Source organism: Lutjanus erythropterus, chromosome 14 (assembly GCF_056507025.1).
Source record: "Lutjanus erythropterus isolate fLutEry1 chromosome 14, fLutEry1.hap2, whole genome shotgun sequence".
Lineage (NCBI taxonomy): Eukaryota > Metazoa > Chordata > Actinopteri > Lutjaniformes > Lutjanidae > Lutjanus > Lutjanus erythropterus.
In genome coordinates, this window is record NC_139330.1 from 33,826,879 (window position 1) to 34,115,236 (window position 288,358).

Sequence of the window (288,358 nt, forward strand, 5' to 3'; positions counted from 1 at the left end):
AATCACTCCCACTGAGACATACTGCTATAAAACCATGACAAACCTGCAAAGGACAAAATCAAAAATTCATATTTTCCCCTGGCCTGTAGTTGTATTTATCTATCCAGGATGTTTTTGGTGTAAGTTTCAGAGTTTTGGAGATATCAGTCATAACAATGTCTGCTTTCTCTCCAATATAATGGAACTAAATGGCACTCAGCTTGTGGTGTCAAAGATCCCAACAAATACATCTGAAAAACTCAAAAACTGGTGACTCCTTCCAAAAATCATGGCCCACTTCCTCAAGGTAATTCACAGACCTTGTTGTGAGCAGTTTCATGTAAGAAGTAAAGGTAGATTCTACTGCAGAAAATGAGTAGTTCCTTCATGAAACCGCTCACAACAAGGTCTGTGGATTATTTTAGTTGCCAGGTCATGATTTTTTGAAAACAGATGTTGCTGTTGAGTTTTCCAAATGTATTTTTTGGCACTTAGAGCCCCACAGGACCAGTGCAATATAGTTCCAATATATCCAATTATATCTACAAACTCACAATTCACACCATAACAGTTTAAATGGATAAACAGCAGTGTAACAGGATAAAGGAAAAATATGTATTCTTGATTTTGCTGTGAACTGTCCCTTTAAAACTAAACTGAAAATATTACTTCTTAGCTCACCTTTCAGTAGTTTAGTTGGCTGGTCTTAACTTTTATTTTAGTTACACACCTATTCATATTCATCAACTGTTGTTTTTAACTATTTTATTTTATCTGAATATATTTTATCTTTTCTTCCTTTTAAATTGGTTTAATTCATACAATTTAATATTTTACTGTTTGATTGCTGGTCTTAATTGATTTTATTCTGTATCTTAATTGGTATTAATTCCAGTATTTTTTTTTATTCATCTGTTTTCATGGCTGAAAACTTTTGTCGTTCAGTCTCTGTGCAGCACATTGTGCATCCACTTGGAATGAAATCTTCTATATAAATAAAGTTTTGCTTGCTGGCTTGCTTGCTTTAAACCTTTGCAAGCAAAACCTGGCAAGTATGTCAACTTTAACATCTGAGCCAAACATGACCAGTTTAACACTATTCAAGCATTTAAATCAAGCTGAGAGGAACAACATAACAACTGATTCTCAAACGACTACTAAATTATTCACCAAATATTAGAGTTATTTCTAAATAAAATTCCAGCTTCTTAAAAGTGAATATTTTCTGGTTTCTTTACTCCTCTCTGACAGTAAACTGAATATCTTTGAGTTGTGGACAAAACAAGACATTTGAGCACTGATCAACATTTTTCACCATTTTCTGACATTTCATGGATCAAACAACTAATCGATCATTTGAGAGAATAATCAACAGATCAGCGGATTTCTTTTTAATTTATTTTTTTTAATGTTTGGTCATTATTCACTTAAATTGGAGGATTCTGCAGCGCTGTTTTCCTGTGAATCTCCAGCAGTGTTTTGGACTAAAAAACTAAACCCAACATTCACTTTGCATGAAGGTGAGTAGATAATGACTGAATTTTCACTTCTAAGCGAACTATCCCTTTAATTACCATATGATCGTTAATATGATCCTGAATAGAACTTGGCCCTTTCGGATAGAAAAGTCTGTTTCGTCCCTGTGTTTTGTGCGATTAGGAAACTGATCAACTGTTTCTCATGTTTTCCAGGACGCGTTCAGGAGCAGTTGATCAGATACGCAGGTATTTAGAGTGATGAACACAGTGTCATACTGTCCCCACATCAGTGTGGAGACAGTATGACAGTATAATAATGACAGACCACTCACCGACACTAACTCTTCTCCAGCGGCTGTCCGGGCCGAACGAAACCGAGGTCAGTGGCTCAGACAGCGGCAAAGCAGCGGCTCGTGTCCGCCTCCTCCGCAGGCTGATACAGGCAGGAAACGCTGCCTGCTGTCATCATCAACCGTCCTTTAATCTCCGTTTACACGCCCAAACATGACAGAGTAAGAACCGCTGTGCTTCCGAGATGTCAGTCGCTAAAAACCGAGCGGAAGATTCCTGCAGCTTTTACTGAAAAACCTCAACAAGATGAGCAAAGAGTCATTTACGTGCAAAGCTGCGTAAAAATGTCGGTTATATAACTTTTAACTGGAGAAAAGAAGCTACACCGCAAGGATGATAGAAAGTGAAAGTAAACTTCAGACAGGATCCGGTGATGGGAGGTGATCCACTCTAAACTTTATTTATACACAAACAAACCATTTTACAGGATGTGGTCTGTATGTGGCCACTAGGTGGCAGCAATGACCACAACACAACACGTCATCACCCTGTCTGTGTGCTGTACTGTTCAGGGATTATTCCATTATTATTCCTTAATTAAGACTCTGAAATGATGTTAAAAAAAAAAAGTATGTCTGCAGTTAAATTACACGAAGATTTAAAACTATGACTATCCAACTGTTGATGCTTATAGGGATGTGGTGAGATGAGTATTTTCTGTATTTTATTTACTAATGTCTGTATTTATTTGTTAAGTATTGTTAAATACTGTAAAAAAATAATAATAATAATAAATAAAAAGCACTGTTCAGGGGTGGAAGTAACTAATTACAAATACTTGAATTACTGTAATTAAGTAGTTTGATTTTCAAGTCTGTTCTTTTACTTGTACTTAAGTGTGCATTACATCATGTAATGAACTTTTTACATTTTTAATTGAGTGCTGAGTACAATTAGAGTTAATATCCAAACCTTTCTTCTGCGTTTCAGGTTGTTTATAGTGCAAACAGGCTAATGAAAACCAGGACATACAGATGAAAACCCCCTGAAATGCAGCAGGAAGCACAAGTTTGGAACAGGGACGTTAACAATTATTCATGAACTAATTAACTGCCATTATTAATTTGACCAATTAAAAATGTATTAACCAATATTTAATCAATAGTTTAGAAATTGTGGTTAATGCACCCCATTTGCTGAATACAGAATCTTAAAATGACAAAACAAACAAAAAAATAATATGAAAATTAGAAAAAAAAAATTTTTAAAAACATGTTTTATATCTTATAAATTATTAATCTATTATTTGTGTTTGCAATTATTGGTTGTAAATCAGACAAACTTAAGGTTTGATTGAATGCTGCTACTCTAAGTAGTTTTTGAGAGAGTAGTTTTCTAACACCAGTACTTTTACTTGTAATTGAGTAATATTTTAGTAATGTAACAGTACTTGTACTTGAGAACAGATTTTCAGTACTCTTTCCAAAACCGCTGTTTAACAAACACTAGTTATTTGTGCTATCACCTGTGTTTATGTGTGTCAATAAGCTTGAACTACATATATTAAATTAAATTATTAGCTTCTTGTAGGGAAATAGAATGTAATTACATTATAATTATAATTATAATTAAAACACAAAACAAGTGTTGAATGTCAGTGATGAATTCAGTCATTTTTTTCATTTAGATTTTAGTCATTTAGATTGAAGATTAGACTGAACAGAAAACCCTTTGACTGAATTCTGTTATTGATCATGTATTAAATATTAAACGGTTAAAAAGTAACTAATTATAGTTGTCTTGTAACTGACTAATACTTTGTACTTTTACTTAAGTATATTTCTAACACATCTCAAAACAACATTGCAACAAACACTGAAATCTTCTTTAACGTGGTGATTATTATTAATCGTAAGATTTTTCGTACACTTTAATTTCCAGCTTAATATCATCAAGCCACTTTTTCTTCCTCAGAAACAGTAAATAAGGCCTGCAGTATTTTCTAATTCTAGGACAGACTCTGCCCCACTGAGCTGAATATTGTGTCCATATTGGACACTCATGGACTTCAAATATGTGAATTTGTTTACAAAGCTGTTGATAAGAGTGCAAGCTTGCCTAAATTTTTCTGTAACTTTAATTCAGATCATCATGTTAAAATATGTCTAAGCCAATTTTCTGTAAAATCTTGAGGATCCATATGGTCCAGAACAGAGAATGTGTCAACGTTTTATACACAGATAAATGCAAGGTCAGGACAGGGTGAGTTCCATATTGTTATCACATGATGGTACAGGACATTCAGAAAAAACAATACAGCAATTCTGGCTTCTTCTATCTCATGTTGTCTTGTGAGTCATACAAGTATATCAGGCCTTACTCTCTGTCCTGTATTTAGGTATTTACAATATGCAGATACAGGATCACATGAGAAATGGGAAATTCTATCACAGTATGATTATTGCGTATTGCCTGCTTATATATTTTTTTCTACTATTACTATTTCTTCTATAGTTTCTGCATAATTTTGACTTACTTTTTACTTATTTGTGTAATTTTTGTCTTCCATTTACATATGACCTATCTGTGTCAGATCTCTGCTATGAAAAAGGGACGTAAGGTTCTGTATCTTTTGATTGGCTCCATTTTTGAACTGGGGGAGACCCTGATGAGCCTAGGCTTTTGGTTTCATTTGCATATTCTGTTATAATTAATTTTTGTTTTATTTGTTTGTTGTGTGTTTTTTATTTTGTGCAAAATAAATCTAAATTTTGTGTGCTACAGCACAAATTCCAGTCGTCACAGGATTAATGCTTGTTCAAGGAAACGAGAAATTATCCAGGAAAAGATCAATCATGTGTTGATTTTTCCAAAAATAACTATATGTGAAACTGTGTGTGTGTGTGTGTGTGTGTGTGTGTGTGTGTGTGTGTGTGTGTGTGTGTGTGTGTGTGTGTGTGTGTGTGTGTGAGATGCCTCCTATCTGCCATCTTGAGAGAAGAACAATGTGGGAGTGACTGTGACCTGATAAACTGGTAACTTGAGTTGTGACATCATTACTCAGTTTAAAGCAGCAGGAGTGTGTCTGTGGACTGGAGTGTGGAGAGTCCAGGATGATGGAGCAGCCACTGGTCCTGCTTGTGTCTCTCGTCCTGGTGTCATTCTGCGGAGGAGAAGAGTGGAAAGCTCCAGAATTTTGCCATGACAAAACATGTCCTAAATACAAAGTGGTTGAGACAAACAAGGTAGGTTTCAAAGCAGTTCACACACACACACCATTGGTCTGCTCTTTTCCTAGAGTCTGAGTATAAAAAAGTTTTATGTTTCTGTTGTCTACAGGATTATGAGGAGCGTTTTTATGCTGCCACTGATTGGCTTACCATCAAGATAGATGGCACTGAGGGCAAGGATTTAATGGCTGCAAATTCCAGGCTGAAGAATTTCTGCAAGACACAGAAGGCTGAAGGTATGTCAGGGTCACATTAATGTTGCACACATTAATGTACCATTTCTGATGTCTAACATAACATGAATTACTAACAATGAGTATCTTACAGTTTCTTATGTTCCTGTAGTTAATCTTTTTTTTTTTTTTTTTTAATTTTAAGTAGTGAGACCTCAGGGTTTCCCCCCCAGCAAAGCTGTTACTGCCAGTGGGCTGAGAGCCAAGTGTCTTTTCTGACAGGGGCCCAGTGTGGGCCAGCGACAGACTGATGGCAGCATTAGGCACCTATATTTTCTGTAATATCATAATGACGGCTGGAATCACAGAATTGAGAATTTTAATAAAGCCAACCGAAATTATTACTACGTAATGTGTTGTTATGAATAAGTAAAAACTTGCCAACTGTTTTAGGTTTCCAACTGAACCACTCCGCTACAACCGTTTAAAAACATCTAAAAAATACATTCATTTAAAATTAAATTTAAATGGAGTGAGTTACAGTACAGTGAGGGAAACCCTGGACCAATCACAAGACAACAGAGTGGCACCACTCCTCAGAAGAAAGAAATTATACCTCCACTGAACCTTTTTCCTCAGGCCTCGAGGTTAAATTCATCATCCACGCTTCATCATGAAGAGTGTGTTTATTTTTATAATTTATTTTAGTAAAACAACTTTGTAAAAAATGAAAGAAGACTACATACAAAAGAAATACTTTAGGATAATAGGCTAACCAATCAGATTTCGAGGATGACCATGGCCAACATATGTCCCAACTCTAGAAACACACAGTGTTTGGATTTATGATACTAATAGTTCATTTGAACTGTATACCAGAGCGATTTATGTGCTATGACAGAAATAAAACTTGGATATCACTTTATTTATTTTGACACACCCTTTTCAAACAACAGTGAGAACGGGCGGGGTATGTTACTGAAAGAGGGACAAAATGGGGACGAATGAAATCACTGGGCACTGAAGTAACGTCTCAACGTGGTGAATCACTGCAATGTGAATAAACAAGCTCGGCAAGTAACACAAACACCTGAGTGTCAAACTAATGTCAGTAACGCAATGTAAAAATTCACTTTGCTTTTTGTGTGAACAGTATAAGAGATTTTTGACATTGTCCAAGTTTTACACTCAAACAAAGTTTAAGTTTGTGTTTTGCCTCCAAGAAATGTGACAAGTTCTGATCAGCTCCTTTTGTGGTTTCTTGTCTGCATTTCTGCAGTGTCAAACAGTTTTGCACAAATGCTTAGATTGCAGTTTTGCATCGTGTTTGTCTCTTCCAGATCTTGCTGACACCTGGCCGGTGGTAATCACGGTCACAGAAGATCATGAATACTTCTTGTCCTGGTTTTTCCCTCCTGGCGGAAAAAAGCCTGAAATGACTGATCCATCTATCAGAATCGAAAGCAGACCTACAACCACAGTCTATGTCAGGTGAGCAGCGGGTACTTGATACTTGACATATAGAGATAGAAAAGAGAAAGTAGATGCAGAGACCCTAACACTAACCCTAGAACAGCCGAGGCAGTCAGTTTGCAAATTTATATGTGCAACAACTTTGTTGAATTAAGAAAATATAATGCTGCTGGTACCTGATTTTTCCTAAAAGTGCCTGTATTTTCATTTAAAATGTTTTTTATACAACTTACAAAAACAAATTCAAAGAAAATGTAATCATTTTAATTTAGCCGTTTTCTTTTTTGGCCATGTGCAGCTATATTGACCACATGAACTTTACCACTGGCTATATTGTTATTTTTTCGTCTTGATCTTGGTCGCTTAGCAACTATCATTGTCTCTATCAATAAAACTTAACAAATGGTCTCCATTTCCAATACCCCAACATTAAAATACAAATAAACAAATTAATTAGACTCAATTAAAAATTAAGTAGGGGAGACCAAGGACAGTTGTAACACTTTTTTGTCTCAGCACCTGTTTGTGTTAAAGCTCTCAAAATTTTAAAGAAAGTGCTCGCACCCATTACACAAAGCAATGTTTTCAACTGTTTTGGTTTTATTTTTGTACTTGTTTTCAGCCTTTGGTTCTAGTTTGAAGTTTGTGATTATTAATCTTAAAATAACATGTTTATAATCTCATAAAATACATTTAACTGTTTCTTGAGTAATTCTACATTAATCTAAAATTTGAGCTGGATCACTGATGGTTATTATCCCACACAAAAATATTGGCATATTGATAAACGTATAAATACATTTGACAAAATTTACATTTTGGTGTTATTTAATTTTTAAAAGACAATCCAACAGAATAAATTCATGTATTTATCATGAGAGATAATAGAGTTTGGAAGCCAAAGATCAAAATGACTTATGCTTGCTGCTTCTGGCCATTCTAGTAGTTATGGAATTCTGCCACTTCCTGTGTCACAGTGAATGATGCGTTTGACGAAGTGTAAGATGTAACCTGACGCTATTTTCGTCTGTCACTGTCTCCACATCATATAAAAGGGTCTTTGAAGGCACTCCAAGCATCGAGAGTGGTCAACAAAATGCAAACATACTGTGGAATGCCCTAAAAAAAGACTGTCCTGATCTCCCAGTGTACAGCGGGGCTGGCTATGAGTCCTACTTCTCTCTTCGTCACCACAACGAGGTCTGGATCTTTGCTGATGACATCCACTGTAAGAAAACCAAGTAAACGTAGCAGAATCACGGACACTTTTCATGCTTATTCTACTAACAGATTCTGAATTCTGCTTCGATGCACTCCTGCTTTCATGACCAACGTCTTGTAGCCAGCAGACAGACATGCTCGGATGCTCCTGTTTGCATGCTGGAAACTGGTTTCAGGAATGTGATAGCCTGTTTACCAGCAGCCCTTCTCACAGCAGTAATGATGAGTTACGTTGTCTGATGTGTTGTTCTTCTTGATCCAAACATGTTATCAATTAAAATCACACAACATACACAATCTGTTCTTGGTGAAATCTTGACAGTGCAGGTTTATCTGTGTTTGGGTGTGTTTAATGTCACGTTATTCTTCTATCTCTTTACAAATCAGCCCTGCAGGGACTCCGTCCAAGTCAATCAAATACAGGCACGTCTCCAATCACACAAAAAATGTCATGAATGTCACCTCACTCCTTCCTTGTTAAACTTGTTGTGCAAAAGCATGAAGCAGTCTCGTAATTATTGTTAGCTAGCATCCTAAAGTACAAGAGTTTTAGAAGGAAGTTATTAATATAATGCCAAAAATCTTATTTGTAAATATTGTGTTGGAGCCAAAAGTATTTTTATTTCACTTATACCTACTAGATCTTATTTTGAGACTAGGATATGTGTATATTGCAAGCAAAGTTACTTATTGCTCTAAACTGGGAAAAAAGTGAAAACACAAATATTGATGTCAGGGTTAAACATATGACATATTATATGGGACTGAAAAAATAACATACACTTTGAGTGTTTATGAAGAAAATAGGAAATCAGATAAGATACAGTGATGTTGGACAGCTCATAAATTAAGAATTGGGTCATATTTGAATGTAAATGTATTGGTATAAGATACAGCTTAGCCTAACAAGGAGTTAAATGTGGGCTGCGTTATTGTCATGTGTTTGATCATGTGTGTGCGGTTTAGAGTCACACCTGTCCGTCTGTCACAGACTGCAGCGGGCTCAGTTTTAAAGCTGATACTGGTGTCATATGAAACTAGATGCCAGTTTGTTCAGGAAGGGGAATAAATGATGCTCCAAAGTTAGGATAAACTGGAGAACTGGCATGGCCGTTTTCAAACAGGGGTCCCTCTGATCTTAAGATCTCTGAATGAGTCCTTCCTTTACAGACACGCACACTTTATGTTGATCCCATGCAGTTTTTTGCATCCAGTGTAAATTGTTGTTTTCACCTGTTAAAAAAAAAACATATTTGAATATTTTTGCATACTGAGGTCCCTAAACAGTATTGGAATTACATAAATTGGGTAAGACTGGAAAGTTTTTGTGGGTTTCTATATCTATTATATTGATATAAATCTGCCTGTTTGCTTGTAATGTTCTAAATAAATAAAAAGTTTAAAAAGCTGCTATTTATCGTCCAGTTTATTGTTTTCTTATTACAGTTCTATGCAGTTTGCAAAAAAAAACTTTGCATACATCTAGACAAGGAAACTTACAGTATACTATACTTTACTATACTATACTGTACTGTACTGTACTGTGTATGTCAAAATAGATTAATGTAGGAAGAAAGTGAGGGACTGTGTTTTTGTTTCTTCTTTTTTGCCACTTTCTTATTTTTATATGCTAAATAAAAATAAATGACAAAGAAAGACACACATATTTGTTGGGGGAAAAAAAGGAAGATTTTTCAGCTCTACCAGGCTCACTGGTGTGTGATGCCTGATATTTAACACTAGATGGCGGTGTAGGTGTTAGAGAGGAGAGAAAAAGGTTCGTCCCTCAGACAATCAGGATAATGAACTTTATCCACAGCATCTGTCTCTGAGTGTGGACAAATGATTTTATTACATAGTTTGCACAAAATGTTTTTTTCATTCTTCATATACTGAAAATATGTACATAAACATTATTACAAACATTATATTATTATTTAAAAAGAAATAAAAAATCTGTCCCTTATATTTCTTTCTTTCTTTCTTTCTTTTCCACTTTACATTAGTCTTTTAGAACATCCTCTAGAACAGTCATTCCCAAAGACTGGGTCATGTAAATTATTTCTATGAACAATAATGATTGATTGTATCTCTATTTTTAATTGAGAAATATTAATTGCACCTCATCTGATGTTGTTTTGTCTGGTGGAGTCATTCACTGGATAAGGAAAGTTGAAATTAAAACAAGAAAAAAAAGATAATGAGAAAAAATGTGTGTTTTATATCTTAACTATTAATGAGTAATCAATTAATCAGTTGTTCGCCTTCTTCAGCGATTAGTTATGGAAAATGCACAAAATCTTCAAGTCTACTTACAGACATTTTGAAAATTTGTTTTCTTGTCGATTGTCACCCTTCTTTGCCATTCTATCACAAAACATAATTTTGGCTGATAAAAGCACAATAACATCTGATTTTCTTTGATGCACAAATCTGATTTTGAGGACCTCAGAACAGGGAACCAGTGCTGTCAACCCATATTGAAAAAAAGACTTTGTGAAAAATCTTGAATATTGATAAAAGTCAAATAAGATCTCAATGGCCTGACCACTTAGATGACTGTTGAAAAATGTCTTGTGTGTATGGAGTGTGGGTATACTGTACTAGAGGCCTACATCCCATAGAGTGTAGACACGTATCATCAGTGTGACCCTGCTGAGTGTTTGAGTGCAGGCTGGAACGATCATGTAGAGTATGAGTCACTGATACAGAGCAGCATCTCCAGAAGGCTCAGTAAATGTTCTCTGTTCAGCTCCTGCTGCATAGCAGGGTTCTCAACAAGAACACAAAGTAACCTTGAACTGGAGCAGCAATAAAATTGTTCCTCACCGCAAGACCACTCAGAGGACACACTCGGTCGCCACGGCAACCGTCTCTATAGCTGGAAGCCAGGTCCAGTGCGTCAGGTATGTAATCACACTTTTATGGAAAGCTGGAGTAAAGGTAGAGGAGTGTGACCGCATGACTCACATTTAATAATGACTTACTCACTCATCTACCCTTTTACATGCCCGTCAACTTTCTGCAGATGAAACAAACATTTTTAGCATCACATGTAATTGATTATATCTTTGAGAAAGGAATTCAGAACATAGAGGAAAACTTAAAATATTATGGACACTGATACAGCTGATTTCTGACCCACCAGCAGTTCCTAACTTTTGTCTGGCTGCTGCTTACAGTTGTCCATGTATACAAGGACTTCCTGACTTTTTGTTTTGAAAGAACTTTGTTTATTGGTGTAAGGGCAAACACACTGCATATACAAAAACAGGTTACAGAAATGAGTCACATATACAGAAACGCACTGCAAACAAGAAAACAAATGCAAAAGGAAAACATTGCATATCCAGTCATACAACAGGAGTGATCCAGGCCTCTAGGGGCAGTGCTGAGCTTCCATCTGAGAGACAGACAACAGACGTATCAAGGTATGGATGAATGGTATGGAGCAGATGAAGGAGTGAGTGAGAAAAAGAAAGTTATGGAGTTGCGAGAGGCCACATAAAAAGGTAGGTATTCTTTTTTTTTTTTCTTCCTATGTGCAGCGTGTTTCTGTATTTGCAGCACCTTTCTATTTATGCCACGCTTTTGCCCTTGTCGGCCATCATATAAAACACTTGAAAGTGACAGTGTAATGTTATAGCAGTACAATAACACAATCATAGAAAAAGAAAAAAAAGAAAAGAGAAACAACAACAACAGTCAGCTTGGTCATATTTCACATTTTACATTAAGTATGGTTAAGTTGTCCTTCAAGTCATAATTTCAAAAATAAGGGGAAAAAAGAAATAAATAAATAAGAGTAATAACTAAATTAGAGAGAGAGTGAGACCTTAGAGTGAGACCTCATTTGGGGATAACTGGGAAAATAATTTTCTGTGTATTTCCACCTCATTAATATGAGGCATCTAGCCAATAAATTTGCAGAAGCTATTAGACAAGAGTAACAGAGATGCCAACCAGAGCAGTGAAGGCATTAGGCTCTAGAAGTGTCCCAGTTATGTCCAACAAAGCATCAGTAATTGCAGTCCAATAGTTTTGCAGAGATGTAAAGGACCAGAAAATATGCACATGGTTTGCAGGTGTTTGAAGACATTTTTCACAGGAGGGGTCAATACCATCATAAACAACTTCACCCTGAATTAACCCGTGTCTGGCACAGATAGGTGAGGTATGTACACGTATATTAAGAATACTCCCCCAAAAGCTCGTCAGAAATCCCCTCCCCCAGTTCTTCCTCCCAAAGAGCCTTTACAGAGTCCAGAGAGGGTGAAGATAAGGTTTGGATCTGACGATACGTATATGTAATCAGGGACCTGGAAGGAAGTTATTAATATGATGCCAAAAATCTTATTTGTAGAAAAGAGAAAAGAAAGAGAAAAGCATCTTGAGGGGTGTCATCAGGCAGATTAGGGAACTGGGCACATGTATTGCGAACAAAACTATGAGTTTGCAGGTATCTGAAAAAATGGTGTTCAGGAAGAGAGAAAAACTCTAGGAACTCTTGAAAAGATTCAAATATGTTGTTAACATATAAGTTCTTAAATTGTTTGGTTCCTATGTTAGACCACACTGACAATACACCATCTGATACAGACAGAGGAAAAGCATGATTTGCTATTAGCGGTGCAGAGGTAAAAAAGGTTTGTAAACCAAAATGTTTCCAGACTTTTTTGACTGGGGTGTTGTGCAGGGGTTCAATGAAATATGTGCACATTTACACACGTGCAAATAACAGCATTGACAGGCTGTAAACTTTTCAAAGCCTCATAATCACCAAACCGGAAAACTAACTGATGCACGACCAAATACAGATTTATCAAAAAATTATGCAAACAATTATTTCATATTTTCTATTTCATTTCAAATGGTCTTTACCTGTTCATGGTCATAAAAGCCACAATTCATGAACTTAATTCAATGTCATGAGAATAAAACATAAAATCTCAGAATGGGTTCATGTTTTTTTTTTTTTCATGGCACTGTGCTGTAAATCATCTACAATTAATAATCAATCATTTTCCTCATACTGCTGGTTGGAACTGACATCCTTGTCAACATATTGCACATGATATACTGTTACCTACCCCAGCAGTACACCACAGATGTATGCATGCGTTGTGCTTCTTTTGAATTACAAAGACACTCTCTGTTCTGGCACTCTGATCTGGTTAAAGAGATTGTATGTAGCTGTATAACATCTATAACAACATTTTGTGATGTTGTTTTAATTATCATCAATCAGCAACACTACTGCCAAGAGGATTAGCAGCCTCCACGCCGCATTTTACATCATGTGCCTGTGCCATCAGGCTGGATTTGGCAGGAAATCTGAGGGAATTGTTTTGTGGTGCAAACCTGGAAGAGGGCTGCTGTTCTTACAGCAAAAAAAAAGATCATGTTGGGAACAAGAGAACTGACTGTTTTTTTATGGAGAACATGGTTGTAATTTTATAATAAACTGGAATGCTAGCGAATGATTAGTGGAGTCTGTTGATTCTGGAGGATATTTTCACCTCAACAATCGTGATCATGTTCACTTAACGAACATTTCATAGGAGTTTATCTATTTGTTTGAACCTGATGTGGCCAAAATACATCAGACAGGACAGGAAGAGAGAATCTAAATGTAGATGGTTGATGGATACGTACAGATTAAGTCAAAAGTCACTCATTCTCTCTCATTCACTCCTTTTCTCTCGCACACACAAATCCTGTGTGGCATCTCTTGGAAGGGCCTGAATTGGAAGCGACATGCTCATTTTAAGCATCACACTGGGACTGCCATCTCAGTCAAAGAGCATGAACTGTTGGAAATGCTTCTGCTGATTACACCGTATGAAACAGGGATGAGAAATAATATGTACTGTGAGTGGCTGAAATATTGTCTGTCTATTCTAGTCTTTTTGTCTCTGTAGTTTCTTAATCATTTTTTTTCTCCCTCTCTGACGCACATACACACATTGAACCATGTGTGTCTGTCACGCCCATGCGCACGTGTGTGTGTGTGTGTGTGTGTGTGTGTGTGTGTGTGTGTGTCCTCTTGAGGACAGTAGAGTCTGATAGGAGAAGTCAGTGTCAGCCCTGAGGGAGGACGCCTGCTAATAGAGTTTGCTCTGTGGAGGAGAGTGCTCTAAGAATGCAATGTTGATGTGCTCAGCTCTGTGTGTGTGTCTGTGTGTGTGTGTGTGCACACGAGCATACACACAGCTCATAATGGCCCATCAGAGGTTGTTTTTTTTTTTTTACTCCACTGCAAAACAATTTTTGTGGACATAAACACACACACTGCAAGTGTGAATAAGATCTTTTATGTTTGCAGTTTGTGTGAATGAGAGATCTTCACTAAGCCAACTGTGCAGCTTCTTATCAATATTATATCACATTACTGCCATATTCTGCCGATATATCCCCCTAAACCAGGGGTCTGCAACCTTTATGATTGAAAGAGCCATTTTTGGCCAGAAACAAAAAAAAATCTGTTTGGAACGTAAGCCCAATTCTCTTTTCCCTGACTTTTTTTTTTTTTAATTTTGCATCCATAGCTAACTTATGGAGACTCAAAAACACCAGTCACTGTCAACATTTAGAGGAAAAAGGCAGAAAGCCACTCTGACACACATATTAAAACTTTTTTTTTTAAATTTAGTGTATAGTTTTTACAGTTGGTAAATGTAAGAATCACTTTACACATATTTTGAAATAAACTTGAAAAAAAATTGCCAAGCTATGATCTTTGTTTTAGATAATTTACTTTTCTTCTTTAGATCAACTTGAATATTTGAGTTTTTGAAACTCAAAAAATTGAATTTCACAAATTGGTCAGAGTGAGCTGTGAACCTGATTTGTCAGTATTTTGATCCCTGAAAATTGAATGACTTTACTATATAATTTTTAAAATGAACTTTGTGGGTTTCTAAAACTTAGTTTATCTAAAGAAGACAAGATTATCTCAACAAAAGATCAGTAGTACATTGCCTTGAAATTTTGAGTTGTCTCAACTTTTTCATAGACCTGAAACAGTGATTAATGAAAATGTAATTAAATTAAATACACACACACACACACACACACACACACACACACACAAACATAGATAGATATATATACAGATATATATTTCCATATAATTAAATGACATTTCTGTCTTACATTTGTTTTAGAGTGTATTTGTGATTGTTGTAGAATAATGCAGATTGCATCATGAAACAAGTTACAAAATATTATGTAATTTTAGGTTGGATCACTAAAGTAAATATTCATTTTGAAAAATTGGTATCAGCATGAACACTATTCTTAGTGTAACCTTTTCAAAATTAGCAAAGATTTCCAGCTACATGTGACTCACTACATCGAGGCAGCCATGTTGGATTTTGCATTCAGAGGCTGATAGTCCACCACTATCAATAACTTAAGTGCAAGGTTCCAGACCACAGCAATCATATGAGAAAAAATTTACACCCGTTCTGAAACTAACAGTGTGAGGAGCAGATAAAAGATGGGTAGGAGGAAACACACACACACACACACACACACCCCTTGTTTGGTCTCTTTTGTGGTTCAGGCAATCAAACCCCCCAAAATCCAATTTCAAAGAAAACAAAAAGAGTCCATCACCCAGTTTCAAGTTTAACTCTCAAAAGGTAAACTTGTTGGACCTGTGTGTAATCAAAGACGTCAATAAGCAATTACAGATCTCTTTTGAAAATCCACAGTTAATATCCACAGAATATTAAGGATGCAATTTCCCCTAAGTCAGTTTCGCACTACAAAGGATCTATTGCACACTGGACTCTATAGACCAATAGGCAGACTTTAAGAGGGCAAGATTCAAAGATTGACAGTATGGTGATGAACAACTACACACAACAATGAATAAAGTAGTTGGAGATTTGGAAAAAGCTCAGTACAACAACAACAACAAAAAGAAACATAAAATGCCTCCATACCGCTCGTCTGGTGTAATCCAAGTCTCCTAAAGTCCCAACATGCTGTTTGAACACTGTCACAACACACACACACACACACACACACACACACACACACACACACACACACACACACACACACACACACAATTCAGACAGTGTGCATGTGCACATGGCTCCAAGGATCTACAGTGGAGATTCAGGATAAAAACATGGTGTAAATAACATTTTTTTAGTCAGCTTGGCATATTGGGTCTTTAGGAGACTTGGATTACACCAGACAAGCAGTATGGAGGCATTTTATGTTTTTATTCTGTTGGTTTTTTATGTTTGAAAACTGGTCACCATTCACTTCCACTGGTTGGGATTCTGCAACACTGTTTTCCTGTGAAACTCCACCAGTCTGGTGGACTGAAAAACTAAACCCGACCTTCAGTTTGCAAGAAGGTGAGTAGATAATGACTGAATTTTCATTTTTGGGTGAACTATCCCTTTAATAAATCAGACTGTAATTGCATTTCCACCTTCAATTCTGTTACAAGAAAGGATTATAAAATCTGGGGCACGATTTCTTTCATAACAACTTGAATCATATACATTATCAAGTGTCTTGGTGGTAAATCCTGCTAATGTTTTACTGATTGTGTTATTTTGCAGGCTGCACTGTGTTCTGCAAAATGTCATCCAGAGGCACATTTATAAACTTAATTCTAAATGATTTGAGTGATGAATTGTATCATTCTTTTTATTTACTTTGGAGCCATCATCTCCTTCTTAATGATGCAAGTCTGTTCCAATATGAACTGTTCTCACAGGACATAACAGACCACTGGGATATTCAAGCCTCCATAACTACACTGTCCTCAGCCATGGCATCTCTTTCAGACATTTAAAGATGTTCACTTCAACAGATTTTCCCTTTAAAAATGTCAATTATTGCACAACAGAAACTCTGATATGAACACTATAAATTAATCAGTGATCATCCTTCTGACATTTAATAATGACTGTGATATCAGCCATATTACGGTTCACAGGTACATGTGATGAATTAGAGGCATGAGCGCTATAAATAGCCACAGACGTTCAACAACAGCTGGTCTGGTGCTGTTGGAGAGCCTTGCTAATGCAACACAATCAGTTAAATTGAACTTGTTCCTTCTTTGCTGCTCTTCTCATTGACAGGTCTGATGAGTGGAGGAATGAGCAGAAGTATCATCATGTAAACTGATGTTTAAGGGAGTTTCTTTATCCATTTATGGATAATTATGGGACTGGAACAGAAAGTCGAACATGTGTGCCTTGTTGCACAATGATCGAGATTTAGAAAAGAGAACCAGGTGTACATGTGGCTTATAAAACTGAGTAGCCTGAGTGAAATCTGTGCAGCCATATTTCTGTCTTTCTGTTTTAGTTGTAAATTTACAGACGTTTAAGCATGTGGCCCCAGGTGTCAGGGTAAAGCCTGAACCAACGTGGGAGAAAGAAGATTTCTCCTGTTGCTCCACCACACTCAGCGACAAGCCTGACAGTTTATTTCACCACACTAGAAGGTGCAATATTTGGACTCTGTGACCAACACTCTAATATTATGAATAACTTAGTACACTTTTGTATTTTGGCTGGTTAGAGCAAAACAGAATTTTTATGGTACACTGATTTATGACAGGGAAAATGGTGCCTCTTAAATTCCTATGATGTTCCCCAAACACCTGTTCTGATACTATATAACTTGGGTTGCTTTATGCTTTATGACATCATGCTGATTTTGGTGAAACTATCATATTTTAGGTAGAAAATGTTTCCTAGTTTTCCCTCTGATGTCCTTTGGTTGCTCTGCCTCAACTCTTGATTTACAGAGTTTTTTCTTTATTGCTAAACTAACCGCTAACTGGCTGAGTGGCTAGCTGACTCTGTCCATACCTGACTGGGAGAACACCTCCAGCACAGGATTAAGCTCAGGGCTCAGCATCTTACAGAGGTGAAGAGACCAAAAGGGACGTTGCCAGAGAAAGCTAAGAGGAGAAAGAGAGTGACTGAGAAAGAGGTAAGAGACATGAGTAAATATCAGACTGGTTATTAGACACTGGTGAGAGTTTTGTGAAATAAAATGCTGCAGACAGACAGTAATATTAGCTGCTTCCTGCGTCTTCTTCTTGTCTCACTCTCTTGATGTTTGGCTGTTAGTGAAGTTTTCAATTTGCTAGTTTTTGATCAAGTGACATAATCGTATCAACTGCATGTGTGCAGTCTATATTTATGACAGTGGTGTATAAATGAATTTCACCCTGAAACAGGGGGCACCATAATACAAAAAATAGCAATTCTTACATAATGTTGCTTTAAGGTAAAAAAAAAAAAAAAAAAAACAGTGGTCGTCAAACTTTTTCTGACATACTCTTCTTCAGAAGACGGAAAAAGTTTACATCCATCACGTCATTTTCTTTAATCAATAATTAAAATAACTGGAGAAACAAGTGACAACCTCCTCTTCATCCACAGCCCCTCTGCGGTGGGTCTCTGTCCCTCCAGGGGGACGTGCCCCCCCAGTTTGGGAACAACACGATTAAAGAGACGTACTGTAGATATATTTATTTGTGTGAACACAAACTTGTTTACTTTTAGTGGGGGGTCAGTAGACTGCTGCTCCACTTCCTCCCACTGCTTGATAATATTATTTTCACTCTGAATTTAGTGTTAATTTAGTTTTGTTTTGGGTTAATATCTGGGGAAACAGTTGTTCTGTTCCCTGACAGTATGATCACCACAGTGAAGCAAAACAGAAAAGATAGTAAATAGTTATTGACTCATACTTTAAACTACACTCTGAAAATCAGTAATAAGGGCTTAACTTATTTAAAATAGGGAATCAAGTTTAGGAGAACACTGTGCTGCCCATACAGAAAGGAGAAAGGTACAGAAAGCATTATAATACTAATGCACAACACTGGTTGGTGTGAAAACACTCATTTGCATTTTTGTTGTCTTTCTGGTTGGACACATCACTGTACAGTGTCAGTTGGAGGCCTTTCCACTGGACACGCAGCACTGTGCATTATCCTAAAGCAGTTTATGTCCCTGCTGTGCCATTGCAAGTGTACAGTGTTGATATGGACTTTGATGGATTATATGGCATTAGTTTGCCAACACTGGGTTTGGTGCAGGATTAGTCAACTCACTTGAGCGAGAAGGCAGATTTTCTCACCCATAATGTGTGTGTGTGTCTCTCTCTCTCTGACTGTGTTCAACTCACTGTCACTGTCAGTGCACACACACACACACACACCCTTCCCTTCCCCCAATCCGACAATCACAGGTCAAGAAATGTGTTATGGTCCTGCACAGATGTGTAAACGCCATAATAATACCATACTGTCTGGGGCAGATAATACATTTAATTCCGTGCTTACTTTACTTTAACACTGACTGATTAAATGTAACATGCTGTAATCTATAGACGTTCATGGGCACGTCTGCATTGACTGAATCTAAACACCCATTGTGTGGGAGGTCAATCCTGCAAATTATTTTAACACACTGGGAGTAATGTATTGTTTTATTTTAAGTTACCAGACAAACTGAGCATTTAGCAAGATCAGTGACAAGGACTAAGGCTGAACAGATGCCACGAGCACCACCTACTGACTGTCAAAGTCAAAACTTAAAAAAAAAATACTCACATGTACTGTGGAATGTTGCCACCAGTTTTTCATCTCATTTCATTTCATTTAGCAGGTCATCTTATTGAGTGTGCGTGTAAAGTGTGAGTGTAAAATGCTGCTGATTAATTTGCTTTTTTTCACTCAGACATTTCTTGCAAAACACAATCAACTACCTTATTGAAACACAAGGGTGTAGGATTTAATGGCATCTATGAAAAACGTGAAAAGAATGTCAGTGTTTCCTTCAGGAGCCGATGCTTGGTCTGTCTGTTCTGTAGAAACAAAGTCTGACTCACCGGATGCACACTGCAGGTGTAAGTCCTGTCATAGGTCACTTGCTTGAAGCGGCAATGCGGTGTTCGCTATCTCTGTTTTCAAAGTCCCTGGGAAACAAGAACAACCTCCAAGCTGCAACTTACAGGTTAGACACGGCAAATTAGCACATGGGACGCTAAAGGTACGAACATACAGAAGCTAACAGCTGTTAGCTTTTCTTTTGCAGTGCTGTAGTCATTTTAATGTCCCGGTTCATCTCCCGATGTGCCAGTGCTCCACCAAAACAAGTTCTCCCTCGACACTATTTTGCAACAGCACAGTCGCTGCATCTTGGGTTTAGCGCCACCCAAAAATTTTTTGATTGGTTTAAAAAAATGCAAACAAAGCAGGGCACTTTTCCCCCTATAGCAGAATGTGTATGTGTGGAGCCAGACCTTTCTCCAGCACTGAGGGCTGTGGAGAGACGTCTGGCTATGTGAGACTAGTAAAACATGGCAGCAACACGGTAGCCACCAACACAATGACTTTTATTTCAAAGTGATTATACACTAATGAAAACATACTTATAAATATTATATTTCATTTCTGCCAAAAAATGCCCTTAAATCTGACACACTGGACCTTTAAATAAAGGTTACCTATGTCAGTGGTTCTCAAAGCCCTAAGGGGGTTGCAAGATAATTTCTGGGGGTCACCAAAAGGTTATGGAGAGTAATTTAAAATAACATGTTGTGGCAAGAAGTGCAGAATTAGAGTTCTAATGGTAATCAACACAAGATGTCAGAAGCAATATAATTGTGGTCAAGGATTGTAAAAGCACCACACTAATGGTTAAAACAATAGAGCGGCACAGTTACCAACATAAGCCACCATGTTCTGTGGATCACGAACACCAACGTGATTATTCTGGGGGGTCGCAAATCAAAAAGGCTGAGAACCATGATCTATGTGATAAAAATTCCACAAACACACTGAGACGATACAAAATCAGCATCATCAGCAAATAATGTGGATATGAATATCAATATGTGATATGACTGAATGACTGTCTGGGCTATTATGCTCCTTGAAGCTCTGCATCTCCACATGAGGTAACATATTCAGCTGTGTTTTGGAAAAATTATGACCATTTTCAACACAGTGAGTGCACCAATAGGCTGTGAATAAGTGGATTGCGCTGCAGGAGTTGTGTTTTATCAGGAAAAAAAGTGTTTCCATAGTTTTGCAAGCAGTCTTCTGACCTAAATGACAAAAATGGTTATATGGCAATTCCCTCCGATACAAACCTTGCCCAGTTTCTGATCTGGCCTTTCTTGGTTAAAGCAGAGGTGGGACCAAGTCATTGTTTTGCAAGTCACAAGTAGCTCTCCAGTCTTTGCACTCAAGTTCCAAGTCAGGACTGACAAGTACCAAGTCTTCAACTTTGAGTTTTGAGCCTCAATGTAATCTCAACTTGAAATGTCAAACAAAGCTGATGTTGCATGTCTGTCTATAATTTTTGATGTTCGTTGTATATGCTGTAATTCATTTGTTCTTATCATTGCATAGTTTTTGCGTGCAAAAAAAAATTGTCTTTGGTTTCATATTTTTTAAACTGGAGCTCAGAAACATACCGTTAGTTCTTCATGGTTCTGTCCTGCAGCTTGACTGGATGCTGTCAGATGGTATAAACAAAGTGGCTCTGGGGAATTGAGTGTCAACTTAGTGTAAATGAAGACATTAGCTGATTCAGGAACTGAAAGGAAATGAATTGATTTATCGATTCATACTTTTTAAATAAAAGACTTGTTAATCGTTGGGCTTGGGGGAAGGGATCCAGTATTTTCAAGACAAAAGGGTCAAATCCAAGCTTTTCACTTTACATTACAGTTTTTTTGGTCTCTAATTTTGATAGTCACTTGTATCTGTTCCCCCGAGTATAAATGTTGACAGGATTGCTCGTTAACTGGCAACATTTCAGCAAATTTTCTGACAACAGCAGATCATCAAGTCATGCTGCATTTTGATGTGTTTCCTTGCCTCCAGCTTGTGCATCAGGGTGTTACACAATGTGTCTCCTCTAATGTGAAAGCCCATCGTCATAAATTCTCCCAACCCTCCCAAAATAAGAGATTATGATTCTGAAAGTCATGGCTGCAGCTCAAGTCTCTATTTATAGGCATTTGTATCATACCAACATGTCTTCTATTCTATTCTATTTTTAGCAATGACTGTTCTCCTGCAAAAAATATAGACAATTTGTCAGCATTCATGTTTTTAAGCTCCAGGCCCGTGTCAATTCAGATTTTAAAGACAAGCAGACTTGCAGACCACTTTTGACAACAAATGTCACACAATCCTTTACAGCATAAATAAATTATATCAACCTGGACACATTTTTTATCAAGTTAAACCATGTACTCTCTAATTTAATTTGGATGAAATCACTTAAGTTAATGTTACATGATGTACCCTTTATGGAGCCTCAAGGACAGAGTGCAGGACAAAAACACATTATGCCCTGTGAAATTTTATAACAGCTCAAAATAGTGTTTCCACATTTTTCTATTTTTCTATTTCAACATATTTTGTATTAGGGTGATCCAAAAGTAATGGAAAGTAATTAAATTGCATTACTTTAATATTGTGACTACACTTTAACAGGTATTTAGTACCTTAATACATTTTATAATTCATAAATTGTTAAAGTAAATCAAAACCTGTAGATACAACTGCAGAAAGAAAACAGTTCCTACATGAAACTGGCTTTAGTTAGTTGCCTTGTGTTAGTTAAAGTTGACATCCATCTTGTTTCCCCCTTGTGTGTTATTTGGTTTGTCTTGGTCACTATATATGTTCACTGCTGCCTCCACAACAGTTTCTTCCTCGTCCACAGAGACAGCTGCTCCATGAAAAAGGCTTTTTATGGACTCAGGTATGTTCAAGAATTAATTAATGAATTAATTGCTTGAAATATTTGAGTGAACTCATGTGTGTATTTAAATCTTTTGTCCAGTCTGCACAACACAGACCTCATCATACTCTGATGTCTAGTATCATTTAGTGTATTTGAAGTGTAGTTTTAAGTGTCTCATGTTTATCTCAGGCAATATAAAATGAACATTTCACCATTTCCTGTAGTCCACAATGTCCACATCACCTGTAGCAAGTTTCTACATTAATGTCCTGTTGAAACCAGTGAGACCAAACGTCCTCCTTTCTGCTGATTTCTTTTGTTTCTCTGACTTTCCTTTGAATTCTGCAGTAACTTAGGTAGACTGAGGTAAATGTGTGAGGCAGATTCAGCAAATTTAATAGCTTTTTAAGATGCTGCTGTGAACATAAAATTGTTAATAGTGAACATTGTAAGTTTATCTTTAGCAAATTAAGTCAAATTCATAACTTCACTTCTGAGTCTTGAATCATGTTTAACTGAATGAAATTGAGGGGAAGTGAAAAAAAAAGCACAAATTTAAGCCTTTCATATAAATCATCATGTGATTTACATGAAATTGTCAGTTTTGTCTACACTTAATATACCGGAACATAATATAATTTGTGGCTGTGCTGTAGTGCTTCCTTGTGAAGACAGGAAGTGGCATCACAGAATCCAGTATTTCAATTTATAATTTTTGCTTGATCTCTGATTACATCTCGTGGTTATTTTATGATTTAGTACAGTAAATATTACATTATGCTCAGACCACAATATGTGGCTTAAAGGAGAAATTTGTGAGTGATATTTGTGGCATGGTTGCACAAGTCTACAACAAAAATCTCTTTGCCAGTCAAAAGAAAAACTTGTGCTTTCACAATTATTTCACAGATATTATAATTGATGGCATTAGCAATACACTTTTCAAGGTTTTGCTGTTTCACTACATCAGCAACTGCATTACCAGTTTATTCAAATATATTCTGGTGACTGTGGCAAGAATTTGACAGCTCAAGTGTCTCTTGTTTATCATGAACTCCACTCTGATTCCAATTTTATGAGGTTTTTAATGAATCAGTCCTATAATGGTGAGATGGTATAAATTAATGACATGTAATGAATCAAGGTCGCTGAAATGTAATTTATTTGCAGAGGACACTCATATTTTTTGTTCTGGAAACAATTTGCAGCAGCATTTGGAGGTGGTTAATACTAAAATGAGTAAAATAAAACAGTGGTTTGAGAATATGATATATATGTTTACTGTTTTGTTATTGGTTATTTTAATTTTTTGCTTTTCACATGTCTGAAATAAATCTATTGTGTATGTGTGTGTGTGTGTGTGTGTGTGTGTGTGTGTGTGTGTGTTACACAGTGAGAAAGCATGCTGTATAATTGTATGTTATAAGTATGTGCCCACTGCAAATTCAGAATACATCCCAGCACTCTTCTCTATATAGCATCACAGCCTCTTCTTAGCAACTGACAGCATGTAGTTATGCATTAACAGTGCTTCTGTTCAGATTACATGTTAATGTAATGCTAATGTGCATGTGTGTGTGGGAGTTTGTTGTCACTGTAGCTAAAGACAGCCTTCAGTATGTATCACTCCTCTATGTTCATGTTGATTGGCTTTTCACCACCTGCAGCACTGTGTCCCTGTACTTCACATGTGAACATGGGACGAGGCCAAACATTTATGTAAACCAGGAGCTGTCAGGGTCTCTGGAAGCTGGTCGTCACCTACAGGATCTGTGTTTGAAGCAGTGTCCTGCTCACAGTTTGTCCTCCCGCTGTGTTTTGGCTCGTTTCGCTGCAATCCATTATGCATCCTGCCAGTGTCACAGTGTGACAGAGGAGGAGATGAGGGTCATCCAGACAGATTGGCCTGACAGTAAATAAGCTCATTTATTCAAACAAACGCCCTCATCCGCCTGTTTTTGTTTCACCTACAACCCAGCTTCCTTTTGTCCAGGTGTCCCTTACAGATGGAAGGTCTCTGTTGGCTGTCCCATACAATCTGGGAGGGAAAAAAAGAGTTAAAGGACAATTCCAGTTTTATTACAACTTATTTTCACAGTTTTGGCCACAATTTCTATTGATGTTAACATTGTATATACCAAAGTAAAGAGAGATCTGGTCATACCATGACATCACAACAAAGTCCTGCAGGTTAAGTCAGGTTTTTATCTCCACCAGGTTTACTTACGCCTTGTGATCATACAATTGGTCGTGTGTGTGTTTGTGCATGCAAGTGTAACCAACATGGCTGTTCGCAGCTAATCTTTCATACAACTAGACCCACCTGCCTAATTTTTTTATGCACATTCATGACAGTATGCTGAAGGACCTCTGTCAGTCACAGTTTTTGAAAAGACATTTTTTATGGACAGAGGCATGATGTGTTGAGGTCATCTGTCTGTCCATCCCGTTCTTGTGACACCAGGAGGGAACTCTTTCAAAGATGGTACAACATCCACACGGAGTCGAGGACGAGCTGATTAGATTTTGGTGGTTAAAGGTCAACTTTATTGTGACATCATAATGTTCTGCTCTCTGTAAGTTGTCTGTAAAAATAGTCTTTAAGTGAACACAGCATGTTTTTACCTGGAAATTATTCTCTGGAATCACACATGTATAGTGAGAACATCCATTTTGCTTAAAAAACACTAAGTACTTTTTATTAAATTCCTTCAAAGTTCTGCTCTGTTTCATACAACCATTCATTTTTCCACTAGGGGCTGCAAGTGATCAGCTTGAGTTCGAAGTCTTGTTTCAGCTCGGGACAATGTATGTGGAGATCGTGTTAATGCTGGCTAATTCTTTTGTTGGCATTTTTAATTTTCAAATCAACTTTTTACATCACTGCTTTTACAGCAGCGGTTCCAATGTAAGCATGCCGCTGAAATGCCTTTATCAGTTAACTTATCATTTATGGTGGTGATACACTTAGTAGTTTCCTGGTCAGTGTGATAGATCAGACGTGTGTGTGTGTGGTTGCACATTTAGGTGGCCAATGGGGATGGAGCCTGTCAGCAGGATCTCATATACTTCTGCACAGTTTGCTCTATGCTCAAGGACATTGGAGGGTTGCGGTTGCACAACTTCATAACCTATATATAACCTGCACAGCAGTCTGTATAAGTCATCAATAATTGCTAAAACAAGGCTTACCTACTAGCAGTGGACAGGAAGAAAGTTTCATGCAACAATAGTTTAGTAATTTAACTATAAAGTAAATGTATTTGTAATCCGGGTAATTCTTCAGTTTCTAGGTCCCATAATTTTACAGGTAATATGTGGTAATTTTCAAGTGATATATATATATATATGTAACTTCTCAAAAATTACCCACATAAGTCATGGCTAAGTATGTGATAATTCACAAGTATCATTTTAGCACAAGCAGGTGGTAATTACCATTTCACATGTTTGAACTTTCTTTGAAAATGACCTGGAGATTGAAGTGTTACTGTGATCAGTTACTGAGAAAAAATGTCATTCAATTACAGTTACTAATCAAAGTCTGTTCTTCTATTTTAAGTGTGTTTGGTTTGTCCAGACAAGACAATCACAGACTGAAAGCAGTGATAGGAACAAAGCATTTTCTTGAACAATCAAAAACAAAAAGTATTAGACACCAAAATAAAGTATGAAGAGAAGGGCAGTGAGCTAAACCTTAATTGGATCTACTTTCTACTGGAAACACTTGTTCTCCTGAAAAAAGTTCTCAGTGTGTTCTGTGGCTAATCAGAGTAGCCTGAGGCCTTATTTATAAATGTTGCGTAGGCAAAAAAAAAAAAAAAAAAAAAGGCATACACCTCTCTAGAGCCAGTGTTTGGTTAGTCCATTTTGGGCAACTGTAGAAACATACCATGTAACATTTTGGACCACATTATACCAATAAATCCCTGTAAATCTTACACACTGGACATTTAATTAAACTAAATTTGACCTAAAAATAAACTAGTCATCTTTGTTTTGAATCTGTTCAGCGTCCTTCACCTCTCCTTTTCTCTGTACTTGACTTTCCCCATTTCTTCTTTTTCCTCTCCCATTTTCATCCTTCAACACACTCCCCTCTTCCATCCTCGTTCGCTCCTTGTCCCCGGAGTGACTTTGCAAACGGATCCCTTCCAAATATAGAGAAAGGTGTCTACCCATCACTACTGGAATAGCCCAGAGAGTAGGGGACATTAGCTGAGGAGAATCCCCACGGGGAAAACCTGGCTGCTGAGCAGAGCTGCAGAAAGGCAGAGCAGCGACCAACATTATTGATCTGACAGGGGGGACCAAATTACATCTCCTGTGTACACATGGACACAGGGACAGAGAGCCCAGTGTCGTTCTCGTGTGCAATATTTGAAGGAAATATGTGGAACAGTCTTCTCTGACATGCTGTACAGTACACGATGTGTTTCTGTAATAGCTATACACCCTGACTCTACTAGGGAACTCAATTTTGCACCTAGGTGACATGATCGGGTGGATGCATGAGCTGCCCTCTGAAATTTGAAGATCGAATCATGAGTTTTTTGTCAGACAGTATGCAGTGTACAGAAATGGGTACAACTACATTAAAAGTAATTTGTTATAAATTAAAAATATTTAAAATATATTATTATTATATATTAGCACATTTTAGATCCTCAATATGGGTCTAACCTTAACCTGCGTGCCCCCGAAGGATGAGCGCTGCCACATTCCTCCGTCATAGATATGAAGCAGCCAATCAGGATAACTTGGAGGTGTGAGACTGCATGCTGGGTGGATTCAGTCCATCACCAAGACAAATGGCTGCATGGGTTGTTTGTGCAAACAGCTTATTTTACGTTCATTTTTGTATTGTTGTCTCAAATTTCTCTTACTTTTTTCATATGAAAGGCTCGTATGAACACGCCACATCAGATTCAACAAACGCTTGTAACTTAAGAAAACTGTGTAAATGATCCAACTGTGCGAATTTGAGTGCATGTATATGAGACTTGTAAATTAGCATAATTAATGCATTAGTAACACCATATAAGGCTACGTTTCCTGTTCCATATTTTTCAAACTCAAAATGTCTTCAGACTGATGAAATATTCAGTCATTAGTGAAAACCTTGGATTTGTATACCAGCAGACTGACTCTACAACAGTTTGGGACCACTCGTAAATTGTGTTCGCATCTGAAAGAAAATTCAAAATATGCAAAAAATTGGTGAATGCCACAAGTTCTCTTAACTCACTCGTACGCACCACTTAAAAACAAGTGTTGCATGTTCATATGAGTGGTTCTTGCATGAGGCCCATTGTTGGCCGGCAATCTCTAGTGGTGTCATCATTTACGAAATGTAACATGTTTATTTTGACCCAAAGTTAACCAAACTGTGACAGTTTCACATTTACCAGCTGTTTGACACGACATAACCTGTGTCACTTGACTTGCATCACATAGTTAAGGTCCAGTATGTCTGTCGCTGGTTCTCTCAATGGTCACACGTGTTGTTTTAGGAGTCATTGGCAGTTTACCAACTTCTCTTTTCTTCTGTTGTATTTTAGTGTCATTCAGTATGTTTGCCTTAGCAGCAATATCTGATCATATTTCAATTATTATAATATTACTTTTTCCCCCTTGGAGAACCAGGAGATAAAAATGTCTTTTTTGAGAATAAAATGACATAATCAATAATATATTTTAAGTATTTCCTCAAAGCTCTGAAGTATTGTTTAAAAAAATGTGTTTTATTTTTTCTGCCCAGCAAAATACAAATTTCAAAATACACAAAAATATAAATACATTTAAATGAACTACTTACCTCTAGTATTACGGCAATTCAATTTAGGAGCCAAATACAAACACAACCAGTAAGGTCAGTTTATTGTAGTTTGAAGATGGCAGGCTGAAGACATCTGAGGAGGGCAGGGTACGATGAGGCAGAGGAGCTGAAGGCTGATCAATCCAAACCAGGTGGAAGATGAGGACAACGCCGGACATGACCGGATTTCAGGTACGGTGAATCTGAGGCACAGAAAAAAAAAAAACTAGCTCAAGCCCAGAAAACATCTAAAATACATGCAATCAAAAGAAAATGAGGAAAAGGTCTTGATGTCTGTGCCACATGACTGAAGGACCAGGCAGAGTGTGTGTGTCTGAGCCGTGGTTTTATACTGCAGTGGCTTGATTGGTGGATGAGATGCAGGTGTGCAGGATCAGCAGCTGCAGTCACACAGAAGGACTCTCAAAACCTTAACATCTAGAGACATTTTGGTCCCCTGAAGTCTCTGCAGAGTAAGTGCTCCTCACTCAAGTACTCAACACCTCAAGTAATCAGATAAGAAATATTGCACATTCTGCATTTTTTCCCATTAACTTACTTTTGCTTCATTTAAGAGCAATAATAATGTACAAAAGAGAAAATAAAACAGGTCTCTTAAATCACTAGTTCCCTACCTGGCCCCTGGGCTCCCTGCAGGGGGGCACCAGAGATCACAGGGGGTCCCCAAGACTCTGACTGCTCTGAGGTCTTCAAAATCAGATTTGCACATGTTACCTAAAATCACAATTTCAGGGTTCCTACACCTTTTCCAAAGTCAAATTTAAGCATTTTCAATGTGCATTTTCAAGACTTCCCAGCACCTTTTCAGCTGGTAAATAGTAAAACATGTATGTAAAAAATGAAAAAAGATTATTTCACTTCTTCATCACATTAAATCAGATGTTTCTGTGCTATTAACAATCAAAATTGTGTTTTGTGACATGAAGTTTGATGTTTCCAACTGTGTCACCTGTCTGTAAGTAGACTTGGCTATCAGGGTTTTCCTATCATTTTGTGCATTTTCCATAACCAGTAGTTGAAAATGCTAACAATTGATTATTTGATGAATCATTTCTAATTAATAAGATATAAAACACATATTTCTTCCTTTCTTCTTTCTTTTCTAATTTTCATTTTTTGTCTTTTATTTTCTCTTATTTCTTATTTAACTTCCTGTTCAATCTGGCTCAGCAGATATCTGACGTATTTCTTTATTTATAAAGTTAACTAAGTAATTCAGTCAGGCAGCAATTTATTACGAAAGTAATCTGATTACAGTTTCAAGCACTTTATCCAAAATCCAAGCACTTTTCAAACCTTTAAAACACTACATTGAAATTCAGTGTTTTCAAGGATTTCCAGCACCTTTACAGACCCTGCAATTTATACAAAAGTCTGTGTTCGACCTCGGGGTGGGGGGCTCAGCTTTCCTTAGGTACAAGTAGGGAGGATCCAAGGAAAAAAAGTTGGGAGGCACTGTCTTAAATGGACAACTAACTGTCTCCTTTAAAAAAAAAAAAATCAATGTTTTCACTGCTAGTTTATCATTAATGTTACTTTGTTGTGTTTGGCTCTGTGGACTGGATGCACAGACTGGTTATTTCCTGTTACAGTGCTGCAGCATTGACAAAGTGCTATTGTAGAAAGCTCATTCCATTTTACAACAGATACACTTCCCTGTGTTTTCTTTTCATTTCAACTTGTAGTGATCCCACACTTTGGACATTTTCTGTCATTTCCTCTTGGGGTCTCTTCTTTTTGCCCCTTGCAATTTTCTTCTTCTCTTCCTCTATGTTTTTGCAGTCTGTGCCTCACATCCACCTCATGTCTGCAACAGAAATAACCATCCGTGTGATTTGCAAAACACAACATGCTGAATAGAGGTCCAGATTTAAACTGAGCCTCTTTATAGAGGCTTTTTAGTACTTTCAAGATAAAATCATTCCTATGTCAAGTCACATCATCATCTCTGTACAGGCAGTTACAGACCAGGGGGAGTCTGACTGAAGCCTGGATTATACTCCCAAACAGAAACTTACCTGGACAGCTGTGCACACCACAGGCAGCTGCTCAGAAATGCACCTAGATAATATTATCTGCTGCCCAGAAAAGGTGAATTTACAGCTCACAGCTGCTTAATGCAGTATATTCTCTGACTGTCTTTGATATGTGGTGCCAGCACAAAATGCACATTGCTGATTCATCATTAGCGTAGCACACATTCACTCAGAAGGCTAACTTTGCTTGTTTACTTTATTACATTGTTGCATGTGTCCTTGTATGTGTATTGTTTCACACCACTTGTGTGTTTTTGGTCTGTCCTCCGCCCCGTCTCACTATGGTGGCCTGTCTCCTCTCTGCCTGCTGTGTTTGCAGCACCTGAGCTGTGTGTGTGTGTGTGTGTGTGTGTGTGTGTGTGTGTGTGTAGAGCACAAACGCAGACACACACACAGGCTGCGACGAGTTATCTTTCTTCCTCCTTCTCCCTTTTTCTTCCCCAGACATTTTCCACAACATGTTTTAGATTGCTGGGTTTTGTCATTTCATTTTGTTGTTTTTTGGGGGCTTGAAATTCCAGGTAGTCCAGTTTTTGCTTTTTTAAAATATGTTGGTAGTTTTCTCAAGTTTCCATCAAAGCCTGTCATAAAATCTGTCTTCTGGCTGCATTCAGGAGGACTAATCTCTGTGTGAGCTCCAGAGTTCTACGATCTCCACCAGAAAGATAATAAATAAAGACAATAAGTAACAGGAGGTATACAAAGCTAAAACAAGAATAGAGGTAAACAAAAAAAAACCTGTACACGACCAACTGAAGACAAAATTATGAGGTAGGTAACAGTGATTGAATTACTCTATTTATATCTCTGTAGTCACAGGTGCAGAACAGAAATTCTAGAGCCAGAAAGTTTTGGCAGTGCAGCGGTTGTTACCTATCAGCTATAGCATAGTAGTTGGCTTAGCAAGGTTTGCCAAGCTCATGTGAACAGAGCTGAAGGCTCCTGTCATGACAATTAGATCCACTGTATGAGAGCATTACAGTTCCAATGAAAATGGACAAAGATTAGTGGATCAGATGCTGCCAATAACTGTCTGTGGAAATGCATGAAACATGATATGTCATTTATAGTATGAAGTTTTGATTAGCAGAACAAGATAAAAACAGACTAGAAGGCAAGTCCACACAGTGCTAACTATTGTTATAAGAGTGTATTTTGCTGCAGTCATACGTTGTACCAACACATGTCAGGTGTGTGAGGTTCCCTTCTGGACACAGCCTTAACTTAAGATTTTGATTGTAAGACACATGAAACTAGAAATTAATGCTCTTTTTGTTTTGTTCTTTGGCAGGTGACCATGGTTTAAGCAGGATAATGCCCTTTAAGGTGTCCATAATCAGGAATTAATGGAGGCAACCATTCTGACCTCCCTGTTATCCGTTAATTCCTGATAATGGACACTTAGTCCTGCATTATCCCTTAAGTATCATAAATGACAGTCTTTACTCAGACAGTTGTTCCCCCTTAGCTAGACTTCTGTCGCCCAGTTTGAAGTAATGATCACGACAGACTTTTTATATGGTAGATTACTCTGTCATATATCAAGATGTCATAAAACATAACTGAAACATCCTAAAATAAGTTGTGAAGTGGCTGTCGGACAGTCTCAGCTCCTGAGCCAAGCAGTGAATCTCACAAAGTTCTCCTCTCTTTCTATATTTTGGATGTTCCCTGTTATGTTGTTTTTTTCTTCTTTTAATGGAGTAAAAGGAGCACCAGGTCGTCATCATTGATGCTGATTCCTTCTTTTTGCTGCAGTGTGACCTTTTTTTTATAGAAGCTTACATTATTTGCAAAATCGCTTCAGGCTTGATGTGAATAGTCAGGCACGTCAAAATTTGCCTCTAAATTATTTACAATTTCCTGCTCTTTATTTGAGCCCCCGTTGGTGTTTACAGGCCTTCGGTTTGATAGCAACCAGTACCTACCAGACTGAATCACAACACAGATGATGGCGCCTCATTTTGGTGACGCATGCCTGAGCTGCCGATTGAAACTGTTGCCCTCTGGTGCAGATGTTACAGATACATCACCAAATGTGCGTAGTTACCATCGCCACAGCGCTCTCTCTACACGGCTCTGGCAGCAGGTGACGTGATGTTATCTAGTAGCTTCCCTAAACAGGACTGAAACGCCAGCTAAACGGTCTAAAGTGCGGCTTTAGTTCACTTGAAAGGATTCAAACAGTGAGTGGGACGTGCAATAAATGTTTACAAACTATTACATGTAAAGTGAGGAGGTGTCTGATGATGCACAGGAAACACTTGAAAGTAGCGAGATGCACTGCGCTCAACTGCCGCTAGTGTGGGTGTCCTCGTCCCTGACAATGAGAAGCATAACTATATAACACAAGATGTGACGTGACATGATGACTTAGCATTTATGTCTATGATGAGACCACTGATGATGATGACAGGTATGATATTTCTGCCAAAAAACTGAAATTATTTTATAGCTTTAGTTTGTAGAACTCAAAATGTATTATGCTATTATTTATACTGTAACTGATAGAGTTAAGTTATTGTAGTTTATTCATTTTGTTTGTGCTGTATTAAGTGAATTTCTTGTACATTTGATATATTCATGTATTTAAGTATACTGTAAATTGTTAACAGTTGATATATTGTTCAATTTCAAGTTCAGATTTGGCACAGTAATGAAAAAGTGGTTCTCTAATGTCATCGACCGCCAGTTTGTTTCTTTTTTTTTTTTTTTTTTAAAGTTTCTGTTTAGGCACTGTTTTGGCATTGATCATTTTAAAAATGTTTTAGCACCAGTATCAGAAAAAAATACTCAAATAATACTCAACCTCACATTAGTCTACAGCTTTTTGTCCCCTCCTGTCACATCTGTTTCACCTCGTTCTCTATTTTCCTGCTGTTTTTAAATCAAAAAACTGACTAAGTCTGAGCGCACTTTCATAATATTTAAAAGGAGAGCACTGGATTGCGTGCAGTTGTGCTTTGGCTGTGTGTGTGTGTGTGTGTGTGTGTGTGTGTGTGTGTGTGTGTCTTTGTCTGTGTCTGTGTGTGTGTGTGTGTGTGTGTGTGTGTGTGTGTGTGTGTGTGTGTGTGTGTGTGTGTGCAGAGAGAGAGAGAGCAGCTGCACTTGCTGTCTGTAGAAGAGGATGTTCCCTCACACATAAACACTCAGTGATAAAGTGGTACAGGTAAAAGCTTTGGGGAGCAGACAGGTGTGTGTATGTCTGTGTGTGTTAAAGTGTGAGTGTGTTTGTACAGGAGCTACTATGCATCCACTGTCTCTCTGTGTGTGTGTGTGTGTGTAGTCTGTGTGCACTTAAAATCTCCCAGGTACATCATTCAGTGCACCCAGGTGTACCTTTATCTATGCATCAGCCTGTAAGCACTCTGAAGAGTATATTTGCTCCGAGTGTGTGTGTGTGTGTGTGCATATGAGTGTGTGTTCACATGTGTGCGCACATCTGTGTGAAAATAAACAAGAAACCTGAACAAAACACCCCATAATCTGCTTACAGAGGACAGGATTATTCATCCAGAGGGCAGCGAGGATTTCTTTAATACAACCTTTCCTGTCTGTACACACTGCTTCACACTCACAGTCACACACGTTCGATGAAGTCACTGCACCCTCATACAGAGTTCACCTGAGGTAAACTGCACAGAGATGAAGCCCAAACACAAGATCAACAAGATCTGCGGTCTTTATCCCCCGCAGACGTTGTGATGTTCATTACGTAACGCAAAAACACAAAAGCACTCAGCAAAGCAAACAGATTGACAAATTTGTTGCTTAAAGTTTTTTCCACGATGGCATTAGAGTAAAAGTCACGGGGTCATTAAATCCAAAAAGAGACTATTCCCTTGGGAGATGGAGTATATTCATCAAATTTCATGGCAATGCTATGGAGCTTGCAAGTGTTCAATATGAAATAATATTAAAAATAGTTATGAAAAAATAATCTCATGAGTAAATCATGTAAAAGATAGAAATGAAACAAGGAAAGTGGATTTCTATAACTGATAGATTATTAGAATGTATAATGAGGACTAGACAAGCATTTTGCTTCTTCCTTCTCCTTTTTGGACATTAAACATTAATTTATGTTTGTAATTGAAAGTCTATTCATTATTTTTTAATAATTATAGTAAAAAATAATTATCTTTCAGGGGTTTTTCTAGATATATTTTTTTCTAATGTTCAAAACAAATAAATCAAATAAAACAAAGTTTTGAAATAATTTTACAAATTCTATAACCTCAACTGATTATTATGAAATATTATGATCATTCTTGTTTTCATGATTATTGATTTATAGGAGCTAATTTTTCTTTCGCTATAGGAATTCTTATTGTAAAATGCATTTTTCAAAAGCCAACTTCATTTCATAATGTCACTTTTCACAATGACAAAGGATGATAACAATTAATCAATGATCGATTAATTGGTTGTTAAGAATTTGGTCGATCAAGTATAATGTAATCTGTCTACTATCAAATAAAGATCAAAAAGATTATTTTTATGAGTGTGCTCCACAGGTGAGCTGATATTCAAGTATATGTGTGTCATATGTAGGCCTTTACATGTTTGACAGGCTGTGTAATGCTGTCTGGTGTAACCCTGGAGGAGATCATGCGTTTGTGTGTGTGTGTGTGTGTGTGTGTGTGTGTGTGTGTGTGTGTGTGTGTGTGTGTGTGTGTGTGTGTGTGTGTGTGTGTGAGTGTCTGCCTGCAGCTACTGTAGTTGTGCATACAACTATTTTTTGTGCATATTTATAACTGTATGCTCAAGGACTTCTCATGGTTGCGGTTATTCACAATTTTTGAAAAAGCTGGAAAAGCCGATTTTATTGACTGATCTGTTTTATAGCGGCTGCTGTCATCAACAACTGCTAGGCTAAAAACTAGTCTTATGTAGTCAGATACAGACCACATTGTGGCCTTTGTTATGACTCAAAAACTGACATCCATAATAAAGTTTAATCTCATTTTAAACTGGAATATCTGCAGATTAAATCCATACCCAGTATGTTATGATCCACTTAAGTGTAACTTCAGTTCGCCATGAGACCTGATGAATATATCTCTGTTTTTGTTATCATCACCACCATCTTGACTGCAAGGGAGCAAAAGATACCTCATTGGCTATTCACCTGCTCAGTCGCCATATTGGAGAGGTCAATATCCATTAGTAATCAAACACAGTGTGTACCAAAGCATTAGCAATTTCCTTCAAAAATGTTTTAAAGTATGTCTCTGCTATGATTAATATTTAGTTTAACATGGTTTTCCCACATTAAAAGTTTAAGAAAAAAAAAACACTGTAAATTGGCTGAGAGCACATCTACTCTTGTTCCCTCATTGACAAATTCTGGATCTTGATCAGTGACAGACAAGTGTGTATCAAGATGACTAGCGTTAGCATCAGAGGAAACACTGGAGAGATTCAGCCACACATGTTTGAGTCTCAGTCTCCACTGACTCATGGTCTTCACTATCACACTGCAGAACCCCCTGAAGCGCTGCCCGCTTCCATTTGGCTCCCATGTTAATCAGTTGGACTGAACACACCAAATGTGCTGCAGCGCAGAGCTCCGTGGCTGGCATATGAATGATGAATGACAAACGTAAGACTGTTCCCATTATATCACTTATTATTTCATTATAACTGTTTTAATCATTTTTTTTAATTAATCAAACCACTTGATATTTTATGACTTTACTTTTCATATCAGATCCATTTTTACTCCTCTATTTTTTTTTTTTTTAATTTACCTGCATTTTCATTAACTCCATTTTAATTAGTCAATTTTTGTTACTTCCACCCCTCATTCATCAGTCACATCATCTTAATAGTTATCATTATAGTTATTGTTCTTGTTTTGGATGATCCTTTAGTCTTGTATCAAATGCTAACAGACTTCACTGTTAGATATTGTCCTTGAATTTTGTGACATCTGATTAGATTTGATGATGATCCCTCAGTTTTCTGTGTGTGGTAAATAGAGATGTACTGATCCACTTTTTTCCTGTTCTGATCCAATTTCAATCATTTGGCTGACACCAATACTGTATTGGTAACAGAGCTTTTTCTTCATTCTTCTTCTTCTTCTTCTAAATATTATTATTATTATTATGATTACTATTATTGGTTTTTATTTGTAAACCACTAAACTGAAGTTCAGCTAGTCAAAAGTTCTGTTTCAGCTGATGTTAATGTACATTCAGTCTGAGTTTTCACCATCTGGAAAGCTTGTTTAGTTTGTGTAATGGTGTCCTGCAACCATTTTGGGCCACTGTAGGATTGTGGCCTGTGATGTTCACGTGCTGCAGATAGTGCTGAGAGACAGCCCTCATTTCCCATGATATATTGCTGGGGGTTTAATTTAGGTATTTAACGTTCCAAAATGCAAACGTTTGTCAGTGTTTGTTCAGAACATGGTGGTTTATGGTGGTTTAATTTGGTGGTTGTCATATTTGTGCTGGTTCATTGCACCATGAGTGAGGTGGCTAGTACATTTCTGCACTCCAGCTGGAAGCTGAAACATGAGTCCCCTGTACTATGTGCTACTATAGAATATGTGCAAAAGCACTGGTGATCTCTTAATTCCAACCTCTTAATGTAGTATTTGTAAATACAAAATATGTGGGTTGTAAAATGCAGATCAGAATGCAGATTGGTATCATGTGTCCAGTATCCAATGAATGACTTATGACAATGTCTATATATTGTATATAACACGGTATATGAGGGCACCAAATATTGTTGTCAAATCATCTTATTATACACAATAATTTTCAGCTATGCACTTCTCCACATACTTCTGTTTATATAACCTGTTATTTTGAACTAAATTTTGTTTGAATCCTTTTAAGACCCTTCGAAACTTCTCACAGCCCAGTCTGAGAACAACTGTAATGAACTGTCTTTATCTATAATGCTAATTAATCCTCTTGAATTAAGTCTTTCAAAAGACTAAAATTAATAATCCGTGTAAATGACTGTCATTTGTAAACTGTACTCCTGAGCCTACCTGATGGAAATAACACATCCTTCTTCTTCACCCTTCAGTATAACTAGAAATGAGTGAAAGAGTGAAGTGAAAGACGTTCAAGCACTGTTGCTTCATTCAGCTTTCTTTTGAGGGAGCAGATGTTCTTTGGAGTTGAGATAAAGATATTTTTTTATATTTTTCTTTTAAGTCTCAATTTGTGATGAATGTTTGTGTGGCATACCGGCTACAGTAAACAGAGCGAACCAAGAGTGTCTCAGTCAGTGAGGGCGGGACAGTCTGTGTCTCACGTAATGAATTTCAAACACACCTAATCAATCTTCTATGAGGAAAAAAAAAAATCCTTTTAACTGTTCCAACCAAATCCCTGATGATCAAAAGAGGCGAGGAGCAACTTCAATGGTCCATGCAGAAAGGAATAAACATGGAATCCTGGAATGATTTACAGGACAATGCCTAGACTAACAACACATCAAAGGTAGGTGTAACATCACACTACAAACGCAGTGTGTGTTCATGTGTATGTATGTGTGTGTAGTGTGCATAGAGGGTGTGTTTGAGAGCGAGGCAAGGAGAGTGAGAGTGTAAAATCTACGACAGACTTCTGATCTGATTCTCTTCATGTTGTCGCCACGGTCCACAGGTGGACACTTGACTACACAACTTGTGTGTTTTCTGACAAATTGTTAGGTTAAACTTGTGTTTGATGTTCAATAGTTAAAATTAAAGTTATATTCATATATTTTACAATGTCAAATATTTACCGCAGTAAACACAAACATACACATTAATGCAGCACGTTCTGAATTTGATGCTTGCAGCATGATCCAAAAAAGTCGTTTTCAGTCTGGAGACAGGTCTGGACTGAAGGCAGGTCAGTCAAGTAGCCACACTCCTTCACTATGAAGCCACACTACTGGAACACAAGCTCCATGTGTCTCGGTGTTTGTCTCGCTGAAATAAGCAGGGACATCTCTGAAAGACTTTGAAATTTCAAAGGAAACCACTGCAATAGATTTTTGAGTTTTGAGCACAACTCAGCCTCTTAAGTTTTGAAATAAACTTTTAAAAGTTTTGTCGACCTATAATCCTTAGTTGAGATAATGTACTTTTCTTCTTTAGATAAACTTGAATCTTTGAGTTTTAAAAACTAGAAAATTCAAAAAACAGTCACAGTGAGCTGCAACCTTCATTCGGCGCCTGAAAAATTAAAAGTTTTCATTGGAAAAAGATTCAAACTTTAAATAGTTAAAATATTGGTTAAATAGTTCCCTGTGTGTGTTTATTACAAAGGTGTTGTAGTTGCTGTAGTTTAAGTCACATAAAAAAGCAGATTTAATGTAAACCAGCAACTGTTTCATCATAAATGCACAATTTATGCTGCACTGGTGCTCCACCACATACAGCTGGTGCCCTTTTTATTTTTTTTGCCCCTGCCCCTCTGACAGCCTGAGTCTGTCGCTGTACAATCTCTATATACAAGTCAAATGTTCTGTAGACTGTAAACAAATACAAATATAGCAATGGAATAAATAAGGATAGTAAATGATGGTGTGAAACAAAACACGTCTCATTTTTATAGAGTAAACACAACAAACAACATGTCTGTTTAGAGATTTTACACAAAGAATGGAATCCCTGCCTCTTAATCCAGCACACTCGATATGTCATTGTCTTGAATCACAGCCGTCAGATGCTATTGCTCAGGACGAGGATTATTCCCAATCCGTCATGAAGCAAGCATGTGTGTGTGTGTGCGTGTGTGTTTTTGCGTGTGTATGTGCATAAGCACGGGCCAAGGGGCTGTGGGTGTAATCTGGGAGCTCATTCGCTAATGCCACACTGCCTTCTATCTCTCACATGGCATTATGAGTCTTCAGTTCCCATCCTTCCTGCGATGACATCATTATTACACACCTCGTGGGAGGGCAAGAAATAAACTGGAGTGATTTCTGCAAACACTTGACACATGTAGTCGGATGATGTGCTCCACAGTAACGGAGAGCCTGATGTGACGGATCAATTTCAAGTGACAATCTCCAACTATTGACTTCCTCCTTCCCTTTCACTCTTAACTTCCGCTGTCTGCTCTGCTTCTGGAATAAAAGCATCCATCTGATGTTGCACTATAGAGAGGTCAGAGTGTGTGACCCCAATCAGCTGGAGTGCCTCTGAGTGTGTGCGCTTGTTTCGAGGGCGAAAGATCAATCTCATTGTTTTTAATGGTAATGCTCATAATGGCAGTCCCCTTCAAAATCCATCCTCATGACAGACTTTTTCTACACACAGCTGCACTTTATTATTTCTCAAGAGACTCATTTTCTAGAACATAACCTCAGTCTTTTTTTTTTGTTTCATAGACAACTCGCCATGATTACTCTGCAGAAATAATTAAATACATTTGTGAAGATCCAGAAAAAGAATTCAAGTTTAGATTCAGATTTTAGTGATATAAAGACCAAACTGTCTGAGCCAGGTGTTAGTATAAGAATCAGTAAGATCACTGTCCCCTTGTCCTATGTGAATATGAATATTGTTAAAATTGGACATTTTCTGAATGTTTGCATTCTAGAACAATTCACTGAATCATCATTTGTTTGCATTCACACATTTGTCTAAACATACTACTATATGCAGAAAGAATAATCAAACAGAAGTGATGACTTCATCTCAAACACTAATGGGACACCTCATATCAAGAAATAAGAAATTTCAACATTTTAATGTCTTCAAATAACAATATAATGAATAAACAACATAATTGAGATACTTATATGAAACATTAAAAACTATTAAAGGATAAATCTGTAATATCTTTACTGTACTATGATATGACATCAGAGATTAAGGAAACGTGCTACTGCATCTTCTAGTCCAGAGTGACTATTTGACATTTAATTGAGGTAAAATTAATGCCGAATGCTCGCCAAATGAGTAAGTGTATGTTTATGAGTTGTAAGACATCATCAATAATCTTTTAGAGCAAGAAGATGTTTGTAAGTCTTAAATTGAGCAAAATGTTAATGGAGTTTGGTAGGCTGTGAGAGAGGCAGTCACTGAACTCCAGCTCCAGAGTGTGTATTTCCAGAGCAGTGGGCTTTTGTTTTTTAGGATAACGGGCTCAGCTTTCAATTGACACACAACTGACAGTTACAAACAGCTGAAATATTTCAAAATCTGATTTTAAATGGGGATTACAATATCCTTCTATGATAAAAAAAAAGAAAGTTATTTTATTTAGCCAATTTCTTATATAGTTATTTGTGTTGAGTCAGTGTCAGTCCTCCACAGCAGCAACACACATCTCTGTCAATTCAGTTCACTTCAATTCAGTATACTTCACATTCTTCACAAGTCAGTGTAAAAATATATTGCATGACCAGTATTGCTCTCTCTCTCTCTCTCTCTCTCTCTCTCTCTCTCTCTCTCTCTCTCTCTATCTCTCTCTCTCTCTCTCTCTCTCTCTCTCTCTCTCTCTCTCCCCTCCCTCGCGCTGTGACATCTCCAGCTCCAGCAGGACATCCAACCATCCTTGAAGTTACCATGATCCTCAAGCCTCCACGCCGAGAAACCACACTCCTGTCCCGGATCATTTAGCCAGGAAGGGCCGCCCTGTGACTCCAACCACGGAGGAAGAAGAAACGGTGGAGAAGCACTTATCACCAACCTCTTGAAACTGCGTGAAGTTGTCTGGAGTTAGATAGGAACCGGAAACGGGACTTCAAAATAAAAGCATATAAAGCTAAACTATGTTTTTTCTTGCATGTAGTTTATGCAGATGCGCTTTTTTCAGGCGATAATGATTGCATTTTTAAATATCGCCAAACTACCATTGCTCCTCCACCTGATAAAAATTGAATTATTTTCTTTATTATTTTGCATAATTATTAAAAAAAAACAAAAAAACGCATATTACAGTTTGATGTGGGAGAATTATATCCAAACTTATGTAAACTCTCTGTGATTTTTTTTTTTTTTTTTTTTTTACATTTTTTTATTTACATAAAATACTACATTATTGAATACATGAGGGTCATTTCGACTTTCATCATACATACTGTTTTTATGGGCTCTCTGCCACTGCCTGCCAATAATAAAATTTTATGAGAATTGTATAGAATTGAAATAGTTACATTTTGTCTTATGAGATGCAATTTATCAGCTTTCAATTCAAAAATATCCAGCCATTACCACATGTGGTTTATTGTCTGTAGACAATATCTTGGACAAAAAGTCCCCTCATAATAAATAATGGTCTATCATAAAATCCTTAGATCAGAATTTATTTATAACTGTCAATCGATAAAACTTTTCTTTTGAAATTTGGGACCTGATATTTCAGTTTTTGATGTTATCTATATATCCAGCCATTACTATTATAATATATATGTTTATATGTATAAAGAATATGGACAAAACAGATGAACAGTTTTCTGTCTTGGAAGATTTGAAAAATGTTAATTGATATGTTTTATTTTGAAATTTGGGACCAGCTATATCAGTGTTTGATTTAAAAGGGGCAGCCATTGCCATTACAAAATCTATTTGTTTTAGACAACATCATGGATAATCCGTTTGAGATAAACAATGTTATATCTTGAAATCTTTTAGTCAGAAAAAGCAGTTTCATAAATGTTAATCAACAAATTTTATTTTGAAATGTTGGACCACATCAGTGTTTGATTTCAAATAGGCAGCCATTGCCATTATAAAATGTATATGTTTTAGAGTCTATAGACAATGTCGTGGACAAACAGTCCCCTCGAGATAAATAATGTTCTATCATATAATCGTTTTTCACAAATGTTAATCAATTAGAGTTTTATTTTGAAATCTCAGGCGGAAATGTCAGCTGTAACACTGGTTGACTTTACACATCCATCTACACGCCAGTCATATCTTCTCTCGTCGAGTAACTTCAGTGCACATACGGCGCATCTCTCTATCTCTTCCTTCCCGCTTCAGTTTCTCGTACCTTTGCACCACCACCGGGGGGTTCCCACCGGAACGCTCGCCGAAAGAAGAGCGCCATGGCCCGCGTGGTGGTTGAAGAAGGGATGCCGGAGACGGCCACCGGTGGAGGAGTGATGCTGGACCGACGGAGGAGCAAAGCCAGGCGGAGAAAGCGAAAGGAGTTGTTCGCCGTCCAGATGTGCTTCGCGGGGGTTCTGCTGGGGCTCGTCGTGGGGCTCCAGTCGGTGGCACAGAAAGCAGGTGAGGAGCAGTTTAACCGTCTCTGTCTGTCAGTTACATGTTTCTGCTGGCGGTCATGCGGAGTTTGTGGCAAGCAGCAACAACAGGCAGTTTGGAGGCAAAATGTAGTTAGAGAAGCGTGCTGTCATGGGTATATTTCTACATTTTTAATTGTTCTTTGCGCTTTTTCTTGCATTTAAAATTCCTAATAATGCAAAATAATCCTGAACAGATGTACTGTGATGCATCCTGTAAGGAAAATATACAAAAAAGTGTAAGTAATATATGTTAAAATGATAAAACATGGAGTTTTAAATATTTGTTCAAGCACACAGTAAGCTTAATATTGATTAATGATCAATGATCAATGAAGACACTATATAGATGTGACTTAGTGCCAACAGCAGGCTGTACATTTACAGTACTGCTTCTGTAACTCACCACTGAACATGCTGTCAAAGATATGACATAATATAGATCCATTAGGATTAGTGCAGCTCTATCAGATTGAGTTTGGGTTTGGGCGCAGTTGTTTGTGTATCCGTGCGCACATTTACAGTCACTGTAAAGAACAAAACAACAACATGCCTCCTTGTAGCTCCACATCTGTAAATAATAATCCCCTGGAAATGGTAGCGGTGACTGTGCTGCTCTTTTTTCTTGTATCACTTAACAGAAACCTACTTCTCCTGTTCGCTGCAGTAGACAGAGGGAACCTGGCAGTCTGTTTATTCTGTGAACGCTGGCAACACTGGCTCAGTGACGATTGTAAGAAGTAAAAGGATGGCATTCTTTAACTGGAAATATAATTTAAACATTGCCCACAGTTAGGGATATCTGTATGGACTGGGTGATCAGTAATCAATGGGTCAGTTGTGACATTTAAATGGTGTAAATGGTGTGTGCACAAGCTTGATTCAGACTTGAACAGCTTTATATCATTACCAGCTCTGAGCTCAGCCAATGTTTTGGTGTCTGTTGCCAAGTAGGTCTTGTTAATGGTCAAGTCAGCAGCCCAGTTAATGTTACCGAATATTATCGACTGTGTTCTAAAACCACACGGCCCAGTGATGTCACCATCAGCATCTGAACAAAACAGCTGTTGCAGCTGTGTACGGGGACCACAATCTTCTTGTCCATCTTTCCTAATCTGGGATAGAAATTGGACACCGGAACGGTTGAGAGCTGGTTCCAAATTGTGCGATCCATCAGAATCATATGCATCCAAGCTTATCAGTTCCTTTCATCAACGCCGGCATGTGTTTTTTGACAGTTGCACATTACTAAACAATGGCGACAAAGTTTACGCTGCTGTAGACTTGCATAAGAAGTCATCATTTCATGAGGAAAGACAGCAGTGCTAGTTGTAATGTCTGTAAATTTATCAATGCTACGAAAAATGCAAAGACCAGCAATATGTTGAAACATCTTTCTGCACAAAATGGGCTTAAGTTCCAGGAATGCCATGTATTTGACACTATACACGAGTGCCAGACAAGTGGGTCAGAAATCTACCTGCCTGACATCATTTTTAATTATTCTATCAGCAATTATTAAATAGTGAAAGTCTAAAAAAACAAAGATATTCAGTTTAATATGATAATAAATGAAGTAAAGTGGGAAATTTTCAAATTTGAGGCTGAAAACAGCATTTTCTGCCATTTTGCATGAAAATTACTTTAATGACTAATTGATTGTCACAATAGTTTAATTCTTTTTGCCACTTGCTGACTTGGGCAAGTGAGTGATGGCATTTTATCTGCCCTGGGCAGGCAGGCAAGTCTTTTTGTTGAGCCCTGGTTGGGTACCGAAACCCAGTGCCTGGTTCCTTGATACCTGCTGGGCCAAATCACAATGCAGGTTGCAGTGCCTCATTTTTGGTGCCACATGCCAGTTGCCTTCTGATGCGGACATTACAGACGCATCATGAAACTGCTAAATAACATTACAGCAGCACTGACTCTACATGGCTCTGGCAGCAGGTAGTCCACTGTAAACACAGGTAAAATGCCAGGCTAAACGGTCAGAAGTGTGGCTGTATTTCACTCTGATGGATTCCAACAGCGGGCAGGATGTGCAACAAATGTTTAAAAAGAATTGCATGTGAGATTAAAGTCAGACAGACACTGTGGCCAAAACGCAGGTCCTGTTATTCATTGGAATGGGAGTACAGCATGGGATACCGGGGAAAGAAAAAACAAAGTGGCGCGGGGCACAGAAATTGAAACAGTCAACTTTTGGGGAAGTGAGGGGATGGGGATGTCACACTGCGGTGGCCAATCACGAGCCAGAGATCAGACTCTCTACAGTCAGCCTGAAATATCACTGAAAATAAGGGCGATCTACAACCTTATCCCCAACAGAGCACTACGTCCATTACAGAGAGTAAATATCCTGGTATAATGATGCTAGCACCATCCAGACAGGCTAAGCTGATTTTTATTTGACAGAGAAAACCTTAATGAAAACAAATGCTGCACAAATATTCCCTCATTTCATCCATTTTACATGAAATGAGAGAATACTGATGTTGGGGTTGTCAGGATACCAGAATTTCGATAAAATACTAGTTTAAAAAATGATTCTCGATACCTCTTTCAGTACCACGGCAAAAAAACAAAATGTCAGGGGCACACTTAAAATCATTAATGGTTGTCTCTCTTTTTTAAAAAATAACAATTTGCACACAGTGCTGGTACAGAAGGGTCACTGAACACAGTCTGGTTTTGCTGCAAACAAATTTCAGGCAGGAAAATAAAGATACTAAAATAAGGTCTTGAATGAGCATTTAGATCTTTCTGTTTTTATATCTTGGGTACTTTCATCGTGTGGTGGATTTGAAATATTAAAGTATTGATACTTTTGACAACCTTACTGTTGTTGCAGCAGCTCTCAGGCTACAGCCAGCTCAACTAAAATTGATCAGGAATCAATAAGGGAATCGATAAAGAATTGGACCGATCAGCAGAATCAATAATGGCACTGGCGTCATTAAAAGCTTATCAATTCCCATCCCTGTTCCTGACATTCTCTGTTGTTGATTACCTCCGGATTTTGTGTATTGTTATCTTACAATGACCTGTCTTTGACCAGAGGGGACGATTTTCTACATTTGGTGCTTTCTGTTCACTCTCTTGGCAGCTGACTGACTTGCTGATTAGTTTCTGATAGTGAGCTGAAACTTCTATTTTTGGGGACCACGGAGAAGATGAGGGTGTGAAATGATTACAAAGACATTATGAGAATGCCAGATGTCTCCGGTATATAAGTGGGAAAGCTAGAACTTATCATCAGTGGTGCATTACACAATCTGCATGGCTTTCCGTGTTCTCACTTATGGCACTGAAGCTTTGTGACACAAATAATGTTTGTCATCATGTGCATCTATTATCGTTTCTTCAGCTTGACCCATGCAAATGTAATAATGTAGAATCAATAAAAAGAGAAGTGTGTGAATACACCCAAGAATGGAAGAGTATTAGAGCCAGGCATAAGCAAAAATAAATGAGAGTAGCAAGAGTTTTGTTAGTTAGGACCCCTGTATCTGTTTGAAAATGTGCCTGTTTTTGTTAGATGTTTGGGAAGATGAAGGTTTAGCTCCAGATTGAAGTGTAGTGAAGGTTAGGTAAGTAAGAATCTGAATGATGTCAAAAAAATCCAAAGTGCCAAACTTTTGTGTAATTGTAAATAGAACATCTCTGGGTATGTGTGGACTGTTGATGGGCAGTAATGATCTGTTCTTTTTTCATAGAAGGAAGAGGTTTCTTTTTGCCAATGGCACCAGTGCAGCAACTGTTACTGTCATTATCACTTGATCTGTACGTCTGCCTTCTCACATGTGAGGATTTACTGCTCTTCATTGGTTTATCTTGGTTTGAAACTCTTAACTGGACATTTTTGGAGGACCTTATCTTGGGCTCTGAGAAATTATGAACTTTTATGGAGATTTCAGTCCACTATTTAACTAATTGATAAAAAAAAAAAAAAAAATGTTGTACCGTGTCAGAGTTTGAACCCCCCCAGTTTCATCAATATAATGTCAGAAAATAGTGAAAAATGACATAATTCTAAGGTGATATCCAGAGATGTTTCTGTACCATATTTTCCTTCCTTCCGATCCTAATACCTGAACTTTATGTTCAGCTGTGCACTTCTAATCATTTATGGATGTAATTTGATTGCTGTCATTGATACATGTGCTGGCTCAGGTTAAAAGATTTGGCATATGGGATGCTGCTGGGAAGTAGCTCTGTCCAGGTTTGGGGCAAATAAATGACATGGAACTGAATCGACGTATAGACTCATGTACTTACTGATACCAAATTCAGCATTTTAGGCTGTATTGGAGGCTTTCTGATACTTTTATCACGATCAGAACAACCTTAGTGATAACTTCAGGTTGCTTGTTTTGTTCAATCAACAGTCCAAAACCCAAAGGCATTCAAGTTGCTGTGAAAAAAAGAGAAAATCTTCACATTGGACAAACTGGACATTTTCAATTGATAAATGATTGATATTTGACAATTAATAACACTTAACAACCCTGTGCTGACCACCTTAGCCTAATACCCAACAGATCATTTCAGCACCGAACTGTACGATCATTGCACTCTGTATAAGAGCTGGCTGTCCCACAACAGAAAAGCGGATTTGCTCACCAGCTCACCTCTGTAGTCACCACCGCTTCGCTCTGACAGCAACCTCCAGCTGTCTCAGTTAGCCGAGAAAACTCAAAGGGAGCAGGCAGATCGACTGTTATACCACTGCCTGGTGAGCGCCCAACATATATCTGCGTGCCGGATTTAAGAGGGTCTTCGTCTCTGCACAGTATGACCGTAACTTAGTTGAGTTTAGCTTGAAACAGTTATCTGTCTAGCTGTACAGTAGCTCAAATAACAATGACATGATTGAAAGAAAAACTCTACAGGGCACAACAATAAGTCTGTGGTTGCCGACTGGGCAAGTGCTAAAAGAGAACTGAACTATTCAACTGTTTTGATAAATGATTATTTTTAAGTTCAAGTAATTTTTCATGCAAAATTGGCAGAAAATGCTGTTTTCAGCCTTCTTTTCCTTCTTTTCTCTGTTTATTATCAAAGTAACTTGACCATCTTTGGGCTTTGGCCTGATTAACAGACATCACCTTGGACATGAATTTTTTTACAGGGCCAAGTAAAGATTGACCTGGGCCAAGTGACCCACTTGCCCAACCAAGCATCTTGCGTTCACCCAACTGGGCAGGTTTTATAAGAAAATAAAAACCTAAACAGGACATGGAGACGTAACGTTTCAATGACCAGCACAAACAGCTTCTGTTTATTTTCTCTCCAACATGTCAAAAACGGAATGAAACAGCTGCAAACGGCAACTCTGAGGGGACACATTAGCTCGAAAACAGAAGGCTTTTAAATCACGACATTATGATGGTAGAGGGCTCAGTGGTCCATGACTGTCAGCCATCTGTGACGGGCAGTGGCATCGGTACACCGTACCGTCGATGTTTACCTCCCCTGATGGAGGAACGTTATCTGAGTTGGACGCTAATTGACAGCATTTTCACATGGGCTCTCACATCGGAGACCAGGACCTCTTCTCATGTCCTGGCCCTCAGGCCACTCGGAAGCTTTCAAGGGACGCACACTAACACACGTGTTAAGGTGTGTGTATACCCCCCCCCCCCCCCCCATTTCTTTTCTGCCCTGCGGACAGACACGTGGATGTGCACACACACCTCTCCTCATATCCCCTTGTCCTCCATCTGTCCTTACTTTGACCACCATCCCCCTAAGCTCATCCATCCATATCTCACCTCCTGAAAAGACAAGGTAAAAGGACAAAAGCACTATAGGACAGAGGATTACCCAAACACATGTTGCGGTTGCTATCATCTGGAGGTTTTACTACCATTGAGCCCTGCTACTCAAGCTAAAGACCCTCCATCATCCATCTGTGACAAACCTAAAAGACGTCCATACCAGCCAGACAAATGGTCATGGCATAGAGGAGCCACTAATGGCTGCTTGGTATATCTGCTATACAGCATTAGTCTCCAGATGATCTCATTACATAACTTAAAGCCCTCATCGGTGGGTCCCTGTCTCTCTGCACGCTAGCAGGGGACGTGAGGGAAGAGCGGAGAGGCACAGACGGAGCACTTTGCGCTGACGAAGCCTCGGGACTCGCAGCCGAAATAGACAAAAAGGAACAGAGACAAGAGTGGAGGGAAATGACGAGGGGTGGGGTGGCGGGGGGTGCAAGCGAGGACAGCGGTGGCAGTGATGGAAGGAGGTGGAAGAGGGAGATGCTGAAGGAGTAGACGGGAGGGATAAAGTGAGATGAAGAGGGCGAGATGGAGTCGGGGGAGGGCGGGCGGAAGGAAGGATAGGAAAGATGAAGGGGGGAGCCTGTCCGCGATGAGGTGGATAAAGTGAGGACGGGAGTTAAAGGTGGTTGTGAGTCAGAGAGCAAGAGGAGGAAGAAGAGGGACGAAGGATGGAGGTCAAGTTTAAAGGCTGAGCAGACTTTAAGCTGTTATGTGATGATTCTCTCTTTCTGTCTTTAAATATCAGCTATGCAAGGCCTTTTCTTAAAAAGTCCAAACTAATAATTCATTTACCTTTGGGGCATTTGGCTTGTGTTTTATGCAGAGCAACTTCTAATGAGTGCAGCAGCACAGAAACCCTTTTTCCTCGGATCAACATAAAATAGAAGAAACCAAAGTGAAGTGAAGCAAAAAGGGGAAATATAATGCCTAATGTTTTAATATGCACGCTTAAAAATAAGTCTTCACCTAATCCAGATGGATTTTACAGGCGGTCCCTCCAGGATTTCATAAGCTTTTTTGGGGATCATTGCAGCCTAAAATGCCTGATTTGAAACTTGTGTTTTTAAAATGTATTTTTTTTTAATAAATCATTAAAAATCACAGGCAACTTTCTCACCAGAGAATAGACCAACACTATATTCTGAGTGTTCTAAGTAGCCAGAAAGGCTAAGGATTATAAAGATTTCTATAAAATTTGCTTTATTTGTAAATGAATCAAACCAACCAAAATCTTTTGGATCTCAAACTCAAAAACAACTTATAAAATGAAACAATCAGTATTGATAAATGACAATCTTACTTTTAGTGCTTGTGGCAAAATACAAAAATGAAAATCCCCCAAAAATTTTAATTAATAAAAGACTGAGTCAGTTTATTGAGATGTACAGCATCTCACAAAAGTGAGTACACCTTCACATTTTTGCGAATATTTAGTTACATCTTTTCATGGGACAACACTGAAGAAATGACACTTTGATACAATGTAAAGTAGTCAGTGTACAGCTTGTATAACAGTATTAATTTACTGTCCCCCCGAAAATAACTCAACACACAGACATTAATGTCTAAACCACAGGCAACAAAAGTGAGTACACCCCTAGGTGACAATGTGATTTCTTCAGTGTTGTCCCATGAAAAGATATAATTAAATATTTGCAGAAATGTGAGGGGTGTACTCACTTTTGTGAGATACTGTACATGTATGATGTTTGTGCAGGGGACTGCTGTGACTGGTGGAACTTGCGAGAAGGTACGATGATTGGTCAAATTTGTGGAAAAATTGCAGTGACAGTGCACCAAATTACAAGGTCATGCAGATTTCATGGGGATTGGTTGAATTTGCATTAGTTGTTGCAGTCGCAACAGTACAACTTCCTGGAAGGACTGTACAGGTCTTTATAATGGCTTGTGCAAAATTTGGTGCAACTTCAAGTAGCACTATGTCATCAATTACTTTGCACTGCAGTTTTAATTTATTAAAATGATTTGTCAAACTACAGAAGGGTCTGAAGTAGTGAAACAGGGTTGTCCCTGCCTATCTAACCCAAAGATGTACAGCTGTGCAGGAGTGTAATTAATTACCATTAATTAGCCATGTCTGGCCCCCCTTCCCCTTCCCTCCACCCTCCGACACGATATAATCTGGTCTGCAAAATTATTTTATTTAATTTAAACTACTCCTTTAATTGAATACAATCCAGTCTACTGGAAAAATATATGTATGTTTTCCTAAAAGATTGCATGTTGCAATTTCCTGAATATTCTGTCCAGAAAAGTTGTTGAACAATATTTCTTTATCAGCAACACCATGGCAGAGCAGATTAGCAAGTTTCAGGGTACATTTTGTTAGTGATCAGGTATGTGAAAGAGCTAGAGTTTGACATGGCGACGTGACAGAAGAGGTGTTGCGTTTGTGCCCGATGCATGGCTAACCATTGCATATAAAAATGCACAGAAACTGTTGTTTGCATTTTTGTGCTATTTTCACTGCACTTTCTTGCTGTACTTGAACAGTGAAGTGGTCCCAGTGGCCCCAAACATATATTAGTTCTATTGGTGGACTCTGAGGAGCTTCTTTACTTGTCTACCTTCATTTTTCCTTCTTCTTCTTCTTCTTGATAAGAGGCAGATTCTGACATTTCCCAAGTGGACCGCTGCTGCGGGCGGTGCCTTTAATGTGTGATTGATAGATTCATTAATTAGCTAGTTAAACTTGAGAGAATGCCGACAGGCCTGTGGAGATGCACACGAGGAATATTTTCTTTCATCAGATGCCAGACGAGACAGATGATTATGAAAGGAGATTGAAATTTTCATCCAAACAAACTTTAAACCTTTATTAACAGCTAAATGAATATGTACTATATTTGCAACATGTACTGTAAGTATGACTCTGTGTATGAGAAGCAGAGCTCGGGGCAGCAGGGTTATTTGAGGAAGTTAACAGTAAGTGATCAGTGGGTTGATATATTCTCATGTTTTGGTTCATGGTGAAATCAGCATCTTTGAAAACGTGTAAATTACAAAGTGTGGTTAGGTTAGAGCATCGCTGTTATTTACAGAAGCCTAAGTTTGCATTTCCCACTTTCTAAGAGGAACTTCTACGTGTTCCCATAGACAAACATAAACTGAGCTATACTCGACAGACGCATTTTTGGCAGGTACGTCACTACAGTAGAAAACCTCTTTTTTGACTTCACTCCCGTGATACCTTCCCTCGCAGAAACCCCTCTGCAAACCGAAACTGAAACCATGACAGGAAACAGAGTCATTTCCTCTCAAGAGAAACATACTCGACTTGAAGCTCATGACAAACTCCCAAAAACAATTTCAGCAAGGAAACTTGGTGTTCCTCAGGCTACCAGGTGTCAAACAACAAGAAACCATGTGCTAGTTGAAGGGCCCTTGTTGATGGAAAAATAGTGAAGCTGTCTGTTTAATTACTTTATATTCATATGTTAAATATACAAATGTCAATTAGATGGTAATCTGCATGAGAAATAAAGAAAAAGAAAATTCGGATTTAGTAATCATCCACTTAGTGTGATCAGTTTGACCCTTCAAGTTGGGATTGTGGTGAGACATTTCTACTATACATTGTATGACAAAATTAATCCTGCTTCACAAAACTCATATATTCATAGTAGGAAAACTAGTAGGGAAAAAAAAATCTCAAGTATCTCTTTAAGACTACATTTCTAGTAAAAAACATGTTGCATGTGGTCACTAACGTACCTGCTGTATTTGCTGTATCAGCGGTATTGTACTGCAGAACAGTTCATACAATTTTCTGTTAGGCTTGGACGGTGTAAAGGTATTACAATAGACCGGGGTATTAAGAAATCCCCTCAGTGTCATTTTCAATACCATCCTAAATACAGACGCTCCTTTGTCTATAGACCCTTTAACAGCTGACGGCATCAAAAAGTTGCACATGCATTTCAGTAATGGAAGTATCAGTCTACTCCAGTCATCCAGATGAGTTATCAAGCTCCAAACATTAAATCTGATGGTTTACAAGCTTAAAAGCTGCAGCTTCTCAAGCCCAAAGCAGAGCTCCTGTGTGTGTGTGTGTGTGCGTGTGTGTGTGTGTGTGTGTGTGTGTGTGTGTGTGTGTGTTTCTTGTGTATGGGAACAGTGTCACCATGACAATCAGCTCCACCTACATTAAGACAGTACTACAGTACAGTGGAGTACAGTCGAGTTTCACCATTTCACCAGTTTTACACAAAAACCGCCTATTCCAGTATTCCCCAGTAAAATGTCAGGATATGAAGGTATGAAAAAATAGAATCTGCCTTATTTTGAGGAGTAAATAGATATTGTTCTTGAAATTCCATCCTTTCACATGGATATACTATCAAATAAGGTTACCTGTAGTCGAATTTTCACTGCAGTTTCACTCTAAAGTGAGCTGAAGTGAACTGCTGGGCTGATCTGGACTGAGAGTTGCTGGAGATGTTTGTGAGTTCTTGGGGCTTATATAATGTTGGGGGACCGTGGCTCCAGCATGTCACTGAGTCCACCCAAAACATCCTGAACACAGAAATTGTGACCAGCAGTTAAACTCCATAGTTCAGTAGTTGTTGCTGTTTTGTAACGTATAATATGTTTAGAAGAAAAACCCCCTTTTTCCTTTACACAGACTTAAAATGTGTGTAATTTTAAGAATGTCTTAGCTTTTTAGACTCATGACCCTCAAAAAAACAGAGACATCTGCTCAGAACAATCTGCCACTCTTTTTTTCTTTCTCTCCATCACGCTCTTTAGCTCTCATACCTGCGCTGTCATCCACAAACACACACAAATTGCGCACACACCTCCACACACAGGACTGTGTCTAATTCAGCTGCATCTGGGTCATCCTGTGTGAACAGAGAGCAACACTCCGCCAGTCTGAGACAGACACAAACAACCCCTCTCTCCTATTTCTATCCATCCATTTCTCCCTCATGCTCTCTCTCTCTCTCTCAGGCGTCCCTCGGACCCCTCCATCTAGCGGTCACTGCGCTGTCATCTCGTCCCTCTTTCCCTCCATTTTGGCGGCACTCAGCTATCATTTCGGCGTGTCCCCCAGTAGTTGTAACCCTGGTGCCTTTCGTAGCGCCCCAGACATGCAGCAGTTTTCTTTCTCACCCTTGCTCACTCTCTCCTGTATCGTCAGCACACACTCTTCAAAAGCCTGTTCACAGAATTTGCTCAGGCACAGCTCGCCTGTTTGTTGACTTATTTATTTGCTGTTTTGCCTCACCGTTCCCATCCCTTATCTGCGTCATTGTTTGAGTTTAATACGGTAACCTACTGTGTTTGCCCAAGCACACTTAATGCGGCTCAACCTGAGTGGAAGAAATTTATGTTTACACTTTTTCTCTCTGAATAGTGCAATCTTGGAAACTAATTTTCGATACTAGTGCTGTGACGGAGTCCGTGTTTTAGTACTGATGCTTTTTTTTTCCACTTCAGGAACTTAAAAAATATAAATGAGAGCTGAGACATCTTTGCTTGTCCAATCAGCAATGGACAAATGAAGTATTTGTTGTTCTGGCTGACACAGATGCATGGTGTCCCTGCACTAGAAAAGGGTGATTTTAAACATATGATCAAGCTTTTCTATAAAACCCTTTTTAGGGCTGCTAACAATGGGGCTTCACCGATGGCAGGGTCAGTTGGTCCACCACTTTGATCCATGCTGAAATGTCTTGACAGCCAGTATGTGGATTGCCATGAAATTCTGGTACAAGACCTGCAGTCACATCGCTGTGAGTTGTATTTAAAGGAGCAATATATAGCAATTGCACATGCAAAAATGAGTACAGCAGTCCAAATAGCGAGCTGGAGCCACAGACTGTATATTAAATAGGTTGACATCCTGTTTAATATACGATCTTTGGTTGAAGCGAGTTGTTTTCTCCAGACTTGGGATAGCTCTGCAGGCTGCAGGATTGCCAGACGCATCCAACATTATAAATTGACAATAACAAGCGACAAGTCCTTGACTGTAAGTTGATCAGCTGTTGTCTGTCAATATAAAGTAAAGCCTATTATGCTGAAAATAAAAGCCCACTGCTCTGAAAATACACACTCTGTTAGTTAGGTGACTGCCTGTCTCACTGCCTGCCAAACTCCATCAACATTTTTCTCAATTTAACAATTATACACATCTACGCCTCCTACAAGACTATTAATGATTTCTTATGATGCATAAACAGACACTTGCTCTTCCAGAAAACATTCGGCCTTAATTTGAACTCTGATTAACTTGAAACAGGCAGTAAAAACAGTGTTCTGTCCCATAATAGAAATCTCAAAGGGGGACACTGTGGCTTTAATATTGATGTCAGAGAACCGAATATTTCAGTTTAACATGTTTGATCTCTGAGCGACATATCATGGTCATTTTAGAATTTCTGACATTAAATATACTGCAGATTTCTCCTTTAATGTATTACGGTGTAATGTAATAACAGTGCAGCAGTGTGACATACTGTATATACTGTGTGTGTGAGTGTGCCAACAGGCAAACATGTCAGGTACACACAGATTAACCTCTCCACTTTGCTCTGAGTGACTGTGCTAAGCATGGATGAGCTGACCTTCATCTGCACTTGTGCACAATTTAATACATGCACATCAGGGTTATCCACGCACACACACACACACACACAGCCCTGTTAGAGTTTCTCACTTTACAGTAACATACAGACGCTACTATCCAATGTACTGCGGTAAAATGAAGAGGGCACAGTAGCTACATGACAGGAAGGAAGTGTGTGTGTGTGTGTGTGTGTGTGTGTGTGTGTGTGTGTGTGTGTGTGTGTGTGTGTGATGAATTAAACAGCCAGAACATGAGGTGCAAATGGCCTGCTGGTGTTCATCAGGGACGACAATATATGGATTCTCTCTCTCTCCTTCTCTCATTTGCCTTTTATTACATCTGCTTCATTCTCTCTCTCCCTTTCTTCTTTTCTCCCGTCTCTCTTTTCTCACTCTGTCTGTTCTCTATTATACGCCGCTCTTGATCTGACGGTCATGTAGCACTTCATTATAGGAGCAGCTTTTTTCCAGGCTTTGTGACAGCAAGTCCAGGTTTTGATAGATGGCTTTGTGTTATTGTAACAAGCTGAGCACCTAATGGGGCCTGTCTTCTTCTCTCCGGGTCGGAATGCTGGGAATCATATTGTCCCCTTCTATGACTGAATGATGGACTCTTGTTATCCAGCCTGGTCGTGTCACTACTGTAATGCTATTCATGGAAGTGATGGCATGCAAATTCATGCAGCCAGAGTTGTGAAAGGCTGGAGTTCTACTACACAATCTAAATGAACTGAGAGGATTAAATGTTACACGTTTAAAGCTGCATTAAGGAAGTTGTTGGTTTTAACACAGAATTAATTGACTTCTGTAATGTGAAAGAATTGTTGGTACTGTTGTTACAAGGCCTTGGATGATACGCTAATCTCCTCATTGATCTGTTAGATCTGCAATGATTAATCAATTATAAATCGATGCTGATATTTTATAGACATTACTTGAGAAACTAATCAACCGTTTAATTGACTGTGAAAATAATTGTTAATTAGGAAGGTATTCCTGCAGTTTACACATAACACAGTTCTAATAGTTTCCATCTGTCCTATCACAATGCATAGGTGCCAATTCAATATGTACTGCAATTCAATATTGCAATTTATTGCAATTTTTATTTGCTTTTTTTTTTACACAAGACTATGGGAAAAAGTTAAATTATAACTGTATATCATGGCTGATATTTCCAAAAACAGCACCCATCACTGTCTGTTTGAGTTTTATTTCAGCAGCGCCATTGCTATACTGCATAAAAGAATTTTTCTTGGTCAGCAAGCATCATATTATTATGTCATATATGCCACCCATTGTGAATTTTGAGTTTGAGTTTTCACACATCTTCAGTTAAAGCCAGAGTAACACATTAACAATGTGAAATCACCATTATTGCGATCACCTTATTTCCATTAGCATGTTAATTCCCATTATGACTAAAAAAAATCACAATACAGCAGCAATGTCAAGAAGTAGCTGTATGTTGAGTTTGAGTTTTGACCCTTTGAGGATGCTGTAGTTGGTCGGTGAGTGTTGAAGCCAGAGTAACGGATTGAGTTAACAATGTGAAGTCAGCAGCTGTTAGTTTGTTGTTAGTTTGTTTCAACAGATCAGAGGAAATTTAGGCCTTAAAGTCTGAGCACACGTGTCCCTTTAAGCACGGAAAGTAAATGGGTCAGTTTCTTAGGATGATATTATTGCAATGTTAATTTCTGTTAGCATTGAGGTAATGGACCAAGGCCTAGTTAATTATCTATATGTTTTTAAAATGGATTTAAAAGAAACAAAATGCAGGAATTGGAAAGAAAAGAATTATGATACTTTCATGAAGAGAATCCATTTTTTCTGCCACCCTTATTACTGTATATATGCTGCTATATTGTAGGGATGCACCGATCAACTGGACAGAGACCGGACCCAGCCGGTTTCAGCATTTTCACTGCAAAGTTTTACTACAGCAAACTGTTGCACGGTGTCAGTCTCCGGTTTGTTTACATCAGCTTCCACATGAGATCATGTGAAATCATGTCCCGCGATATCTCGCATGACATGTACATAATCTTAATATTATAATATAATCAGGCCTGGCTGTAACCTGGTGCACTTTCAGAAAAAATGCAAAAGTTATTTAGTTTATTAGTGTTTTATTAAGAACACTAAATTAAATTTTACAAGAAAAGTTGCAAAAAATGTTGACTGTGAATGCTGTAAATCATATTTCTTAGAAAGATTGAAAATCAGAATGGGCCAAAATTGTAATGGGCAGATCAGACCCTTAAAAAAAATCAGAAATTGGAATCGACCAAGAAAATTGGAATCTGTGGAATCTGTGCATCTCTGCTATATTGACGTTACAACTGGGTGATTATAGCTATTGTGTAAGCATCAAAATCTGATTTTAATGATATCATGTTAGGTTGTCTCAGATGCATTGAGGCCAAGAGGTGTAAGTCCTGAACCTTGATAAATTACAATGTTATGTGTATAAATGCAGTTCTGATGCTACATTTTTATTCAGACCAGACATCATGTTGCATGTTCCCTGCCTGAGGAGGCTTGGTGTGGGTACTCAGACTGCTGCGACGCAGTCAGGATAAAAGGATCTGCTAAATGATGTGTGTTTTATTAAATGAGTAGCCAGAGAGCGTCATTACGGGAGAAGCAGCTGCTGAGAAATGTGAAATAGTTGATGGAGGTGGCACACGCAATCCAAACTCTACCATAGAAGTGTCTTTACATCTTTATTTTACATCATTCCTGAGCAAATCCACAATGCAGCACTTTAATTCAGCCAGGGCTTTGAAGTGGGAGAGCTGAGGAGTTTGGAGGATCACATGAAATCCTGGTGGTAATGCAGTAAAGAAACGGGAGATCTAATCTTCTAAACTACTTCCAGAGGTGGTCAGGGACAAGTTTAGCCACATGCACCTCCATTCCATGTTTCAGAGCTTTAATAAACAGAATAATCTTTCATGTAAAGATTGAGCCTGGAAACACATGCAAATTTTTCATGCAAATAGATCAGTGTAGTCAGGGATGGAAAATAAACAAGACATAGTGTTTACTGTCAGTTGTAAAGGGCATACAGTACATTCACAAGAGGAAGTAACATGCATGATAATGAACTGGGAAAACTAGTTTTGTGTTTATACTAAAGGTGCATTTTAATGTATAGTGTATATTAGAGTTGCAACTGTTGATAAATCAAATATTCAACTGATTGTCTCATTGATTAATCAGGTGATGAGATAAAAACAGTTTTGTTTCAATTAAAGAGCAATAGTAAATATACAAAAGAGAAAATAAGACAAGTCTTTTTGTTGTGCATTTTGTCATGTATTCATATAGACAACTCATCATTTTGAAAATGAAGTTATGATAGTTGCAGCATCACATCATGGTGTTTTCTTAATAATATCAATGCAAAATTATTTCAACCAAGAAAAGTGAGCTATTTTTATCTGATCAGCCTAAAGTGTAGGTGCCGTGCCATTGTTCCGATGGCCCAATATTCCAGAGAGTCCCAAAAATGCCCATTTTCCAACAGCCTATCTAGACAATAAACACCTATTGCTCTGAAGGTCCATTGCTCCGAAAATACACACTCTCCCTGCAGTTGTTAGTTCAGTCACTGATGTCCTTGTCCATGGTACTGAATTGGTGGGGGTTTTGCCCTTAATATGCCCCTTTTTGTTCTTAGGGTTAGGGGAAGGGGGTAAGTAACAACTGGGAAACTAATGACAGAGTGTGTATTTTCAGGACAGTGGGCCTTTAGAGCAATGGCCATTTGTTTTCGGGATAACAAACTTTTGGACTGATGGGCTTTCAGTTCATTGGGACATTTCTGGGACAATTTGGGTTTCAGAATAATGGCATGGCATCTACGTTTTGGGGTGATCCCCATACATGAACTCATTAGAACTCAGATACAAATGGTTAATTTTCTTGGACTTGAAAAAGATGTTAATATAATTATGATTTTAAATGAGAACATGCAGCTTATTTAGAAATCACTGCGATTTGGTGATGCTGATGATTATTTTTCAAAATGAAAAGTATACATGATAAAATATACAAAAAAAAACAAACAAATGTTTGTACACTATACTGTCAGCAAAAAAACAGAAACCCTACAAAGATTGTGACTGTTTAAAAAACCAATGACGCCAGAACATATGACATTTAATTTGACATTAAAATGGTAATTTGTCATTTGAAGACTAAACAGTGTCAAGGTATAAAGCTCATTAAACAACACAAGGTTGTACAATGAAGTGAGAGTTGTTGTTCCTTCATGCCATGCACACACACACAGTATAAATACAGATAATTCATTAAATTCAGAGGAGAATAGTATAAACAGAAAACAGAACAAAACCATATACACAATTATTTCCATGTAAACATATGCAGCCAGGAATCAGTGTCAGGTTGAATGTAAACAGCAGCAATAGTATAGTGATGATAATCTGGTCAATTTCTTCAGATAAAAAGTTCAACGTCTGGGAAACGTTATGAAGTATCATCAGAACTAGTCCACACATCAAGTGCAACAGCTTGATCCTGGATGTTGTAGAGAATCTCTCTGTAAGATGTGGGCACAACAGTCTGATTTCTCGTTATTTGGGCAGCCGATAGTCCCGTTTAGACCGTTTCATTTTCCTGACCGGAGCAGGCTTAAGTCCAAGCTGGTGTAGCGTGGTTCTTATCCCTACTCACCTCCTGGCAGTAAAGCTAAACTATAACAGATTAAAAGAGAAAAGTTGTAAAGTTTGAAGGAGCTCCCGGCTGCAGTATGGACATTTGCAGCTGTTACCATTGCATTAAATCATCAGCAGAACATCAGCAGAACTCACTCAGTAGTTTATGCAAATAATGCTGATTTTAAGAGATTTTAATAAGATTTCACTTTCATGGCAGGCTTAAGATTGCCACTATAAAGTCTATTGGAACCTTCATCCATCATGGAGCACATTGTGCACAATGCAGGAACACACATAAAATAATATCACCATATATCCCTGAATCTATTGCTCCAGTGCATGCTGGGAGATTCCTCGTGTAACTGGAATGCTGATCATTTCACAACATAATTGCACATTTTGCCTTTATTTCAAAATAACAGTCTCTTAGAGGTCTGGCTCCACAAATACCCATTCTGCTATAGAGGAAAAAACGCCCTGCCTTGTTTGCATTTCTTTAAACCAATCATAAACGTCTCGGGCAGCGCTAAGCTCACGATGGTGCTGCTGCAAAATAGTGGGGGGGGAGCTTGTTTTGCTGGAACATTTGCACATCAGGAGGTGAGCTCTGGTATTAAAGTGACTACATCACTGCAAAAGAAAAGGTAACAGCTGTTAGCTTGTTTACATTCATACCATCAGCATCTCAAGCGCTAATTTGGTGTTTTCAGCTTGAAGGTTGCAACTAGGAGGTTGTTTTCTCGTTTCCAGGGGACTTTGACAGTGTAGATAGTGGATGCTGCGTGAGACAAGCGACCAGTGGCAGGACTTATACCCTCAGTGTGCATCCAGTGAGTCAGACAAGGGTAACTTTATCCAGGATTAACAAATCAACTGTTCAAAAACTAAATGAGTTCATTGTAACTGGTGTACAACACTGGGCTTCACCTCTGTCACGAGGAGTAACAGCTATCATTTTCCACTGAATCAGTATCATTCTGTTCCTATGCAGGCCCTTCAGATCAGCCCTGGTCAAACGGGGGTCAGCTGGCTCTAGCGAGGCTGTAAAGTGTCATTGTGGGTTGGATGAGGTGTCAGCACTTTCCGTTTTTTCCTGTTCTGCTTTACTTTCTGTGGATCAATGAGCTGCAGGTGTGAGTCACTCAAAGCGTCTCCCATTGTATGAACGTGTGGGTGACAGGTCCACGCTTTTGTCATTGAGTAGCAGGCATTAACGCTGCAGGAGGCCCCTGAACACACACTCATACACACACACACACACACACACACACACATTCACTCATAACCCATCTCTTTTTTTTTCATGGTTTCCACATTTGTGCCATGGTGACTGAAATTTGAATTGTTTGCTGCGTGAAGACAACCATTTCAAAAGCAGTCAGAAAGGACTGCCATGACAGATGTGAAATACAGAACAGAAGGACAAAAAGAGAACAGCTTGTGAAACTTGAAAGTGCTCAAAACCTCACACTTGCAATTGAAATAATTATGCATGAAATCAGCTTTATTTGGGCATCTGCGTTCATGTGCGCACATGTTTTTGGCCTTGGGTTTTTACATCAATGTAAAGAAATACATTTAAACAGCAAATCAGTCAGATGATTAGTCACCATGAAAATTGTAAATACTGCGGCTCTAAAGTAGTTAAATACCATGTCAGTGTTAAAGCAGCATCATTTTTTGGCCCACTGGGGGGCAGTAGAACTGGCTGTAAACTAGCGTTGGACGATGTCTGCTCAGTTGGCATAAGGTGATGCCCACAGTGAAACATTCTGAACAATTACATAGTCGATATTGTTTTTATATACTTTATTTCTATCTATCCTTGTTTATTGGTTATTGGTTACAAATTAGGCAGTAATGTATGCTGTTTTTCCTTTAGTAAATCAGGCTTATATAATGAACTCATCTCTCTGGCCGACGCCTTAAAATACATATTCGTCAGTTCATGAGGCACTTTTAAATCTCAATGTTCTGATGTTAAAGGGCTCAGTGGTTGATGACTGCCAGGCATCACAAAAATTAGGACAAAATGCACAGACTCACTGAAAACTACTTTACAGCATCAGTGTGAGCCTTTTAATTAACATCATTTATAAACTGAACTGAGGACAAATGTTTTAGGTTGAATGTGTTAAGTAAAATGGATCGTTTGTTAAGATTAATGATAATTCCCAGCTAATGGACTAAGCACTAGCCATTTGGCATATAAAAGTCATTCAGGCATGTAAAAGATGTTAGGAAAATAATTACAAGAAGTAAGTGAATTGATTATTATCACCTTACAAAGTTCTTGTGAGAGTGGAAAACCAAAACAGTGAGCAGAAAGACACTAAGTTGTTGTGTAGAACTGAGTGGAACTGCAGATTCAAGTGACCATTTTCTGTGGGTTTTTCATAACAAGAGACTACTTTTATATTGCGCATAATTATTCAATCATTTTTTAATATAGAAATATAGATTGGTGCAGCATTAAGTTGTTGAAGATGAGATGTAATGTTTATCTTGCCAGTTAGCTGGATTTCACATGATCGTGAGATCACGTGAGAATCCATCTTGCCAAAAGTGGTGCAGCCAGTCAGCGTCCTAGGGGGACTACTGGCAGCTGCAGGACTGGTTTTAGGTTTGACGACAGCAAGAAGCATCTTGTCTCAAACAAACAATGGCAGTTCCCGAAGAGGTTAACATAAATACTGCGATAGCATCAGTTATATCAGAACTGGAGAGTATTTCTTCTTTGATAGAAGAGCAGAGAACGACACTGAAGGCTTGTCTCCATGGAAAAGATGTTTTCACTTTTCTCCCTTGGCAACAGTTTGATTTGAGTAGTTGAAGTTAGCCCTGTTAGCTGTGATAGACAGATGGTTCATCCAATCACCTGCCAGGTGTTTTTTAAAAGTGCCAGCCCTTTTCCAAACAGTTTCAAAGTATGACTTTCCAGATGGATCTGTGTAACAAACCATCTTGTGTGTCAGGTTAAAGTAATGCCTGACTGATACTGGATTTTGGGGGGCTGATATGTACAGTAAAAACATATTGATATTCTGATATTCTGTGTATAGAATATAAAAGATATACAAAAACACAATTTTTTTTGCAATGATCCCTCAAAAGTAGCTAACACTTGTGACAAATATGTGTATATATGTTTAACAATAGATGCTATGAAACTGAAACAGTAAACTTTCACTGGTATTTTTTAATAATTATGTATGAGTAGAAATAAAAAAAAAAAAACAAATAGTGCAAAATATATGTATATATTGAACTTGTGAGGTAATTGTATATGTATACATATATAATGTTTGTATATGGGCGAATATTGGACAATATACATATATGCCAAGACGGATATAACTGTGATAAGCCAGTATCAGCAGACTCTAATGAGACGTTACTAATTTTAGCATAATGCTAAAAGGTTGCAGCTCACACCAAAAGGAGTGATTAGTGTTTTGGGTACCACTTAGGTTTTTAGTTTCTAGACATTTCCATCCAAATGTTCAGCCAATATCATCTAAGCCCTTCATGTGTAACTATTCTTCACTGACAGATTTAGGTAAAGTGAGCTAAAATTAAAAATATAAGCACTTTACCCTCATACACAAACACACAGGTTCTCACTTGCTTCTGGGAAATAATGAGGTTATCATAAGCCTCCTGTTGATTCCATGAAAGTCCCTACCTATGTTTAATTTAAGCCCGGAGATGAATAATGAATTCACAGCAGAGCGGATCCAGTGTGTAACATCATGAGTCGACCGACTGCATGACACTTTGAACTGTGGGGGTAGACTCTGGATTACATGCTGCAGAGCAGTGTGGGTTCATGTGGCGATGCTGCTCTATCAGTCTGCTGGGAGCGAGGACACGGTGATGCAGGCAGGGCCTCGCGCATTTCAAATCACAATGAGGGGAAGGTAATTATTTAATAAGCACAGTGAGAACAATGTCACACGAAGTTCACAATTATTCAAGTGTTAGTACGTGTGTGTGTGTGTGTGAGAGAGAGAGAGAGAGGGAGACAGAAGGAGAGCTGATGAGTGTGTGGATGTGTGTGTGCATCATAGAGAACATGGTGGTGTTGAGTTGATAATTAAGTGGCCACTCAGCTCATCCAGCAGCAGCCAAACCTCCCTGTGCTTTCAGGCTGCAGGAGAACCCCCACTAATGTACTCTAAATATAGTATGCTGAACAATATGATAATTTATATACCTCAGTCAAGGCTGGATCACCAACAGAGAAGACTGAGCAAAAAGGCCCCGGGGCCCCTGGGGGTCTCCCTGTGTATGTCAATTAGTTTGTGGTAATTTGATGCATTGCAGGTCTGTTTGAGAAGGTGCACCAGTAAATCAGCTGAAACAAACATCTAACATGGCTCTTTATTTAACAGGTTTTACAGGTTGATCAATGAGTCACTCAACAGAAAAAAAAAATCAGCCACAATTTTTAAAATTGCTTAAAGGGACAGTTCACCCTAAAATCAAAAATACAGATTTTGGTGTGGCGTTGCAAAGTTTTGGAGAAATCAGCTGTAGAGATGTCTGCCTTCTCTCCAGTATAATGGAACTAAATGTTGCTCAACTTGCGGTGCTCAAAGCACCAAAAAATAAATTTGAAAAATTCAAAACCAGTGTCTCTTTCTAGGAATCATGACCTGGTTACTGAAGATAATCCACAGACCTTGTCGTGAGCAGTTTCATACAGGAAGTGCATTCTAAAGTCAGTGGTTTTGAATTAATAAAATGTATTGTTTTTTTGCGATGTGAGCACCAAAAGGCGAGTGCCATCTAGTCCCATTATACTGGAGAGAACGCAGACATGTCTATGGCTGATATCTCCAAAACTCTGAAGCTCACACCAAAAATATTCAGATGGATGAAGAAAGCTACAGGCCAGTATATATTTTTGCTTCCACGTTTCAGTTCAGGGGCTTCTAATTTGAACGTTACATTACTAACTCCAAAAGAATAAAGGACATCATATTCTGTGTTTCCTGCCGAATCTGGGGGAAAAAATCTGTGTCTTTGACAATGTAAATTGCTAAAGATGAATGTTCTTAAACAGAAGTGTTTAGAAGTTACTCAGACATTTTGTCATGTTGGAGAGTTTCACAGGTGTTTGATTTTTGGCTGCCTGGAAAAATCTCTGGTGCACTTTGTTGACGAAAATGACAACTTTGTGAAAGTCATTTCTATCCATTTGAATAACAGAGTAGTTTCATGTAGCAGCTACTTTCTTACTGCAGCTGAATGTACCAGAACTAATTTAGAATCTACCGGAACTACTTTATCTCTGCTAGAAAGAAAACATGAATGAATATGTGTGTAAGACATTTGAAGAAGTCACACAGAAGGCCTGAGACAAGTTATTATGGTAATTTTTCACTATTTCTAAGATTTTATAGACCAAAAAAAAAAAAAAATAATCAGAATAATCAATAATGAGAACCAGAGAGAATCAATCTTATGTCATCTTAAGCAATCATGTAGAGAGGCCCTGTGCCACATTGTAGTTCCTTTTTTTGTTGGGTACTGGGCTTTCATGGTGTATATTTCAAAATCAGTCATGTTACTAGAGATGTTGTCCGACTCACCGGATGCACACTGCTGCTATAAGTTCTGCCAATGGTGGCTTGCTTCAAACAGCATTGCGGCGTCTATCCATCTATGTTTTCAAAGTCCCCAGGAAACAAGAACAACATCGTAGCTGCAACCTACATGCTGAAAACGGCAAATTAGCGCCTGGGACGCTAATGGTACGAACATAAACAAGCTAACAGCTGTTAGCTTTTCTCTTACAGTGATGTAGTCATTTTAATGGCAGAGCTCACCTCACGACATGCAAATGTTCCACCACAAGTTCCCCCTCGACTCTGTTTTGCAGCAGCACCATCACTGCATCCTAGTTTTAGCTCTGCCCAGGACGTTTGTGATTGGTTTAAAGAAATGCAAACAAGGCAGGGTGTTTTTACCCCTATAGCAGAATGTGTATGCAAGACTACTTGGAATGTTAAAGGGGTAGTTCACTCCAAAATCAAAGACACATATTTTTTCCTGGCATGTAGTGCTATTCATCCATCTAGATGTCTTTGGTGTGAGTTGCAGAGGTTTGGAGGTATCAGCTGTAGAGATGTCTGCTTTCTCTCCAATATAAAGGGACTTGATGACACTCGGCTTGTGGCACTCAAAGAATGAAAGAAAGAAAGTCGTTCACACAAGGTAAAAGTATTTAAGTATTATGGCAAAATGTACTGAAAGTGTCCAAAGTAAATGTAGTATTATAGTCATCATAGTGCTTCATTATTATATCTGATGTTTCTGGATTAATAATACTGCTGAATTAATGTGTATGTTGCATTTTAGTGCTGCAGATGTTTAAGGATGAGCTCACTTTAACTACTTTATATACTGCTGGGTTGTTTAATCTACAGCAGTGCATTTTATTATATAAAAGCATCATGTGTTTGCACTAGAATTTACAGCATGTGATTATAGAGAAAATGTGTATATCAAGGTATAAATTGTATATTGCGAAATAGGAATATCTTAAAAATATTAAGATATTGTTTTTAAGCCATATCCCCCAGCCTGATTTGACATGGTGAATAAATATGTGTCAGTGTTTTTCTGATCAGGCATCTGATAAATGGAGTCTATTAGGGTGGAAATTAATCTAATTTTAAAATATGCCCTATTATCAGTATTCTAATGTGCTTTTGTGTCTGTTTTTCAGGATTGTAGTTAAATAAAGTATTGAAATATTAATGAGACTAACAGTCAAAACATATTCACTTTATAATGCAATTAAAACAAGAAAAGCAAACTTCCCATTAATCTCGACTGAGGAATTTGATGTTTTGTAGGTGTGTGTGTGTGTGTGTGTGTGTGTGTGTGTGTGTGTGTGTGTGTGTCTTCATCTCCTGATTATCTGTTAACAACAGCTTTATCTCTCACCCTCAGGAGCACTTTCTCATGTGTTCATAATCAAATCATATGGACACACACGCACACATAAACACAGTCAGAGCTCAGTTGTGATGGATGAGCAGATGAGAACAGGGGTCACTGAGTCTGTCTGTGGGCTCTGCGCTGTATTAGATCTCGCTGTGATTAAACATTAGGAGCTATTTTCTATCTCTCGCCCTCTCTCGCTGTTGCTCTCCCATCCCTCTCTCCCTCCCGAATGTCGCTCCCTCGCTCCCCAAATACGCCCTCCCTAATTCATCACCCAGCCCCAAAGCCTATTTTAGCACCCGCCATGTGTATTCTGGGATCCTCGCACGGCTCGGAGAGACACATGAAAGGAGGAAGGGTTGAGGAGAGGGGTCCGTCCCTCAGGAGGAGTGCGACCATTGTATAAGAGCTGCTGTTGTCTCTCCCTTCATTCCTCCAGATTCCCCTCACCTGCTTCCACTCACGCTCTCCTTCACTGTTCCTCTTCTCTAATCTCCTGTTCCTCTATTAGGCTCATTGTGAGACAGTGTGGTGGTAATCGCAATTGACATGAGGCTCAGTTTAGGGCTTAGCACTATCATCCATTGTTGAAATTTCCAGTAGTTTTGGGGGATTGGATTTCATGCTCCAAAGCACAGTACATGCAAAACTGAACACTGAGTTTTAACAGTATTTATCAACCTAGGTCTTCTCCTTTCTCTGGTAATTCAGTCATGCTAGCTTTGCACTCACTACCTTCATTTTAGAGAATGATAATGCTGAGGCTGCACATTGAGACAAGCAGTTCCTGCCACCAAAAAGTTTTTAAAATAACTCTTTAAGTCATTTCAAATTAGCATTAGGGCTGTGATAATAACTGTAATACCATGGTCATGTGATGAAGATGGTTGAGCTCATTACAATCATCACTGCAGTTTTTGTGGAGGGTTAATGAGCCTCATTCACTAACATGAAGTGCATAGAAATGTTCCTAAATGTAAAATAATGGAAAAACCAACATAATAAGAACATAAAATGCCTCCATACTGCTCATCTGGTGTAATCCAAGTCTCCTAAAGCCCCAACATGCCAAGCTGACTAAAAAAATGTTATTTACTCCATGTTTTTATCCTTAAGCTTCACTGTAGATCCTTAGCTTGTAGCCACGTTCATGTGCACATGAACACTGTCTGAACTGGGTGTGTGTGGTGTGATGGTGTGCAAACGGAATGCCGGGGCTTTTTCCAGTTGTTTTTTACGTTTGAAAACTGGTCACCATTCACTTCCATTGTTTTGGAGATTCTGCAACACTGTTTTCCTGTTAAACTCCAGCAGTGTTTTGTGGACTGAAAAACTAAACCCTGACCTTCAGTCGGCATGAGAGTGAGTAGTTATTGACTGATTTTTTTTTTGTGTGTGAACTATCCCTTTAAAATGCAATATTAGAGGGCTTTTTTCATCAGTGCAGTTTTAATTTGCTCTGCATTTAGTTAAATGGTGTGTCAGACTGTCATCATTTGTGCATACGTATGGTCTGAAGTACTTCTAAATTTGTTCGTAGTGTACGAGCAAATTCAGGTGAGAAAATACTGATGAGTCCCAGATTTGTATGCAAAATATTCATACGCATGATTTAAGCACAAATTTGTGCATACATACTAATGTTTGTGAATGAGGCCCAGTGTCATGTTATTCTATAGAGTGCTGCAGGGATGATGTGTTTTTATAGGCCAACCTGGAAGTTAGCATCACTCTGGTTGAACAATAAATTGAAATTTGAAAATTGCAGTAGACCATATTGTGATTTCAGCCAAATCACAGGAGGCACAATATTTGTTAAAGGCAAAATATGTGTCAAAATACGTTTTAAATTGACTACAGTCGTGCTGCAGGGAGGTCCTTTGCTACACATCACATTCAACAGATGTCAGAGAACATCTAGATCCCAGCAAAAATCACAGCTTAATTTTAATGTTTTTCAATGAAAATGAGAATAATAACATAAAAAATAATATTCTGTCCAATATCACACATCATGTCGCAATTGCAGTATCAGCCAAAATGATTGAAATTACATATTTTTTAAAACCATTCAGCCCTACTTTAGTTCCCTTGACGAAAAAGCAGATGTAATTTTTCCATTGGATTTTGGATTAGTGCAGAAAATAAGTTCTGTGGTGAATAAAGTTTTATGATACATGACACCTTCTGCTCAGCAATAAAAGCTTCACAAATGAAGACCACCTGTGTGATTTTTGAAGGCTATAAATGAACTACACTAAGGCCGTGTGACTTAGCGTTACCTCCACTGAGTGACTAGTGTTTGGCGTGATGATGTTTAGTGTTCATGTCAAACCTTGTAGTCTCATTTCGCCACTCGTTAGCAGCCGCCTTTTTAAAACATGTAAAAGCATCAGAATTCACAAGCAGGATACTAATTCCCGGGTTTTAGGACTCATTCCTGCAGCACTCTGTTGTGCGGTATATTTGAGATCAGAGCTGTCACACACACCCTTCACTAGAAGAATAAACATCGATAAATAGTCACAGAAAATGCTCAGTGTCGGAGTTATCATTTTGAATTTATTTTCAAAAAGACACTTCAGCTAAAGGCTGGATTTCAAAGCTTCTGAAAGAGAGCCAACGCTGTAGACACAAATCTAACACGGTAAAGAAAATCGATACATCACAGCCCTAATAAGTGCCTGTAATTAGCTAGTTAAGCTAATTGTACGTGAATCTCCCTGTGGGCCAACTTGCTGGCTAACCAAACTAGCGGCCTACTCATCTGCAACAGCATTAGCATAATTTATGACTTATCATCGGCAAACTAATTTTCATATAGGTTTTAAAATCATGTCCCGCTGCTGTCCCACACAGACTCATATACTCTGTAGCTATATACAGAAGCACTCTAAAAGTCCTCATTAAGCATTTGATTGAGGAGCTTGGCACAGACCTGCTGCACCTCTCACCAGACCTCGACATTCTGTCTTTCTACACAGAGGAGTCCCCCCTCCTGGACATGCTGTTTCCCCAAAGGCCTCCAGTCCCAATACTGTGATAGAAGACCGGTTGAAACAAACAGTCAAAGAGAAATATTAGCCAAAAGATCATAGTTTCTGTCGTCAGGGTTTCAAAGACAGACTTTCCTTAAGGGGACACTTAGCAGTGGTATTGACAAAATGACATGGTGAAATATAACTACCTTAATGTCAGGCACTAAGGTTGCACTTTCCTAATACGTCAATTGCTCTAAGAGCTAGGATGTCGGTCCATTACACCATTACATGCCATGACCAGTTTATTTTTGATAGCTGAGAAAACAATCTCACCACATTGTCCATTTATTAGCTGTTCTGGAGCGTTCAATCATATCACATGATCTTATCTCCAGTTGGCATGAAATTAGAAATGTTCACATTTCATTTTTTTCCTCTGCACTTTGTCCTTATTGAGAGGATTAAACCATCCATAAATATGAGTGGTGCAGTAATACGTTTTAGCACAATATTGCAGTATATATGTCATATGTCATCCACACCTCAGTACATGACACAACAATGCCAGAAAAGTTGTTCTGCAGATATTCTTTGGTGTTTTTAATGACACTTTATGATGACACATCTTGTACTCAGAGGCGTTACTAAAGTTTTGTTCAATGAAATGCTGTCTAGCTTATGATGCAGCAGAGTGTGGAAGACAAATACAGATATAGGGGAATATTTCTTGAGAGTTGGACTCACTTTACAAAAGTGCCACTTTATAACTTTATTTATTGATCTGGGTGAAACTGGAGAGTTTTTTGACATACGGGTGGCTTTAGCTTACTTGTTGCTAAAGCAGCTAACCCTAACTGTTAGCTGCTGATCGTGGGCAACAGAACTGGGGTCAGTGAAGACGACCGTGCGCTGGATCGAACTCAGCCTCTGAGCTAACCACTAATTTACTTTGGCTCTGTTAGCCCCAGCAAACTGCTCGGTTGGCAGTGACTTGCCTCTGGGCTGCTGGGAGCTGGGACGGCAGGAACGCTACGTCGGTACTGTAGCCTGTTCCCTGTCATCAAACTGCTGCGTCCAGCCGTGTTCACATAATAAGGCCTTTTGGCCATTTGGCTGTAACCTGGAGCATTTTGGAGAAAATGTCAAAGTTACTTAATGATTAGTGTATTATGAACATCCAATTTAATTTTACATTAAAAACAAAGGCACAAAATGTTTTTGTATTCTGCCAAATATAGTTCTTCGACTGAAAATTAGAATCGGCAGGTCAGATCCATAAAAAAAAAAAAAAAAAGAAATTGGAATCGGCCAAGAAAATTGCAATCTGTGCATCTGTAATATTCAGATATTATTTATTATTTAGCCATATCACCTTCTCCTAGTCAGTGGCCAGCTAGGGTGTGAGAACTAGGGTGGAGAACGTTAGTTCAACCAATTTCACACCTTTGCTCTGCATCTTCATGAGAGCAGTAATCACCTCATAAACAATCTTGAACCAACATCAAAAGATAAACATGCATTTTTTCTTCTTTGAGCTATAAGCCTGCAACCACTTAACCCGTACCACGAGTCCATGTCTTACTTCCATAATAAACCTAAAAACAAGGAAAAGACAGATTTAAATGCAATGTGCTCTATGTGTGAATTCTGTGAGCGGCTCTTGTTGGCTGATGATGACACGGTCGGGTGTGTGATTGAGCTCTCCTGCAGCGATTAGCCTGTAGGGCCCTTCTGTTCCCCTGACCAATGCAAACACAATCACACCGCTATTCACCTGCACTTAGCCGGGCCAGAGGAGCCCACTACGCTTTTAATTACTCCAATCAGATTAATCATACTCTCAGATGACTCTGAATGAAATTTAACAATCTGTGTGTCTGTGTTTGTATGTGTGCGTCTGCATCAGTGTGCCTGTGAGTGTGTGAGACAGTTGGAGAGAAGCTTATTATGGTAGAGATTAGAGAGGTCCTTCCTATTGAAAAGACAAATATGCTGAGGATATTAATCTCCTCACTGGGAAAGATAATGAGTGAAACTGTCTCCTTATCTGCAGCCTGCTCTTCATTCAGAGAGCTCACTGTTTAATAGGCTGTCTGGCTGCCAGAAGCCATTCTATTCAGGTCTGGCTGATTATAAGTTTGTTTCCAACTGTATTGTGTGTTATGTTCGGAAGACAGAAGAATAACTTCAGGAGACGGACTGACTGAAGCTTTCAGAACTTCATCAAAATGTCTTGGCTGTTCCAACAGTCTCAAGAGCAGACTGAGTTACAACAGATTCACTGTCTAACATTTCAACTGATGCACCAGAAATTAAGGTCTTGACACACTGCCGGTCCGTCTTGCCAGCACCGTCCAGAAGGAAGAGCGTGAGTGCCTGCAAGAAGACACGAAGATGGTGAGCTGTACTTGGACAGCGCAGAGACAGAGCATACTCTAGTGGGGGACTGTAGCATTCCTCACAATCATGCATGCTAGGTACAGGGGTGAAGTAAGTGACTAATTGAACCATCTACTTTACGGTTCCGTCCGTAGTTTCCCTAAAGGTAGCTGGTGATCAGAGTCTTGCAGGTTTGATAAATCCAGCAATTAGGGTAGGGCTGGGTATTGTTAAGAACCTCACGATTCGATTCGATTTCGATTCTTTAGGTTTCGATTCGATTCGATTTTGATTTGATTCGATATTGATTTAAATTCTTCAATATCGATTCAGTAAGAAGTAGAAATACACATATAATTAAGAGTACCTGTTGGCAATTTTTAAATATTTATTTTCATGCCCATAACACATGTGGTACGTTACTTCACATCTTTGGGCAATAAAACATCTGAAAATAAAACATTAGCAGCACCATAATAGCTCACTTGTGCATATAAACCTCTGTCTTCACCTCTGTGTACAGCTTCAGGATGGCGACCTCTGTCATGTGTTTTCGTGTTGGTATAGCGTATCGTGGTTCAAGTGTGTGTACCATCTTCTTAAAACCTTCATTTTCCACGACACTGTACGGTCGAAGGTCCTTGCAAATGAAGACGGCAACGGACTTTGTTATCTTCTGTGCGTGGACAGAGCTTGGCGGTAGTTTGCAGACATGTTGTTGTTGTTTGGTCGCATGCAGCCTCCATCCTTAAAACGCAAATCACACAAAGATGTTGCGCACAGCGCCCCCAATGGCCAGAAGGTGAATCGATTCAGAGGGTTTGCTTAATCGATATTGAATTAGGAGGCAGATAATTTCGATGCATCGATTTTTCGATATTTTTACCCACCCCTAAATTAGGGACAAAACAATGTCAACCTATTTTTTTTTTTTACTTAAATGTGTTGTGCAGGTAAAGCTGAAGAAATTAGACTTGATGGCGGATTGTTTCAGGTTGCGTTTATGTGCACAAAGTGCAAGAAGTTTGACAGGGAATACAGCACCAAGCTGGTTCTCTTGCTGGGTTTGGCTTCTGCCACCCTAGGGCTGAGTCGGCTAATATCAGGCAGCTAGCTCCACGGCTAACTAGTTAATGCCAGCTACATAAAACAGCAGACGACAGTTAGCCTACTTTAGCTTATCACTGTTAGTCTACAGCTAACTCTGTAAGCTAAAGCACCTCGGTACTGTACTGTCATCAAACTGGTCTTATTACTTGAAGGAAATTATTCATAATATTCATGACACGCTTATTATATTCTTGTGATGGCCAGCATCAAAACCAACCACATATGACAGTTTAATGTCATGTTAAAACATAAAACTAAACAGTTAAGTCTGATGATGTTAAGTTGCCGTAACAAAGAAACATCTCAAACACTGTCAGCTTTACATTAAAAAATAACATACTGAAAAAAAATAACATACTGTACTTGAGTGAATGACACTTATTGACAGTAGTCATAACCATTAATAAAGACTTACTGTCCGTGACAGATATCATGGCAGGGTTATGACAGTGTGATGACAGTCTTGTGCGCACCCTGTCAAATGAAGTGTTTATCTTAAACTCTATCTGCACTCATGGGATGGCTCTTTTATTAAACTGTTAAATAATAAAATATAAGACATGCTTTCGGAGCCTGCACAGAATGTTCCTGAGGGCTGCTATTGGTCCACAGGCAACAAATTGAGAATCCCTGCTCTAGCGCCTCGTGTAGGGTCATGTTATTAATCAATCGGCTGTGAAAATAATGTTTAGTTGCAGCCCTAATTCACATAATTTCACATTTTACTCAGTACAGGCATATACCTGCACTGAAGATGTTGTTGTGAAGCTGCCTTTTAGTCTTGGAGAGCTTTGTTCAACTAAGATCATTTTTCTGCTTTGTTCATCTCAGCCCTCTTGTGGGATACACACAGACAGAATGCACCACACACTTCCCAGAGTCCATTTTTGGACAATTTACGCAAATACACCCTGATTACATAACTATCTTGTCTGAAGTCGTTTCTGCATTGAAGAGACAATTTGTACTGAAATAAATATGCGTGTGTGTGTGTGTGTGTGTGTGTGTGTGTGTGTGTGTGTGTGTGTGTGTTTAGCCCAGTCTCTACACATAAAACATTTCCTCGGTGATAATCTTCCTCTCTGTCTTGTTGCTGCTGAAGCTCATACATTATTTGCTGTGTGTTGCAGTGTGCTGGAGGATTCATGCAGTGAGCAGAGACGCAGTGAAAACCTCTTCAGGTTCTGGACCTCAGTGTTCGTTTTTTTGAGGGTTTTTTGCATCACGTGTGTTTGACTGACACAGGGAACATGACACTTATGAAATACATTCACACACTGTGACATGAGTGACATCACGGTGACGTCATGTCGGTTATTGTATGTGACATGTACACTGGATGAGTTGCTCATCCAAAGAGACGTGGATCTGCTGTGGGCCAGAGAGAAACAGCAGATTTAGTTCATCTGTCTACGGGAAAGGTCAGAAAAGTCACATTAAAGTAGAACCAGATCAGAATCAGAGTGAGGATGATTCAGTATCCCCTCATTTCTCTCAGAGTGCCAGTGTTTTCTGAGCATGAAACACGACTTTCTTCAAAAATCTCATCACTCATGGAGTGATAATGTTGCCTCATTTCTACCCTTTTTTCTTCTTTGGTGATTTTCTCCTCAGCTCTACGGAAGAAAATGAGCTGTTTTTGTCACAATTCAGTCCCTCTACCAACTATTGCAGGAATATAAAAGACTTTCTGCTCAAAAACATCTGGCATCCTCTGTCAGTCTTGTACTGAAAAGCTTTAGAATATTGTGATCCTGTTGTAGTAGCTGTCTTGGCATTGTTGTTGGTACGATATACGGTAATCATCCATTGATTGTAAATTGCTAGACCTAGGATCTTTTGGGAAGAGTACTGAAAGTTTTTTGTTGTGTTTTTGTGAAGCTCATACTAACACCAACATTAAATGTGCAGTGCTGTCTGCAGCAGAGCCCTGCGATGAACTGGCGACTTGTCCAGGTTGTACCCCGCCTCTCGCCCAATGTCAGCTGGGATAGGCTCCAGCAGCCCCGCGACCCTTACGGACTAAGCGGTTACAGAAAATGAATGAATGAATGATGAATGTCTGCAGCAGGGACGTCACTATACCAGAAATGTAGTAGTCGATACCAATGCTAGTCAATTCTGTTGCTTTCTCTCTCATCCTCTCCCTCTTTTTCCCTTCATATTTTAACAGTTCATTTTCACAGAATAGTTGTACACATCTTTAGGTCTTTACTGTATTTTTCAGCCTGGTATTTGTTTGTACAGTTTATAATAAGAACAGAGTCCACAGTCCTATGTTTGAGCAGCTGAGCTGACAGAGCGCACTGGATGCACTGCAGTGTGCACTGCTACAGCCAGTGTGTGTGTGTGTGTGTGTGTGTTTGTGTGTTTGACTGAGAGGGAGACATAGAGAGGGAAAGAAGGATAGAAGGAGAACGCTGCTTTGTCACTTGACCCTCACCTTGTAACCCATGGTATTTTCTGGAAAGTTGATCCGAACCTGTCCACTTCGTGGGTAAACTGGGTCGATCCTCGCATCACTACTTTTTCTTTTGGATGAGTGGAAATGGAGGTGTTGCTGCAGCTGCGCATGTTGCTGTCTTACTCATGTAGTTGTTGTTGTTCAGTGCTGATAGGTGTTCTTCTCCCTTCTCTGGCATTTGACAGCAGACTACAGCACTTGTAAGCATTGCTGTCCCTGTCATGTCCAGAGGAACTGCATCTCTGGTACCTCTGGTTCCAAATTTTGGCATCAACTTGATCTGCAGGTGAGCAGGTTTTAGCTGGTGTGAAGCGCAAGCGTTTTTTACTCCAATGCGCCGAGCACAAGATAGCAAACATGCCGGGCCACACCTTCGTTTACCTTCATGTTTAGACCTGCCACCCATGGCTGCACAGACCTGGCGCAAGAGCATTTGCTAACAGACATGGCAAAAATGGCACTTGTGCTGGTGTAAGATAGCAAAACCACTTGGACCAGCGGCGCAACAGCTTTGCACCGGGTATAAGATAGGGCCCTTAATAGTAGCTTGTAGCCATTGGTTTTTAGTAGGGCCTGACTGATACTGGATTTTTGGGGCTAATACTTATATTAGGGAGTAGAAAAATTCTGATATCGATATATTGGCTGATACTTTTTATACAGGATGTAATATACAGAAACACTTATCAAACAGATATGTGATGGGGGAAGGATATTTTACAGTTATCAGTAACCTCTATTGTCCACTTTTACCCATATTATTAATGACTATGAATAACTATAAATTAAAAACACACAAACAGAGCAAAATATTCATATGTTAAACCCTGATTTAAGAGAAAAGGATCATATAAAATCCTGCCTATTAAGTCAATCTGTGTTTTGTTTTGTTTTTTTAAGTTTTCATAGAGGAAGTTTATTACTATACACTAAAGCTATCAAGGTTGCCTCACATGCTGCACAGAAAATGTAGAACACAATCTGCCCTTGTTAGTATAAAAATTTAAAGGCATTACCAGCTTTCCATATTTTGCCTCTCACTCTGTCATATTCTTATAAGAGACTTTGTAAAATAGCCTGCTGGTTTGGTTTTTTTTTTTTTTAGCACAAATATTGTCTCGTGGCGTCATGACAGAAGGTACCACAGCCTGACTGCAGATCAGTATTCCTCCTGACTCCCCGTCCAGGTGGTGTCTAAATTCTTTAAGCGCTCCCTTCAGTCACACTCACCTGTCTTGAATTAGCAGACAGGTGGACATCAGTTTAATCACAGCAGCTGGTGAAGACAGAGACAGTCCCCTGTCAGACAGAGAGACAGAACATTTACCAACTTCAACAATTACGTTGTTTAAAGTGTTTGGATAAATCTGTTTTAAAAGACACTGGCAGAAAAATGTTGGAGAGAATAATACAGTTTTGAAAAAAGAAAACTTGCAGACACAAATTAGAATTATCTTTAGACAAAATAATAATACATTGAAATATTCATATTGGCTTGTGGCTTGTCAGAAATGTAAACCAGCTGTTAAAATGTGCACTGGACAGACTTAATGGATCAATATGAATGTTCGTATCAGAGAAACAGAGAACCGCTACCTGAAGTTGACAGATCACTGTCCACAGGAGGAGAGGGGATCATGACTCCCCCCGACCCCCCCACCCCCGCCGTGTGTGCCCTCCTCCCTGGGCACGGAGGCTGCGGCGAGCCCCCTGCCTGGGTCACATCTTCAGACAGAAAGAGAGACGTGACTGAGAGTTGTCTGAGATGACAGCACCGTCACACACTCACAGCGGGAGCGGCGTCTGACAGCGTCGGCTAATGAGACCATTAACGAGCTGTCAACTTCGTTAAGCAACAATTAAAGAAACCCTCTGACGGGCTTTGCATATATTGATCTTATAGCCATACACATAATCTAATATAGGAGTACACATTCAAATAAATACATTGTATTTACAAATTTTTAAACCTGCATGGATCCTTTAAGTCTCTTAAATCTTCTAAGATTTTAGAACAAAATTGAATTGATTTCTTTCATGAACAACAAGTGGACCTTTTCTGGTCAACATTAGCAATGACTTAACTGATTGTCGCCACTCTAAAGTCTTGAATTGTCACTAAAGGTGACGGATCTTTGCTGTCCTTTGGAGCCTGAGTGTCCTCTTGTTAATCTCTCCTTAAAAGTCACTTTTCTTAACTGATGGTATTTGTTGTAATTATGTTATCTTTTCTTATCTATGTGTTGGTTTAGATTAGGGAGCTTTGTTTTTAAAGGTGCTACATGGATAAAGTGAATTACTATTTAACTAACCAGAGAAAGGTGATCATAGTAAAGAGGCAAAGTCCCTCTCTTCCAGCGTGGGACCTTTCTCAGGAAATAATGTGACATGGGAGAGTTGAAGAAGTCTCAGTTTGTCCTACTTTGTGTGACTCCACTAAATCTACAGTAGATGTAGTCGACTGAAATCTAACAGACTTAGTTAAGTATAATGGATTATTTGTACTTTTCTGTAGAAATTTGCAGTTGCACAGTTAAGTCAGATTTTTTTCCCCACTCATCATATCATCACCGTCATATATGACTTTTTATTTAGGGATCACATCATTTTTGTCATTTAAAAAAGTAACTGATGAAAACTAAGATAAAAATGATTCTTCAGTAAAATTAACACAGGCGTATACAAGTTTTACAACAAACACCAACTTTCTTGTCTTGTAAAATTACCTTTTATGTCAACACACATCATATGTGTAATTTGTGGCACAGTTCAAACTGGATCAAAACAATATTTGTCACCAGTAGATCGATTAATCAATGGTTAAATTATTTGACAACTATTCTGATAATCAGTTTGAGCCATTCTTTAAGAGAAAAAGGTCAAAAATCTGTGATTTCAGCTTCTTAAATGTGAATATCTTCTGGTTTCTTTATTCCTCTCTAATAATAAACTGAATATTTTTGAGTTATGAGTGAAACAAGATATTTGAGGACGTCATCTTGGACTTTGGGAAACACCAATTGACATTTTTCACTATTTTATGACATTTTAAAACAAACATCTCTGAAATGATTAATTGAGAAAATAATCGACTGATTAATTAACTATGAAAATAATCATTAGTTGCAGTGATTAGGTCCCACAGTTGTCCACTGGAAGGGGAGGGACTTCAACTCTCTATAGGCTACAAAAAAACTTGCAAGCTCGTTACAGTAAAGTTACATCGTTAACTTACAACAGATTATTGATGCAGTTTGTCCACTTTGGAAAAATGAATTCAGCTCAGCAAATCATATACGAAGTCAACGGTATACTGTATATTCCCTCTGAAGAACCTTTGACATAACTTGTAGAGACACATACAGTATTTCTTGGAAACACAGGGGACTCTTCTCATCCTAACCACTCATGGCCGTATTGATTTATTGATGGGCGATCACACGGCTAGGCTTTAGCTGCAGCATTGTGTGTGCACCTGAGAGAGTGAGGTGTGTCACAGAAGTGCCTGCTGAATTTTACACCGCTCTTGTTCTGAGATATTGAGCGGGCGTAGCTGAGCGCGTGCAGATAGTGTGTTTCTGGATCTCAGTTGGCAGTGTGACAGTTGGGATTTGCAACAGCGCATTGACTGCTCGACTATCTGGAAAAGTGAATTGTGTGTGTAAAGGTGCTGCCGCTGACAGGAGGAACTGTAGATCTGTGCTGAGCGTTTTTTGTTGGCCAGAATATACTTTGATTTTATTCAAGTCTATATATGGAAAATGATGTATAGGACTTTAAAGGGATAGTTCAGATTTTCTGAGGTGGGGCTGCGTGGTGCACTTACCCATAGTCAGCGTATTACCTACAGTAGATGGAGGTCAACAGACCCGCAGTTTGGAGAAGCAGCAGAATCACCGGTGTAGGAAGCTAAAGAGAGTTTCTCAAACTCACAGACAACCTCAGAAAATATGAGCTTCTCCAAGAATTACCACTGTGACGACATTAAAATACAGTGTAGTGTAGGCCTACCCTATTCCACTCCGGACCATTAACCAGGCCTCCAGGATTTCATGGGCTTTTATTGGGATTGTTGCAGCCTGCAATGCCTGATTTCACAGCAGCATTGGAGCAAAATTGTGATGCAGGTTGTGATGGTTTTAGGTACTTTTAGCTGTTTCTTCCAATGAAATTGCAGGAGCAAGTTAAAATTGCAAACAAAATTTTGCAAAAAGGTGGAGGATTACAAAACCTCTTACTATATGTGCATAATTTATAAATGAAGAGGTGCACCTGGGGGGTATTCCACAAAGAAGCAACATCTTTTTGAAGCTCAAATTCACTTTAAAGCGCAAAAGAGCATCAATAAATGTCAATAACAATGACAAATCAACAATGACAAATGACAAATTAAAAAGAAAGTAAAAAATAAACCATTGAGTTGGTTCATTGAGACTGACATGCATGATGTGTTCACGGTGGACTGCTGTGATTGGTGGATCTTGCTGGAAAGCTATGCAGATTGGTCAAATTTGCGTAAAAGTTGTAGTTAATATCTGGGTGCAGAATTCATGGGGATCCGTTAAATTTGCATGAACTTTTGCGATTGCAACATTGCAGCTTCCTGGAGGGACTGGTTAACGTAGGAGGCAGGTTTATCCCCAATAAGAAGATAATTTATTGTTGACTGTTGACAGTCACAGCCACGCTGTGTTCACAGTAAGACAGTGGCTTACTGCCATCACAGTTTAGCAAGTAACTAATCATGGATGTTTGCACTACGTGCATGAACACGACTATGGGGCAGGATGATAGTAACGCAAGGAGGTTGTGGCAGGGGCAGCATCTTTCTGTGCGGAGCTTGTAGGTTCTCCTCGTGTCTGCATGGGTTCTCTCCAGGTACTCTGGCTTCCTCCCACAGTCCAAAGACATGCAGCATAATGGGTTAATAGATACGTCTAAATTGCCTGTAGGTGTGAGTGTGCTTGTGAGTGGTTGTTTGTCTCTATGTCTCAGCCCTGCGATGAACTGGCGACTTGTTCAGGGACTTGTTTGGTAAAAACACTAATTTTATCTATCTATAACACTGGAGTTGGTGGACTCCTGCTGCCTCCATCAAACTATAATGTGTAACGGTGCTTCATTATTGTAAAATGTCATGTAAATACAACCCCCAATGCTGATTGTGATGCTCCGCTGAGGTCTCACCTCGTCTGTCCAGCTCTCACATGAAGTCAACATTCAACACGACTGTGAAACTGTGATCTGCTACAGTCCAGTGTTCACACACGGCTGCAAAGTGTGTAATAGACACAACACACAGCCTGTCCCAGTCTGACATGTACTCTTTAAAGTGGCTAGATGATTATTGGCTGGATGATTATTGTACCTCCACACCAGAGGCAGAATGTTTCAAGTTTTCCGTCTGTCTGTCACGTTCTCATGAATGCAATATTTCAAGAACACCTGGAAGGGAATTTCATTATGTCTGGCACAAACATCCACTTGAGCACAAGGATAAACTGATTGAACTTTCTGGCTTTCAACACCGCCATTCAGGAACAGAAGGGGAGATTGTGACCATATTTGACATTTGGTCAGATACTCAAGTCTTGGGTGCCCACTATGAAACTGTGCTGGTGGTAAACATCCTCTGTGCTGTAGCTGAGTTGAAGATTCTGTAAAGCACCCACGTGTTCATTTGTTTGTTTGTTTGTTTGTTCCTCTTTGCAGTAGAGATACACCAATCCATTTCTTTTTACTTCCAATACAATTCTGATATCTGAATTTGGAAATCTGCTCATACCAATACCAGAGCTCTTTTTTTCTTGATGACGATGATGATGATGATGATGATGATGATTAGGGCTGCAACTAATGATTATTTTCACTGTCGATTAATCTGTTAATTAATTCTGTGATTAATTAATGCTGTCACAATCCAATTTAAGTCTTTGCTGTAATTATTATGTTTATTATTAATGAATCAGTCGATCATTTTCTTCACTTATCAAGTAGTTTTTTCGATCATAAAATGTCAGAAAGTCTTGACCAGTGTTTCCCAGAATTCAAGATGATGTCCTCAAATGTCTTGTTTTGTCCACAACCCAAAGATATTCAGTTTACTGTCAGAGAGGAGTAAAGAAACCAGAACCAGAAGCTGAAATCAGAGTATGTGCACTTTTTTTCCAAAATAGTTACCTTTTAATTTAATGAATCTTAATGAAGATGATGATTGCATAAAGCTGAAATTTAACTTAGATTTAACTGTGAAAAGTTCTGTCAGTTTTCTCTGTCTGGAAATCTTGTTTAGTTTGTGTAATGTAACCTGTGTAATGGTGTCCTTCAAACATCACGGGCCATTGTAGGATTATTGCTTTGCTATGCTTTGCATTTTCAGCAGATAGAAGGACGATAGATTGTGATATTATTTTTTGCACAGAATACGAACCTCGACTTGATAAGGTAAATATTGTCTGCATGTTTTGCCATGTTTTATTAAAGGAGAAATCTGTAATATATTTACTGTAATAAATCATAAGATGACCATGATGCGTCATCAGAGATCAATGAAACATGCTAAGCTGAAATACTTGCTTCACTTGACATGAACACTACAGCTGCAGCGTCCATCTTTCAAACTTTCATTCTGGGCTGGAATAGCTGTTTTGTACATCTGTTTCACCGCTCCAGTTAATGCAGAATTAAGTATCTGTTTATGAGGTGTAATGAATAATTTTTAATCTTAAAGAAGACATAGGTGTTTACAACTGTGAAACTGAGCAAAATGTTAATGGAGTTTTGCAGGCAGTGAGACAGACAGCCACTGAACTCATCGTCCAGAGTGTGTTATTTCAGAGCAGTGGCCTTCGTTTTCGGGATAACAGGCTTTAGCTTTACATCAAAAGACAACTGCAAGATTTAAACAGCTGATCAGTTTACAGTGGAGAACTTGTCGTCCCTTGTAATTGTTCATTTACAAGGTTGCGTATGTCCTGCGCTCCTGCAGTGTTCCTGCAGCCTGCCCGTCTCTGCTGTGTCTGGAGAGGAGGGGGCAGAGAGAAGCCACACACTTCAACCATAGATCGTATATTAAACAGGATTACACCCTATTTAATATACAGTCTATGCGCCATGTATTGTAATTTTTTTGCTATTTAAGTATTTTTCCCACATTGTACATAAGTTTTTCCCTAAACACTCCTGTTTAAGATGCATATTATTGACGTTTTCTTTAGAACTAGTGCATGTACTACTCTTTCTCACTTTTAGAATCCTGCTAGTTGCTGTGTGCTGTTATAGACAGTCCTACTGTATTCATTGTCGACACACAGATGACTTTGTTGCTAATTAGGTACGGTGACCTGAAAAGTCAGTCCTGCATTCCCAACACACAACAGACGGATTCTTTTGATCAACACAGGCGCCTGAGACACAGTGCTAATGTAATGAGTAATGTAATCATGTATGTATATTGATGTATATCTGCATATGTATAATGTAAGTACTGTATAATGATACATACAAAACAGTAACCTAGATATTCAACGTCCAATGATGGAGAGCCAAGGATGACGGTATCACGTGTAGTATGTTACAGCACCGTATAGTAAGAGCCACGTGCTCATGGCCTGATTCCTTTCTCTCCAGGGACAAGGTTGTAGCTTGAACACTCACACACATGTATGTACAGGACTTTAATAGACTAGTGATGCCCCTGCACACAGATATACTGTATACAAATACATACACAATCCACGCATGCTACATACAGGGACTTTGTGGACAGAGAAATGCACACACACACACACACACACACAGAGTATGTACTCACATGCATACACACACATGCCTGCCAAGGGACGCTAATGAAGATGAAGTAGCTAATTAAACATGACAGTGAAGAGCGATGGGCAGCCATGTTATGTGACGTTATGGGGTCGGCTTGGACCTATAGATGCAGGACTTCGGCCAGTGTGGGATTCTGTGTTAGAGAGAGAGAGAAGGATGGATGAACGTAGTGGAGAGAAAGATGGATCAAAATATATCACAGCATGGAGAGGTAGAATATTTCAGAGGTGTGTTCCAGCTCTCCTGGTGTTTAAGATCCCCCTCAAGTATTCTTTCTATACACACACACACACACACACACACACACACACACACACACACACACACACACACACACACACACACACACTGCTGGCCTAGATCTATGAGGTGGGTGATTCCTGCAGGTGCAGCACATCCTGGCTGACACCATACTGTCTGAAATCTGGAGGGAAATCCAGCAGCGTACACATACGTTCATTCACCCAGGATTTACTTACTTCACTCTTTTTCTGTTATCTGTTTTTCTGACTGGCTTTAAACTTTAAACTTTATATGAAGGGGTGTGCATAAGATATGCCATGACACCTGTCGTGAGCATGAAGGAGTCTTTATTAGGGCTGCAACTAGTGATTATTTTCGTAGTCGATCAATCAGTTGATTATTTTCTCAATTAATTGATTAATAGTTGTTTGGTCAACAAAAATGTCACACAAAGCCTGAGATGATGTCCTCAAATGTTTTGTTTCACTCACAGCCCAAAGATATTCAGTTAAAAAAAGTCAAAATTCTCTATTCTGGACCAAAGAGTTTGTGAAGTAGACATTTTGGCACCAGACAAACCGTCATCAAGTGACGGTATCATCCTCTGGGGATCATGGATAATACCAGATTTAAGTCTCAACTGGTCAGTAGTTGTTAAATAACCCAATTTGTTCAACAAAGTCACAACCTACATGGCAAAACAATCTTTTGATCAATAGTGCAAGGGCTGGTGTTGAGCTCTACTGGTCTGATCCAATGTGTGAACCTAAACTGGTCTAATTTTATCAAGTCAGACGTGTTTCGTTGCACAGCTGAGAGCAGGAATCCTTCCTCTGAACCTTGAAGTTGGCAGATTTAAAAATACCCAGGAGGACAACAGGTTGTGTGAATTGTGTCGAGGAGAAGTTGAGAATTTTCTTCTATATTGTCCTTTACATGATGAGTTAAGAACACCAATATTCAATGAAATGTCTGTTCAAAATCCAGACATGTTCTCATGCTCTGATGATGAGAGAAACTTTAATGTTAATAAGTTGGCTAACTTTGTTTCTAAAGCTTGGGAAAAACATCAGGATGGTTTATTTGTTCAACATTTATATTGCAACTCTGATTTAATAGGAAGCTCTCAACATCGTTAGCCCCTACACAGCATACAGTGAGGCAGATATACTCACTGTTTGTACAAAATACAACTCACCTCAAGTAACTTAACATGTCTTCTTCTCTTATTAACAAGTCTTTTATTGTGAAACATTTACAGCAGGTCAGGGCAAAATGCGGGGGCCAGATGCAGCCCACGTAAATGTTTCATGTGGCCCACAAGGCCCTCAAAAATAAAAAATCTAGCAAAGACAGTCAAATATTTTGCTTACCATTAAACTGTTATCAAACCTTTATTTTGAAAGGGCTTGGTGCCATGTCCATTAGTAATCATAATGAACTGTGTCTTTTATATTTAACTGTACCTTTATTCACTCAGTGCTCTACATCCATGTTGTTTATGTTGTTCTTCTACTTTTGCTGCTACTATTGCTGCAAACTATATGCAACCTGCATGGTTCACTGTAAAACATCAAGTTTTGGACATTACCAACAAAATATTCACCCATAATTCATCACATGGTAAATCAAAACTGTATAAGTGCTCTACATAGATATGAAACACTGCTGGCCATTCTGTTATTAGAGATTTAACCATTATTAGGATCTTATATCATTTGTGTTGATCAATTTCTCATGTGACCCCCATGAAAAATACTAGCTCACCCTTGATAAACAGGAATGTGTTGTGTTAACTTACTGACTTGTAGCTCATGTTCATGGGCTCTCTTTATGTTCCACCTTGTAGCGGCTGACTTCTGTGGGAGGCCTGCTGGTAAAATTTCGGTATTATTGGTCTGTTCTGTTATTTTCAATCGGCCCAATCCTGGACAGTGTTCATCATAAATCTTCCTCATTGGACGAGGGAAATTCTGAAAATGGTGCAGTAGTATGCCTCATAGCAACTCACAGACAGATATGAATATGACATTTTTAGCCACTGCACATGCACATGCATGATTTTCTCCGTACTCCTGCATGAAGAGCCCCTGGCTGTGTTTACCTGTGTGACTGACGGTACACAGCATGTGATAGCATCCACTTGTAGTTTGGTTAGTCATTGTTGTGTGTGTCTGTGCATGTGCACGAGTTACTCAGGGTTATGTCATGTGCCTCCCTGCGTCTTATCTGTTACGTCACGTCACCATAGTAACCTCGGCAGTGATGATGCATCCTGCCTCAGTGGACCACCAGCCACCTCAAACACTCACCAAGGTCTGTTTGTGTGTGTGGAAGTGTGTCTGCACGCACCTCACACAAATGATTGTGTATACTTTCACTATGTTGATTCTTGCCTGCGCGCGTGTGTGTGTGTGTGTGTGTGTGTGTGTGTGTGTGTGTGTGTGCGCGTGCAGTCTAATGGAGCACAGACTCAAGTTATTAAGTAATGACAAGAGATAGAGGATTCCTGCAGAGTATGTTGAGTGTGCTTCAAGCTGTAAAGTTGTTCAATGTCTTCTATTAATGTCACACACACACACACACATACACACACACACACACACAGATGCACTAGCTCAGGGGAAGAGCATACAGTAAGAGGGCAAAAGGCGTCACAGTTGTATAGAAGCTTTGGCAGTGATGCAGCTTGGCAGATTTCACCCTTCAGTTCTCTTTGTAGAACTCCACACTGTAATCAAGTGTCACTGCACAGCTGTGCATTGTGTGTGTTTTCATTTAAAATGCACATTTCTTTTGCAGCTGATACTGAAGGCTCTGTTAGTCTGCCCCTAATTGCATCTCGTTGTGCAGATGGTTTCAGTTTTCTTTGTCCAGGTTTTGAAATATTCGTCTCTGTGATTTCCACGTCTGGGTTCTGTTCAAAGCGTCAGATAATAATGACAGTATATTTAAATAACGTAAAGGACCAGTGTGTAGGATTTAATGACATCTAGCGGTGAGATTGCAATTGTAAACACCTCTTCTCACCCTCCCCTTCCAAGTGTGGAGGAGAACCTACGGTGGCCACAAACAAAACAGGCTGACTCCATGGAAGATGACCTGTGCCCTCTGTAGCTGTATAAACAGCTCATTCTGAGGCAGGGGTGTCCCGCTGGCCAAAACCAGCCCGCCAGTGGTTCTTGTCCAGCCCGCTAGATGACTTTGCAAAGTATGAAAATTGCAGCGTAGTGATTGATTCAAATTCTTCAACGAAATGCACAAAAATGCCTGGTTTATGTTGTCAAAAAGGCAATTATTTTTCTTGTGACATGTCAGGCAGGTCATCATCTGTTTTGTCCTCTGTTTTCAGAATCTTTTATTTCTTTACACAAAAAGGGGAGGATTTTTAGAGCTATTTTTATGTATAGGTTATAATGCAGTGGTTTTACTGGTTCAGCCCATTTGAGATCAAATCTGCTGTGTGTGGTCCATGAAATAAAATGAGTTTGCAACTCACACCAAAACCTTAGAACAGAGGTGTCAGAGCTTTGGAGATATCAGTCATAGTCTTCTCTCCACTATAATGGAACTAGATGGTGCTCAACTTATGGTGTTCAAAGGGCTAAAATATATACATCTGAAAAACTTTCCAGAAATCTTCATGACCACATCACTCAAGATAATCCACAGAACTGGGTGTGAGCGGTTTCATATTGGAACTATTTTCCTTCCACCAAACATCTACGATTTGAAGCCACATTTCCAGAGGTTTTAGAGGAATAATGGCCTAATTTAAAATGCCTCATGGTATGTACAGGTCTTATTGCCTGAAGAAGCAGTTCCGATTAAATAACCAAAAAATGACTGCCAATGGTAAATGGTACATATGATGTGTTTTTAGGAGAGGAGGTTAGAGGGGGTTTTTCAAACTACTCTCATAGAATTTTTCGTCCTCCAGAAAGGTTTTGTTAGCATTACAACAAATCAGAGTCACACATTTCATCTGCTTCTGTATTCCACAAACTCCAGATTATTTCGAATTCATGGCATGAATATTTCTCAAATATTTTTATTGATGTATATATCGATCTTCATCCTCTGTTGCTCCTCTGCAAAATGTTCCAGAATATGTTTAAAAAGCATTTAAGTGGATATTATTTTTACTGTTGCTCAGGGGTCAACATGGTAAAGGAGGGCTACATCTAGCAGTTATTTTCACAGGCGATTGATCGGCCGATTATAACCCTGATTAATTGATTAATAGTTGTTTTGTTATAGATATGTAAGCATCAGAAAATGGTGAAAAATGTTTCCCAAAAAGTGTTTACCAAAAAAACAAGATGATGTCAGCATTTAACAAGCTGAAATCAGAGAATTCTGACTTTTTTCTTAAAGAAATTACTCATATCAATTAATTGATTATGGAAATAGCTGCCAACTAATGTAATAATTGATTAATCAATTAATTGTTGCAGCTCCACAATATCTCCCTCATAAACACAAACACACACATCCCTGCACTCTCTTACATATCACATGCTCACATTTTCAGCTTTTAAATGCATATTATTATCATTATCTCATTATTGCTGCTTTAATGCATATTTTGTTATAAGTGGTTAACCATCATTGCATTATTTTCAGTATTTCTGTATTCTTTGTTCAAATGGAGGCTTCAGATAATCCCCCCTGATTCCTTTCTCTCCCTGCAAAGTATATGATTTGGCATCTTTGCCATTTTTGTGTATTGTGCAAAATAAAACTAAACCAATCAATGTTACAATGTTAAGCAGGGCTTTAAAAACACAATAATCAATGAAAAAATATGTCTGTTACTGAGGAGATAAGAGATTTTCTCTTTGTTGTGTTGCACCTCGAAGTCTCAGTTGTGTTTTTTGTCTTCAGGGTAGTTGTTGGCGTTCACAGTTATTAACTAAACATATGCTTCCAAGCTCATCTGCACTGTAACACTGCAGCAGCTCCCATCATCCCTGCTGCAGCCGCTCTATTCTCCCCTCTGCCTGTGACAGAGCTGTTTGCAAAACGTTGCAAACGTTTCATGTTTCTGCGTCTTGATAAATATAGCCGAGCGCGCTGCTATTTATAGAAGCCCCGGCGTGCTCTGCACCTAAGTCAGGGCCTGTTGCATGGTGGGAGAGGAGATGGGTCGGAGATGGGGCGCTTGAGGATACTGTGACCCAGATGACTGAGCTGGAATGATTGGCCTCGCGGTGCTCAGCGTGCTGCCGTACTAATGCTCCCGCAGGAACGCCGTGACACAAGATGCATGTCTCATCTGCCTTTGTTCTGCAGGGAGAGGGAAGGTTCCCAGTATTCAGGAATGTCAATTAACTACAGAACCAAGAGCCCGTGCATCACGACCATTAGTGTGTTTGTGGATCGCAGCGTGCATTTATTTTAAGAATGAAAAGTCACTACCTCATGTTCATCTGTAGAAATGACAAAATACAAAGGGTCTCTGTGAAAGTGTTTTTATTTTGTTACATAAAACCATGTTTGTGTCTTTCACCGAGCCAACTGCCCTGGGAGGGAGCTGCAGATGGTTTGTCTGATGGTTTGTTTGCAGAGAATAAGTTCTTTATGGAACCATCCCAACGAGAGCCCGACTGATATATCTGTCGACTGATATATCTGTCGACTGATATATCGGGCCAATATTTGCCTATCACAGCAATATCAGTCTGTATCAGTATCATCATAAATGTTGTCTGTGCTGATGTCAAAACTTCTTTTTTTTAACAGAACATGATGCAGATTGTTTAATTGTTAGCTTTACAGGCAGGATTTTATGTATATTTGATCCTTTTCTTTATAGGTAATTATAATTATTAAAAATATTGGTGAAAGGTTACAGTTTCAGTGCCCTGATATCATTTTGGACAATAAAGTTTATTGCTAAACTGTAAACTATCCTGCCTCTGTAACATGTCTTGTCACAAGTGTTGACCACTTTTGAGGGTTCACTGCAAAAATGCAGGGATGTACGATTAATATCAGTGCTGAAAAATGATCATTCGATATTGGCCTGTCACAGAATATCTGTCTATATCAGTATCGGCATACATTAGCTGATAAATATTGGCGCTAATAATGTCTGATTTAAGAGATGATGTCAAACCAGTTAATTTGAATTCTTCTGCAAAATGTTCTATAAAAGCCGATGTCCGTTTGTGAACATTTGAAGGGTAAAACCTGTTTTGTTTTGGTTGTCATGGTGATGTCAGTTAGATGTGGTTTGGTAAGAGCTGTGAAATATTCAATCATCCATCTTTGCCCACTACGTCTGAGCCTTTCTGACCCTCAGCTGTGCAGAATCTACAGGTTTTATGAACTTTTAAAAATACAAACACGAAATTATCGTTTATATTATTGGTATCAGCCATGACAAGCAGGTGTTTATCAATATCTGTTGAAAAAAATCCATAGTGCATCCCTACAAAAAAATCTGTGTTTTTGTATTTTTTCTACATTCCGTATATTAAATTCTGTATATCAGCTGATATATCGATATCAAGATTTTTTACTCCCCAATATCGGTATTGGCATCGGCCCCAAAACTCCAATATCGGTCGGGCCCTAATCCCAACATGTCTTTCTCTTTGTTTCTGTCTCAGGATATCATGTTTCCAGCTCCGTGGTCGAGGAGGGGGCGAGGTGGGAGAGTCGTCACCTTCTGCAAGAAGTCTACGACAACGAGTCGAAGCTTTACTCCGAGCCCGAAAAAAACTGCACTGAACCAGGTAAGACGAGCCGAGACGCTCGGTTAGTTAAAATGTCAACGAAAAGACGTCACAGGAGCGAGCAGAGCTGCTGTGAGCTCTCGGAAAGACCCCATGTGTGGTTTTCAGGGATGCGCCCGAATCCGAATAAGCTATTCAAGAAATAATGCAATGGACACAGATATTTCCCCAATCAGAAGTGGCTTGTTATTATTCGGAAAAAGTCAGCCCCATTATAACCTTAAAAAAAGCTTCTATTTACCACCAAGATTATTCCCTTCAACTGAAGATTGTATACTTGTGAGACGGAGAGACGGAGGTGAGAAGGATAATGTGCAGATGTAGAAATACATTTAAGCCATTTTGATGCTTCATAGGCACAATAATTGCATTGCCAATGAATATGAGGTTAGAAGTATAAACAGTATAAACCACACCCACTTCTGGTCTTCTGTCTGAATACAGATACAAAGACTGATCATTTTTTGCAGGTTGAACAGATACAGATAAGGAAATCCAGATCATGCTGGTTTATGTCAGTTTATTGTCAGTTTCGTGCTGCTTTATGCTTTTATCCATTAGTGAGGTGGCTGTTGACATTTGTTGACACCAGCTGTATTTGGCTGTATTATTCTCACACACTTTTTTGGGAAAGTTTTTATTTTTCAATCTGGATTTTAGTCCCGTCCTTTTTTTCATTTACATGTTAATATGGTCACAGTGACGTTGGTGCTGTTTTATCATTATCTGGTTTTAGTCATTGAAAAAATGGTCATTGTTGAACATATTTAGCTGAAAATGTCTTTAAAGAAATCAACTCTAGTCTTTGACAACGCTGGATTACCAACAAGACAAATTTGTCAATTAATTGTAGAGGCAGACCAATATATCCATCAATGTATCCCAATATATCAGTCGATACAAGAAAACTTCTCTTACAGAACATTTTGTACAAAAGCTGCTTCTTGTTTTACAACCTGGCTCTAAAATATTCAGCAATTTACTGATACTGAACAGTACTGATGCTTATTTAACTATTTACTTTGATTTATTCTGTATGTTCTCAGTGTTCCTTTCTACAGTTGGTCAGCATGTATGTGTTGAATGATTTAACACGCTAAATAAAATATCACTCATTCTTGAGAATTGGGACAAACCATAATTTTATTTTATACAATTCTGCTATTTTAAAAGATCAAACTCTTGTAACAGGCCAACTTGTCAACTCTGTAACAACATATAACAAAAGAACACACATTAGGTGTACCATGACATTTTTTGATGATATAAACTCATTTTATACATCCATTTGATCATATATTAAAATAAATAGAACAGGAAAAAAAACTTGACTATAACCGCAGCCAACAGATTTTTTTTTCACAGGGTGGCCCTGACTTTTTATAAAATTGTTTATTTTTATTAAATTGAAAAAAAAAAGAAAAGAAAAATTATTAAATTACTATAAGAGAACTGAGAGTTATGTCACCTCTTGACAAAATGTTACATTTTTGTAATTTCACAGTGTTGTCTTAGTGAGCAGCCATTTTATTTTTTAAAGTGTCTCAGAGTTCTCTTAATGTTAATCAAAATACATATTTTTAAACTATAATTCTTATTTAGCTTTGATTTAGAAGAGCTACAGAGTCGACATGTTATGTTAAAACACATCTGATAGAAATATTATTTAATGAGTTTGTCAAAAAATATAAAGTTTACCAGTGTTTGAGCAGTATTCCTGCCTTTTTTTAAACCAGGAAGTGAGACAGGGGTCCTTAGGGTATAGCTGACCCTTTTTATGCCTGATTAAATCATGTTTTTGTAAAAATCTGATGGAGGTGAAAGAAATCTGGGACACAACTTTAAAGGGCCAACATTTTCATAAAAAATCTATTTTAAAACAAAGATGATTGTAATGGCACATTTTACACCTGTGTTATCAATAGTTATTGTTAGTTTTAGATTTTGAAGGCTTTTAACACATTTTTAAATTGTCTGAGGTTGTGAATTCTTGTTTGGGCTGTTTTCTGGCATTGGTATTGATATTCTTTAATAAAGTAATTTGTTGAAGAAGACCAGTACATTTGCACAGTCATATCCAAAAAACCACAAAGAAAGGTCTATTTTCATTCCCGCTCAAAACTTTGGCCACCACATTAGTGAATCCCCCCCCCACACTAAAATCAGTATCGGTCTTAATCAGTCTTAAAAATGCTACTCTACAAGGACCTCAGTTGGTAGTTATCTTGTGGTGATTTAATTAAATGCATATTTGCTTGTTAATGCTAAAATAATAACAAAAATAACAGGATCCTTCAAGCAGCACCTGCATCATCACTGAGGGGCCTTATCCTGCAGACGGGCCCTGGGGTCAAAGTTTTAACACCTTTATTATTTTAGGACTGTATTTATTTTACACATGCACGGTTCATTGTACATATTAAATTTGTCCTTAATCAAGTTAGCACAAACAAATGACTAATTACACACACACACACACACACACACACACACACACACACACCACATGCACACACAGTCTCAGGAGAGCTGGCTGCAGAGGAGCTGAAGTGAAGATGAGAAATGAACAGCACTCCCTCTGATGAGGAGCTGCAGACAGACAGACAGACAGACAAGGTGAGGAGGAGGATGTTGACATTAAGATGAAGGCTGATGAAAAAAACAGAAACTTCTCGCAGGTAGAAATCCTCTCCGCTCTCTGCCTGCGCCTGTATCCCCTCGCGCCTGCTCGTCTCTTCCTCGCCGTGTGTACCGAAAGCTCTCATGCCGTATGTTTGTTTTCTCTGTGGGCTTGTCGGTTTGTGTGTGTGTGTGTATGTGTGTGCACGTGTCTTTGTGTGTTTTCCCCATGGCGCGGAGTGTGCGAGTGTTTTCCATGTGGAATCCTGGGGCTTTACAAGGCTGACGTCCTGCCAAGCATTCTCTTGATCTCATTGTAAACACACCGCCCCCATCTAATGCACACTCACACTCACACACTCACACACAATGGTCCTGCGTGCAGTTTGTGGATGCAGACACGTCGGATTCTGCAGTCTGACTGAATTTGTATGGACGAGTTATATTTAGACAGCACATAGTTTACAGCCTGTTTCTGTTTAATTACGCTTTATCTCCTGAAACACTAATTACCTTAATAGGGATTATTCCTGCTTTCCTGCACTAAAAGGGGCCTTCACAACATGCTCCTTACGCCTCACTCACTCTCTTTTGCTCCATTATCATCTGTTTAGCTCTGTCGTCCCTCCAGATCGCTCACCGCAGTCTCCCACTTCTTCATTGTGTTTTTCCTTCTCTCTCTTGGGTGTCTTCTTTTTTCTTCATTCACAGATACAATCATCAGTTCAATTTCAAGCCATAGAGCGTTCTCGTCATGCACAAAGAAAGATACTGCACTCACATGCACAGAAACACGGCGTACACACGCACACACACACCACTGATGTGGTAACACAAAGTATGCACACATCCATCTAAACAAATATTTAATCTCATGTGGAGCATCTAAGCCGTATTGTTCTCAGAACAAGTGGAAATTTCAGGCAGAGTGGTTAATTGGATTTGTTTTATTTGTCTAAGATTCAACTGAAAACCAAATGGCAGCATCTTGAAATAAAGATGATGAGCCCTTCTTGTTTCAGGATGAATTACTGGACAAACAAGTCAAATAATTTCACCCTCCTGCTGAGCAAAAAGTCCAAAGTGGAGGATTTGAATAGGGAGACAGACGGGTTTTTGCCTCTCTAAGATAGATAAGGACTGTACTGTAGGGGAATAAGGGTGCAGGATATTTGCTGGAATGGGCTCCAGATGCTTCTATTGGGAAGAAAAAAAAAATTATATTGCAGTTGTTGTTGAGCTTTCACAGAAACGGTTTGGGGGAAATAGCCTAGGTCCTATTTTTAGTGTCTTTGGCTTGACAGCCCCGCTGCAAGTACGGAACAATGGAGCGCAGACACGTGACGGCAAATTCCCCAAAATAACGTTGCTCCTTCTGCTGTCGGCTCAGGCCAGCTGGGGTCTATGTGCCTCCCTCAGCCGAGTAAATCAATTGAACTGTACTGAGCTGGATGCAGCGTCAGAGCAGTGATGCTGTTTGAGGGAGACACGTGCATCAGGAGGTACACTGCAAAAACTATGGTAACGGTTAATCATCACCACGGGTCAGATGAAATATCTTAAGGGAATTTAAGATTCACTAGTTATCTAGTATTATTAGATTTAACTTGCCTTTGAGAGGTTGCACCAACAAAGATTACTTTAATCTAAGATTAGTTTTAATCAGAGTTTAGCACAAGTGAGATATAAAATGAAGCAGACCTCTGTTGCACAATTAAAACTAATCTCTATTAATAAATCCCACTTTATTAAGCCAAAATTCAAAAGATTTGAGATAATATTAATCAAAATAACTTTGGACTGCTCATTATCCTGGATGGACATGAGGTGACAGTGACCTTGACCTTTGACCACCAAATTTGAATGAGTTCATTCTTGAGTCCAAGTGGACGATCGTGTCAAGTTTGAAGAAACTCCATCAAGGCTTTCTTGAAATGTCATGCTGACAAGAATGTGAAGCCCCCAAAACATAATGCCTCCGGCCACAGCTGCTGGCATAAAAAATATTATTTTCAAGGTCAAAAATTAGGCTATCGGTCCAAAAGTATGCGAGATCAGCTCCAGACTAGTTGCATGTATGTCGATCACACACACAGGCTTGCAAGCAATCACATGATCTGACCTGTTGTTTTAGCAGTAATACCCACCCAGGTTAATCAGATAAAGAAAGCAGCATCAAACCACAAACAACAGACACTTAATGAAAGAGACCAACACAGGTGTTTGCAGTATTTGATTGACAGGTGAATGACAGCATAAACCTCCAGCAGCACTGAGCGCTAAAGGAGACAAAAACTAAATGGAAGATCTGTCGATTAAAAAGTAGAAAGTATTTAAATTAAATGGAAGATGATTAGGGACACGTATTTGAATTCTGAGATTAAGAGTGAAATTCTGAGAAAAAAGTCAGGATTTGGAAAAAAAAGGTAAGGCTTCTGAATTTATAGTCAGAATTTTAAATTTAAAGACAATTTTAAGAATAAAGTCTGGATTCTGAAGGACAAAAGTTAGGATTCTGAATTTACTGTCATAGTTCTGAGATTAAAGTCAGGATTCTGAGAAAAAAAAAATCTAGGATTCTGAGAAAAATAAAGTCAGGATTCTGAGGGGGAAAAAAAGGCCAGCATTCTGAAAATAACGTCAGAGTTCTGAGACAAAAGTCAGAATTCAGAAAAAAAAAAAGAATTCTGACTTTGGGGAAAGGGGAAAATTTTTCGTTTAAAGACATAATTCTGAGATTAAAGTCAGAATTCTAAGAAAAAAGCCAGTGTTCAGACCAAAAAGCCAGGATTCTGAGAAAAAAGTCAGAGTTTGCGGAAAAGGGATTCTGAATTTAAAGTCTGAATTTTGAGATTAAAGTCAGGATTCTGAGTTTAAAGTCAGAATTTTGCCTTAATCCTCTTCTATGTATCAGTTTTGTTTTGTTTTTTAAATTAAATCAGGTGTGTTTACCTGTGCAGGTAAACAGTAACAGTGCCAGCTTTACCAGCCACAGGTTAGGAACAGTGAGTGTCTGTGTTGAACTCTGTCTCAGAGCTCACAGCAGCAGACACACAACTGAGAAAAGCCTCCTCTAATCTGTCGTCAGAGATGTTTCTATGCATTCCTGCGGCAGCGACAGTCTCTCCAGCACTCTGTTTGTGCTGTAATTGGTCGGATCAATGGCACTTACTTCCTCCTCTCATCTCAGCACACAGACAGCACTAACACACTCTATACTCATGCACACAGCAGAACAAATGTAGCACACAGACACACACACAAGCGCACATTTGCAAATATACAAAATCCTGTATGTAAAGCAAACATGCGTACAATACTTTTTTGTTAGCTTGTGTCTGGCATGGCTGCAACTTTTTTTTTTTATCATTTTCCAACCTTCTAAGGTCAAAATATCAACATACACACACACACACACACACACACACACAGTCAGCTATTATAACAGAGGAGTGTGTTGGATTAGAGATAATCATGTTTACAATTGCCGACTTTCTCTACTCTGCTTATGCACCGTAAACAACCTCTGCCTCATTACAATCTGTGTGTATTTATTCGTCTGTGTGCCTGTTTGTGTGTGTGTGTGTGTGTGTGTGTGTGTGTGTGTGTGTGTGTGTGTGCGCGACATGGCAACAATGACTTCTCTCTGTCATCTAATTCAGTCTCGCTGCATCACGAAAAGTAGCACAGATAGATTTGGATGTGTGTAGTGATCCAGCAGACTCTTTACCTGCCTTATCACTCATCAGCCTGTTCTCACTCCCAGGTCGTCAGATACAGATGTTTTGTCACAGCTGTATAAAGAGTGTGAAAGTCTGCATACGGATGTGGCAGGGTGGCTGTATGGTAGGGCTGCACAATTAAAATGTGTGTCAAAAAATGTTTAAATGAATGAATGTGGTGAGGCAGAGATGTCCTGTCCTACACATCAGATTCTACAAACTTAAAAAAAAACATTTTCATCTCGTACAGATTCCTGCAAAATAAATCACACCAGTCATTTCTAATGTTTTTCAGTCAAAATAAAAATAGTGACGTAAAAATTATCACTACCACTAATATTGCAAATCATATCACAATTGCAAAATCAGTCAAAATAAGTACAATTAGATATTTTTTCAAAATTCAAACAAACAAAGCACTTTCACCCAGGAGAACAGAGTTCGTGTCCGATGTGAAACCACACATCAATGTTAACTAAAGTTTTAAGTTACCTAATGTTACTCGCTTTAGTTACATCACGTGACTTTTGTAATGTAATGTACTTATTCTAACCCAAACCATGATCTGTTCCTCAACCTAACTAAGTAGCTTTGGTGCCTACACATACCCAAACTGTGATGATTTCACAAAGTTAACCACAAGTTAAAAAAGCTTTCTGACAGCAACAAAAAGTTTAAAGTTTAGTAAAGTTTACCTTGTGCATTAATATGAGACGTCGAGTGGTGGTTTTACATTATTTGTCCAGTTTTTGTGAGTGAATTTCTTGTCACTTGTTCAAACCAGGTCTTTGCCCGCTAGATGGACAAACTCTCACTGTTTTTTCTTGTCTTTTTCCTGTAGTAAATCCTCAACAATACAGAATCTGAACTTCATAGATTTTATTGTCACATTTCCATTCCGGCTCACTTTTTACAACTAGCTCTGCAATAATGCATTTACCCAACACATCCTCCCACAGAAACTACAGAATAGGTTGTTTGTCAATGATCCGCAAAACTAATGGACCATGTCCTAATGTACCAAAACTAATGGTCTGGCTGCACAGCAGACGTTTTGACTTGTCAGAGCAGGAAACACACAGGTGGACTTAATAACAGTAATTAATGCTGGGTTCCATGAGGTGTCCCAGTAACAGTGACAGTGAACCAGCATGTACAATAGAAGGACTGTCCCTGTTGGAATGAAGCAGTCATTACTACACCTGTGAGTTTTCTGGTATGAAATGTCCACTGTGCAGCTAGTCCATTGATTAGACTCTGAGGAGTTAATCTATTAAATTATTTTGACAATTGATGAATTGTAGAAGTAATTCTTGTATAACAGCAGAAAATGCTCTCAGGTTTCTCAGGTATGGAGATTTCCCAGTTTAAACTGAATATCTTTGGGTTTTTGACTGACAAAATAAGACATTTTAAAGGGATAGTTCACCTAAAAATGAAAATTTTGTCATCTCCTCATCCTCATGGCGATTGACCGTTGGGTTTAGATTTTAAGTCTGAAAAACACATCAGTAAATGGTGGAAAATGTCCATGCAAAGCCCAAGTTGATGTCCTTAAAGGATAGTCCACGGTTAGTCCACACAACACTGCTGGAGTTTCACAAGAAAACAGTGTTGTAGAATCTTCCAAACAATGGAAGTGAATGGTGACCAGTTTTCAAATGTGAAAAAAAAAAACCATAAAATGGCTCCATACTGTTCTTCTGGTGTAATCCAAGTCTCCTAAAGCCCCAACATGCTGTGCATGTGCACGTGAATGTGGCTCCAAGCTAAAGATCTACAGTGAAGATTCAGGATAAAAACATGGTGGAAAAAACATTTTTTTAGTCAACTTGGCATGTTGGGTCTTTAGGAGACTTGAATTACACCAGACGAGCAGTATGGAGGCGTTGTATGTTTTTATTCTGTTGTTTTTTTTACATTTGAAAACTGGCCACCTTTCACTTCCATTGTTTGGGGGATTGTGCAACACTGTTTTCCTGTGAAACTCTTACAGATGTTTTATAGATGTTGCAGACATAGATTAAACCTGACAATTAACTTTGGTCTGTGTTGTTATTTTATTAAAGCTCATAAATAAAACAGTTTGTATGGGGGCTGGTCAAAATTGACTTTGGACTAGTAGATTTCTGACTTTGTCACTCTTTATACCTCACCTGACTTCCTCCCTTGCTCTTGTCATAATGAATACGACCACTAGAGGTTGCAGTTCAGCATAAATATGGGTCGCAATAGGCTGATTGTGAATAACAATAATATTCCTTTAGCAAACATCCAGGGGAACATTTTAATGGTTAACAATCTGTCTGTCTGCAAAGGAATATTGTCGGGTGTAATGAATGAATGTTGTAGCAGCCTTGAGGGACAGCCTGTGGGGTTTTTTTTTATTTCTGGTCAGTGTCTGTCAGTGTTGTGTCCTTCTACGATTTTGCCTTATGTCTCAAAAGTCAAATGCTTGGTAAATTCTTTTAAGAAAACATGAGAAACCGCTGCCTTGACTCGCAGCACAGCAGGATAAACAGCATGTGTACTGCAGGTTTTTCTAACATGCAGCTAATTATCTGCTTAATGGGACTATTTTCCCTTTTTCCATTACTGCACACTGAGGCAAAATGAACCTTAAAGGCAGAGCAAGAGTCTATTTGGAGACAGTTCTGGCAGAATGGAGGCAGCTAAAAATTGTTAAAACTGGAAGTCTGAAAATGTTCAGAGCCTTTGAGTTACAGGGAGGGAACTTCATAAGCAGTAATAGACAGGAAAAAACAAGAAATACTATTGTTTGTGGTCTTGTGACATGGAAGTGTTGGATAGAACCATCATGTTTTTATTATTACAGGCTTTGGTGATCCCCCTGATGCCGTCATCAGGCCCAAGCTTTTTTGTTTCATACTGAAATATCTCAACACCCATTGGATGGATTCCCATGACATTTTGAAAACACATTCATGTTTCCTTGTGGATGAATTGTAATAACTTTTACAATCTGTTGGCTTTTAATCCAGTGACATCATCACGTCAAAACTTCATGACTTACTATGTGCAAACCCCAATGACATTCCCATCAGCCTCAGCTGTACTTCATGTTAAGTGCTATTTAACGTTAGCATGCCAACATGTCAAAGGGCATCTCCATCTGTGTACTTTTGTTGATATGTTGTAATGTCATCATCAGGTCACATGGGAAATACTTTTAGAAAGGCTTGGGAAAATAGCATTTTGATGCTAAAGCATACATACTCAGACCACATTATTAATGTCTGGATTTATGCACATAAGGAGTACAACTGTGAAGCTAAATAATCATATAAAAACCTAAATAATCGACCAGCCACTTGAGTCTTTCCCCACCAATGACAAGATGTCTCGTGAGTTGCTGTTTTCACTGCAAGGCGGTAGGGAACGCTGTGATGCATCATCTGACAAAAATTTGGAGGATGCTGTTATCCAGCATGAAAACATTGGTGCTCAGCTGTTGCATGTTGACACGGCAACAGAGCACGTGCACAGCGCCGGGCTGCTCGTGCTGCGGTCCCCAGACCTCCACAGCAGCCGTGACACAGCGAGGCTGTTCACACCGCAGCCGGGGCAGAGAGCACTCCGACCCCCAGGCCTCTCAGACGGTGTTTCGGGTGAGGGGGTGGGACACACACACACACCTCTAATGTTAACCACACTGGTGACAGTGATGTCACACATGTAATATGGAGTGATAAAAAAGCAAAAATAAAAAGTCGAAATTCTGCTTAAAAATGTCTTTTTCACAAAAATGTCATTTTCTTGTTTGTTTAATTGTTTTTTTGTCTGAAAAGTGGATTTTTTTTATGCAACCAACCAACATTCAAGTGCTTATGAAAAAAAATATATGCATGAAGCTAGAACAATAGTTTTTTTCTGCGTCTGAAACTAGAAGATCTGTTCTTTCTTTTGATATATTCCATGTTAACATATTCATAGAACTGAATATTCTGCGTGTGTTGAAAAAACAGTTAATTTTGTCAAAGATGTTGGCATTGGCTGGCAACTTTATTGAAAAATGCTGGCGGGGAAAGAGTTAAACAAAGATGGCGACAATGATAAACATTGTAAACATTGCATTACATGTTAACATTTAATCACTGTCGATTTCATACATAGTGCGTTATGTCTACTGACTCCCATTTCTGTTTATAATCTGTTTATAATGTATATACTGGTCCTATTTTTATACTCTCCTCTTTATATTGTTCCTATATATAATATTTCCTATTGTTATATATTATATATTATAATATTTATAGATATTCTCAGGTATTTTTAATGGCATTTCAGAGTTCATCTTTTCCTGGAAAATTATTCAAATTGTTCACTGATTTTGAAACCAGATCATGTTTTATGGAGAAAATAATTTCTGTTTTTCCCCTGATGTCCTCCAGCTGCTCACCTTCAACTCTTGGTGATTTAAGTAGAGTTTCCTGACGGACAGGTGACGCTAGCTTTAGCTGATTACTTGTAGCTAATCATTGGGCTCAGCAGCAAACCAATAATAAAATTACCCAATTCTACAATACTCAGTCACACTGCAACATATCCCTCATATCAAAAGTGGACGATGCTGACTGGAGACAATCAGCTTTATAAAGAATGATTCAAAGGCAAATTCATGTAGCCACAAAATCAACATCAGCTCAGAACAGCTCCGTTCTTTAAGAAAGAAACCTCTATAATCAGATTTATTTAGACATCATGGCCCATGGTCCAGGCTAGCTGTAGTTGTTGTCTGGCCTGTGGTGCTTGGCAGGGTAGGAGAACAAACAGGTTGTGAAAGGCAGGCAGGTCATGTATCCCCATGTGTGTGGAGCCCTGGGGATCCAGCCCCGAACGCAGACCGTGGGTGAAGGCAGGAGAGAGCGCATGATGCCAGCTCCATGTAGGGAAGGAAGCTCGTGTGCTGATGTGGGGACGATTACATGTGTTTGCCCTCTTGTGCTTGTAAGTGTACCTCTGTGTGTGTGTGCGTGTGTGCACGCGTGCAAGCGTGCATGTGTGTGTGATTATATGAGTATGTTTACCAAGCCATCCCCTCCTTGCCCGCGGTCCATCTGTCACTCCAAGAAAGCTCACTAGGCATGTCAGAGACTGCGGGCCAGCTGGGAGGGTGTGTGTGCATGTGTGTGTGTATGTGTTGGAGGGTGGGGGAGGGGGGATGATCTCTGTCACTTCATATTGCATCATTTCCTGTTAAGGAATCCCACCAGCACGAAATAATTCAAAGTCTGAGACAGCAAAGGAGATACATATTATCAAGGAGAAGAAAATGGGCTAATTTTGTGTTTTACAATCTTTCCCCAAAAGAGATTTGTTAAGTTCTTACACTGAGATGACTTTCTCATTTAACTCTAACCAATATTACCACTGGTTAGATGTGAGTAAGCAAGGCTGCAACTAGTGCTAGGTACTGTCACTTAATAAAATCAATATTCAGTTCAAACAAATGCAAACTTGATGTGTAATTTGTTCAAATTAACTTGAACACAACCTACCTTTATACTACAGTGTTGAGCTAAGGTTCCATTCATTTGTGGTGCCTCTGTCGACTCACTTAAGGAACACTTGAACTTAAGATTGTTAAAATACATTTTACAATATGGCTTTATTGTCAGTATACACTGAAATTCATTTTGTGTCCTTGGGCAGCTGAGCTCAAAAGATTAAACACAAATTAAACATACAGCACACGTATGAAACTTTCTACAAACACACAAAAAAACAACAAACAGTCAAGACAAATATACAGTCCATATCACATTATATCCTTGATGGTGCTGAGCTAATGTTGTTCCATTCATTTGTGGTGCCTCTGTCAACTCATGAGACACACTTAGAGTTAAGATTGTTAAAATGCATTTTACGATACAATACAATACAGTACGATAGATATGATACAACTTTATTGTCACTATGCACTAAAATTAATTTTGCATGCCTGGGCAGCTCAGTTAAAATAATTACACACATATTAAACATACAGTACACATATGAAACTATCCACAAACACAACAAACAGTCAAGACAAATATACAGTACATACATCCTTTAGATTTCAGTCTGTTAGCAACTGACTGATTTTGCTTTAGCAGCAGGATAGACTGATGTTTAAAAGAATTTGTCAGCCTGTTGCGTTTAAATGGTCTCTGAATTGCCGATTGGAGGGAAGTTGGTATTCACTGTTTAAAACATGCAAAGAGTCACATGTTTCATTTTACAATCGGCAGAAAGCCTTACCAACGCGTCCTTCTACCTGACAGAATAGATTGGTGTAAAATAGCACTGACAGGTATACTGGACCTTAAGTATGTTGCATAAGTCACTTGACATAACTCACATAACATGTAAAATGTAGTTACTGTTACTGTGGAATGGTTGCAGTTTAGTTAGGTTTAGGCAACAAAACTATTTGGTTAGGTTTAGGAAAATGTTAAAATAAGTTAAACACAAAATGTATGGAAACTAGAGGCACATTGATTCAATGTACATGCGGAAAGATTAAAATGTTCTGGTAGAAGGTAAGAGTTATAATTTATGGTTTTGGAAGGCACTGACATTTTACGGCACTTTCTAACATCAGCTGATCAATGGATTGAGAAGATAATCAAAAGGACTGATGGACAGAGAATCATTAGTGCTGCCTTTTTTGTTTTGCATTAATACAGGATTTACATTTAACATTAACATTAACATTTTATGTGTGACATAAATCCTGAAATTGCTACGACCACTAAAGGTTGCCACCTGATAAAAAAAAAAAAAAATACATATGCGTCATAATAATCTGCTTGTACAGATGACATACAGCCATTTATCTTGAGTCAAATGTCCAATTTACCAACAACTGATCTGCTTCAATGTCCCCCAGGGCCAGAATCTTTCCCACTGTCTCTTAATGCATTAACCGGCTAAACTTGCCATAATCAAGTGTCAAGCTCATAGAAAGGACAATGACGATGTCATAATAGATAACAGCACAGCTGACGAAGCAGCAGAAACAGTAGCTAGAAGTCAAATTAGCTTCGCTGCTTCGCTAAAGCCAGTTACAACTCTAGAAGATATCACTCCGATGTAACAAAATGCTAGCATAAATGAGCACAGCATCTGGCCATAAAGGGGAGTGACAGTTAATGATAAAGGTCTATAGCAAACACACAAAGGGCTGTTGGTTGCACTGGTAGCATTGTTGACCATGATGATATCTGGTGTCACTGTCACACAGTGTTTTGCTGTATTACCTGAGTGAAGAGGGAAGGCTCCAGAAAACTGCTTATTTATATGGATGGAGTGACTTTCATGCAATTTGCTGACATGCACATACCCAGTGTATGTCATGTTCTGCAGGTGTGTGTTACTATGGATGAAGATTATTCTTGAATCGGTGCTAGAATGCACATCTAGATGGAGATTGTTTTTGCTTTAAAATCCTGTTTTAAAATGAAAACATTTTGTGGATGTAGCCTGATCTTACAGAGAGGTAAACTGAACATGTCACCAGAATGCTCTGCCTCTGGTGTAGCCTGGGAGCTTTGAGGAGGGCAGTTGCGTAACGTGGAAGCAGTGTATTAAAGCCACCTTATTTGTCTCACTCTAAAATGAAAACAAAACATTTTTGCCTGCTTGCATGTTGAAGCACCGATGCTCAGAAGTACGCTTCTTCTAGACATAATATTTCAGCAGTGTGAGATTTTTTTGAACAATCGTAGCAGCTTGTTGCTTCATCCTTGTTGAGCGACTGTCATGAATGTGTGTGTGTGTGTATGTGTGTATATGTGCTCTTAAATCTGCCACCTACTGCTGCGTCTCTTCTGTGTGAAGTATGAAGTCAAGCCACACTCTGCATAATGCTGTAATATTATGCATCGTCTACCACTGCACTTACTTTTTCTCTGCATGGGGACATGTACACACACACACACACACAAATAAACCCGGCCTCAGACACATATGGAGATGAAGGCTTAAATGTCATATTACTCAGCTGCGTAACAGCAAAGCCAGCTACACACGAGGTGTCGGATTTCATCAGCGTCTGGGAGGTGTGCGTGTGTTTTACTGCAGACTGCTTGCTTACTTCTGATTGTGGATTATCATTTTAGCACAACCTGGTTTGCAGCTTTGCTCTCTGCTTCACCTTTTGCTGAGCCAGGCTGGAGAGCACAAAGAGGTGTGAAGGTGTCAGGGAAACGTTAAGTGACCATTTATGTGTGGCTGTGAATTTGTGTGTGTGTATCAGTCTGTACAGTACGTGCTTACGCGCTGATTCCATTGGACTGTCACTCTTCAGCCTCGTGGTGCCTGCAGTTTTCAGTGACAGTCATGTCAGCGTTGTCCTTTTCCATGGATGTGAAATAATGGCTGATGCAAGGAAATAATTTTAAGTCTGCAAGTATTATTTAGTACGTATGTATGTATACCAGTGGTCTGGATTCTATTCATGACTTGCACTAGTGTCATCCATTTTTTAAAAATCAAAATTAAAAAAAGAAGAAAAAAAATTGCAGTGTTTCTGTCTTCTCCACCAATAAAAGTATGGATCTCTCTTTTTTCAAGGGACTTGTTGATCTTGAATTGTGATTTGACATGAGACATGTTGGTCTTGAATTAGGATTTGACTTGGCATTTGTTCATGTGACTGATTCGGGACTGATTAGGGACTTGTTGGTTTTGACTTGGGACTTCACTTTGAACTTGACTTGGGGCTGGGGTTGAATTGGGACTTTTCTTGAGACTTGTTTTTAAGTTTGGACTTGACTTGGCTCATCCGAGAATTGACTTGGGACTGGGTCTTGAATTGGACTTGATGTGACACTTGTCAGTCTTGACTTGGGATTTGACTTTGGACTTGTTGGTGTTCATTTGGGACTTGACAAGGCTCTGAATTGGGACTTGACTTGAGACTGGTTTGTCATGATCTGTCTCTTGTCTTGAGACTTGTTGGTCTTGAATTGGGATTTGTACATATTTACTTAGGACTTGACATGGGTTTTGTTGGTGTTGAACTAGGACGTTTTTTATCCTTGTTGCTTTAGAATGTGGACTTGTTGCTCTTACTCTAGACTTGACTTTGGACTTGACGTGGGACTTGCAAGTGTTGAATTGGATCTTTACTTGAGACTTGTTATTAAATTTGGACTTAACTTGTGACTTGTTAATGTTCATTTGGGACTGTTCTAGGGACTTGTTGGTCTTGAACTGGGACTTGTAGATCTTCACTTCGGACTTTACATGGTATGCTGCTCTTGAATTAGGACTTGATCTGGGATTTGTTGGTCTTGACTTTGAGACTTCTTAGTTTTGACTTGAGGCTTGACTTGGGACATATTGTTCTTGAACTGGGACTTGACTTGGGACTTGTTGGTCTTGCACTGGGACTTCATCTGGGACTTGGTCTTGAATTGGGACTTTACTTGGAATTGCAAGTACTGACTTTGGGACATATTGGTCTTGAATTGGGACTTGACTTTGAAGTGTTGGTCTTGAATTAGGACTTGACTTGGGACTTGTCTCAGTGTTAGGGCTTGTTGAACGTGTCAGTTCAGACAGTGACATGAAGTGAAAGTGTGACTGGAGCTGCATTGATCAGGTGAAGAAGCTGAATCTAGTCGAGCAGTAAATGCTGTTCAGACAGGCAGAAACCAAACTGTGTTCACCATCAGCTGATGAAACAAATCAATTCAAACCTGCATACAGATGATCAGATATCTAACCAGGTTTCTCATGTACCATGTAATTATAATCCTGAGTCAGAAATCAGGGTTAGACTCAGAACAGGGGTAGTGGTATGCATGTAAACAGACTGATTGATGAAGAAGTATTAGACTCAGCATTCAGAGCCTCTTCAGCGCCTTGAAAGTTTGAATACTTTGGCATATGCATGTTGGCATTACTCAGAAAGTATGGTGTTATGCTAATTTGTTGAGACCAGGATCCCATGCTGTGATGTTAAAGATTTGATATTGGTCTTATCTATATTTTACCTTTGTATCAGCAAACTAAAGTGCCATTAAATGAAAAACTAGCTTGTGATTTGATTTTATATCCTGTGACATTTATCGACATGTCACAATTAATTATCATGTTCGGTGGTGCTCGTGGTCAGCGTGAGCAGCCAGTTTGATGGATGATTGACAGCAGTGATGAATGTCCAGAGGCTGATTGGATGCTACTTTTAGACAATACTTCAAGGTTACAGAAAAGGAAACCTTCCTGATCACAATGATGTGAAACCCCAGTGGGGATTTGGTTGGTGATGTTGTATTAACAAAGCCAATAAATCACCCTAACCATACACACCAGCACACATTAAATGTGCACACACACTAACACACTCCTGCTCTACTCGATCTGTGATGTCTTTTTTCTCTCTCTCTCTCAAGGAAAATCTATGTTAATTGACTGTGGCTGTGTTTTAAGCAGACATCTCAATGGGTGAAAAAGATAAATGTCCTAGGATGGAGCCCTGCGGGACGTTCTTTATTCTCCTCAGCCGAGTTCACCCCCTGGGCCTGTCCTGAACACCACACAAGCACATGCAAAAACCACTGAGTGTCTGAGATTTTTCTTGTCACTGTATAATCCTCCGAGGAAATTACTGAGGAGCTGAAAGTCCCCTGGGACTTTGATCTGTTATTAGAGAGCATAGACACAGTCCCATGAAGGATGACCTTTGACCTTTTTGGCAATTTTTCACTCTGTTGCAGCTCTCTGCAGGTCTTTCATTGAGAGAGAAAACATACAGCTTATTTTTCAGTTCAAAGCCGTAGTTACTTTAGTATGTGCCCAGTTCCTATCAGTAGAGTTTATTATAACGTGGTGCAAATGCAGATATCTTGAATCCTCTATCATTCACTCTTGGGAATTGGTTAAAAAATGCCAATTATGCTGGAAAATATGTTTTAGAAGATCAAACTTTTGGCTGTGGAACCTTGTAACAAGCCAACCTCATAGTGATTAGGGGTGGGAATCTTTGGGCACCTGCCGATTCGATTACGATTACGATTCAGGGGCTACGATTCGATTATAAAACGATTATTGATGCATCTTTATGTATATTGATGCACTTTTTCACAAACACATTTCTTTTTGTCTCATTGAATAAGCATTCGTCACTTGCAATTTTTAAAAACAGCGCATTTGTAATAAGAATTCATTTCGATTATATTTTATTAAACTATTGGAAATATGTGCAAACTGGAAAGTACCAACAGTAGCCACTAGTAGCCGCAGCAACAGCAGCCTGCCGTCTCCCCGACTCCTCCGTCGGGTGGAATCGAGTTACGGCTTCTCATGTTTGTTGTGTTGCCAAAGTATTTTATTTTAGCTCGACACAGCTTACATATAACGTGGCTCTTGTCCAGTTCGCTTCCGCCGTCGACGTTGTAGAAGCCGAAGTGTTTCCACGCGGCTGCTTTTAAATTAGAAGGAGCTGTTCGGACCTCATGGCGAGGTGGCTGCCGGTCGGCCATGTTTGTTTTCCGCTGTGCGCGTGTCGCTCCAGGTGCGCGTCCCAAAGTGTCCCGGCGATGACGCGTACTGCGCTTCTTAGTTCCACATTATTTAGAAGCTTCTGTATCACTTTAATTAACAGATTTAAATAATCGAAATTTGGACGTTTGTGAATCGATTCAGATTCGTCCACGTCCGAATCGCGATGCATCTAAGAATCGGAAATTTCCCCCACCCCTAATAGTGATAACAGTTTTTATTCAATGTAGACTTCAACTCTGTCAGGTAGAAAATCTTAGAAAATCTTACTATCAGTTAACAGAATGTTATATTTTTTCATTTCACAGCATAGTCAGAGTGAGCAGCCATTTTATTTTTTAAAGTTGTTAATTCTAATCAAAATACACATTTTAAAACCATAATTCTTACTTAGCTTTGATTTAGAAGGACTACAGAGTTGACATGTGATGGTCGAGACACATCTGATAGCAATATTATTTAATGAATTTGTAAAAAATAGAAAGTTTACCAGTGCTTGAGCAGTATTCCTGCCTGTTTTAAACCAAGAAGTGAGACAGGGGTCGTTAGGGTATAACTAACCCCTTAATATGCCTGATTAAATCAGGTTTTTGTAAAAATCTGACTGAGTTGACAGAAATCTGGAACACAACTTTAAAGAGCCAACATTTTCTTATGATCATAATAGCACATTAAAAACCCATGTTTTCTTGCACAGAGCAAGATTTGACATAAAAAAAAAAATGAACCTGTATTTCATAATAAATCCTTAAAGAATATTTTTTCCTGCATTGGTATTCATTTTATAATTATCTAATAATTTTATTCATAGGGTGCTATATGAGTTCCTCTTCTGGGGCCTAATTATAGAATTTTTCATAAAGTGTAAAACCCATTCTTGTCCTAGTTTAGGATGACATTTAGGGTTTTTGGTGTTTCTGAAACATGTTTCCTAACTGCATTTAGGTTAAGAATAGACCCTTTTCACAGCAGCTATTTTGGCCTTGTTCAGACTGCTACCCCAAATCTGTTTTTTGGCACATCCAGATTTATCTGGACACTCTGATCTGATTACAAAGTGTCTTTGGCATTTCACAATGTAACGTACAAAAACGGCATCAATATTCCCTTTTGCTGACTTTGTCTAGTGTGATGGACAAGTTGTTGTCTGTATGGCCATGAATATTGGGAACAACATGAACATAAAAATATCATGACTGAAAGGCAGCTCAAACCTTAAGATGGTGCTATAATTTAAATTTCCCACACCATGTATTAAAGGTTATATATATCAACAGCCAAGATGTTAATTTTGAATTTGATCTACATGCTACGTCCATTCAAATCTCTCTCCTGGGCCGATAATTTTGAAAGAAAACTCCTCCGCTGACTTGATGAAAGCCTCCAACTCATCACTAGAAATGAAGCCATGTCTATCTTTTCTTTCTGTTACAGCCAGATAGCTCACCAGTGACAAGTGAAATGAGACAGCCTTTGTCAAGGATACAGGCAGTCTTGTGTACATTCTAATAGGAAGAATAATCCTCACTTTGAAACTTAATTTATGGTATGACAAGAAGTTATGAAAATGTTCTGCAGTAAAGTCCCAGAATTATAACAAAACATTGTTTCCAGGCACTTGCATCAAACAAGTAGTAATGACTGCCACTCTAAAACATCCTATTTGACGTAAAGTTTCAACAGTCTGTTAATTTGAACCATTCAAACCTGTTCATAAATTGATAATTTGCTAACCACCTCCTCCAGATCATGGCGGCACTATCATGTCAAAGCAGTGTCCATGGGGTTCTAGTATAAGCGATACTCTGTATATAAAGAGCTCGGAGGGTGGTGTCTTTCTTTTAATCTGGTTTTCAAAACCAAAAACACAAGAGTGACCATAAGGAAAGGATATAACAGTGTGGCTGCCTGCTGCTATGATCATTCACATCACCTGTTAACTCAGACCACTGCAGCCATGGAAGCAAGCGGGGGGCTGCATTAGGACTGACAAGATGATGATCCGCCTACAAGTGGCTGGATGTAGGAGGTGTTGACATCATGGTTCGATGTGGCTGATGAAGGTACATGCTTTTTCAGGCAGAAGGAGCATTTGCACCAAGTTTATGTGAGCATTTGATGGTGACTCACACCCTCACAGGTGTGTCCAGTCAGTGACTCATTAGACCTTTTATTCATTTATATTTGATAGTGCTATATTTTAGTAAGACTTCTCCCTGTTTTCTGATCTGCTCCCACTTTAATTTGCTGCTGATACTGCTGATAATACAACTCACCCAGTCCGTCATGTTCACCTGTTTTCTTAATATTGTACAACAACATAGTCATGTCATACAATGCACAAATGTTTCACATCAAATTCAACACTTTTTTTTCACAATTGAATAATACCTACCTTCCCTGGTTGGCCTTTAATGTGACACATACGCAGGAAGTGATACATTTCATTGTCGATAGCTTGATAGCTTAGCTTAGTGAAGAAAATGGCAAAGTAGAAGGTTGTGTCTAGAGCTGCAAAATTCTCAAGAAATCTGCAAGCTTTATTTCTTCATTTTGCACATTAGGCTTATGGACAACAAACACTAGTTTAGAGTTCAAGAAAGATGAGGGTTTGGGTTAAAATGATCATGATTTGAAATAATATTTGTGTTAAAAAGAGACACTCAGTAGCAGAGTGGTCAGTGTGACACAGGGTTGGGTACCAAACTTGACGTTTCTAAGGGTACCGACTGAGTGTGTCAGTACTATTGCGTACCGATTCATTAATTGGTGCCAGATTTCTTCAGTTGGGACTGTTATTATTGGGATTGTTAGTTGTGGCTTTGGGAGTTACTTTACTTTACTTGGGACTTTACTTGGGACTAGCTGGTCTTGAATTGGGATGTGACATGGGACTCGTTGATCTTGAATTGAGACTTTACCTAGGTTTTGTTGCTCTTGAATTGGCACTTGACCTGAGACTTGTTCGTCTTGAATTGGAACTTGTAGATCATTACTTAGGTTTTGACTGTGGTTTTGTTGATTTTGATTTGTGTCTTAACCTGGGACTTATTAGTCTCGACTTTGGGACTAATTAGTTTTGACTTTGGACTTTACATGGGACTTGCTGAGCTTGAATTGGGACTTGGGACTCTTGAGAGATTTGTACACCTTGTTTCTTCATTGTGTACATTATCTACAAGCTAATTTTGTTTTATAATATGAGTATTGAGAAGAAATGATAGAGCAAGACTATGTCACATTATGTCAGGGCAGTGGCTTATCGGACATGGTTACAGTTTTCAAAACCCAACGTAGACAACACTCACTGCAATTTTTGTAATGCGAAATGCAAAGCTGGCCATGGCAACAATTCCAACCTGAGGAAACATCTGGTCAAACACAAAATATATCTAAAAGCTGAAGAGTGTATCACATTTGATAGCCTGCCCAGCAGCAGATGTGGTTAACGTTAGCACGCCTGCAACCAGCGTCAAAGAAGTTGAACATTTCATGCATGATGAAACTTTAAGTGGGGTATTGACAGCTTCATCACCATCTTCAGGCAATGAATTTGCTATTTAAATGAGTTTCTGTTGAGGTAAATGGCCTTTTCTCACTGTCTTGGTTGTCGTTAGCTTAGCATTTTTAAGAACAGCGATGTAAATTCTAGAAAAAAAGCTATCATTTGCTACCAGCACCCAATTCCAGGTACCAGTATGGGTTAAAATATGAAGAGTATGCAACCCTAGTATGACATGATCTTGCCCCACCCCCTGCCCACCGAGCCTTTATTAGTGACAGGCCCTGTATTTGTTAATGTGTGCCACAGCCATGGAGAATATTTGAAGCTTTAAGATTATCTGAATCTTTTATTTGAGAATTTACGCTATGGACTGTGGAAAATACTCTGCAAAGATTCCCCAAACCTCAAACTGCAGCAAGAGGAGGTCCAATTAGCCAGAATAAGTCGAAACGGACACACACACCACTGTAATTATGCCAAATTATTTATAGCAGACCCTAAAACAGAGTGGAATTCCCCTTTAACAACAGGAATGTATTACAGACATACCAGATGCTCTCACAGCCCCCACAGATCTGCAGCCAGCACAAACAAACTCTCAAGAGAGAGTAGTAACGTGGCACCCACACGAAAGTCGCTACAACAGTGGCTATACCTGTACATGTGTGTGTAGGCGCGCGTGTGTGTAATTGAGGTACGCACTTTAGGACCATTCTGCAGCTCAGGCAAATCAGCAAATTTTTCGCTGGTGGGAATAGACCCTCCTCCCCCTGCTGCCATGGCAACCGGTGAACTGTGTGACCTGCCAGTGGACTTTGTGTGTGTGTTCATACAGTGGTGTGTGTGTTTTACAAAAAGGAAGAAGCAGCCAGAAGAGGACACACACCATGTCCAATGCATATTTCAAATACTGCAGCTCTCCACACGTCTCTCCCTGTGCATGTCCGCTTCGTACCTGGACGCTCCTACCTGTCTCTGTTTCTCTGTCTCGCTGCATCCCGGCCGATAGCGGACTGCCAGTAACGGTGCGTGGTGCCAGCTGTTGGCATGCCAGAGGCTTTGCAGCGGCGCTTGGCCGTCTCTGGTGCCTCGGCGTGCCGCTCTGCATTCCTCGGCTCTGCGGGGGATGTTTACATTTCAAAACTCTCCTGGTGGAAACTAAAGAGCCGGAGCTGACAGAGCCGAGTCAGAGGGTTCAGGAGCAGAGAGACAGAGACATGGACAGCGGAATACAGAGCAGAAATGTGAGGTTTTGTAATGGAGATGTCATTGCCTCCCGCAGGCACATCTCTATGTAGCATACATGTGTGTGATACTGAATAAGGAGACTTTATTGGTTTATGTAGTGCTGATACTCATATCAGTGTTTTTGATCTGCTACCTTAAATTTGCCAATAGCCGCGACCAGCTATTGGCAGGTACGTATGTGCTGGCATGGTATTATTTTTCTTCCCAAGACTGTTCAACCACGGTCCACCCTACTGTGCTGTGATTGGCTACTACTGCTGTGCTCTGATTGGCTGTGAGCGTGAATGTAGACTAGCACCTGGGAGAGGTTAAGCAAGGTGTTTGTGGGAGATGAATGGATCAAAAACAGGACTTTCACCAAGGAAACTACTCTTTGTGTTACATGTCACTTTTAACATTTTATAGACGTAGCTGACTTATTTTTTTCAGTCAGTCATAGCTTGGTTTGGGACTTGGGAATGTCCACGAAAGAAAAGGTGTTTTTTTGTTAAAATAGATCCTTTCACAACATTAGAAAGGCTCTCTGGCAATCACAAATTCAATGGACACATTAAAGGGATAGTTCACCCAAAAATGCAAATTCAGTCATTATCTACTCACCCTCGAGCCACCCGAGGGTCTGGTTTATTTTGTTAGCCCACAAAACACTGCTTGAGTTTAACAGGAAAACAGTGTTGCAGAATCTCCCAAACAATGGAAGTGAATGGTGACCAGCATTCAAAGGTTAAAACAACTGGAAAAAAAACAACATAAAATACCACCATACTGCTTGTCTGGCATAATCCAAGTCTCCAAAGGTCCCAGCATGCTGTTTGCACACTGTCACACCACACATACCCAGTTCAGATGGTGTGCACGCACACATGAACATGACTTTAAGCTAAGGGTCTACAGTGAAGATTCAGGTGAAAAACATGGTGTAAATAACATCGTTTTGTTTTGTTTTTTCAGTAAACCTGGCATGTCAGGGCTTTAGGAGACTTGGATTACACCAGACAAGCAGTATGGAGGCATTTTATGTTTTTATTCTGTTGTTTTTTTCATGTTTGAAAATCGGTCACCATTCATTTCCATTTGGATTCTGTAGTCCTGTTTTCCTGTGAAAATCCAGCAGTGTTTTGTGGACTAAAAAACTAAACTTGACCTTCAGTCGGCGTGAGGGTGAGTAGATAATGACTGAATTTTCATTTTGGGGTGAACTATCCCTTTAATACAAAACATTATACTCCACATGATAGTAAAACACTGTCCGTGTGACCATTTTACTGCACAAAGGGTACCTTTATTTTGATACTTTGGTGCATTTTGCTGATAATACATACTTTTGCTTGAATGCAGAATTTTATTTGATTAATAAAGCAGACCTGAGTACTTTTGCATTATCATATCGGTACACAACCATATAGAAAAGGTAAAAAATTCACTATATCAGCCACCATATCAGCAGTCAGTGAATTTTCTTCCTTTAAAATTGATATAAGTCTCAAAAATCCTTTATCAGTCAGACTCTAATTTCTATTTCAAAAAAGCAAAATAATGTAATTGTGTAACACTGTCTAACATTGTGTAACACCTAGTGCTGCAGCAAGACTAATCTGTAGACTGTGGCACATGTTTACATTTATTTTTACCATTAAAAATAAATGACAGTACATCATAGTTGAAGTAACACCTTTGCCTTGTTTGGATGTAGAAACAAAAAGTCTGTTAGCTGTGATGCAGCGTCAGACAACAGTGTTGTTGCCTTGTTTTGTCTGCCCCATGGACAAGATGAAATCCTAATGACTCCTCATCGTATCCTCTCCTCTCCTCTCTCCCCTGCTCTCCTCTCCAACTCGGTTTATTTTCGGTGTCTACGCTCAAATGTTTTTCATGCTCTAAATCAGTAAGCTGCGAGCACATTGCCATCATGATGCTGTTGCAGCCGTGTTGATATCACCAGTTAGAGGCCAGAAATTGAGGATTATATCATGATATAACCCACCAGCTACACACAGACATGCACACTCACACAACACCTGCATATCTATATGTGTTACACTTGATGACAATCTTGTAATTCCTTTAACACCTTATCTTTACTGTGACCCTCACAACCTGCAGATGTGAGGCTTGTTTTTCTGGTTTACTTTGAAAAATGTGCAGGATGCATCAACTGATTTTCACTTCAATCATATCATGTTCCCACATATCATAAATTCCCTGCAGCAGGAGAAGTGTTTACTGCAGGGTTCTTACTTAGTGAGGACTGCTTAAAATATACAGCAGCAGCAGGATTTGACATTAACGATGGTCCAATGGCCCCTGACCACAAAAAGTTACCCTTTGACCACCAGATATTTCATGTTTATTCTCATAACACGAGTCTCCACCAACACAATATTACAGTTCCACAAACATCCTGATTACTTTGCAGCTTTTCGTGGTAAAACAGCAGACAGTACTCGTCACTGACTAGCTACCAATATGTTTGGGCTACTGAAGTCTGGGTTTACTAAGCCTGCTCAATAAGGATGCACCGATTGACCAGGCAGAGACAGGAACCGGACGGTTTTTAGTGACCTGGTCAGTGTCACATATCCAATTCTGTGCTGGTCATATTCACATACATGTTCTGCACAATGGTCATGTCATGCGCACAGCAGACACACTGACTGCAATGTAACACCCACAAAATTGCTGATCACAGCTACATACACACAGACACATGTTTGCATGAAGTGTATTAGTGATAGAGTCCAAGAACAGGATAAAGAGAAAACAGACAGACAGGCAGACTGCTGTTCACAGACTCTCTGGCTGAAGAATAAATCACCTGTGTTGATGTGTCTTCTAAAAGATTTTCTCATCCAGACTCGTTTGACTTTTGCTTCTGTTTTTCTAAATGCAAAACTTTACTACAGTTAAGTTGGACTGTGTCAGTCTCTGGTTTGATAACATCTGCCTCCACATGAGATCATGTGAAATCACATCCTGCAAATTCCCACGAGATTCCTCATGAGATCTCGTGAGATCATGTTCCCTAAAACATAATATTAATATATTTAAACATCCATTTTAATTTTCCAAGAAAAGATGCAAAAATGTTTCTGAATGCTGTCAATTATAGTTCTTAGAAAGACTGAAAATTGGAATCTGACAAAATCAAAATTGGCAGGTCAGACCCTTCAAAAAATGGAAATTGCAATCGGCCTAGAAAATCGGGATCGGTGACCTCTACTACTCAAATTGCTATCATGATCCTTACAGAAGAACCAGTAATACAAAAGCCAGACTATGAAGAAACAAAATGTCAATGAAAATGCTGAAAACGTAGGAGTGAATGTAGAGATGTTGTACAGCTGTGTACTACTAACCACTGTATGATGTGATATAATCGCTATTATTGTTGTATGGGCTGGCTCAGGTTAAATCCTTTTATAAACATTAATTAACAAATACATACAGACAATGAATGTTACAGAACATGACGTCACCATCCTAGGGAAAAATGGTGTACGAAATGCAAAGTGTAATAGTAAAAAGTAGCCCTCTGAAGGACATTTGGTATGAGCAGAACAGAACCTCATCCTTTCACCAGCAGAGCATACCTCTGTGGTCTGTCTCATCTTGGTGCGTCTTTTTGGTTTTGATACATCATTTTGTCTTGTTACTTAAGATCTTTTATGTAGTTTTTAGCATTGTTTTGTCTTTTTCATCTTGGTAGTTTTTCATGTTGTTTTGTCTTATATTTCACAGCTTTTTTTGTCTTGTTAGGTCTTTTACATTTTCTTGTCTTGTTACACTTTTTTTTTGTCTTGTTAGGTCTTTTTGTTTTGTTACATATTTTTCGTCTTGCTAGGCCTTTTTGTCTTTGTTTTTTTGTTTGTTTTGTTTGTTTGTTTGTTTGTTTGTTTGTTTGTTATTTACATATTTTTACATTCAGATTACCAAAAATGTATTCTGGCCGCCAAATTTAGCGGATCAGTGGGACCAGTGCTTCAACATATTAGTGTCTACCCATGATCAGTGAAGAGAAAGTACTGTATGTGAAAAACTGATAAAGCTACACATCAACCAGAGTAGAGTGAGATCATACACACAGCAGAGACATGCTCACTCATACACAGTGATGTCATGGTTAGCAGCAGAGTGGATGTAAAGCAGGATCATGTTAGGCCAGAGAATAAAAGCAACATTAAAGTAACATGGCAGCGTGTGTGTGTGTGTGTGTGTGTGTGTGTGTGTGTGTGTGTTATGGGATTAATATCTGTCCCATCTGTTTATGTAGACACTGATGTCATGTATATGATGGGGCTAATGTGTGTTCCTGTACAGTACATGTAGATGAACAATGCGTGTTGTCGTCCAGTGTTAGTGCATGTGTCGGGCGTGCTGCTGCTTTACGGACAATAATGGTATAAAGAGGATAGTGCATTCCATGTCAGGAGGGCACATGCTAAAGAGAGGGCATATGTAATCTTCCTGTTGGTCAGGAGGAGGATTGTGCTGTTGATTTCATGGTATTAACTCATGTGTAAAGCATGGAGAGAGACACACAGGACTGTACAACGTACAGCAGGAGGTTGGAGGAGTGATTGAAAACAGCTCTGTATTCACAGCTGATGTGCCAAGAGTTGGGGGTTGATCGCAATTTGTTTAATCTAATCAAAGATTTGAATCTTCAACTTTAGCAGCATCAGTATTATAAAAACATAAAAATGTGCAGACAACACTTGAGTATGAGAATAATTTGAAATATACAGAGACACATATCTTCTAGTAATTATTGCTTTCGTGTCTCGTAATTATACAGACAGATAATTACAGATAATTATGGGATCCTTTTCTTTTAATTATGAGATGTTCAGTTGCGATTACAAGATACAGAGGTAATGATTATGAGAAAACTTAACAGTATTTTCTTAATTTAATTTTTTCTTTGTTTTTAAATGCCTAGGATGCTGTTTAAATCACAGTTATAGTAGCCTGGTTACAGAAAAGTTACCTGAATCCTGTTTGTTAAGTTAATAGATGCCTTGTTTTGATCAGTCAGAGCTTAGCAAGAGTAGAAATGAGCATGTTATATTCAGGACTCTCTAAAAACTGTGTTTTTCATGTGGGGAGGATGCCATACGACCTGTGAGTGTTGTGTGCTCGATGCACATTCTCATCAGCTTCATAGATGTACAAAGGAGTGCAGCATACAGCGTTGGAGGCAGCTACAGTTCATTTCTATGACAGCTGCTCTGTGGCACATGAAACCAACTTCCATGTCAGTATGACCCATAGAGAGGCGAAGTCACACCCCTTCCAGTGAGCCCCATGGGACCTAAGTTCAGAGAAGAGATCACTGGTAGTCTCTATCGAGAGACAAAATATATTTTCCATCTGAATGGTGCCACAAGTCACACATAAGTACTTCGTCAATTTAAAATATAATCTTACAAGTCAACAAAGTCGCAGTTTGCTGTAGGTTTGTCATAGTGTAGTTGAGTTTAATGTGAAACCGCTCAGTGAACTACATGTCTTGTCTCACTGTCACTGCCCCTATAACGTTATCTTATTTGACATGTTTTATCTAGTGACGTCTGGTCCTTTTATCATACATGAAGAGAAAAAACAAGTGGAGGGGGAAAATCATGACGTCACTCAAGTGACTTCTGGGTGTGTAGTCTTTCTAATTACGTATCTTCATATGTCTAAACAGTTTTATGACAAACTTATCTTTTACACTAACAACCATCATATGTCTAATTCAAACAGGAACAAAAAATGTGCAACTAAATAGTGCTAAATCGTATGATGGGCTAAATTTTTTGTGTGTGTGTGTGGGGGGGGGGTCTGTATTCTAATATCAAATTCCAAGTTATTAGGTGTCTGTTTCTTTCTACATAGCTACATAGCTAATTACAATACAAAAATGGAAGGCATTTGACCACGACTGGAGAAGCTTTCCTGTCCCAGCTGAATGACAGACTTGGGGTGGACATTTACATCCATATTTCGGCTATCCAGTCATGTGCTGAGGTGCAGAGAGTCTGATTGTTTTGTGGGTCACAGATGCCTCACATTAAAACCAAGGTTACTAAAACAGCCAGTCTGTTCACAAGCAGCTTTTCTCTGTTTCCTTCCTGCTCAGCTGCTGTTGTTCAGCACACTGTTACCATATGCAGTAACAGCTAGTTGACACACCTACACACTTGCACTGTGTGTGTGTGTATATAAATGCACTAAATCATTCTCACAGTCACCAGTTTGTCATTCATGCTGTTGTCACAATTGTTGTATCATCTCTCCTCTTCTAGTGTGCATCACTCATATCTGGGGTGTCCCTCTCTCTCACACAGACACAGTTATGTCCTGTCTCCTGTCTGTGAGCAGCAGTAGACGGACGCTGAACAGTGCTGTTCATATGCATTAACTGGAAATTATTAACACAGACACAGCATGTGTGTGTCTTGTGATTTTTTTCAGTTCGACAAGTATACAAAGTCATAACCAATGACATAACATTTAAAATCGTGTGAGCAGCAAAACGGGAACTGCATCTTAATCTGACTATACAACAATGTGTTGTATAATGATGACTAAATCTGTTGTGTTCCTGAGTCCTAAAAATGCTTCCTCCTTTCCTTGCCTACCTAATAATAATAAAGCCAACAATCAACACAGATCAGCAGCAATAACAAATGTTTAAATATTGAGGACCTTTCAAAGGAAAAGGTCACTGTATTTTTGCCTGCACCATTTGAATGACCTGACTTACATCTGGTGTTAACATACAATCTGTAACTAGGTATCTTGCACGTGTTAAAGTTGTATTCTTTAACACTGTTGATTTGAGGACACTGGTGGTTGCCAAGGTAACAGCAGGTGCAGTTTAATGCTACAACAAACACTCCTTCAACGCCTACTTTGTTACCCATACAACACCTTGTGTCTGTTTACAGTGCAGCCAAACAAACTCCATGTACTCATAAAGAAGTCAGTCAGTAATTGTGTTACTAGTTTTCCACACGCTAGCATGTTGTGCACCCACAGTAAAGTTGGAGTTGGAGGTGAGCAGCCTGTCGCCTGTTTATCGTTTGTTTCATGACTCCTTGGCAAATGGATGTTACTGCATTATGCTGTCATCACAAACCCAACACTTTGTGTATCTGTTTCAAATTAAAAGCCCTCTAGCATTTCAGTGGACAGAATCCCTTTTTTATTTCTTAACAAGGCTTTTAGTGTGAAACATTTGCAGAGAGGTGTTGTGGAAACTTCAGTGACATGCAGAGTTCCCATATGGTAATTCAAACTGCAAACGTGTATGTTACTACGAAGTACAGTTCAAATGAGACATCACCTCACATTAATATCCAGAACAACAAAGTGTTGAAAGTGAAACGTGTGATTGTATTCTAGAATTTGTTAAATTAAAGCAATGGAAATGCACATTATCCTTATTTGGCATGTACATTATACGAGAAGCACGGGGAGTCTATCCAACCCTTGATTATTTCTCATGGCTTCTATTTGGGACTGGCCTCTATTTGATCATGCCCCTGGCCATTATTAGAGACCCAGCTTAAATTTGAGCAAATAGGGTTCGTACTCACATAGAAATGCTTGCAGAATGCAGATGCATGTATTTTTTGCTGGAAATAATGCTGCCCATAAATAGTATCAAACATAGGGTTTGACATTGAAAATTCAGATGCATTCAAAGTTTTGATTGTCTAAATGTGTATGTTGAAAGTAAGTCAAAATCTAGATTTATAAATAGTTTGATGCTCTTTTCATAGAAAGTATTACTTTGAAATACTGCAACGAGGGAATTAATTTCATTATGCCTTTAATAAAGCAACAAGAACAGATCAGAGAACAGCAAAGCTGTTAGATGAATTTGTTAATATGATTCATTATTGCAACACCCACTTATTACCTATAACATGTGCACTGAAGAGTAAAGGGTGAGGAAACAAGTGAGGAAAGAAAGAGAAAGATTAATAAAAGGGAATAAAATGGAAAGAATGAAGATAACAACAGAGTGGGCAAACAGATTGAGCCGTCTAGGTTGAGCTGCCCTCCGCTCTGCTCCTCCATAAACTGTTCCTGTGAGTGTCTCCAGCCTCCGGCCACAATTAGCACCAGAGGTGGCTCAGTGAGGTGGGGCGCCGAGTTCACACCAGCCCACCCCTGAGCTACAGTAGCAGGGCAGCTAACCTCTGTGCTCATGGTTCCCAGACAGTGTTTCCTAATGATTTTGGTGATCAGACTTTTCATCTGGTGTTATCATCAGGTCAAATGTTCAAGCTGTCACAAACCATCTGCTGTATTTTGTAGGGCTGCATGATTTGGTTTAAAAAAAGAAACCAACATATTGCACTAAAAAAAAAAAAAAAAAGTCTTGATCTGGAGAGCAAGAATTTTAGGCAAGAGCATCTCTGCAACACTACAGCACTTCATTATTATTAACTTAATTATTATGCTGTTTTGTCCTTTATCAAAAGTTGTTGCTCCTGCAATTTCAATATTGCACTATTCATATTGCAACATATAGTATTTTGATTGATTGGGTAGCCCTGATATTTTTTGTTAAGTGCTAATTAGCATTAGCATGATGATGTTAGCATTAAGCACCACTAGGTATAAGTACAGCCTCACAGAGCAGCCTTTTTGCTTAATGTGATCTTTTTTCTTTAATTTTTGTATTCTGGTACATATATGAAGTTTATGTCTATTATCAGACTCATAACTATAGAACTACATGCAGTGATATACTTAGATTACTGTATGTGAACATGTCGTTACAGCCTGTTGTCATTCCCAGCTTGTCAAATACCAACATTTTGTCACTGCGCTCGGCGACTCATACAGACGTTCACTGTACCAGGCCTTCAAGTGACTTCAATGTAAACCCATCCGCGGCTTGTATGAGACACACGGGGCTTTTCAACATGGATAATGGCTCAAAACAAATAGAGGAGTATGTGCAGGGCTTTCTGGACCAGGTTCACAACACGTGAAAACCAAAATGTTACTAAAAGTTTGAAGGTACATGACTTGTGTCATGTGACTTTCATCCTGTGCGTCACTTCACTGACGTCACGTGAGATACATAATGCATCTTACTTACTTGTAACCCCAAACACGCTTTTGTCTTTTAACTGCTCAAATAGTTTTGTTGTCCAAATCTATCCAAACTTCACCACTTTCATGACATTAACCAAATGTGAAAAAGGCTTTTTGGAAGCATCTCATACAGTCATGAAAGGATTAGAGATCAGTATTAGATGTTGAAGGGTGGTAACAGAACGTCTGTGTGTGGTGAGCAGGGATGACTACAGGTTGTTAGTTATCAGCTTCACACTAAAATTACTTAGACTTTTAAAGGAGCCATATATAAGACCCTAGTGTTAAAAAAAAATGACTACAGTCAAAATAGCAAGTTGGAGCTGTAGACTATTTTAAATTGGTTGAATCTCTATTTAAAAAAGGTTGAAGAGGTTGTCTCAAAGCTCAGGCAGGTGACGACCAGTCCTACACTGTGAGTTGATCAGCTGTTTATAACTTTCAGTTGTCTGTCGATGTAAAGTTCAGCTGAAATTATCCTGAAAACAAAATCACAGCTCTGAAATAACATACTCTGGACTCTGAGTAAGTGTATGTCTGTCTCACTGCCTGCCAAACTCCATTAACATACTGCTCAATTCAAGCGTTACAAACATCTACGACTTCTTAAAGATTATTGATGATTTCTTACAACTCATAAACAGACACTCATTTGGAAACATTTTGCATTAATTTGAACTCTAATTAACATGAAACGGGCTAAATAAAATAGCTGTTCCCCCTAGAATGTAAATTTCAGAGGAAAAGATTCTGGCTGTAGTGTTGTTTTCTCAGAAGCCAGTATTTCAGCTCAGCATGTTTCCTTAATCTCTGATGACACATCATGGTCTTTTTATTATTTATTACAGTTATATTCCGTATTTCCCCTTTAAACATATTATATGCAGCCTAGACATTACAACAAGCCAAATTTAGCCTGTTTTAACTTGACTCTGGAGTTCTTTCAACTTGCAGATCACTCAATCTGTGTTTACTATGATATGATATGTATGATATGTTATGTGGGCTCTTGACAAGAACGGACCTGCTTTATGAATTTCACAACTGAAGTCATGGGACTGAAAAGATAAGGCATAACAGCCAAGAAAGTGACAGCGATAACAACACAACATCAGGAAATGTATTGGACACATACCATAAACACACTCCATCATCCACAGGTGAGACACTGACGAAACATTATATTGATTTCTGTCCTGTATAATATGAGTCCCAGGTCAGAGCGGGTCATAATCTGATTTCTTGCTGCCCACGTTTGCTGCCTCACTGATTAAATGCCAGTATTACCATGTAACCTTTAGCTGGAAAGTAGCACACACACACACACACACACACACACACACACACACACAGCCAACAAGTTTTCAGTGTGTAGTTCTCTCCATCTGCAACAAAAAGTAGCTCTTGCTGTCATTCATCTCCCTCAGATGGATATATGCAGGCCTCCATGCACAGATGCGTTTACGTTCACACACGATTACCTGTTGAGGCAGAGCTGACCCTGTGTGGCGTGATTTAAACATCCCCCGTCTCTTCTTTTTTTTCCCCCCTCCTCCTCACGCTATCACTACACGAGTCAGAAATAGACGTGTTTCCATGAATATGACGTCTCCCTGAGGGCGAGGACACCGGAGCGTTTTGTGACGCAGAGCGTACAGATAGCGGGAGAAAGCCTATTCCTGTCCAGAGCTTGTTAAAAGCCTGTCACAGTGATGAACTTGTCATTGAGGAGAGGAGGGTGATTGATCGGGAACGTGTCCTGTAGGGGAGCTCTCTGAAGCCATGTCATGTCTTGATCTGATATGGTTCTCTGCTGGGGTTCACTGATGGAGACGAGGAAAAGATGTGAAGAGAGAGCATAGACCAGGGGAAATATGTGGTGTTTTGCTCATTTTGTTGTCTTTTTCTCTTCAAAATGAAGTGTTAGAAACTACTTAAAAGGAGAAATCTTTCATATATTTGCTGTAATAAATCATAAAATGACCAGGATATGTCATCAGAGATCAAGCAAACATGTTAAGTTGAAATACTCCCTTCATCTGACATGAATGCTGCAGCCGCGGTGTCCCCCTTTGATATTTCCTCTCTGGATCAGTTTTGTATGTTTGTTTCATATTAATCAGAGTTCATATTAATGCTGGATTTTTGCTGAACGAGTCAGTGTCTGTTTATGAGCAGTGAGACAGACAGCCACTGAACTCACACAGTGTGTTATTTCAGAGCAGTGGGCTTTTCAAGATAAAAGGCATTACTTTACATTGACACACAACTAACAGGTATGAGCAGCTGATCAACTCACAGAGGAGGATCTGTTGTCGTTTGTTCGTCCATTTACAAGGTTGCATGCATCCTGCACTCCTGCGGTGCTCCTGCGGTGCTCCTGCAACCTGCATCTATTTGTAGCAACTAAGGAGGAATATACAACCATAGATAGGATAGGATTACAACCAATTTTTAATATACAGTCTATGGCTCCAACTCAGTATTTGGATTGCAGTACTCATTTTTGCACATGGCTACATATTGCTCCTTCAAAAGACACTTCCATTTTCTTAGAACATGGGTTGTAATTACTTATTTTTGTTGTTTTCTTCTCTCATATTCACCAAGTTAACCATTGAGAGTGTGGCAACATCAAGATGAGATTACATCTTTTACGCTGTTTCCGTCTAGTTACATCGTTTTCACCTTGTTTCATCTATTGCATCATTTTTGTCTTGTTACATCTTGTTACATAATTTTCATCTTGTTAAATCGGTTTTGTTTGCTGTCATTTTTGTCTCGTTACTAGTATTTGTACTAGTAACGAATTGTATTTGCAATTTATTTTCAATCCAAAAAGTGACTCATTGTTATGAACATGAATAAATAAAATTGGTATGACTCCATTAAAAGACAAGACAAAGTAGTTAATTCTTATCCTGGGGCCACAGCAAAGAGCAGGGCTGCACTGAGGTTAGTTGGCCTGCTACTGTAGCTCAAGGGTGGGCTGGTGTGAACCCGGTGCCCCCCTCACTGAACCACCTCTGGTGCTAATTGTGGCCTGTGGCTGCAGACACAAGAACAGTTTATGGAGGAGCAGAGTGGAGGGCAGCTCAACCTGGATGGTCATTGTTCCCGATCTGCTCCTCTATTCCCTGTCTTCTTTTTCTTTTCTTTTGTTTTTTGTTGTCTTTTTAAAGTTATTTAAATGGAAAGAGCCACAATAAGGACATGTTTATTTGTATTTATTCGACACTGATGTTAGTGAGCGATTTGCAGGAAAGTGTTGTAAATGGAGTCGACCTCTCTTCGTGCTTCCCCCTCGTTTTCTCTCATTTCTACACTTTTCTTTCCCAATGACGAATGTCCGACGTGTTAGGTAATACCACCCACTTACTTGTAAGCACTTGTGGCAGAAAATAAATGCAACCACATGCTGCCGTTTGTGTATGTGTGTGTGTCTAGTTGCATGCTTTCTTATGCACTAAACTGTTAAACACTAGCAGGCGTAAGGCCACAGGGTCGAGCATTTTAAACTTACATCATATTTCTCCCTCATACTCGCTGCATGTACATGGCGTGCGGACCGTGTCCGTCTTAAGCCGCTCAGTATAGAAAATAAATACACGAGGCAGAGACTGCTTGTGTTAAACACTGAACCCAAATGACACTGTCAGAATGGCACTTTGTCAGGGTCTCTCTCAGCCTTAGTGCTGTGCTTACCTCCCAGTGCATTAAACTGCCATCTTTAGGATTAGGACAGCTACCACAAAACTGGCATACTGTGTGTGTGTGGGGGGGGGGGGGGGGGGGACTGACAAATACTGCCAAGTATACTGTGTCCGGGTAAAGTAAAGGAAACATGGATTATGTGTGTGAGACTTTTAAAGTCTGTGCAAAGGGAGAAGGGAGTTTTTTCTAAACACATCATACAGAAAATAGTTGCTGAAACCATAAACTATGTAGTGCTGAATTTTGGAGTTAGACCATTTAACTGCTGTTCATGATTTCTGTGTTCAAAATGTTTTGGGTGGACCAGAAACATGGCTTGGTTATGTGCCAGAGCCATGGTCCCCCAGCACTATATAAGCACCATGAACTGGCACCTGAACCCCTCATTCTCCCTGATGGTACAAATGTACCTTTAGCGATTGTCTCTGTCCAAATCAGCCCAGCAATTCAGTTCAGCTCACTTCAGTTCCAACAACCCAACACAGAGGGAAAAAAATACCATCCTGTCACTGTCCTCTGGCTCTGGTGGCTCAAACATGTCTGGACATGTCCAATAAAGCTGTTAGACAAATGGATACACCCCCAACATTTCAGATCAGAAAAAACTTTTATATACTCAGACTTTAATCATTCAACTTTTTCATCTTGGCATGATTGGACAGACACATTCTGGTTTCTGTATTGCTAATATAAGTTGTGTAGCCTCTGTGGACAAGTTATGTGATGAAGTATCTGCCAACATAAGTAATTTCTGATAATTTCAGTATGCATACTGTCATTATGTACAGTTAAAAGTCAACTTTATCGTGACATATGCAACCATACAAGCACAATTATACAGTCACTTCTGTCTCTGAGTTGAACTCATCCTAGTATTAGAAACAGTGGGCTGGGAGACTGAGTCTACTTCTAAGACAACACCTTGGTCAGTGGTACTGACAGGCACAGGGAGAATATGCAAACTCATTTCAAACCCACGACCTCCCTGCTGTGATGCAAAAAAAAAAACCCACTGCACCACCATTCAATAACCGTGTGTTATATCCCTGAATTGGCTGCCCATTTAGGGCTGCAGCTCACACTTACTGTCATTATCAACTTACCTGATCATTTTCACTATTAATCAAGTAGTTGTTTAGTTTATAGAATGTCAAAAATTAGTGACACATGCTCATTGCAATTTCCTGGAGCTCAAAGTGACATCTTCAGGTTGCATCTTTTGTCCAACCAACAGCCCAAAAACCAAAGACTCTTCATTTACTGTCAATGAAATTATATAGCTTTTCTTTATAGAAATTATAAAGAAAAGCTGCAATTATAACATTTCAGAAGGTGCAACATTTTTGCTTGAAAAATGTCTGAAATTACTCATTTATTATCAGAACAGTTGGCAATTCATTTACTTTAAATTGACTGATCCACTAGTCATCGTAGCTCTATCATCATTGCAGGTGCAGACCTGCTGGAAGCTCACTGCTAATACCCAGTAGCCACTGGCCTAGCCCACTTTATCTGTTGTTGACTTGTTTATGTTGTTTATTTTATATCTTTATATTAATTTAGTTTTTGTATATAGTTTGGTTTTCACAACCTCACCAAAACCAGCCTGAGCTAGAAGAGGTCCCTTAGTAGAATGCAGGTACCCACCAGGCAACAGATGGTGAAGCACCAACTGCAATGCCACCACAACTGCCAGATGCAACCAGCTGAGATCTGCAAAGTTCCACCAAAATTAACATGACCTCCACAAACACTGTCCTAAGCTGATTTCAAACTGAAGCAGTTGTTGATCACTTGCGGCCCCTAGTGGCTGATTAAGAAGAGTGAGAAGTCAGCTGTCAGTGGTAAAAAATGGCTAAATGGAAGTTCTCACTATACATGTGATTCCAGTAAATCATTTTCTGAGAATCATGCTGTCTTCACTAGTACACTATTTTTACAGAGGAGTTGTAGCCAAAAATGTTTTTACTGGTGTCACTGTGACCTGGACCTTTGACCACTGCAATGCAAAATCTAATCTGTCCATCCTTGACTCCAAATGAGAAATTCCATCCAAGCATTCCCGAGATATCGCCTTCACAAGAACTGGACAGACATGAGGGACCTTGACCACCACCAAAATCTAATCAGTTCATCCCTGCACTGATAAAGCATGCGCACAGTCACGCACGCATGGGAGCAATGCATGATCCCTTGTCACAGATAACTGTTATTAGTGTCATGTAAACTTAAACATGAAGATTGTGTGTCTACCTTTCACCACTCTGCCAATCCTTACACTGATAATCAGTGATACCAGTTTTCATGTCAACATTTTCCAAAGACTTTGACCCTTTTGTTTCCAGACTGTACCATGAACAACAGAATATTGTGGCTGTTGGGGCAGAAACCTCCCATCTATGTAATGTTACAGTACGTCTACAGCTACTTTTATCTGGATCAAACAGTCATAACATGCAAATATACATAAAATTATGTCTGTGGTGATAGTAAAAGTATGTCTTTGTGAGACTGACATTTCTCTGACTGCTGCTCCAACTCCTTTTATCTATTTAATTTACATTCTTTCAAACTTTGCTATTTCTGTCTTGACATTTCATTATTTCTTGCTCGATATGGTTGGATGGAGTCACTCGAATGGGTGGTGGGAGGTCACAGTACAACTTCCTGCAACTGTCTTACAGTAGAGGTAGCTTATTGACAATTTTGAGACTGTGTTAACCCCCAAATCAATACTCCACGGTTTTGTTATTACACACCCTGCATCACTACTTCTCATGTCTATGCCTGTCAGCCAATATACACAACTGTTTCCACATATTGGCATCACCTCTGTTGCGTTCACTGACCATACAAGATTCCAAAACTGCCATCATCTTTAGGAACAAACAGCTCAATTAGAGGAGAATTGTTTGGGGCCACAGCCTCCAATCAGGCAATGCCCATGGTTAGGCTAGCTGTAAAGTATTTGGCAGAAGATACTTGTGATTATGTATTTTTCCAGGGATAACAAGGCAGTGATGGGAGGTTTTAAGGGGAACAACCCAACACCAAATCCACTGACCCACTGCCTCTGAAATATCACTGTATAATAACATTCTTACATCTGACAAGTCACTGTTAGGTTAGTCTTTTCTCTGTGTTGCCTTGAGAAGAGTCGTAAACCTCGACAGCCGGACTGTAGTGTCCATCATCTGTTTCTGACAGCGCTCCCCCTCTACACATTGCATGTGTGTATGTGTGTGTATAACTGTCCATCACAACAGATGCTAAGCATGCTTTGTCATAGATAGAGGAAAAGCCATCTGTCATCTGCATAAAGCAGCGTCTTTTCCGCTGCTCTTAAAACACAGCGGCCTCCTCACATCCCTTTAATGATGTATAGGATTTGGAGGATTCTCTCCCTCTTTCTGTGTGTCTTTGTCTCTACTGGAGCCACAGAGCTCTTATGTAATGCTTGTGGTATTACATAAGTGTTGGGGGTGGCAGCAGCCTGGGTTGGGGGTGGGGGGTTGACTGTTGTTTCTCTGCCCCTGGAGTGACGAGCCGTCCGTCTCCACTCGGGTCAATCCACATTGATCTCACACAGCTTGGGGATTTGACAACTGACCGTGTGTGTGCGTGTGGCTAAAGCTTTGCCTCACATTTGTACATTTGTATCCTTCTCAGAAATAACCAAAATCACTGCACAGATTCATCACACATTATTTACAGTATAATACCTAAGCCATGTGTTCTGCAAGCTGAACGTTTTTTCTCAGGATCACCATCGGAGCGAGTAACTTTGCAGATTGGAAACAATAAAAGAAGCCGGAGGACTTTAAAAGATTGGTGCAGCCAAATTACAAAACAAATTTATACCAAAATTTCCTGCATTGCTACAATTTGGAGGAAGCAACCCTTGAACAAAACAAAACAAACCATGATATTTTCCTAAACCTAACCAAGTAGCTTTTGTGCCTTCATTCTGAAAGTCTACCCAATTATTTTATAGCTCCATCTATGTCAGGTGACATAGCATAGCGAGCAGTACAAGTCAGCATTTGAAGGAGATAGGGTGGATAGATGGGTCAAACACCCAGGAGACCAGGGTTTGTGCAATAGCCAAGATTGACTTCTTTTTAACTTGCAACACAAGAACGCAAGTTACACATCTACAAGTTATGCATATTCAAGTAAGTTACGCTGCATGCTTGACCCTATGTAACTACTTGTACTTATTTTAACCCAAATCATGATCTTTTCCTAAACCTAACTGAATAGTTATTTTGCCTAAACTTAACCAAGCAGCTTTGTGCCTTTGTTTGATTGTACAAAACTGCTGGAGCGTCACAGTTTGAAGCTTAGGACCACCGACCAAGCTGCCATATTTAACAAGTTGGGAGAATGTGTTGCATACAGTATATCAGCCAATAAATTATTATTGAATTTTTCTGTTCTTCCAAATATCAATATCAGTATCTGCCTCAAAATTCAGCATCACTCAGATTACATTTCTTACATTTGCCATGCATGTAAATTTTTTTATTTTGATTATTGCTGTACATGTTCTTCAAAACTAATTGAACAAGATAGTTATGGAATGTAACATTACATTGTTTGGTAGCAAAACGTTAATAAAAGCTTACATTGTTTTCTAGGTATAAAGAAAGTTAAAAAAAAACAAAAAAACAACGTCATTTGCTACCTAGCTAAAAAGTTAACATAATGTTACATTCTTTTGTGGTAAAAAAAAGTTAATATATCTATTGCAAAAGTTTAAAAAAAAACAACAACATCATGTACTAGCTAAAAAGTTATCAAAATATTATGTTGGTTGTTTGCTAGCTAGCTAAAAAGTTAGATAATGTTACATTGTTTGGGAGCAAAAAAGTTAATTAAACCTTGCATTATTTCTAACTATCTCGAAAGAAAAAAAACATAATTTGCTAGCTAGCTGAAAAGTTAGCAAAATGTTACATTGTTTGGGAGCAAAAAAGTTGATAAAACCTTACACAGTTTTGTAGCTCTCTAGAAAGAAAAAAGCAGAGCATTGTTTGCTAGTTAGTTAAAACATTATTTAGCCTAGCTAGATTAATTTTGATGGCTCAACAGAGGAGCTCTAATTTCGCCTCCTTTGGGAGTATAGAGGGAGAGAGAGTGGACTAAGAATGGATGTGCTTCACCAATCAGAGTTTTGTAATAAGAACGTTGTGAAGAGTCAGGGGAGCAGTGTAAAGATGTTCAAATGAGTGGAAAGGGTTCTCGTGTTTTAGTGGTGGTTCTTATGGATCAGTGAAACATTTGATGTTTTCAAATCTCTTTCGGGGGTAAAGCTGATGGTGCTGTATTTGACACAGGCCAATGATCAGAGGAGGAGGTGTGGAAGGTGACAGTAAAAGGAAGAAAGCCTTACATCCCTGTGACTTCAGAACTCAAAGCTGATGAGTGTTTTGATCTTTCATTCATTTTGAAATATGGAAGCAACAGTTTCATGCTTTTGACTAAATCCAAATATTGTCCTGTGCCTCTCCATATGTTCAGCTAAAGCCACGGAGGACTTGACTGGTAACAGTCTGTCCATCTCTTTTCATTTTCTGCTCTGTTCATCCTTTACTGTATAAAGCCATCCAGAGAGGCTGCACTTAACCCAGCAAAAATACCAGCTCAGATTATACATTTCCAGAAACAACTTTAATGCAGCAGCAACTGTAAATCATATTGATTTTTTTCTTTATCTAAATCCAGAGATTATGCAACGCTTTTGTCTCACTCACTGTTCGACATCCACTTTTTCACAGAATATTTAACAAGATTAGTGCAGTAATGAGGGTGACGTCAGCATGCTGTCAGGCTGCTCCGACCACCAGCCACCATATGGGTTTATTTAATCCTAAATCATGATGGATGCTCATATATGACATATATGATTCTTCTTTATATTAAACAGTCAGATGCATTTTGACATTTCCATTTTAAGTACTTAGCAGAAGCTTTTATCTAAAGTGGCTGAGGGCAACTGAAACATAAATCCTGTATAACTTACTGGACAGGCACACATGACATGTTACCAAAACATTGAATTAGGGTACCAACCCTTGAATAATAATTTCTTACAATGACTTACTACTACTTGTAAAGTTTTTTTTCTAAAACTATAAAACTATAAAACTTTTCTAAAAATATGAAGTGTTTAGAAAACATAAAAAGGGATTGTCTGTTTTTCATAATGGTTTGTTCATATTGTCTGTTTTCGTAATGGTTTCCAGAACAATAATTTGTTTTGATGATGGTATCGTATTATTTATTTATTTATTTCTGAATGTGTTGATAGTGTTGTCCGTTTTCATAATGTTTTGATAGTGTTGTTCGTTTTTGGAAGAATCTGATTATTGTTTTTGCAACGGTTTGATCATACTCTCTGTTTATGTAATGGTTTGATATTATTTTTTAGTCTGACATGCTAGTCAGAGAATCCAAACTATATAAACTGTTACACAAAAGCAGTAAATTTCAACAACAATAGTTCATCAATAGCTAAATGCTAAATAAATGTTGGTGTGTGTGGCCTGAAGTCCGTGTTTGTTAAGATTGAACAAGTTTATCTTTCACTACTACAGAAAAAAGGTTGATGTTCAATTCCCAGCCCACTGTAATATAAAGGTTTCCTCTGTAATCTGTGTTTGGTCTTAACCGAGCTCCCAGATCCTAGAAGTCACCCCAGTGAGGTCATCATATCTTGCATGCATGGTTTAATCGAGGTCATACAGTCTCAGAGTTAACATTAAGGTGATGGAGTTCAGTTTAATTTACTTTTTTTTTTATTAATTTCTGTTAACCACAAGTGTCAAACTAATGTAACACTTTGCAGTTACAATTAAAAGGTGTCATATCTGCTTCAAATCATTTTAACCTCAGAAAACAGGATGCTGATTATCTAACAAACTGAGGACTTCAGTTTATAGACCAGTTCCTGATGTATTTGCTAATATATTGAATGCAGAACGTTCTACAATATGATGTGCATTTTTGATTAAAAATCTAAACTGATAAAATGTATGTTTGCTATGTTAAAAGTGCAGACAGTGTATCCTTCAGTGGTGTTTCTGAATGTCTCCTCAGCAGTTAGTGATCTAAGTGGCTGAAGTGGAAAATCAATTTTAAAACCCTGAAAGTGCTGTTTTAACTGAACCTGTTCTAAACTGCAGCCAAGTGACGCAGCAGCAGGAAGCTCTGCTCTGTGTTGTACAGTATATCAGAGTGGAATATCAGTTTCCTGGCAGAGAGATCATCTTCACATTGGAATGAATTTAACAAACAACCAAATGTTTCTTTGTGACAACCTGAGGTTCAATTTCAGAATACGCACGGGGAGGAGCCGATAAGATGGATATGCTGCTTTTGGAAACATAAACTTGGCTCGTACAGCAGAACTACACACCCCCGTGTCTGTGTGTGTGTGTGTGTGTGTGTGTGTGTGTTTGTGTGTGTGTGTGTATGTGTGTTTGTGTGGGAATAGTGGATGTTTTGTCGTATGTTGCCTGTCCTTCCCTCAGGAAGCGTCTGTATCAGTGCCAGGTTGAGGTGAAAGGAAAGAGAAAGGACAGCTTTGTCGTGATGGCCTGTCTCACACACACACATATGTGCACACACACACACACACACACACACACACACATCTCTGGTAGAAATGGACTTGGCCTGTGTCCATGCCTGCATTGGCCAGTTTCAGTGAGCCTCTAATCTGTGAATTGAAAACACAAAGACTCCTCATAGGCGCTCCAAAAGGACCAGTCACGCCAACAGACCAGGACTGTTGGTGTCGTTATTTTGGGGCTGTGCAGTTGGCTGAAGAGGTGTCTCATCAGTATGTACTGAGGCCTGTGTATGTGCTGGTGTGTGTGTGTGTGTGTGTGTGTGTGTGTGTGTGTGTGTGTGTGTGTATTTGAGTTTGTATAATTGTGATTGTGTGTATGAATATGCATACAATATGTGTCAGATGTGAGACGATCCAGAGAGTGAACTTAATTGTTTTCCTCCCTGCATGTTCTCGGTGTGGCTCTCTGTTTTTGTGTGTGTGTGTGTGTGTGTGTCTTGCACTAGGCTCTCCTGGCTGTGAAGGTTCAGTGGGAAACACATTCCACCGACAGAAACTGAAGCAGTTTTTTCTGACAGATTTTTTACCAACAGAAATGATAAACACTTCTTACTGACTGACTGACTCTACATTTGACGTCTCAGCTCTTCTCTTCACACCACCAGATTTAGGAAGAGCAGAATTTAACCTCGTCTATCCTCCCTTCCTACGTCAGAAATCCTATCTTATCTCAGTTTAAGATGACATTTAGGATTTTTGGTTTTACACAAACCTGTTTCCTAACTGAATTTAGGATAGGAATTTAGTTTTCTGAGTTAGGAATCCTAAATTAGGATGGCTTTGATTCAAAGTGACTGTCAGAAACTGCAGCACCACTGTTGATAGGCCTGCATGGAAATGACAGTGAAGCTGGGGAACAACATGAACATCGGATTATAAATGACTGAAAGGCTACTCAAACCCTGTGATGATGCTCTAAATTTCCCGGACCGTGTCTTAATGGATACATATCAACTGCCTAGATAGTTAATTTTGAATTTGGGTCAGTAATTGGCAAGAAAACTTCTCAAAAAGATGGTGTTTCATCTCCTCCAGGACACAGTTAATTCCTCTGACTCATCAAAGCTAAAACTGAATGTCTGTCTCTTCTTGTCCATTCACAAGCTAACCAGAGACAAGTGAAGTGAGAAGGCTGTTGTCATGGATACAGGTAGTCCTGTGTACATCTTAACACAGATACAGGCATGACAGGACGAGTGCCAATTGAAGAATCAAGTTTATAGCTCTAGTTAGGATTTCCTACTTGATACTGTTTTTGACCACTCAGAAATGGTAAAAAAAAAAAAGTTATTGCTGTGATTTTGGTATCAAAAGTTTGTGATATCCAAGTCTCCTAAAGCCCCACCAAGTTGACTAAAAGAAATTATTTACACCATGTTTTTTTAGCCTGAATCTTTTCTATAGATCCTTAGCTTGGTGCCACGTTCACGTGCAAATGCACAACGTCTGAACTGGGTGTGTGTGGTGTGACGGTGTGCAAACAGCATGTCGGGACTTTAGGAGACTTGGATTACACCAGATAAACAAACATTAAAATTAGTCACCATTTACTTCCATTGTTTGGGAGATTCTGCAACACCGTTTTCCTGTGAAACTCCAGCAGTGTTTTGTGGACTAAAGAACTAAGGCTGCCCTTCAGTCGCCATGAGGGTGAGTAGATAATGACTGAATTTTAATTTTTGGGCGAACGGTCCCTCTAATGCTGCCATTAGTCTGTCGTTGGCTGGGGCCCAGCCCCCATCTAAAAAGACACTTGCCTCCGGCCCTGGTCAAAAGACAATTGCCACTGAGCCTAAGAACTTTGCTCTGAGGTGCTGATTTCAGCCTAATGCAAAAGTTCAGATAGTGGGATGAAAAATATGGTTTTGGAACCTCTTTAGCTGCAGGCAGTCTTTTGCAATGTGTTTATCACGCAGTGTGTTTATCACACGTTCAGAGTGCAGTGATTATGAAAATGTGATTTATTTGTCAGTGCTGCTTTTTGGACCTTCCATTTCGAGTAAGTGGTATGAAAGTGGGGTCAGTGAAAGTGAAAACATTTACAAATTCAGATTGGACTGAAAATGTGCTGCATTTCTCATTTTTGTGATTAATTTTCTGAGTGAATAAGAGGTGAAGGTCTGTTTTATTCCGTCTGAGCTCGAGCCTTCCCTGTGTCCTTATACTTGAACTCTCTTTTTTCGACATTTTTTCAATGGCAGCTCCACATCACGTCACATTCTTCATTTTGTCTCTATTTATTTATTTTTTATTTTTTTGTTTCTCTTCCTGCCGCTCTCCTCCTCTCTCCCTCTCTGTGCTGCTGTCAGTTCCTATGAGCAGACAGGCCCGTGTTGTGTTTGGGCCACACAGGGCAGGCTGAAGCTGAAGCCGCCTGACTCACAAGCTCTCGGCTGTTGAGAGACAGAATGTCACTGCACATTGGGTTGCCTTCACGTTACACAAGTGCACGCACAAACACACACAGCAAACGAACATACAGCGGGAAAATACACGCGTGCAGATAGTACACACACAGAGCAAGCCAAGCAAATCCCAGATACACACACACGCACACACACACACAGTCACTGGCGTGAGGCTATTTTTAGCCCGGCCACTCGTATGCAGACTCATATGCAACAGGAAACGCACATGATGGCTGTGAATGAATATGTGGCATATTTTGGCATGTTGTGATTGGCCGCAGTGATGGATTCACGGTGTCACCTTTCTCGAGCCCGGGATGGAGGGACAGAGCGGTGTCAAAGTGACATCACACTGAGGGCTGCCTCACACTGAGTGTGTGTGAATCACTGGATTTAAACTTTGGTTCAGGTTTTTATTTTGGCCAGGGGACAGCGGTGCCATGCACCCTCAACTTGGGACTTCAAAGAATTGCATCTGTAAGCCTGAAATGCAGGTTTGGCTCCCGCTCCGACAGAGCTGTGATGTGAGTCTGAGGAAAATTTGGGGGTGCTCTTGGTCACTTCAACAAAATATTTGAAGTCTACCTCTCATCACTGTTCATGTCACAGAGGAGGGATGTCACAGGTGATAACCCTGCTGTTGTGTTGTTGTCGTAGTTACCCCCACTATGCTTGCATACTGTAATATTTCCCCATTAATTGTCTGCATTTCTTGAATATCGACTTCACACTAAGGTTTCAGGTGTACTAATAAGGGAGAGGATCTCTTTGGCTTGATTCCACCAGGCACAGCTGCATCATGTTACAGCTGCGTCACTTTCGCTGGACCTGATTGCGTCCATTTAAGACAGTGCTCGTGATTCCACCTGCAGCGCCTCGCCATCTCCCAGAGGCAGCTCTCCTCTCTGCTTCAAAATACACGCCACGTCTATTTTTTGACGAATGCCACAAAAAAGAACTAACTACTGCTATTTAACCACTTATTCATCATTGAAAAACACAAAGCAAGGAAAAAGGACCAAATGAACAAAATCTGAACGAGAAAACTGCTGAAACATGGAGGACAGATCAGCACCGTAGCGCTGACGTGCCGTGCTCAGTAGAACCAACTGGTGACCAGCAAAGCCATTTCATTGTGCTATTGTATACTGATATCATCCTATAACAGAGACTGCACCAAAGGACTTATTTTTGTTGTACTTACAAGATAGGAATTTAAAAATTGTGATTTGAATTATGGTATTTAGTAAATTGACACATCTAAGCAACTCATTAATTCAATGGAATACACAAATATAATTATATTCAGTGCCCTAATGATGGGTCAGTGATATTATAAGGATATTAATGAAATGCACACAGTGGATGATGTTTAACCAGCTGAGGAAACTCAGTTTGGCAGCTGCAAAGCTGTGTGTTGTTTTTAGCCTGGATCATGTGTTTAAATTCTTCAAATCTGTCTGTTATGATAGTTTGTGTTTTTTGCTCTGCTGTCAGTAGACTTATCCATATTGCGGCAGGTCATATTCTGCAAACATCAGCCCTTTTATATGAATGTGCTCATAACTAGTTAGTGAAGCCAGATAACAAATATATATCTTGGATGTGTTGAACTTGCTTCGTAGTACAGGCCCCTGGTGTAATTATTAAAAAAGAACAAAAGCAATCAGACAAGAATCAAACTCCTTTTTTTGTTTTGGACCTGTTTGATTTCCACAATTGGTCTTATTTGAATTTTTGTAGCACTGCTTTTTATTTTTACCTCTGCTGCCTCCTTGTATTAAATTCAGTTGTCTATTATATATATGTGCTCGTCACATATGTTTCACATTTTATTTATTTGTAATTGTTTGTTTGGATGAGTCCCTCAGGATACCTTCTTCTCCTGCCACAGTTAATTTTTCATGTGTGTGTGTTTTCTCTGCAGCAATCCATGAGTTCCCCAGGGATTACTTCACCAACAAGGAGCGCATTGACGGAGCTGTGGGCCTGCACGTCCTCTGTGTGAGTGTCACCTGCAGCGCTGTATATACAGTTGCACATGCACACACTTAATTAAAGATGTTTGTGGAGGTCTGAGTGAATTGGAGACACTGGAAAAGGCCTCTGTGAAAAAAAAAAAACAGAAAAGTGATTCCAAAAATGCCAAATGGTGAATAATAATTACTGCTGATATTTCACACCCGGCCTTCATCAGTGCTGAGATGTGCCTTGAAGGCTTTTTATGCAGCAGCAAATTCATGTGCAAGTTTCTCTGTTATCTAATGAAAAATCCGTATATACTGTCCATGGCTGCAGACGGAAGTAGACAGAAACCACTACTGCAGTGGCACCTTAACACTCTCTTGTATGGACAACATTTCAGCTTTTAAGTGCTTTTGGGAAGAAGTCTGTCCAGTATATATGTTTAAAACAAAGTAGTTTTAAACTAAAGTTAACATTTTCAGCTAAATTTACTCCAGTTGTAACAGATGGTTAGACTAGTTAGCTTTTCTGTTCTTTGTCGTTCAGCTCCTTCAACAACAAACTGAGACTCTAAAAAAAGGAAAGTAGAAGCCACAAGCCTCTGCTACATTCATTTCTGGATTATTTTTGCTTTTATAATGGTCCAACAAATCCTCATGGTTTAATGGCATTCTGAGCTAAAAAAAAATTTAAAAAAAAGCAAAAGAGCGATCTGTCTCTTAGCCATCACCACGCGTATCTCACGCAAGCTCGGTACTACAGTCCCTGGCCAAAATTCCTCATTTACACTGTCATGTGTTTCCAAGTTTGATGATGTAAATTATAAACCAGCAAGTAATACCTGCTGGCTTTAATCATGGCAGCTAACATTACTCCATACAGCATTTTCCCATCTGTGGGAAATCCAAATCCAAACTGTGGAGATCCGACAGAGGGGGCATGTTTAAGTTATTTTTTAACAAAGCCTGTGTCTTAACCAGATTCAGACTTGTGCTTCGAGTAGAGTTGGATGGATGGATGTTCAGCCTGGCAGTCTGTCGCCAGGGAGTTTAATGCTGAGGCACTGAGGTTGTTCATGTTGCTACCATAGTCCTTGCATACTGTAATATTTCCCTGTTAATCACATGCAATTCACGAATATTAGGTTCATACGAATGTTTTGGACATGCTCATAAATCACACGCTGTTGTAGCAAACTAGATATCATGATAATGAGGAATTTCAGATGCATTGAGTTGCTAACAAATGTAAAAATGCTAAGCCCAGTTATTCCCAACTACAGCTTATCTAATAAGCAAATTAATCACCTGAATATGATGCTTCACTTAAAGATTAAGTTCGGCTGTTTAGATGTTGGCTGCAGCTGCTGTAGGGAACTTTGCTTTCATGTTGTGGAAAATGGTGCATTCTTTAGATTTTAAATATACTGGGTTTTTTTTTGTTCGATCAGACCCACTTTATGTTTCACATTGAAAATACTGGAATGGGGTTTGTCTATGGTGAATTTAGTAACCACAATTGCGACCGCTTTCGGCTCGCCATTGTCCTGACTGTGACTTTAATAAGCTGCAGAGGTAATGTTGCTTTCGTTCTCTTTTTCTGTGTACTCTCTATTACTATTATTACAGATTGATAGAACACAAATCAGTTCTTAGTTGTGCCAACCTGATTCTGTTAGCAGCCATAAAAGTATGAGGTTTGGTACACAACCCTAGTTTTGAGGCTTAACATATGTCTCAAAGGGAGTGACTGCTGATGGTGATAAACCCAAACTTCCACTGTTAGTATAAATGTGTTCAGTCCAACTCTGTCACAGCAGTAAGACCACAGTTTTGTTTATACATACAAGATCTTTTCAGTCGTTTCATTCATTCAGTGACACCTAACACTTTGATATTATTCCCATCATTAACTAATCTCAACCTGCAGCCTGTGTACAATGTGATTCAAAATACTCAATTTCAAGCCAGTATTGTGAAACAAATCCAGGTGAAAAACGCCAAGAAGATGGATTTACCTATAATCTACTGGCTGACTTGGTGAATCAGCAATTCACAGCTGATTGTGTTAACACAAAAATGGAGTGGTGTCACACTCACACAACTGGAACCACTTTGTCCTCACTTTTTTTTTACAGAAATATTTTTAATTCAGAATGAATACTCTTTTTTTTCAGTTGCTGTTATGTTACTATCAATGAAACATAACAGTACAAATTAAAAGTCTGCCAGGAAAGGGATGGATTATGTCCACTGAGACACTGAAAGGCTTTTAATGTGAAACATCTGTGCAGGAAATGTTGTGTTTTGATGATGGTAACTCAACAGTGGTTGAAAAACCTGGAAACAGAAGCAATTTGAATTTATTAGTGAGTGAGAACAGGATTTTTTTTTTTTGAAGAAAATAAACTTAGAGCAGCAGAGTGGTGAGTATACCATGATTGATGTGCTGATAGAATCTGTACTATGGAAATGTCATTTATCAAGAAGTAAACATGAAGAACATTTAGAGTTTGAACAGCAGATCAGAAAACAAGGAGACGTCTCACTAAGATATGATCAAATAAATAAAGGCCTGTCTCTAATTACATGTCTGTTATTAGCCGGTGGGAGAATAATGGGAGAAATGTGAGCTTCAGTATAACCCTATATACTAACTAACACACACAAACACACACACACAGACCGCAGTGTGTAGCCACCCTCTGAGGCAGCTGCCGGTGTGCTGTAATGTGGAAGTGTTTGGCAGATGTTGAGCAGAGGCTTATGTGTGATTTGAGGACACGCTGACTGTCTAAAGATTCAGACAACCAAAACTGCTCTGCATGTCAAACAGAGGTTACATCATTCCCCAAAATTACAGTCATGCTCGTGGAAGTCTGCTCGGTTCACCTATAAGTATATGAATTCTATTTTCATGTCAACATGTAGTCTGCATGGTGACCACAAAAATCTATTCTGAAGCTCTTTTTAGTTTGGTGTTAATATCTTTACTGTAAATACTCAAATATTGTGAAGAACAAAGCTAATTGAGAACAGTTATTATTATTATTACATTAGAGATTGGCCTGTAATTCATATTTCAATAAATGGTATCATGACTACTCTGTAACTTGGGTGAATCAACAATGTAACAGAGTGAATTAGTTACTGTTACACACTGCACACATTTTACAGTGATAGTGGCAGATTTAACATTGAAGTAGAGAGTCATTTTTGAAACATGGGTTCTTCGATTCCACTGAGAAGTAAACACAGGCTTCTCACCTAAAATCATCTCCGGTACTGTATTCAAACTGGCCTCCATTGGTCTCAGAGTCTGAGTCTTGGTCTAATTGGGCCACTAACCGAGCTTACTGGCTAATGGCAGCTACAGTTAGCAATTAGCAGAAAAGTGCCAGGGCCTTCAGCATTACATGAGAGAAGAGCCATCTTGCAACAATGCCCTGGGCCAAAACAGAATTGATATCAGCTGAAGTGAATGCTATATTTAGAATATTTTCACCAATTTACTTTGCTGTCACACAACTTTTTCCAGTGAGAAACCACTGCTGTATAAGACAAATATCACTCAACCCCTCCATGTGTGACGTCGGTCATTTTACCTCGCACACTTAAACTGATGTAGATTTTTTATTTATTTATTTATTTTTTTTCTAGTGGACATTTTGTAAATGGCTAAAATACCTTTCTCCTAACTTGGGTCCATACTTGCCAACCCTCCCAATTTTCCCAGGAAACTCCTTTTTGTCCTCACCATTTCCTGGTTTCCCCGGGGGTTTACTATTCTCCTGAGTTTCTCCTGATTGCTGACAAATTTTCACACCTTTTTTTTCCTTTTTTTGTTAACACAACCTGTTTCTGGCTCTGTACAGCATACATAAGCCTTACGACTCTAAAAGTCGGACAGTAATATAGCTACACTCTGTCACTGTATCCAGTTCTCCTTCATGCGTCCATGCTCTCACCTCGTCCTCCTCAGTGACGAGGGAAAATTTCAGACATCCTGGAAAGAAGAATTCCTATTTCTTACAGATAGTTTTACAGAAAAGGAGCACATTTTTTTTCTAAGAGCACCCTCACTAACATAGAAAATATTTGTCAAATATGACTTTTTTTGTATTATTTTTTGTCATCAGATTTGAAGTTGGACCAGATAAGCCTAAATGATGTGCTCCCCTTGAATTTTCCAGCTAATAAATGTCAGTTATAGCTCACCAGGAGGCCAAAAATGTGTTCTTATTATTTTGTTATTTTTCATTCTTAAAAGTCACCATGACACTTAGAGTTTTCCTTGCTTTGTTTTAGTAATTCTCAATATTTTTGAGGTCTGAAGGTTGTCAAGTCAGCTGGGGGGCAACTGTCATCTACTGTAGGTGACTGTGGGTAATGGCCTTCATACAACTGTTTCCCTCAGAGCTCAGTTCTAGTTTTAACTAACATCAGGAGTATGATGGTAGACCCTGTTGTATATGTATTGTTCCTCACCTGTGTGTGTGTGTGTGTGTGTGTGTGTGTGTGTGTGTGTGTGTGTGTGTGTGTGTGTGTGTGTGTGTGTGTGTGTGTGTGTGTGTGTGTGTGTGTGTGTGTGTGTGTTTGGCCCCTGCAGGCAGTCTACATGTTCTACGCTCTGGCGTTGGTGTGTGACGACTACTTTGTCCCCTCACTAGAGAAGATATGCGAGGTAAGAAAACACTGCAGGTTATTACTGCACTAGTGCTGAGCTTACATCACCACAGGACAGCTCTCCAAGTAATGCTTTGTGATGGACTTCTGTTCAGAGTGCTGTTTCCTTTTCTCTTTTCTTCTTTAAACCAGCGTCTTCATCTGAGTGAAGATGTTGCAGGAGCAACTTTCATGGCAGCAGGCAGCTCGGCTCCTGAACTGTTCACCTCTGTCATTGGTGAGAAACACACACACACACACACACACACACACACACACACACTGTTGTGCATGAGTGCGCTAAAAGAACATGTTCATGTTTTTTGATAAACAGTGAACTGAACTAATCCGTTTGCAAGAGAGAGGCCGGCGCTCACAATATCAGCTGATCATCAAAGAATATCAAAATAATGATTTAATATGTATATTAATATTTAATTAGGATTATAGGATTTTTAGAAGCTTTAAGGGGTAAACGTATCCAATATTTCACACAAAAAAGAAGAAAAATAGAGACAAGTCAGAAAAACTGAACAATTTTAAATAATGAACATAATTTCCAATTCCTTTGAACATCTCATGACCCCTCAGATTTATCTTCAGGCTTCCTGGGTGTCTGGATCCCAGAGTGAATGACATTAAAGGCAAAATATGCAGGATTTTCCACAAAAATATCACCAAAAACATGATGTCAGCATCACCAAAGGGGATTTATTCAGAAAATATGAACAAACAGCTTGCCATGCATGCTAGCCGGTATTTGTGTATCTGTTGTACAGGAGTTTTCATCACTAAAGGTGACGTCGGGGTCGGCACCATCGTGGGCTCAGCTGTCTTCAACATCCTCTGCATTATTGGAGTGTGTGGGATATTCGCTGTACAGGTACTTTACAACACACACACACTTGTCTCTCTTTTTGTCGTTAACAATTTTTCCATCCACTATTCACACAGACCTTTAGCAGTATTGCTTTATTGGAAGGGACATGCAGAAGACAGTCATTACACTGTCATAACCATGTCATGACACCTGTCATGAACGTGAAGGAGTTCTTTATGAATGTTTATGACTTTTAAGTGTCATTCAGTCAGTTATGTGACTTTGTGTGAGATGTCTTTGCTATGACAGCTTGATATAATCAAGACAAGGTCTTTGTCATGACAGCTTGACATTACTGTCTTTGTCATTATCAACTTAAGGAATCTGTTAGATTTATGTTTTGACATGACATTATACTGTCATATGTGGTTGGTTTTGACACCAACTGTCATGAGACCATTATAAGTGTGTCATGATTATTTTCTTTGACCTCAAGTAAAGTGGTACATTTTTGATGTCATTAAGTTTTATTGCTCTGTCAAATGCTTGATTGACTTGACCTAAAGTTAAGTGGTACCATTTAGACTCGTCATAAAGATGTTATTAAATGTTATGAGGCCAGTTTGACGTCAGTTATGTCACTTTTAATGCACAGATGGCATTATTTGAGATGTCTTTGTTATGACATTATCAAACTTAACGAAAGTGCATAGCTTTATGCTTTAACATGACATTATACTGTCATATGTGGTTGGATTTGTTCTAAAGATATCATTAAGATGTCTTACACTGTCAAATACTTTTGTAATGGGTTCATGAATATTTCACTTGACATAAAGTAAAGTGGTACTAATTAGACTTGTCATAAAGCACATATGTACATCAGTGTGTGTGTGTGTGTGTGTGTGTGTCTAATTTGATTTTCATTTTCATACTCATGACAGGTGTCATGACATGGTTATGACATTGTAATGCCAGTCTTATGTACACCCCTAGGAAGCATTTGAAACACTGCATTATTAAGTATGTATCTGTAAGAACAAAGAGAGAAGAAGCACCAGCTGTCTTGGGCACATATACGAGGACAAGGTTAAGATGTGTGCAGACCTGTTTGTGCCAAGTCTGTGGCACTATTTATTCTTTTAAAAAAAACAAAAAAACAACTATATTTATTTTTAATTTTTTGCCTCAAGCAAGTCTGCGATTTTTTTCAGAATGCCTAAGCTGATACATCACAGTTCACATTAAAAACCTTGGATGGAGACTGCACTCTGTCTCTCCCTCTCTCCTCATAACTGCATTTATTTTGCAGCAGAAGTGTGTGAGTCAGAGAATGATATCTGTCCCGTTCACTGCTGTAATCCCACGAGGAAAAGAAAAACATACTTGAAAGAATTTTTTTCCTATTTAGATTACACATTACGTAATACCAAAACAGACACACACACACACACACACACACACACACACTCAGAGCTCGGTTTATCTTGTTAGTAGTGCACAGCAGTGAGTACCTTGTGGGATGTGTTACTCAACAGGACAAAAAATGTTGTTTAATGTTGGCAAGTTTTATCAGTGTCTCACTCCTTCTGCCTGTCTGTCTCTCTCAGACAATACGTCTGTCCTGCTGGCCTCTGCTCAGAGACTCTGTCTACTACACCTTGTCTATCTCTGCTCTCATAGTGGTAAGACACAGCTTGATACAACACAACTGCAATCATACTAACATTTCAAATATATTCCATATAGACAACTTGACACCATGTCTATAATGCATAATAAGCAGATTCATAAGGTATTAGAATGTATTTATAAGCCTTCATGAAACTCTTAAAAAATGTTTATAATCATGAATGACAACTTATAACAGCGTTTTTAAAGAATTATAAGTGGTGGACATGATGTATTAAGTCCAGCGTTCATAACGCTTTGTAATCTTTAGAATCTGTGTCCTGAGTTACAAAGCACATTCATACCCATGACTTCATCTAGTCATAAAGACACACAGAGAACTACTCTAATGGATCATAACAGATTATACAACTCCAGTTGTTAATTTTTCTTGTAAATATACACTCATTCTGAATTTGATGCCTGCAACGTTTCACAAAAGTTGGGTCAGGAGGAATAAAAGACTGGAATTGTTGTTGAACGCTCCAAAAACACCTGTTTGGAACATTCCACAGGTAAACAGGTGAATTTGTAACAGGTGACAGGATCATGATTGGGTATTGAAGGGACGTCCTGGAAAGACTCAGTCGTTCAGAAGCATGGATGGGGTGAGGTCCACCACTTTGTGAAAAACTGCAAATGGTCCATCAGTTAAAGAAGACAGTTTCTCAACACAAACTGCAGGAATTTAGAGATTTCACCATCTACAATTCATGATATCATTAAAAGATTCAGAGAATCCAGAGAAAACACGGAAAGCAGAAGTGCTCTAAGTATAAAAGAAATCAAATGTTATACAAACAAAAAAAATCTATCTCTAATTTCATTTATTATTATCATGGTATTATTGTGCCTTGAGTTTTTGGTGTCATTTATATCTCTGTAATCAAGTATATGATTTTCTCTTCTCTATCATTTTCCTCTTCCATATTACAGTTCATATATGATGAAAAAGTGGTTTGGTAAGTCTAATTTCTAAAGTATGGAAAATTTAAAATTAATCACAGTAATTCATGTCAGAACAATCAGCCTCAGATTAACTGAATAATTTACGTTGTAAACTGATCTGAACTGTGTTTTTCAGGTGGGAAGCTCTCACGTTGATTCTGATGTATTTCGTCTACATTTTGATCATGAAGTAAGTCATTATCTTGATAACACTGATAACATGCAGTTATAACACCTTGTGGCTTTTCTTAAAAAATTACGGGAGTCATCAACAAAATGAGGATACTTAAAAGCAGGAGATCCCAAACTGTTGATCGAAAACATTTCAGTGTAATGGTCATTTTTATCATCCTACACAGTCAAACCATATTGTTTTTTTCAGAGCTACAGGCGCCAGATCAATCGACCACCAATCGTTATCAGCCGATATTCAGTAAAATTACGCGTTTGGGAGATCAGGATTCATGCTGTCTGGTCAATGATTCTGAAAACTGATCCATGACAAGAAAAACTTCTGACACTTCTCAGCTAGGCTGGTGTCGTCACATACTAGCTAACTGAGCACAGCCTTTAATTTCTGAGGAAATTTTAAGACAATTTTAAACAAATCCAATTCTCATTTATGTAGTTGTATACTCAATACTTCTAAAAAACCTGAAGGAAAAGTTGTACCACACACCTCCCTTGCATGTGGCTGAAAAGAAAAATCAGACATATTATCTATAGATCCCCCACTGACCGCTTCAGCATGTTACTGCGTTACACCACCGTCACCAGCATATGTGAAAGGGCGAGGCTGACCTGTGAACAAATACATGTACACAATACATGATTATTATATGCGTATGGGGTTGTTCAGGTGCTGTATAGTCATGCAGCCTATGTTACGATGCCACATAACGATCCAAGTAAATGACAAAGCCATGAAATTAGTCCATAAAGCCTCTATTATAGTCCCAAATTAACACGTATGCAGACGTCAGGGACACCTATCAGCTCTTGCTAAACTACTTTGTGAAGTCTGCTTAGAGGAAGCGCTCCACATATGTGCAGTAGATCGATGTCTGTAGTGGCTGCATGGAAAAGTCCACGGACAAGTCCACACGGTCTCAACAAATGGGTGGGCATGTGGATGTCAACACAGAGCCCTCGCACACAACCACTGGTGACAAAGGTTCTGTCACATGGACCTCAGCAAAACGCATAATACCAGCTTAATACTGCTACACTGCTATACAGCTGCTTTAACAAAACAAAAAAGTGACTATCGGCATAATAAATGATCGGCAATTGGGATCATTTCCAAAAAAACGTGACTGAAGCGTCCCTATTTAAAGTTTTGCAGTTCTGTGCGCTTAAATGTAACGAGTGAACTGGGCGGAACTTGGCGTCTTTTTCAGGTTGAACTCCCATGTTGTTCGCTTTCTGGAGAGGCGGAAGAAGAACTCGTCCTCTTTGAGGAACGGAGCAGCCAACAACGCTGACCTAGACGACGGCTGTGACGCCACCGCTGTCCTACTGAAGAAAGGTACGCTCTTTGGTAAACTGGCATTCAGCAGCTGGATGCACAGAAGCACTGGGCAGATACATTAAGTGTTGTTCGCCAAGAAATAGCTTTGACACAACTCCATCTTGAACAACAAATGTTGACATTTTTGCATTTATAGATAGATAGATACTGCAGCCAGCCACCAGGGGGCGATCAATATGTTCTGGCTTCAGTATAGGGGAAGCTGTCATATTGTCCATTTCTGTATGTTAATACAAACTCTTTCAAATTAAAAAGCCCTCTCACATTTCAGTGGACAGAAATCCTTCATTTCTTTATCAGGGCTTTTATTCTGAAACATTTGCAGGAACATGTGAAAAATTCATTGCCTTGCAACACCACACACATTCATGGGCTCCTAGTATGTTCCATTCAGGAGCAGCTAAGTCACATGCAACACCTAGTGGTAAAATATGTTATTACCAGTCTGATATGCCAGCGCCTGTGTGGAATCTTTGCTATGGTTACAAACATTGTAAGAATATAGTCACTCATTTTATTTTGTGCTACACTGTGTGTGTCCTACAGCAAACCACCACAGGAAGCCATCAGTACTGATGGTGGATGAGCTGCTGTCTGCGTACCCCCACCAGCTGTCCTTCTCCGAGGCCGGGATGAGGATCATGATCACCAGCCACTTCTCCCCCAGAACCCGCCTCACCATGGCCTCACGGATGCTCATCACCGAGGTGAGGATTCACACGGCCGCACCACGGTCGCACTTTTGATTGAAAAAAGAGAGAAAAAAAAAAAGATTGCTGCCATTTCCAATTTGAAGCAGACTGCAGTGTGTGTTTTTCTGCAGAGAGGGAAAAGCGTTTCAGACAGCCTCTTTAACAAGGTAATCTGGTGCTGCACCGAGGCCCCGGCCTACAAATCAGTTCCACCACTGAGGATTCCACGCATTACGTGTTTTTGTGCATTTCTCAAGGACTAGTCAAGAAAGTCAGAACACTGATCCAACAAATGGATCCATCTCATGTGTTATTTTACAAATGTAAATACATTAGTTAAGCTAAACCTCAGTCCTTAACTTCCTTGTAGTCCACGTCAAATTAAATTGTGTGGTTTTTCTCCTACAGCAAACAGACTGTGTGTGCTATTGTGTGTTTACAGGCAGTGGTAGAAGTATTTAGATCCTTTGCTTAAAGGGACAGTTCACTCCAAAATCAAGAATACATATTTCTGTGTATATGTGTATATATATTTGGCCTGTAGTGTTGTTGTTCCATCTAGATTTTTTGGTGTGAGTTGCAGAATTTTGGAGATATCAGCTGTAGAGACTTCTCTCCAATATAATGGGACTAAATGACACTCAAAACAGTGTCTCTTTCCAAAAATCATGACCTGGTTACTCAAGATAATTCACAGAGATCCAAAACTCTGCAGCTCACACCAGAAAAATCTGGATGGATAAAGATAAATACAATAAAATATAATTAAAATTCTAAGTAAAAGTCCTGTATGAAAGATTCTGCATAGGTAAAAGCACATAAGCAGGGGGTTGGGCCCATCCAGAGAGTCACCCGATAAATCTGAGGGGTGATGAAATCATTTATGGAAGAGGAGGAAAAAGAGAGAGAGAGGGGAAAAGTTCTGAATCACAAATTTGTTTTCATTTTTCAGATGTTTTTTTTTTTTTTGTCTTTAATCTTTGATTTTAGTGAAATATTGGAACATGTGAGCATGTATTGAAATGAAATCATGTCAGAAGTTTAGAGGAAAAATCTCTATTTGTTGAGCTGCAAACAACTCAGACATCTGAAATGTGACACAACCATACACTGCTTGTTATAAGGCGTCACAAGCCAAAGAGGTTGGAAAGCACTGATCTTTTTTCTTCTTTCTTTATTTTATTTATTTATCAGGGACAGTGCATATTAATAAACATTACTGTAAATATGCAAGAATTAGCAGAAAGGCTAGTTTTCATCCTGGCCAGATGTAAAGTTGACAATCTAAAATCAATATAAAAATTAAGAATTAGGAAACAAGTTTAAACAGTAATTGCAAAGGCATGCTAAATTACAGTAAAAGCAGAACACAGACAATATTAAGCAGAAAACAGACATGGACAGCAATAAAAGCAGAGGAAGAAAAGAGCACAGAGGGCAAATCACAGTTCAAAAAGACCGGAAGCAAACAGCACTACAACAACAACAACACAAGCAAGGTCAACAACATACAAATTCAAGCAAGGACAGACATGAGGGGAAAAAAAGTTTAAGAAGAACTTTGCAGAATTAGACAAAGACAAGCAAAGACCCTGAAGAGCAAAGACAGACAGGCGAATACAGAGCAACAGGACAACAGTAGCAATAAGAGAGGTCAAGCAGAAATACAAGAAATGTGTTGTTATTCATTGTGTCAGATCTTCATCTGAAATGTAACTAAAGCTGTCATGGAAGGCAGGAGTGGAAGTATGAAAAGGTATAAAACAGAAATACTTAAGTAAGGTGCAAGTATGTCAAAATTGTACTTGAGTATATGTACTTTACTTTTCACTGTCTCATGCTGTGTTTCAAGCTTATGTTTGTTTTATTGTGTCTTCAAGCCTCCACCAACTCTGCAAACCAATCAAACGTTAACACAGATATCAAGCCACCACACCTGATTTTAGTTATTTCCTGACTATAATAGAAGAACAAAATAAAGACAATTCCCAGTAAACATCTACATGTCAGCCAACTTTCATACTGTCGATTGAAGCTACAGTGTGGATGTGAATGAGTATTCCAGGTGGGATCAGACCATCAGTGTCTTTGCATGTTTGTGTGATACAGAGGCAGCGTCTCATCAACACACGGACTCTGACCAATGGTGACTCCGATGTTCAAGTGAAAGGAGGAAGTAGGCGGGGCATAGAAAACGGGCTTTCTGGGGCAGAGAGGGGCATCGGCGGTCACCGGGACGACCGAGAGGCGGACGAGACGGAGAACGAAGACAATGAGAACAACGAGAACGACGAAGAGGAGGAAGAGGAGGATGGAGAGGGACCCTTCGTACCTTTCCAGTGCCCAGGTACCTGCTGCAGATGTTTCTGTGTGGAAGGAGTTTACCTTTGTTTAAAGAAATAGTTCAACAGTCCACTAAGCTGCTCACAGTCACTGTGCCTGACGGGTGTTTGGCAAGAAATATTTCCTGTACGAAAATCCCCCCAAAACCAAATGTTGTAGTTGTATTTTTATATTTCTGTATCTTTACAGATCATATTTCAGTTCTCGGCTCTATATGCAAATAAACACGTAGCTACATCATTTCTGTTTGCAAAGACCAAATGTGTTGTTGTTTTTAACTGGCAGTAGTAGCCAAGGTCAAATTTTGGTTTGCACGCTGCACTTGAATCTGCTGCCCTTGTATGGATGTATTTGGCTGTTTCCATATGCTAACTGGAAATATCCTGTACACGCATCCAATTTAAGATCAAACGCATTTCATTCATACTCAGGTGGAGAAGAACAGACAGTGCATGTTTCACGGATCGCAGGTGTTTCTCTTAACTCATTAACTAGTTTGACCTGTTTACCATCAGTAACATGTTGTCTTTGATAGATTTTGTGTAAATGGTGAAATCAGTTGAAACTGTGTTCAAACAACTGCTAACTTTTGGCAGGTAGACACACTTCAGACACCACCAGTACAGCAATCTCACAACAAACTGACAACTTAATGTGTTGCATTAATGCCGAATTTACAAGAAGGCCTAAATGTTGCGTGATTTTTTTTTGTTATGTGATATCATGGTTACTAGTTCAGTGGTCAAATCAGTAGAAACAGTGTTCACAAACATCTGCAGTGAACCAAATGATGCACTTAAAGTACACAGTAGTAGTTTATAGAGGAGGCAGTCCCTTTTCAGTACATTTGGAGAATGCTTTTTCCCATAATGCATTTGCAGGTTGTTGAATTCTGGTTTTAGGTTGTTGTAGAAGCTTGACATTCAGTTAGCTCTCGTTTTATTTTGACACAGTGCGCTTCAGTTTCCACTTCACCAGCAGACTCTCTGGTGTTGCACTCCAGCAGACAACAAATCTGTCAGACACAGAAGGCTTTTCACAACTTAAAATAATGAATAAAAAGAGTGGAACACAAACATTTAATCACAAAAAGTTGATGAAAGTTTAAAGTGAGTTGATACATTTGCTGTTAAATTTGATCTTTAGATAAAAACAAATAATGTGGTTAAAATACAGATTAACAAAAGCAGAACTGTTTGCTGGTGAACTCAGAGTATCACTGGTGAGAGCATCTAGTGTTGATCATCTGCTGGATGATGCAAGAGGAATTCTTATCAAATCAAGTGCTGCTGGATCAAATGAGGTCTTTATCAATAATTTACTAATTTTTATCATCTGTTTTTTTAATTCCACCCTCACATTATTCATCATTAAGTCCTGCATCTTTGCATTTTTGAAATATTGTATTTAAACATTCATTTGTTCATGTGTCACACTTTGTAATAACATACATCCTGCAGATGAGATACATTCAAGTGCATTTCTAGACACATTTGACTGCACAAACAATGAACTACAAATGCAGCGTCTCCACACTTTGACACTTTCAGAGCTCTATAGTGAGAAATGCATCTTATTTAAAAATATATTAATTGGACAGCAAACTAATGAGTGGACGACAGAGTTTACTGTCAATTATGGAGGATGTTTTTGGTATGAGAGGACATAATTAGCTGTCTTTTTACTCTCCCCGGTCCACGTGTCTCAGTCCTGACACTGTCTCGCCCTGTGTCTTTGCAGCTGGCATGTGTAACAAGCTGAAGTGGCTGCTGGCCTGGCCTCTGTGCCTCGTGCTGTACTTCACTGTCCCCAACTGCTCCAAGCCTCGCTGGGACAACTGCTTCATGCTGTCCTTCATCGCCTCCACCCTGTGGATCGCCGCATTCTCCTACATCATGGTCTGGATGGTGAGAGACGGGGAGGAAAAAGAGGGGAAGGAAAACTGTAGATGAAAGTGATATTATATTCTGCCATACCCTGTGTGACTCTGTTCTTTTAAAGTTAATTATATTTGTGTTGTTATGTCTTTAATGTCTCCAGTAGCAATTAACACGTGAAATTAATAGTGCTCTTTAGTGGTATAAACAAGAATGAAATGTTGGCAGGAAACTGGCTTAAATGGAATGAAAAAGAAACCCAAACTGGATCTTTCTGGATCATTATTTTGATCTTATGGCTCACAGTGTTATTGCTTTGGTTCACCCACACCACTGTTATTACCCAGCATGCTCTCATGGCACTTTGTGGAAAAGTAATTCAATTAAATCTATTAGGTCCACGTGCTTGGACACAAATTTTCCATTTTTTCATGACACTCAGCATGGCTTTCAAACTAATGAATTATCCATCATCTTTCTCATTCCTTGGTCAAGTTAACAATAATAAATATGCAACATCCTGTTACACGTTCAAAATAAAGGTCTCGGGTCGGTTTCGGCACCAAAACTACTTTGTTAGGTTAAGGAAAAGATCATGGTTCATGTTGAAAGACTTACTTCCTTAAAATAATGAAACACTGACTATTGACTCCCTTTGTGTCTCTGTCTTCATACTAAAACTAAAAAAGTTCTAAAAAAAGTGGGGACACTGTGCAAAACAAAAATAAAGACAGAGTGCATTGATTTCCAATAACTTTCCGACCTGCATTTACTTGAATACAGTACAAAGACAAAATATTCATAAGATTAATTATTTTTTGTAAATATACAGTCATTCTGAATTTGATGCCTGCAACATGTTCCAAAAAAGTTGGTTCAGGATCTTTTTTACCACTGTGTTACATCACCTTTTCTTTTAACATCACTCAGTCAGTGTTTGAGAACTGCGGGCACTAATTGTTGAAGTCTTGAAAGTGAAATTCTTTCTCATTCTTGTTTGATATACGACTTCAGGTGCTCAACAGTCCGGGGTCTCTGTTGTCATATTTTGTGTTTCATAATGCTCCACACATTTTCAATAGGAGACAGGTCTGGACTGCAGGCAGGACAGTCTAGTACCTGAACTCTTTTACTATGAAGACACGCTGTTGGAACATGTGGACAATGTGTCTCAGCATTGTAATTTCTGGATGTGGATATTAGCAGTAGTTTGCCAATATGTTAGCCATATGATCTTTTCAGTACTATAATATTTGCTAGCTTTTTAAAGCTGACATGGCTAACATGTTAGTTAAATACTGAATGTTAACCCCAAGCAGACATAAGAACAGTCCATATGAACTCCTTCTTCTGGTGGTATTCACGACCTTCCAAGTGGGAATTTTCAAAAATCTCTGAGTTTAGGAGTTGTGACACGTTTGCTGATGGTTTCAAAAATGGCGGAGGCCATAGCAGTTAATTCTTCAGTGGATGGTCATTTAATATTGTAAATTTAGTCATATAGGCTTTTTCTTTGTAATTTTATGTGAGATGAAAATGTTATTACCAACAGCTTGATCTTTTAAAGTGTTTCCTGAATTATATTACCTGCTCAGTAGCTTGCTAAATTGTTAGCCTCAGTGGCTTTTAGAAGCTGACAGTTTTGGCGTCCATATTGCTGTTGCCCAGCAACGGTCATCTCCTGACTTGGCCACTTTAACACCAAGCATATTATGTACACACTCCACACAAACTCACAAGTTTTATGTGAAGGCAGCATTTGCCTCTTGGGGGTAGCAGAACAAGCTGCAAGTACAACATTGACATGTTTGCTCCTGATTAAGATAATATGGTGACATGTCAGCAGACAGTGTCTTATTTACAGATTCAGAAGACACAGATTGACATCAGCATTCATTTGGAGACATTCCTGACTAACTGATGGTTTCCTGTGGAGTTGTGGACGTCTAGTAGCACCATGGATCTGTTTCTGTATGACTGGGTCCTTGTTTTGATTATCTAGAACACACAAGGACACACACAACTGCCAAAATACAAGCAGTAATAATCTGCCTGTCTTTGTCTGTCTGCCAGGTGACAGTGATAGGTTTCACACTCGGTATCCCAGACGTCATCATGGGCATCACCTTCCTGGCAGCCGGCACCAGTGTCCCCGACTGCATGGCCAGTCTAATAGTAGCACGACAAGGTAATCACACGCACACAATGACAGGTTAGCAAGCTGTCATTTAACACAAACACACACGCACCTACGGCTCGATGGAAGCCAAACAACAGAATCAAAGTGAAGCGGCTATCAAAGAGGGGACAGAGATGACAGAGTTAGAGGTGGGTGGGGAGAAGTGTGAGGGGGGAGGGTTAAGATGGTGAGCCTGTCATGTTTTTCCGCTGTCCCTCTTCCGTCCCTGTGGCGAGGCTGAAAAAGAAGAGGGGGGTTGGTGAGGGAAGACAGCCCAACGGGGTCCCTTCCTCCATCCTTTCATCTGTGTTTATTCTTGCTCCTGTCATCAAATATTTAAACGGCTCTGTCTGTCCGTCCCTCTGTCTGACTGTCTGTCCGTCTGTGTGCGGGGGCTCACCGGGAGGTGCGCACTCGCCACCACAGTTTAGCCGTCCATCCTTCGCTTTGTAGCCGCTGGCGCTTCATTTCATCGTTGTTTGTGTGGGACGTCAGTTGGAAAGATCTGACACTGATCTCAACCTGCCACTGTCCCCGCCTGTCCACCTCGTTGCCCACTCACTTGTCCTTTCATGCTGTCTGTCGGTTTCTGCCGCTTAAAACTCCACCTCTGTCTGTCTGTGCAGGGATGGGAGACATGGCGGTGTCCAACTCCATCGGCAGTAACGTGTTTGACATCTTGGTGGGGCTCGGCCTCCCCTGGGCCCTGAAGACTCTTGCTATCAACTACGGCTCTGATGTAAGTAATACATTTGTCCTGTTGACTGTGAGTTGGAGTTCAGTGACTGCCTGTCTCACTGTCAGCCAGACTCCATTAGATATTGCTCAGTTTAACCCTAATAAACATCTACTCCCTCTGAAAAATTATTATTGATTTCTTACAACTCATTAACAGAAACTAACTCATTCAGCATTAATTTGAACTATAATAAACGTGAAACCCAGATTAGAATTTTCAAAGGCAGACATGCTGGCTTTAGTGTTGTCATAGAAGCCAGTATTTCAACTTAGCATGTTTCCTTAATCTCTGATGACAAATCATGATCATTTAATGATTTAAATATACTACATATACAGCACTGTCTAGTTTGAAAAGGGTGGGCTGTATACCTGTTGCGTTGCAGTAAATGGTGAAATGTTCCACCACAACATGGACTTTGCAATACTGTCATTACTGTTATAATTGTTTTTTTGAGGTTTAGCGTATTAAAACTAATGTGCTTTATTGTGGCTGCGAAAACATGCAGACAGATGGCTACACATGTACTCGTTGAACTGGAGTTACATCCAGTAACTTCCATTTTCTTTGCTAACTTGCTAGTTTGATCAGTTTTGTGAACCTGGTGCATTTCACTTGAAACATGTGACGCGTTACTTTTCAATTATGGACCCGTGACGCTTTTTTGCTTCTTTGATCACATCAGACCTGACCCGTATTAAATAAACACTCGTGATTGGCCCAGATAGATCCAGGACTTGTGGAAATCTCTCTGAAAGAGCCAGACGCATCTGCCACAGCAAATACAACATGAACTCATTAAATCATGACAATAACAGTTAGTGAATCTGCAGATATTTTACAGTTGGCATCATAAGGAATTTCACTCTGTTACTACAATATCAAACCGACAAATTCCGAGAAACTTCTGCCGTCAATACAATTGTGGATTAAATTTTGTTTGTGGCGTTCAAAAGTAGAGAAATGACATTTTAAAATGGGTAGATATCACTAAAGGTAAGTTTCATAATACTTTAGATGAGTGTACCCTCTAAATCCCAGCACAGACACAGCACAGCATGAATCAGGGACACTGAGTTGGAGTTGGCCTTTGTTTGATGTTGTCATTTCATGGTTTAACATGCAGGCGGGTTGGGAACCATAAGCAGAATCACTCACAATCATCTTTTAATGTGAAATCCATTTTCCTGCTGACAGGAATAAACAAGAAGAAGTCTTAACTGCACAAGTTAGCAGCTGAACAGATAAGATACACATCAGATTTTCTCAAGTGTAGCTTTGTGCAGTGATAAAACACAGCTGCAGATGGATTCAAGTGAATAAATATGATAAAAAACAGAAAAGGATGCTGCGCAGTAATCTGTCCACTTGAGATAATAAAACCCAACTGGCAGTCAAAAATTATCTCAAACATATATCCCAAAACAGTCAACATTATAAGCTGATACACTGCCTCATGAGATAACACAAACTGAACGACAACACGAGACACCAGAAGAAAATAGAACGACACAAAGCAATTAAGTGGCAGAGAAAAAAGCACGAACAGAGGCCATAAGGGAGGTGAATGTGTGTGTGTGTGTGTGTGTGTGTGTGTGTGTGTGTGTGTGTGTGTGTGTGTGTGTGTGGAGGGAAAGAGAATGAGTTACTGGTTTGATAATGAAAGTAGTTTGGTTATATGCTGCACTGACATAAAGAAATTAAATGACTGTTTTTCTGTTGTACAACAAAATGAACTCAGATGAAACAAAGTGGCCAAAGTAACAAAGTCATCATTAATAGTTGTTGAAAAAAAGCATCATTTCCTGCTTCTATGAACTGCCTGCAGGTCAGAGGTCCACAGCAGTAGCAGCGCAATGGAACAAGATAAATAAAAGTCGAGCTCAGCTCTGTTTACCCAAACAGGAATTAAGTGTCTTTTGGGGGAAATCAACTGTTACAGGGACGTTTTACTTGGAGAGTAAAGAGTGTAACAGTACAAAAAAAAATCTGATACGGAAAAAAAACTGCAGCAAGGTCAGCAAACCACAAATTTTATGAGCTATGTTTTTCTCTTTTTTTGTCGTTGGGTGCTACTGATCAGTTAGTGGAATTCTTTCTAATTGCCAGCAGGGGGCGACTCCACTGGTTGCAAGAAGTCAGATTGTATTGAGTTTTATATTAAAGTTACTCTACTCCTCAGCTGATTTATTTCATCAGTAAACAGTTTACTGATGAGTTTATGATTTCAATAACTAGTATTGAGTTTTCCTCAATACAGCATGAAGCTCATTTAATAAACTGTGGTCCCATTCAGAGTAAAACAGATGATAAAGCAGAGAGGCTGCTATGTGAGTGACAAGTGAGTCTGTCCAGTGCAACACACAGGGCTCCAAAACTCAGATCAAACTGTTCAACTAGACAGTGCTGATCAAATATAGATCAAGATTCAAGATCAAGTTTTTATGTTGGTAAAAATGGTGGTTTATGTTGGTAAAAGTTATTTTTCGGCTGGTTTAGAGATGTTTTAATGACGGGTCTTGTACATTTCACCACTCCAGCTGGAGTTTCTATGAGGAGGCTGCTGTTCTCAGTGCAGAGTATACACTGTAAGAAGGAAAGGCAATGCTTCCATTTATGTTAAACATCATGGAGAGGGGATATATATAGTGGGCACCAAGAATACACAAGTTTAATTAGCACGGGAATTGATAGTGGAGTCAAAAATACAATTTCTTAATGATGTTAATTGTAATTTTATTACCCATTTAAAAAAAAACACACTGATTTCAAGACAATATGCTAATATGCTAACTCTTCAGGGTTTTTGGAGTCGTTCCTGCAGCACTGGGGAGGGGAAAATAAAGCTCTAAGCTAACAGTGCATTAGCAATCTTAGCTGAGTCAGTAATGGGACAATAAGTTTACACAGTTCATATAGAAGATGTATTTCTGTCGACTCCTGTTTCATAACTGTTAATCATTTTTAACAACAAGGTTAAATAAAAGTGAATGGTGCAACACAACTAATCAGCTGTGATAGTCTCCTCTGTTTTGGACTCTCTGGCTCTCTGTCCCCTCAAAGGTCAGCTCTGTCCACATGGAACATTTGCTTGGACCAGATCCTGATCACTGTGATTCTCTTGGAATGAACTGATTTCACAGTGAAATTAAACCATTTGACATCCTGGTGTGTCCAGGTCGTAAAGAGCTGAGACGAAAATGGGCATATTTAAGTTTGCTAGTATGATTAAAGGATCATTCCCATCATAATGATGTCTCACACTTTATCTTGTTGCAGATCAAACTGAACAGTAAAGGACTGATTTTCTCCGTCGGCCTCCTGCTGGCCTCTGTGTTTACGACTGTGAGTACAAAGCAGCATGTCTTCTCCATAAGCAGGACACTTTTCTGTCTCATTTCTCTGTTGTCTCCCTTTGTTTTTTCTCGGTCTGTCTATTAATCTGTTTATCTGCTTGTCTTTCCACCCACCTGCGTCCCTCCATCTGTCCGTCTGTCTGTCCAGGTCCTGGGAGTTCACCTAAACAAGTGGACGTTGGACAAGCGTCTGGGTCTCATGTGTCTCCTCCTCTACACCGTCTTCCTGTGTTTCTCCTGCCTCATCGAGTACAACATCTTCACCTTTGTCAACCTGCCAACCTGCCGGGACGACTGAGACACACACACACACACACACACACACACACACACACACACACAGACACACACACTGATGTACATATGTGCACACACACTCACATTAAAAGTGGTGTTTGCAAGGAATTCCAAGTGAAGTATTCGTCCGACGATAGAATGAGAACCAGGAAGTGTATTTTTAAATTTAGGGCAGCAGGAAGCAAGAATTAATTGCAAATACCATTAGACACTGGTCTGATTCACACGCTGTTTCCTGCTTTTTCATCTCTTTTGTGAGAAGAGATCCCACTCTGCTCTTTTTTCTTTTCTTTTTTTGATGCCCGTCTTTCTGCTCAGTGCAATATGGAGCTGCTCTGGTGTTTGCTCTTGAACAGAGCGTGGGATTGATTTCAGGAGCAGAGATGGAAATGACTGACTCGTTCTAAGCCCTCACACAGGACAGCACTGAGGACAAAAACAACAGCAACAAAAAAAGAACTCTTTGTCCAACTACTGCTTGAAACTCCCCATATTTAGTTGTGAAAGTTGTAATGTTTACTAGCTGCTATCCTTTCCTGAGAGGAAAGGCGGGTCTTTTAGATCTACTAGTTGAGAGTAATAATGATAAAAGCAATGATGTAGATGGGGTGGGAGGGTGTAGTTTAGTGCTGTGGTGCAGATAATGAAGATTTGTTGAGTTGTTTAGGTAATGTTAGGGCCATGAGCTGAAGTCTTGAGGCAGAACAGAATCTATTATGCAGATGAGCACATTTTTCAAACGTGATTCTCTTAGGGATATTTATATTGGCAGAGATGTTACTTGCACCCAGATGACAGTAACCACCACTACTATTTGCACCTCAGGTGTAATAGCCAATGTGTATATTTACACCCAGGTGTATTTAGGTTAGGAGGGCAGAGGCAAGCAGCCAGGTGTCTGCAGCTAACAATGCTATTTGCACTTAAAGTGTAAATAGTCAATGTAACTAGTTACATCCAGACATATATAGCCTAGGATGGCAGAGACAAGCACCCGAGTATCTGTAGCTAACAATTCTGTTTGCACCAGGGGGGTAAATAGTTATGGTGGCTATTTACACCTGGATGTATATAGCCTAGCATGATAAAGACAAGTACCCACGTGTCTGTTGCCAACAATGCTACTTGGATCCTGGATGTAAATAGCAAATGTAGCCATTTGCAGTGTGGTTATTTATGGCACAGACAAACACAAAGGTGTCTGAAGACAGCAATGCTATTTGCACGCAGGGTGTAAATAGTCAATGTAGCTATTTACATCCAGATATATATAGCCTATGATGGCAGAGACAAGCACCCAGATATCTGTAGCTATAGATGCTGTTTGCACCCGGCATGTAAATAGTCAGTGTGGCTGTTTACACCTGGATGTATGTGATGTAGCAAGGCAGAGACAAGCACCCAGGTGTCTACAGCCACCAGTGCTATTTTCACACAGAGTGTAAATGGTCAATGTGGCTATTTACACCTGGGTGTTAATGGCCAATATAGCCAGTTTGGCTATTTATGGCAGAGACTCACAGAGCACTCAGGTGTCTTGGGCTAAAAATGCTCTTTGCACAAGCAGAGTAAATAGTCTAATGTCGTCAGTGTGGCTATTGAAAATGTGGCTATTTATGGCTAACAATCTGTGTAGCCAATAATTCTATTTGCACTTGGTACATGAACTATTTACACCTGCATGGCAAAGACAAACCATGATCTTTTCCTAAACCTAAACAAGTAGTTTTGTTGCCCAAACCTAATCTGCCAGGGTACAGAACTGTGTTTAATCCATTCATCGACCAACACCTCCTCTCTACAATGACTTAATTGCTCTTTAATGTTAAACTAGGGGGTGGGTGCAAATAGCCACAAAGCTGCCATGTGACTATTCTCACCAGGGTGCAAATAGACAGTCTGTTTTATATTTCCATTATGTGGTCTGTAGAGTGCATTTAATGGTTGGAACAGAACATTTTCAGAGATAAAGTTGCATTTTCAGATCAGAGCTACAACCCCCCAACATACTCACAGATCCAGGGCATTATCTAATCACCTTTTTATAAATTAACTTCAATAGCATCACAGCTGTAGCTTCTGTGTTTTGTATGGGAAAATTAACATTAGCTTTATGAAGAGTCCTACTGTATATAGTGCCCCTCTGTAAATACCCCCCAGATGTCATATTTATTATTTATTCATGTCATACGCACATTTCTCTTCTGGAGGTCACAGAACACCCGGGCAGGTTTTGTTTATGGACCCAGGGTTGCTGAAATCCACACCTAAGATCTTTTCAGATGACCACTCGTGTACAAACAAGCACAATTTCCTCCGAAGGTCGATTTCACCATTAATGACTTGATTTCGTTTTGTGATGTGTGTGGACGTTACAAAACAGAATTCAAACTTGCACTGAAGAGCTTAAACTAGCTTCACAGGGAGACTGTAACTGTTCCTCCTCCTAATGCATGCTGATTATAAGGATGGCATCCTTGTAAAATGAAGCAGGTTTGTATGAAACTATCATATCAAGGTTTTAAACGACGCAAATGTTATGTTTTTTGGGGGGATTGTCGTGGCGAGATGGACTGCTGCTTTTTCTCTTCTCAAAGACACCGACCAAATAGACTTAAAAACAGTGGTGGCATTATTCAACACGCCAGCCGAGCAAGTTGGACCAGGTATTTCCTCTGTGGTGGATGGATGTCCTGCTTCACTCCCCCGTGGTCCCAAAGAGGAGCTGAGGTATTTCAGTGGTAGTATGGTAGGAGTAGAGTAAAGATGCAATATAAAGCATCAGGACTTTTACCCCAGCTCTAATACTTTAAAGTTGGGGTATCAACTTTATTTTTATCCAGGAGTTCTTTGTATTTTGTAATGCCTAATGTCTAGATTTGTCCATTTATGGTAGGTTTGTGGTACATAAATATTCCTACTAGTTTTTAGAGCATGTGCAATGTGGTTCGTGAACCCTACAGGGGATTTTTATTTCACTACGGAGGCGAGGCACGCCAGCTGAAGTCACACTATTCCTCAAAGACTTCCACCACTGCAGAAGTGAACACTCATCTGTCAGAGCCTGTTGATTCTCTCAGTATCCATCAAAATGTCAGCTTTTCCTCCAGATAGCTTCATTTGAAATGTCAAGTGCCCCACTCATTGTTTTTTTCTCATTGAGGGAAGACGTGTCTAAGGAAGCCCTGAGAGGCAAGTCAGAAAAACACTTCCTGGTGATCCATTTTCTAAGTCTGACTCAGTTGTTTTCTCTCCAGTGTTTATGGCTTAAGAACATGGAAAAACAAGTTCTCCTGATTTTATTTTCATCCACGAAACAAAACAAGTGATAGTTTTTGTCCAGGAACAATTTTAGGAGTTAACTGAAAAAAAAGTTTTGGCAGATGACTTACGTCACATTTCTCACCTAAGTAATGTTATGTAGGTCACGTGACATCACTGAAGTGACTATCAAGAACAAAGTGACATTACAAAGGTCACGTGAAGCACGTAACATTATGTGCCTTACCTCTCTTCCAGATGCGGTCTTCTTTCACATTATACTACATCGACAGCCCAGCACATCTTATACAGCTGTGGACAGATTTATATTGAAGTCACTTGAAAATACCAGTGCATTGCTTTCAGCCACTAACAGGTACTGTGTGCACACACGAGTCACTAAGGCCAGCCAATATGTGATGAGTTCCTAAACCTACCCAAACTGCAACCATTTCATAACGTTAAACACAGGTTTAATGTCAAGTGAGTTATATCACAGAAATAACATAATTAAGATCTGGTCGCTGCCATTATTCTCTATTGGTCACATGTTGTTTTGGGGGTCACTGGCAATCAACCCATGCTGTCATAAAGGTTTGAGGATGTGTCGTCTAAGTGGGATTAAAAGCGTAAGCATAATGTGTGTTAACCGGTTTTATACACATTACTGACACGTCTTTCTGTTGGCTAGTAATTTCTGTTAATTGGCTGTTAGCATTAGCTATACTAGCCAAGAGAAAGATGGCTTTGGGCATTTTCTCAGGTGTAACTGGGAAACTGCACACACTTGTCATGGAAATAAATCATAAAATTACAATGTTTATTGTGACTTCGGCAATATCTGTTGTCTGAACTTATACACACAGCTCTGCTCAGCTCACCAGAGCAGATCTGTGTCCCTGCCTGTCTGTGACACAGGCTTCAGTGTTGTTTGGCTGTTAATCGTGACTGCTAACCAATCAGATGGGCGGGACGTTGATTTAGGGAAGCAGTGTATTATACTGTACAGTGTATAATTATCTACTGTATGTACTATACTATAGTACATACAGTAGTGTATACTGTATAGTATTGTTATCATTGTAATTTTGGTGACATTATTGTTATTTTCTCTTATTAAATCTACCATTACATGACTATTGTGACAACTACAGAGAGAGAGAGATCAAAGCCAAGTGCATTTTTAAACTAATTTAACTCTTTTTGACTCAAAACCATGATACGATCTGAACTGTGAGTTTTGTGATTGTTGTACCCCTGATAACTTGCTAACAGACAATATATGCAACTTTTGTTTAGAGTGCACTGGAAAAAAACATGAATGCTTGTAGTCCTATTTAGAGATTGGGGTAGAGGTACTCTTGTGGCCAACATGAGTATTACAACAACAAACACTTGAATGACCCTTTTTGTTTCACAGATGGGAAAGAATATGGAACGTAGAAAGATGATCCTGGACTTTCTTCTAATACTTGTTCCTAAATCATAAACGCAACAATTTAGATCAAACTTCAAAAATATATCACCAGATTTTTTTTTTTTATCATGTGCTTCTCAGGGTTTCTGTACACATCTAATTTGTTTCAGGTGAATTTTAATTTATTGATCAGTAATGTCATATCTGGAAAATATTGTCTTTTTATTGTGAAAAAATAATGTTTTTTTGTTTATGTATAAATATATATATCATACATATTTATTTATTTCAGAGACACAGGCAGATACTCTGTGCTATGACCGGAAAACAGGGTTTAAATTATTTGAATCTTATGTAATGCAATACTATGAGCTAACAAATATGTAAATATGCCGCTTTAATGATCAAAGACAAATTTGTAATAGTTTAAAGAGACGTAGTCAAATTGTAAATGCTGTCTCTCAACATGTGACATTGTAACAGTTTGTCATTCTTTATGAAATGATTTATCAATCAATATACAATCAATCAAAACAGGACTGTTATTAACATACAGAGCCCTACAACTCTATACATCATCACAGCCTGGTCTGCACACAGCATACTCATAGGACTAGTAAGCTGAATTTTATTATTCATCATCAGTACTGGAGATTCTGGTTCTAACGTCTGCCTGAAGGGAGGCCTTAATATTTAGAATCTGAAGTAATAATTGTGTTAATCATAAGCATGTCATATCAGGGTAGAGATGTTACTGCACTTCAGTCACAGCTTTTACAGATTTATTTTATAGGTCCCATCATTTCCTAATCATTTCTTCCAGAGTTTCCCTGAAAGAGCTACATATGTAATGGATTCTGTTTCAAGGGAAATATTCTGAGACAGAATGCAAAGAAAATAATCATAGTTAGTCACAGTAATGTGATGCTCAGTCAAACATTAAACTTGTGGAGTCTAAATTCTGAGACTTTACCAGGTCAACGTCATGAGGTCAGAAGTCAGAATCATGATGTTAAATCAAATTATATGAAGTCAATATAAGTATACTTTGACTTTTAAGTCAGAAACATTAGATGCCAAGTCAATTTTTTTTATTCTATCATATTTCTGATTTAGTCTCTTATTATTTTAGCCTCACTATCTAACACTCTTGAAAGTCACAAAATTTTATTGAAACTTTAAATAAATCATATTAATTCAGATATAATGAATTTAAAGTCACAATAAATAAATTATATTTGATTGTCACAGTCATACTTTTTACTTACTGTGTCCTCATTTCATCTTGGTATCTAAAAGTCTAGAAGTATCATGAGTTATTTTATATTTGTCATTCCTAACACTTCTTTCTTTTCACGGAGGAAATGACCTTCCAGTAATTCTCCAAAAGAACTGTTCATATTATAATGAAAACCTGTCAGAGATCCATTTACCAGTGTTTGAGCAGTACTCTCACCTTTTGTAAACCAGGAAGTGAATCAGGGGTCCTTAGAGTATAGCTAAGCATTTTTATGCCTGATTAAATCATGTTTTTGTAAAGCACATGACAGTTGACAGAAATCTGGGACTCAACTTTAAAGGGCCAACATTTTCATTAAAAAGAAATTTTTAAAACAAAAGATGATTAGAATATCATGTTTACACTTGTGTTATCAGCAGGTATTGTTAGTTTCAGATTTTAAAGGCTTTTAACACATTTTTAAAAGTTGTGAATTCTTGTCTGGGACAAGGATGTTTTCTGGCACAGACCAAGTTTAGAAATTAAAAAAAATAAAGCAAATCAAAACATTTCATACATTACATATATTTTGTTTATATAAATCATTACATAATAATTACCAAAAAATTAAATTACAGTGTTGATTATTAATATTTGTAAAGGTTTTTTTGTAGGACATGATTTGTCCCAATTCTCAAGAATGGGTGTTCCATATTTTTTACTTCCTGCTATCAACACTGGCCCCAAAAGTCCAGTATCAGTCGGGGTCTGTATTTCTTACCAATTGGAAACTTAATTCATCTTATATATATATATTCATTGTTTTGCATATTTGCATGTTCATCTGACCTGTTGTGCACTAGTGTGCACCATCTCTGTTTTAATTATAATTTCTTGCTAGGAAGTTGTTAAGAAGTCATGGGACCAATGAAATAAAGAGCTAATTAAGCTAGTTAAATCCCAAAATGCTGATGACTGTCAGTCAGAGTTTAGTTTTAAAACAACAGTTGTTGATCTTTAGGTATGTACATATTGTAGTATTCCTGCTCTAACCAGTATGTCTCACTACCCACAAGCTCTTTACTGCTCATCTCTGGTGGGGTGACGAAGATACAGATATTTACTTTATGTCATACAGTTCGCTGGCTGTTGAAGAAAAATCAATTCAAGGCTGTTTTTGAAGTGTTATCAGTATCTTTACAACCCAGGGCATTTTTTTCAGATTAGGGTGTGTATCAGAAAATATCTGTATTGTGCACTTTACCACTAACAACTGATTCTACAGATTATTTGGTTCAATACATTCTGTGCTGCTATTCACTGCATGTACCTAACACCTAAACACAGGGTACCATGTCTTTAAACTAACCAAACTACCACAAAGACGCTCACATTTTGAAAAGAGGCGTCTTTTAGAGGAGATTTCTAAATAATTTGTGATATTCACATGGGTGATATTGCTGATGTATATATGTACATAGATAGGTGTAAATGTATTTATATATTTTTTGTCTCAATCTGTATATCTGTTGAATATATTTTCATAGATCCTAGGTCTCCCTTGTACTCCCCTTTGTTTTTGATGTGTTTGAGACCTTTGAAGCTATTGTCCTTTGTTTACTCGCATGAAGATATTTCAATATAATAAATTATTTATGGTAAATCTTAATGTACTTTGGGATGAGAGTCCAATGAGTTTTTAGACGGCACTGGATTTAGTTTGAACTGGATATCCTAGATGACTGCATGCTTGTTGCTAGCATAGGATATTATGTAAGAGATGGAGAGTGAGAGTGTTTGCAGACGATGCGTTTCTCAACGTATCCGAGCTTTACCTCTTCCTACACAAGAAACTTTTCAACAGAATGGTTTACTTTGTGTTTAGATGTTTCAAATGTAATTTTAGAGATCATTTTGCTACCTGAGCATTAATAAAGTTGTCTTTGCTTAAGGTAACACAAGCTTTGTCGTTAAGGAAGTTTTTGTTGGACCTACAAATTCACACATGCATGCGGAGAAGCACCTATAAGGCCTGACTGCTAACTAAGTATATTTATACTTTTATTCAAATGTCATATATATATATATATATATGATGGCAGAGATTTAAGAAGTATTCACATCCTTTACTAAAGCTAAAGTAGCAACATCAGTGTGTAAAAAATACTAAAATATACTCTGCAGCAAAATGTATTCATTGCATTAAACTTAAATGTACTCATAAGGCAGAATGGTTCCTTTCAGATTGTATAAATGTTACATATATATAATTTATTTATCTGGTCTGGTTAGTTGTGCCTTGTCTGTTTTCCCTTTTTCTTTTTTCTTTTTTTCTTTCTTTTTTTTTTTTTTTTTGCTGTGCATTTAGGCCGACATGGAGCATCTGGGTACGTTATTAAGATACATCATCTTGGCACCATGAATGTGTGTTCCCACTCATGTTGAGATATTTAGAAGTGGAAAAAGTTGGCGGTTGCAGGTATCTTTATATTTTTTAATATGTGTTGATTTCTGGGGTTATCCTGAACAGCATCTGAGATCACATCTTGGAGTTAACCTGCAAATAAATGATGACAATAGAACCAAAACACTTTAATAACACTTTTAAACACACGGACATGTTGAAAAAGAGATCACACATTAACTACAATAGTCACCTGATTTGTCATGTTTCATGTTTTAACAAGTACAGTTTTTATATGAAACTGTATTCATTCGGGGCGTTGGTGGGGGTGTTTACCTAAGAGCAATGGGATTCATCATTATAAGAACAGATACAAACAATTCTGTGGTTTACCTTCATGAACCTGACCTAGATTTTTCTTAAGATCTTTCTCATGAAGGCACTGATGAATGATGCCCAGTGTGTCCATTTGTCCCAACATGTTGGCTTCAACAACTGGTTAAAAACAACAATATATTTGGTCTTTGCAAATTGAAATAATGTAGCTATGTGATTATTTGCATATAGAGGGGGGGAGTGAGGTCAGATCACGAGTGGCCACTGAGACACATGCTAATGTCAGGTGTGAAGTGACTTAGAGCTGTCTACTTGTGATCAGATCATCCAAGACACATGTTAATGCCTGGTGTAAACAGGACCAGAGTCATCAGGATTCATCTTCTGGACACCATGGAAATTTGTATAAAACTGTGTGGAAATCCATCATGTATGTTGAGATGCTTCACAAAATTAGTGAAACATAGTAATTAGATAAATGAAAGCAGGAAAAATATGACAAAAATGATTTTGAACTTTCACAAAGGCATCATTATTTGATGTTGTTTTATTTTGTTGTAGTTTCAGAGTCGGAGGTTGCTGCATCATGAACAACACCCTCCACCTCACATGAAGCTGTGGGTGCTCTGGGCACCTCCTGCAGTGACAGACTGCTCCACCTGCAGTTAGTGTAGGAGCCACTGCAGCTCATCGACAAACTGTATCCTCCCCCTGACTCTTCGATTCTGTTCAGGACAACATCTGTCCAGGGACTGCAGATGAAAAAATCTTTTGGCTAACTCTGGTTTACAGCAACATTTATGAATGTGCACAGTCCCTCTATGGAAGCTCTGAAGGCAAATGAGAAAAAACATTCTGCTGATCCATTTTCTAAATCTGGTCTAAACCATTTTCTCTCCTGTGTTTGACTCAAGACCAGGTTTTGCCCGGGTCATTTTTCAAGTTTCTTATGTTTTTGTTTTCATCAGTGAAACAGTGGGACAGTGTGATTTTATTATTATTTTCATGTATTTCATTTTTTCTTTTGTCACGATCATTTTTCAAAATGTGTATCATTGTATCATTGTAATGCTCACTTCAGCCACAAGAGGCGGAAGAGCCCCACAATGCCATGTTCTAAATAGAACTAGAGGTATTTATGTTTTCTTCCAGGGTGTCTTCACACTTTTTGCAGCACATTAAAATATTTTTCTAGCCTTTTCTAAAGACCTGACAGTAATATAACTTGCAAATACACCAATGTACCTTGTGAGTTCATGTAGGAATTAAATCTCATCTTGAATTTTTCTAGTTCTATTTAAAACATGGTAGTGGTGCACTTCAGTTTCTTGTGGCCAAAATGAGTATTGCAATGATAAACACTTAAAAAAGAAGCCCTGAGAGGAAAGTTTCTTTTGTCTTGACAGGATCATTTTTCTATGTGTCAAATAAAAAAATTAAATAAAGCAGATAAATTACATTATATCAAGTAAAATATTTAAAAGTACAATACATGTTTTGACACTATGGGGTCTTTGATCACATCTGAAGCAACATGGGATTATGGGAGATGCCATCTTCATTAAACAAGTACCATGACTGATTAAAATCTATCTCACATGACTCAGAAATCATGTTCACAGATAAGTTAATGTGTTAAGTTTTATTGACATAATGTTTTGGACACATCTCTGAACTTCCTCACTCTTTGACGTATCTGACTTAATAATAATAATAATAATAATAAGCTTTATTTATATAGCACCTTTCATACAAAGCATGCAGCTCAAAGTGCTTCACATAATAGAGACTATGAAGAATAGGAGTAAAAAGTACAAATAAATATATACATACAATAAAAATTAAGCAAGAATAGCACAATTTAAAGAAGATTAAAAAGAATATATATGTGCATATATATATACATATATATATACATATATACACACACACACATATGCAATGCATACATACAACATACACATAATGATGATACTAAAGATAGTATAAAATGACAATTTAGAAAAAGCCATTGGACATGGAGTAAAAAAAAAAAAAAACTAAAAAAAAGGAACTAACTAACTTAGCTTGTGTTTTCATAGGAGTTTTAGCAACTAGCATCCAGTAGGAAACACACCTTGAATAAATTCTGGATTTCTCTGCGTTTAAACATTAAATTGTTTATCTCATTTTGTCACTTATTTGTGATATTTTCAATACACCTTTGGTGTAAATATAAAATGCAGTTTCTTTTGTTGTGTAGTGCTTAATTTTGTACACATTTTTGATGCTCCCATTTTGTCTATATTATGTATACAGTATGTTGATTTACATGTTTTTGCTGGTGAGACACTTAAACTGTATTGATCCCCTGCAGGGAGACGTGTCATGAATCCAAAGTACTTTAAATTCTCTTAGGTAGGTTTCATTTCAAAGTCTGATGATGAGCAGCTGATTTCCACCTGAGATGAGACTCTGAACAGCTGACAGTGTGAAACTGTGAGATGTGAGCGCCCTCTGGTGGTGATATACTGGTACAACAGGGCCAGTGGTGGGAGGTAAGAGTACCAATCTCAAAATACTCCAGTACAGGTAAAAGTCCTGCATTCATAATCTTATTCCTATAAAACTACATTAGTATTATCAGCTAAATGTATTTGAAGTATCAGAAGTAAAAAATATTCGCTCTGCAGTAAAATGTCTCCTCTGACTGTTATATGATTGTGATGCATCAGTGTGTGGAGCCTTTAACAGTCAGAGCTGCTCAAAGTGGAGCTGGTTTGAACAACTTTCTACACAGCTCTAAATTTTGATATGTAAATTAATAATAATGTTTTGGACTTTTCCCTATTCCTTGAATTACTTTCAAGTTGTGAGTTTTAGATAATTACATTTATTGATTAATCTATCACTTTCATAACTGATGTCATATCCAAAATTTTGTTTAATATTAAGTTCAATATTATGTTCATTATAATGTGCAATATTATTTTTCTGTTGTGCTTAATATCATGTGCGATATTACTCTTCATTATAATTATCATGTACAAAATGACATTAGTATTGAGTGCAATATCATGTTAAAAAAAAAAACATGAAAAATCAGAAAGAGGCTTGGGGTCTCTGTGATTCATTGGTTCATCTATCCAGCTAGAGAGATCACTACTTTCAGGTTTGAGGACCCTGATTCACTCTTTGACTTACTGTTGAATCCTGGTGCAACAGGAAAGAATGACAAGCTTGAATAAAGGGGTTTTGTGTATCTCTGATTCATTGGCTTAGGAAGTTAGATCACTGCTTTCAAATTCTGAGAACCAGTTTCAATCCTTGTTTTTTCAGGCCTGTGTTCAATGGAAAGAGTGAAAAGCTCTAAGAAACAGAGGTCAGCTGTCTGTTCAGAATCACAGTGGACTGTCTTAGGTTTCATTCTTATGAGGCTCAGTGAATTTTGAAGTTCAGCACCCAAAGTGAAGACAGAAAAGCATTCAGACAGGACATCTTAGTGCAAAGTGGACTTGTTGACATGCTGGGTTGATTCATGACAAACCAAAGTCATTAGCTCACTCAGTTATGTATTGGATGCAGGATGTCAAGGTTCTGGGTTCAAACCTGAATCCTAACAGAAACTTTTGAAACCAGAACTTTCTTCAACAACTTTAAAAGAATCCCAAACAAGCTGAACTTGCTGCACAGAGATCAGCTCAGGGGGCTAAGAGGCTAAGACTGAAGTTGTCTGATCAGTGTTGGTTTGAATCCTGCTTGAGGACATGTGTTATTGTCTTGAAAGACACCAGCAGAGCAACGCCCCCTACAGGCTGCTCTGATTCACAGTGTATGTGGAGATGACTGTTCTTAAACCATGAAGATTAACATTCATCTGCAACCACTTACCTGAATGATGATCAACCAGTTAACAACAGGATTGTTTCACATTAATGTTTAAACCAACAAAGTTCTTTAAAGTCATTTTTGAGCATTTTACTGGTTGTTTATGAACTCCTGCTGTTCAGCCTGTCAGTGTATCAGATTCATATCTAAAAAATATACTATGCCTACACTCTTAATGGCGTGTTTATAGAGCATATGTGGGAATAGTTCTAATATATTAGGACTATAGATCTATGGGTCAGAATGGGGTTATTGAACCATCAACCTTGGGACACCAAAACCCTGGAGACTAGCCTCCAAGCTAATACAACCACTCCACCCACCTCCTTCAGACAGAATTGACTTAACTGTGGTAGACTTGGTGCTACTGGTGGGGACTCTGCAGACTTCTGCTGACGTGGAATTGACATGACTGTGGTAGACTTGGTAGACTGAGGAGGGAATCTAGGGGTTAGTCTCCATTGTTTGTTATCCTGAAGTTGATGGTTCAATTCCCCATTCTGCGTCATGCTAAAACACTTCCTGCTGAGGGGCGGAGGACCTGAAAGCTTCAACATGATCTTGCAGAGCATCAATATCATCTCCTATCAGTGAGGTTGTCCATTGTCAAATGATTCAATACAGTTTTTTCTATAGAAACATCAACACTTGGTTTCCAAATATCTACCACAGGTATTAACACCACTGTTGGCAATATTGAAAAAAAAGCTTGTTAGCAAGAATAGTTCAACAAGATAAGCAGCTAATGTCGGATACACAATGTTGGAGGATCAAATCCAAGTTCACCTACCCTGAGATTTTCTTTTTCTTTTTTCTGAAGTTTTCTTTTGAGTATTTTGGCCAAGAAATACAACTACAATTGAAACACAAGGTGTAAGCTCAGTCTGAAGGGCAGGCGTGTCTCTGTTGGAAAAGAAAACACAATTGTTACATTTTTAAGTCAAAGCAATGTGGTCGTCCAGACTCCTATTAGACACCAACCAAGGTATGAGCATTTAAGATTGTGGGTTTGATTCTTATTGCCCACAATGACTTTGGGAGGATGCAGTCCACAGAAAAGAGTGAAGACCCATGAGAACCAGAGCCGCTCTGTCCAATCTGATAGCTCACATTTTAAGAGGACAGTTGGGGAGTTGAAGATGGTGGGTTCAATCCTTACAAGATGCAATGACTTTGAAGGCCAAAGTCCAAAGAAAAAAGTGAAAACCTCTGAGAACAAGGGTTTCTTTACCTGATATGATAGCTCAGGTTGTAAGAAGCTTGGGAGCTGGAGGTTGTGTGTTCTGATGGTGTTGTGGAGGTTCATTGTGACTATGGAATCAGCAGGCAGTGCACTGTCTGGTTTGAACCCCCACTTTGGCCGGCCATATATATATTTTATATTGAAGAGAAGGCAGAAATTTCTATGACCGGTATCCCCAAAACTCTGCAACTTACACCAAAACAATCTAGATGGATAAAAAGCACTACATGCCAGTGGAAGATATGTATTTTTGATTAAGGGGGTGAAGTGTCCCTTTAAGTAACACTTTTAGTTAACAGAACATTTGGCTTCAGTGGAAATTCTCTAAACTTTTCACATATTACATATTACAACTTTAAAGATCAGAATGTAAAATATGTCCATCTGTTGAAGGGGGCAGCACGTCCCCAGAGTCACTGCTGACTGCTGCTTTCAACTACATTTGGTTATTGAATATTGGAAAAACAAACTTGATGAACCTGATCATGTTTGTTCATTTGTTGAATGCTTTCATTTTAAATTGTGGCCATATTTTACAGATTGCTCCTTTAAGAAAGCAGCAGTTGATCATACTATCTCACCACAGTGAAGATGTCCTCTCACTTGGTTGTCTTCCAACATGTCCTCCATTGAGGCTGCATATCTACAAGTGTAAGAGAAATAAAAGTCAGGTTATCTGAAGTGTGGTTGTCTGAGCGACTGATCCACAGTCAGTGTGTTTCCTACAGTAGATGGTGTTTACTGTTGTGGACAGAGTCAGCAATAAAACAGATTTTAGCCACCTGAAAAAAATGTCAGTTCAAATATTTTCAATATTTTCGCTGTGAAGCAGCCTGTTCTTTTAGGAAACCACCGTTACAGAAGCCAAATATCTCTGCAAGTCCCACAGTCAACTGTCAGAAACAACATTTTAGCTCACAGAACAGAGGAGTTTCTGTTCTACTGCTGCCTCCATCACTTAGTTCAATTATACAATGGTGGAGAGAGTACTGACAGTCTGTACTCAAGTACAAGTACTGTTACACTGCTAAAATATTACTCAATTACAAGTAAAAGTACTAGTGTTACATATATATTTAAGTAGAGTAAAAGTACAAAGTATTTGTCACAAAAACTACTCAGAGTGTTAGTTATTTCTAAACGTTGATGTCAGTCACCTCTAGAAAGGGTTACAAATTTTGTGCATTTACCTTAAATCATAGTTGAAAATGATTATTAATCATTAATAATTGATATGATACAAGCACATTTTTCCTTTCTGTTTTTTTGTCTTTTTTTCTCATTTTAAGTCTTAGTTTAATTTTCCTTATTCAACAAACAGCTCCACCAGACAAAACATCAAATGAGGTGAAGTTACTGCCATGACTATTCAGCCCATCAATACATTTTTAATTGGTTAAATTCTTAACAGCAATTAATTGATTAATAATTAATCATTAACATTCTTACTCCAAATGTGTGCTGCTGCAGTGTTTTGTTTTTCACTTGTATGTCATGTTTTTATTGGTTTGTTTGTGATCAGATCACCTGATTGGCTACTAAAATTCAGATGAAAGGTTTGGATATGAACTCAAATCGTATTCAGTACTCACTAAGATTTTAAAAGTAACTAAGTAGATTACATCTTGTAATGCATACTTAGGTGCTTAAGTACAAGTACACCAAAAACTAATTTGAGTAATTGTAATTAGTTACTTCCACCCCTGCATTTATATCAGGGTCAGTAACTAAGCAGACAGACTTTTGTGTCCAAGTGCAAAATTTCCTTTTAAAATAATTGAATCAGTTCATGGCAGATAAACAGGAAGAAAAAAAAATCAGCCCAAAGATGAACAAAACCAACAAAACGAAACCTGAGGCAGTGAAAAACCTCTCATTCACAAATGGTTTGAACACAAACGAGCACGACTACTCAACAAGGACGGCTAACGCTAATTCTAGCGGTTAACAAACGAGATAGAGGGGGAATAAGTCCGGCTCACACACCTAAAAAAACACACACATGGACAAGAAACCGAAAGGTATGTCTCAAGGAGAAGACTGCACCACATCAACCAACACCATATTGAAAGCCATTGACTCCCTCGGGAAACGCGTGGACGACCACATGGCTGAAGTTAGCAAACAAATGCAACAACATAGATCCATGCTGTCCACCATCGCTAAACCGGTGCAGTTTAACTCAGAGGAGCTGAAAGAATGCAAAACAAAAATCAAACACATGGAAAAACAAATCGAGTCACTCACAAAAGAAAAGGGTGACATTAAGGATCATTTATTGAACCAAGAAAGATACAGATGATGATGATGCCTCCACATTAAAGGCCGACGTGGTCCATAGAGTCGGAAGAGCGATGGAAAACAGACATCAACAAATTATCATCCTGGTTGTGAAACACACAGTGAGACATCTGGAGACGTACGAGGACATCACCGGCATGTAAAGAAGAAGGGATCTGCTTTGCTGAAGACCTGATCCAGGAGGACTGGCAGTCCAGACAAGCACTATGGCCAAAAATTGAGCAGGCTAGAAAGGAGGGCAAGGCCGCGGGCTTTAGAGGCCCATTTAGGTTCATTGAAGGCAAGCGCATTGTGGAAGAGACTCCAGGTATGGACTGATTTTTGATTCTGAAAAGGGATACATAGTGGAACAGTTCTGAAAATGGGACCATTCACTCAAGGTTTTTCTACTCCACCTCCCTAAACCTTTTCAAAACCTTGTTCATGTGTTCTATGTTCCAGTTAAAAACGGACATTTCTTTTGTTTCTTTTAATACAAGCACAAAGCTGTTTTTCTGTTTTGCAAGGGACAACAAGTACATTGCATCTTCCTTCGGAGAACCCACACCGATGATTCTGATGGTAAGTTTTGGTCACAGCAATGGGGGGACAAAAAATCCTTTTCAGTCATGGGACAAATTGTTTGGATGGAGTTGCCACATGTTTTAACAGATGTCCTGGTAAGATTTTGTGTAACAAAGCTGATGAAAATGGACATTGGGTTGCTTGTGCTTTGAATATTGACAACATTGTTATTATCCTGGTCAACATTTATGGATACAACAATGATCAAAAAAATAGGAGCTTGTTGCATCAAATTTCTTTGGTTATAAAAGAACTACAGGTAAAATTCCCCACTGAATATATAGTGATTGGAGGTGATTTCTTGGTACAAACCTAATGCTCAAATTAGGTCACGTATTGGTTATTGGTTGGTAACAAACTCAATATCAGAACATGTTGCAGAAACAACAACCTCTAATTCCCCTTTAAGTGATCATTGTACCATTAATTTGAAACTTTAAAAAAGAGATAAAAATAATAACTTAAAGACTATTGGAAATTTAACTCTCAGTTATTAAAGAATGTGGAATACTTTAACTCTGAAAGTATTCATTTTGGATATTAAAAATGACAACACAATTAGTACACCAATATTAAAATGGGAATATTTAAAATTTAGTGTTACAAAATACCCAGTAGCATTTGGTGAAAAGTTGGAAAAGGAAAGGAGAGCAGAAGAAACAAATGTAGTTAAAGAACTCATGAATTTTTATAGCAAGTTGAATTGGACTGAAGAAGAAAAAGAAAGAATTAATAACTTGCGATCCAAACTGGATGTGATGTATTTGAATAAAGCCAAGGGTGCATATGTGAGGTCCAGAGCCAGGTGGATAGAAGAAGGGGAAAAAAATACGGCCTACTTTTGCAATTTAGAAAAACCTAGACAAGAATACAATTCTATATGTAGTGTATCAATAATGGAGAGGAATGCACAGATCCCAAACGCATAAAAAAAAGAAGTTTTTGATTTTTACAGTAACCTATATAAATCTTCATATTCAGAACAAAATACCACAGCCTTCTTCGACAAAACAGTAATTTCATTCCAGTAATTGATGATAACTTTAAAGAAACTTGTGATGAGCAGTTAACAATTGCAGAATTTGACTGTGCATTTAAAAACATGGCATCTGACCGCTCACCAGGACCAGATGGAATAACAACAAACTTCTACTAAACTAAACATTTTTGGGAAGATATAAAACTCCTGTTGTTCCAAGCTTTAATTGAATGTATTAACCAGAAAGAACTAATGGAAACAATGAAACAAGGTGTAAGAAAATTGATACCAAAACCTGGAAAAGATAAGAAAATTCTCAGCAACCTAAGGCCTATAATATTTTTAAACATAGACTACAAGATCTTTACAAAAGTCTTGGCGACAAGATTAAAAATAGGCATCTCTGAAATAATTAGCTTAACACAATCAGGATTTCTTAAAGGAAGGTCAATCCATAATAATATCCACCTGGTTCTGGATCTTATTGATTATAATTGCTTAATTAACGATGATGGTTTCATGTTGTTTCTGGATTTTCACAAAGGATTTGATTCTATCGAACATGCTTTTATTATTAATACATTTAAACATTTTGGTTTCAGTAATGCATTTCTTGATATGTTTGCTATGTTGCTGTGTTTCCCTTTCAGAAGGTCTATGCTCCAGATTCAGAGTAGAAAGAGGCATCAGGCAGGGATGCAGCATCTCACCTCTTTTATTCATTGTTGCCACAGAATTATTAGCTATAACTGTTATAAATTTAAACATTAAAGGATTAGACATAAACAACCACAAATTAATTATAAGTCAGTTTGCTGATGATACAACAATCTTCCTAAGAAATAAATAACAAATTCCATTGGCCTTAGAAACAATTCAGCTGTTCTCCCAAGCCTCGGGTCTGCATCTGAATCTGGACAAATGTGAACTCATGAGTATACATAACTGTTCTGAGTATGATATGCCTGTCAAAAATGAGGTAAAATATCTTGGAATTTGGATAACCAAATGTTTTGACACTAGTGAAAAAAAGAATATCCAAAATAATATTGATAAATGTAAAAAACAAAACAAAAAACAACACTCTGAATAATTGGCTGCAAAGGGATTTAACGTAAAATGATGTTAATCAAAATTGAATCATTATCCAGGTTAATGTATCCAGCATTCTCCCTAGTAACCCTACCAAGGATTATAAAAGAAATTAATAGAATAAACTTTAGTTTCATATGGAAAAATAAATATCACTACATCAGAAATGGGGACCTGATAAAGGACTATGGGGACGGTGGCATAAAAGCTATTGATGTCGAAATTATGAATGGAATGTTAAAGATGAATTGGCTCCGATCCTTTTTAAGAAATCGTGATCAGATATTGTTCTTCTTGCCCGATCTTATTTTCAACAAAGTTGGAGGTATTGAATTTCTATTAGTATGTGATTTTTAAATATCCAAACTACCCATTAAACTTTCTAAATTTCACCAGCAGGTTTTACTTCAATGGAAAATGATGTTCAAACATAACTTCAGCCCCCATAACAGAGTTATATTGAGCAGGAGGAGATCCATGTTCATGGAAGACTGGATGGCAAAACAAATTTGGTCTGTTACTCATTTAATGGATGGGAATGGAAACATACTTGTATTGGATTATTTGAATGCTAAATATAACACTAGTTGCTCTATTGAGATCTACAGGAAAGTCACACAGAATATTCCAAAAGTCCTCATTCAATCAATAAAAAACAATATTTTAAACATACCAACTCCAAAATTACACAAAATTAAAATAGAGGATACTTAGTAAACACTTCCTATCCAAGTATTACAAAAAGCACACTTGCTCTTAAAGATTATGATAAATCTAAAATATCAGCTATTTGTACAAAATACCTAAAATTACCAATTCCTCCCAAATGTAAAGAAACACATTTTAAGACCATAAATAATATTTAGCCCTCAAATTAATTCCTTAATAAAATATTTAAATTAGCTGTAGATAACTATTTGCAAAACGAATGTAGAAACGACAGAGCACCTGTTCTTTGAATGTGACACGGTTCAAAATATGAGGAAATCTCTCCATGACTTCATATCATCCAGTTCCATCAGCATAGATTTCTGGACCTTTCAAAATATTCAAGTTGGTGCAATCCTCAAGAATTAAAAAAAAATAATTTTTAGTTAATAATTTGATCATTTTCACAAAATACTATATTCACAAGTGTTGTTACGCCAAATCACCCCCCTCATGGCCTGCTTTTAGAAATGAACTTTCCTTCTTACAACAATGTCTAAAACAAATAAACAATCCCCATGCAATTAAATTGTATTCTCTGCTAACAACATCTGACTCATCTTAACCCTCTGGTGCATAGCGGCCACTGCAGTGGACAGCTAAAACTAATTTTCTCTTTAATGCATTGGTTTCTATGGTGGAACTGCATATCAGCCTCTAGAGTGCTCTCTGCTGCCATACTCCATTGAGGTCAATTCAGTGGTCAATCGGTGTAACTGCAAGTAAATTTCCTCTGAATCCAAGATGGCCGACAAACAGCCACCTCTGCCGACCACTGCTAGCATATCCTGTCAATCCTTCTATGCTGGAAGAGCCCCACTGGTATAAAAAAAATATGATGATATACAGTAACATCTGGGGAAGGATATTATCTGTTTGGAATGTTAAATTTTTATGTTCAATATGTAGAAAATTACGATTAACCATGTGTCCAATGAAGTGGACGTCATGCATCACCCAGTATATTTTTTAACACAAGTCATATAATTGCTTCACTGTTTCTTGTGACTGTTTTGGTTATAAATCAGTGTATAATTGTTATATTTACAAGCTATTCATTTAAAATATACATTTTTGTGCAAATTAGCTGTGGTTTGTGTTAGTATAATAATTATTTTATCATATTTTGTAGACTTCAAATGCAACAAAGAATAAGGCAGCCTACAGAATAGTCCAGGAAATTCCATCCAGCTCCAGTGATGATGAGTTCAGTGATGATGAGTATAGTGACAACAGTGATGATGAGTAGCTGCCAGAGAAGAACAGAGACATAGGAGCTGAGGATGATGGAGATACAGACAGTCAGGATGCAGAAAGTGAGGATGATGAGGGGCAGGATGCAGAGGAAGGTCAGCATGATCAGGGAGCTGTGGAAGGTGGGCACATGGCACCTGACCATACTCAAGCCCGCAAAAATGTCTGGAAAGTCCAAGACAATGACTTTGATGGAGACCTGCCTCCTTTTCTAGGAGAGTGGAAATTGAATGTGGAGGGAAGAGATCCCATAGATTTCTTCAGACATCTGTTTCCAGCAGAGGTGGTACATCCGAGTGTTTTTTCATTTTTTGGATGTGACTATTGTAAATGCCTGGCGCCTCTACCTGATGTCTGGTTTGGAAAAGATGAGACTCCTCCTCTTCAAAGCTTCTGTGGCTCGTGCACTGATAAATAGTGGCACCCTCCAGCAAAAGAGGAAGACCCAGTGGGACCCCACAACCCGTGAAGTGGAGAGCAGTCACCAAAGTAGCCTGTGAGGTCAGGTTTGGCACAGGATATCACTGGTCCCAACTCACCGAGGTGAAAAATGCAAACAGATGCCATGATGCTGCATGCACACGGAAGACCAAATATATCTGCATGCAATGCTGTGTGCCACTGTGCCCTGGATGCTTTGCGAACTTTCATACAACCTAGGTGTGATGAACATAGAAGTGTTCGGAGATTCAGAGACTAAAATGTCAGTTCCTGTTTTCTTCCAACATGCTAATATAAGGGCTTGGTAATACTGTCCTGCATCCTTATAGAACTGTGGAGACTCACAATAATGTTTCTCCTGTTGGAGATGGTTCGACACATTCAGGTGTAAGATTCACGGCTATGAGTGTCATTGGTTTTCTTATTCAGGCCTCAACATTCCACCTATACAGTGTTGAAATTTCCAAAAAATTGTTGAAATGTTCTTCAAAGCATAAAAAGAAACAAGTGTTTGTATATTTACAATAGAGTTAAATAGAGTTAATTCATTTTTACAGTAAGTTCACAGTGTTTTATGTGAATTATGTATTCACTCATTATTTATTTTGTAATTATTTATTTATTTTTTCCCCTGTCATATTTGTTTTTCTTCTTACCACAGTAATCTTATGTTATTTGAACTTGAAAAGGAGGTGTGGTTGTTTCATCATATCCGATGTACTAAATACACAATTGAGTATGTCACTGTTCTTGTAATGTTACATGTTAAATAAAAAAAAAAAGTTGAAGGACAGTCCCCTTGCGTGCAGCTGAAATTGCTGACAAAACATCACCTCAGTGTTTGGATGCAAGATGCTGCACAAAGTATGTGGATTATGCTACGACATATGTGAATTTGAAGCATCACCTTCATGTTAGTCATACCATCCTAAACCTGCCAGAGCGTGCACTGCTTGTCAAGTATGGGAACGCACGAATGACTGCCATGCTAGATCGCCCCATATGTGAGAAGATGATGTTTGTCTTGGAGAAACAATCGCTGTCCATCCACGCAATTGAAACAGCTGAGGAACGAGAAGTCATCGTCACACAGCCCAAGAGACTAGCTATCGTCGAAGAGTTCAGAGCGCTGCGCGACTCGCAGCCTGACCCACCGATGGAGTCCACTCTCGGGCTATGCATTGAGCCAGTGTTACCCAGAAAGCCCTGTGACCTTATGGATGAAGCCACTCAAACTGTCCCTGACTCCTCTACCTTGGGACCACTTCCCACCAGCTCCTGGAGAAGTTCCCCCCAGCTCTTCTCCTGGAGAAGTTACCCCGAGCCCTGCTCCTGGAGCATCTTCGATGAGCACCAGCACTGCAACAGTTGACCCTAGCCCTTCTAGTGAAAACCGGAGTGTGACGGAGAGTCAGCCAGGAAGGAAGGATGTAGACAATGCCGGGCAGATGCCCGTCCCCAGAAGAACAAGCCCTCAGCATCACCAAAAGGCCTTCATCACCAAGAAAAAGTTGTGGTGTTTGTTGATGGCTCTGTCATTATTTCATTTCCCTCCATCTGACGGACTGCACCTCAACATCAGTGTCACCTGTACATGTGGCCGTGGGAGAGAGTGCTACCCTCATCTGTCGTTTCACCCTTGCTTCTGAAGACCTGGGAGGACTTGACATCGAATGGAACATCAAGTGCACAGATATCTGGAAAGCAGACACAGTGGTTATCTGGTATGATGGAAATCAACGCACATACGACGAGTCTGATCGATTCAAGGGCAGAGTGCAGTTTGTTTCTCTGGAACCTGGACGTAGCAATGCTTCAATAACCATCCATGATTTGAAGGCTGAAGACTCGGACACCTTCCAGTGCAAAATTCAAAAAGTTCCTGGACTCAGCATCGTCATGGTTCGCCTGGACGTAAGGGAGACGCCAGTGTGTTGCCTTGAGGGTGTGGTTGAGGTTGGTCAGAGGGGTAGCGCTCAGATGTACGGCCCGACAAGATAGCCCCCCGATATTTTACAGATGGTTCCCGGAAAGCACAGAGAAGGCGCTCCCCGATGGTGCCACTGTTGATCCTGTGCAAGGTAACCTGTTTCTAACAATCACTGGAGAAGATGTAGTGGGTTCCTACATCTGTACTGCTCAAAACATTGTAGGTTCAGACATATGTAATGTGACCCTCGCACTGGCATTCCAACCAACAGTCGATCGCATTACATTACATTACATTATTTCAACAGCAGCCACTGGCCGTCTGCTGGTGACCCTCATCGCAGCCTGCATGCTGTGCTTTGTTGTCCATCATGTCAAAAGAAGAAATGTGGAGGATTTCGGAAACGACATAGAAGATGGTGCTTACATCATGTGTTTACAAGCTGAGGTTGACTGCTGTAGCTATGTTCTGCTGGTTTTTACATCTATTAATGGTGCCTTGATTCCTTATGTGTCAATTATGTTTCATGTTACATGACGATACATGAATTGTGGATGTGACAATGTGTCACTTTGTTTTGAAACTGATATCGATGTTTAGACATTTTACACATTTACTGATGTGCACAGTATGAGACTGGTGTTGTATACCAGAGAGGAGAGGAGCATTTGGGCACCGAGTACAGCTATTTAAGTTGGTGTAAACTAATTTTTGCAGGCAACTGTGCTGCTTATGCTTGCTCATTTTTGCTTTTTTTGTCATTTAATGCAACACTAATGAGCAAAACGCCCATGTTTTAAGGTGATCCACACAGGAAGAGCTTGAAAAGAGACTTTTTTTTTTTTTTACTGATTTGATGTAAACAAACATTTGCAAAAATGGAAAGAAAAAAAAAATCTAACCGTCATGCGATCACCACTGGTCAATTCTGCACAGGCCTGGCTCATCTTGAATGCACCTAATATTTGGTTTTCACTGCAGAACCGATATACAACCAATAAATCAATATACAACTTTATAAAAATAGTTTTCATTGTGCTGCTTTCAAAATAAGAGTCCTCAACTTCCGTCTCTGCCAGCAGGTTGACAGTCGCATCAAAATATGAAAAGTGTACCGATCTTCAAAGGAACTGGAGAAAATTGTATGATCTTCAAGAATTGTTTCATCATGCATATTTATATTTATTTATTTTTACAAAACATAAATATAGGAATTAGGGCTTTCAGGTTTAATTTAATTTTAATTTTAGATTCATTAATTCTAAAAAAATATATACATAACATGCAAAATGAAAATAAACATATAATATTTGCATAACTGTTATTGCCACACTATTTGACTGTTTCCCCTTATCAATATTCAAAAGTACAATTGATATGTGTTATTTCATGGAAAGTATTAAAAATTATTTTAGGATAGGATTTTTGTGTTTGTTTGTTTTTGTTTTTTGCGTCTGTTTCTTGTCGGCCATATGTAAAATAAAAGTTGATTTACCACAAAATCATCATATCTATGTTCAAAATTCAATTGATCAATTAGTTGTTTTTATAAACCTAAAAACCATCATTGAACATTATCAAATTTAATTAAAGATTTTTTTTCATATTTATTTTTAGATATTTTGAAGGCAGCACAGTGGGAAAATAACTGATGATTCAGGTGCAAACAAAATCAAAGCAAAATCAGAAATTTTATATTCAATTTGCACTCAAAATAAAATAAAAATGACAAATCAATCTTGAATCTTTTTTAATCTCCACGACATACACAGTGAACCAGAGCAGCCTGTAGGGGGCGTTGCTCTGCTGGTGTCTTTAAAGACAACAACATGTCCTCAAGCAGGATTCAGTCCAACACTGAGTTGAAGTTAAATCTTAGCAGGTCATCCTCTTGATCTGTCTCTCTGCATCAACTTCAGCTCAAAACTAACCCAAGGACTGAACCTGGTCCCTCAGAACTTGAAAACAGTGATCTACCTTCCTAAGTCACTGAATCACAGATACATGAAGACTCTTTCTTTTCACTCTTTCCTTCAGAGACGGGTCTCAAAACTAAGCCAAGGATCAAACCAGGGTCCTCGAGCTTTGAAACAGTGATCTATCTACCTAAGTCAATGAATCACAGATACCCCAAGCCTCTTTGTTGAGTTGGTGCTCCCAATTATTAAATGTTCATTTGTTATTTTGTGTTTATGATGGGCAAACTTAATGTTATGTTATGTTATATTTATTGATTGATTGTTTGAGTTGATTGAGGACTGATTGATTGACTGACAGGCCAGCTGTCTGATATTCATTGTGGGCGTGTTTAATAAAAGCCTTGCACCCACAGCTGAGTTCAGCTGTGTGTAGGTGACCTGGGAAACAGAAGCAACTTTCAATATATTCTTTCATCTTTGTATTCGGTGTTTGATCCTCTAACTTTTGGGTTCACAATGCTGTGCTGCTGTACAGCCCTACTCTGTCAACAGGTTATGGGCCCAGAGTAATCCAGAGACAGTTTAGCATGTTTCCACATGTTTGATGATTGGACGCTGTTAGCACCATGAGTAAAAGAATCGCAGATACAAGCCATTGGTCTTGGCTCCTATTTGACGGAGATGAAAAGAATTACGAACTATGGAAAACAAAATTCCTGGGGCACCTTCGTCTGCAGGGCCTGAAAGACGTTGTTTTAAATGACACTGACAAGGGAAACACAGAGGAGCTGCTAGTGGATGCAGCCAAGAATGCAGAGGCATATGCAGAACTTATTCAGTTCTTGGATGATAAAAGTCTATCACTGGTAATGCGAGAGGCAGCCGACGACGGGCGAGAAGCTCTGAAGATTTTGAGGCCCAGGCCCGTTAGGCCCACCCATAATGCTGTGCCTGATGGATGGATGGATAGATACATAAATAAATAAATTAATGAACAAATGAACAGTAACAGTGTTCCACTGCTAAAATAAAAAAAATGTGAACACATATCAGTGTTAACTGTTTATTCAGGTCTAAATGCTCTGTGATCATGGTAATGGGGTCCTTTGGTGAGAGGGTCCTGCAAGGACCCCAATGACGGACCACACTCAATCCAGCACAGAAATCCCCCCCAATGCAAAAAAGCTAGGGGAAACACTGGACCATATCTTTTACTGAGTTTAAAACAAAGCTACGCAGCTATGAGGACACAGAGAAGATGTGGGCTGCAGCAACAGATGACAACGTGATGAAGGTGCGCATGCAGCAACAGCAGAGAGGGAGACCTGCCAGCGCAGCGGACTTGGCGTGCTTCAAATGCGGCCTGAAGGGACAACTGGCCAGAGCCTGCCAGCGCAAGCTGTGGTGCAGTCACTGCAGGAGCACCACACACCGGGACACCACCTGCAGAAGGAAGCAGCACAGAGACCGAGACGACGCACGCAAAGTCTTTGGGAGACAGAAGACCAGGACAAAGAGTACGCCTTCTGAGTGAGCGAGGGGGCAGCAGGTGTCAACGTGAGGGGCCTGATGGTTGACTGCGGGGCAACCTCGCATATCATCACAGATCTCGCCAAGTTCAAGAGGTTTGATGAGGAGTTCCAGGCTGAGACACACTGCGTGGAGCTGGCTGACGGCACGAGGTGCAAGGGGGTGTCAGAACTCCGCGATCTGAACACCACGCTGAGGCAGACCCTGTACATCTCATCTTATCCACAAGACATTTTCTCGGTGAAAGCAGCCACTGCCAGCAGAGCCACCGTGACCTTCAAGATAGGGAAGAACGTTCTGATCCACAGAGACGGTACGAAATTCCACATTCATATACATAACAGACTATATTATTTGCACACAGTAAATAATGATGATGATGAATGTGATGACCAATGCAGGGAATGTTTTGATACGCAGACATAGCATGAGATTCTGGGGCACTGCAACTACGATGACATTCAGAGGTTACAAAGTGTTGTTGATGGTATGAAAATTAAAGGTCCAATGAACAAACCTTCACACTGTGAAGTGTGCACTCTGGGGAAAGTTTTCCAAACCAGAAACAGAGACTCTGATGCGAGAGCTAAAACACCTCTAGAGCTAGTACACACAGATTTGGCAGGACTGATCCACCCAGAATCCAGAGATGGTCACAGATATGCACTTTCATTCACTGATGACTTCTCCAGTACAGTGTTTGTGTATTTCTTGAAGAACAAAAGTGACACAGTACTAGCTACAGAGAAGTTTCTAGCTGACACAGCCCCATACAGCAAGGTCAAGTGTTTCAGATCTGACAATGGTACTGGATACACAGGAAAAGGTTTCCAGGCTCTACTCATTAAACATGGGATTAGACATGAAACATCAGCACCTTACTCTCCTCACCAGAATGACACTGCTGAGTGCAACTGGTGCACACTTTTTGATATGGCACGGTGCATGTTGATTGAATGTGGTGTGCCAAAACAACTGTGGACTTATGCACTCCAGACTGCCGCTGTGGTGAGGAACAGGTGTTTTAATAAATGCACAAATCAGACACCAATCCAAGCATTAACCTGTCTAGGATGCAGAGGTTTGGGTCAGAGTGTTTTGTTTACAAACAAGACAAAAGAAAACTAGATCCAAGGTGTGAAAAGTGTGTTTTCATTGGGTATGACAAAAACACCTGTAGATGACTTTGTACAGTACAAGTCGAGAAGTCCAGATCACCGTGTCCCACTAGAACATAAGCCTGATGTGAGCCACCACCAACCACAGCCAGTAGAGATCAAGTGTGAGCCTGAGCCTAGGTGTTACCCTTCTAGAGAGAGGAGGATACCAGACAGATAAACAGATTGCAGAATGTCTAAATATGCATCTGATGAGGAGACTGATCAAGTCCAGAGTATCATAGATTACTGTTACTGAGTCATGTGTAACATACCTGTTTCATTCACAGAAGCTATAACCTCAGATAAATAAAGAGAGTTGGTCAGTGCAATGGATGAGGAAATGCATTCACTTAGAGAAAACAACACATTTACCCTAACCAGCTGACCCGAGGGTAAGAAAGTAGTAGGGGGTGGATGGGTGTATGATATTAAAAACAATCTTGATGGATCTGAGAAGTACAAGGCCCAATATGTTGCCAAGGGATACGGTCAAAAGATGGGTGTAGATTATGAGGAGACATTTTCTCCTACAGCTAACCTGACTAGTATCAGAGTGCTGATGCAGAAAGCAGCACAAGAAAATGTGATTTTGCACCAAATGGATGTAAAAACAGCCTACTTAAATGCACCAATAGACTGTGAGATTTACATGGAACAGCTAGAGGGGTACGAGGTGAAATCTCACACAAATGAAAAGTTGGTGTGTAAGATAGAGAGGTCACTGTATGGGCTAAAACAATCAGGCAGGAATTGGAACAAGGTTTTGCACGACTATTTAACCAAAATAAGTTTGTACAGAACCAGGCTGATCACTGTGTTTACACAAGGGAAACATCACATGATAAGATGATCATGGTTATTTGGATTGATGACAGCTCAAGGTTTGAAATTATTAACAGTTTAAAATGACTGTCTGTCTGTCTCTCTGCCACTCTGTCTGCCTATCTGTCTGTTTCTGTCTGTCTTTGTCTTTCTGTGTTCAATTTTGACATTTTTGTCTGTGGTCTATTTCAACTATTCATTAATTTAAACCTTGATCTGCTTCAGGTTAAATTTTTCTCTTTCGGTCCTTTCAGTATTCAGATTTCTCTGTGCTGTAACATACAGGTGATTGGCCAGTTTCACCAACCTGAGGCTGGTCCTGCCTTCTGATTGGTGGATCGACCTAAAGCTGTTTTTTGACAGTTCAAACCTCATACAGAGAGAATTACACCTGAAGCAGCTCAAAGAGTGAAGTTATTAACAGTTTAAAAACACTGTCTGTCTGTCTGTCTCTGTCTTTCTGTGTCCAACTTGGATATTTTAGTCTGCAGTCTTTTTTAACTGTTAATGAATTTAAAGTTTGACCTGGTTCATGTTAAATTCATTCATTCATTCGTTCATTCATGAAATGTCCATCTTGTCTACACAGTGGATACTGTGTTTGCTAATATCAAACCATACCCAAGGTGTTTTTTCCTCCTCAATCAAAGGTTTATCTCCACAGTAACATGTTGTAAACAGTATCACAGCTGATGAAACATTTATTAAACCCATGTACTTCAATATCACATAACATGAAAAGAAGATTATTATTAAAGATTATTAATCTGTTGATCGATCAAATTCTTAACAAGTGATGAAATGATCATTGATTTATTATCTAATTTATTACCTGGTGAAATATAACTTTTAAACTTCTAAATATGGCTGCCAATATTATGTTTGTTTTTTTTTTATCTTAAGTCTGTTACTTCTGTTTATTCTATTAGGCATTAGGTTTTGTTGCAGTTACTCCTTAAACACTTTTAAAAAAAAATATTTTTATTTATTCATTTAGTTAGTTATTTAGTTATTTTTCATACCTTATCTTTAATACTTGTTTTTATTCTTGTGTATCTTTCTTTGGAGAAATCTCCTGCACAAGAATTTCTTTTGGGATTAATACCTATCTTATCTTATCTTATTTAAAAGTAGCAGTTGAGAGGGAAAGTCCATATTTAGCTACCAGACCAGAGGCTCTGTGTAGGAACAGTTTTCTGTAACTTGTTGCATGTCAAATTGGTTGGAAACCACTGGTTTAAACTTCACCAGTCTGTTTTAGGGGCTCATCGTGTGTTTTTAATGTAAAATATTATAAAATCTTAATGTGATGACAAGCAACTAGAATCTGAAACTGTCAAGTAAACATAGTGCAGTAAAAAGTGCAATATTCGCTGTTGTTGAGTTGTTGAGTAAAGTACATGTCCCTCAAAAGTGCAGTAACTGGGTAAATGTACTTAGCTACATTCCACCACTGAACAGCGTTTGATGGAAGTGGATAGGGTTTGATTAAACACAAACATGAAGTCAGGCATGTAATTCCATTTCCAGCTTTTATTAAGTGCAAAAGAATATTTATGACATCATTCAATGACAAAGATTTGTTTGTTTTTGACACCATAAAGAATATTATAGACATGAAGAAGCCGTCTGTGAAAAATCCCCGCACAGAGACACATAAATACTCACTTTGCTTTATCAAAGAATGTTAGATTACCAATAACATGGCAGTACGAGTGACACTTGGCCCCTAAAGATACACATGGTGAGCTATGTACACGTTACATACAGATGATACATGACATTAATGCTACTCGACTGGTTTCCTTCAGCTACGTCACTTCTCAGTTCCCTCTGACCTCAGCTCAGTCATCTCATGTAATGTAAAACGGCACTGAATGGAGTGTTACACTTCAACACACTCAGGAAAGAAACACAATATCAGTTTGATCTCTGAAACCTTAAAAATGAAAAAGAACATTTCAAGTATTTTATTTTGAAAGTCAACACTGATGGAGACTGTACTGCAGAGTGTGACCATCTCAGTAACGTTCCCTCTCCGGTCCACTGGAGCCTCACATGTCTTTGTCTTTCCAAATGTCCATACAGCATGTTCCACTGTGTGAGACCTCAGACCAGCTTTGAAATCCACACATCCTGTTTACAACTGACCGCCACAATAAAAGCCTTTAACATTTGTCAGTATTACGGACTTGTCTAAAATTATAATGTGGCAGCCGGCCACATATTGTCAATCTGAATGAAAAAGATGCCCTTTAACAAACAATAATATCTATCAGTTATGATACAGAATCTGTCATATCACCAGGATAATCAGTACATGAATGTTACATTTTATAAACACTGGCAGACCTGCCTGTTTCTACAAATACACTAAAAACACAAACTACATGCAAGAACAATATTTTACAAATGTTCAAATGTTAATCCTTAAGATTATCATATCAAAATGGCACATTATATATTACACCCTCCACTGATAATGCTGTGATTTACCTGCAAATATTCCACTTTATGCACAGGAGAGGCAGCACAGATCTGACAAAGACTGACACTGTCATTAGATTTTCATCTAATTTCAAGTCAACACAGAAAAGGAGGCACTGATATTTCATCATGTATACAAACAAGGCACGGCCCTTATTTTCCCAACATTTCTGCTTCTGTAAAATCCTTAAAGGGGAACTCTGTAGTCTGCTCCTGATTTCTGCTGCAGGCCAAAAGCTCCAGGCTACATTAGTGGCTACTAGCACAACACACCCAATCTCTGACCCAACTGTTGTTGGTGGAGTTGCATTGTGGGTAATGTAGATGCCAGGTTTTGACAAGTAAGAAAATAATGTGGCTTAAAAAAAAGATGACATCTCTGATTCTGATGCATCAATCTTGACACTCATTTTTAAACAGTGGAGTCTCTGTTGTCGCCTGCTGGTTTGTTGTGGTTCTGTCTGCACCAGAAGTGTGACTTGAGGCACGTGACAAGAAATATGGTGACTTGATCAAATGATAATCTATGAGGTGGTCAAGAGAAAAATACATTTCTGTATGCAAAATACAGGGATCAAAGTTACAGACGAAGACATGTTTACGCCCAACTTTGTTCACCATTTGAAATTGCACAAAATTAAAATAGATAACTCAAAACTCAACGTTTAGGACTTGGGATGTGAATCCAAAGACTTGAGTCTTATTTGTGACTTGCAAAACAATGACTTGGTCCAACTTTTCATCTGTACAGTTCACTTTTTTTTACTGTGGAACAGAGGAAGGATTTCTTGTTGTAAGGCACACAACAGGCCATCATGTTCTGTTTCCAACAGCTTTCTGAGAAATATTTTAAAAACACACAATGTGTGTTCACCACTGTCATGGTTGCAATGTCATGCAGTAGTTCATATATCACCATATATTGCCAAGGCACAAATTTGATATAACTGGATTATCTTCTAATGGAAATCAATACAGATGGTGGACTATGAGGCATCATTTTGTTTAACTTTGCTGCAGAACTTATATATGCTGTTTAGTTTTTTTTTGTTTACATTATATAGTGTTTTTTTTTAAGGTTTTTCTTCCAATGAATTTACAGCCAACTCAGGCCACCACTAGGCGTCGCCAAACCCATGAAAACACATGAACAATCTGAAGGATTAACAGATTCAAAACAAACAAATAATACAGTTTACCAGCAACTGTAACAAGTAAATCATAATTTCATCTATCACCTAAATAAACTATCTGTTGTATATTTAAAGTGATTAGTCTCACATGTATCTGAGATCTGATTTCCCTCTATGTTCCCTAAAGGCAACAACAAGAAGAGCTTACCCTGAATCAGCACCAGCATTAAGGCAGGACACTGAACACATGTTAGTGTTCGTGTGGTCTTTACACAACAGCAGCTCTACCTGGAGTGTGTGCAGACTTTTGAGAGTTGTGTTTGTCAAAGTGTTGCTCTGATGCCAAGGAAGTAACAAAACAAACTTCATCTCTCTCACTTCCTTCCCTGCTTTCTTCTTTTCCTCTTTCGCTCGTGTTTGTCAGACAGAACTTTCCACACGTGTCGTCCAAAAGGAGAAGTCGGGCTGTGTAAAGACAGGCACGACACGGCCGCTTGAACCCTGCCAACGTGTTTGTCAGAGATGAAGACGCTGCTCACATGCTGCAGTCAGATAGAGATGGAGTTGCTATTGAGGTGTGTGGGCGGCAGGCTGAGGCTCAGAGCGGGACTCAGGCCTAAGCTGAGAACAGGTGGGGGGGCGGGGCCTGACAGGTCCGTGCTGAGCTCGTTCAGGTTGTCCTTGGGGTCAGAGGTCACAGTGAGGTCGTTGAGGTTGGGTGTGGGATTAAGGGGAGATGATGATGATGAGGTGTTGCCGCTGGCTATGCGGCGGAAGACGAAGTGGAAGGGCGTGGACTGAGACCGGCTGTGGAGCTCCGCCTTGATTTTCTGAGGGTGGGTGTCTGGCGCCAGCTGCTGGCTGCTGCCCTCCATCAGCAGGAACAGGCCGTAGTTCTCGGGGTCGGGTACTTTAAACTTGTTGGCGCACAGCTGACACACTTCCTCCACGGTGGCGTATGGTCGCACCTGCAGGGTTTTGGCTGTGCAGCCGCTGTCCAGCTCCTGCAGTGCCACCCGCAGGTAGTTCTGAGGGACAGTCAGAGAAAACACTATTAGACAAACGCTTGAATTTTAAGATTGATCTAGTAAAAGAAGTTTCCAGTACAAGTGTGTGTTTACCTGGAAGTCGTCGATGGATGGGGCCGAGCGCTGGGTGGTTCGTCGGCGGTGCCACTGGTGGAGTGTGTCCCTGGTTTCGGAGCTCAGCACTCTGGCTGCCTGCTCCTCCTGGAAGTTCCTGATCAGGGACATGGCTCCGTAGGCGCTGGTCAGGTAATAACCACCTGCACATGAACACAGAGGTACAGGGTTAACTCTATGAACGTACAGAAGTAGGGAAAAGCAAATCCTCTTGTCTTCAGTTGTATCTTTCAATAGAAATTCTGCATTTTGCTCAGAGTGAGTGAGTTTATGGCGGAGGCTCTCCAGTTGAAACCAACAGACCTTCTCCATGCAGCAGTGAGGGATCCAGCAGCTCCATCATGTAAAGGATCTCATTGTCCAGCTGAGGCATGTCGCACTGCGCCAACACGTAGGTGAGCATGGGCAGGAAGTCATCAGCACCATAAAGACGACCTGAGACCAGAGCAGGGAGAGGACAGCCTCCAGGTCATATTTCAGCATTTCAGACTTTTTACTGAGCTCTAAACAATTTCTGTGAAGGTCATGTCTATAATGCATTATGCACACATTCATAAGACATTATAATGCATTTATGAAGTTTTATAAAACTTGAATAATCATGCATAACAACTTATAACAAGGTTTATATGGTATTTTAAGTGGTGGACATGATGTATTCTAAGCATTCATAATGCTTCATAGCTCCATACCAAAGTGACAACAGTCTTGAGTTACACAGCACATTATAACAACCGTAACTTAGTCTGTTGTAGTGACACATAGAGAACTGCTCCAGTGTATCATAACAGATTATAAATTCTAAGTTTGTGAAATGTAATAATGTCCTATAATCTGTTATGATATAACTGTTAGAGCAGTTCTCTATGTCTTTATAACTGACTAAAGTTATGGTAGTTATAGAATGCACCCCATCTCTAGTGCGTTATGGGTGCATTCATAGTATAATGTAATGCATCCATAAAGCTTTATGAACACATTCATTCACATACATCTTATGGATGCTCTTGACTAGTTATAAATTAGAGGTTGACTAGACTAGAGGGTATATAATATATTATGACCACCTATACCACACCTTGGTGGTAAGTAAAGTCTAATGCATGAAATGCATTTAAAGTAATCTAGGTAGTAATAATGTGTTATAACCCCCATCTGTCAGCCTCTAGTTTCTAACTAGTTAAGAGCTTCCATAAGACACTTGAACTTAAAATTCATTATAAGCCACATCTACAATGTTCTATGACTGTTGATTTTGTGCAACAGAAAGTACTGTGTATGTTTATGTGTGTAGTCATAAAGCCTTATGAATGAATTTAATACACTATGAAATGCCCCCATAACACACTAACTGGTCTTCATAGAAAGTGTTACGATTCTTCTCTCAAACACTGTGTCACTTTGACCTAGAGGTATAAATCATTATGAATGCATTACATTAAAACCACCATTTATAATACTTTATAAGTTCATAAGTCATAAGTTGTCATGCATGATTATAAGGGTTTTATAAAGCATTATAAATTCATTACAGTGTCTTATAAATGTGCTCATAATGCATAATAGACACAACCTTCATTCAGGATCACTGTGGAAGACTGGAACAACATTTACCTGAGTTGTCCTCCATGATGGTGTAGATGAGTTTGCAGACTCTCAGCAGCATGGTGACCTTCTTCTCAGGCGAGTACAGTTTACTCATGGTGTGGAACTTGTGCTTGATCTTCTCGATGGCCACGGGGTCCGGGGGCAGCGTGTCGGCCACTCCCATTTCCTGCGGCTGCCGGGCCTTGGCCAATGACAGATTCTCCTTCAGCTCCTGCCACTCCCCGCTGCGCACCTGAAACTCCTGCAGGGCCACGCTCACCACCGGTTTGAGGGGCTTCAGGACACACTTGTGCATGGCCTTCTCCAGAACCCGGTCTGAGGAGAGGAGGAGAAAGGTCACAGTCTCAAATTTAACACCCTTTAACTCCTAACTCCTGACTTACTGAAAAATGACAAATTCATGTGAACATTATTAAAGTCTGAAGCCAACTCATACTCAACCATTTTTTCATCTTGGTAAGAACTGTATCACAGTTCCTCTCATGTATTACAATAATATTTGAGTCAAAGAAGTTTGTTTAAAAAAATAAAAATCCATACAAGATGATTCGTTTTGTTACACAATAAAAATATTTTAACCCCAGTGGTGGGAATATTTATTTATCCAGATGTTTGGATCTGGAATAAACTTCAGAAAGCAGGAAGTGATGTTAAAACCACCTTCTGGGTTTTCCAGATTTTGTAAGGAAAAAGTCAGAAAAACAAGTTTTTAGCTCTGTGACTTGAATGTAATAGTAATACATGAAAAACACAAACTGGGGTTAGGGAAAGCACATATTACAGGCAGTGTAAACGTATTTCAGATTTCCCAATCAGGGTCTTTCTGTAACTGACAGGACCCTTCAAAAACACACAAACAGTTTTGGCTGTTCCACATGAGAGATTTCTGTTTTGTCTAAGTCTTTTCACTCTTTTTGAAGGGTTTGGGACTTAGTTGGAAGATTATATCACATGCTTTTTGTAGACTTTTCAGTTTTCAGGGGCTTTGAGGCCGTATTCAAATGCATGAACAGGTAGTTCTGCAAACGGGCAGGATAGTTAGGTAGCTAACATAAATCATACATACTGCTGAAGTCCAGATAATTTATATACACACAACACAAACTACAACATATTACAACACTGTTATTAACAGTATAAACAATATTATGACAAAACTCTAACTTAAGAAGAAGCAGTATCATTTGCAATGCTTTATGGGATAAGTAATTCCTTCACTCTTAAAGCAATTACACAGTCTTGTACCTTTGCCTTTTTATCTGTTTTCCAATCTTTTTTCATCTGAATCAAATATTTTATGGTCACAATCCATCTCGCAGTTTGGTTCCAGGCCTAAAACTATTTATATGAGGATTTCCTGAGACGTCAATGAAGTGAATCATCAGGAAATTCACTTCCCCACCGATACAGAAAAAGAGAACACTCACTATAGAGCTCTAGTGTCTGATGATAATTTAGCTTTTAAAAAACTGTATTTGCAAATAGATTAGCCTCCAACTCAATTTGCATCTGATGTTACTCATCTGACTGTAAACAAAGACTGGCACAAGGAAGTGGAAGCCTTGTCCAGGATATCCGTTATCAGGATCTCTACTATCTACGCCAGAAGCCCTGAAACATTAGCTGTTGCTCCCAGAGGTTTAATCATCATCAGACAAGAGCTGACGGTTTCAGAGATTGATTCATGCATCAATAATTTAACACATTTATTACTCTGTTTTATTCCAGATTTTATTGTTTTATTGGACCAGGTGTGGGATCATTTAGAGGCCCTCTGCTCTGCATGATGAACAATGCCTTTAGCTGGTGCATTACATGTGAGCTTTGTTTTTTAAACTGTTATCTGAAGGATGTTGAAGTGAGATTGTGCTGAACTTCACAACAACATGAGAGGATACAACTGATGGACATTAAGTGGACTGAACTTTAGTGGAGAGGCTGAATACACAGAGATTACAAATCACTTAAGTTCAACACTTTGGCTCAGCAACAACACAGCGCTGCTGAGGAAGCTGGAAATCACAGCAGCGTGAGACCGCAGAACCTGAAGAATGACCTGAATGTGCCGAAGAACTCAGCTGCCTGCTGACGTTTTCATACATGAAGGAAGTGTTCTGCCCCTCCTGAGTTGGTTTGATATCTGCAGGATGACTAAATGCACCCGTGAGATAACCACAGATAACTCTGACTGCTCAACATCTATTTATATTCTCCTCCTCTGAAGACATACATGCTTAACAAATTCATGACCTCAGACTGTGTGTTGATGTGTCAGTAATCAGCAGCCTGTTTGTCTTCTGGCAATCTGAGTTTTAAGGTCATTTCATTTCAGAGCAAAAAACATATCAAGGTTAACATCTTATTCCTTATCATCAGTCTTGTTGACTGTGTGAGTCAAAACTAACGTCAGGACCTGCAAGTTTCTTGGAGACTGTTAAGGTCAGATCACTGGTGATTCCTGACTGGTTAGAATTCCCAGCCATCGTGTCCATCATGTCATTTTAACTAGCAGGAATTCTGTTAATTTTTTTTTCATTTCTCACTACTCAAAACTCAATTCTGACTGGAATGTTGATTTCAGATATCCACAATTGTTCTTGTAACTAGTTTAAATTCTATTTCTACTAGTAAGAATTATATTTGGGATATCTACAATTGTTTTTGTAAGTAGTCAGAAAAAAAGAATTTCAACTAGCCAAACTGTCACTGGAAATACCTTCTATGATGCAACTGTTGATATGTGACTATGAGAAATTATATATTAATGTAATTTCTACTAGTCACAATGTTTTCTCAACATGTACAAATTCAACTGTAGTTATCTGTATTTCTTACTCTTACAAGTGAAAAATGAATTAGCGACATTTATAATTTAATTAAAGATATGTGTAAATCATTGTTGACCAGTCAAAATGCATTTTCTTGAGAACTGGGACAAAACTGTATCTTGAGGAAGTTATTTTAAAAGATCAAACTCTTGACTATGAAACCTTGTAATGGACCAATCTCTAAGGGATTTTTTTTTTCAGATGAAAAATCTAAAACTGTTACCTTTTTTTATGTCACAGCGTAGTCATAGAGAGCAGAGCAGTGAGCTCAGACTTCTCTTAATGCTAATGAAAATACACATTTTTAAAACATAATTCTTATTTATCTTTGATTTAGAAGGACTACAGAGTTGACATGTTATGGTTGAGACACATCTGAAAGCAATATTATTGAATGAATTTGTCAAAAAATATAAAGTTTACCAGTGCTTGAGCAGCATTCCTGCCTTTCTTAAGCCAGGAAGTGAGACGGGGTTCTTTGGGTATAGTTAACCCTTTTTATGCCTGATTAAATCATGTTTTTGTAAAAATCTGGTGTTGATGGAGATCTGGGACACAACTTTAAAGGGCCAACATTTTCATAAAAAAACCTAAGATGATTATAATAGCAGATTTTTACATCTATGTTATCAGTAGGTCTTGTTAGTTTTTAGTTTTGAAGGCTTTTAACACATCTAGATATCTGTTACTGTTATTCTAGCTGGTGAAAAAGGAATTAATGATATCTATATTCAGTTAATCAATCAGTCTGGACTAGTCAAAATGTAATTTCTATATGAGTAAATATATATATTGATATGTCAAAACCTTTATAGATATCTTAAAATGACATTTTAACTCATCTAGTCTAAATTGCTACTGATTAAATGCTAAAAGTGCTTGCCATCAGTTTTGTGTTGCTTGCATTGCTGTGTGAAACCCAAGCTTTCACCATCAAAGTCCAAGAAGGCCGCTATCGTGTGTGTGCTTCAGGAGTGTGCAGAGCGGGGTGTGTATCCTCACAGCGACAGTGTCAACATCAGCTTTTACAAGCTCAGCTCGTGCAGTCTGACTAACACAAACCATGATATCATAATACAGACAGGATGGATGCAGAGAGGAGGCCAAACCACAGCACTGCTGAATAAGGAGGACAATGTGTGACTGCTGTGTGTGTGTGTGTGTGTGTGTGTGTGTGTGTGTGTGTGTGTGTTGCTGACTTTCCTCCAGAAAAGGGTGAAGTCAGCAGTTTTTTCAGCTGAGCACATTAACAGACACAGATCTGACTTTCCAGCGCAGCCTGTTGGCATGCAGCATCCGTCTGTCAGTCTGTCATTACGAGCCTTTGGATTCCACCTCACTTCACCTCGCTGGGCTTAATGGAAAATTTCTCCACACCCACGTTAATCCTACCTGCTGATACTGAAGCCAACACATTCTCACTTCCTCATGCCACAACTACATACTGATTAAGAGCTGGGACTAAGTAGGGCACCCAGCATGTTGAACCAGCATCAGCACAATTAGTCTTTCTTCTGGTATTTGTTACTGGCACAGATGAGGAGTAAAGATGGAGTGGATTTTGTTGGTTTGAGTCGGCTAATTTTAGCATTTCGGACCAATGGTTTCAAGTTATTTTGACTGACTATTGGCTAGAACCATCTTCCCGAAAGTGTTACTGAAACCACCTGCAGCTCCAAAGAGACGTCATGCAGAACAAAACTTCTCTAACATTTCCTCCACTTTCACTGAGACAGAAAAAAACAGGCATGTAAAAGGTATTTTGTGCCATGATTCCTGGCACAACTTGCAACTGGTACGAGGAAAAACCAAATGTTTTTTGGTAAGTCTGATATGACATGGCATCCATCACTGCCCGAAACCAGTTCCTTGCCGGAATTTTAAGTCAAACTCTTCCCGTCTTCTTCTGGACTTCTGGACTGTTGCTCAAACAAAGTATGACTTCTGAAAATTTCACACTGGGCTCTGAGAAATTAGAATGGGAATTTTCATTATTTCCTAACATCTGATGACAAATTTGATGACTTAAGTATCAACTTGTCAGAATCAAAACAGCCTTGCCACTGGACTTTTAATACCAGTGACTTGTTATTTCACTTGGACTTGAAATATTTGATACTTTCCCCTCAAGCCCAAAGTCTGTTATTTAAAATGTATGAATCCACAAATCAATTAATTTCCCTTCATTTCCTAAATCAACTAAAGTTAACAATATAACACAGCAAGTCGACACTTAATTATCCAGATCTACTTTGTTTAAACCAATCAGACAACATCCAATCAAGTTGCAGGAGAGAACCATGACATTACTGAGCTCCAATTGGAAAAAAAATTATACTAAAGATTTTGTTAGTGTACAAAAACTATGTGGTGGTTAACCTGCAAAAAGCACAGGATGAAAATTACAGACATAAACCTCCAACTTTGTGTGACATTTGAAGTTGCATAAAGAACAGTAAGACGAGGCTCTGACTTGTTGAAGAGTGCATTATGACTCAAAACTCAAAGTTTAGGACTTGGGAATTACTCTGGTTGTAGCCTTATTACACAGTGATAGACTGAGTGATAAAAGAAACTAATAATTTAAGTCTTAAGGGCAAAATATGCACTCTTTTCAGCTTAGCAACACAGGCACCTCTTATTTCCAGTGTTTTCTTCGTTCCCTAATGCTTCTCCTGGAGCTCAGTAATCACCGGACTCCCCACTGCTCTGTTAGAGTGATTAAAAACGGGGAACACAGTGCCAACATTCCTCACTCTGGGCATAAAGTGAAGGGCTCTGTTCATGTCATTCTGAAGGGAAGATAAGTCTCGATTTACAGACGCATAAATGTGACTTTTCAAAGTAAAGCCGCTTCTCTTACAGGCTTGTGAGAGTGTGAGTTTCATTATTTTCCACACTTCAGAGGAACAGCCAAGAGTGAGTGCTGACCTGTCAGGACTTCTGTGTGCTGTACTGGCTTCAAAGTGAATTCATGCAGCTTGATTACAGTTTCACATTTAGATAAACGGCTAAATCACAGCCGTTTGTTAATGATATATTGTATCATAGACAGACAGTAGGAAGCACAGAGGAGTCAGTCTGCTTTAGGACAACTTATCAGCCAAGGACAGCCAAAAACAGCAATCACACACAAACACACACTTCTTGCCACGACAAAGGGCCTCTTCCCACTTGATATAAACATCCTCTTACCAAACATCCTCTCTGCTCTTTGACCAAATATAATGTCCTTGACAACCGTACAAGGGAATTTCTGAATTTAAGTGGTGATCCTCACATACTCCTTTCATTTTGTTCTTTTTATCACTGCAATGGCAATTATCGCCAACAACTGTGATGCTTTTACCTCTGTTTTTTTTTGGAGTTCATTACCACAGTAGCCTTCACTTCACAGCAGAAAACCCCAATTTAATCCACACCCATTCATGCGCAGATTCAAATATGGCTAAGACAAAGAGACTGTGTCTTTCTTGTAGTAAAAATAGCCTGGTGTAATCAGGAGGAGAGGTGTGTCCATCTGTCCTGTCACTGAACCAAGGAGCTCTCCTGATACCTCACAGATTACTTACTTCTTCCTTCAGTGATGAGGCTTAAAAATAGCCTTTGGACCTTTTGTTGGGTTGTACAAATGAGCAAATAAGGTTGAGCCGCCAGTGTTTAGAGGTCCCTGTATCGATTAATTAGTAGAGAAAGGCTTATTCTCTCAAAATCCTCTATCATAGTGCAAGTCATTTAGTATCAGTGTTCTGGAAAATTAATTGAGAAACTGCTTATTGTTTTTTTCTGTTTTGTTTTCTAGTAAGACATTTTGGGAAATAAGCTTATTCACTCTCTTGTGGAGGGTTAAATGACAAGATCAATACCACTCTCATATGTATACAGTAAATGCAAAACTGCAGCCAGCTGCTTGTTAGCTTAGCACAAAGACTGGCAACAGGGGGAAACAGCTGGCCTAGATCTGTCCAAAAGTCAAAAGTCAAAAAAAAAAAAAAAAAAAAAAAAAAAAGCCTACAAGCACTTCTAAGCTCCCTAAATAACAGGGCATTTTTTTGCCTGTACAAAATCTGTATTTTTTTTTTTTTTAAAGTAAAAATGACTAATTGTGGTTTTATGGGAGATTATGTGCTGGACTACTGGCTGTCTCTGATATTTTTTAATCCAGTGAACCTATACTGGCATAAAATATACCCAGATCAGAGGTGACAAAAATACACACAGTCTGTACTCAAGCAGAAGTACAGATACTTGTTCAATAAAGACTCTGGTAAAAGTAAAAGTATTGATACAACTTCTTTACTGAAGTAAAAGTAAAGTAAAAAAATTCTGGTGCTGAAATCTACTAAAACAATAGAAGTCGTCCTCTGAAGGACATTTCTGTCAGCTGTTTCTGTGCAAAGCTAACTGCACCCCACTTTTTCTGCACGCTCGAGTCTCTCTTTCAGTTTCATCTTAGATCTTTTACTTAGTTTTCACCACGTTAGGTTGTTTTCTTGTCAAGTCATTTTTGTCTTGTTACATCTTTACATCATTTTCATCTTGTTATGCATGTTATGTTTTTTCTGTTTTGTTATGTCGTTTTTGTCGTTACACATTTTACGATGTCTTCATGTAAGGAGTTGAAAGTACAGATATTTGTGTTCAAATGTAGGGAGTAAAAGTAAAAAGTTGTTTGGAAAAGAAAAACTCAAGTAAAGTACAGATACCTGAAAACTCTACTGAAGTACAGTAACAAAATATTTGTACTTTCTCTGACTGGCTGTGTAAGCACAGGAGAAAGGTCTAGCCTGTATGTTTAGAAATACCAGTCAGGCTTGTCTTCATTAATTAAACCAGTAAATATTATGAAGTCTGTAAGTTCTTTGATGAAAATGAGGCTTGATGTAAAGGAAGAATCCTAACTTCAGTGTACAAGACAGTCAGCACTTTGTCTGAGTGTCTCTGGGTTGTTCGCGGGAAGCTTTTATATTCAAGCTAATATCTGAGACCCTCAAGGGCCAGGTCTTATCCAGCGGTCCATGTTATTATAACACATGAAGCAGCACAAACAGGGCTACATGACGATTGGTCGAGTTGTCTCAGGCTGGAGGAGAGTGTGGGATGAGTGGAAAACAAGGAACTCTTTTCTGTCATTCTGTCCCCCTCCCACCACTGCCCCTCGCCCCGCCTGAACATCCTGAACCCAAACACACACATGGCTGGGTTGCTGAATGGGCGCTAGATGGGAACAACAACAACAACATCTTCCACATGTGAAACTGTGATTCTCCTCGGATATTATTCACAGATTTCCATTCTTTGTCTCAGTGTGGATACTCTTATGTTTTGTGTTTCTTCATTTTTGCACATTTGTTGTTTTCTTTGTTTCTATGTCAGCTTTGAATTTGCTACATTTTGCTAAAGCTGCGGTACTTTTCCTGGCATTTAAGGCAGTATTCCAGTTAACTGAAGTGTGTGTGAAGATATTCTGAATCCCAATCACCCCCATCCCTCATTTACATTAAATACTGCATGAAAGCACCAACTGTCCTACCCAAAATACTGGCACATTACTTAAAAGCAAGAGGAGTGGAAGAGAAATACGAGACACAAAAAAAATTCAAAGAGGGTGTCAGAGAAAGGCAGAGGGGGCTCGCCTCACACCCTCTCGCTCTGATTGGAGAGTTTGTTTTAAAAGAACTGGACTTGGAGTAAGACGGAGATTGTCCGACTTGGCAGACAGTCATCCGAATGCATCTGGGCTCTGCCTTTGAGTTGGACAGAAAACACTCTCTGAAGCTGCCACAACAAAACATTGTGCAACTATTCCAAGAACTCAGACCGCGGCAGCTCCCAGTGTGTCATCATACTTCAAAACAGGCAAGACACGGGGCAACTCCACATCTTAAGTTTTGTAACGCAGCCTGTCTTTTAGGCTATGATAACATTGCTGACACCACTATGACATAATAGGAATTAGTTTTTCAAGACTTTGGAAAACCTGCTGCAGAAGCACAGAAGAGATCAACCAACTGCTTTCACAGGCTTAGTAGCACTTCTCCTTACGAGTACACTGAACTTCATATGGAAAATTGGTGAAGTACCCCTTTAAAGGAGTAATATGTAGCTATTGTGCATGCAAAAATGAGTACAGCAGTCCAAATAGCGAAGTGGAACCATAGACTATACATTAAATAGGTTGTAATCCTGTTCTATGTATGTTCTACACAGCTAAAGCGACTTGTTTCTCCCTGCCCCTCCAGGCTGCAGGAGATAAGCAGGGGCACAACCACATAAATTGACAATAACAAGCGACAACAAGTCCTCAACGGTAAGTTGATCAGCTGTTTATAACTGTCAGTTGTCTGTCAATGTAAAGTAAAGCCTGTTATCCTGAAAACAAAAAAACACTGCTCTGAAATAACACAATCTGGACAATGAGGTCAGTGACTGCCTGTCCCACTGCCTGCCAAACTCCGTTAACATTTTGCTCAATTTAACAATTATTAACACCTATGCCTTCTACAAGATTACTAATGATTTCTTACGACTCATAAACATACACTTACTCCTTTGCTGAAAAATTCAGCATTAATTTGAAATTTGATTTATGATTTCCAAGGGGGGACACCGCAGCTCTACAGTTCACATCAAGCGACGCAAACCTTAAAATGTTTTCTTGATCTCTGATGACACATCATTTTATGCTTCATTACATTAAATATATTACAAATTTCTCCTTTAATGAAAATGTTGTGCTTTGAAGAAGATCAGTGATACTCTCATTGCCACCAGTAACAGTTTAGATAAAATACCCTTTGAAAATATCATTCTAGCAATTCAAAACTGGCCAAAGAATGAGCATGAAAATATAAAACGTCAGCATTTAAGTTTCAGTGCAAGAGAAGTTATTTTGCCCAATTCATGACTTCATAATTACAGCCCTCTGGTGAACTATTTGAACAGGGGCCAGTAGAAACAGGTTGGTTCAACAGCCCCCTTCCTCCTTAGATAAAACCCTCTTTGTGCTCTCTGTTTACATGTTACTCTGTCCAAGGTCTGATGCAGCCACTGAATCTTGGCTTAAATGATTCAGACCGCTCTTCCGGCAGGTGTGCGTGTGTGTGCTCTTATGTGTCTGTGTGGTTGTGTCTGGTTTCCCCCTTTCATGTTGCTGTCATGGTATTGTCAGATGCAATAAAGGATGGATGTAATAAAGGGCAATAAGAGGGAAATGCAAATTATGAGTATCAGATGACAGGATATTTGCACTCAGTTTCAAAAGGTAAAACTGATTTGACTCAGAGTTCACCTGTCTTTGCTTTGTTTTTCAAATGACTTACCAGCATACCTGACAACATACAATTAACTATAACTAGCCTGGTGCCAATGTCTTCAGCAGGAGTGTATACATTCACACAAATACACGTGTGCATATACAGCAGCAAACACGTGACAACATGTTTTTCGATGCCCTCACTGCTAAAATACTGAAGTGAAATTGCTGCATCGGCATTAAACGCTTCCTGTGATATAGTATTTCCATGAAAAATCAGATATCTCCATGCATACATCACTCACTCACACTTCCTAAAAATAAGTGCAAAATTAATGCAAACACACACAAAAATGACTCCCCCAGCCTCCCTGTTGAGTTGAGGTGGAGGTCATAATGCTGCAATCGAGCAGTCGCACCATGTCAGCAGCAGTCTAAAAACTGACCAAGCTTTCAGGCTCGAGACATACATCCACAATTACTAAAATTAAAGCATTAAGCAGATTTTGTTTCCAGAGTGAGGTCACAATTGCATTTGCTGTGCACGTGCCATTACTGGTAGCCAGGAAACCTGACAAATTTGCTCTGGCAGATATGTCTGTCTGTGTGAATTCTACCAGCTTTGGATCCAGTTTGACCAGTCACAACTATTTAATTAGTATAGGGCAGTTTTATATGACAGAGGAGAGTCACTGGTCCAGATTTGTAAAGTCAAATGTCAGATTTTCCTGTTCTGACTGACTGTAGGTCTATGCAATTGTATCCAGTCAGCCAGTCCATCCAGCACAGTGCCTCAGGCTGAGGAAACTCAGATCAAAATGTCAGTGCTGATCAAATATTAATCAAGATTCTGTTGCTAGATCTTCTATTTTCCACATATTGTCAGAAACATATTTTAGTGTACTGTTTAGGAGTAACATGAGAAGCATCACTGAGCAATAGAAGGTCTATCTAATTATGTTCAGAGTTATTTTGGTCTTTGCGTGTTGATAATGTCCCGTTGGACTGTCTCTTGGAAATCGAAAATGAACTAAGAGGTTCCAGACAAACCTACAATAGTGAAGCTAGTTCACTGTCTAGGAGTTAGGGTAAAAGAGAGTGGAACTTTCTTTTGGTACTCACCAATCTGGTCTTCAGGAATGAGGCTCTCGATTGGAGGCTCCAGCTCGGAGCTCTGTCGCAGGTAGCTCTTCATCTGAGTGATGAACTGGCGGAGGGTCTGCAGCAGCTCCAGTCCAGAGGCGTAGCCCTGCCAGGCCTGGGTGCCCGCACCCTCGCCCATGTAGCTGAGGTAGTCTTGCACCAGGCTGCCGAAATATGAGCCTTTATCCCTGGACAGCTCCACCACCCTGCGGATCGCCCTCTTCTCGGGCGTCAGAAGGGAGTTGAAGACTCCGCTCATTTTACGCAGCTGCCCTCGCAGGGCCTTCTGCAGGACAAGAGCACTGGCACTGGGGCGACGCTTAGTGCGGTGGCCCGGCGGCACCATGGTCAGGTCCTGGTCTTGGTCCTGGTCGCTCTCGAGACTGACGCCATAGTCGGGCTCCTCTTCATCCTCATCATCCTCGTCGTCATCATCCTCCTCCATGCTGCAGTAAGGCAGGTGGGATGGCGGGAGGGAAAGGGGGAGGTGGGTGTTGAAGTCTGCCACAGTGGGGGGGCTGGGGTCATGCAGAGGAGGAAGGAAGAAGGCTGAGGACTGGGAGAAATCCAGAGAATCCGAGGAATCTGTGGACATGCTCATGTCACTCAGCCGCTGGCCACCGCCACCACCACTGCATTCCTCGACTGCTTCTTCATCTGTTCCTGTCGTCTCTGCCCGCTTGCTTGGTGTCATTGGTGAAGGATCTGGAGGACTGCTGGAGTCCTGGGCAGGCATTCTGGTAAGATTACGCTTGGACAATTTTGCCCTGATCAGAGCTTCTTCAATAGTCTGGTCCTCCAGCGCCAGATGGCACTGGGCATCCTCCTGGCTGGATGATGGTGAGGCCTTGGCCCGACGTGGGGAGGAGGACAGAGACGATAGCGAGATGGGCAGGGAGGGCCGGGGGATGGATATGGGGGAGCTGATGCTGAGTCTCTTGGGAGGGGAGGATGAGGGGCTGATGCTTAGCGACGAGCCCAGACGAGAAAGGAGGCTGCTACCCCTCTCCCTCTCCTCCACTTTCTCCTTGGGGACATTGATCCAAGGGATCTTCTCTGGCATGCTGCGCTGTCGGAGAGGGCCTGAGCGTCGTGGTGCAAAGCGAGGTGGGGGTGGACGAGGAGGTGGGGACCGTGGCACTGACAGAGCACTTTTCTGACAACTGCTGCTGGTGGTGTCACCGTTATCGTCCTGTAGCTGTGTGTTTCTGCGGAGGCTCTGTGGGTTGTGATCTGAGCTAGAGACCTGAGTACTGTCTCTGCAAGACTGTGGAGTCTCCTTGTTGCTGGTTTCAAGGCTGTTGCTAACGGGCTCCTCCCTCAGGCCTTGCTTTGGTGTGCCCGAGGGATTTGAGGTGGTGCAGTCATCACCATTTGATTGGTGGACCTTTATGAAGAGGGGGTTGATAAAGCAAAGAGCTCCGTTGGACTGGCAACACTCGAGCTCAGATGGTGTACGGGTTCGAAGCCTAGGGCGCCCAGGGGTGGTTGCCAAGGAGATCGTTTTCTGGGCAGGGGGAGGCGGTCTGTCGGGAGCAGCTGTTCCTGACAAGGACACTGAGCCCTTCCTCCTGAGGCTCAACTGGGAGTTCCAGAAGCCTGTGTGAGAAAGTGAGAAATATTCTGCCTTTATTAAGTGAGCAGGGTGTGAAACAACATATAAGTACAAATATGTCTGAGCCCTGTCACACCCGTGAGGTTAGCAGTGAGCCACGAAACATAATAGCATGTGAATTGAAGCCAAGTGTAACTTGATTTAGCATCGCACCCCAATAGCATCATTAGAGTCAGTTGGATGCAGCAGAACCAGAGATATCATCTTTGTTGTTTAATGCATTCTTCTTCCTTAAAAAAACCTGGAGTCTACAGTCCCATAATGCAACCACCAACAGCTCAGAAACTCAGATGTGCTAATATTGGTTAATGTAGCCTGGAGCCCCAGAGGTATGGTAAGCTCAGTGCTTTTTACCTCCACACCCTCAGAATTTTTCATTTCAAACTTGTGGTCATCAGCCCCAACCAATGCTGAATAAAGTTATTTATCAGTGTTTGTGCAGCCTCACCTGGAGCCACAAAAGGCTTCATTAAACTTTTTTCTCCATATGCAAAAGTACTCCAAAACACCTGGGCACAGGGTTGTGTGATCCTGATACAGGCATCGGAAAATGCCACCTAAAATGCTGGTATTGGTATCGTTCAGAATCTGATCTGACAAAACATAATTTTAAAATCCTCAACAGCACAATGCTTCTTCCCAGCTGTGTCCCATTCACCATTTATGGTTTCATTCATTCTCTGTATGTATTCATGTTCATGTTTTTCAAAGGATTCAACTTAAGGTAGGCTGTACAACAGTAGCAACCGTATCACACCCACACACAGTTAGTAGAATATAGCTGCTACAAATAATAAAATATACAGTACCAATCAAAAGTTCTTCTAATACACCAAGTTCAAGTATCGGGAAGGAAAAAATGGTATCAGTATCATAAGCTGCACTTTACCACACTGTTTGTTCCACATCTTTTTTTGGTTTGGTAAGCCACATGGAGTAAATAATTATAGTCTTATTAGTCTAATTACAGCCTGCGTCAGGGCACACGACAACATAAATTCAAACATGTTCCAACATGAAACTCTGACAGTCTATTAGTTGTTGGCTGTTAACAAACTATACTAATGAGAGAGGACAGCTCATTGCTAGGATAAGTCCCCAAATGGGGGGCATAAACATTTCTTAGTACATTACACCACCACCAAAGAGGGAGAAGCGATCAGTCAAAAATCGTGTCACCACTGTTGACAAACATTCATCTGAAAATAGCTCAACTGGACTCATTTGTGATGGCATCACTTAAGCATTTCAGTTACTAGAAGAAGTGTAAATCAGACTGTGGTGCACACAGACCCTGACTGACACGGACCCTGACTGCAGATTCAGACTGGGCCACAGCAGTGACAACAGGAATATTTTTCTGTCACATACACAGTTTTCTGACCAGATTCTTGACTCCAACAGCATAATTATAACCTAAACATGACTGTTGAGTGTTTTTTTCACAGTCAGTTGTCAGCCATTGGTCTCCATCTGCTCTTTTGGTAAATGACAATATCATATACTCAAAAACTCAAACTGTATATATATAAATGATTAACCTAAATTACATCAACTTAAATCTGACCACTCATTCACTCCCAGTGACTCAATACCAGTCCTGCAATTACAACCAGTTAAAAAACCTCTAAATGCTGCTTAGTGTAAAATCACTGCTGTTGTTAAGTTTGCAGGCTGAGAGGCTCAGACTATTGAGGATCTTTTTTCCCAGCAAACGAGAAAGAGGAAAACAGCACTATTGTAACATAACACTTTGTTGAACCTTTACAGTCCAAGCCGTACCAGACAGAGCAAAACAAGACACCAGTGGGAACAATACCGCATGAGGAATATCAGTACCAGACACAGAGCAGCTCCTTCACACAGCCACCGAGCAGAACAGAGAGGGCAACAATACTCACTGTGATCCCAAAGCTCGGCAACACACAGACCAACAAACTCCAACTTCTTTCTACACTTCTGATGGTGTCGGTGTCTGCACAAGCTGAAACTGAACTGACTTCTCTGGCTCACTCACACTCCATCTGTTATGACTCACTCCTGGTAATGTGTGTGTGTAGGCGGGCTGTTAGCTCAGTATTCCCGCCTCCATCCCTCCCTTTTAGTAGAAGCTGCGAGGTCTGTTGTTGTTTCTCTCTAACTCACAGAGACCAAAATTTTTCCTACTTCCCTCCTACTCTACTCTTGTTTACTATCTCTCCTATTCATATATTCTACTTTTTGCTCTGTTACATGCTCTGAGTGTATTACTTAAGACACTTAAAATATAGAAAATAGTACTTATAGTTAGTAATAGTTTGTCATTAAAGGGACAGTTCATCCCAGAATATAAAATACAAAATACATACCTGTGCTTTAATTAAAGGGAAACACAACAAGTTTCATGCTTCTAAATATGTCACTTTTCAAGGCTCAAGCAGTTGTCTTCATTTTATGAGAAAGGCAAAAGTAATTAGGTCCTCCAACTTATTTTATTTCTTTATCTAAAAAGCAAACCACTTAGTCAGAGCGAGATTTATTATGAAAATGATGCAGTTGTAATTTCAAGCAGTTTCAAGAATGTTATCCACAATACAAGCACTTTTTAAACCTTAAAACATTCCATTAAAATTCAAACATTTTCATGACTCCATGGCAAAGAATCATGAGCTGTTTACTCAAGATAATCCACAGACCTTGTTGTGAGCAGCTTCACGTAGGGACTACTTTCTTTCTGCAGTAGAATCTACCGGAACTTCCTTAGAATCTACCAGAACTACTTTCTTTTCAACTACGAAGAAAAAACTAATACATGAAACTGCTTAGAACAAGGTCTGTGGAGTATCTTGGGTAATCAGGTCATGATTCTTAGACAGAGACACTGGTTATGAATTTAATGTATTAATTTGGTGCTTTGAGTAAGGATGAGTGCCATTTAGTTCCATTATACTGGAGAGAAGGCAGACACCTCTACAGTTCATATTTCCAAAACTCTGCAACTTAAAATGAAACTATCCAGATGTATAACAAGAACTACAGACCAGGGGGAAGACAGGTGTTTTTGATTTTGTGGTGAACTGTCCCTTTAAAGATATTTCACACTTGCTTGTCTTGACACTTCTGCTTCTGTGGAGTTCAGTTATACATACAGTCATGTTTGCACAAGTATACTCAACGCACAGCAAAATGGTTCGGTACAGGGTTCAAACACACACACACACACACACACACACACACACACACACACACACACACACACACACACACACACACACACACACACACACACAGGCTACTTCACACAGCAGAGAGGAATGTGGTCTGACATGGTTGATGTAAGAGCTGGGAAAGTCAAGGGTAAGTCAGGGGCAACTTATAGAGAGCTATGACAGCTAGAGACAAAAATACCGAGCTAACACACTGTAGGGGACATGAAGACAGTGCTGGAAATATTCAAAAAACTGAATTGCCAGCTGAGTCCACGTAGTAATTACAGCAAATACGTAGATCAAAGAAACATGTACTTATTAAATGCCAGTGTGGGCAGTAGATTTGGCTGTGATTGCCACACAGCATGCCTTTTAACATGCTCGAACACCTGAGGAGATTATAAAAGCAACAAGTGTTATCTCAAAGGAAAAAGAGAACTTGTGGCAGCTCTACAGCTGAAAGGTAAATAATTCTGACTGATATGTGGTCCAGTCTGACAGTTTTACTGAGCCGAGCAGTCAAAAATATATAGATAGCAAACTATGAAACAGGTAATGATAAACTCCAGCATTCTTCACACTGTCCACCTGTGTGGCTACGCAAAAGTATGTCCAACTACTACCAATATATGTTAAAATAGTGGATCATCTTCGTAAATGTCTCGGAGTACCTGAGGTCCACGAGAAAAAGCAAACCCACAGTCAGATTTTTCTAACCTTTAACCTACTAGCTAAACATCAGTATATCAAACACTGATTCAAAGGCACTGACAACTTGCTAAATTTGAGATGGACTGCATGCAGCTTGAGTTCCATCAAAACAATGTCATAAATGTCCTGACCAACTTCTAGAAACTTGCTGGTAGTGTTGCTTGCAGAATAAATGCAGAGTGTATTTTAATTTTATGTATTTCCTCCACTAAATTAATACAAAATATAAAAGAAGTTGCTGTAAAAGGTCAATCTTAGACATAGTGGTTTGGACTGCTGTACATCATGGCGGTGCAACATGGCGACTGTCATGGAGAGAAGCTGCTCCCTCTGAAGATTAAGGACTCATTCGAAGGTGACACAAACACGATTTCATGATTCATGTTATTATGTAAGGGATAACGTACAGTGAGCAGGTCATTACTATGAAATAATCCTCGACAGGATGATGCAGGATGCCCAGGGGGTTTTTAATCATCCTGAAGCTTATTTGGCACACATTCATTTGAGCCAAAATACTAGTTTTAAAATGATTTTATGGCTTTTTTTCACAATAGTGATCTGCTCACTGTACATTACCCTGATTGTTACATGATTATGTACCAAAAAAACCAATCACAAAATATTGACTTTAAAATGATTTTAGTGATAGAACAATGATTTTATTGCTTTACTAGAGTCTACGATCAGAACTGTGTCCATACAAACTGTCTGTCCATTACAACAGTCTGCTATACAGAAATAACAGACCTTAGACTTACCTTAGAGTCATTGACCAATGAGAATCAAGTATTTAACAAAACAATGTAATAAACACTATGATAACATATTTGCATTCCTTTTCTGCAATATTCTGACAATCAATCCCCCTAAATCTTACACTCTGGATCTTTAATAACCTGCAAAAAGCATCACAAAAGACAACTTAAGTGTCCATACAGGTGGAGAACCATGTGACAGGTAATATGACACTGTGACGACATCAGAGTCAACGGTGCTCTTTTTTCATCTCTCCCAGCCATAGCTGTCCGTGTGTACGTCAGAACTGCCTTTTAGATCAACTATTCAGTCGCTCAATTACCTTCACAGACACAAGACCCACCATTGTGTCACCTCACCGAACAGGAACCCTTTCATGACTGTAAGACGGAGAGAGACAGACCGAGGAAAACAAGAGAGCGACAAACAGAGAAACAATAATTGTCTGTAGATCATTAGAGACCACATTAAAGGGAGAGTGTCATCAAATCATTGTGTGTCATCCTGAACTCTTTAAGAGGCTGTCAGACCCAGGGACTGTGGAGGTCTGGCAGAGTCAGTGCACATGATAGCTCAGAGTTGAGTCACAGCAGCAGAGCCTGAATGGACAGAAAGGTCACTCAGAGTGGGTTTTGAAAAAGGAAGTGGTGCAGAAGATAAACACCTACACACTCTTAAAACACTTTTTGCCTCAAGTATGTAGCATAAGTTGGAAGAAGAAAGAGGAAGTATGAAGAAGGTATATGCCAAATTGTGTGCTCTCTAAATGAAACAACTCTGTAATGGACTTTTTTGACATGTACGTGACAGATTATATGAATGAAAATGTCCAAAGTGTTGTGGTTAAGGCTGTAAGGAGGCCGAGGCCTCCCACAGCTGGAAGGGAAGGAAAAAGCTCCAGAGGCATGCAGCTCTCAAGTCCATGCCCAGCCGCGCAGCAGTCATCAGGGCCTGGAAGAGGCTTTTGTCCCTGGGGGTGAGTCATTTAGCACTGGCATGCCATTTAATCCTCGGAGCAGGGGGGGGAATGTGGTTGAGATGGGCTTTACGAGTGTCACGCCTCAGGAAGAAAAAAAACGAAATCCTTTACACACAACAGATGTGGGACTGAGGAAAACATTTCACTCGTCTGAATCTGCATGCAATGCTCCAAACTGTCTGGAGCAGAGTCACTGTTGATGCAATAAGGATGATTTAGTAAAAACAACTCAAGGCATGACAGTGATACTACACCTCTGCACACATGACCTATATCCTAACAGCTTCTCAGTAATCCTCGACACTCATCTGCAGTGATTTTATTACGTCTCCCTGACCCACTACACTACATTTACACAACTTAGTCTGATCATGAGACGCCTAATGACGCACATTTACACACCTACTGGTTAGCGAACATTACACATACTATGTTTCACATGTTTGAACACTACAGCAGCGCTTTGTATATACTTGTGCAAACACATGTGTGTATAACTGATAATTCATTCCACAGAATTAGAAGTGACAAGAAAAACAAATTGTGAAATATCTTTAACAAAAGATAAATGATCAAAACTGTATCTAGTATATTATATATGACAGCCATTCTTGAAAATTAGGACAAACCATGTCCTACCAAAAAACGTTTAAAATTAATTAAATGTATTAATTCCATTTCATTTTTTTAGTGAAAATTCATTCTTTATGGATTCCTATACATGTGAAACATATGCATTTTATGAATTGTTTTAGGCTGATTTTTTTTTTTTTTTTCATTTCTAAACTTCAAAACAATTTAAAAATGTGTTACAAGCCTTCAAAATCTAGGTGTAAAAATGTGCTTTTATAAACATTTTTAGTTGAAAATAGATTATTTTTTTAATATAAATATTGGTCCTTTGAAGTTGCGCTCCAGATTCCCATCAACTCTTTCAGATTTTTACAAAAACATGTTTTATTCAGGTATAAAACAGGTTAGCTATACCCTAAGGACCCCTGTCTCACTTTCTGCTTTAAAAAAAGGTGTGAATACTGCTCAAGCACTGAAAAACTTTCTACTTTTCAACAAATTCATTAAATAATAGTTCTATCACATGTACCTCAACCATAACATGTCAGCTTCTAAATCAAAGCTAAATGCTGCTCATTATGACTATGCTGTGAGATGAAAAAATGTAACATTTTGTCAACTGTGTAAAGGGTCATATTTTTCGTTTTCTATACCCTTCACAAATGTTACCACTGTTGTTTGGCATCAGTAAAAAAGTAAATCAGTATATAATAAGTTAAGCCACAAGGAGCTTGGCTCATTATATTTTCCAGCATAAATGACAAGTCAAAATCAAAACCATGTACATGTATGAACTGTAACATTTGTAAATGTTTTCAGACACAAATTCTAAATAAAGATAAAAGAAATTGCTGTCAGCATGCAGCATGATTATCTTTATGTATTGTGTTTATATATTGTTGTTTTTGTCTGCTCTGCTTCATATCTCACATTCAGCCTGTCACAGAGTGCATATTTGTCTCCTAAACAAACTCAAGTGGGAAAACAAACCTGCTCCAAGTTTAGCGACCTCCTCGAGATCAGCAGATGTTCTGGCTGAAGCGATGGCCTCTGGAAGCTTCAGAGTGAAGGGTAACACGTCCCTACGAGAAAAGGTCGAGTGAAAGGGAGAAAGACTTGGTCAATAGAGAAAAAGGAAAAGCCAGTGAAAGGGCGGGACAATCTCTAAAAGTGTGTGAGTCACAGTGTTGGAAAAGAGCTCGCGTGGCTCAGTCTGGGTGTGTGGTGCTGGCTGGACCGGAGGGTAAGTGCTGTATGAGCCGGCTGCTCTCCTCCCTGCGGATCTTTTACACGATCTTTCAAAGCTTTTACACAGCTTCCAGAAGCCTCAGTGAAGCAAAGCTGTGATCAAAGCTGAAAATTACACCTATGGATTACTGAAGTCAGTGAAACATGGACGCTTTAAATGTGATGTGGAAATTCAACCAAAGATGAAGAAAATGACCTAAAAATGCAGCAGCAGCTTTTAAGACAAAGGGTCTTAGCAAAGAATCTGCTGACAGATATTCATTTCAAGAATATTCAGTGCTGTTACCTAAAGCTGAGGCTAAGTTAAATATCACAAGACACTAAAGTTTATTTTGCTACATACATTGGTCAGTAAAGGCCTGAATATACTCCTAAAAAGACATGTACACTGACAGCTGTGGACACTACGGATGTGAAGTAACTCTACACAGTATACTACTTTCTGGAGTCCGCTTAGAGGACACATTCCACACATGCTCTATATATGAAGTTTGCGTACTGCAGATCCTTGCATCCAAGGACTAGAGAAAGTATTACCATATGTCCACGTTCCCAGAGACACAGCTACAAACAGTCAAACATGGGCAGCTACATTGTCACCAAGTCACCAGTGGAGTGTTACTTGGTACTCATTGACTCATTGATGCCAATGAGTGCTTGTGTGTCGAGTCAGTGAACGAGGATCATCAAATTGTATCTTTTGATTAATGTCGTGTTAAGAAAAATGGGAAGGGTTAAATGCTCCTTCTGGGACAAAAACTCAAGGTTTCATATAATGGGAGAGATAGGAAAATGCTGAAAAGCTGCTGTGTTGCAGGTTGTAAAAGAAATAAACATCCTTCCTGGAAAGGAAAGGATCCCAAAAAGATAGCAGAGAGACTGTCTAAGCTGCCAGAGAATGGTGACTGTTCCTACAGATGGAGAGCTAACATTAGCTTGAGTGTGAGGCTGCTGGAGTTCAGTCATAACGTTACAGTACAGCAGCATCACACTGTCATCTCTGACTAAATCTCAGTCTTGCTTAGATCAACAGTTGTCTACTGACAGGTTTTGTTATTTTCAGACAACATTAAGTCTAATGATACCTGGTGATTGAGTATTAGCAGTGTCTGGTCACTTTGTTGGCTCATTGATCCACTTGGACGGGGGAGGACTGAAGGAGCATGACGGCTGACTGATTAACCTTAATTTATGAAGATATCACTAGTCTGACTCATCGCACACACACGATGGGTATAAATCTGCTGTTGCTTGCTTGTTTCATGCACCATGGAATACTAATGGTGGAATGTAAACAAGCTAACAGCTGTTAGACATTCTTTTGCAGTGACGTAGTCATTTTAATGCCAGAGCTTGCACCCCCATGTGCAAATGTTCCACCAAAACAAGTTCCCCCTTGACACTATTTTGTAGCTGCACCATTGCTACATCCTGGGCTTAGCTCCGCCCAAGACATCTGTGATTACTTTAAAGATTTGCAAACAAGGCAGGGTATTTTTTACCCTATAGCAGAATGTGTATGCAGGGAGCCAGACCTTTCTCCATGACTGAAGGCTGTAGAGAGAGGTCGGGCTATATGAGACCAAGCTACCGAGAACACTCAGGTTCAGGCAAGGTCATAGAATAATTCTTAAACATGTCTATAAAACAAAGGTTTGTTTAACTCAACATGAATTCATACAAACTTGACAAAACTGTAACTGAAAAACACAAAAAAATGCATTTGTTGTCTATGGAATCTTCTGTCTGTCTTTCTGTCGGTGTGGCCTGATGTTCTGGCGAAGTATCCATATGTGTTTGTCTGATGTATCATGGGGAGACGGTGTACAGAATTGGCGAAACAAAGTCACATGATTGGAGTGTTGAAAAAAGTTAAGGGCAGCTCAGCTTTGATTTGTAACACCTGTGTTGGATGTCAGACTGTCTTAATGTCGCTGGCTTCAATTGAAAATACCTTGAAGACTAATGTTTTGTCACTGGTATAGTCTGATCATGAAGATCTACACAGCTGTCCATATACTTGTCCATTTGGGAGTATAAGCCAGGTTTAAGAGTACTTCTTGATGACAAAATTCACATCACACAGATACTAGCAGACCAATGTGTGCTGGAAAGTACCATTTCAGCCTAACACACATCAATGATTTGCCACTGCTGGCAAACAAAGTGACTGCACTGAAAGAACCAATTCCTGCTTTCAAAACCAAAACAAAGTCTCATTCTCCGTCCTGTTTAAATTACACAACGATGAGTAAAGATGAGACAAGTCTGACTCCAGCTCTGGCACTATTTACAATGGAACAGTTGTACACTAGTCATGTATATCTATTTCAACTGTGTTCATCTAAAAATGGATCTTCGCTTCCTTGTTCAGATAAGGGTTAAAGGTGGAAGATTTTGTGTAGTGTTTTTTCCATCCTCTACACTTCCCCCTTTGTATTTGTTATGATTTATACTTTACTAAACAAAATCTATGAGTTACATTGTAAAAACTACATTTATATATATTATATGTGAACATACAAGGTCTGAGCATGTTACATTACATTGATTATGGCAACTTAGAATTGTACTGATACATTTTATTTCATACATCAATACACTTACTCTATGTGTTTTGCACACTGTACATGGTGTCCTATTCTACATGTCAACTCCCAGGAGCAAGTTAAAATGTTTGACTCAGGACAAATGTCTGTCTATGAATGGACAGAGGACAGTGTCAGTGTTCAAGTGATATAGAAAGCATGTTGAGGGGACATTCAGAGCCTTAGTAATGCCATAAAAATATGAATTAAGGCTGTAACTAATGATGATTTTCATGAATTGATTAGTTGTTTGGTCTATAAAATGGTCAAAAAATGATGACAAAAGTTGATGAGTGTTTCTGAAAGCGCAGGACGACATCCTCAAATGTCTTGGCTTGCCCACAACTCAAAGATATTCAGTTTACTTCCAGAGGAGTAAAGAAATCAGAAAATATTCAAATTTAAGAAGCTGAAATCAGAGAATATCATATATTTTCTTTACTCACATGATAAATGCATTATCAAAATAGTTATCGTTTAATTGTTGCAGCTCTTATATTAATAGTGATTTAGGTATTAGCAGGTCCTGTTTACAGTGCACCCACGGATACAGACAGACAGCTATCACTGGATGACTTTGATAATGAAAAAAACTTAAAAACTTGATGATTCTCAAGCAGGTTCTGGAGTTCTTTAATTTTTTCGATGATTTCTAGACATTTATAGAAGAACATCGAAAACAATGACATCCTCAAGGGCTGTAAGTCACATTGAAACTATAAACATGTGTTTCATATGTGTTCAGATTTCACAGAAATAATAATAATAATAATAATAATAATAATAATAATAATAATAATGACCAATAATTTTGATGCAAATTGAATTGCTGCTCAGCTCTCTCCCTCTACGCCCCCTTCAACTCTCCGGCACTTCTAGTTTGAGTATCTTTGATGTCATATATAGATACTGCATAATAGACAACTACATTGTGTGATATATATAGTATATATGTGTATTTAAACATGTATGTAGAAAATGTAGATCACATCAGTGTGGTTTGCATGTTTTTCTGTAATTGTGTGTGATGTGAACTCACCTGCTGATGCAGCAAAAAGCCACCAGGCGGAAAAGGTCGGCAAAGCTCAGGCCTGATCCTTCCAGAGAGAAAGCTGCAGGAGCAAAGACAGTTTAGTCATTTCTTTAATCTGGTTCACAGAAATGTGAAGTCCTGTGCAAGGGTGTAGAATTGGGAGGGGACATGTCCCGAGCAATAATTTTGATTTAAAAAAAATTAAAATATAACCACTGTTGTCTGTCAGTGTCCAGTCAATGTTAGTGTTAGTGTTAGGGTGTAATGCTAGTGAGATTCAGTGTTGTGACAAAGCTCCTGTGCTAGTTACAGATGCAAAACGTTGTGTTTTCAGGTTGTGAAAGATCCACCAGCTACCTTTAGTCACAGGCCTCTTTTCACTGCCAAATATTTAATGTATGAATAAGTGACTTGCAAGTCTTGTGAATTATTCAGACTATCAAGTGGAAAGAGACTAATAAAGTGGTGGTAGCCTTCCCTCGCATGCACTGGGCACCTCAGGCAAGAGACCAGTATCAGTAAGATACTGAAATTTAGCAATTAATTAGAGTTATTTATCTCAAAAGTAGACGAATCACTTCAAAGTTGTATATAAAAGTAAGTAGTATTAAGTAAAGTGCTTCAACTCTTTTATTAATGCACATGTAGCTATATAATCGTAGTGTAGCTTACACTTATTTTTAGTGGTGTAATGATACATTGATCTGGATTGATATATCAATTCAATGTTCAATGATCCAATATGATTGATGCAAAATGAAAGTATCCATAATATCATATATGTAGTGACGCCTGTGAGCTTGTCCAGGCAGTCAACTCGAGCTGCATCACATGTAACATGCCTCACTCTCTGTAATATCAACCAAACACACCCTTCCAATCTGGCAGTCGATTTAAACCTCTAAAACCTCCCATCTCTCCCTCTGCCTGTCAGTGCCATTTCTGCCCTGCAACAGTGTCACTGTCAGTTCATTCAGCCCCACCACCACCCCAGCAGTATCTACCTGCAGGCTCCAACAAGACACGTGCTAATCACTCCTCAATATCTCTGTGGAAACATAATCTGTGAGGAGTGATGAGGTCGGGGCCTAGACGCCAAACTCTAACTACGTTCTGCTGCTGCAATAAGCATTCTTAAACATGAGTTGTCTGACTGAAATATATACATATATATCTAATAATATCTTTAATTGTCATCTTTAAGCTACGCCTTTACTTTGAAATTCTCATGGCATGTTGAGTCATACATTTCTGGAAGACTTCAGTCATAACACTGAAATATCTGTCCTTGGTCCTGTGACTTATAATAACTCCTAAGATATAAAATCATGCAGACTCTACAACCATGTATCATGTTTTAACTTCATTCACTGGCAAAAAGGACAATAACTAGAGCCAAGTTTTAAACCAAATGCATGCAGGGGACTTGTTTACTTCATCTTTATAATCCCTAAATGAACTTGAAGGATAACAGAATCCCACTGGTATTACAAGTGTCATATAAATAATTAGAATGAAAAGCAACAAGAATGACTGTGGTGGTAACCACACTCCCCATGCGGACTCAAATTGTTGTTTCATATTGATTTGAAAGAGAACATTTGGCTGGAAAACAGTCAATAACTCCATTAGTGAGGCAGAGAAAAACTTGTGCATGCAGGTAAAACACTGAAAGAGAACTGTTTTTTTTTGCTCATAACTTGGCACAGTTACAACAGCTTACTGTCAGCGCCTCTGGCACTGAACTAAACGTGACCAAGATGTGGGTGCGGACAGGCACAACAGGCATTCATGTGTGTACATAACTGTGTGTGTGTGTGTGTGTGTGTGTGTGTGTGTGTGTGTGTGTAAAAGAGAGATAAAATGAGAGATGATCAAAAGTACTGTGTTCAAAGTTAGTAGAAAGAAAACAAAGAAAAGGATCAAATCTGATTTTTTTTCTACACCAGTCATTTTACAGTTACAACTTTATAGATCACTGGAATCCAGAGGACTTGTAAACAAATGATTAAATACAGAGAAGTGAGAGAACAATAGATGTTTACACTGTGAGGGAATGAGGGAAGTGGGTTAAATCCAAACATATGTCTGGATGGCAACAGGCCCACAACTCAGAGCTGTCCTCATCTGTCTCAGCTCTCAGCTCAGCTCTAATAATCATACTTAGGCTTGTTTAAATATTGACTTTTAGAAGTGAAAGATGTCCTGTCAACTTGAAATAAGTGTCAGTTTGCTTTTGAATGTGACAAACTGAACTTCAGACCACACTCACTGCTGCAGTACAAAGAACATTAATCAGTTTCTACACTGTGTTTCATTTAAGGTTTTAAGAAACTGATAGAACTAATGGAGAGAAAAGCATGCTTACTATGGTGTGAATATTATACAGTATGCAAATATATAAAAGTCCAACTAAGTGGTAAAGGGACAGTTCACCTCAAAATCAAAAATACATATTTTTCCCCAGGCCTGTAGTGCTGTTTATCCATCTATATCTTTTGGATTGAGTTGCAGAGTTTTGGAGATACAAGTATCTTCAGCAGAGATGTCTACCTTCTCTCCAGTGTAATGGGATTAAATGCCATTTTTCATCCAACAAAATTCAAAACCAGTATCTCTTTCGAAAAATCATGACAGAGTTACTCAAGATAATCCACAAACCTTGTAGTGAAAAGTTTCATGAAGGAACTACTTTCTTTCTACTAGAAAGAAAGTAGTTCCACTAGATTCGACTGCAGGAAGAAAGTAGTTCCTGCATGAAACTGCTCACAACAAGGTCTGATTTATCTTATCTTGAGTACTCAGGTCATGATTTCTAGAAAGAAACATTGCTGATGAGTGTTTCATTTTTTTTTAATTGTGCCATTACACTGGAGAGAAGGCAGACATCTCTACAGCTGATAACTGCAAAACTCTGCAACTCACACCAAACAGTAAAGGTGGACAAACAGCACTACAAGCCAAAAAAATATATATTTTTGATTGTAGGGTGAACTGTGCCTTTAAGATTAGAAGTTTCCTCAAGGGAATCCCATAATGTTAACAATTTATGCTGAAAAGAGATGTTATGTGTTAAAAGTTGAAAATTAATAAAGAAATGTATTTAAAAAAAAAAAAAGATTAGAAGTTTCCAAGTTCAAGTTACTGCGGCACAAGAAAATAGTGTTATCATTGGCTTTTCTAGCTTTTGTCATTAGCCATGTTTCTACCAAATTGTAAGGCGAATTAATCTGCAAAAAAAAAAGTCAGGTGAATCAGGCTCATTTCTATCAAAAGGACTGGTGCAAATAAACTTTGCAAAGAAAAGTTTCATCAGTGGTTAGAGGCTGTGATACCAAGAGGAGAAGAAATACACGTCCCAAACCAGAAACAAAGCAGCTGTTTGCCAACTGCCAATAAACCTCAGAGAGGAAGAATAAACAAAACCAGTTGCCTTCGCCATCTGTGAGAGAAAAATGGAAAGAGGTCATCTGTTTGTTTTTTTTGCAACTGTGCTACTTGTAATTATTCTTTCATGGGCTGTACATATTGAGAGGGGAAACAGCATCTTCTTCTTTCAAATGGAAAAATCAGAACTTATTCAGAAAAGATGTTTCCATCTCCTATTAAAAAATGCATTGATGGAAACATGACACTAACCACTACTAGATGTATTAGGAGGTGCTGCTTGAACGGTGTCAGCTAAAGTAACCTAAACAGCTGGATTTTAGCTTTGTCAACTAGCTTAACACCAAGTAAGCTAATTCAACAAAGCAGTTGATGTTATTATTAATATACACTTACTAACTACTGATATTTATCAGGCTAAATACATACTAGCTGATTCATGATTTGAAGCCAGTAAACTAGGCATCTAATACACTGACAAATAATGCATTTATTTTGTACAGCTGCACTAATCAATGTTTTTATCAAACTGTAAATGCAAACTTAAATTAAATCGTGCTTTTAATTTTATTAATACTAGTCTTTCATTTTACTTGCTTACACTGAGTTTCCAGTACTTTTTGCCATCATACATGTTTTGTGGCAGTAATTTTACAGTGAAGCAATGTCTCAAAACATATTTCAGTTCCATAAAAAAATCACCAAGGTGTGGTGTAACAGTTCCCGATCAAAACCTGGTCTGAACTAACCGTGTGATTTAGTATGGTTTAGCACTTTAGACCAAACCGTTCAAACCACTGAGATTTTGTACTCTGACTCACGGAACATCGGACTTCTTTGCCCCACCTGCACAAACAATGTCCTTATATCCGGCACACACAACAAGCCTACTAAACTCAGAACAGCCGTTTTCTGTTGAAGAACACAAGCTCTAACAGGCCCCACCACACTTTAATACTGAACAAAATGAGTCACATACAATACAACAGAAAATCATCTCAACAAGTCATTTATTGCAACACACTCCACACTTGAGTTTGCTCCTGGTGCGATACAGGTCAGCTTGACACTGACTGAACAACACAGACAGAAACAGAAGCACTAAACAGATCATTAGTTGTGGTAGTAGCATGATATTATGGATGGCAATATCAGTCCACCATCTTGGTTTTAAGTGAACTATATCTTGACATGTGTTGGATAGATTGTCATTAAATTTGCTACATATATAAACCTTCATCTGACACCAACAGCAGGTCAAAGTTTTAATTGGTCCTTTACTTCCAAATACCTCCAAATATCCACAAATCTAATGATGTTCCAATCAGCCACAGCACTACTTGTTGTGTTTTGTGCTAATTGTGCTACTGAACCATGCTAATGTACAGTGAATGAACATGATAAACACCATACCTGCTTAACATTGTCAGTGTTGTAATGGTAGCAAGCTCAAAGCACAGCCTCACAGAGTGGCTAGTACATCTGTAGACTCTTAGACCTCTTCAAGGTGATCTGCATACCCACAGATTAATTATAATAACTCCTATCTCCTAGCATAAGTTTACATGTTTTGCATTAGTCTTACTAAATGTTCTGACTGAAAACAGACCAACATTAGAAAACCATGTTGATTCGGGAACCAGTAAAATTATGAAATATGATACAAGAAAACCGGTCTTTCCTTCCCGGTTGGACATGCCCGGAAAACCTCACAAGGAGGATGCCCAGGAGGCATCCTAATCAGATGCCAGACCCCCTTAGCTGGCACCACTTGACATGAAGGAGCAGCAGTTGTCTTCTGAGCTCTGTCAAGGCTGGACCCAGTCACCCTACGAAGGAAACTCATTTTGGCCACTTGTATCTGTGATCTCGTTCTTTTGGTCACCTCCCAAAGCTCATGACCACTGGGATTGGAACGTAGATTGACTGGTAGGTCAAAGGCTTTCCCTCCCAGCTTAGCTGCCTCTTCAAAGGCAACTGCCTGGTACAACACCTGCATTACTGCTTCTGCCGCACCCGGCTCACTCCCAGCCTAGCGTGAACCATGACCCCAGACCTGGTTCTGACTCTTATTCTGGCTGGCTGGCTGGCTGCCCCAATGCATGCTGGAGGTCATGGTCTGATGATGCCAACATAATCACATCATCTGCAAAAAGCAAAGACACAGTCCTGAGGTTCCCAAACCAGTTACTCTGTTCACCCGGCTGCACCTAGAGATCCTGTCCATGAAGACCACACTCAGGACTGGAAGACAAGGGGCAACCTTGGTGGAGCCCAACAACCACTGAAAATGTGTGTTATTGTGCCAGTCTTTGTGCCTTAAGGTTTAGAAAAGACAAGAAACTAGAGTTCTTGTGGAAGTTACCTCTGTAACAGATAATTCTTTATACAAAAAAAAGTTTTGCATTTACATGGTCAAATCAAATTGCAGCCAAATAAAGGAAGGAGTCAAATTACAACAATTGATTAAGAACCTACTAGTTATCTTTTGCATTGCTTGTCTCTCTCACTGAATTGACCACCATGTGTTTTTTCTTGTGTCTTGTTCTCCTCAGGCGCTAAGAGAAACATCAACTACACCTTTTACCAGTAGTCAGCAGATAAGACAAAAGGCGGTAAAGGCTGCAGTGGGTGGTGACTCACACGTAGCACATACTCTCACTAGGTAAGCATTTGGAAATTCCGGTCTGGTGCAGACAGAGACAAGTGTCAGCACACACAGGTGCAAGAGCAATACACCAAACATTCACTGCACATTCTGACATTTGCTCAAAGCTTCAGAAAAATTCCTGTTTTTCAGGCAGCTAAAAATAGAACACAACAAAGGGGAAAAGAATTAGCAGTACACAATATAGATGGCCTGACTGAAGAGGAAGATGTCAGTTGCAAAGTGGAGCCTCTAGGACATCTCACAGACAGAGACACATGTCGAAGCCTTTGACGCATCACAAGTGGAAATACTGGACAGACAACAGGGGATGTTTCTTGCTGGAGGGCTCATTTAAAGCACATGTGTTTTTGTGTCTATTTTAGAAATGTTTCCATATGCTGATTGATTTGGTTTTAATCACGCAGAGCCACATCAAGCCATGAATTCTTGTGTGTGAAATGTGTCCTCATAGCAGGAGAAACACTGCTATGCTGCACTGTTGCGGTCCTGTTTGGTATCAGCAGGTCAGGCTCTAAACAACAGGGGGCTTAGGCAAGATTTTATTTGGGGGCCTCCTTACTTTGCCTGGAGCCGAGAACTATGAAACACAACTATAAACTATATATATAGAAGGGCTGCAATTAACAGTTATTATCATTATCAATTAATCTATTGATTACTTTCTTGATTAATTGATTAGTTTTTTGGTCCATAAAACAATATAAAATGTTGATCATTGTTTCCCAAAGCCCAAGATGATGTCCTTAAATGTCTTGTTTGTCCACAACTCAAAGAAATTCAGTTTACTTGCATAGCGGACCAAAAAAAAAAGAGAATTTGCATTTAAGAAGCAAAACTCCAAGTATTTGGATATTTTGTTCTTTAAAAATTATGCTTAATTAATAAATAGAATTTAGAATTTATAATTAAAACATTTCGATCACTTACTGACTATTCTGATCAATTATCAAAATAGTTAACTTTAAATTTAATAGTGGATTATCAATCAATTTTGCTCTTAATTGCTCTAATACATAGTTTAACAAAACTCATTAAGGATTTTTTCTCAGACCTTAAATCAGAGGTCTCAACAATATCCTGAAGGCACACACACAATATTCACACACAGGCTCACAACAATAAGATATAAAAGCAGTGCACAAAGTTATTAGAGACACAGAGAAAGGGAAATGGTGTATATTATGTTATTGGCCATAACCACACTAAAAGGAAGCAGGAGCACAATCTAAAGAGTACAGTAACCACACTCTGCTCCATTGTCACTTGTGGAGAAAGTACCAGACTCCCTTTCAAAATGGCAGAGAATTGTGAGTTGCTGAGTTAGGAGAAGCTTTATTAACTTTGTCAAATGCTGTCTACGTCAAATCATTTCAATCATTTGCCGCCTCTTGTGAAATCAGCAAAGTGACACATAAAGTTATTCCTTTGTTTGTGTGAAAATATTTCTGTCTATTTGTCCTGTCACGCTGCTTTAACAGTGTGTAGGGTCCTCTGTGTGTTATACTTCTTTTTTCTCAACATTCTATCATACTTAAGAAGTATGATGGTTGTTTGGACAGTTGCTGCAGCACATGTGCCAATCAAATCCATCCACTGACATTATCTATCCATTAACATGGGGGCCCCTTGGCTGACAGAGGGAGGACTGTAACCTGTCTGACTGTGCTACATTATAGTGCACATGAACGAGACACTAGCTCTGACAGAAGCAGAAGGAACTGATCAAATCAACAGTAACTGCTAGCCAGCCTGTTAACATAATACTATGTTTTTGTATTATTACTATTGACATAATATAGGACAAAAAAGAAAGAAAAGAAAAACATTTCATGCTCTCTTGTGAGAAATTTCAAGTGCTCTGAGGAGGGGCCTAAGCAGGCACTTAGTTCACCAATGCTTCAGGCCAGCCTTGGGTAGCAGGGACAATCCTCGACAGTCTAACCCCTAAAAATAAGTTGGATCTTGATATGTTCAAACCATGTGTTGCTCTGTTTGTAAAAGTCTCTCAGTCCTTTTGTAGCCTCTGACTGAATCACTGTGTGGTTTTGAGTGTAGTTTCACTACTGTGGTCCTGTTTGTCCTTTCACATATCAGCCTTATTTTACTGTTTACTGATCACTTTCAGCTGCATCAGAGCTGAGCTAAGATACTGCTGATGCAAACTGACTATTTACCTTTCATGAGCCCTTTCATTAAAAACTACTTCACTCCCAGCACAAGTTTACATGTAAATATATTTGCCTAAGTGTGTAAGTTATTGGTTATGATGCTATTCACAGTAAAAGTTGCTTTAAGGAAAACTTTGTGGCTACAATTTATGTGTGAGTCAATGATCATGAGGCAGCTGTAAGTCCCAACTTGTTGTCAGTTTCACCATTTCTTGGTGAATCAAACTTCAACAAAATCTGGAATGCATGCAATGTCAAACATTTCTACATTTTCAAACAGTCTTGGTTACCCTTCACAGTAACATATGCAATGCACCCACATTTGAAGCAAATACGAAACTTGGGGAGGCAAAACTGCTTTTGGCCTGGATGGGTTCCCATTATTCTTGTTCAAAACGCCATTTGTTGCATTGGAGAACCAACAGCTTTATAGAGGTCTGTATTTATATTTATGATTCAGGCCTGTATAATAATTGCATGTTTCTGTGCATTGTAAACATGCCTTCTGCTATAAGAACTCTGTCCATGATCTCGGCTGCATAATTACAGCAGCCCGGGAATTCCAGCTGCAGAGCTGAGCCAACCCCTGAGGGCTGGACACTGACATATTTATTAAGGGTGTATTTCCAGCAATAACCTGTTCACTTCATTCCTCTGTCTAATGGCTTATGTTCCTGGAGGAGGACTTAGAAACCTGACTGAACCTGATGTCAGAAAAAACAGAGAGAAAAAAAAAAAACACATGCGGTCAGAGTTCATGGATGCTTACTGTACTGGCTCTCCTTCACAGGGAAGTCTTTGACTGGAGCTGCAGAGTCTTTGTCCATGCGGAGAGATATGACTTTCCTCTGCAGGCTGCTTGACTTCCTCACCACGAATGTCTGCAGGCCAGAAAAGGAAACATCCAATCAGAACATACACTTTACAGAGGTACTGATGTACTACTGGAGTCTATTTATGTTTCTTCCAAAATGGATGCATTTACCTAGATCTATGTACTTTAGATGTATTATTTAGGTATAAAAATTACATCAAGACATTGTATCAGTATATATTTACCATATTACTGAGAATGCAGCCATTATCAATCTATCTTCCACGGGTTACTGTATAAAAAGTTGTATATATACATGCCTATACTGTATAACCACCCACTTCATGTATATAAAGTAATCTAGCATTTCACCTATTCAGTATTGATGCTTTTGCACTGTTTGTATTTGTTTGCAATCTACAGAACACGTCACTTGTATATGACATTATTATGTAGTAAAGAATTGTTGCTTTACTGTTGCTTTATTGTGTATTATATACACCTATTTGTCAGCTACTTGTGTGTACATATTTTACCTTTCTTTGTAAAATATCATTTTACTTTACCTTTCTTTGTTCAGCTTTGTTGTCAGCTCTTTGTATATTTCTATCTCCCTGTAAACTGAACCGTGTCTAAGAAGATTAATATCATCAGAGTCAGATTCCTTGTGTGTGTACACTTATAGTAGCTGGTCAATAAATCTGATTCTGAATCTGATTAGCTACAATGATATTTTGCATGGTTGAACAGCGTTGATCATAGGACACAGCTTACAGGACCAGTGTTATCTAGTGGTGAACTAGTAGATCTCAACCAATTCATCTGCTGAGCCTGGAGGAGAAACTACGGTGGCCGTGAAACTCAGCACACCATGAAAGGCCATATCTAGAGCCAGAGTTTGGCTTGTCCACTCTGGGCTACTGTAGAAACATGGCAGTGCAACATGGCAGCCTCCATGGAGGAGGACCTGCCCCCTCTGTAGATATAGAGAGCGCAGTCTAAGGTAACAAAGACAATTCTTATTTTCAGGTTATTACACACTAATGAAAACATCTGTAAGAATATTAGTTCCTCTTAAATGTTACACACTTAACCTGCTTTACTTTAATGCTTTTTTCCATTATTAATTATTATGTGTACTTAACTCAATGGCTCTTCTTGAAAAAGTCCCTAAAGGCTGTAAAGACCATATTTTTACATTTAAAGTTTTTATTGAGGTTTTCAAATGACAATTCTGGTGTCTGTTGTCATTTTTTATGATATCATCACCCTGAAAACAATAAAAAGGAAAAAAGTATTGCACAAAACCTTAGCATCTCTACAGTTACGTGCAAACTTTTGTGTGCAACAAGTGAGTCACCAGTGTGAGACACCACCAAGCAGAATACTTTGTTGGATAAAAACATGTTCTCTCCTTCTTTTTTCAACAGATCTGACACAACAGCTCTCTGAGGTATTGGAAATGTTTGGATCACACAAGTAAGAAATAATCCTTTGCAGCTAAAAATATTGTATAATTAACAAATAGTATATTCCTAATAATATTAGTATAACCTAATCTTTATCTGCAAAAATAGGCTACAGAACTCAATCAGCTTCTTACTGTGAGCTAACTGGTCTAACATGAAAAGATTTGTTTGCAAAAACTGAAAAAGTTTAGGTTGCTTCACGTGAAAGATTTATATTTTTTGCATTTGACTTTCCATCTAGTTTAAAGAGGGCAGGGCTCAGATGGGAAAAGCTTTTGTTATGCACCAATCAGGATTTAGAAATATTTGAATCAATAGTGTTGGCTTATACTGCAAGCTCTGTCAATCAAACCAAAAACTCCTGATATAGCTGATTATTTTTTAATGTTTAAGTCTTGAAACTATTGAGGCTTCAGATCAAAGAAAAAAAATTACTAGATACAATGTGATTATGTTTTAGTACAATTCAGATCTATGTAAGTAAAATAAGTGACAACATTTGTGATTGAATGATTGGATTTTTATACACATAAGGTACCTTACTGCAGTTTGAAAACAGAGATAGTAGTTTGATAATACATGTGTCCTTATTTGATCAACTATAGACCATCATCATAGATCATCCCTGCTTAAACTGCTGGCAGTGAACAAACATCCTGTCAGCTCTTTACTTTATTTAGTGGCAGAAGATGTTCAGGTTGAGAAAAAGAAATGCAAATTAAGACACTGCTGGATTGTGGGATCAGTCGTCGCATCCTTTATCATGACCCAGTTTGGGGAGAACCTGGATCTGGATTCCCTTATAGTTACAGATAAGAAAAATGTAATCAGATTACAGATACATGTAGTCAAATTGGGGATATTAGTAGGATTACAATTTCAAAATAAAGAACGATACACTACCATACACAGTGCACACACAGCTGCTAATTCATTATCATGACCTCTAGTGAAAAAATGCTTCACTGGGTGGAAATTTCAACATTTTGTGTTAAATCAATTAATAAATCAGTTAATTGTGCACAACAAAGGAAGGAACAGCTGGACAAACTAATAAACCTAACAATGAATAGAACAATCTACTATCAAATTCATCTCTTTTGAAAATCAATTAATCTTATTGAATCATATTATAATTTTAAAAAGTCAAAATGCTCTGATTCCAGCTTCTTAAATGTGAATATTTTCTGGTTTCTTTGCTCCTCTCTGACAGCAAACTGAATATTTTTGAGTTGTGGACAAAACAAGACATTTAAGGACATCATCTTGAGCTTTGATCAGCATTTTTCACCATTTTCTAATATTTCATGGATCAAACTACTAAATGATTAATTAAGAAAATAACAGACCAATTAATCGACAATGAAAATAATTGATAATAGCAGCCCTAAAGTTTCACTATATTTTACACTATCCTAAAGTAACCAAGTTACATTACAATACTATAATATTGTGATACTTTGATTACTTTACTGACTAACAGGTAATTAGTAACTGTATTGTAACACATTTTTAAAGTAGCCCTCCTAACTCTGATCACTACAGCCCTACCTATTACATATACATTCACTTACATAATAATGTACCAGTATGACACAGTGCCTAGTGAAGTTCATAGTGTGGTTATTACACCCACACAGCCCACGTAGCTTGTAGTGTATCATACTATTACTGTAGAAGTTATTGTTCCTGCTCGTCTGTATGTAAGAAGTGAAACTTATACATAAAAGTGAAAGCTGTTGGATAGAAGAAGCCACAGTGTGCGTTGTTCTCTCACCCCGGTGGGTTGGTTCTGCAGTATACGTGCGGCATCCTGGTGGCTGAGGCCCAGCTGCAGCCATACAGCGTGCGTGTGCGCCAGTCTGTCCAGAACGCTGAGTCGCCGGTGGAGGGAGTCGTAGCCCGAATCTCTCGCTCCGGCCAGCCCTGCTCCCATCCCAGCACGAGGTGAAGCCTGCAGGAAGAGGCCGCCCACTTCTTCACCCAGCCTGAAATCAAGATCAAACAAATAGAAGAACATTCACAGGATGTCAGACTGACTCCAGTGTTGATATCAACATTAATCATGACTTTATTTTTGGCGAGATGAAAGCAATTTCTCTGTAAGAGGAGAACACACAGTTTATTTATTTTAAGTTAGCGACAGGCTTTACAAATATTGTGAAGCTACAAAGACTGGACACACACATAATGACTATTTCTACCAAAACACACAGTAAAAAGTCCTGGCTGTACAAAAGAACACATAGTGACTGACTGAGTTAACACTGAGACAACACACAGGGCAATAGGTAGACAATGATTAGGGTCAAGTTATCGAGTAAGAACCTGAATACTTACTTGTTCCTGTACCAAAACCATACTAGCTAACCCTCCCGACTTTCCCAGGAGACTCCAGATTTTCATCACCCTCTTCCTATTTCCTCTCGGGATCACAATTCTCCTGCATTTCTCCCAATTTATGACAAAATTTAGTTTCCTGTTCATTATCAGATTTCTGGTTTGTTGGTCTGTTTTTCTGGTCTTGGACAGTGTGTATAAGCCCTACAGACAACAATGCAAGTACGCCAAAACAGACTCTCTGGAAGGAAGAATTCCCATTTCCTAGGGAAAGTTTTAAAGGAAAGGCGTATGCATTTTGCAAAATCGGATGTGTTGATTTCCTTTTGGGAGTGATGAATGTTGTTTTACAAGATCACATAATACGATCACACCAGAGGGATGACTAATTCGTTATATTTTCCTAAGAAATGAAAGTAAAATTAAACAGACATTCATCACAAAGAGTTTGCCTGGATGGAAAGCAATGTTTTTGCTAAATTACCCTGAACAGCTTTCTGTTTTCAGCCATTTTTTTATTCCTCCAGTCTGTACACTAAACTATCCACTCTTCTTCTCACACTCATAAATATCAAACATACTTAAAATAAAAATAATCACAAGCAGTGACTGTGAGGAGAGGTGATTAAAATCACTTAAAATTAAAATGAAACAGGACACACTGCATGATTTCATCTTCCAACTGTTGACCAGCCAGCAAATCATATTTATAATCAGAACAACTGCGATGTGTGTTCCCGCTAGAAGCCTGCAAAAGAGTGTAGCAATGGATAAAAAATATATTTGTGTAAATTCACAGAGAGGGGCGCAGGTTAAAATGAACTAACTGTGGACAGCAGTGAGAACAATAATACAATACAAACACTATAATAAAAAAAAATTTTTAAACTGGAAAAATCAGAAATGAAAATGATTGTGCTTCATTTTTGACAATTAAATCCACTAATAAGTCTAATCAGCAGCTACGATTTTGTGAGGAAAGCCTACAACATAATTTTGCCAAACAATACATCAGACCGGCAATACAGTCGTCTAGGCCACACCCCCTTTCATATAAAACTACAGATAGCTAAAAAGTCAAAAAGCTGCTGTGTAGCAGGATGTGAAACAAATAAAAAATACAAATCCATAACAATCTCTGGTTTGTCATCCTTCCTGGAGAGGAAAGATTCCAAAAAGAGAGCAGTGAGAACGTCTGAGCCTGCAGAGAACAGTAGTTCTTTATTTTGACGGCAGTATTAATTCATTTTTGATGATCTATCAGGAAACTTACCTTTATGCCTCATTCATTTACAACTCTCTCTCTACCCACTTATCCTCCATGGGCATTCACTCTTAAAGTTAACATCCAGATTTAGCTACAATCCTGATCAGCCAATCATGTTGTTGCCATCAAAACTTTAAATCTGTTCTCCTCTCTGCTCATGTCAGCGCAGGCTGGTTGCAACACTCCACCCCATTCTCCTCCAGTTCTTCATATCTGGTCCCACCACCAATATCTAGACTCCATCGGGGGGTTTCCTTTTCTAATCACAGCTTTGCTTCTCCCTCATACATGATGACATCACAAACCATGATGCCGCCAAAGACTTTTCACATTTCACATCTTGATTGTGCACATGTCAATCAAATATACTACATACACTGAAGCCTCTCCTGATTGAAATAGAAATAGAAAATCTGCGTGTTTATCTCCCCTGTCCTGCTGCCACAGCATCTTTCTCAAAGTCCATCAGAAGCTATGAAATCTGTCTCTAGCAGAAATTCAACTCCTTAAACATCATGCTTGCATGATATTTCACGTTGTGTTTAGCCCTAATGTAAAGTGAGACAGGATGGAAGACAATAGTGGAAGCAAATAGTTGCTGACAGGTCACATATTAATGTTTCAGTTTGAGGTATAGATGACCACAGTTTTATGCTGTAAGAATGTAGAGAAACAGAAACAAAGGAGATTTGGAAGGAAAGAAAACCAAACCAAGTTTCTTGTAAATGTTGAAATCAGTCTCAGTCACACATTAGTTGTTTGTGTCTAGACAAGGGCAGCAAAATTCTCCAGTAATCAATTATCATAACTCCCGCTTCTGTTTCCCCTTATGGGATTGATTTATCAGCAGCAGAAGTATTGGGATGCTATACTATAGGAAAAGTAGCAATATTACACTGTAAACATATTTAAAACTGAGTTTTTAAGTGGTTATGAAACAGTTTCCAATTTAATAATGATGCCTCTGATGCAAATGAGACCATCATAAAGTTGATTTTAATGGCAGCCACCCTGTCAGATTCTCCTTGAAATCAGATGAAGGAGCTGGTAAACGCAAAGTTACAGTGAGTCGTACCAATAATGAGTTGAAAATAAGCAGGGAGAGATTTTTGTTTAAATAATTTTAGGGATGACTCAATACGGATTTTTTTTTCAACAACCAATAACTACCTGCTTCTCATGGCCAATACTGATAAGATAACTGAGAATTTCACATTTGTATTTTGAAAAGATGTTCATATAATCTGTAGCTCAGATGTAGTGAACAAGTATAGATGACTGAATATTCCACAGCTCTGACTGACCAAAATCTGACTGACACCACAGTAACAACAAAAACAACAAACAGTTCTGACTTTGTGAATGTTCAGCTAGTTTTTCATCAAAGAGCTTCGCAAATATACTTTGGCTTTTATAGAACATTTTGGGCAACAATTCAAATTAAACACTTCTGTCAAATCAGATATTATTATAACCGATATTTATTCGCTAATTTACGCTGACACTGGGGAGCCCTGGTTGCTCAGTTGGTGGTGTGTGTGCCCCATGTGTTGAGGCTGGGAGGCCTCTGGAGCAGCCTGCGGTGCCTTGCTGCTTGTTCCCACATTCGCCCACTCTCTTCCCCCCCTTTCCTATCATATCTTCTGCTAAATAAAAAAAAATCTAAAGCCATAAAAAAAAAAAATCCCCAAAACCCCAGCGGATACTGATACAGACAGATAAAGCTGTGACAAGCAGAATTGGCCGATAACATATTGGCTCTGATATTTATCAAGCATCCCTAATAATTTTACTCTTGACATTATATTTTGTGCTCTTGGCTATGGAAACATGTCAGGTTTTATCCACAAGGGGCTCCAAAATCAACAAAATATCAAAGTTCTGAGTGTCCAGGTGTTATGCTGTTATATATATGATATGATATATATATGATCTATGATACAGAAGCCTATATCATTAGATTACTGTTACTGGTGCATTACTGTGTAAGGAGCGGTTTATTGATATATTAAGTTGGGGTACTGCTATGTGTACTGTTAGGTAGTTTCATCTATAGCAAAACATAATATCATTCTATGTTTTGTATGTAAATTTTTCATCTGTAAAGCAACTATTAACTATAGAGGTCAAATAAATACATTTACCTCTAAATTTTAGTAGGACAGAAGTACACAGAGGTATGAGATGGAAGTAAATGTACTTGTTTATAGTGTAAACTAAGTTGAATACACACCCTCATGTATAAACTTTCAAATGTGTTGGCAGCATTAACGTGACCATGTTCAAAGTGCTGACGGAGGAGAAACCATCATTCAAAAATAAATCTGACAGCCAATGACTAATTCAGTTACTGATGACAAATGTTGATAAATAATTCCAGCACACATGAACTAACTGGAACTGATGTGTTTCATTCTGCTGGCCAGCCTCTTTCACACTTCCTCTACACTAAACAGGTACTTTCTGAATTCTACAGAAACCGTCCCTTACGAGAGGAATTCATGACTACAAATACACATTAAATGTCTTAGCGAAGGTGTGGTGGACACAATCTGATGTCAACTTGAGATTATGCACATACTCGTTTTGACTGTTTGTTTGTTTGTTTTTTTTGCATCATCATCAGAGGTTTGTCTGGGATCTTGTTTTTCTGCAAGTTTAAGATGTCGTCCAGGTTCAAAGACACAGAGGAAAAGTTCCACACACATGATATATGTATAACAAACACATCTTTGCTCTTTCCTAAATGATTTCAAAGAGATATGAATCATATTCTAACAGTTTTTTGGTGAATTTAATAATATGCTGTCCTATGAGTGATTTATGTTTGTGCAGTTTTCCAGTTCCTTTAACAGAATTCAGTTCTTTAATTCACACTACTCCAAACAGATTGGTTCAACTTAACCCTTAACCATCAGTTTGTTGGTAACTGGAAATTACACTTCAAACTACATCTCACATAAAATAACATTTAAGGCCTTTTAATGCTGCTCTCTGCTGGTAGCCATGGAGAACGACACTACATTAAATCAAACGGCAACACTGGCTGGGACATACAAAAACAATATACAACACACATTCACACACATGGTCAAAAGCAGAGCACTGTCTTATATACAGACAGACTATGAGCTCACCCCAGCAGTGTGTCTGCGTTGCGGTCTCCTTCTGCAGGTTTAGTCTTTTTTCCCATCTCCTTCTTCAGTGTGCCGATTTCCCAGGCGAACGAGTCGATCAACTGCAGAGAGACACACAACAACACACTCAATTTAATGAAAAAAATAACAGTTCAGAGATCAGTTCAAACAAACTCCACATAACTAAGGTGTTTCCAATCTTCTACTATTTCTGCAAGCTTGATGTTGTATGAGTGTGTGTGTGTGTGTGTGTGTGTGTGTGTGTGTGCGTACATGTGGGGGTGTGAGACAGGCTGCCCCTGCCTATCCACTTCCCATTTCCCAACCAAAGTTACCAAAGAGGAACACACGGAGGAAATAATTAACAGTCTGTCTGTAAATGAACCTTCATGTACCAAACAGTTTGTCTCAAGAGACAGAAATATCTCAGCTAATAGAGATCACGGGCCTTCACAGATCCAGCACAAGGCCGCGTTCATAGTTAAGAATTTTGTCTTGATAACTTTATTGTTGACAGTAGTTTAAAATCTGCGTTTCCATATAACCCTGGTGATTGCCTGAGTCATGGTGTGAAGCCATCAAAGGCAGGTTGCTCAACGAGATCATGACTGAATGACTGGCCCCTGATGTCTGACGCTGTGTGTTTGAGTCCTGGGTGATGCAGAATGAATAAAAGTCAGGCCTTGTGCCATGTGGATGAGAGACGAGGGCTGTGACTGACCATTATTGTCATTGCTGATTATTCTGTTGATTATTTTCCCAAGTCATCAATTAATTAATCCTGTCACCATCTCATCAGTTGATGTACGTCCATATGCTTCACGTTTGGACCTCTTTCTCAAATCTTTCCTGTAATGATTATTTTCTTGATTAATCGACTAATTGTTTTGTCTATAAAATGTCAGAAAATTGTGAAAAATGTTGATCAGTGTTTCTCAAAGCCCAGTGTATTAGTGTTTTGTCCATAAATTTACTGTCATTTAGTTTACTGTCAGAGGAGGAAAGAAACCAGAGAATATTGACATTTAAGAAGCTCGAATTAGACTTTTTTTTTCTTAAAAAAATGACCCAAACCGATTAATAGATCACAGTGTTTCCTCTAGGATTTTTTTCAGCAGCGGGGGCAGGCGTTCCGTTTCTCTTCTTAGAGAAATATTTCAATAAACTCATCTGAAAAATGCAGTCAATTGTTACATAATGGCGTTTAGATATTAACGTTAGCCTAATACTATCAATTAGTTTACTCACGTTAGCGACACTGAGTTGGCACCGGGCCAAATTAACTTAAACTACCGATAAGTTACGTAACGTTAGCTGGTCATCAACATATTGTGAACGTCTGTTTAACTTGTAAAATCTATGTCGAGTTATCTCAAGCTAATAACTTACGTCTACCTCTTCTCCGGCCGGTAATTCGCTGTTTTATTGTTCATTTGAAATTCGCTCCTCTGACTCTGCCCTGTTGCCTAGGTGCTTGACGTGCTTGACGACCGCGCCCCCCAAACAACGCTAGCATCATGCAAATGAGCACGCGCAAGTATATTTCCATACTGAGCAAGATAGTTATCTGCAGTTTACCTTAGTGCTCGCAAGTACCGACAGGAGTCTGTTTTGAAGGTGGAGAGATGCGGCGGTGGTGTATTTGCGTCAACAATAAAAAAAAAAGAAGAAGAAGAAAAAAAAGAAATTTGAAGGAGTGGCGGCTAGGATTTAGGAGTGGCGGGCCGCCAATGAATGTAGAGGAAACACTGGATTATCAAAATAATATTAATCCATTTATTAATTAAAATAATTATAGTCTGGGTAGTTCTGCTGAGGCCCTTCACATATTTATTATTTGTCTTCTTCTATCTTTCGCCTTTCTCCTGAAAAAACCTGGCCCTGTTCCAGTTATGATCACAATGGTTGAGTGACAATACAATGTTATTAAAGTTTTAAACATTTGGCAATATGCTGAGTATTGTGAAACATATATTGCGATACTCTGCAATTTCTTACTCAAGTTTTCCGTCTGTTTTTCTCACTTCAGTCATTTTCTTGCAGCTAAATGGGACACGGGCGCCAAGCAGACAGACTGACCAACGCTGCGTTTCATTAATCGTTCAACGCGCCCTCATTCACATCCCTCAGCATTTGCCCTCGGGGGAATTCCCCCAACAACACCATCTTAAGTGTCGTTCCATCTGCGTGGAAGACTGAGGTGAACCTGGTGAGATCGACCCTCAGAGGACTGAGGGAGCAAATCACCGGCGATTCACTGTCACCCACAATGCATTGCAATCATGCACTTGGTGCAAAAACTCTTCATTCATTTATTATTTACCGGGGACAATGCACATTAATGGACATTTCATGCATGGAAAAAAAGCTGTTTTGCAAGATGTCATAAACTTGTAGCAATAATAGTTCTGATATTCACGATACAGATCACAAACAGACATTTGTAAATCAGAAACTGATGCAGCTCAAAGTTCACAAGATGTTTTTGCCTCATTGAAATGAGTTAGCAGGTATTTCTGATTAACTGTAAAAAGAAGTACAGTGCTAAGCTTCAGCTGGCGGGCGATCCATGATAGTTTGGGCTCAAAGTGAACGAGGGGTGAGTGCGTTTCATTAACATTCCCTGCTCCTTCCCCACAGCACCAAAAACCTCCCCATCACTCTGACGTCTGCTGGCTTCAGCAGAAAAACACTCAGCACCATCTAGTGGACTGAAAAAGTAATTGATTGTATTATTCTAGACCCAAAAGTTTAATTAACACTTGCAATTGCAATAATTTATATAATAAAAGATCAATATTTGATACTTGATACTTGTATTGATACAATATTGCCATGTAAATATTGCAATACTGTTCTGTATTGATTTTTCTCCCAGCCCTGCTTTCCAGGATGTCATCTTTTTTTCTTATTACAGCTTTATAATTTTTGTTCAGTTATTATTTTGTGTTATTAGTCATATGTTATTTGTCTGTAAATCACTCTTATTGCTTCCTATCACAGAACACAAAGAGATTTTTAATTTTTTCTTGCTGACATCCAAACTGCTGTAGTTTGGGAATTCCTTAAGACTTTTTTTGCTGCCAAAATGTCAAAATATCAAATATCAAAATAAATCAGCAGTTCTTGTTCACCTTGGCAAATTTAAGCTCAACTTTCCAGGAGACATCTCCTCTTTAAACCACACATGTGCTGCACACAGTGAGATCTGCTCTTCACCTCTGCCTCACTTCTATCAGAGTCCTGCTGAATCAGTGATTTACTCACGTTCACTCCTCCAGAGGCTCTGAGCAAGTTTTTCTAAAAACTGCTCAACATTATTCAAGACTGCAGGGCTGACCCTGACTCAACCTCGAAGTCAAACAGCCCCTCATTGTGTGCACTGACCACACAATGTGCACACATACACCAAACACACACAAAGCCAAGAGAACCACAAGTGAAGGAGACTTTCTGATGGGAGGTGAAACGTCTCAAAGAACCTCAAGCAAGTCCAGCTGTCTTCATACAGCTACAGAGAAAATGTTCAAAACCTAGTTACCGGACTTCTTCTTATTTTTTCTTCTACTTCTAAATGTTTTAAAGTAGGCTGTTTGTTATTATTACATGAAGCTCTTGCATCGTTTGTATGAAAAGTGCTATATAAATAAAGTCTGACTGATTGAATTAATCACAAAATTATCAAAAACGCAATATGGCCAAGTGCAACATCCACATCCCAGAGCCTATACAAAACAGTATTATAATGAAGTACTGTAGCAGTGCAGAGATGTCCTGGTCTACAAATCTTGTTCTCCAGATGTAAGAAAACATTTTCGTCTGGTACAGACCCTAATAAATGTCACATCATCATGATTTTAATAGTTTTTTTAGTGAAAATTAAAACTGTGATACAAAAATGGTAATTCCCCCTAATCATATCGCATACTGTGATCAATTTCAGTCAAAATAATTGCAATATGAGTCTTATTACTGTATCACACAGCCCTAATTTAAAGTTATAGTCCTTATCATGATCATTTTTTATATTATTTTAATACTATTTATGGCCCACAGTTTTTATGAAATAACCATCAACTGTATTTACATCCTGTAATTACCTCTTTATGAAGTAGTTTTCACTGTCGGAGTCCACTATTCTCTTTCTAGGTTGAGGTTGTCTTCACACACGAAGGACTCAGGAATCAAGGCATGTGTGTAATCCAGTCCTTTTAACTAGCTTGACCATCTTTTAACCATCATCAAGATGGTTAAAATGAAATAAAGATAAATAGAATTGTTCTAAATTCTATATAAGCTCTAAATCTTTAAGAGGTGTTCAACGTAGTACTTAAAGAACTAAAAAAAAATCAAATTTACAAGATTCTCTCAATTAAAAAAAATATTTAGAATGTTTTATCTAATAGGAAAAAATTAAAAACTTTATTATTATTGCTGTTATTGCGGTTATATGCAGTTATTGCTGAGTCAGATAAATGTTTTTGTTTAATAGAATCTGATTCAGCTGTTCATCTATTTTGGTATCTTGTTGTTTCTGCCTTTTGGAGGGAAGTTCAGAAAATATGTAATGCAATGAAGCTGCACTTCCAACTAGACTTGTCCTCAGTTGTATCAGGCCATGTTTCAGAGACAAATGGTTACATTAGTCATTTGATTCTTGAACATCAATTATTTTAAAATTTTGTACAATGCCAGACTGTTTATTGAACCTCAATTTAATTTATATACGTATAATGATTTTTCTTCTCTCTGTCACTTATCTTACCTTGGTTGTTGGGCCTGTTTTGATGTATTAGTTGTGATGACATACATTGTGTGTTTGTGTTTATTTGGATCTATAGTTTTGATTGTGTACTTGTTTTATTTTTAGTGTGATTCTGATGTTGTGTTTTTTGTTTTTGGTATTCATTGTTGGCTGTGTCCACTGGCATGTTAGGTCTGTTTTTATTATTATTATTTTTTTTAATCCAGTGTAATTCCAGCCTCACTGTTATTGTTCACTCTCTCTCCACTTTGTCAGAGCTGTGTGAAGTTACTGCTAATGCAAATTTACCGTCGTACTGCTGCTGCTTTGACCAGTGAAATCAGCTGCTTTTATTTTATAAAGTCACAGGAAATGCAACGCATCAAAAATGTCCAATAGACAGCCTCCGTTTGTTTGGTTTCACTGTAAAGAGATAAACCAGTTATTCCACTGTTGTATTTCTGGTGAAAAGTAGCTGCTCAATAAGTATGAACGCATGCTTTCAGTTTCCATATCAACCATGAGGACTGCCAAATTAACCAGCGCTGAAATCTTGAAACTTCAACAAGAAACAGCAGTGATGTTAAAAAGCCCTTCATCTCATACATTTCAGTTAGGCATGTATGATAAATATTAGGGCTAATACTTATCAGTCGATACACATCTATCCAGCTATATGGGTCTATATCAGAAGTGGTATATATTAGACGATCAATAGCATTTCATGCTAGGTTTAATGCTTCTTTTTCACTTATACAGCCTGAAGTCAGTTTTTATTTGGCCCTGTACATATTATTTTATTTATTCAAGGTAATCAAATAGCAACAAAGACTTAAGTTAATTGTCATGTTTAATCTAGGGTCCCAATGTCTATAAATTGCCATAAAATAATGAAAATTATCGTTCCAGTTCTTCAAAGTCCAAGGTGATGTCTTTAAATGTCTTGTTTTGTCAATGGGGTGATAATAAACAGAGGAAGGAAGAGCCAAAAAACAGCCATTTCTTTCCTCTTTGCATGAAAAAATTACTAATCAAAATAGCTAAATTCTTTAGTTGCCAGATTTACTTGCCAGTCATGGCATTTTACTTGCCTCAGGCACGTGGACAAGGCTTATTTTTGAACCCTGTATAAAAGCCAAAGTGTGTTTGTGGAGTTTTTTGATGAATATCACTATAAAAACTAACTGAACATTTGAAGAATCAGAACTGACCTTTGCTCTTGTTGTCATAGTGATGTCAGTTTTTGGTTCGGTCAGAGACGTGGAATATTAAATCATTCATCTTTGCTCACCACATCTGAGCTTCTCTTACCCTCGGATATGCAGAAAGTACAGATTATATCAGCTTTTTAAAATAGAAAAGTGTGATCAGTTATTTTATCAGTATCAGCTGTGAGAAGATAGTAAACATCGTAAAAAACATCCAGATAGTGCATCCCTAATTTTCGTACAAAGCTCTATGGTATGCAATTATATTCCTGGAATTTAGGCTGACCTGTTTCTTTTCAGCGTGACACTGACCTCATTTGTTTCGTTTCCCAATTATCTGTCTAGTTGGGCAATCATTCTGTTGGGTAACCTCACATCAGCTGCTTGAGCAGAGAGAGGATATAATTAACTCAGCGGTTTCAAAGGAAATCACAAATTCTGACTCATTAATTTGCCAAAGGCACATTTGAGGTTCACAACCTCAGAAATTTAGAATGACAGGATCACCTTCTGATAAAGTGCCTGACATCAAAGTGCAGTCTGGAAGCCCAATTCTGCCAGTATAAAGGGAAAAAAGCTCCTGTAAGTTACTACAGGAAACTTTCTCAGAATAATAACTTAGTATTTCAAAACAAGAAACTAAACCTTATTCTATAAAAGTTTACCATTATTTTAAAATACTGAGTCATTATTTTTGAGATACTAAGCCATTATTTTTAGAAAGTCATTATTTTTAATAGTAATGACTTACAGTAACTTTTTTCATCACATTGATGGAAATGGGCTTCCACATAATTGTGCATTGGATTCCTGCAGGCACATGACCTCCACCTCAGATAGGTTTGGACTTGCTGTTGATTTTATAGTAACTTGATTTTAAATTCATTCAAATTCAGTTACAGTTTCACTTCACTTTCAGTTCACTTGATTTGAATGGCTGGGAGGTATGGCGTGAGAGGTAACTCCGTACAGATGAAGGGCAGGCCAGTGTCCCCGATTAATCTACTACCAAACTGCCAAACAGCAAGATGTTTAGGATGAATTAAATTTAATTTAAATGATAAAAAACTGCAAACTGGAGAAAATGTGCTATAGGAGCAAAAGCACTGACTGAAGCAGATATTGCAGGAGGAGTACAGTAATGCAGGAGCTACTGCTGAGATCCATGGTCATTTTATGAGGAAACTGAAAGTGGAAACCTGAGGCCATTTTTGGCAAAGAGACTGATGGTAACACAAAGCTGCATAAAAAATTCCACAGGGTCAAGTGTCCTAATGCATGCAATAAAACCTTTAAATAACAAAATCATCCTTCAGCATCATGAGGACAGTATGTGTGCTTTATACTGGAACTGGCCAGACGCCAAAGTGGGCAGAACAGACATGAAGAGATTCCCTTGCTTCCATGTTTAAAGCCATGTGATTTGCCGTGGGATGTTTTCTGGACTTGATGACAATCAGATAATCAGATAACTTACTGCCCTGAAATTCAACTTGGTTAAGTTGAGCATATCGAATATGTCCCTACATCCCATAGTATATTATAACAACCTGCATAACGGTTTGTGCTGATAGAATCACAGGAGTATTTTACCTCCTGAGTGTTGTGTGCTGGACTTACTTGGACTTAAGCTACTGACTCCTGTCTCCCAGTTCTCTTTAGGGCTTTCCACGCTGCATATTACTACCCCAGAACTATCCTTAGCCCTGGGCTAAGAGCTAACCCTAGAATAAGTTTTCCCTTTTTCACACACATATTGTTAACCCAGAGTTAACCTCAGCCCAGGGCTACACAATGCAGCTCTTGCACTAGCTTAAATATCAGTTGAAAAAGCATTTACTGTTCACATTCTACACTGATGCATGACTACTCTTTAACCAAGGGAACTAAGACAGAAAAAGGGTTCATTACACCACTAACCTACTTTCTAATGCTCTGCTTGGTTCATATCTTAGTGCCAGTTCTATGAAACACTATGGAAAATGTATGTAGAAACACACTAAAATCCAATATATCTACATTGTGCGACTTTTGATGAAGAAATGCATCTAAAAGAGAAAGAGAAAGAACACATCAAAGAATACCATGCTGACTGATTTTTCCACATGTGCACACTGGTTTATTTGCTGTTGGTCTCCTAATAGTATCCAGGGTTAATAATGGCTAATGTTATGAGAATAGAGCTGGGTATTGATTCAGATTTCCAAAATCGCTTTGTTTCAATTCACAAGGTCCCAATTCAATTCAATTCGATATTGATTCAGTTAGGAATATTCCTGTTACAACACCAAATTTGCTTGGATATGAAAGATATTCTTCTCAGAAAACTACTGCTGTAAACTGTACAAGTAACCCTCTAACCTGCTGCTCATTATTAAAATACTGTTTACATCAAGAATTAACTCTGTCGTGGATTTTATCCTTTGCCCATACATCAGAAGAAAGAAGAACACAGAAGTCCAATATATGTTACGCTGAAACTGGTTTAATAATACTTGATCAAGGAGAATGAAGGAATAACCAGTGCACAGTTGGTATTGATGTTCCCTTCAGTTCTAGAGTTTCAGTCCTCCGAGATAGTCTTTAAACATTCACAGACAAGGTCACGATGAATCTATGCCCAAATATGGTCAGACCCAACACAATGAATTAGCCTATTGGTTTGTAAGTCCACACACAGGAATTATGAATACACAAGGTCTGAGACCACAATTCAACACCCCTGGTTCCTTAGCTCAGGGTCAGTGTTACCCAAACCAGATTACAGTTGTGTCTTCTCCATTCACAGCCACCATAGCAACACTATCAGGTTGTTCCCTTGTTTATCTGATAGGAGAAGACAGCTGCATCTACTGTCTGGAGGAGAGACAGTATGTCTGTTAAAAGTTAGTGTAGGTCTCTCAATGGCTCCAAGGCCTTAGCATGTTGCCTAAAGATTGGAAAATTATAGATATCCACAGCAGTATTTTTCCTGCCATTGTTTTTGAGATCTTGCGCCAAACGCTGGTCATGTGAGACTAGCAGGATCAAAACTACAGGCTGTACCACACATCCACAGGAGAAAAGACATATTAAACAATCGATTTTGGGATTGCATGCACAGAAAAATCGACTCAAACAGATGAATAGATTTTTTAATTCAGCCCTATATGAGAACACCACATATTAAACTGAAACATTTACAAACCTCCTCTGATTATTAATTATGTGTTGAAAGGCTACAAACTAAGCCTTAGCTATAAAACAACAGGCATACTCTTTGTACTACTCTGTTGTATGCAACCTGCTGTGCATTTGCATGTGAACGTGGATCCAAGCTAAGGATCTACAGTGAAGATTCAGGATAAAAACACGGTGTAAATAACATGTTTTTTAGTCAGCTTGGCATGAGGGGGCTTTAGGAGACTTGGATTACACCAGACGAGCAGTATGGAGGCATTTTATGTTTTTTTTTCTGATGTTTTTTTCCATTTGAAAACTGGTCACTATTCATTTCAACCAACGCTGTGAAATTTTCATTTTGGGGTGAACTATCCCTTTTAAGTCTGGATAGAGGTGCAGAAATGGGAGTTAATGTTCCTGATCTTCATTAGAAATTAAGTCTGGTCCTGGTCTAAAACTCTTGCTGATCACATATGATACAGAAATGATGATTTGACAAGACAACACTTTACCATCATCCCTGATGTATATTACACCGATTTCTTTGCTTCATTGCGGTGAGGTGTGGTTACACTTTAAGTCCATGTGTGTTTAAAGCAGGCCTATAATCATTACAGGCTGCAGATAAACAGTAACTCAGCTTTTACACTGAAAGCTGGCAATGATCAGTCTTTTTGTGATACGACAAACAGAGATGAAAAGCCTGAGAGGAAAACCACAGAGCTATCATCAGGCCGGCCCCACCTCTCTCCTCCTCCTCTTTAATCTTCTTCACGATTTAGCCTCTAACTGGAAGGTTTGTCGCCCCCCACCCACATCTCTTGGATCCAAGGTCTTAATGTAAACCAGAATGACTAAAACCTGCTGTGTTTACACTCCTCTGTGTGAAAATGATTTTGCCCCACACAGGTATAGTCATCTGAGTGGCATGTACCTTGAAGAAACTGCCTCTCCTCTCCTTGGAGGGGTGACTGGTGGTAGTGGTGGACATGCTGTCTGTAGGGCCGTCTCTGTCTGTCTTTGCTGAACTGTGTAAAGAAAATAGGACATTAGAGTCATGCATAAGAACAAACAGAACAAGGCATCTCAGTTTCGTCCACTCAGTGGACAAGAAGAAGAAAAAGACTGCTAGCCTTCCAAGGTAACTAATGAACTTTGATCCTCAACTTTGGCACTAACTTGGACAAGAAGTCCTTAAAGTGCTCAGAAAAAAATGTAAATTTGATCCAAATTTTCATAACAACTGGGTAGACTCCAACTGCTGATAAAGATCGTGTGATATGATTGAAAGTTCCAGAATAGCTACTAAATGGACCTTGAGGTTAGGCTGTTCTGCTCTTTCCAAGGACAAAAATGAACTTGAAGCTCAGACACATTTCCTCTTTTATTTCCCCCTTAAGAAGCTTTACAGCAGCTACCATCAATATTTCTATAATAACAGCATTTCAAATGACAAATGTGAAAACAATGACAATGTTAAGTATACATTTGTGAGCTTAAGCTCATTGTTTATCTGTCCAGCTGAAAAAAATGTTTTTGTTCACTCTCACTGCTCTTTTAGTGTTGTTTTCAGCTGCAGTATACAGCTGTTTTCAGCAAAAACAGCTCTGAAAACCAGTTGTATAGCCGGTGATCATAGTGGAGCACTTAGCAGCTAAAGAGCCAGAAACAGGCCACAACGCCACATGGATGATTTTGTTGCTGTAACTGCTGGATGTGTAAATTAGCAACTGTTTGATAGCAAGTCAATGTTATGATCATAACTTACTTTTACTCTCTTCAAGTGGCCAAAAAAAAATCTGTTATTGCATTTTTAAGGTGTTAAAAGTCATCTCATTCATGCTTATTGACAGTACCTTATGGATTATCGTCAACTCTTTTATTGTAGCTAAGTATCTTTTGCCTGGCACACAGTGGCGCGCACCTTTCATTGCTATTTTCGCCTAATGTAGTTGCCTTTTTCTTGCCCAGCGCACACATTGTGTAGGTAGCATGTGCACTTGTGCCCATCTGTGCACCCACAGATGTGTTGGTCTTAAAATGAGGTGTGGTCAGGCACATGGCTGGCACTTTGCTATCTTGAGGCAGCAGAAAGCGATTACACCTTTACCAACAAAAACTCAAAAAGTCCAAAGTCAATGGTGCAGTATTTCCTGTTATTTTCTGTCAGTAAGATGTATTCTACATTGGCTGGTTCACAACACGTTGAGGTTTATCACCAGATCATAAAAAATTATCACTCTGACTAACAGCAGATGATTGAAGGTGGGTGAAATGTGTGTACATTTACACACAGCAGAAGCTTTTGTGATAATTAAACCATCTTTTAAATTATGCAGATTTTCTTTCATGATTTACCTTACTGATCAGAGAGGCTGCTTTCATCAATTAACATGTTAATATTTCCATGCGCTCTGTTGTGTCACTGCAGTCATGCTGCTGAGCACTGTGTGACAGCACACACACAGTCGACAGGGGGAGACACTTCATTCTGTCTCAACCACTTGCAACCCATCCACTGTTAATCATAATGTTCATTTTTATGATCCAACCCACCCGAACAGCAGGTTAAGCGCAGGGCCTGAATCATGACAAGTGGGTCAGCATCTTTGTTCACTTCTCCTGCTTACTGAATTTGTCATGTAAATAACAACGTGCCAGCAGGTGCACCTGACTCTTAAAGAGAATGGGAGATGACACTCTCATTCATGCTATAGCCAAAAAACGCCTATAATTAAGTAAATATAACCTCTGAGCTTGCACCTTACTTAGGGCCCAGATTATGCATCATTTAAATAGAAAAGCGGAGCTGGACACGCCCTAAATAGTTGTGTGTCATGCACTTTAGACCATGTACTATAAATCATCAAATTAAGGCCTGTTAACTCTGTGTGAATTACTCAGACTCAACACTCCACAGTTTTCTTGATTGCACAATTCCAGCAAAGTCCAAATTTCAAAACAGTGGATTTGGCTGCACAGTATGAGTTTGTAATGACTCACACACCAGTGGGTCAGTGGGGTTGAAGAGGGCAGATTCAGTTGTCAAACTGAGTTGGTTTAACATGGCCAGCAACAGTGGTGGCCGTAGTCAAAAAAGTGTGCCAAGTTTTACCTGTAGCCACACCAAACACTGATGTCAAGTTAGCTGAACACACCTTGAGTACACTTCTGTATCACTACGGCACTGAGAAAGCAGTCAATGATATCTTGGCATCATAAAATATGATGTTGAAGTTTCATTTGAAAGCCTCAGTAGAAGCTTTGGTCTACAATTAATAATCTTAAGAGACCCACCCCCAGCAAAAAGAATCCACTCTTCTTTAGAGCTTAGAAAACAAATGACTTCCAAAGCCTACTCTACAAAACAGTGCTGTTACTGATTTTCCACGAACCGAGTCAGAACACATGTAGACAAACATACACACAGGCACACTTGACCCAGATGTTGTGGCGGATCTTGTTTCAGCAGCTGATACAAGCCAGCTGTGTCAAGGCATGCAAACATCTCCCAGACCTCCCTTTTAAGAAAGACACATGTAAGAGGAAAACACCATCAGCTGACAACAGATTCCTGCCCACAGACACTTCAACAACAGTGCTTGGAAACAAAATTGTTGTAGAGGCATAAATCTTGTGGCTATTGTTGGACAGACTGGAGTGTTCGCTGTTTGACTCACTAAAGAAAAACCTGCTGGACAAAACACTGGCTGTTCAGTTACTGCTGGAATGCTTTTGATCTCAGTGCCAGCAAGGAGCTCTGAACATACACACTGTATACACATGTGTGGGTCAGTGTGCATTTAGATTCAATATATGTCAATTTGCTTACAGATAATGGCAGGCATTCATCCCAGCTGCTTCACACTGAGGTACACACTGTCACACTGATGAAGCCATAAGAGGGTCCAAAGCAATCCTACTAGAAGAGGCCCCTGAGTAGAGTGCAGATCTGCACCAGACAGCAGATGGTGAAACACCTATTGCAATCCTACCACAAATTAAGTTTTTAGCTACAGCCAGTTGCCCTATAGGTAACTTTCCACCCCTTTGGCGGCCACAGTTTTCGATGCAGGAGGCTGAAATTTGTCATGAAGGTCAAGTGTGGCGGGGCAGTGTGAGTGGCCTGTAACAAAAAGCCACACAACTTCTAGATTCACATAACATTATCAAACTGGACGGTCTGTCTTAGTATTGTGTTGGAGGCATCAGTGGTTTCAGCAGAGAGTTGCTATTGTTGTTGTTGTTTTAGCCCCGCCCCCTATACTTTAGCCACACCTCTTTCATAATTCCTGAACCGTTCACAATTGTGGGAGGCATCACTGGACTGGACAAAAGCTGGGTGCAGCTATTGCAGATTTGTGTTTGATTGCATAGTATAATGTATGTAAGTTTTTGTATCTGATGTTTGCAAAGTTTTGAATAAAGTTTTCGTACCATACAGTTTTCTTTAAGATGTATAGAATGGTGTGATGGTACTGTAGCTGAGTGTCCAGGGTTCAACTAACTAAAAGAACCTACTAGAGAAAAAATGTGTGGCAAACCTCTCAATTTAAACATTGTTTATTTAGAACATTTTGTTATTCATTTACAGCATTGCAGGCAATAATGCAGATTTACAACAATATAGGGGACTAACAGATAAAGAAATCTACATTTTATGGAGAAACTCACAAAAACTGACATTCTAAATAATTTACGTTTGTTGAATGTTGCCTATTCATAGGACAGAGCCTGTATGTTCCTGTGGAAACTGTGTCTATTCAGAAGGTTCATGTTTTGGCCTAGAGCTCATTAGATCACCCTGAGCAAATAAAAAATTCCAACAAGTAACCACCATCATGTTCAATTTTTCAGATTTAGAACAAACCAAATGTCATGAAAATTGATTAAGAATTAAGTGTTATAGTTGATTTTGTAACAAAGTCTGCATTTCTTATTTGTTTACTAGCAGACCTTGAATGCTCAAGGAGCAGAGACAGAAAAAGAAAAAGTTTTCTGGTGACTTTAGTGGATCATAATATATCAGGCATGAAATTAATCCGCAGATGCTCCAGTTTAAGATGAAATAAAACTTTTCTATGGATGAGCTGTGACAAAGGCCAAAATGTGGCCTGCAACAGACCTGGTAAGAGTTGTTTTTAGCCTATCAGTTGATGTTGACTTCTGGCCCCTACTGGATGGTTAAGACTGGTGAGGATTCAGCAGTTGGTGAAAAATATTAGTCTAATGGGTCCAGTAGTATGAGAGATTAGCTGCGGACAGTAGTTCAAGCCCTGGTGGTCTCTCGCTCTCTCTCTATCTCACTCACACACACACACACACACACACACACACACACACACACACACACACACACACACACACACAAATATATAAATATACATGACCTATCGCTTGATCTCCCCCAGGCTTATGCTTGACAGAGATAATGACAAGGCACAACAATTGCAGAGCCAAACACCCACTAAGAGTGTGGTTGGACTGGGTGTCAACATCTCCGAGTCTGAGCCTATAGATCTCTGTCAGGAAGCAGCTTTTAGATTGAGTGCTCTGCCTTAAGTGAAGGAGTTTCTCTGGGTCTTGTTCACGAGTGGCATCAACAGGCAGATGTCTGAAGCATCAGCAGCAGCAGTGTGTGCGTTGTCATGGTAAAGAGGCATGCTGAAGGCCTTGCTGTGTTTTTTTTGTTTTTTTTTTTATCCTGTCTCTCTCGCTCCCTCTTTCCTCTTCACTTGTCTAGTGGGACTCAGTTGGCCCTCTTGTCAAAACAAAGCAGTGGGGTGGGTTTTTGGGGGTTGTTTTGGTTGGAGCAAGACGTGTGTGTTTTATGTGATTCACAGTCCAGGCCTAGTAAACAGGAAGGCCCCTGTGGCTATCAGTCTAGGAAAAATAAACAGAGTGCCAGTTGTCCAGTGATACACTAAATAGCCCTTCAGTCACACACACACACTGCATATTTGTTACTGTGTGACCTACAAACAGAATTGGCACAAGTTTTAAAGGGCCACTTCACCCAGAATTACAAAAATATCTATTTCCCATCATACTGTATACATGGGGTTAACTGTTCTTTAATATTTATTTAAATGACTTTCCATACCAATATAGACTAATCTACCAGCTGTGCAGTATATAGCCCTCTTCTGATTTTGAAAACACTGTTTTTTCCAGGGTTTTTCTTTGTTCATTCAGCTGTGAAGCAAACCTGACTGATAATGAGTATAAATTACTGTTAAATGTTGAGTAACTCTGACTCCCAGTAGTTGTGTGTTTGGTACAAGTGGTTTCCATGTTTCCGTTTTCTGTAGAAAGCTCACATCAGTGATGGCGACAAATGAGGCTCTTCAAAACAAAAGGAGCAGAAGCAGCTGTGCAACAAAGCTTCGCAATGCCTGTGTTTGAAACTGAGACACTTGTTTGTGTGTCAGCTGAACTGATCGTGAATTGCTATTCTATTTGGTAGTTGCAGTTTATGGTGTGATTAATGGTTCGCAGTTGCGTCTGCGTCATTTCCTCAGTGAGTCAAGCCAGATTACATGAGAATATTAAGCAGTATTTTCAATTTGTCAACCAAAATCAAAACCTCAAATGAGCCAGTGATGAAGAAACAAATTCTGCTAAAGAACAAGAATCTTTTGGATTCTAGTTTTTAGTTTAGTCTGTGATCAATATGGATTTAATATACATAATATTGTATTTGATATGTAGTGGAGGCAGGATTCGTAATAACTTAGCAATAAACTTAGTGTCTTAAACAGTACTAGACTGTATGTTTATTTAGGGCTCAACAATCAGGCTTGCCTACTTGCCCAGGGCAAGTAAATGACATGCTGAGCAAGTAAATCTAGCAATTCATTACTCACTTTCATTTCTGAAGACATCACCTTAAACTAGACTCAAGCTGAAAGCTAGTGCTGAAAGAATTCAACACATATATAATTGTGGTTATTTTGACTGATATTGTAATTGCGATATGATTTGCAACATTAAAAGAAATGCTAAATTTTTTAATTATTATTCTAATTTTCATTTAAAACATATCATTGTGGTGTGATTTTTGCAAGGATCTGTACCACACAAGGATGTTTTCTTTAATTTTCAACATTTTGCATTTAACACATATTGTACCTCCTGCGATTTGAAAATCGCCATAAGCCATGTTGCAATTAACTGTTCAGCCCAACCTTGGACTTTGAAAAACTAAAATGAACATGTTTCACTATTTTCTGATACTTTTGTACAGAAAGAGGTGTTATGCCCCTATAATCTACAATTTATCATTATGGAAAAGGTTTGGATATGCGTGCCCTGTATGTAACACTAATGTCACATGAACTGTTGCAGACATTATATACTCTTGCTATAGTTGAGTGGGCTCTGCTACAGATCATTGAGCCTCTGTAGCACCAGTGCTCTGTGCAAAAAAAGTTAGCTTACAGCCCTTTCTGCTTACACAGGCTTGGAATTTACATGTGAGTGTGTTGAGAAACAGCCTACCAGCTTCTCAGTGCCTGATACTACAATCACAACCCGGTAGGAGGATCTGAGATGAGTCACATCCTCTAATCTTTGAAAGGCCAAGTTCCCTTCACAGCTCAGGCTTAAAACCATGGATTTCTCACATACATTGCGGTCAAGGTCCTGGTATGAGCTGGCTGGATAATCTTTGTGCTAGACTGTGATAAGGTACGTACACCTGCATGTTAGTCCACTGTGTTAAGAAGGTATTGAAAACCAAACCAATAAACTCATGAAGCCCAGATCCACTTTACTATGTCAAAGTTTCTAATGAGCTTTAAAAGACAAGTACAACTCATTTTACGTATTAGTGGTTATCAATTAACAACAATGGCTACCATTAATTGTCATGTTTAATCTAGGGCTGCACCATCTAAAAAGCCAGAAAATAGTGAAAAATGTCCATCCCAGTTTTTCAAAGTCTAAGATGATGTATTTAAATGTCTTATTTTGTTGGTCCAAAACCCAAAGATATTCAGTGTAATATGATAATAAATGAGGGGAAAACTTGATATCTCCACATTTGAGCAGCTGAAAAAAAGAATTTTCTGCCATTTTGCATTAAATATCACTTAAACAATTTATCAATTATCACAATATTTTAATAGTTAAATAGTTTTTTTTATAACTTGAGTGAGTTGACAGATTTACTTGCCCCAGCATTGCATTTTACTCGCCTTGGGCAACCAGGCAATTGTTGAGCCCTGCATTAGCTGTAATAACAGGCACAGATATGCCTTGAGCTAAATGCTAATGACACCATGCTAACATAATTACAATGACACTGAACACATGCTGATGTTTAGCACATACAGCATGTTTAGAGATGCCCCGATTAGAGGTGTAGGAAAACACCAACGTACTTGAGTATCACAATGTTATGCTTTGTGATACTGTATCAATTCTCAAAACACTTAAATGTGATATCCTGATAGATGTAAAGATTCATGACAGGGGTTCATTATTTGTTGTTTGTTGTTCTGATTGTATTAAAATGTAATTTTTTTTTAAATCAGATTTTATGCATCTTTATTCATCTGTCTTTGCAGATTGTCTATGAGCCATATAGACGGATACACAGTTTTACCAATCATTTTTTTTTGTTTTGTTATAGCAGATGGTAATGTACTATTATGGGTCCGTTTTATATTAAACCAAACCGGATCAGTAATACCAAATTTTACCACTAGGTGTCACAGATTACTGGAGTTGTAAGTCAATGAGTTTTCCACAATAAAAGTCATGTTAAGAAAATAAGGGCTTTCATCCACTGAAACGCTTTGAGGGCTTTTAATTTGAAATGTTTTGATACAGTTTTTCTTTTTTAAAAACAGGAGCACCATCTTATTCAAGAAGTGAGGTTGGTGTGTTTGTGATTGAGTCTATGTTCTCGTGGAGGCAGTGGCATGCAAGGAAGCAAATAACTGCATGGAGCCCTGGACAGTGTGACTGTCTACCACAAATTCATCTACACCTACAAGTTATTTGAGTCACCTGTTTACCTGATCTGCTCCTCTTTAGACTGATCCCAATTAAGGGAAAACTCACACAGGCAAGGAGAAAGTACACAAACTCACAGCTGAGAGGTCGTAGCTGATTCAAACCCAGGATCTGCATCCTGCAGCCTTAACCACATTATTATACTAGAATTTGTTGTGCAACATTCAGAAAATTGAAAAAACGTCTATTTAAATGGCCGGAAACAATCTAATCTTATTTGATTGTCTCCTTCATAACACAGGTTAATTAAAGGATACAAAGGGGTTTAATAGGTTAAAAAAGCCACAACTACTAGCGTCACTGCTTAGATGAAGTCCCATAAAGCTGCAGATGTCACACTTTAAGATTCAGCACTTGAGATTCAGGACAAAAATCAGAGGAGTCTAGACTACAGAGCTGCTTTAGCTGCTCAGTCCTCAGAACAAATGTGCGGTAGGGTCACACTATGACCGACTGAATGCTTCATTCATTCTGTAGCAGCTAAGCCGAATTTACAGTTAACACACTTATGAAACACCTACATAGTATATATATGTGTGTGGGGGGGGGGATACCATATCCTCTAGGGTGTTAATCTATATGAATGGTGAGGGTTTACTGATCTTAAGCCTCATCGTGCCAGTAAAAACTCTTCCAATTTCCTGTTTCTTCTGACTCATTCAGACTACCTGCTTTCAGACACATGAGCTGCATGCCTTTCCATGTCTTCATCAGTCAACAATAAGGCTTTTCACAGGAGATGCAGTCACTCTACGGAATTTGTTATGACTGACCACAGGCTGCATCAATATCCTGACGTGATACCAGCCTCAAGTTCTCTTCATCTCCTTCACTGAAGTTTAAATGCAGTTTTGAAACCAACAGCAGCACTTTAGAGTGAAGGTTCACCTGTGAAATTTACTTAAACTGAACAGTTTGCTTCAGTCACTGACCACTAACCTGCAGTGTGGATATAATGTACTGAAACTCCTTGGCTGCTGTTTATTTATTGCTCATGTTTGCAGCAGTTTGTGTTTAGCAGTAGGGTTCAGTTTTTGAGAGTGTGCAATAGAGCATTGTGACAGCTGGTATACCTGGAGCTGAGTGAAAGCTCCAAACAAATCATCATCATTTGACATGCTGTCTGACTACGGCTTAAGAAATGTATTTTATACCCATTGTGCAAAGCCACACTTCTGGCTGCTTCCCACAAGCTACCTGATCTCCCTCCAAGGACTCTGTGTGTTTTGCATGATTTTGAGTCTCAGGGCAATTGCTGCGGCACTCAGTGGGATACGCTGTCATTCTAGTCAATGCTGTAATTTACACCAGAAGCGCCGTGGCGCGTCTCAGCAGCGTCCCAGAAGCGGCTCTGCGCTCCGCTCCACAGAGAATACGTAGCAAGTCTATTTTTGACGGATGGCGCCTCAATTGACGCAGAGCAGGTCGAACAGGTAGGAAGTCAGGCACGGAAAACAGGGGAGAATCCAGTTGATTTTCAAAATAAAAGACCCTGTGCAGAATCGTGATCATAAAGACAGACAGAAAATAAACAATTTAACTACGTAGCCTGCTTATCCATGGTAGAAGCACAAAGAGCAAGGAAAGAGGACTTCAGAGACAAAATCAGAGCAAGTAAACATAGTCAGACGGGCAAAACGCTCCATTGCTGAAATGCTTCTGAAATGCTGCTGGCGTAAATTCAAGTTGAACGTTGAACCCTGCAGTATGTCAGAAGCAAGGTCATTCTTTTATAATTCATAACATAATATGTGTTTTATGTTATATTTATATTTTTGCCAGACGTGTCTGCAGACATTTTTTGTTAATCAAGTGTATTGTACTGTCTGATTATCTTAGCCCATTCCGTCAGCCGACCGATTAATTAGTCTATCACTGATGTGAAGATTGCAAAAAGAGAGCTTGAGAAGTTCAAACCCTGCCCTTTATTGAAACTTCAAAAAATTGTCAAACAAGCCCTAAGGGAGGAGGGGATTTTGGATGCTGTCAGACAATCTGACAATGATTGTTTGAAGAACAGGCCCTTACAATAATAAATAGAAATGGAAATGATTATGGCTTTATATAGCTGCCCCATTACTGCCAAACTGCACATAAAACCCATTATTTGTTAAACAAAGTCAGCATTATAATTTCATATGAATATTGGTAAATATAGTGTCTGACAGTCGAATGCTGCCTGAGGACACTGCTACGTGTCCAAGCATGTCTGCTGAGACATGAAGCAACTGGGGCTTTGAGTTCACACACAATATCCTAACCACAAGCACTTACATACTACCGTACTACCAAACCTCCTAATCCATTCTCTGGAGCCATACTAGGTTTCATAGGTGTGATTGGTTTTTCCCAATGTTAAACATGACTCACTTTGCATCTAAATTCAAAATTATAGTTTCACAATGATTACTGTTTTCAGAACCATCTCTGGTGTGTATATTCACATTCAGAGACTACCTTTCCCAGTGCATTAGAAGCCTTGGAAGGTCATTTGGTTCAGTGTGTGTGAGCTGTTTCCCCTCTGTATTTCCCATTATCATCCCGAGACTTTATTACCTCTCCACACGTACAGACCACAAACCAGTTCCAGACCTTGACCCCAGGGGCAGGGAGCTGCTCCCAGGTGGTGCCCGTGAGACAAGGAGGGGAGGCTCGGGCGGAGGTGTCAAAATATCACCCTGAGTATACATACAAGACACCTGCTGTAACATTTTATACCCACTTTGCTGTGAACATTATCCAGGGTCAAGTAACTGTGTGCAACGCCCCACCCCAGGGCTCAACAAAAAAGTCTGGGCCAAAAAAAATTGAAATATGAAACTGTTTTGATAATCTATTAATCGTAAAAGCAAAAGTAATTTTTCATGCAAAAATGGCAAAAAATGTTGTTTTAAGCCTCTTAAACATGGAGATTCCATGCTTCTCTTCATTAATTATAATATAAAACTGAATATCTTTGGGTTTTGGACTGAGAAAAAAAGACACTTAAAGACATTTTTCACAAATTTCATATTTCATAGACATTTCAGCTCTTGACTAAACATGGCAATAAACTTAACCGCAAATAAATAAAACAATTTGTCCAGGGGCAAGTAAAAATGGACTTGGGCAAGTAGATTTCTGACCCACTTGACTCAAACACCAGTAGTGGTGGAGCTAGGACTCAGGGGATGTCCACCTCAACGGGGAACAGAGAAACACCAGAACAGCACTGGAAACCAATAGCAACCTAACAGCCAAGTGAAAAAAAACATTAATGTTGAACTTTGCACCCCCAAACAGTTATTGTCCAATCATAACTCAGTAACAAAAGTTAGCCATGGCAGGTCTGTCAAACTTGGATTTCTCCAGATGCTGAAGCAGTGTGCCTGAGACTGTAGTACGGGAGATACTCAGCATGTAAAGAGTTTGCAGATTATGGTAGAATGAACTAAGGGCTAACTAGCTACACTGCATTGCAAGAACAACACTGAACATGCAGTTTAACTTCAGAATAATATCAAGTAGGTAGCCCTCAGAGGCAACATTAAAACTCCTTACAGGGTCCTTGTTTTGAAACTGGTCAGCTGGACACATAAAAAGTCAGCTGGAGACTGTATCTTAGTTCAGTGGTTCTAAATCTTTTCAAGCCGTGACCCCACCAGAATAATCATGTTAGTGATCGCGACTGTCAAAAATCGACGGCTGGCTAGAAATGCAAAGTAGACATTTCTTCTGGAACAGGAGAAAAATTTCACTATTGATAACAGGAAAGGAAAAAAGTCAAAAACTGGAGCTGGCAGGAGCAATAACCATAATAACCCTTCTGTTTTTTTTCCGGCTTAGATTGATGGTAATGGGATGGGACAGAAACCATCCTTCTGGGATTGGGATGGGACAGATTTTTTTTTACTCTGTCATAGGATTGGGATGGTAACTAATAGGGCTGGGAATAGCGACAGTGAATTACACCAAGAGCAACAGCTTTATAGTTATAAACCACCTTGTAACAAAGAGTTCACATGTCAGTGGTATATTTCTATAGCCTGGGAACCAGACAAATCTGCAGAGTTCATGTTTTCATTTGCTCTGGCAGATACGACTGAATTCATTCTATTCAGACAAAATTCCATCTGTCTTGGATCCAGTCAGGCCAATCATAACCCTTTATTTCATATGGGATATAAGGTAAGTTTGGTACAGTGATTGACCAATAAGCATCACTGGTTCAGATTTAAAAAGTGATAAGTCTTTTGTTCTTTTCATCATTCTGATTGGTTGTAGGTCTATCCAATTCTATCCAGGTGTTACATCCAGCGTAACACCTCAGGCTCCCGAAACTCAACTCATCAAACTAGGTTCTGATCAAATATGGATCAAGATTCTGTTACTACATTGCCTATTTTTTGCCTAAAATATTTTTTGAAACATATTTTAGCGTGCTGTTTAATGATAACACTAGAAAGATTGCTACATGGCAGACACCATTTGCATCCTGCTTTATAGCAGACTATTCACCACAGCATCACATGCTTTGTTGCTTTGATTGGTTGTATCCAGTTGATCCAGTTGTGTACTGAGATATTTTGGTGTGTGTTGATAAGCCCCATAGATATCTAAAATGACCTTAGAAGTTCCAGACTAATTCACCTTTGTGATGCCAGCCTAACATGTCTACACATTTTAAACATAATATAAACTCAATAAGACATTTAATAAAGGTACTTTGTTACTGTACATCAGCAGATTTTTAAGATATCTGTACTATACTTGAGTATTTCTTTTTCTGACAACTTTTCACTTTTCACTCCGTAGATTTGAACATGAATATCTGTACTTTCTACTCATCACGTTTATGAAAACAGGCTTGATACTTTAGTTTGAATACATTTCAGGGGAATTATTGCTTAGATTTATTTTGCATCATTGTGCACTGCCTTCTCAAGACGATAAAAAATGTAACAAGATGAAAACAAAAAAGAAGACGTAGCAAGAAAAATAACATAAAACATATTACAAGACAAAAACAGGACAAGAATATTGGACAAGGCATAAGACAGAGAGGGAGCTTTGACCACAGAGACAAGCTGAGGTTCAGTTATCTTTGCACAGAAACACCCAGTCCTTCACAGGACGACTTTTTTATACTTTGACTACATTTTCGAGTTTGTACTCTTTCACCTTTACTTGTGTAAAGACGTTAAACCAGTGCTTCTAATTTTACCTTTTAATCTTTTTTTACACAAGTATCTGTACTTCTACTAAAGTAAAGAATGTGCGTAAATTTGCCACCTCTGTTGTAACATAATGTGATGTAGACTGAATGATCTACTACAACAAAATGATGTTAACACAAACCAGTGTAAATAGAGCACTATGCAATGACCACCACTTGTAGTGAGAATCTGGTCGTTTTGTCTCTCTGAATTAAAATGGAGCTATGGTACAAAAATGGCTTCCACTGTATCTGACAGAATACTGGCCAAAGGTCCAGGCTGGGTTGTGAAGGCGTGTACCAACCTGGAAACAGCAGCTCTGAAAAATGTCTCTGTCTCTGAACCTCCTGACCCTGTTGACATCCACCATTCCTGAGCCCCACTCCACCGCCCGATGCCATTTCCTGTCAGTGCTGGTATAACTGGGGGATATGATGGCAGCCATTTAGCTTCTTCCACATAAAATGCCTATGTTTAGCTCCTGAAAGTGTGTCAAATGCATTCCATTTCCCCTTACATTGGGTGGGTGAGTTTCTGCTTTCCATGGAAAACCAACCACACAGCAGTGAAATCACACCCGTGCACAAACACACATATCTTGGTTGAAAAGAGAGGTAGTTCTCTGCAGCCACAGCTATCAGAGCCAAAGCCTCCACCACCTCAATAAAAATGCTGATCTACACATGGTGGGCACCCGACCACCATTAAAACATAGCCTAAAGTGAGACTTAAACTCAAAATACTCCTCAAATTTAACCCACAAACACACACACTTATGCCAGACTACTGATAAACCTTTTAGCTGTGGCAGAGGAAGCTTTCAACATGAACTCATTCTCACAAACATGGAAACTGATGCACCATACATATAATATTTCAGCTGGCTCAATTACATGCAACTCAAAAGGAGTGCAGGCAATTATGTGTGTGAAATTTAACAGGCAAAGTAATAAAGCTTTATAACCTGTTAATGCTCTTGTTGTGATGGGACCACTGCCAGGTCCTTATAGAAGCGATGTGGCTGCTGGCCAACAGGGGATATTCTGCAGGTTTAATCGAGAGATGTGCTTACACACTCAAATCCTCCACTGATTACAGTGTGAGAAAGGGAGAGTGGAGCTCCAGGTTTATTACTCCTACTGTATACTGTGTGTATACATTTCTGTGGTGCTGGGCAATGCCCTGTGCTCCAAAATGGGCTCTGTGGTATAAAATGTGGCCTAGAATATTTCCTGGATTCTGAAATAACTCACTCCATGCATGCATTCCATATGTTGAGACTGTTTTTGATAATACATGTGAACATAAGCTGTGATGAATCACATTAGTGTTATTATTACTGGGACAATACATTTATTTCCCAATTCAATGTTATCACAACGTAATTTTTGTTGCAATTTTTGTTTGCTTTTTTAAAAGTTGAATCATGCACTTCTGGCAACAGTATATAACAAGTTATACTGTATTTCTGAAAACAATCTTCATGTCAGTCACCCTTTGAGGGGTTTTTTCAGCAACATCATATTTATACTGCATAGAAAAATGTCCCTTAAACCTGCACACAAAATGAGCCTTAAAATGAACATTCCTTCACATATGAAATTGAACTTTGAAACTGTGAATTTTGAGTTTGAGTTTTGAGGTTGCTGTCACTGGTCAGTGTTGAAGCCAGATTAAGTTAGTAATGTGAATTTAGCAGCTCTCTGTTTCCACAGAGCATAGTAAGCATGTTAAATAAAATGAATCCTTTTGTTAAGATAATATTGCCATAATTACAAGACTAATTTTTGTTTGCATGTAAAAGGGAATTCCCATTATGTATTACCGTCAAGCTACCAATTTATGTGCTAGTCATTTAAATACATAAAAAAATAGATTCAGTAATCAAAACATCAATTCAGGCATTGTAAAAAAGAACTTTAGAGAATCATTTCTCCCACTTCTCCTCCTATTACAAACCCCTTAAAAGAATTCCACTACGTTTCATTTTACTTCATACTTCATATTTTAATCTTATATCTCATTATATATATATTCACAGACGTATATGTTCACACCATATTTTTGCTGCTGCACTTTTTTTAACTGACTGCATCAACAACACATTAAAACTTGTTTTGGATAAAGTCTTAATCACAAACTTTCTGAATTAAATTAATTAATTGTTTTTTCCACAGCTGATGCTAACAAAGTGAGACATCTTGCTTTTTTCTCATGTATCAGATTTGCATATGTGCTGTACCAATCAGCACATTTCCCCACCATGCTAGCATCATCAGTGTCTGGTTGGACTGGGAGATCCCAGCAGAACATGATTAGCCTATTTTAGCAACAAGTCAACTAGCTATCTGTCCATCAGGTAACTGCGTTAATGACCTTGGTATTGTGATCTGTCGTCAAACTGGCCATTAGGACATCTTTATAAGGACAAATGGCTCCACTGTAGTCGAGGTCAAAGGAATTTGAAAAGGGCTGCAACTAACAATTAATTTCACAGCTGATTAACCTGTCGACCTGTCGATTATTTTCTGGATTTATCGATTAGTTATTTGGTCTATGATATTCCAGAAAATGGTTTAAAGTGTCAAATGTTTCCAAAAACTCAAGGTCATGTCCTCAAATGTCCACAACTCAAAGATATTCAGTTTACTGTCAGAGAGGAGTAAAGAAACCAGAAAATATTCACATTCAAAAAGGTAAAATCAGACAATTTTGGCTTTTTTTTTCTTCAAAAATTACTCAAACCAATTAATCGATTATCAGTAACTGGTGATTAATTTAATAATTGATTATTCCATTAATTGTTGCAGCTCTAATTATTTAAGACATTTTTATAAAGTATTTGGCACTGTAATAAAACTTTGTCAACATGTCAAAAATGTACCACTATGGTTGAGATCAACAGAAATATTCAGGAAACCCATGATGACCAGCGTCAAAACCAATCACATAATAGCATAGTGTAAGACATGAAGCTAAACTGTTCCTTTAAGTTTGATCATGTCATGACAAAGACACTGACTGGTTACTAGGGCTGAACGATTTATCGTTTTCTGATCGAAATTGCGATTTCAGACAACGCGATCACGTGATCGCCAAAGCCGTGGTTTTTTGCAGTGCTCCAGAGGGCTGTACTACGAAGCAAGCTCAACACAGCCAGGCTTTCTTTGTATGATCTGGATCGACAAAGCTTAAAACTGCAATCAGAGATAACGGGTATCACGACGGTGGTTATCAACTCACTTTGTTAATCCAGGCTTTCGTCTTCAGACTCTGTGCGCGCTCACATAAAAGGGGCGTTTGTTGCGTCATTTCACTCTTCTTCCGCATGAAATGAAGCGATCGCGAGCCACTTAAGTCAAAATCATCAAGTTGTTATAATTATGAGCTGTGGAAAGTATACTAAATACATTACGGCAAAAAGCAACATTGTTGCTGCAAATAAAGCAGGAGAAGAAGAATGATGTCAGAAAATTACTGATGGACTAAATGTGGTTTTAATGCTGCCATTTATTCTAACATGAAAACTGCACATTAAACAATAAAACTCCATACAGCAGATTTAAACATGATGAAGTCTGTCTGACACTGTCCTATGATGACAGAGACGTGGACATCAGTGAAGTTTTTGGCTAAACGAACGTAAAATGAGTGCAACTGATTTAAGATTGTCTGTGATAAATGATGATGAATTTTCTAATCAGTGATCTGAGCTGCAAAATCACCAAGACAAAACAGATAACAGTAAAAAGTATTCAAAGTGTCTGTAGTTGTTTCATCATTATTTTAGTGTGTGGATTATATACCATGTAAATTTAAAGAGTTAATATGATCAGGAGCAAACGGGAAAAATGACTCTGCATCACCAAACGGAGGTTACCATGACAGCGCGATGCAGACAGTTTGTGCCGCTGTTTCATTTTTACATTATATGGATTCGTTCGGTGATATAACGAACATACAGCTCAGCAACTTTTCATTTTTAATGTCTTCCCTCAGTTTAAAAGCTATATCGCTCATAAACAACCTTGTTAGGACAATTATAAATTAAAGAACGGCGCGTTTTACAGACGATTTAATCTGAAACTCGTAACATAACCTGCTGCCGACCAGGTTATGAGTTTAGCATAAATTACCACGGTGATCTAGCAGGTTAAAAGAGAGACACTTTCGTGACACTGAAAACCCTGGATTTAGACTCAACATAGCTCGCTAACTCATTAATCTCGCTTCGTAGTTACACTCCTCTGACGTGCATCACAACCGACAATGCAGCGAACGTCATATGGAACTTAATGAATGGACCAGACGTGTGTGTGTGTGCGTGTGTGTTTGTTTATTAATTTATTTATTTATACGGATTTAATGTGATGATGTGTGCGAATTGTCTTCAGTATAGTCAGTAGTTTTTCTCTTAATGTTATTTTTCTTTAAGCCCTCACAAATACCTAGTTTGAATAATTAATAATGATTGTAAATGTTACTATACATTGTGAATATTGCACTGAAGCTTGATTTGAAGAAAAAAAATCGTGAATCGAATTGAAATCGCAATATCTGCCAGAAAAATCGCAATTAGATCTTTTCCTAAAATCGTTCAGCCCTACTGGTTACGTTGTCTTGATTAACGTCAAGCTGTCCAAAACAATGTCAACTTTGCATTAAAGATGACATAACTGACCTAAAAACAGACATGCATAAAGACTTCTTCACATTCATGACAGGTGTCAAGTCATGGTTGTGATGTGTTATGTCAGTCACATGTTTTTAAACATATCTGTAAGAGCCCCATAAAGGTAGCCTGAAATCTAAGAATTTCATTGTCAGCGACTGCTTCACTGCTTCAATTGCTGTATATTTGATGTGTACATGACAGTATAGGACCTTGAACGACAACTTGAACAAATGGGGTTCTGTAAAAGTTAAAATAATGACGTAGTGCTTCACTTGAAGCCATGTATTCAGATCAGCTCAGGGTAAAGGTGACATTTTACTATAAAAATCAAAAAGAAGTGAATGAAAAGACAAACTTTTGTGTAGGTTAGTAACAGTTTTCAGCATTCTTCAGTGTCACTGTGAATTCCTGACCTGTGACTCCAGTTTGAGGTCAGACAACAGTACTGCTCTGATTTGGTCCCGACACTGAGCTCTAAGCACATTAGCAGATTTCTGAGCAGATTGGAAAACCAGGGTCTTGGCCGGTACCAGGAAAAATACTCTGGCTCTTTTTCACGCAGGTCCCACGAGAAACAAAACGTCTGAAGGAAGACGATCTGATGCGAGTGGCCGGTGATGACAGATAAGGTTACAGTCTGAGAACCCTGCAAATGCCTGGCAGCAACTTTGGAGCAGCAGTCTAATTACCATGCAAACAATAGATGACACACCGGTCTGTGAGCTGGAAACATTCAGGGGCCAAAGAGACCTGAGTCCTGAGTCACCAAACACCGCTGAAGACAAGTGTATCTCTGGGCTGAGCTGAAGTATCTGCTCACATGTTAACAGATGCTCCAGGCTATGAGGGTTTAGGGATGAGCTCAATTTGTTTTCTTGACATGGTGAGTCAGCGGTTATTGTACCTCATTCCTCCATTTACAACAATAAAGATGAAGCATTAGTTAAGTCTAGATTATTCTCACTAATCTGGCTCATTATGTTCCTGTAAACAGTGTTTTATAGTCCTGGCTTTAACTAAAAGATGTCTCTGAATCACATCTCTTACTGAAAAACTCAACAGTGGTTCTGTTTGAAGGCATCTGTAACTTCTAAGTAGAGCTGCCATGATTGATTGGTTAATTGATTATTAAACTGATTGCCAACTATTCTGATAATCAAATAATCAGTTTAAGTCATTTTTTAAATAAAACGAGTTAAAATTCTCTAATTCCATCTTGTTAATTATGAATAATTTCTATTTTCTTTGCTCCTTTATGACAGTAAACTGAATATCGTTGGGTATCGGGTTGTGGCCAAAAAAAGATATTTGAGGGCATCATCTTGGGCTTGGAGACACACTGTTTACAATTTTAGGACATTTTATGCATGAAAAAACTGATTAATCAAGAAAGGCATATAGAACAAAATAATTGTTAGTTACAGCCCTACTTCTCAGTCTAGAAAAGACAGTGTCAGTGTGTTAGAAGGCTGTCAACCATAAAAGTCATTATAAGTCAACTAAAGTACACATATCTATAGTGTAAATCAAACACAATGAATAAATCTATTTATTGAGTATACTGGCCATGGACTGTATGGCACAGGAACAACCTGCTCACAGCTTTGAAAGACTGAATTAAAATGCCTTACACAACACTAAATATAGCCTACTATCAGCTGTTTAAATGAATTAAACAGTTGACATATGTGATGGCAGTTGTGTTGGATTATTTACATGCTGAATGGTAGACTGGTTCCCAGAGATTTGCAAAAAAAAAAAAAACTGTTCATGCTCTGGTTCATCTTATCCCAACTCGCTGGCAGAGGCTAAAATATGCTACATCAGAACTCCACCCAAAAACCTACAAATTAGTTTTTCTATTTTCCAAATATTGCAAGTTTCTCAACCAAAATTAACAAAGGCCATTCAATGTTCACTTTAAATTTACACCTTGTGTAATCTTGAGCTGTGGACAAAGACTGTTCCCAGATAATAAATACAATTATTTTTAGGTAAAATATTTCTTTTTAATCTCAATCAAGAACCAATCTAAGTTCTTTTTGATAAAGTAATTGCCACAAACAGTTACAAAACAGAACAAGATATGAAATGGGAAAATATTCTACACTTTATCTGTCATATGTATAATGTATGTACTTGTATAGATGTTGTATACTGGTGGCCATTGTTGCTTTTTATATACATATTTACAGTATGAAACATTTTCTCACCTTTTTGTATGTGTATAATAGTTCTATTTTAATTGAACCTATCTTTGTTCAGGTTTGTTGTCCATGTTTAGCTGTATGTCTATTTCTATCTCTGTTTCTGTTGGTAGTGTGCTAAGACTGAGATCAACTTTAAAGGGATAGCTCACCCAAAAATGAAATTTCAGTCATTATCTAGTCACCCTTATGGCAGTTGATGGTCAGGTTTATTTTGTTAGTCCACAAAACACTGCTGGAGTTTGACAGCGCTGCAGAATTTCCCAAGCAATGGAAGTGAATCAGTTTTCAAACCTAAAAAAACGCCTAGAAAAAATATATAAAATGCCTCCATACTGCTTGTCTGGTGTAATCCAAGTCACCCAAAGTCCCAACATGCTGTTGGGACACCGTCACACCACACACACCCAGTTCAGACAGTGTGCATGTGCATGTAAATGTAGCTCCAAGTCAAGGATCTACAGTGAAGCTTCAGGCTAAAAATATGGTGTAAATAACTTTTTTTTCTTTTTTTGTCAACTTGGTATGCTGGGGCTTTAGGACACTTGGATTACACCAGATGAGCAGTATGGAGGCATTTTATGTTCTTATAATGTTGTTTTTTTTACAGTTGAAAACGGGTCACCAATCACTTCCATTGTTTAGGAGATTCTGCAACACTTTTTTTCTGTGAACTCCAGCAGTGTTTTGTGGACTAAAAAACTAAACCTGACTTTCAATCAGCATGAAGGTGAGAAGATAATGACTGATTTTTTATTTTGGGTGAAGTACCCCTTTAAACTGGAATTCTATTACTTGTGTGTGTTCACATAGTGGTCAGTAAATCTGATCTTGAAGCTCAATGTGACCACTCCAAACAACACATGTTTCATGTTAAATGTGTGTACTTGTTGGTTTTCCTTCACAGAGTTGCTGCTGCTGGTTGAACTCTGACGTCGGGCGACAGGTGTTGATAACTTGTGCAACACGTCTCGCAGGATTCCTCGCGCACAATAACGCTGCTTTATTCTTGTCGGTGAGACCGTGACATAATAAATAATTAACCTGTGGCTGAGAGTGTCTCCTTCCGACGATACAGAGACATAACTGAGGTGTTTAAGTTGTCTCCAGACGACAGAAACACGGTAGCAGCAGAGGACAGTGTCAACACAAAGGAGACCAACTTTAACGGTTCTTACCTTCAGTATCCCCGAGTCCGGGTTATCCCAGTCTGGCAGAAGAAAACTCTGCTGCTCCGACCTACTGCTGGATGTGTGAACACCATTATAACTCCATGTCGGGTGACTTCGCTCGTTATAAGACGCTGTAACAGTTAATAAGAACGTCTTATAGTTTCTGGTGAAGAAAACAAGTGAAGAGAATCAGTGCAGCCGGCTGCCTCCATGCTCCAAAACTCTCTGCACTGAGCTGCTGTCCTGCTCTCGTGCGTCAAACACGACGTGACAAGAATGGACTTCCGTTCATTCTTTTCAAAATAAAATACAGATAACTAAACAGAAGCCTAGTCCAGGAAAAGAGAAGAGTCCTACATTAAAATAATTAGATTTTTGTATCTGTGCTGTTTCTTTAAAAAAAAGGTTTATAACATCTTAAATATAGTACCCTGAAGACTAAATGGTTTTTATAATTAGTTAGAATTTTGTCATAGTTCATTAATTTTTATAATTATTTTTTTTAATTGAATAATGCAATCAATGAATCTTCCTTCTTACTTCTGTGTTTTTTGTCCCCTTATGTTGTACATGAACACACTCAAAAGTGCTGAGTGATAAAAAAAATACTTGTGCTATTAAAAAACAGTATAAAGTTACAGTCATAAGAATACTATGGAAGAATATTAGGACATAAGTAAAAATAAATCTAAGGAGAAAGTTACAATAAAATCAAAACATCGAAATGTTAACAGAAAAAAGTCAAAATGACATGAATAAAGTTGAAATGGTATTTCAAGTTTGTACTTTTATTCTCAACATTTTGGCTTCTAAAATAAATAAATGATAAAATAACAAAGCAAAAAAACGTATATATATTCCTGGCCCAAATATTGAAAGTTCACCATTATTCATGATATTTTCGACTTTACTCTAAGAATACAACAACAATAATTAAAAAAAAGTCTCCCTTCTCTTATTTTTCCTCCTGATACCTGGCCCTAAACCTCTTCTCTAAAATAGGGTAATTTGATTCAGTATATGGTGTGAATGTAGGCTATATCTGCAGGAACGACAGACAAAGCAAGGGTTTTTTGTTCCTCTAAAAATATTTCGAATGGTTTGACAGTTCTATAAATCACTTCCCAATTTTATATTTCTCTCCTGTCATTTTTCCAAGCCTCAAATTCAATGCTTTTAATTTGAAGGTAAAACCGCACTACTTCCGGATCTAGCTTATTCTCCTGTCCAGCTTGCTACCGCTGCCTCCTTCCCTCCAGAGCGCTGCAAAGGAACAAAAACAAACTCTGCATTAACTTTCATATCACGTGTCCAGACTGGGAAAATGTTAGAAAAGGTTCTTCTACAAAGTCTGAGCGTGTAAACTTCCTCCAGTTCAGAGCAACAACAAAACTCTGAGATGTGCTTTTCAAAACTGACTCCAGACCGGCTGTAATTACCCTCAAAGTACATTTAAGACCACAATAATGGCAAAGCAACTGACCTAAAAAAGACCTGAAAATGTAGTGCAATTTTGTATCACTGACATGACAGGAGAGTGTTGGGATTCATGAGCTAAACATTAATGACATTTACACTGAGATTTTATTGCTTATAAAAATCAGCTGTCAAACATTATTAAGCGTCCTGGGAAAAAAGGGCCATTCCGCCAAAATTTCAGTCCCCGGGACTTTACATTGCACAAATCTACAGGAGAAGTATCTGTATAACACGTTAGATTATCAAGAAAAGTGTCCTGTACCTGCATGAAATTTGAAAATACACCATGTAAAACTTTCATTAAAAAAAAACCTACCTAGAACACAAATGTAGGGTTTTATCCAGTCCCACTCTGTAACACTAAACTTTCTTAAAACTCACTTTCTTATATCATTGTGTGACTCCTTTTCCAATTTAGAAATTAAAGTGCATTTTCTCCATAATGAAATAAAATACACATTTTTAGTTGTGAACTTATGTTTTCACTCAGTCCTGTTACCCTGACACATTCTACTCCCCTCTAAAGATTTGGGACATTTCACAAATCACAAGATCAACACAAGAAACAGATTCTCACTCAAATTTCTGTATTTATTTATTTTATAAGCCAAATTGTGAGTATGACTGAGAAAGTCAATATTCAGTACCGTTACCTGAATTATTATGTTCTATTTGTTTTTGTAAACCACTTGACGGTGCTGAGTGTTCTCATGTTCATCATGTGGCTCATGTGGCTACGTTTCATATATTTTCTAATACCATGATAAAAACTCAGTCCTGTTACTTTAAGTCCTCTTGTTAAAAGCAGCAATCTTGCATTAAAAACCTTGTAAAAAATAAATAAATAAATAAATAAATAAAATAAAATTGCCTGAGTTTGACCATCACACTAGTAAATAGTGTTATTAGATACAGAGCTGAAAATAAGATAAAGGACTAAGTTTAATTCTTTATATTTACAAGATACAATTATCATAGTAGAAAAAACGCAGGTGTAACTAATAAACTTGCAGTCTGAACTAATAAATGTAGTCATTTGGCAGATGCTCTTATCCATAATAAGGTACAAATGAGGTACAATCCAAGCCAAGACATTAAAGTGTGACACTGAGTCAGGTTGCACAACCTGAAAGGACCCTGAAGGTGAAGCAGCTAAATGGAATTCAGCAATTATTCATTTTATTGTTTACACCTGTGTTTTTACTATCGTGACATGTCGAAGGGAAAAAAGCTTGTTGTGGAATCATACCTGTGTAACAACAATGAAGCACAAAGGAGAAGTGAATGAATGTAACTGCTGACTGAACACAACAATGACCCATAGTCATCCAAAAATAGTAACAACATGAATGTGTATTTCTTCTTGAGAATTAGACAAAAGCAAGACACATTGTTCCAAAGTGTTAAAATACAAACCTTCTCCTGACTCATAAAAAAAAAATCACACAGACTCAGATTTCTTAGTTCAGCTTAGTTTATACTCAAAAACACATTTACATAGAATCAGTTGAGTTTCTTTCACTCTGACATCAAGAACTGAAACTGACCTAAAAACACAACTGATTCATCCTTTAAATATAATCAATATACAGTACATTAACAAGTAAGAATATTAGAACTGAGGCACCATAAAGCATCATAAAGACATATATTTTACAAGCTTATAGTCATTTTCCTGGCTAGTCAACTCAACTCGTGGTAAATATACAAAAAGGCCATGTTATAAGGCGATCATTAACATGTACGTTAACAGCATCAGTTTCTACGGAAGCTGAGAATGGCCATACTAGCGATAATTTTTTGAATGACGTTGATAAGATCCCAAGATAATTATTTTGTTTTCTCACAATAACTGGTTATTTATCTCAAGAAAACAAGAGGCAGATTTCTCGAGATCATTTACCACGAGAACACAGTCACCAAAGTGTTGTCACCTGTGAAGCTGCAGACGGTTAAATGATGAGGACTGACGTGAATGTTCTCTCTAACACAGAGACACAGTGTGTACATGTACATGTGTGTACATGTGTGTGATCTCGATGACAGTACAGTCTGATGTGATGATCAATAATGGGCACTCCATCTGATTATCTTGTTATCTTGAGATAACAAAGTCTTCTTGTTGTTCTTGTTTTCTTGAGATCACAAGATCAATTTAAAAAAACAAGCTACATTATCTTGAGATAATGAGATTTGTTATCTCACGATAACTAAATCTTTAACCTGTTATCATGAGAAAACAATAATTCATTTGTGATCTTGAGATAAGAAAATAATTGACCTATCATCCTGGAAAAAACAAGCTTCTTATCTCAAAATAACAAAATAATTAACCCCTTACCATGAGAAAAGAGAACTAAATAATTAACCTGTTATTGTGAGAAAACAAACTTTATCTTAAGATAACTACATGCTTACTCTATTATTGTGAGAAAACAAGCTTTGTTATCTTAAAAAAAAATTTTTTTTAACTTGATATCAAGAGAAAATGAGCTTCGTTATCTCATGATAACTAAATCATTTACCTGTTATCATGAGAAAATAAGCCTTGTTATCTTGAGATAACAAAATAATTAACTTGTGATCCTGAGATAAGAAAATAATTGACTTATTATCAAGAAAAAAATAAGCTTGTTATCTTAAGATAATGAAATAATTAACTTGTGATCTCAAGATAATCAAATAAACCTATTATCACAAGAAAACAAGCATTGTTATCTTGAGATAACAAACTTGTTAACTCCTGAAATCGAAATACAAATAACTCCAAGTATGGCAGCTCTTGGCTTCCGTACTTCTTCAACACACATCATGTTTCTTCTTCAAAGCAACTATATTCTTACAAGCTTAAACAAAGTTAGCTTCAGGAACCTTCAGTAGGGTTACAAAATTACATCAGGGAACAAAATATTCTTGGTGTACAAGAAAATCATCCAAATATATAGACTAAATATATCCATTCATAAACAGAGGCTGATGTGCACTGACCAGTATGTTCAAAAGAAAAACTGCAGCTTTCATTCAGTTTTGAAGTGAAGCTCTGAAAGGCACACCATTGCCAGGTTTTCTGTCTGTAACACGACTCGCTGAAGTGGAGAAAATGTCTCCTCATTCAGCTCTTTAAAGCCCATATTTGCACTTAGCTAGAGAAAATATACAGAGGTGTTTTTAAGAAAAGACAAGTTATCATAACAGCAATCTTTTCATGCACAATATGGGTCTTATGGATATATGTACCAGAATGGACACCCTAATCTTTAGGTGTCTTTAGATAACTAATACATGAGATAAAAGTCATTATTGCACGGCTTTGTTTAATACTTGATTCTGATTTTTACTGCAGCATTCTAAGGTCTGTTATCTCTGTATAATAGACCATCACTATGAAGAACAGACCATTGCTATGGATGCAGTTCTGATCATAGACTCTAGAGAACAATAAGGTCATTTTAAAATCAATATTTTGTGTCAGATTATTGATTTTTTTTTGGTAAGTAATCACGTAATAAGCAGGGTGATGTACAGTCAGTGTGTACAGTCCTGCTTCACCCTGTCAGGGTTTATTTCACAATAATGACCTGCTCACTGTCGTTATCCCTCACATGTGTGCAGCTTTGGTTCAAACTCAGACCACTTTCCACAGGATCTGGAAAGTCCACAGGAGGTTTGCAGAAGCGGCGGCCGGAGCCTCCCTGTCTGAACGGAGCAAACCGCAGCCATTTCTTCACCACTACAGCGTACTGGTGATGCGTCGCCTCCTTACCCACCGGCGTTCGTTTCAGAGCACCTGAGGGGTGAAGCTGGAGATTATTCTTATTCACATACTTAGGATTCTTATTAAACCTTAAGCATCACTTCTGTTTCCTGCTGAGACTCTTCAGTAAAGTCTGTCTTATCTTAGATTTAGTAGTTTCACTAGTATGTGTACTTACGAAACAGAACCCCTTGCAGACGAGTGTTCCTGAAGCTCCTCTTCTGTCCGCGGCCCACCCAATTAAGCTCAGAACCGACAGCGAATGAAAGCACAGCTTGCATAAGACGTCTCACTGCATCATCGACGGTTGCCCCGCCCATCAGTGACAGGTAAGACACCTTGAATTTGGACAAGGCACCAACATCAGTTTCACACAGGCCTCAAAAGCATGACATCACACGAAAAACGGCGCCATTTGTGCTACCATTCTCTTCTGCACTCTCGGGTCCTCCAGGTGTCTCTCCATCTCGTCCAGCTGCTCCAGGGTCATCACGGGGAGGTCCATGTCCAGAGCCTCCACGTCCTCTTCCTCGTAGCTGCTCTGACCCTGTAGCTGGGCCTGGAGGTCCCTCAGCACCGCCCACTGCCTCTGCTGCTCCTCTTTGATCTCCACCAGCAGGGAGATGATCTTCCGATGAGCCGCCGTCTCTAGAGAGGAGGAAGATGACAGGGTGGTGAACGAGTAAGGCAGGGTTATTTATATAACACCATTCAGACACAAGGCAACTCAAAGTGCTTCACGGGAGCATAGACATACATTAAAACATTAAAAGAACATTAAATGAGCTGACAGTTTCAGGAATTCAGGAAGTTTGTCCCACAGCTGAGCAGCAGAGAAACTAAAGTCTGCTTCATCTCGCTTGTTTTGATCCTGAGGACACTGAGTGGACCTGTTCCAGATGATCGAGGGGTCTGACTGCTTCATAATGTAAAAGTCATGGTTCAGGTTTGACCAGGCTCGAAGACGAGCGTCATGTGACATTTAGCCTCTCTGACTGGGATGTTTTCTGAAGAACGGGATGCTGATGACATGACACAGAGCAGAAGTTGAGTAGAACTGAATCAAGTTCAATGAAACTAGAATGTCATCAAGTTATTATCAAATGATCAAAGCCCTAATTTAGTTTCATGACGTATAATGATGGCAACAGTTCTTAATATCAATTAAATTTTTATCATTATCTGTCACACATTGGAATTTATTAATACCAATTCAAAGAGGTACATATATACAGAACATTAACATACATTTTTTATATATTTACATAAACCAACAACGTCTATATGTTAAAATATTTCTTAATGCTGTTACCTCAAGATGACAAGTTAATTATCTCATTATCTTGAGATTAAAAAAAGATCATTTTCTCATGATAACAGGTACATATATCACATTATCTCGAGAAAATCAAAGGACAGTTTTGACAGAATTTATCTCATCAAAAAATAAATTTTTAATACGGCTATTATCAGCTTCCATCATTAGCATTGAAGCTAATAACTGAAATAAATAGATAATACTATAAAAAATAAAATGAAAGACATAAAATGAATAGTGACTAATGCTAAAAATCAGGCCTAAATTATTTTAAAATTAATTAATAGAACTGAATTAATGTTATAAAAATAGGATATAGCTCAAGGCGTGTTAGACAGTTAGTAGACACTGATATAAGGCAAAATAGAAGTGAATGTACAGAGAAAATAAGAGGAAATAGCCTCGTGTTTTGATAATAGCAGAAACCGTAGCCTACAACAGTGGTTCCTAAATAATGTGCTGTGATACAACATTTTTTTAATGAATTTGTAATTTACTATATTAGTATTTTGTACTCATAATGTCCCAAAAAATACCTAAAACCCATTAAAAGTCCTGATTGGTTGACACCTAATACTTTTTTCCCACATGCACACTGACTGACCAGTGTCCTGATGTTTTGGCTCATCTGTTCGGTGTGCCTTGGAAAACCACTGGCCTACAATACGACACATTACTGCTTTCAGCTTTAAATTATGAAATGCCATTGAAGTCATTATTAAATAAAAATTAAATTAAAATTAAAATCAATAAATATGCACATGAAATACCCTAGTTCCTAAAAAGTTGGGATGTTGTGTAAAAGTAAATAAAAACAGAATGCAATGATTTGCAAAAACTTTGACATATATTCAATTGAATACAGTGCAAAGACAAAATATTTAATGTTCAAATTGATTTACTTTATTGTTTGTTTTATACGTACACTCTTTCTGAATTTGATGCCTGCAACATGTCCCAAAAAAGTTGTGACAAGAGCCTGTTTACCACTGTGTTACATCACCTTTTCTTTAAACAACACTCAGTGTTTGTGAACTGAGGACACTTATTTTGAAGTTAAAATGAAATTCTTTCTCATTCTTGTTTGATATATGACTTCAGGTGCTCAACAGTCCGGGGTCTCTGTTGTCATATTTTGTGTTTCATAATGCTCCACACATTTTCAATAGGAGACAGGTCTGGACTGCAGGCAGGACAGTCTAGTACCTGAACTCTTTTACTATGAAGACACGCTGTTGGAACATGTGGACAATGTGTCTTGGCATCATGTGGCTGAAATAAGCAGGGACGTCTCTGAGAAAGACGTTGTCTGGATGGCAGCATTTGTCGCTCCAAAACCTGTATGAACCTGTAAGCATTAATGTGGCCTTCACAGATGTGACAGTTACCCATGATGCCACTGGGCACTAACACAACCCCATACCATCACAGATGTCTTTCTCTTTGCATGGTAGAGTCTTAACTTGCATTTGTAGCTGTAGTGACAAACTGTGTTTACTGACAAGTGTTCCTGAGCTCATGTAGTATCTTTTATACAATGATGTGGAGTTTTAATGCAGTGCTGCCTGAGGGGTCAAAGGTCATAGAAATTCAGTGTTGGTTTTCAGCCTTGCCTCTTACGTGCAGAGATTTCTCTGGATTCTCTGAATCCTTTAATGATATTATGGATTGTAGATGGTGAAACCTCTAAGTTCCTGCAGTTTGTGTTGACAATTATTGTTCTTAAACTGTAGGACAAAGTTTTTCATTAAGTGGTGAACCTCATGGCTGCTCCATCCATGCTTGTGAACGACTGAACCTCAGCTGAAATAAATATGCAATTATAAAATAAGGCTCCCTGGATATAAATAAAAATTGTCCTTTGAAAAATGTACTTAAAGAAAAAAAATTATTTAGTTAGTTATGTAGTTAACTCTTGATTCATTTCGATTCATTTATATTTACATCTTTTATACTCATCGCCTCATGTCAGGGATCAATTTCATAGCCATATGTATTTAATATTGATTCAAACGGCATTCCATATAACTTAAAAAGCAATAATGTTCATGTGCATTAAACAAGTTTGATTTTTCTGGTTTAATGGCTGACATTAACTTTATTATCCTTCTTCCTGACAGACCATTTAAACAAATTCAAAGTGTCAGTGTGGTTGAATAAATCCTCTCTGGTACCTGTGGACGGGGCAGGGAGGAACTTGTCAGTGGCTGCGGGGCTAGAGGCGGAGGAGAGCGGCGGCTCCACACTGAAGCCCACGTCTCCTCGCCGGGACTCGTCTTTGAGCTCCTCCCCGGAGCGTCTGGAGCCGTGTTCGGTCAGACTGTGCATCTCCTCGGACACAGCAGACAGCCTCTGCTGGAGGGTCTCCAGAGCTATGTCTGCCATGTGTTTGTTCACAAACCCCTCCACCCGCCGCTGCATCGCCCAGTCCTCACTGTCTCCATTAACGTGCTCCATCGAAGTTTATTGAGTGTGAAGCGATAAAACGTTCCGGAAATCCTTCCTGAACCTTCCGACAACGTTTGTTTCAGCGCTTCGAGACAGGGAAGAAGCGGAAGTTGTTCTAAAACAGAAATTTCCAGGGCACGATATCACGTTGCACTAACGTCACCCAAATGTTGAAATAACATTGGGAGCAGCTGCGGAACTACATTTCCCAGAAGGCAACCGGCTCACCGACGTTAGGAGTTCTCTTAATGTTTAAATTTTTAAACTTTGCTTATGTTACGTTTACTGAAGCATAATTTATGGTTAATTTACATTTTGTTATACTCAACTTATTTTATTTTGTGCCTTTTTTGTTGTCTATGTGTTTTGTATCTCTTATACTGTTTGTGAGTATAAGTTCTCGATATTTGCTTTTGGCATATTTGTACATTACGTGTTTAAACAATAAAAAAGATAATATTAAAACTGTTATCCTAACAAATACATCTCTGTGCTGTCTGACTGACAGTCATTATCCATTATCTAATCGTAAGAAGGTATATTGGCATAAGGGAAAAATTAATTTTACATTTTAAATTTAAATACTTTAAAATAGAAAAAGAAATCAATTTCAAGAATAAAGTCAAAATGTTGAGAATAAAGGCTACCATTCTGGCTTCATTTGAGAAACAGTATTTCAACTTTATCTTGAAATTTTGACTTTACACCCAGCATTTCAGTTATTCAGACAAAAAAAAAAAAAAAAAAAAAAATCTAATTTTTGAAAACTTATTTTTATGAAAAGGCTTTTATATTTTTTAAATCTTAATCCTTAACTATTGAGTTATACTGTCCTTAAATATTTTTAAGTGTTATTGCAAAAATTGTTATACAGTTGAGTTTACCCATGGTATTATATGTGTGGTTTTTAATTATCCATTGTTTTTAAGTTTAATTCCTCTTTTATTCCTATGTTTGATTTTATTAATTACTGGCTATTTTATTGTTGTGTTTGTAGCACTTTGTAAAGCTGGTTTTGATAAGTGCTATACAAATAAACTTTATTATTATTCTGGCAAATTAACTCATATTTATAGTGCATATTTTTATGTTAAAAATAAAGTCTGACTTTCAGACATTTAGGGCCAGACATAAGAAAAAAGTAAATCCAATTTATTTTTTTTTTATTTATTTTAAAATGAAGCTGAAATACCATTTTAACTTTATTCTCAAAATGTAAAAAAAATAAAAAAATAAAAAATCTATTTCGTCTCATTTTTCCCCTTATGACAGGCCCCAATACTCTTCCATATATTTCAGTTTCTTCACAGACATATAGAGCTAATTATTTCAATACCAACTGACATGAGGGTTGGTTGTCTGTTTGGAGTAAATAGTACAATTTCTCCACTGCATCTGACTTCCACTACTGTGGAGCTGAAAAAAGAAACAGATAGCAGTAATAACAATTTGACACAAAAATAGGAAAATACCCAGAGAGAGCCAACAGTGTAACACCTGCAAGAATGTGGTGATAAAAATATTGTGAAGTCAGGGTCAGCTTTATTACCGAAGGATAAGACAAGTAGTGACACAAACATATCAAACACAAAGATGAGAAAACATCAACTTACAGCATATTGATGAAAATGAAGATGGAAAGAGAAGGAAGAGTTAAAACAGACACAAAGACATGAAGCTGGATATCATCTAAACCTTTGACTGTTTTTTCTTCTGGCGCAGAGGAGACTGAACGTTCCACTGCCTCAGTCCAGGAGTTCTGAAACACACAACACACACACAGCTGAAATCACATGTTCTCCACAGACACCTCCTCCTAAACCAGGAGGTCTGCAACCTGCAGCTCCTGTGACTTTGGCAAAAAATTAAATGGGAAAACATTTTAATGTTCATTTATCATTGTTGTGGCACTATGAAAAAGTTGAGGCAATTCAAAATAAAAAAAAATTGAAATACCAGCTGGCAATCTTTTGTTGAGATAATTTACTTTTCTTCTTTAGATAAACTTATATCTTTGAGTTTTAGAACCCCTCCCCAAATTATAGAGTAAATTCATTTAATTTTCAGGCACCAAAATAATGATGGTTCACAGCTCACTGTGACCAATTTGAGAAATACTTTTTTTTTTCAAGTTGATCTAAAGAATATTAAATTATCTCAAGTAATGAGTACAGACCAGGAAAGTTTATTTCAAAGCATAAGAGCTTGAGTTGGGCTCAAAACTTAAAAATCTATTGCAGTATGTTGCCTTGAAAATTTGAGTCATTTGACATTTTACAGTGTAAAGTCATTCTTACATTCAACTGCAAAATATGTAGCCTATGCACCAAATTTAAAAACACAACAAAAAGTTTTAATATTTCAGAGAAGATAATTTCATACTTGCAGCTCCAGACAGATGCCCCCCCCCCCACCTTTTTGGCACGAGACTGTGTTAAATGCAGCGTAAACTTGCAAGCTTCAGTTTAAATGTAGGTTAAAAAAAATTTAATCTAATTAAAATTTCTTAAGACATTTAACAGAGGAAACGGACCTGACTGAAAACACGTACCATCCAGAGAGAAGAAGACAATACATGTATATTTGATTTATAGTTTGGGTGAACTGACCTTAAAGGAAAATCTGTTAATATTTCATATCTTTTTTTATTGTCAACAAATCTCCACTTAGTTTTTAACAAACATTACTTAAACAGGAGAAAACAGTGTATTATTTGGTGGGGACTATTTTTAGCAGCTGATTAATCCTCATTAGGGGAGTGTTTGGGGCAGCAGGACACTGTGTGTGGGACAGAGTCAAAATAAACTAAAGTGTGTGTGTTAGTTCATGGTGATGAAGAAACATATCAGCCAGGCTCATTAATGCTGTTGCCATGGTAATAGATTCCCAAATCAGTATTTGATGATTTATTTTTTTAAGAGAGGAAGGAGACGATGTGAGTGAGAAAATGAGCCCACCAACACAGTGGTTCTCAAACGGGTTTGGGGACCCCTAGTGGTCCGTGGACAAATCAAGACATTTGAGGACATCATCCTGGACTTTGGGAAACAGTGATTGACATTTTTCACAATTTTCTGGAATTTTAAAACCAACAACTTTTGGACTAGTCAAAATTAAACTTTGAGTTTAATAAACAAGGAAAGTCATCAAAAGGAGCATCCCTGATAATAACAACACCAAAATGACACTATTACATTTTTCCTCTCGCTCCTCCTAGAGGCAGCTGGGTAACCTCACTTTTGGAAACCCTGGAAGAGACGGTGGCTGATGACTCCCCTTCTGTCCTTATCGCTCATTAGACTCAACAGTAACAAAGTATAAAAAAACAAAACAGTGACACCAAGATTGAGGATGGTATGACAGCTTTTCATTCAGAATTGCTAGTTTACATGACTACAAAGAGTTTTTACTGTTAACTTTGATGATATTATTGTTACTGTACGTTCCCTCAGACTCCATGTGAAAGTGCCTGCAGGAGAACTGAATCAAACATGGACTGTGTGGAAGCGATGATAAAAGTAGTACACTTACTGCTGCTCATTTTGCCGCACATGAAGGACACTGGACTCCCCGACAAGACCTGTGAGGACACAGCAGAACGTCAAAAACCTCACAGCTGACTGGGCTTTTATTTGATCTTTAACACTCGGGATGCTCTAATACTCATTACTGAGACTGAGTGAGAGGCCAGAGGAACTCACTTGTTCCTTGTTCACTGAAGATGGCGCTGAGTCCTTCATCAAAGGTTAAGTTGACGTTGACACCTGGATTACAGAGGGAGAGGACAGAAGGACAGTTGGGATTGAGAGTGTGGAGTTGCGACAACAACACTAAAATGATACAATCTGCAGCATGAATCAAACATCAGCTGTGTGGTGTGAGATGAGCTGTGGACTGTGGTACCTTTGGGTGTGCTGATGGCTCTGTTTTTGGCGGCTCCTTTAGAAATAGCTGGAAACAGACAAACAGTCAGGACAGAGAACTGCTGTCAGAAATACTTTCATCACTTTCATTTCAGTGTTTATTATAATCAGAGTGGGCATGATACCAAATACTTCAGTTACACCTTTACATTTATTGTTTCTGTCACTTAAAACATTACAATATAAAGCAAGTTAGAGCAGCACGATTTGCTAAAAAAGTCATATTGCAATTTTTTTGACTCCAATTCCAATTGTGATGATTAGTGAAAATCAGTTCTATATTACAATTTTTCTAACATTGTTTTTTCACATTTTTCCTTTTTCAAAGAAATGCAATTTGGTTCTGCGATCCCATTTCTGAAATGAAACACATAGGTGTCGTACCTGTTCTTTCCAGAGTGACTGATTTAGACTGGACAGGTTCCTCCTGCCTGGATCTGCGCACACGGCTGGTAAAAGAGACACACACACATTTTTTTTTCCTCACCGATTTCACATGCATGCAATTGTGCAGCATAAAAAAACAAAGAGAGAACATATCACTCCAGTCTTAGCCACACTGCACTGACTCCCTGTGTCCACCAGAACTGATTTTTAAATTCCCTCTGCTTGTTTACAAAGCGCTTAGGCTCCCTAGTGTTTTATGTTCCCTCATGACCACTCAGATCCTCTACTGCTGGCTTTCTAGATACCCAAAACCCCAACAAAAAGAAAGTTGGAGATGGAGCTTTTTTCAGCTATGCTCCCAAACCAAAACCAAACCAACCAACTCACACATATCAGGGAGGTAGACACTGTTGATTTCAAACAGCACTTAAAGAAACACCTTTTTAACCTGTCCTGTCTATACTAGTAGAAAGGCTAAGTTAGCATAGTTTAGTCTATGTTCCACAGGTTGCTTTTAACTGCCCTTTTGTGCTGTTTATAGTTGGCAGTTAACACATTTTAGTCAACCTTGAATGTATTTTTCAGTTGCAGTTTATGCTCTAAACAACTTTTAATGCCTTAGATTCTTGATTACACCTTCAAAAGTATTTATCTTAATTTTTTTATTGCCTGGTTTTTAATGTTTGTATATACGTTGTTTTTTTCTATTTCATTTCTTGTTTTGAATATAAATGTAAAAGACATACCGTATATATACATAAAGTACATAAAGCAAATATTTTTAAACGCTGTTATGTCAAGATGACAAAGCTTGTTTTCTCAGGGTGATGGGTTAATTTATCTCCACTTCTGTACCAAACTGACCAACTACACCTGAACACAACACTGAAGTCTGATTGAAGCTGTGTTTCAACACTCATCAGTCAAGGGGAAAACAACGTTGACCAGCTGCTGTGATGGACGCCTACCTGTCAGTGTAAGCCAGTCTGGCAGACAGCAGGTTAGGATGTGGCGGCTGTGGTGTGGCGAAGCTGAACGGGAGGAGGGGCCTGGACCTGACGGGGGAGCCCTGGACTGAATGCTGAGGAGAGAGCAGGACAATGACACCTTCACTGACTGCAGGAAACTCAAAGACACCAGCTTGCTTTTGTTAGTAATACAATAACTTGTTAAAAGGATCAATAACTCTTACAACAACTATGGTAATAAGTAAGTATTGGTAATATCATGTACTGATTTTTATTTCTTTTTTAAAATTAATTTAAATTTGATGTTTTTGCATCTTAACTGTCGCTGTGTTCTAACCTGTGCAGTGGGAGTCCTGGCGTCTCCTGTCAGGTTGCAGTTCTCCATCTTTTCCTCCATCTCTTTCTCCTTCTCAGCTGTCTTCAGAGCAAACTCCACCTCAGCCGCCAGCTGCTCGTCTCCATAGAAAACCTCCTTCACCTCGTTACGGTAGTCCTGCATCGTCACCTGAAGGAAACAGCATCATTTCATGAATTAAATGAAGCCACATAACTTGGGTTGGAAATGAATACGAGTGAATAAGAGAGTGCACGTCTCACCTGGAGGTAGGCCATGAGGTCTCTGAGGACAGGAGAGCGTTTCTGCTCCAGCAGGTTCTTCAGGCTGATGATGAGAGGAACCGTGTTCTCAATGAAGGCCTTCTTCTGGACCTGTGGTCAAAGCAGGAACAGGTTTTAAAAGCTGCTATGTTCCAGTAAAAACATGCTTATCGCATTTTCTACATGTTAATTCAGAAGATGTGACGTGGGTGTGGAGAACTTAAAGCTGAGAAACCAAAGTAAAGTCATGAGACATTTAATGTTTTACTTCTGCTACTGAGAAAAGGAATGTAATTGTTTTGTGTGACTGATGACAGTTTTCTTGCTCACCTGTGACACCACCTTCTTCTGTGCGGCCTGCATGACCGCCTTGGCCATGGTGGCCATGTTCTCCTCTGGATCCTCCTCTGCAGCGCCTGCAGCTGCGTTAGATATGGCCTGCAGCTTCATCTCCTTCAGACTCAAGACGCTGAAGGTCTCGGACAAAATTTCCGCCCCGTCTGCATCCAGAGGCAGCTCCTCGTCTGCAAAGCATGCTGGGATAAGGAATAAGAGGTGACAAGTGAGTTTCTTTTCAGTTCTTTACTGCTTTAGCCCAAAATTGGTGCTCGCTAACCGTCTAGAAACCAGATGGCCCAAGATATTTACTATTCATTCAACACAATTTTCGTTCAAGAGTTGGATGGAATAGGTGGTTCCGTGTTGTATGTCTGGTTTTAACTTTGAGTCTACACACACGCTCACCTAAGACGTTCTGGCTGATCTTGTTGGTGATGTTGAAGCGCTGGGCGTCTGTGAAGTGCTCCAGAAGGAAGCGGTAGATCCGGAAACGTTTTTCACGATTCTGAGCTCCTTTCAGGGAGAACCGAACTTTTTCTCTGCAGAGAGTTTTTTTTTAAGTAAATGAATGACACAAAAACAACAATAAAATTTAAGAATAATCTTTGACTGCATTGTAACAGGATACATACTGTACTGTTTCTGTATAGCTGATAAAACATGAATGCAAAGGTGAAAACGATGAAAAAGAGGTAAAGCCAAACATGCAGCGACACACAAAGTGTCCTACCTGTCACTTTGAGGGAACTTGTTGTAGGTCTTGTGTTTGTTGTAGGAGTTGAAGTGGAAGATGCACTCGATGAAGTGCTGGCTGAACATTTCTGGGTTCTTCTTCAGCAGCAGGTGCAGCAGGCAGTACTCACACAGACTGGGACAGGAAACAGGCGGTTTGATTCTGATGACTGATGATTTCTTTAGATGCTCATAGCAACAGATCTAAGCTCTGTGTGTGTGTGTGTGTGTGTGTGTGTTCATTTGTTCATGTGTCTGGGAGATCAGTGTTCACTCACACAGACGGTGCACATGTAATGTATGATTGTTGCATTGGACATTACAATAGTGACAGATTTAGGTCTACAATGTCACTGTGTGTTTTGTACCTGCTGAACCAAATAATTCACATGTGCATTTCCTTTTATCATGTCATAGTTTTTAATCATTTTTAATAATCATGCATTCCATCATGCATCATTGTTGAACTGGACACTAAAGACTGACAGAATAGGACGTTGTCCAACCATTGGTGTCTACAGATATTTTACTGGGATAGTTATAATTGTTAGAAGTGTGGTTGTATGAGGTATTTATCCATAGTCAGTGTGTTACCTACAGAAGATGGAGGTTGACACACCCACAGTTTGGAGAAGCAGACAGGAGAACCAGCAAAATATATCTTAGATGCTTAAAAAAAAACAATCAGTTTAGTGTACACTAGATTTAGAATATTTTCACCACTTTATCTTGGTGTCAGACAGACATTTTTGTGATGGGAAACCACCATTATATAATCCAAATATCACCCTCTGCAAAGCAATCAGACTCCTTTAACAAAAAACAGTAGTTTGTTTGTGCTATTGTGTGGTTTGTGTTTTTTGGACAGAGTGATATTTGGCTTACATAACAGTAAAGCAGTGAAAATATTCTAGTGTACACTTAAAACGATATAGATTCTTTTAGGTGTAAAATATATTTTGCCGCTGACCCTGTCCACGGCAATGCACTGTTTAGCTTCCTACACCAGTACTCCTGCTGCTTCTCCAAACTGGGGTTGTGTTGACCTCCATCTATTGTAGGGTAACAGACAAGTACCTCATTCAGCCCCACTTCAAACAGAATGAACTAACCCTTTAAGGTCAACATACTTTTGAAAATTAGATGTTTATTTAGTCATTTTTCTATCCATGGACAGTGTGGTTTACCTGGCAATGGCAGGAACTGGGTCAACCAGCGCCACCATGAAGCGAAAGAAGAGGGAGCCCTTCCATTTCACAAATTCCTCCTACAAACAACAACAACAACAACAAAGGCAATTAGAGATTGACATAGAAAACACTCCTTTCTTAAAGATTTTCAGAGTACAGCCTGGTAGCATGAGGGAGGTGTGCCAGGATGACTTCCAGTTGAAAAAGAGATTAAAAAGGCAAACTTTTTGCAGTCCAATCTGTCAACTTGGACAAAAATTAATTCCTGTGTTTAATCAGTGATCAGATGTTTATTAAGCTATTCAATCTTGGTTAAAATATTTAAAGAAAAGCTCACTGTCTGGTGCTCATAATACAACACTTGTGTTAAAGTGTTTTTCAATTGCGTCCTTTTGGTGTCAAAATTCAAGTCCACTTCATTTATGTTGATGTTTCAGAAATGCACAGAAAATGAAAATGCCTTGAAAATATTAATTAAATATGAATTTAGTTTCAAATGCCCTTTAATTTACAATTCCATAATTTTCAAAGAGCTCTTGTTGTTTTTATATCAAGTCAACTAAAGACAAAAGAAAGATTGTGGTCTTTATTTTCAGAAGCAGAAATCACTTGGACCTAAAAATAATAGATGTTGACATCAGTCCATTTCTTTTTTATTAAACTAAAATAAGTTAAATGTTCAAACTAGAATGTGTGGAAGAGTTCCCACCTGCAGCAGGTTGGTGAGCATGATGAGAGTCTGCTCCCTGATTACAGCTTCATCGTCCCGCAGACAGGCGGAGATGTTGGGGATGTAGTTTTCCACCACGGTGTATCGAACACACAGATCACACATGATCACCATCACGTTGTTGCGCACAGCGACCTCCGTGCCGACCTCCAGCTCCCTGGCAAACACCGGCAGGTACTTCTGGACCAGTTCCTCGTGCTGCAGACACAGTTTACCTGAACCAGACAGACATCAGAAAGAAAGAGACATCAGACATGCAGGGAAGTTAGATAAGACTATCATTTTGTGTCCCATTATGAACAAAACTTCTGAGACTAAGAGGACAGTTTACCTAAAGTGATGACTCCATGTGCTCTGACTCTGGTTGGCATAGAGTTGGTTTTGAACTGGGACAGAGGCAGTGATGCTGGCAGCTCCTCCTGGCACTCTGTCAACAACCAACATAAACAACAGGTCAGACATGTTTTACTTTGTCTTTTTTGATAAAGTCTCTAGGAGGAGCTCTCAACATACAGAATAATGCACTTATCTGGACTCGGCATAAAGATGTCATTAAATGTTATAGAGCCAGTTTGACATCAGAGTACAGTACCAAGGTGATTTACAGAGTTTCCTGGTGGACAGACAGCCAGCTTTACTTATTGTTAAGGCTGGGTTACCTTTGTTAATTGTTGCTGGCGTTAGCTAGTGAACTTGGTTAGCCATGCAGCTAGCCGTCCTATTAGCTGACTCAGCTATAGGGTGGCAGGAGCCAGACCCGCCAAGGAACCATCTCTGTCCTGTATTCTTGGTCAAACATCGGTCTCTGCGCCTGTGTTTGGTCCCAGTCTGACCATTTTCACTATCATCTGTTTTCTTCTGAAGCTTAAGTAAAGGTTAGTTTCTTCAGCCTGGCCAGGTCCTACAAGGCTGCATCTGTGTTTCTTACAGTGTCCTCCCTCCTGTCCTACCTGCCAGTTTCTCAGAATGTGTTGTGAGGACAGATTCCACCAGCAGCACCGTCCTTTTGCTGACCTTGGCAGGACAGTGGAGTGACGCCACACCCAGAGTGTGCAGGTGTTTTACCTGGGAGAGAGAACATTTCAGTTAGACCAGAAGCACTGCTACATGTTTGTGAGAATTATGTCACAACTGTACGCCGTATGTGTTGATGTCACATAAAATAACAAACATACTTGCTAAAAACCAGACATCTTTCAGGCTGATGTTTATCCAACAACAGCAACAGGTAAGGACTGAAAGCTGACTTTTAACCCACACAGTAAAGACGGTGTTTAGGTTTAGTTCTCACCATCAGATCCTCATTGAGGTTCTCGGCTCCCTTTTCGTTCAGGATGATGCTGGACAAGTAAGCCTCACAGACAGACACCAACTCACCGCAGTGCTGGTTCAGAAAAGCCTGAAGAAGAAAAAAGAAATACTGTAACACACACAAAAACAAGAACTGTTTTTACTAAATCCTGATGTAGAACAGTTGTTCCTGTAATGAACATCATATTGGGAGAATAAGTTTAATGTTTAAATTGCACAACCTCTGAATACTTTTTAAAAAACATCATTTATACACAGCTCTTAACTGTTGATGAGGGACTATTTTCTTTTCAATTCTTGACATTCTGGGACTCTGCAGGGTTTTCTAGATTGTGTGAGAACCCTAATTTTGTTTTTCTCATTTTTCTTATAAATTAATATTTAGGCCTCCTGCACTGATGTAAACATTATCAGGGAAAACCTTTGGCAATTGTTACCTTTAGTTAACATTTCTAATCATGAAACTATGCAGAAAAGAAAAAAAACTCAAAGTGCTGCTGCGACTGTAACTAGTAAGTCCAACCTGTGTCTGTTTGACATCTTCACTGCGGCCGAGTTGAAAAAGCGTCTCCACAGCAGCAGAGATCACCTCCAGAGACAAAGTGAAAGTCTTCAGCCACAACATCAGATCCTCTAAAGAGAGACAAAGACAAGAGACAGATGTTTAAATTAACATAAAAGACACTTCAATTTTGGTTACATCTCAAATTGAGCCCCCTTGACACTACAAAGCCAAGAACTGACCCCAAAAAAGAGTCCCTTCTGTCAACTGGTCCTGAGACTTACTAATAAATAACACCCAGTACTGTTCAGCCTCTGACCAGCACCACTTTTCAACAACCAATCAGAGAAAACCAAATTATTCAATTACCAAAAGATATCTGTCTGGAAAACAAAATTCAAAACAAATGTATTTGCTCTCTGCCCTTAAATCTTTGGCAGATTGTCTCTTTACTGTGAGACACAAAGCAGAGACTGATCCTGAGTGACCACAATCCAGCCACAGAGAGAGGACAACACAAGAAGTCCTGGCTTACAAACAGAGGAAAGTGTCTGTGGTCACAGAACAACAGATGAAGTAGAGATGCTTTGGCAATATTTTTCACCTGACATTCACTCCACTAAGGCATTCCAAATTAAACTGAGACAGACAGACAGAAACAGAGAGTATGACAGAGTCTTCCTGTGAATCACTTACTAATTATCCTGTCTTTGGTGTCTTCGTTCAAATGTTTGGCGATGTCTCCCATCACACACAGGATGTGACAGCAGGTTGTCACAGTTACATCTTTTGAACTAAAAACAAAAACAAAATTAATTTGGCAAAAATCATCTGGGTAACACTCAACTCATCCTCATCGATGCAAATCTCACCTGATCATGTTGTCCCAGGCGTCCAGGATCTTGCCATAGGGGAGTGTGGGGGACGAAGCGACGACCTTGGAGAGCAGCAGCCAGGCCCCAGCGGAGTGATCCGCCTCGGTGTTAGAGATCAGGTTGGAGATGAACGTCGGAGTGAACTTGTTCTGTTTGGACCAGATGGTGAAGGCCCTGCTGAAGTATCGACTGGAGACAAAAAACAATATCAGCAACACGAGTGGTCAGCTGATCATAATCCACACAATTAAACTATCTAAAGGTCATGACTGCTAATAGCTAAATATGTGCTTATATTCACCATGCGTAATGCTTGGACTATTTTCAATCTAAACAGAAAAATATTCTGTATTTCTTATGTTTAAACTGACTGTATGTGGTTGGTCTAACCTGAGGTTCTGGCACTCGTGACAGAGCAGACCCAGCAGGTCCCAGGTCAGCCTCTGACTGGCGTCCATGTGGCGGGTGGTGGAGTAGGCTTTGACCTGGCTGAGCAGCACCTGTTCCAGAGCCTCCAGGGCCTTGTCCTGCACTGAGCTCTCAGTGTCCACCACCGCCGGCACCACGCCCTGCAGCCACGCCTTCTGCACCACACTGCACTCCGGTTTAGACTGCACATCAGAGGAAACAACAGAAACACTTAATGTGTAACAGCTGCGTTTCTGGTTGCATAACCAGATGTTTTGGGCAACTAATAAACATGCAAAATCTTATACAACAGAAGAAAAAAAAAAACAATGTATTTCTATTTCATACTGTTTTTTACACCAATTTGACATTGGAGTATATACTAGAGTAATGGAGTATCTTTATATTGTTGTTTTGGTACTTTTACCTAAGATTGATTATTTCTGTGGTTTGTACTTTGCTTTTTTTCCCCCATACTTCCATGACCTGCTCCTCTCATTCCTGTCATGGGTTATAATAATATTACAAAAGTTATTCATGTTAAATACTTTCCCAAGCTTGGCAGATCTGTGTTCGCAGTCCTAACTGTCCACATCCACTCCAGTCTGTTTACCTTTGCAAAAGAGTTAAAAGGACTGTCCTCACTTGAGGAACTTGTCAGCTGGAGTTAGGTGGTGGAAAGAGAGGCATAAAATCAATTTGATTGGCTGAACTCTTGTTCCTCTTTTGCTTTTTCGGCAGGATTGTTGCTGCTGTCTGTTGGTATTAGACTTGAGCACTCCACAATTGAACCCACAGTTGTCACAAGCTTTTTGCAAGTTTAGAGTGACAAACAGTACTAGCATAGTTTGAAGCCAAAATGAGTGTGTGTTAGATAAAATGTTTACAGGTGTGTTCTCACCGTGCTGATGTCTGTTGAAGTGCTCATTTTCTGATCAGTTTGGCTTTAATTAGTTTTTTGATGTTACATAAAGGTGGTTTCATGTCACGATTGACA

General features: G+C 38.8%; 5 protein-coding genes across 5 annotated transcripts in view; 2 read left to right on the forward strand and 3 right to left on the reverse strand.

Annotated features, from left to right (window-relative positions):
• The first annotated feature begins 4,793 nt into the window (after positions 1-4,793).
• Positions 4,794-9,258, forward strand: LOC146315856 (uncharacterized). Its single transcript, XM_084736591.1, has 4 exons — positions 4,794-4,993; positions 5,088-5,214; positions 6,387-6,642; positions 7,680-9,258. The coding sequence occupies exons 1-4, from the start codon at positions 4,862-4,864 to the stop codon at positions 7,867-7,869; spliced, it is 705 nt and encodes a 234-aa protein (XP_084592717.1). The 5' UTR covers positions 4,794-4,861; the 3' UTR covers positions 7,870-9,258.
• A 33,109-nt stretch (positions 9,259-42,367) lies between these two features.
• On the forward strand, positions 42,368-161,958 carry LOC146315857 (sodium/potassium/calcium exchanger 3-like). Its single transcript, XM_084735621.1, has 17 exons — positions 42,368-42,690; positions 90,357-90,482; positions 137,872-137,948; positions 142,518-142,592; positions 142,727-142,811; positions 143,353-143,456; positions 145,004-145,078; positions 146,001-146,026; positions 146,149-146,202; positions 147,413-147,540; positions 148,090-148,250; positions 150,345-150,582; positions 152,319-152,485; positions 154,529-154,643; positions 155,261-155,373; positions 158,653-158,718; positions 158,878-161,958. The coding sequence occupies exons 1-17, from the start codon at positions 42,507-42,509 to the stop codon at positions 159,025-159,027; spliced, it is 1,944 nt and encodes a 647-aa protein (XP_084591747.1). The 5' UTR covers positions 42,368-42,506; the 3' UTR covers positions 159,028-161,958.
• Positions 161,959-188,986: 27,028 nt separating this feature from the next.
• LOC146315858 (ras and Rab interactor 2-like) lies at positions 188,987-245,157 on the reverse strand. The gene is made up of 11 exons (XM_084735620.1): positions 245,065-245,157; positions 235,017-235,117; positions 230,050-230,260; positions 226,759-226,870; positions 217,770-217,842; positions 213,885-213,976; positions 205,049-206,668; positions 193,850-194,158; positions 192,539-192,670; positions 192,215-192,378; positions 188,987-192,121 (listed from the first exon to the last, which is right to left on the reverse strand). The coding sequence occupies exons 1-11, from the start codon at positions 245,119-245,121 to the stop codon at positions 191,642-191,644; spliced, it is 3,351 nt and encodes a 1,116-aa protein (XP_084591746.1). The 5' UTR covers positions 245,122-245,157; the 3' UTR covers positions 188,987-191,641.
• A 24,884-nt stretch (positions 245,158-270,041) lies between these two features.
• On the reverse strand, positions 270,042-275,537 carry LOC146315859 (uncharacterized). Its single transcript, XM_084735617.1, has 4 exons — positions 275,126-275,537; positions 272,058-272,281; positions 271,812-271,971; positions 270,042-271,666 (listed from the first exon to the last, which is right to left on the reverse strand). Exons 1-4 carry the CDS (start codon positions 275,406-275,408, stop codon positions 271,440-271,442), a joined length of 894 nt encoding a protein of 297 aa, XP_084591743.1. The 5' UTR covers positions 275,409-275,537; the 3' UTR covers positions 270,042-271,439.
• Positions 275,538-277,041: 1,504 nt separating this feature from the next.
• The window catches only part of ncapd3 (non-SMC condensin II complex, subunit D3), a 21,340-nt gene continuing 10,023 nt past the window's right edge, over positions 277,042-288,358 (reverse strand). Inside the window, exons 16-35 of the mRNA XM_084735608.1 lie at positions 287,344-287,564; positions 286,951-287,142; positions 286,775-286,872; positions 286,100-286,209; positions 285,557-285,664; positions 285,216-285,330; positions 284,597-284,692; positions 284,245-284,480; positions 283,533-283,612; positions 282,344-282,481; positions 282,019-282,152; positions 281,605-281,810; positions 281,275-281,385; positions 281,015-281,182; positions 280,678-280,790; positions 279,707-279,771; positions 279,303-279,350; positions 279,101-279,163; positions 278,931-278,979; positions 277,042-277,158 (exon numbers count right to left, since the gene is read on the reverse strand). Coding sequence (XP_084591734.1) covers positions 277,089-277,158; positions 278,931-278,979; positions 279,101-279,163; positions 279,303-279,350; positions 279,707-279,771; positions 280,678-280,790; positions 281,015-281,182; positions 281,275-281,385; positions 281,605-281,810; positions 282,019-282,152; positions 282,344-282,481; positions 283,533-283,612; positions 284,245-284,480; positions 284,597-284,692; positions 285,216-285,330; positions 285,557-285,664; positions 286,100-286,209; positions 286,775-286,872; positions 286,951-287,142; positions 287,344-287,564 — 2,421 coding nt within the window. The 3' untranslated portion in view covers positions 277,042-277,088. The remainder of the gene's footprint in view (positions 277,159-278,930; positions 278,980-279,100; positions 279,164-279,302; positions 279,351-279,706; positions 279,772-280,677; positions 280,791-281,014; positions 281,183-281,274; positions 281,386-281,604; positions 281,811-282,018; positions 282,153-282,343; positions 282,482-283,532; positions 283,613-284,244; positions 284,481-284,596; positions 284,693-285,215; positions 285,331-285,556; positions 285,665-286,099; positions 286,210-286,774; positions 286,873-286,950; positions 287,143-287,343; positions 287,565-288,358) is intronic.

Bases quoted from the DNA above. Each gene is read 5' to 3' on its own strand.
- LOC146315856 (XM_084736591.1), top strand. From the start codon at position 4,862: ATGATGGAGCAGCCACTGGTCCTGCTTGTGTCTCTCGTCCTGGTGTCA. The intron at 4,994-5,087 runs GTAGGTTTCAAA...TGTTGTCTACAG, and splicing joins AAGTGGTTGAGACAAACAAG to GATTATGAGGAGCGTTTTTA. The intron at 5,215-6,386 runs GTATGTCAGGGT...AAATGTGACAAG, and splicing joins CAAGACACAGAAGGCTGAAG to TTCTGATCAGCTCCTTTTGT.
- LOC146315857 (XM_084735621.1), top strand. From the start codon at position 42,507: ATGGCCCGCGTGGTGGTTGAAGAAGGGATGCCGGAGACGGCCACCGGT. The intron at 143,457-145,003 runs GTACTTTACAAC...TGTCTCTCTCAG, and splicing joins GTGGGATATTCGCTGTACAG to ACAATACGTCTGTCCTGCTG. The intron at 146,027-146,148 runs GTAAGTCTAATT...TGTGTTTTTCAG, and splicing joins TATGATGAAAAAGTGGTTTG to GTGGGAAGCTCTCACGTTGA.
- LOC146315858 (XM_084735620.1), bottom strand. From the start codon at position 245,121: ATGTCCACCACTACCACCAGTCACCCCTCCAAGGAGAGGAGAGGCAGT. The intron at 206,669-213,884 runs GTTTGTTTTCCC...TTTCTCACACAG, and splicing joins GGTCGCTAAACTTGGAGCAG to GCTTCTGGAACTCCCAGTTG. The intron at 192,122-192,214 runs GTAAACACACAC...ACTGTCCCTCAG, and splicing joins CATCCATCGACGACTTCCAG to AACTACCTGCGGGTGGCACT.
- LOC146315859 (XM_084735617.1), bottom strand. From the start codon at position 275,408: ATGGAGCACGTTAATGGAGACAGTGAGGACTGGGCGATGCAGCGGCGG. The intron at 272,282-275,125 runs GTACCAGAGAGG...CCTCCTCTCTAG, and splicing joins CCTCCCTGCCCCGTCCACAG to AGACGGCGGCTCATCGGAAG. The intron at 271,667-271,811 runs GTAAGTACACAT...TTCACCCCTCAG, and splicing joins TCTGCAAGGGGTTCTGTTTC to GTGCTCTGAAACGAACGCCG.